The sequence below is a fragment of the Colias philodice genome, chromosome 3, assembly GCF_061535455.1.
Source record: "Colias philodice isolate Cphi_HAF_F1 chromosome 3, ilColPhil1 Martin Lab GWU primary, whole genome shotgun sequence".
NCBI lineage: Eukaryota > Metazoa > Arthropoda > Insecta > Lepidoptera > Pieridae > Colias > Colias philodice.
In genome coordinates, this window is record NC_143088.1 from 1,572,139 (window position 1) to 1,797,263 (window position 225,125).

General features: G+C 33.6%; 12 protein-coding genes and 2 long non-coding RNA genes across 33 annotated transcripts; 7 read left to right on the forward strand and 7 right to left on the reverse strand.

The window, feature by feature from the left end:
* Positions 1 to 864: 864 nt before the first annotated feature.
* Positions 865 to 4,106, reverse strand: LOC149489383 (uncharacterized). Its single transcript, XR_016317943.1, has 2 exons — positions 2,222 to 4,106; positions 865 to 2,046 (listed from the first exon to the last, which is right to left on the reverse strand). It is a non-coding gene; the product is annotated as an uncharacterized LOC149489383 (long non-coding RNA).
* Positions 4,107 to 4,293: 187 nt separating this feature from the next.
* Positions 4,294 to 15,457, reverse strand: Uck (Uridine-cytidine kinase). 4 transcript variants are annotated; one of them, XR_016317936.1, is made up of 7 exons: positions 15,235 to 15,457; positions 14,599 to 14,858; positions 13,688 to 13,827; positions 13,172 to 13,269; positions 9,201 to 9,249; positions 8,373 to 8,712; positions 7,525 to 8,323 (listed from the first exon to the last, which is right to left on the reverse strand). XR_016317936.1 is itself a non-coding variant. In XM_089712873.1 (6 exons), exons 1-6 carry the CDS (start codon positions 15,421 to 15,423, stop codon positions 4,501 to 4,503), a joined length of 882 nt encoding a protein of 293 aa, XP_089568999.1. In that variant the 5' UTR covers positions 15,424 to 15,457; the 3' UTR covers positions 4,294 to 4,500. The 4 variants fall into 4 exon arrangements, 2 of the variants coding, with proteins under 2 accessions (XP_089568999.1, XP_089569008.1); XR_016317935.1 differs by having other exon boundaries at positions 8,361 to 8,712; XM_089712873.1 differs by lacking the exons at positions 7,525 to 8,323; positions 8,373 to 8,712 and adding an exon at positions 4,294 to 4,646.
* Positions 15,458 to 16,790: 1,333 nt separating this feature from the next.
* On the reverse strand, positions 16,791 to 21,351 carry Paics (PAICS bifunctional enzyme). The gene is made up of 8 exons (XM_089712749.1): positions 21,192 to 21,351; positions 20,069 to 20,272; positions 18,670 to 18,927; positions 18,415 to 18,540; positions 18,239 to 18,324; positions 17,921 to 18,089; positions 17,453 to 17,670; positions 16,791 to 17,144 (listed from the first exon to the last, which is right to left on the reverse strand). The coding sequence occupies exons 1-8, from the start codon at positions 21,208 to 21,210 to the stop codon at positions 16,944 to 16,946; spliced, it is 1,281 nt and encodes a 426-aa protein (XP_089568875.1). The 5' UTR covers positions 21,211 to 21,351; the 3' UTR covers positions 16,791 to 16,943.
* A 560-nt stretch (positions 21,352 to 21,911) lies between these two features.
* LOC149489386 (amidophosphoribosyltransferase-like) lies at positions 21,912 to 55,743 on the forward strand. 3 transcript variants are annotated; one of them, XM_089712724.1, is made up of 14 exons: positions 21,912 to 22,068; positions 31,074 to 31,270; positions 35,967 to 36,075; positions 37,801 to 37,947; positions 38,407 to 38,530; positions 39,078 to 39,208; positions 39,706 to 39,824; positions 40,332 to 40,367; positions 41,571 to 41,660; positions 42,053 to 42,211; positions 42,704 to 42,831; positions 44,521 to 44,742; positions 45,067 to 45,187; positions 54,226 to 55,743. In XM_089712724.1, exons 2-14 carry the CDS (start codon positions 31,081 to 31,083, stop codon positions 54,378 to 54,380), a joined length of 1,731 nt encoding a protein of 576 aa, XP_089568850.1. In that variant the 5' UTR covers positions 21,912 to 22,068; positions 31,074 to 31,080; the 3' UTR covers positions 54,381 to 55,743. The 3 variants fall into 3 exon arrangements, with proteins under 3 accessions (XP_089568850.1, XP_089568857.1, XP_089568865.1); XM_089712731.1 differs by lacking the exon at positions 21,912 to 22,068 and adding an exon at positions 30,711 to 30,861; XM_089712739.1 differs by lacking the exons at positions 21,912 to 22,068; positions 40,332 to 40,367.
* Positions 40,482 to 109,087, reverse strand: LOC149489387 (uncharacterized). Its single transcript, XR_016317945.1, has 3 exons — positions 108,799 to 109,087; positions 40,815 to 40,940; positions 40,482 to 40,733 (listed from the first exon to the last, which is right to left on the reverse strand). It is a non-coding gene; the product is annotated as an uncharacterized LOC149489387 (long non-coding RNA).
* On the forward strand, positions 46,216 to 51,306 carry LOC149489388 (uncharacterized). Its single transcript, XM_089712494.1, has one exon. The coding sequence runs from the start codon at positions 46,686 to 46,688 to the stop codon at positions 48,201 to 48,203; it is 1,518 nt and encodes a 505-aa protein (XP_089568620.1). The 5' UTR covers positions 46,216 to 46,685; the 3' UTR covers positions 48,204 to 51,306.
* On the reverse strand, positions 57,016 to 61,416 carry LOC149489389 (casein kinase II subunit beta-like). Its single transcript, XM_089712500.1, has 7 exons — positions 61,278 to 61,416; positions 60,947 to 61,022; positions 60,752 to 60,854; positions 60,239 to 60,338; positions 59,249 to 59,340; positions 58,387 to 58,576; positions 57,016 to 58,087 (listed from the first exon to the last, which is right to left on the reverse strand). Exons 2-7 carry the CDS (start codon positions 61,016 to 61,018, stop codon positions 57,973 to 57,975), a joined length of 672 nt encoding a protein of 223 aa, XP_089568626.1. The 5' UTR covers positions 61,019 to 61,022; positions 61,278 to 61,416; the 3' UTR covers positions 57,016 to 57,972.
* LOC149489390 (xaa-Pro aminopeptidase 3) lies at positions 63,422 to 68,386 on the forward strand. Of its 2 annotated transcripts, none has more exons than XM_089712513.1 (10): positions 63,422 to 63,558; positions 63,696 to 63,958; positions 64,217 to 64,366; positions 64,766 to 64,902; positions 65,242 to 65,480; positions 65,772 to 65,942; positions 66,286 to 66,392; positions 66,471 to 66,608; positions 67,045 to 67,165; positions 68,006 to 68,385. In XM_089712513.1, the coding sequence occupies exons 1-10, from the start codon at positions 63,525 to 63,527 to the stop codon at positions 68,173 to 68,175; spliced, it is 1,530 nt and encodes a 509-aa protein (XP_089568639.1). In that variant the 5' UTR covers positions 63,422 to 63,524; the 3' UTR covers positions 68,176 to 68,385. The 2 variants fall into 2 exon arrangements, with proteins under 2 accessions (XP_089568639.1, XP_089568634.1); XM_089712508.1 differs by having other exon boundaries at positions 63,429 to 63,567; positions 68,006 to 68,386.
* Positions 68,614 to 77,305, reverse strand: LOC149489391 (casein kinase II subunit beta-like). 2 transcript variants are annotated; one of them, XR_016317906.1, is made up of 7 exons: positions 76,898 to 77,305; positions 74,859 to 74,961; positions 74,172 to 74,268; positions 73,414 to 73,505; positions 72,447 to 72,636; positions 70,945 to 72,106; positions 68,614 to 70,723 (listed from the first exon to the last, which is right to left on the reverse strand). XR_016317906.1 is itself a non-coding variant. In XM_089712522.1 (6 exons), exons 1-6 carry the CDS (start codon positions 76,967 to 76,969, stop codon positions 72,010 to 72,012), a joined length of 651 nt encoding a protein of 216 aa, XP_089568648.1. In that variant the 5' UTR covers positions 76,970 to 77,305; the 3' UTR covers positions 70,930 to 72,009. The 2 variants fall into 2 exon arrangements, 1 of the variants encoding a protein (XP_089568648.1); XM_089712522.1 differs by lacking the exon at positions 68,614 to 70,723 and having other exon boundaries at positions 70,930 to 72,106.
* On the forward strand, positions 77,910 to 86,444 carry LOC149489392 (casein kinase II subunit beta). 5 transcript variants are annotated; one of them, XM_089712553.1, is made up of 8 exons: positions 77,910 to 78,029; positions 78,168 to 78,333; positions 78,432 to 78,534; positions 80,248 to 80,347; positions 80,674 to 80,765; positions 81,664 to 81,853; positions 82,381 to 82,481; positions 86,300 to 86,444. In XM_089712553.1, exons 2-8 carry the CDS (start codon positions 78,262 to 78,264, stop codon positions 86,329 to 86,331), a joined length of 690 nt encoding a protein of 229 aa, XP_089568679.1. In that variant the 5' UTR covers positions 77,910 to 78,029; positions 78,168 to 78,261; the 3' UTR covers positions 86,332 to 86,444. The 5 variants fall into 5 exon arrangements, with proteins under 5 accessions (XP_089568679.1, XP_089568659.1, XP_089568686.1 ...); XM_089712533.1 differs by having other exon boundaries at positions 77,913 to 78,029; positions 78,258 to 78,333; XM_089712544.1 differs by having other exon boundaries at positions 77,966 to 78,029; positions 78,114 to 78,333.
* Positions 87,624 to 163,173, forward strand: pot (zona pellucida domain protein papillote). Of its 4 annotated transcripts, none has more exons than XM_089712653.1 (20): positions 87,624 to 87,797; positions 118,956 to 119,019; positions 127,022 to 127,097; positions 144,595 to 144,731; positions 145,967 to 146,050; positions 146,374 to 146,511; positions 148,570 to 148,706; positions 149,127 to 149,332; positions 149,814 to 149,972; positions 151,383 to 151,521; positions 151,977 to 152,127; positions 153,137 to 153,247; positions 153,648 to 153,757; positions 154,014 to 154,288; positions 154,509 to 154,735; positions 155,142 to 155,366; positions 155,692 to 155,837; positions 156,418 to 156,546; positions 157,088 to 157,215; positions 162,672 to 163,173. In XM_089712653.1, exons 4-20 carry the CDS (start codon positions 144,600 to 144,602, stop codon positions 162,743 to 162,745), a joined length of 2,571 nt encoding a protein of 856 aa, XP_089568779.1. In that variant the 5' UTR covers positions 87,624 to 87,797; positions 118,956 to 119,019; positions 127,022 to 127,097; positions 144,595 to 144,599; the 3' UTR covers positions 162,746 to 163,173. The 4 variants fall into 4 exon arrangements, with proteins under 4 accessions (XP_089568779.1, XP_089568803.1, XP_089568795.1 ...); XM_089712677.1 differs by having other exon boundaries at positions 151,416 to 151,521; XM_089712661.1 differs by lacking the exon at positions 87,624 to 87,797 and adding an exon at positions 87,908 to 88,056.
* LOC149489394 (cysteine-rich with EGF-like domain protein 2) lies at positions 101,417 to 107,266 on the forward strand. Of its 6 annotated transcripts, XM_089712604.1 has the most exons (4): positions 103,739 to 104,040; positions 104,123 to 105,102; positions 105,176 to 105,207; positions 106,127 to 106,264. In XM_089712604.1, the coding sequence occupies exons 2-3, from the start codon at positions 104,135 to 104,137 to the stop codon at positions 105,189 to 105,191; spliced, it is 984 nt and encodes a 327-aa protein (XP_089568730.1). In that variant the 5' UTR covers positions 103,739 to 104,040; positions 104,123 to 104,134; the 3' UTR covers positions 105,192 to 105,207; positions 106,127 to 106,264. The 6 variants fall into 6 exon arrangements, with proteins under 6 accessions (XP_089568705.1, XP_089568722.1, XP_089568714.1 ...); XM_089712579.1 differs by lacking the exons at positions 103,739 to 104,040; positions 105,176 to 105,207 and adding an exon at positions 101,417 to 101,440 and having other exon boundaries at positions 106,127 to 107,266; XM_089712596.1 differs by lacking the exons at positions 103,739 to 104,040; positions 105,176 to 105,207 and adding an exon at positions 101,477 to 102,377 and having other exon boundaries at positions 106,127 to 107,266.
* Positions 129,972 to 136,518, forward strand: LOC149489395 (uncharacterized). Its single transcript, XM_089715047.1, has 4 exons — positions 129,972 to 130,680; positions 131,131 to 131,358; positions 131,644 to 134,397; positions 136,457 to 136,518. Exons 1-4 carry the CDS (start codon positions 129,972 to 129,974, stop codon positions 136,516 to 136,518), a joined length of 3,753 nt encoding a protein of 1,250 aa, XP_089571173.1.
* Positions 163,174 to 164,322: 1,149 nt separating the features above from the next.
* PsGEF (Protostome-specific GEF) lies at positions 164,323 to 215,005 on the reverse strand. The gene is made up of 32 exons (XM_089713905.1): positions 214,787 to 215,005; positions 202,572 to 204,943; positions 202,418 to 202,482; positions 201,401 to 201,588; positions 187,130 to 187,329; positions 186,608 to 186,779; positions 185,908 to 186,093; positions 185,282 to 185,567; positions 181,715 to 181,891; positions 180,751 to 180,909; positions 180,250 to 180,468; positions 179,794 to 179,907; positions 179,160 to 179,370; positions 178,819 to 178,972; positions 178,439 to 178,544; positions 176,126 to 176,284; positions 175,878 to 176,042; positions 174,609 to 175,784; positions 174,463 to 174,533; positions 174,286 to 174,392; positions 173,663 to 173,801; positions 172,908 to 173,067; positions 172,444 to 172,562; positions 172,272 to 172,371; positions 171,763 to 171,835; positions 170,744 to 170,866; positions 170,436 to 170,567; positions 168,937 to 169,067; positions 168,401 to 168,542; positions 167,810 to 167,912; positions 167,035 to 167,131; positions 164,323 to 165,307 (listed from the first exon to the last, which is right to left on the reverse strand). Exons 2-32 carry the CDS (start codon positions 204,934 to 204,936, stop codon positions 165,230 to 165,232), a joined length of 7,677 nt encoding a protein of 2,558 aa, XP_089570031.1. The 5' UTR covers positions 204,937 to 204,943; positions 214,787 to 215,005; the 3' UTR covers positions 164,323 to 165,229.
* Between the last annotated feature and the right edge of the window lie 10,120 nt (positions 215,006 to 225,125).

Below are 225,125 nucleotides of genomic sequence, written 5' to 3' on the forward strand. Positions count from 1 at the left end.
GTGTCACTTAAAAAATTGAGCTAGTTATGAGCGTGATCTTTTAGTTTAAACGAAAACTCGTGTTTAGTTATTCTGTATTAGAACATTGAATAGAATCTTTTTGGAACAGAACAACGAAAGAATGTTCAACGCCTGTTTACACTAAAAGAATTTGACATACCTAGTTGTGTTAGAATGAGCATTCGCTCGTTTGATGTAAATACATCATTAGAGAACACTGACGCTTTAAGAGGAGGCTCCATTTCTCATTTCTGGCACTGCTCTCAGTGCCGGTTACGGTACTAGACGCTAACACAGCCGTAATAAAGTTGAATATCGCGTGCGCTCTTTGATCGCGTTCGAGCTCGAAAAGTAAGTCTCAATTCTTATTTCGTCTATAACTAAAGTAATAATTGATCTAGAGAAAAAATATCTTGGCATTCGATAGTAAACTCTATTTTCTTACTGTTAACATTTATTTTAGACATAAAGTCCAAGTAAATCTTTAAAAAAATGTAATAATCCTTAAAAAAGGCAATAAATTTTTGAATAAAAAATGAATCGAGCGAAAATGTTACAATTATTTTATGTTTCTGTCTTGTACATCGAAAGAAAAAGACCCAATAAATCATATACTAAATTTCCATTTTGATTGTATGTGTGACTGTTTCAGAATATTAATGCAAATTCACCTAAAATTTAGGGAGCTTCCCCTTAATTTTAGTTTCGGTGTTTTTTATGTCTTTTATTTTAGGTAAACTGTTCTTTTGCAGCAATAATTCTTTGCGTTGAATGTATGGAATTTTATGATTATCCATTCATATTTTAGCAAGAATTTCCTTTTATAGGTTTCTATAAATAATGCAAAATAAAAACAACTTCAAATATTAATAAAATAGCTTTATTGACATAAATATTTGTACAATCGTGTTTCACAAAATAACGATTTAATAGGCTTGGAAAGTGCTCACTATAATATTATTGAATGTGTATATAGGCAGGGGAATATAAAAATAAGAACTATATGGGGATTAATAATCGAACATAATATATCCTAAAAGCTAAATAGAGAAAAATGTCTTGTTCGTTTTAGCATACAAGTAACAACAAAACATTTTAAACACCACGTAACAATAATTTGGTAAGCGTTAACAGACGAACGGCAAGTTGTGAACGGCAGAGGCTACTTCAGCAGTCGCCATCAAAGCGTCGGCGGCAGCAGTTATTATGTCGACGAATTGTCGACGCAAGCAAAAATGGATGCCGTCAAACGTTAAACGCTTGCAGTTTGCCGTCAAACGTCAAACGCTTGCAGTTTGCCGTCAAACGTCAAACGCTTGCAGTTTGCCGTCAAACGTCAAACGCTTGCAGTTTGCCGTCAACACAAAACGACGCTTCGACGACTGACGTCACATGTGGCGACTGCTGAAGTAGCCTCTGCCGTTTACAACTTGCCGTTCGTCTGTTAGAACTCTAAAACAAATGACTACAACCAGTAGTATGGTCTATGACAAACAATAATTAAAAATAGCATGAAATTCTCTATCACACTCTTACAAATAACATCAATGCAAAAAAATCAATAAATAAATATGACTTGATAAATCATCTCACTAAAAACGTTACAAAGTTTAACAATTTAATTTCAACAATCTTAATAATATAATTAGGCCACATAAAATAACACACACAAAAAAAGACGGGTTGCACTCCGGGAGTGCCGGCAGAAGTGAAAACTTGATTATTAACGTTGAGCATGTTTGATATTTCGGAATGGTATCCGTCTTACGCTTTTTCGATCAGGTCGCGTGTCCTGACGCGAGTTTAAGATTTTATACCCATTACCTACAGAAAAAGTACTCAACGCCGCTAAAGAAGTTTTCACTTCAAAACTCAGTCATGTAAAGAAGCGATTGAACATGGCAGCGATCCAATGTCACTCAATAAATATTTTTTATTTTATTTTGCTTTACTTTTAAACACATTACACAGGCTATTCATAACATTTTTTTTCGTTCTGATGGAACATTCACATAATTCCCTCCAAGAATAGCCACCATTTTCAATCTGGGGCCTTAGACAAAGTAACAATTAAAAAACGATAACGAAGTTAGAAAAGGCAAAAATGTATGGGATTGACATACGCCGCGTTAGATCACGTGGTCTATCTAATGTCAATCCCATACATTTTTCCTTTTCTAACTTCGTTATCGTTTTTTAATTGTTACTTTGTCTACAGGGCCTGATTATCTAAATGACATAGTTTTCCTAGACATAAAAAATGATGCATATAAGCCAGCTAACAGTTTTTCTGTATTTCTGTTTTCATAAAAAATTTACAACATACATATAGTTTTGAGCTGCTATAAGAAATTACTTTCACTCAATATTTCTTAATATGAAAATGCTCTATTTTTTTTTTGATCTGCATCAAATTAATTGTGACATAAAAATCAATATATTAATTTTACTACAATGGAAAACATAAAAATTGACTTAGGGCGCTTTTAATTTATGCGTTTCGTGTACTAATGCGGCGCCGAAAGCGTCCGCGAGCGTTTGCGATTTCGGCGCCGCACGGAGCGTTTTGTTTGAAAAAAGAGGATCGTCCGTGCGTCGTACGTCTGAGGGCGGCCGTACACGGACTGCTTCTAGCAGTTGAGAACGACGGCTTGAAGCCGCGACCGCGCGGTGAACTATAGACATTCATCCACTGCCGTACACGGACTACTCGAGCAGGCGCGACCACTTCGAGCCATCAACTCCGCGGTTTGTCAACGACCGACCGCTCGAGCAGTCCGTGTACGTAGCTCAGCCGTTAACTGCTCGAGCTGCCCGTGTACGGCCGCTCTAACGCACCGCTTCGGCACTGCAGCCGTTCGACATGATACGCATAAATTGAAAGCGCCCTTAAGACTTACAATATTTAGATTTTAAAAGCTAACTAAATAACACACTTTAAATTATAATTTCAAACCAATTATCTTAATTTAACTAAACATTCTTGTCCTCGTATTTTTGGTAAAATCATTTTTCCATTAATAATTAATTAGGTAAGTATTTAGAATTTTCTTTGGTCTATAAATAACACTATCAAATTAAATTAGCATGTAAAATTATTTTTGTTAATGGCAAGGAATAAAAGTAACAGTAAAATGTATAAAAATAATAAATATATGGACTGTCAAGCTAATTAAATATATTTTAATAATTATACATTTAAGGGCCGATTTTTCAATGCTTGGATAAAACTTATCTGTCCAATAAAGTATTACACGATAATATTAAAATGTCACGTAAACTGTCAAATACGGGCAATTAGAATACGTTTTTAAAATGGGAATTTTATACATTATTCGACGAATAAGTTTTATCCATGCATTGAAAAATCGGCCCTAAATATAAATTATAATTCACATTTTAGTGATTCAAATTTTAAAATATAATTTTAAATAATATAAACTTTGGTTGGTTCGCTAATTCGCTTTATAGATGAATAATAGTCAAATATACTTTCTATTCATTACGAGTTCTACTCTTCAGCTATTATTATTAAATACAGTTACTCTAGGGTGGGACTGATATGAATTTTAAATTTTAATATTACTTTTCTATATTCAAGCGTGCTGAGTCATGAGTGTAATATTTTAGATATAAGAAAAATAGAACAGACCTCATCTTTTTAAGCATACAACTTATTTAACTCTGTTTGGAATTAAATAAGAAAAATTTTAGAGATTATATACGTTAATGCCATTCTAAAATAAGATGTTACAATAATTCTGCTACCTAAAAGAGTTTCTAGTTTCTTTGCAATCTTTTAACGCTATGAAATGCGTATCACAACGTTAAAACTACGAATTGATTTTTCGTAACGAATTAGTTACGTAACAACAATTTTACTGCTTATTATATTATCTAATTTTCAATTAAATGTTAATTTCAAATCCATGTGTTTATTTAAGTACACGGATATTTTAAAAATTCCTAAGTACTCAAGCCATTTAGCCTCTTGAAATCAAATTTAGACTAGTTCAATTGTTTAATTCATATCTCACTACTGACTATTTAAAAATTATTTACAGACTATAAATGTCCTTTATGCATAATATATTAAAAGATATATTATCTAAGAGCCAGCGCGCACGAGCAACTTTGTCTCCGCAACTATTTTGTCTCTCCCATCAATTTGTATGGGAAGTTGCGTCGCTACGTGCGCGCACTTTCATACTAGCCCATGGGTGGGAGAGACAAAATAGTTGCGGAGACAAAAAAGTTGCGGAGACAAAGTTGCTCGTGCGCGCACTGTCTAAATATATGAGAAACTTATTCATACTGAGTATGACGAACAATTGATAATCTATGATTGAAAAAAACACGCGTCTATTTACCGTACACACTACCGACAGTGTCAAATAAAATTAAAAAAGCATTTCAATCACATTTTCGAATCTATATCTAGAGCACAGATAAACCAAAATGCCAAATGGGGCACTGGCTGTTTAATTTCTTTATTTTTTTTTAATGTGGGCGGCCACTTTTCCCGCCACTTCGCTGTGGACTGCTGGGCACTGACGTTGAAATTCCCGCGTATTCCAATTGAGGCTTCTCAGCGGGGCTCCGTTTTAAATATTCGGATATATGCTGCACGATGAGATCAATCGCAACTGAAAATAAAAAATTATCGATTATGTATAAAGTTATTCAAAATTAATTTAGTTTACGAAACAATACACATAGAAGACCGTGACATAAATTAGAACGACGGCTGTAACTCTGTTTTATCAACAAATAAAAACATTGTGGTACTTCTTTGATAACAACTTCACAATGATATACGGAAACAACAACTTTTTAAGTATATTATACTGACTATTGAGTTACAGCAGCCCAAACACATTACAATAATCTAGGCTCTAGCATTGACTTACAATCTACAAAAACATAGTACAAAAGACCGTAAAAGTATACAATAGATATATTCGAAACATCTTGTACATACACACATCAACCTAGCATGAACCTTACCTTGTACGACTATACATTCTACCATATTTAAATACGAATGAAACTAGACCATATTACATAGAGAATGCACCTATGAACCTATGCACTTGAGATCTACTTATAAGATTAATGTTATAGTGGATATTTTCGTCGAGCGCAATAAGACGCCGATAGCTACATACAGACTCTCAGTTGAGACAAACCTTTCGGTCCAGGTTCGAGACCCACTGTGGAAATAAGATGAATTAATAATTTGAAACAATTTTAGAAATAGGAAAAATAACAACCCTCTTTTAAGTAGCTTGTTTTCCGTCGGCAATTCGGTTTACGAAATCCTATTTTTATTTTTTTATAATTTCTATAATGTCTATGGTTTACATAGGTTTTATGACGTCTTTGGAAAATAAGCGAAAAGATAATTTTTAGTTTTCGCAAGATAAAAAATAAAGTAAATTCCTTGGATAATTATAAAAGAAACGACAATTCCTTGCAAACATTTATTGCTTAAGCACTAGTGTACAAGTTTAACCTACACAAGTAGAACATGCTTAAAGGTGCGTCACTAGAGAAACATAACAAATACGATACAATAATATAATACTATAATAATAAAAATTAGGGAGTAAGAACAAACAAAAATGATGTAGCTAGTATATACTATGTACTTATAAGATACCACCCATGGGTGTGCAAATTTTTGACACATTAATGGCAAATCACGAAAAATTACTACCCAAATATGTAGTAGTCTAAATGCTTATCAAGGAGTAAATAATATTATTTGAATTATTATTTTTGCATCCATGACTTAAATTATCATTTTAACAATATTTTAACATGTCTAAGATAATATGATTGCAAGTGCAAAATTTTCAAATGAAAGATGTTCGATTCTTATACGAGCGAGACAGCGATAACACAAAGATTTTTCTTTTATCATATTTGCAAGTTTCTTGTAGCAACTTTATCATTTAAATAATAAGTAAATCATACGTTAGATTGGAGGTAAGTATACAACAGTTGTTTGTAACAGAAAATTAAATACAATATTCGAGAACTTTACTTAATAAAGCATCAAATTAGTAAATACACTTGTATTTACTAATTTGACAGTACTGTAATTATAACGATAAATGCAAAATAAATACATGAAGTAGTAGTGTAACTTTCGATTAGCATTTTTCCATTTTAAGTAAAATCTGTTAAAAATATATCAGCCAAGATTGGTTGATATTTGGATTTTTCTTAAAGTTAGAGCATGTGTCACACACAATAATAAAAATTTGGCTCGTTTTAAACTAACATTGGCGGAAAATATTAGTAATCCTAGGAAATCAAAGGATACTTACTACTACACAAAATGTCAAGTACTTACTTAAATAAAAATTGCATATTGATTCAAAATTGCAAACGACAACGAATTCATATAATAATTACCTTAATCTAAAAGTAGAGCAATTAAGTAGATATAGTAGATTTTTAATTGTTTTTCTCCATTTTCTCTTAAGCATTATTTTTTTTACATTTTCTATTCGTTTTTATACTTATCACATACAGTTTGGAATTCGGTCAATATCAGTCCATTTAAAAACATAATTTATGGAAAAACAATTGGCGCGATTTGTTAATAATAGACAACGAAAAAGTATGATTTGTCACAGACAATAAAATTATATCAATTACTATAATTTTTGTGCAGAAGTGTTGCCATTATTAATATAATACAAATTAGTTATGCGCATGAGTTTTGCGCACAATTTCGATGACAACATAATATTTTGTAATCTTAATTAATATTTTCATATTTTCACATGCAGAAGTGTTTAAATTACAGGACAAAGTCAAAGATTTATAATTTCCAAAATATGCCATACAAATACTAAAGTTTATTTAATACATTTGTTAAATTCAATTAACATAGACAAAGAGTACACTTTAGAGTACATTCATAAGCCAAATACAATGTAAATTTTATATATTAAATATATGTGCGCTAAACAGAACGTAAAATGGCGATGGAAATGATGATTTTTATGTAAAGATGTTAAATTGGGGCATTAACGTTTAATTTTAAATTTCTTGATACTTATAAACCCAAAACGAGATAAGCTCAAGAATTCCAAAATATCAAGAAATCAAAAACTTTATATCATATACGTTACGCGCAGATTGTAAAAGCAAATGTATACCATGTATAAAAATATCGATATAACCTATTTGCTGGAGCATAAATGCTTTACTATATAAATATCTATGCGCTTATCTATATATATATATATATATATATATATATATATATATATATCTATCGATGACGTACGTACGTACGCAGTTCTATGCATAGTCATAGACCATAAACTAAGTTTTATCATACTGATTATGGGCATAGACAATGAGCTATTTCTGTATTAAATGGTGTCAGTTAATACACATTTAATAAGTCACAATTTGTACTTAATTTAGCGAATCAATTTTCATCTAAAACCAATTTATTTCATACTCTAATTATTACGAAAATATTTATATTTATCGCATTTTATTTATGTAAAAGTTCAGTTTCGGGATCAAGCTTAGCTCAAAATCTATGACTATGCATGCTTAGGAATATTTTCACGCATACATAGTCAATGCAATCGATATAATATCTAGGTTTAAGAGTTGTGTAACTCTATGGTCATAATTTATGCCCGAATATATAGAAATATGATTTTTTTTAACACTCCATTACATTTTAAAGTCCATTATTTCAGCAACTTCATAATGTTTAATTCAGTCAAAAATCGCGTCACGAATGTCAACATTTTAAAATTAATACTTTTATTTACAATACAACGAAAACATTTTATTATTCAATTAAAACTTAATCGTATATTAAAATTTACAATCCTATACATTCGGGAATTCATTATTATCATGTCCATTTAAATGCCTTAGTCTATGTTTTAAAAACCCGAGCTTTAAGACTTAAACAAACTAGTCTATAATGTTACCAGCATCGAAAACGTATACAGAGTATGAAACTTTTTGATGGGATAATACCATAGACAATTTTTTTTTACTCAGTGTTCAATTATAATTTACATTGGCTTTTATTACTCTTTGAAAAAGGTTTTTTTTTATTATTACTTTAGTCACTGTCTTGTTAGGACATTGGAAATTGTTAAGAAGGTAAAATTTAGTGCCCAAGAAGGTTGACTTATAAATTGTAACTATAAAAAAACATCGTAAACATTCTGTTTCGTTTGCACATTGCACACGTCGCAAGCTATCTCGCTTTCACCTCATTTAGATACGATTCTTTATTGGCACCGAGTGAGTGCCAAAGGTTTTAAAAAACCTTACGACCAAAAACACATTTTTTTTAAACACACTACATTTTAAATTACCCTCTGTAATTAATAAGTTTCATTTTGTGATCCATCTTACATCGCATCAGAGCAACCGAATCATGTAATGTTTTACACATTGTACTTATTAAGTAAAGTGCCTCCGTCCGTCTTCAGAGCAGAACAATTTCAACAAAAATATACAACAAAAAATCCCATCAAAATCGTCCATACTCTTGCCACCTATCCCATCACACAGATACTCATCGACTCAACGTGTCCTCCGAGCTGCCGGACATCCGGCGGCCATCTTCCTCCGCGTGGCCGTTACACCCGTTAGCGCGCGGCCGTTTCTTGTACATAATGTCCCAAATATGGTGCACGATTAAGTCAATAGCCACTGCAACAATGGAATACCGGTTAGGCAGCTAGAGGTGACATAGCCGCTGCAAGAAGTTGGTCGGGATTGTGGCTTTTTATATGCGTGTATATGCGGGTATGGCACGCGAGAGATTGGAAATTGTTTTGAGGTTTTTTTTTGGTGTGACAGTTTTTTTGTTTGTATGTTTGTCACGTATGTAAAAGTTACCCAATTCATGTTTAAAAGTCACTTAAATTAGAGATTTTTTATTCGAATGCGTACATAAGGTTTATGATATAAAAATTACAACAAAATCGAAAAGAAATTAAAAATTGTAAGGGAATTAATTACCACTTATTCGTGACCTACTACGTAATTGACCGCGCTTATTGCAGTGGCTATGACATTGTACTCACCTTTTCAAGAAATTTAATAATCAAATACACCTATTTCTTGAATATCTTGATGCACAATTTTGAGAATAAATAAAAATAAACCGATACTAAGTATAATAAAAGATATCTTACCTAAGTTGTCCGCTCCGCGGGGTATGATGACGTCAGCGAATTTCTTAGTCTGTAAAATTGAAAATAAATCATTGGTATGTCATCAACCAGACAACTTATGAGGAATAAAAAATAATGTGTGCGTGTACTAGTGTACACACGTAAGAAGACGTGAAACTTCTTTATGACCTTATTTTTCAAAAAAATAATTTACTATATAAAACTTTACAGAAATACGTCGAATCACGCGTGGTAGGGATAAGAAAAAGATGGCGAGTAACGGAAGAATGTCACGCGTAACGAAAAAATGTTACACTAAATTTTTTTCCAACCCCGATAAGAAGTTTCACTTCAAAAATGAAACGTAACGAAATACAAAGACTATATTTTCCATTGTTAGGTATGTGTATTTTTGTCTTTTGTAACCATTTTACGAAATTTACTTTTAGCATAGTAAATAGTTTTATTTATCACTAGCTGTGCCCGCGACTTCGTCCGCGTGGAATAGTGACTGCATAGTAGTTACTACTTAACACACAATTATTGAGTAAACACGTCTTGAAACACGTACTATCATATACAACTAAATTATAAGTACTTACACATTATTATAAAGTTAAGAAATAAAATAAATAATAACACAAAAGAACTGTTAGTAAAATTTATTACTAAACTGAGCTATAAAACTTAGGTACAGAAGAGTTCAAAATTTCCAGGATGTGGTTATTCTCCCGCTCCCATATTCCTTCTACTTTCACAGACTTTCAACTTTTCCCTTTCACCCCTAGTAAATGGCAGAACCGGTTTTTGATCTAAACCATGTCTAATCATACCTAAGTATATATTTACATGTCATATCCTTTCGTTTGGTACTCCATTTGGATTATTTATCCCCACTATCACCCCTAAGGTGCCCTATAGATATGCTTACCTATATGTAATAAACAGATTAACCAATTTTGATAAAACATGAATAACTCACATTCACACGTCATTTGATATGCCGCTTGATTATAATATTATTTGACCACATTCGATTATTCATTCCCACTTTTACCGCTATAAATCAATAAATGGATGAACCGATTTTGATTAAATATGCCTCATTATACTTCTCATGTCAGGTCATGCCCTTTCATTTGATATGCCACTTGGGTATATTATTTGACAACTTTTATTCCCACTTTTATACCTTATATCCAATAAATGGATGAACCAATTTTGATAAAATATGTCTTTTTGTACTTTACACGTCATGTCTTTCATTAGATAAGTCACTTGAGTATATTTGATAAAATTTATGTATTTATTCCCACTTTTACCCCTATATTAAATAAATGGATGAACCGATTTTGATAACATTGGACTACTTAATTGTTTCTGACAGGTCGTCTTTTTTCATTTGATATATCACTTGGGTATAACAGACAGCATTCGTTTTGCTCATTCCCACTTTTGCCCTACATATTATAATTATTGGATGAACCGATTTTGATTAAATATGCCTGTCATGCCCTTTCATTTGATATGCCACTTGGGTATATTCGACAACTTTTATTCCCACTTATATACCTACATATTATGTAGGTATATACAATAAATGGATGAACCAATTTTGATAAAATATGATTGTCTTATTGTACTTTACACGTCATGTCTTTCATTAGATACGTCACTTGAGTATATTTGATAAAATTCATTTATTTATTCCCACTTTTACCCCTATATCAATAAATGGATGAACCGATTTTGATAAAATTGTTTCAAACATGTCGTCTATTTTCATTTGATATATCACTTGGGTATAACCTACATTAACAACTATCATTCGTTTTTTTCATTCCCACTTACCCCTATCTCTTATATATAAAATTCTCGTGTCACAATGTTAGTCTGCATACTCCTCCGAAACGGGGCGACCGATTCTCATGAAATTTTCTGTGCATATCGGGTAAGTCTGAGAATCGGCCAACATCTATTTTTCATATGTACCACGGGCGAAGCCGGGGCGGACCGCTAGTATAATATAATAAACAACTAATGTAACAAAAAAACGCATCTAATTCGTATTACCCGTTAGCGAGCTACGGTGGCAGTTGGCACAGACAGACACGCAAACACACATAGCGGACATAACACCCCTCTTTTTGCGTCGGGGGTTAAAAATATAATACCTACGACATAATTTCAAAGACCTTTTATATATGTATAAAATTTACCTAGAAGTAACCATAATGCTATTTGTGTAATAATCTAAATAAAGGTCCTTTGACCCCCCCTACTACCCCCTCAGCATAACCCCCACCCCCACGCTTGGGGACTTTCGATATGATCATCTGGAGATGTCAAGGAATAACTTTAGCGTAATATAATTTACGTAATAAAGTAATTCATGTATAGAATGCCTTAGCAAATGTTCGCTGTGATTACTTAAATGGTCATAACTTTTTTATTTATGAACCGATTGACATGAAATAAACACTAAATGTTAAATGAAGCTTACCACAATATATTAGTGAAAACCGCATCTAAATCGGATAAGCCGTTTCTGAGATTAGCGTGTTCAAACATACAGACAAACAGACAAACCGACAAACAGACAAACAGACAAAAATTTTTTTAACAACAGTTTTGGGTTTGGGATCGATTTAGTAATAACCCCTGCTAATTTTTTTTTACATATTTTCATTGTACAGACACCACTTTTCTAGAATTTTATTATATGTATTGATTATGGGATCTATAATCGTTATTCAACAAATTTTCAACACCAATTGCAACTTGCAAGCTTCAAACCCCCTTCTTTAGCTAAACCATATCGACATCTTGTCGAACTAACCTATTATTTTTGTAAATCTTGTCGTCATCAGTTTGCTGTGAAAGCAGAACGCCTTCGCAGAAAACTGCTGACGACGTTCGCACGGGAACGAAAAGTGGGAGGGGCTTTGCTGCGTTAGCTTATAAATTTTCTTTATATTTATTACAGTACTCCAAAATTAATAATGCGCATGCAGATCTTCGCTAATTATCGTATTTCCAGAAACACCCAAATCACCCCGAATCATTGCACCTTGTTCGAAAGAAATAGGAGTCAATTCAGAGTCATACACAATCGAAAACAATTCGGGCGGTGGGTGACGGTAGCCTGTCAGTCAAAAAATTCAAAAATCCGTTAGTCGTCTTTATATATTGGTGGTGACCGCACGTATTATCTCTGTATGGAATTATATAGAGCTGCTGTTACATACCCTTCTTAGTTTTGTTTCAAAGTTGAATTTTCCGATAAAATGATTATTTACACAGGTAGCAGATAGCAGTGGGGAAAGCGAAAATTAATAAGAGCAAAATGAACGTTCTGATCATTCTACGATATCAGAAATAGAGATAATCCCTGATTCTGTAAATCCTTTGGACTAAGATTTTAATGATTAGATTCCTAAAATTTAAATGTAAACCAGTATTTGAAAATCATTTTTTTAAATATTATAAACTTTGTCTTATTTTAACCTTGCATAAATCCATCATTACGCCAGCTTTAATAGTTTAATAGTTTAATAAGACACTTTAATAGTTCTAAGTATAGAATTTTTCAAGTAAATCAATACAACAAATATGTATATACTCGCAATCGTGTGACTTATCCTCGCTATTAACTTACATTGAATTATCGAAACAAATTTCGTTACTTATCTCTTTTACCATAAAATCACAATAAAACTCATTATTCTAATAAACTACGCATGAAGAAAATACATTTAACCACTCTATATACATATCGTCTTCGGAGGCTCGGGGAATATGACAGTTGCCGAACAGTGACGAATTTTTCTATGCGCATTATCATTTTGGGAGTACTGTATATTATTAACTTTGAACACCATAGGTGTAATAAGTCTTTTTTTAAATCAAAATTTAGTTTAAAAAGTACATTCGACTTTCTTTAATTATGTTATAAATTTCCTTATCATTATCATTATTGCCAAAAAACTTACCGGCAGGCAGAACTCCTCGAAGGCAGGTTTCACAAAGTTCATGTACTGGTTGAGGACCTGCTCCAAGTCGCGACCACGCTCCATTATGTCACGTGGCACTGCGGACAAAATATTTATTCTGTTTTAACGAATTACATAAGTACTAAAATCTTCCTAGATAAGTAGATTTGTTTAAACAGAATGAAAATCGGTGCAGTAGTTATTAAGTTTACCGCGCATAGACAAACAGAACAATAAAATAATATCAATATTGATGCTTCATATTCAAATATTATATTTTGAGTACCAACTTGATTTTGATAACACAGACAAAGTATTTTGAAGATTTTTTGGTGTAACTCTGAAGTTTTAATCACAATAAAATAATTTAATAAACATGGGACCACATTAACAAAAAAAACATGAAAATTGGTCCACAGTTGGAAGATAAATAAGAAATTGTAGTTGAAAACTGAACAAATATTACGGCTACAAAACCATTTATTCACGTTAAAAAATAATATTAAAAATACATACCTCGTCTCGCCAGTCTAGTATCCGAGTCGGTATCAACAAACAGCTTCATGTGGAACAGCTCCCGCACCTCCGGGAAGTAGAACACGAGGATGCCCTCGATCAGCACCACATCAGCTGGGTAGATTGTGTGCGAACGCTCACTGGTGGAACAAGTTTAGTTAAAGCTAGTGGTAATTAATGTACTTTTGTTATTAAATATGCTTTCCACCCACTTTGTCTAAAACCTAATAAAAAATTCACTAAAACCTTCGAGAACCACTCTATGTAATAAAAAAAACTATTTCGTTATTCGTAATCTTAGTAATAAAAAAAACTGGTTTCGTAATTTTAAATATCTAAGCATACACAGATTGCGTAAGCGACTTTGTTTTATACTATGTAGTGATATGTTACTCTCAAACAATAATAACGCTCATGGATCGAAAAAGTAGTGCACTGTTTTGTGGATACAGTTAAAGATCTATGTCGTGAAAATTGTGTATTGGCGTTAGCGCCATTGCCATTAGTTTAAGACATTTATTTCTCAAAAAGATTGCATTTCAATCACTTACAGAGGAATAATAATTTAATTTAAGCATAATCAAACCGCTCAAGACATATTTTTACAATCACAGAGAGGGCATAGAGAAATTTGTGTTGAGGCTAACAAATTTCCAATCCTTTTGTAAATGAAACATTGTGTTTAAAATATTTTTAGCATACATTTGGGTCATTAGTTTTTCCATAATTCACAAAAAAATCTAATAAATCTGTTATGAACTACTTTTTAAACCAATACAATATTTCAGCCCTATACATATAGATCACATTAATAATATTTTTTAGCACTCTGTTGGAGTCATTCCTTCGATTTATAATTCAAAATGAAGAATCACATAAACAGAGCTTTATAAAAATAAAACAAAATTCACCTTATGGAATTTGAAATGTAATCATATTCTGGGACTTCAACTTTCCTTCCAGCAAGTATTTCCCTCAATGTTGTGAGCAGTTTCTTATCATCAAATGCATCTGGATGATCGAAATTAAACTGTCCTCTTTCAGCTCGGAGCCTCTCTGAGGGTGTGAGTGAGCGGTAGAATGAGTCCTGGCTGATGCACACGACACGTCTCTCTGTCTGCTCCTTCTGTTGCTGTCCGAGCTTTTCCATTATTCTTTGGCATACTGTTGACTGGAATGTCGATTCAATTAGCTTTGAGATTATATTAGGAGTGTCTTCATAACAATAGCATTATACACAATGATTATTTAAATTAATACACAAATATGTCATATTCATATTATCTTAAGATAAGAACAATTTTTCTTACATCTCCATTGGAGTATGACTTAAAACGGATGTTTGTTTTGAAACAATGTACTACGCAGATTTAAGGTTATATCACATTGTTATCAAAAGGAAATCATGAATTCCTTTGAAAAAGATACATTTATTGAGGTCTTCTATATTAATATAAATTCATTGAATATAGATTATGTAGTATTCTCGTTACGCAATCATATTTTATGTTTAGAAAATCAATAAATCGAACAAGATGACCACTAACCTTTCCGCTGGCTGTACCACCTGCTACGCCTATCAGGAACGGGGTTTTACTTTCAAAACCATTGGTTACACTGTAATCTGCTGGTTTCTCACTCATTTTGTACGTAAATATATATCTGCGCGTTAATCTTAAACTTAAAATTCCCCAACTTACAGCTGCACAGCTCTTTCGAAGAGCTGACATTGACATTTCTAGTGGGTGTTGCAACTTGCAATAAATACTATTTGAATAGCAAGGCGCAGCCACGGCCCACGGCGCGGCGCAAGCCGCAGCCATCGAATATTTGAATTTTTTTTAATATTAATATTAAATAATATAATTGTTTTACACGAATCATTGTAAAATAATTTGTTAATGTGGTAGTGTACAGGTAGAAATATAATTTTAAATATGTATATTCACACAATATTTATATATTCTTGCAAGGAGGGGAAGAAGAGGAAAATTGTAAGTTTGCATGTAATATTCGTATTAAGATCATTGAGATAATATTACTACGTATGGAGGAGACACCACGAACAAAATCTGTGCGCCATTTTTTTGCTCTAACTAAGTTTTAAAAATTATTATCTAGTTAGGTACTTAACGATGAAAGTTATTCCTTTGCACTTTTCCGTATTATTTGTATTATTTGTGCAATATCGTAACACACACGAAGGCATGTTTGATGCGTTTCACTTTAAAACCATTAAAAAATACCGCTCAACATACGTCACATGACGTATGTTGAGTGGAACATAAGTGATGTAGGCGGTGTCATCTCCTATTAATATTATCTCAATGATTAAGATACTTGTTTTTAATACCAACTCTATCGTTCACGTTTGAATAACCATTCTCGGATACGATGTTTGGGGAGGAATTCAGTGACTCACGCAAATCAAAGAATTATCAAAATATGTAGGTTTACCTAGCCAAAAGATTGAGGTAACAAAGCGAATTTTGAGAGCATACTGCTTTTTTAATTCTATTAAAATATATGATTTTATTATAAAGAAGATGTACAACAAGAAAATAAAAAATAAAGGTACCGGTCAAGTTCACATAGACCGTCTTTGGAAAACTTCTTGTGATTATACATTACTAGCTTTCCGCTCGCGTTTTGAAAGAAAAACCCGCATAGTTCCCATTCCCGTGGGATTTCCGGGACAAAACCTATCCTATGTGTTAATCCAAGTTACCCTCTATATGTGTGCTAAATTTCATTGTAATCGGTTCAGTAGTAAGCGTGAAAGAGTAACAAACAAACACACACACACACACATCCTCACAAACTTTCACATTTATAATATTAGTAGGATTGTTTAAAACATACACGTCCAGTGCTCGTTGATATAATATACTTGGAAATAAAAAGGATGCTGCGCTGTAGTTATTTATTGTTTTTCACACAATCTGTTGGTTGCCTGGAAGAGATTACTTGTTAGTAATAAGGCCGCCTTCTGTGTTGTATGTCCTAGTTTAAGTTTTCATTGTACCTACTATTGTTACGTTGCACAATAAAGTGTTTAAAATAAAATTAAATAAAATAAAATTGCTAAAATAAAAGATGGCAGTATATCATAAAATATTTTTTATTATGTATAACATGGAATGTTATATTGTAAACATTGACGAAATAATATAAAAACAACCTTATAATAGCAGTTCGAAAGTTTAACGACTAATATTCGATTGAAATAACAATAAGTGATATAAAAATTCTTAGATTATTCCAAGCTCAAGTTCCTGATTTTCTTGTCTGCGACTCTTAGGGATGCTGCCATTTCCAATTGCTTAGCTCTAAGACGAGCCCAAATGATGTAATCTTGAAGACCGATAATTTGAGCTGCCATAAGAGCTGCGCTGTCGGGATAGATAACGGTAGCGCATCCAAGACCGGAGGGTACGGAGAGAGATGACCAGATGTCCTGTAACATAATGTTATGTTATAATGTGTATGACTGTAAATATCTAGTACTTAGACAATAACTATTTACATTTTATATTTATATACAAATGGATGGATATAGGTCATACAAATGTTATAAAAATTTAAGTTTGTAATAATATATGTTTGTTCACTTTCACGCAAAAACAACTAATCGGAGCTGTATAAAATTTGGTACAGAAATGAATTATAGTCTGGATTATCATATATATACTACTTTTAACCGGGCACCTCGTAGAAGCCACGGGTTACAGCTAGTAAAATAATTATTCAAAATGTTGTTATTACCTGAACAAGTTTATCAGATGGAGGTGGGCAGTTGATGACAGGATATGAAGTGTTGCCAGATAGCACTGGTCCAAGACCATTTGATCTGCCAGCCACAGCAATGAAGACTAGTGCACCGTGTGTGTCCTCATACTGTTGCATGATGTGAAGTGTCTCTTCAGTGGCCTTGTGCGCTGAAGTTACGCGTAGATCAACGTCCAAACCTAGCTCTTTGGCAGCTGAAATTTTGACGCATTCATGATTTATTTTGGAATTTGATTAGAATTTGTGGATAGCATAAATAACGTTTGTGGACCTTTTTGTTTGAACCTCATATTGAGTTTTGCGTAATTTTTGCTTCTCAATACAATAAACATCAAAAAAGTTAAGTGAACATGAATAACGAGATTTTAATAAGTGCTGCAAAAAATTAAGAGACTTTACGAGTACTTGTATGGTCAGTCAATTCAACAACCGGCGGTTACGAACCTTTGGCAATTTTCTTGCAATGTTCGACATCTGCTGGGGAACCCATGAAAATAACAACCTTGTGATGTATGGTTGGCTTCAAGTGATCTAACTGATCTTTCACCCATGCGAAGTTACGTTTTACTGTGTCCAAATCAGCAGCGGTCACTGTTGATAGATTTCTGTATACCTATAATAAAATAAACATATAAATACCGATATTTTGAGTCAATCATATTATGTAAATGACATTTTAAACAATTACGTATTGAATAAGAGAATTCAGTGTTTTTAATTTAATAAAGAACATTCAGTACGATTTTTAATCAAATAAGTTACCTGTTTATCAACCATCAATCTCTTGTCTCCGGAAGGCCATAACCTCCATGAATCAGAGTCGATTACATCAGCGAGGAGGACATTTCCTAAAATATAGTTAAAAAATTATGCCATAGAAATTATTGAAATAATTATATTTTTATTGCATAAGAAAATCATAAGATCAACGTAGGTACCATCTGTATCAACTCCGAATTCGATTTTCATGTCGATAAGAGCGCAATCACGAAGAGCCCACGCTTTTTCCAATATTTCAAAGACGAGGATTGTTACTTTTCTCATGTAGTCAACTTCATCCTGACCTGAAATAATTATCGGTTTTCATAAATCATAGGTTTCTTGTCCCTTCATTTTACAAACCATAAAACGTTACAGGTTAGTACTTCGTAGCAAGGCGAGACTTCATAAAAAATGTTATATGAATAACTTACCAATAACGACTCCATTAACATTGAATTTAGCAGATACAATCTGTTCTTCAGACCATTGTGGGTCATGATTAGCGTCATCTTTGAAGAAGGTTTCCTGTTTGGGAGGTGTGAAACGGAATCCTTCAGGTACACCAGGGTTACGCTTTAAGAAAGAACCAGTAGCCAATCTTCGGGTTACCCATTCAATTGGTACCATTTCACATTTCTTTGAGATGAATGCAGTTGGTGACGCAATTTTCACGAAGGCAGTCTTGATACCTGTTAATTATTTAGAGTTTATGAGTGCTTATCCATTTAGTATTGTCTTGTTGATATACTTACCAAATTAATTATTTACGTGTATTAGTGGATATAAGCTCAATATGGAAGACAAATTAAGGAAGAGTCTTATAATTACGTATTCTTTGGTTGAAGTAAATGTCGCCTAGAATTTTAATGTCCTTATGTAATGGAAACTTCTGTCCAGTTAAGTTTTACATAAATACAGGATACCTGCGTTGAAAATCCTATTATTGATCTCATTTCGAATTAGTTACGGTTAATAATTATTCACATTGTTTTAAATGTAGTAAGTAGCACTGACTATCTTGTTGTTCCCCAACCACATCTTAAAAATAAACCTATAAATTATCATAATCTAATAAAATATTATTTTTCTACTTTATCATTATTGTTGTTTCATTTTCGTATCAATTTGTAATCAAATGACCTTATAAACAAGATGATGTAATTTTACCGATGAAGATTATCGGGTACATCGAGAGGTCATAATGTTAACAATACATTTGTAAACTAACTATGTATAGTTAGGTATTTATTGATCTACTTATTTATAAATTATATCTTATTGACATAAACATGTTTACGAAATGGGAGTATCTATAATGATGACACTGCATGTTATGTATGCAAGAATGCAATATGCTAATTTTAGCTTTAATTTTCAGCACAAGAAGACAAGGTTTTCTAAAACAAACTATGTATTACAATCAACTACTTTACTGTCTAAAACTACGTCTAATACATGAGGATTGAGTTCCAGTTTTTCTATTAGTTGTTTTGTAGGCTCAAAAACTTAGTGCTATGAATGTGCTGTGTTATGAAGCATTATTACTAACTACTTTTTTATAGCTCCATGCTCATCTATCAAGTTTATGTATTATTTATAGGACAGGAACGATGAAGATGACTGAAAGACATTTTAATTCAGAACCGATCTGAAGAAAAGCCAATCATTTCCTTTACTCAATAAGTTTAGCAGTATAAAAAGACAGGTCTATTCGTTTAAATTACAATATGAACACGAATAATTAATAACAGGTAATAGAACTAGTCAACTATATCAGGATATGTTAGGAAACATAACTGGTTGTTATTAAATAGGGTAAGCAGTGCGTACCTGCAGCCTTAAGAATTTCGAAGACCTTAGCATTCGTCTGGTTTGAGATCTCGGCCTTTCCTTCCATATCGTGCGCTTTGACACCATCGCCTGCTGTGATTCTGTCCTTGTTGATGAGCATACAATGTCCAGGCACATCAGGCAAGTCAAATACTTGCTTTGTCTTGCCTTCGATGATTAATTTTCCGAGTTTGAAACCGACAACTGAAATTAGAAAAAAAAAATATTAAAAAGAATATTAGCCGATAACTATTTTTCAAATTAATTAATATTAACAATTAATTGAAATATTAATAATTAGCTTAATTCCATGACCTAAAATACTTATACTAAAATGTACTTCCCTAAAATGTAAATGTAGGCTTGTAATATGCTATCCCCATCTAGACTTCTAGACTTAATAATAAAACTGAATCCCTACTGATATCATAAATACGAAAGTAGCTCTGCCTTCCTTCACGCCTAAACAACTGAACCAATTTGGATGAAATTTGATACTACCCTATATAGTTTAGGAACGGAGAAAGGATATAGATTTTATACCGGAAATGGGCATGGAAACAGGTACAAGAGCTGTGCGGGTTTTCATTTGAGTGCGCCGCAGGTGAAAAGCTTGCATAAAATATTTAATATTTATTATATGTACTAGAAGAATGTAAAAAAAACTGACTTTTTACACAAATAGAAAATTACTATACTTACTAATTACTTTCCCATCAATATCAATACCTTTTTACAATAAGTTCATCTTAAAGTTCATGAAGTACCTATTTTATTAACTTAATTTTTTGTGATGTTAGGTCATAGGTGCTACTTTCCTATGTCTCCCCAATCTATTAAAATTTTCTAAAAAAATAATGATAAAATACGATTATTTTAAATTCATGGCCATTCATACTATACACAATATGGACCATAATACGTACAATCTCGTACAATAAACCAAAATAATTGCTCGTAATTTAGTTTCAAGGTCACGAACATAGATGCCTCTGTTGTAAACATCAAACATGTCAAATTGTCAAAAAAACTACATGCTCTCCATTACGCTCTCATACTTTTTGCACATCATTTTTACGTTGCCGGGTTATACCAAGTGCTATAATATGAATAAAACACTTACCTTCCTTAGGTGAAGCCATGATGCTGGAAAGTTATTGAATCGAATATATTATTTGGTTGTTTAAAATAAAATCGCGCGACAATTGATCAGCGAGTGCCTTTTATAAAGTTTGTTGAAGCATCTGAGACCACCATGTGCTTGGTTGACGCACTTGCTTGACGGCTAGCTAATATAGATAACATGTTTGTACACTGCGACCGTGCAATCATGATTATTCATGAATAATTATGGTACTATTTGTTATTACTTATTATTTCTATTTAAAGAATAGTTTTGTCTCTTCGTCACAGGGGAATTATTAAAATAGTCGACATCTGTCTATCAACTTATCTAGAAAATAATTTTAAAAGATATTGTGATATATTGTTATATACTTATATGTAATGACTAATTCTACATACTTACTTATCTAATAAAAAAAAATTAATAGGAATCATGTATTTGTAAGTATCCGTTGTACCTACAATGAAGTATGTAAAAATAAACATTATACTTACATTCAAACTTATGTATCTCTCAATAATATTAAGTTTTTTTACATAATAATGTGCAACGAATAATGTGCAGACACAAAATTAGCAATTATACAACTTGTACCTTTAATATTATACTATGAATATATTTATTCAATATAAATATAAATAAAATATAAATTCAAAGTATCAAATTATTTGAGTCGCGCTATAAACCTAATTGTCACTGTCACTCAGACTCCTGCTTAGTCGCACGCGCAGTTAACTTTCAATTCAAATTCAAATAATGAACAAGTGCTCAATTACTTCTTGTTCTTGATACTTGTTGCTCTTCTACGCTTCAACAACCTACGTTGTTTACGAAACTAACAATATTATCTGTTTGTGTGTCTTTTTTATAAGAGGTAAGTGAGTTTTTAGTTAAATAAATATTTTTTTTAACAAATTAATTAACAAATCTGTCAGAAAGTTTACGGAAATTATGATAACCCGGCTAAATTTCGTAGTAACTCATTGATATTGATTTTATTCAATAAATAAAGGGTTTTTAATATGTTCAGGTCATCTTGAAATGTCATTAAACATATCCACATGGTCGTAAATATAGATTTTAAGTGTGATTTATTATTTTTTTATTAATTTGTTTACCTTTAGCTGTTAAAAAGTCTAATGACTAGTCAAATAATGTCGCGTAAAAGTTGCTTGAGATGAATTTTTTAAGTATTCTTAGTTTTAATTTTTTTCTTAATCTCAAGTTATGTTGTAAGATCAATGAACTAAAATAGTATCAGTTTTTGCTATACTTTATCTTCGTCTCGAGCTAACGTTGGAATATAAAAAATTTGTTACACAAGGATTACACAAAGATGAATAGACACTTATGTTTTGAAGATCTTTGGACATGCAAATAATTCAAACTATTTTTTATGTAAACACAGATGAGGTCATTAGTAAAGTCCAGTTAAATATTCAATATATTTTCTTTTAATTTTGCAATAGTTGACTGTTTTTTTAATATTTCCAAAGACATAAGTATTGTTTTGTAAGTCTGCATAATAGAAATATAAAATCTTGACCGATGCTCTCTTTGATATTTCATTGAGGAAAATTATATATATTTATATTATATATATTAATATATAATATAAATATATATAATTTTCCTAGGATATTAATCCTAAAGCCCCAATCATATATTTATCATATATTATCCTTTAACAATGACATATTTATATTTCAAGAACTTTGACTTGGCATATAATTATTATAAACCGTGTTACAAAGTTGCTATTATCTTAACAGCGGATTGTTATAATGACCGGCCAATATGTTATAATAAGATAGTTGTGGATGACCTTCCCGTTTGTTAAAAATAGTCACTATCAATATTATTAAAAATCTGAGATTTATTACTCTCGCTATAGACCAATATGAGTTAAGTTGAAGTTAGCCAAGAAACTTCATTTCATTAAATTTTATACTAACACTAGTAGATTCATGTTGCCTGGTTATTGGTAATATGTATTAGGAGTATTGTATTATGTTCAAATAAATAAATGTTATGTAAAAATATAATTCTGATAGAAATATAATTGAAACAATGCATATTCTATGATGTAAGGATGCATTTTCATAAATCATTATCAGTTATCAAACTCAAGGATTTCTGGGCCTTTATTCATAGTCCATGTTTCAAATGAAAAGCATGCCGTAATACCATCTAAGCATACATTTTTTTCATGTTATAAGTGAAATTTCATAATATTTTTCAATCTTATATATAAAATTCTCGTGTCACAATGTTAGTCTGCATACTCCTCCGAAACGGGTGGACCGATTCTCATGAAATTTTCTGTGCATATCGGGTAAGTCTGAGAATCGGCCAACATCTATTTTTCATATGTACCACGGGCGAAGCCGGGGCGGACCGCTAGTTTCATTATAAAATTTTTATTCCAAAAATTACCTGTTTGCAAAGGCTTGGAAAAACTTCCCATGTTAAATTTTTTTTGTTGTATTAAGTATATATTTTTTTACAATTTTGTGACTCTTCCATATCAAAAGTATAGAAAAATGATATTTTTTTTTCTTGTTTACTTAGGGTCTCTTGATATAGCTCACATAGAAAGCTGATGCTATACTTAGGAATAGGATTATTATTTCAAAACATATATTTAATATTGTGAAATCCAGAGTCTAGACCAAAACCTTTGTTATTTAAATTTCGTTTTCGCTTCGCTCGCGTTTTCCAATTTCAATATTTTTTGAGAAATTTTATCACTTGCCATCAAAATTCTGACTTGAATAATTAATTTTAAGCAATGAAAATGTTTATCATGCAAATATTATATGTACATAATATGTATGTAGTTAATTATGTTAAAACTGCTAAGCAATAATGAGTATCATTGCCTGTACCGTACGTATATAATAATTATTATTGACTGTTGATATTCGAGTTCAAGTGTCAGAGGTCATAAAATCTTATCTTAATTTTTGAACGCCCAAAGTAAAGTTAAAATTACGTTATCAATAGATTACATTTAATTACCCTATATACGCAATTCTTTAAGGATCACGTGCTTGTAAAAATGTTGATAGTGACGTCCTTTGCATAGCAAAGTATTCGTATTTACTATTGCGTGTAATATTTATAAAAATAGTATTTGTTACATTGTTACAATGTTATGTAGTTGAATCATGAATGAGACTAAAATCCTCGTGTCAGTCAGAAATGCGACACGTATGTTTTAAATGCAGTGTATAACATGCGAGCAGATTGTATAAATTAAAAATTAAACTCAAATCTAACGTAAATGTAATCGATATCGTTGCATTATGAATTGTTGTCTTTGGCAGCACCGCTTGCTATTATGAAACTACCCTACAACTATCCCTACAACGTCAAAAACTAACAAATGTTGCCATTTTATCATTTAACGTTTCTAATCACTAATTATTATAATATGAGATATTACATATTGTAGCTGCCTAATTTGTGTACAAGTGATACCAATACCAAATGATTTATAACTTGCAGTTAATAAATATCACGCTTTCTACCATAATGACGTAGCCTCAGTTAGAATATATGAATATAATGTTTACGCGTCGATAAGCAATCATTTAATTAATAATAGCTAATAGCGATTGTGTTATTGGCCCATATTCGACGGCCTGTAAGTCAATAGGTCTCTGATATGCTAGGATGCTTTTAGCAACATCGGAAATTTTTCTTACACTAATAAATTTAAGGTAAAAACCTTTTCCAAACAAGCTTTTATTTAACTGATATACCTACCACCATATTGGTTTAAAACTAAAGTTGAAAACGACATCATATAATTTTTCGTATTATTCTTAGCAAGCCCTTTTATTTGATAAAAATAATTGGTCTGCGATCTTGGATATGCCGCAATCTTAGGCCGCAATAATGTATTGTTATCCAAACTGAACAACTATATAAGTATACAAAATATCTGATTCAAAATTGATACATACATTGAACATAGGTACATTATAATTTAATAACAAAGTTTGGTTATAAAGAATGCGAGATTTTTTATGTTATTTATTTCTTACCGTTGCAGTTAATTCGATAAGCAAAAAAAATTTCATTAGTACAAACTACAAACATAAAATTTAACCATGGGCGTAGCTAGCCATGGGCTCAGGGTGGGGCAATCATATAAATGATGTGTAACTAGAAATACCCGAGGTCTTATCCCGGTTAAATTTTAGGGTTCCAAACCTCAAAAGGAAAAAACGGAACCCTTATAGGATCACTTTGTTGTCCGTCTGTCTGCCTGTTTATCTTTAAACTTTTTTCTCAGGAATGCGTAGAGGTATGAAGCTGAAATTAATATTAAATACTAATGTCTACCGTCCGTTGAAGCTGTGAAAAAATCAAATTTATAAACCAACGCAATCAAAAGGTACAGTCGTTCATGCTGTAAATTTTCGCAAATCGCGACTTTCGCAAGGGAATCATAACCTACAGGCAGGGGCGTAGCTACCGCCGTATCTGCCGTATCAATTATACGGGGCCCCCGCGCCAAGGGGGCCCCCAACGTGCGCTTTTGTGAGAAATCTTTACCCTTCTTAAGGGCCCCCAAACAAAGTAGTAATGTAGTTGTAGTTAATAGAAGACACAACCAAAAAACCGGCCAAGTGCGAATCGAACTCACGCACCGAGGATTCTATACAAACATGTATTTTTTGTTGTTACTTTAAATTTATGCTTTTCGCAATTTTTTTCTTTATCTGCGCTACAGATTCTGGTTTCAAGGGAAGTACCCTGTAGGTTTTGTTCCTTGGGACCCTTTCGATTCTTGAAATTTTTTATCAAAAGCGGCGATATCTTTTTAATTGAAGGCTTTGCCTAGTAGATGGATTTTTCATTTTTTTTTTTGCTTCAAGGAACCTTAGATTTGAGCATTCGATAATGTTTTAAGCAATACATCCACGCGTTCCTGATAAAAAAGGTGTTGGCAGGCATCTAAGGGTTCCGCTTTTTTCATTTTGGTGGTTCAGAACCTTAAACATATGTTTGGGGCTACTTTATTATACAGTTTTGCTTTCTATAAATACAATAATTTGATTCATTAATTATAGTTGAATATAGAAATGAAATACCTATAGTTTAAAAAGTTTTTGGCCAATATCTCAAAAACTATCTACATTGGGGCAAAAGCTATTAATGTGACTTTTTTTGTAGAGAATAAAATTTCGCATCTTATCTTTTCTACCTTGTAAACTTTTTCGTAAAACTGAATGTTTTCCATTGCCCCTCTTTTTTTTTGTAGTATAGAACGTTTAATGTAGAAATGCCGCGAGCAGCCGAAATAAACTACTTACCTTCAAATTTTAAGCACTACAGGCTACAGCACATTTTTTTTTTAGTTTGTTGAATTTGTTATACAACTATGCATACATTGAAATTTTCGATTAAACGCCCTGTAGTCCAACATTAAACGTTCTATAACTCAAAAAGTACGGGCATTAGAAAAAAAATCAAACAAAATATGCTGTAGAATGTAGAAAATAAAGTGCTCTTAAAAATGAATAGATGCATTTTATTGATTAATCAAATATTTTAAGAGCTATTAGCTAAAAACGATAAGCCGGTTCATTAAATAGGCCATAAATCGTAAACGGTAAGTTTTACAAAAAGTTTATAAGATGAAAAAGATGCGAAATTTAATTCTCTACAAAAAAGGTAAAAGAATTTTTGCCCTAAAGTAGATAGTTTCCGAGAAATCGGAGAAAAAGATTGCGTTTGTGGACGCAATTACGCATAAGATAAATCGTAGTTTTTTGTTTTGATCACAATTTTTAATGTCGACCGACGACTTTTGAGTGGGAATTTCTTACAAATATTAAGTATATAGTTAGTACCTAGATAATTTAGGTTTTTAAATTTGGTTAGGTACCTTCCAGGTCAGAGCCAGGGTGGGGCAAGCGCCCCACCCTGCCCCACCGTGGCTACGCCCATGAATTTAACGTAGTTTTATTTGCAAGTCTAACTGAAATGTTGCCTAATTAAATAATTTCAAATAGGTATAAATACATATTCGGAACAGAGGTGTGGGAATTACTTAGTTTGTGCTTGTAAGGCTGCAGTCGGGTTAACCTTCTATTTGGGAAATGTATCGAAAATATTTGCTAATACAGTAAATTCGTAATATTTTGTGTAATGATTAATTAAAACAGGATAAGTTACATTGTAATAATTAATAAGAAAAATTATTAGAAGTGTATTAAATTAATTTCCGTCTTCACATATCACTTTCTCGAATTAAACTCTCATGTCTGCTTGTCTGTTTGTGTCCCACTTGCCCCTATATTAGGAGTTATTACTCCAGTCAAAGACTGCAAAGGTACCTATCGCTTAAATACTTGTGGATGATATAATGTTACAATTTAGGTTTTTCAATATTCTTTAAAAACAACGTACAATAAATTACATAATATACCAGGGAAATGTTGCTTAGTAAGAATTATTGCCTCAGTGACATGACACCTAATAATTATTGGAGATTGCAAAACCACAAGCCGGTACAAGAATCGTGTCAGTATCTGATATGAATATCATTCATTCATTTGTATATATTGTGCTAATAACTGGTTTATGAATAGCAATTTTGGATAGTGTACTTATACTACACAAAAACACGGATTACCATATTTTTCCTCCAAGACCCGAGTAAGTACGTCAATGTCCTTATTTTCTCATAACTTGTAAATTATTGAACCTATTGATAAATCCAGATGATTTTCTTTTGCATTAGGATGTCGGTTTTGTAACTGACTCAATTTAAATTGGCATATTCCTTACTTAGAAAACAACACAGGCATCATACTTTTCAATGATAATTCCTGTTTTAATTTTCTTTTACATCCGATCGATCTTTTCTTTTTGGATCCTTAAATACTCAAAATTTTCTGAGATAAACTCTCGCAGAAAATGTTTACATCTCTACATTATCTTAACCTAAAACCTATCCGTTACGAAAGTACTTACCTACAATAAATTAGCATTGAATGTTGCCATTGCAATTATCCGAGACAAGTATTTGAATTAATCATTGCTTGTCTGTCATGCAATTGCTGGTGAGGGTAACGACCGGATCGCAATCTGACTTATGCGTATCCTCGGTCCAGATACTAGTTACGGTGTTTAGAGAGTATGTGTTTATAAACATATAGAAGGTCGTTGGATAGTGGTGAATGGGCGTGTAGCCTGTAAAATGGGTGGACCAAAACACCTAGTTGTTAAGAATTGACTTGTGGGGCTGGGTCAGTTCCCAATTTCGACTTACTCTTATTTTCTGAGTTGTTTTGATATATTACGTGAAGGATCTGTGTGTTAAGATGACCGCACTAGTTATAGACTGGTTCCAATTGAAAAATTCTTTGGTTTGATAGTCCATTCGTCGAAAAGGGCTATAACATGCTACGACATTCCTATTGATCGCAGAATAAGTTTGCGTGGTTCAGCTAGTATTAGTATATCCTATAACCTATTCCTGGATTGATCCATTCGATTTTTCTTAGTTCTTATTGATACTCCTACACTTGGAAACAAATAGAAAATCCGGTAAAATGGACCACTGAATGATAGCGACGTAAATTATTGGCCTATCGCGACAATTATCGTAGCATGTTTGTTGATGTACTGTGGAAATATACTATCGTAATGTCACTAGATAAGTGACCCCCTGCACAGCTGATCACGCTCGCTCTGACGACAGGGAGGTTAAGATTGCGTATGGTTAAAAATAACTTACTTTTGCTGGGTATCATTTCATCATCTGAACTTGCACCTCGACGAACTTATTCGAGTTTATTGTTTGATCTGAATCTGTAAATATCGTTGTTTTGATTATGCCGGTAATGATAATTCCGAAAATATGTGGATGTGTTTGTTTGTTGTACTTTGAAGTGTAAAATGAACTTGTTATGAAATTTAGTGGTACGCACAACGATTATGTATTCCCGGGGTTACCGTGATGACGATGTCATAAATCAGTAGTATTTCCAGAGTAGGCTAGTACGATGACCTCTGTCATTTTTTCACCCTGGAAATTATACTAAGTACTTTTACAACATCATGGTAACCCCAACCCATGGTAACATAAGGGGTGATAACACCCTGGTTCTAAGTTAAAACCCGTTGCCACTCTTATAAGATACTGCGGCTGTATTATCAAAGTGGTTGTTTTTCATTTTTAGACTTTGAATTCAGGGTGACTTGAAATAAAATTATGACCTCTTATTTCATGATCGCATATTATATGGCTGGAGTTTACGATCAAAATATGAATTTGCCAGTCAGTTCAATTCAGGACGTAAACTGTCTGGTAATAAGAGGTTATAATACGGCCCCTGATCAATCGGACACACTAGCGACGCGACGTGATGCTAAAACAGAATTTGTATTGTAGCAATATATTTTACCTATATCAATTTATTTCAATATACTGAGGATGTAATTTACTCTGATTGAACTGTATCTAATTATTATAAACTCGATACTAATTGATTTAAATGGTATTATGCTAAGTAACTAGACTATTAAAATAAAAAATAGAAAAAGATCCAATATTTTATATTAGTGAAATATAAATGAAATAATAAACAGTTTCGCGTGACCAATGTCGTCATGCTTGAATACTTTAGAAATCAATCATTTATGAGTTACACTGTTGTTAAATAAATAATCATTAATAAACGTTTACAAAACGCAATACCTGTTACTGACAAAAACTTGGTAAAGTGGTGTATCTTTTGCTGCAAGTTAACTGCGCAATTTTGTGTAACAACTGTAGCATGAGGACTTTGATTGGTGTAGTTAGTATTTTAGTCTGAGCCTAGGGTTTCACTTGAGACTAAAGTTTAATATATGTAGGTACCAGGCAATTCTGCTTTCTCTAGTGTAAGTTATGCACAAAATACTGGAAGTACTTTGAAAGTAAAGGGCATAAACGAGATTTTAGTTTTTACACATCATAGAGTTTTTCATCTAATGCCATTGAAGTAGGTAAACAAAAAATAAGCACACTCCAACTCGTTTAAACTGTACAATATCTCATAGTTAGTTAGTCTGCTTGCGGGAACTTGATGCTGGTAGAGGGATGGCGACCGCTGATCGCTATCGCTATTGTAATAAAAATAAGTTCCGAAATTAGCAAGAGCCGATACTGATTAAATGAATTGTGTTCCAAATTGTATTCTGACCTCGGCTCAGAATTTACGTCATAAGTAGGTTAGGTAATAATAATATAGAATTATTACTTGGATCGATAAAGATCCATTTCTGTGGAGCAATTGGTTCCAAAGATATCTCTGGAGAAAAACATAAAAATAAAATACGCGTTTGTTTTGACAAATTGTTTTCAACTTGCTTGCGTCACAAGCACAACCCACATTGGATTGTTTTGTTTATCGTCAAATGTTATTGCCATTGCTTGTGATGCTGGGGACAATATAATCTCAAACTGGAGTTCAACATAGTTAGTCTCCTTACATTTATCATGTAATTGGCCGTATCAAGGCTACTTTAGCTAGGCTTATTTTTTTTCAATCAGTGTTCATACACAGCGAACGTTAGACGGACACAGCCTAAATAAACGGTTAATAATTTGAAATAAAGTGGCCATAGATCGCGATTGTAGCTCAATAAATAATTACATCAGGTAACTTTAATTAGTGTCTGATTTATAGACTTGTTAATATTTATGAATGAATTAATAGGTTATGTAAATGCATGATTTAACTGAATAATTAAGATTTTGCATTTCATATTCATACTCAAATAAAGATGTACTTATATGTATATTCTTTATATAATTGTATATCCAATTATCCAAATAATTAAATTTATTTTATTTATGTTTCACATTTACAGGTTTAGTATGGACGGTCCAACAGGACCAAATCCCTGCCGCTTGCAAAACGATGAGGCTAGTCTCAACCCGACGCATGACAGGCTTACCATGGATGACAGACCGGAGCTGCGCTGTCAAAGTGACAGCTGTCAGTGTGACACACAAGGCGAAGTCAAATTAAAAAGCAAGAGATTCGGCCGTGGTGCTGTAGAATCAGGTAGCTTTCCTTTAACATCTTATATTTTAAACACTAGGAACATTTATTTATTTATGAGTATGATGCTGACGTTAAAATAACGTAACCATAGAGAATCCTTCTAATATTATGAATAAACGCGAAAATTTGGCAGGATTTATGAGCAGGATACTTAAAGAGAAACGAACATACGTATGGGCGTATTCAGAAAGAAAGCTTGAAACTTATAAGCGCTTATCGGCGCTTGTCATGTTCATATATTTTCCTGCGCGGGTTACCAGCGCTGACAAGCGCTGATAAGCGCTTATATGCGCTTATAAGTTCAAGCTTTTTTTCTGAATACGCCCGTAGTATGTATGTAAGGATAAGCACATAGGCGTTCAAGCAGGTACCGCGCGACTGAGACAGCGGCCTCCAGCAAGTTGTCTATGCTATATTCACTGAAGACTTCTCCATTGCGTATGCGTGTCTAATTAGTATGTCACGGAGTAACATGACTGTTTAGGTCAATAATTACAGGCCCTACAATATAAACCCTTATTATAAGCAGTATAAGGTGCAATTTAATTTGTAACGTTAACATTTGCTAAGCTATTAGTTAATATCAGTTATCTACTCATTCTACCTTAGTTCTAAGAAAGACAGCAATTAGAAAAAAAAATCTTTTAATTCATTACTTTCAGCCTCAGTCTAGGACAAAGTGATGTAACAGTAATGCTGATTGAATCATAAAAAAACCACTCAATTTCTCTTGTCACATACTTTCTGACCTCCAAGTATGTCATCATAGTTCCATAATAAACACGCATATATCACGTCACACTTTTTATAACTCTTATTTGATATATCAGTTCACATGGTGATTGATAATATGACCATAAAATTGTGTGTGCGAATCTTTAAAAAAAATATACAAGTGTCAACAGGTCATGTATTCTCACCTCATAGTGTTAATGGTTTGATGATATTTGATGACGTCTACAGTGATATAAGAATAATGAGAAACTTTCGGCTTGTTAGAACAAATTGAAATTAAAGCCATAATACTGCCTCATTAGATTAATTACACTTCTCACTTAGCTCTCTTAGATTTGATCTTTCTCAAGTAGAACTCAAGTTCCTTGCCCTCAAGCACGTAACCATCAGCCCGTCCGCATTGGCCAGGCCGACTCGCTACACATGCTAATAAACGTCCAGTGTGGAATTGCTCTTCTAAAGCAGCTTCAACTTTGGAAAGGCGCTGCCTTGACATGTACTTCTTTGCTGTCTTTTTACTTCTCTTCTTGTTGATGATGGCTCTCATGATGATGGATCTCAGTGTACAACAATGAAAAGAAAAAACACTTGGGCTATGAATTAAGAATCTTCCTTTTTTGTTAACATCAGTTAATTATGTTCACGTTCATTAATTTAAGATTTTTTTGATATAGAAATAGCAATATAATAGTTACTAGCCCCTGCCCATGTGGACTTCCTTCCTAACATTATAATATGTAAATGCGAAAGTTTGTGAGGATGTGTGTGTGTGTGTTTGTTTGTTACTCTTTCACGCAAATACTACTGAACCGATTACAATGAAATTTAACACACATATAGAGGGTAACTTGGATTAACATATAGGATAGGTTTTATCCCGGAAATCCCACGGGAACGTGAGCTATGCGGGTTTTCCTTTGAAAACGCGGGTAAAGCCGCGGGCGGAAATCTAGTATAAGATAAAGCAACAAGAACAGGATTAAATCGAACAAAACAAAAACTTAGATACTAATAATCAAGAGCACAATATTTTATCAAACTGTATTCTCAATTAAAATAATTGCTCATTTGTTAAGGGCTAAACCACTTAGCCAAATTAACTGAGAAACAAACAAACCTAGATTTATTATTACTAATCAATGGCAAAATAACAGTTTCAAGTTCAATGTAATGTAATCAATCAAAATAATAAACAATACGATTGTCGTCACAAATCTGCCCCTTTTCCCTATTTGTGTGGGAAACTTTAATAACAACTTTATCGGGGTGAAAGTTGACAATGGGACAGTGATAAAGCTCAGTATTAGTGACTGAAGATAATAGAAAATAATTTGGAAAATCCAAAAGTGCACGCCTCATAATTTTTTTTTAATAAATATTTATTAATTATTATTTTTGTTTATTTAATAACAATTAAACCACATCGAATCAGACCCTGAAAACTGAAAGGGTTCTATTCCTGAGCATACTCAAGCGTAAGAGAAAAAAAAAGACTCGATTAGTAAAGTATTTCGGTCGCTATCGTGTTAACAAGAAAAAGGATCCGCACATACAGACACACGGACGTCCAAGACAGAACTTTTTAAAACTGTTTTTTAACTAGTTTAAATAACAAAAATGACATCAAAAATATCATGAACGTTAAAAATAGTGTTTTTTCTTAATATGTGTGTGTATGTATTATCTTACAAGTGCAATGTATGATACATAAAGACATTTTAAGTTTGAAAAATCAGATGTTTTTCGCGAAGTGACAGTAGTACCCACCTCAACGCTTCGCTTATTAGGCGTGCAATAAGCACGTAATTATTTAAATACGTAGGAGAATTTATTCGGAAGATTGATACAGCTCTATAAGGGTTTGACGCACTTGGTGCACTTCTCAACTTGTACACCATGCTCAAATGGTGAACTTAGCAACTTGTACACTTCTCAAATGGTACACTTCGCGACTGGTACACGTCTCAAATGGTGCACTTCGCAGATGGTGCACTTTTTAAGATTAGTTGAGATTTGAAAAAATTGTGTAAAAATGAAAGAATTTTTAGTTTTGGATGTTTAATTTTTATAATTATGTCAACACAATAATAATAATTAAACTATACAGAATCACCTTAAACACTATAACATTTTGGGTCATTTTTATTTTTTCAAAAATAAAAATGTGACTCGGATATATAATAAAAATAATATAATTATGTCAAAAAAAAAGTAGATTTACAGTAAAAAAATATCATAATAAAGATATGATATAATATCATATTATATCAATAACCTTTGTAATATTATTATTTAACTTTTAACTATTACTAATTAAATCATAACCTGTTTCTTAAAAACAAATTAGTAAAAGTAATAATAAGTAAAACTTTGTAATTGTTACTATTTAATAATTAAGTAAATAGCTATTAATTAAATTGCTTGAATAATTGGAGAAACACAAAACAACACACTGAATAAAATGATAAAACGGGTAGTAACGTTTAACTAATTATTATAATTACTAAAGTACCGTAGTCTTGACAGTTTTGTTTTTTATTCTATAATTATTATTTATGATGAATTACAAAGTTTTACTTATTATTACTTTTACTAATTTGTTTTTAAGAAACAGGTTATGATTTAATTTAAAGCTTTTATTTAATTAGTAATAGTTAAAAGTTAAATAATAATATTACAAAGGTTATTGATATAATATGATATTATATCATATCTTTATTATGATATTTTTTTTACTGTAAATCTACTTTTTTTTTGACATAATTATATTATTTTTATTATATATCCGAGTCACATTTTTATTTTTGAAAAAATAAAAATGACCCAAAATGTTATAGTGTTTAAGGTGATTCTGTATAGTTTAATTATTATTATTGTGTTGATATAATTATAAAAATTAAACATCCAAAACTAAAAATTCTTTCATTTTTACACAATTTTTCCAAATCTCAACTAATCTTAAAAAGTGCACCATTTGCGAAGTGCACCATTTGAGACGTGTACCAGTCGCGAAGTGTACCATTTGAGAAGTGTACAAGTTGCTAAGTTCACCATTTGAGCATGGTGTACAAGTTGAGAAGTGCACCAAGTGCGTCAAACCCCTCTATAATAGAGATCGACAGCAATGTTTCTTAACTATCACCAACTCAAGAGACTAAAGTCTTAATACTATGAGTATGTCTGGTCTTCGTAGTATCAAAATCTTATACTAGCTGTAGACTAAATTGCCAATCGTGAAGAAATATCATAGAAATACACGTTGCCGCAGTACCACATATTACCTAACAGTTAGTGAAGTTACCCACAAAAAACCGCAATGAGGAAATACCTTGACACATACCTATATCATTTTTTATACTCAAGAATGATATAATCATTATTCTATAAATAGACCGCAACATATATTAAACGTTAAAAATAAACAGTACAATGTGAGAATACAAATTAAAAATTATAATTTGGACGCAAAAAACAGGAAGTTAGAGCAAGAAAACTATCGTCATTCGTCAAAGTATTCGCTTCTATTGGTCTTAGCCTGATGGTATATGGCCTAAAGTTTTGAAGTGAAAACTTCTTTAGCGGCGTCAGGACACGTTTTTAGCCCTTATATTCCATGCGTAAGACGGATACCATTCCAAAATATCAAACATGCTGAACGTTAATAATCAAGTTTTCACTTCTGCCGGCACTCCCGGAGTGCAACCCGTCTTTTTTTCTTTATTTATTGTTTAACACTGAAAGAATTTAAATAATTTTCAAATCAGACCCCGTAGTTCCTGAGACTGGCGCGTTACCAAACAAACTCTTCAGTTTTAAAATATTAGTATAGATGGTATGTAAGGGCATAAAATAAAGTCTTTCAAATAAGTTTAAAATATTTAAATGAAGGCACTTACCTCCAACCCAAGATGAAAACTTTTTTGAAAGAAATAAACAATTTTTTTGTTTTTATTATTTACAGGTTTAACACACGAGTGTGGTGTGTTCGGAGCAATCGGGACGGGAGAATGGCCCACTCAAGTGGACATTGGCCAGGTTATATGTTTGGGGCTGGTGGCGCTACAACACAGGTATTATAATTTGATTTATTATAGAATTGTAAGAAGTTACCATTTATCGCAGATAATGGAACTAATTTAAAAAAAATATACACGAAATATTTACTGATGAATTTAGTAACAAAATCTTAATACCAAAGTTACGATCATATAGTGTAAACGTCAAGCGTTATAACAGACGAAGGGCAAGTTGCGAACGGCAGAGGCTACTTCAGCCGTCGCCACATGTCGACGGCAGTCGTCCACATAGCCTCTGCCATTCACAACTTGCCGTTCGTCTGTTAGAACTCTTAAGTGGAATTAATTTTATTAAATATATAAAATATACTAGAAATAATTATTGGTCGAACTATAAGAAAATCTTTATACTAAAGTTTCTACTTGAAGTCAATAACGAATAAAAAGGATGGACAGGACAATCAGTATTGTAGTTAGTTTAATTAAAAAAGTCTTCGCTCTAACTCTCAACCATAATTTATGAGCCATAAAGCAAATTACATCTCGCTCGCTCGTCTACACATATCGGGCATTTACCTGACTTTCGTATTGCCCATCTGGAGCGTGTACAACTATAAAATAAAAAAAAACATTCCATCTTGAAATATATCAGATTCATTGATCTTCGTTCTTCGGTCTTTCTCTAATGGCTTAATCAATGCGGTAAACAAGAAATGGATGGATTGATTAAAATTTGAAAAATCGCTAAATAACTGCAACATTACCTGCCCTTAATTGCAATTTGGCTTGCTACGGTGCATTTACATAAAACGAGCGAATGCTCATTCTAACCCTATGTCAAATTATTGAAGTGAAAACTTCTTTAGCGGCGTTGAGCACTTTTTCTGTAATGGGTATAAAATCTTAAACTCGCGTCAGGACACGTGACCTGATCGAAAAAGCGTAAGACAAACATGCTCAACGTTAATAATCAAGTTTTCACTTCTGCCGGCACTCCCGGAGTGCAACCCGTCTTTTTTTTAGTGTAAACAGGCGTAGAGCATTCTTTCGTTTTTATTAGTGCGTGCGAAAAGATTCTATGCAATGTTCTACTACTAAATACGAGTTTTCGTTTACCTACACTAAAATATCACGAAACAATGCTCTTGGTCTAGCTCTAGCTCTATGTTCGTTTGATCTGAATAAACCGTCATAGGTCTAAATATAAAAATTGTTTAAAAAATTAATCAAGTGATTTAAATGTCAATAAGTAACAATACAATGCTTTATAATAGGCTTTAGCATCATTAGTGTGAAGTACAATAATTATCTTATATTATTATAATATGGTGTAATAGTTATACCGGCGTATACTGTTCTGTAATCAAGCCGGATAACAGATAATTAATAAGTTTACATTTCGATAAAGTTAACTGTGTGTGACTGGATTTTTTCTAATTGGATCGCACACGGCGATGGACCTTGGCATAATACAAGGTTGAATTCATTCTTGTACGATAAACTCGACGATAACTGCTTATCAGAATCGTTTAAACTTGACATCTTTGAGCCGACGAAATAATGGGATGAATAGAGGATATGGCTCAGTTTGTATAGTAAAAATATGTTATAAAAAAACAAAATAAAAATACCGTTTCAATAAAATAACAAGGAACCTCTCTGCACAGACGTAGTTTCCGTCTACCCAGAAGATTGGATTGGTATTTTTTTCACAGGTAGACCTGGAATGAAAATACCAGTTCAATATAATACAATTTCCCATGTCTATATTTTTTCCAGGGGGCAAGAATCAGCCGGTATTGTTACGTCAGAGGGGAAAAGTGCGCGCACATTCAACTCACACAAGGGGATGGGTCTCATAAACAATATATTCAACGATGAAGCCATGAAGAAATTGAAGGGAAACCTCGGTATTGGACACACTAGGTATGTCGACTAGTATTATAAATAGGTATTTTTTATGTTTGTATCATATAACCTCCGTAGCGTAATGACTTCTGTTGCTAGTAGGAAGTTGCATTATTTTTTGCATTTTTTTGCTTCTCACCCGGGTCAGTTCGGACTGCGGCGATCAGGCAATAAAATGAATAAGATTACAAAAATAAAAAGAGCGTGTGTGCCGAGCACACGTGTCAGAAGTGAAACTTCTTTGGCAAGATTCAAAGATACCAAAATCGTCGCCTTACTCCATGACGTGACTGTATTGTCATTACGCGATCTTGAAATTCGTCAACGCGCCTAAAGAAGTTTCACTTCAAAATCTTAAAGTTTAGAACAAGGTAGAAAAACATGAGTCAAAATCAGACTATATTTATATTTGTCGCATAATCTATATTTTCTGGTTAATTATAAGGGAGATATATAATTTTCCTCACATTTCCAAAGGTATTCAACATCAGCAGCGTCAGAGGAAGTAAACTGCCAGCCGTTCGTGGTTCACACAGCGCATGGAGCCCTCGCAGTCGCACATAATGGGGAACTTGTTAACTGCAGCAGTCTTAGGAAAATGGTAAGATATGGAGAACTGGGCTTATTTTAGATACATTATTATGTAGCTCCTAATATATTTTCGATCCAATTATAAACAGTTATGGATATCACAAAAGCTTCCGCTATTTTATAGCTTCATGTCGCAAGTAATGAGATGGTATCATAACATGCAATTTGAAAAAAAACCCTATAATTATTAAAAAAAAGTTACCTTTATCCGAATTTAAATAAAAAGTATTTTTCCATAATATTATTGCTAGAAGTCGATCAAATAATAAAAAAAAATTGGTTGTATGTAAAGTCGGTTTACTGACGATAGTTGAACGTGACAACGTCCGATTGTGCTTCTCGCTCGTTCCGCGCTCTCGCTTGCACTTCAAGCCTTACATGGAACGCCTCAGAGCGAAGTAACGCCGCATGAGTCATGTTTTTTCGTGCGTGCAACCGGCTCTATCGAATTATAAGACGTTGTCACGTCAAAAATACCTTCTTATAAAACAAGTTCCGATACAAAGTTCCCAAGAAAGGCGGAATGTCTCAAAACAAACATGTTTTTGTTATAATAGGTGCTCGGTCGAGGAGTAGGTCTCTCAACGCACTCCGACTCAGAATTGATCACACAGGCTCTGTGCCTCAACCCGCCAGAGGGGGAGACTAATGGACCCGACTGGCCAGCTAGGATCAACCATTTGATGAGGTAATTTAGTATTTAGTTTGGCAATAAACAAATAGACGAGTAAAAACTAGTTTTTTATCCCAGGCCATGGCTGAAAATTTTTTAAACCCGGCCATGGCTGAAATTTTTTTATCCCAGGCCATGGCATAAAATTTTTTATATCAGGCCATGGCTGAAATTTTTTTATTCCAGGCTATGGCTGAAAATTTTTTCACGAAAAAAATTTTTCAATGTATAAAAAATTTGAATCTAAAGACCATTCCATCTTTAAGATACTCTTACAGACATGCAGATTACTGCACATATTGGGACGTTAGCAGACATTATTTTCAATTTTTATACTATTTTCTTTAGTGAAAACACAGAATGAAACAGTAGAACTATACACAATCAACTACATCTAGAAAAATATAAAAGGCCTTATCCATAGATAAGCTATACATTAACGAAAAAATACCGGCCGAATTGATAACCTCCTCCTTTTTTTGAAGTCGGTTAAAAACGTAAAAATATTCCAGATTGGCTCCACTAAGTTACTCGCTAGTAATAATGTTAAAGGACAAGATATACGCCGTGCGCGACCCGTATGGCAACAGGCCGCTCTGCCTCGGCAAAATACTTCCTTTAGGATCCTCATGTAAGTATTGAAAATTAGAAAAAAATAATAAAAATACATAGGTTATAATGGAATTTTGGGTTTTGGAATGAGTCTGGGATTCCTAAAATTTTTAAGGTTATATTTTTTTTTCTTTTCGTGTCTAAAAAAATTTTACATTATAATGTAATTTGGAATGATCCTGGAATTTCTTAAATTTTTGGGGTTATTTTTTTTTCTTTTGGTCACTTTTTTGCAGCTCAAGCACTTATTTCCAAATTAAAAAGACTAAAAGATACCAATAATATTGTAAAATAATTGATATATGTAGGTTAAAAAAATACACAAACAAATGTAATTATTGCATTGTAAGTGTACAAAGTTTAAATTAAATCTGTCTGTTGAAAGCGGGTTAAAAACTAAACGACATGATACAAGTATATAACAGGATATTGCATGAAATCTTTTGTTCAAATCAATAATTTTTAGTGGATGATATGCATAATTGCATGATATTATACCGATAATTAATAATAAAAACCTTTTCAGATGTCTACAAGCAAACTTCAGCGCAGCATGCCGCGGGTAACGCATGATTCATTGTCATTTATAACGCCATTATATCGTTAACATTTATTTCGGCCATTTCATTGCATTAGTCTGTATATTTAATAAGCAAAAAAAAATGAAATAAATACAGTTGAACCTCGATAACTTAAACCTCGGTAACATAAAAACCTCTGTAACTTCAAAAAATAATGTGTTCCCTTCCCATCAGAGCCCAAAACCTCTTTAACTTAAAATACGCAACCTCTATAACTTAAATAAATAATCTCTGTATTGGCCCTCAGTAACTTCAAGAAATGTTTCCACAACCTCTATAACATAAAATTGTTTGTCAATGAGTCATTTTGAAAGAGTGTCAAAACAAAAGGTTTCGGTATTTATTGCCTGCACGTGTTTACTATGTATTGTTAACGTAAACAATACATTACCTATTGTTTGCTTTATCGAAATTCTTCAAAGCTTTGCGGCGGTTAGCTTTATGACAACGACTTACTCGCATCATAAGTTTTTGATTGTTGTCCTGGAAACATCAATTTACTTACTGTGTGATAAAACTGGCTTAAAATGAGTCCAAAAAGAAAACTAACAACCCTCACCTACGCTTATAAATTAAAAGCTATAGAAGCAGTGAAAAATGGATAGACCCTTGATAACTTAAAACCTCTATAACTTAAAATATTTTGTGTTTCCCTTGGACTTTAACTTATCGAGGTTCTACTGTAGTACCAATTGCTTTGGTATAAAATGTTTTTAAAATATAGAATGGTACTAAAAAAAACGAAAAAAATTTGAAGGTAGTTATTAATTCGATTCAATTTAGGTGTAAACTTAAAAAAAAAATATTTTTCTTCCTTATGTTACTTACAAGGAACGGCCAGTCCTTAGTATTGTCTCAATTATCACAAAATTAAGTTTCAGATCGACTCCTATACACTATACTTTGATTTAAATGTAAAGCTTTTCAATAAAAATTGAACTTCATTTTCTTTTTGCCTAAAAAAATGTAAAATTCAAGATTTTTGTTTATAATGCATGTTAAGTATTTTTACACAACTTCTAATTGACTAATTACTTACTGCTTTTGAAATTAATTTGGGCAGTACCTACTAACCTTCAAAATTAATTATATTTGAACTATTTTTTTCTTTAATTGCATGTTTGACTCTAATATAAATTAAAAATAATAACGTTTTAAATAAAATTAAATATTATTGTCAACAGTTTTGATGAACGGCTGTGCAAAGAACGGAATTGAAGACAGGGCCGAGGGGTGGGTCGTGTCGTCTGAGTCTTGTGGTTTCTTGTCTATTGGTAAGTTCTAGAATAAGCTTTTAAATAAACAATAAAATAAAATTAAAAAACATAAAAAACTTGTTAACTATACTGTGTTCTCATAGATCAAGTAATATGTTGGTCCGATGCAATACAGAAGAAGGGTATAATTAGTAATGCTAATGACCCACAAAAAAATCTCGTCTATTATGTTCATTTTTGAAGTGAAACTTCTTTAGGCGCGTTGAGAGTAAAATTTCAAGGTCGTGTCAAGTCAATACCATCACGTCATGAATGATGAAGTAAGATGACGATTTTGGTATCTTAGAAATTTTGCGATAGAAATTTTTCTTTTGACACGTGTGCTCGGTTCACACGCTCTTTTAATTGTTTTTTGATCCACGACCTAATCTCCAATTTCCGTTATTCAGGTGCCCGCTACGTGCGTGAAGTGCTTCCAGGAGAAATAGTTGAAATGTCCCGTCATGGGATCAGAACCGTGGACGTAGTGGAGCGGCCCGAGGGCAAGCAGCAGGCGTTCTGCATCTTTGAGTATGTGTACTTCGCGAGGGCGGATAGTATGTTTGAAGGTGGGTAGTGGAAAAAAAGTAAAAAAGGTGTGGGTAGTTTGAGAAAATGAAAAAAAAATTAAACTAAAAGGTTTTGGAGTGATTGCTAGCACTCCTGCAACTTCGAGTGGTTCCCGTGTGTGGATACCATCTTTGTAGGTGGTTTTTGAGAAATGTAGGTAGATTGAGAATTATTAGGAAAAATTGATTGCTAGATAAATAGGATAAAAGGGTGACCTTAAGCAATATATTTGATAAAATTGTCATCGTAGCTAAAGTTCCATCTTTCTACACTTATATTATAAAGAGGAAAACTTTGTTTGTTTGTAATGAATAGGCTCATAAACTACTGGACCGATTTGGATGAAATTTGCACAGATAATCTTTAGACCCTGAGAAAGAACATAGGCTACCTTTTATTGCGAAATATGTACCACGGGCGAAGCCGGGGCGGACCGCTAGTATATTATAAGCCCAATATAACGTGTGACATAACAAATTGGTCCTTTTCAGGTCAAATGGTATACTCAGCGCGGTTACAATGCGGCCGCATGTTGGCGCGCGAGTCCCCCATAGACGCGGATATTGTATCATCTGTGCCTGAATCCGGCACTGCCGCTGCTCACGGGTATGCGAGACAGGTGGGTCATGGGAAAACTAGCTGTGCCCATTGAGGTATTATTGAAGTGAAAACTTCTTTAGCGGCGTTGGGTATAAAATCTTAAACTCGCGTCAGGACACGTGGCCTGATCGAAAAAGCGGCTAATTTTTTTTAGCCCTTATATTCCATGCGTAAGACGGATACCATTCCAAAATATCAAACATGCTGAACGTTAATAATCAAGTTTTCACTTCTGCCGGCACTCCCGGAGTGCAACCCGTCTTTTTGTTTATACAGAGGACACCACGAACAAAATCTGTGCGACAAGCGCGGCGGGGCGGGGCGGCTAGTGAGTCATAGAATTTGCAAATATTCTGCCTATTATTACTTATAAATTAAAACCAATCAATGTAACAAAAAAAATGGTTTGAGACGATTGACTCTAACTCGTGTTAGAAAAAGTGTAGTAGCGATGGCCTCTCTAGTACGTAGTACATAGTAACTCAATGGCTGTGCCCTGCGGTTTTACCCGCATTGCCCCGCTTCTATTGGGAGGAGACGTTTAGGAGTCCATTGCTGTCACAGTGACACGTACTTTATACCCCTCGTTTTCAACAAAGTATAATACATGTATTTTACAAATTTGATGCAATGTTTTCGTTTCTCATAGACATACGTAAAACATGTTGTATACAAAATTTGATACATGTAGGATAACTTATATGAAACTTGTTAGTTGAAAACTTCTAGTTGCCTACATGTTTATGATCTCTTGTTTTTGTTGTAGCAATACTTGTAGAATTCGAGACAAATTCAGTCGTACCTACTTTTATAATTTCTACTAATAAAAAAACTTTTGTGAGATGTATGTATGTTGAAAACTTTATCCAACAAACATGGATAAAGTTTAAAACTTGTTTGTTACTAGTATTATACAGAAATTGCAATAAAATAAACAATACTTATCTAAACCACGACTGTATTTTGTAGGTGAGAACGCTATCAATGGATCAGACAAGTTCTAATCATGTCACAGACTTCAGTGTAAACGCAAATGTGTTTTATACTTGTATAAATACTTGTGGGCTACAAAGTGTGAACGAAAGAATGTTTGAGACAGTATCAATACATTTATAAAACAAATAATTATGTTTTGAAAAGTATTCTACAAGTTTTGTATCAAACTAGTATTTAACTTGTTTCTTGGTGAAAACGAGGGGTTATATACAGGGTGTAATCGTTAAGTGTGCACAGGCGATTATTCGGTAACTAAATCTTTAAACTGATATCGAAAGTACTATATGCCTAAAGAGTAAAATGACAATAATAACTTTTTAAAAATAAAACGAGAAATATCCAAAAAAATTACATCAAACAATCCGCCCCGGATTGGCGTGAAAGGATGCGGGTTCGAGTCCCGCCCCGTGATCGAATTTTTTCTATTTATAAATTTATATTTATAAAGCATTTTGAATGCCATAAAAACCTCATCAAACATCAAATTCGTCTTTTATTTTGTTTTCTATTTGTCACACCAAAACCTCACGAGCGCGATCGCAGGTATAACGAGAGAGAGATGGACCGATCTCCCGTCTCATCTCGAGCGCTGCCACCAATAAGACGTTATCACGTAAACATCTTGATCGTAAACCTACTTTACAAACAACCATTTTCTTTGTATTTCCTAACTGTGTAAACAATGAAGAATAAATAAAGATTATTCCCACAGTCGGGCATCCCCTTCATGGAGGTGCTGTGTAAGAACAGATACGTTGGGAGGACGTTCATCCAACCTTCGACCAGGCTTCGTCAATTGGGCGTAGCTAAGAAATTCGGGGCTCTATCGGAGAATGTGAGGGGCAAGAGGATCGTGCTCATAGATGATTCTATAGTGAGAGGGAACACTATTGGACCGATTATCAAGTTGCTGAGGGATGCGGGAGCGGCTGAGGTTTGTATTTCACTATATTGATACCTATTAAAATAACTAATACTACTCCTATATAAACTTAAATAACTAAAAACTTCAGTCTTATTAAAATATGCTAAATTTGATGAAGTTATTACTAAAAAAAGTAAAAAATTTAATAGTTTAGTAGTATTTTCATGTTTAGTAATTTTTTTTATATTAATGTTTGGTCCTTCCAGTTGGATTTGTGCCGATTTACTCCTTTCGCCTTTTTTATTTTTTCAAAATGTTATAAAATATAATTTGGTCCTTCGAGCCGGATTTGCCTTGAAACACTTATTTTATTCAATTATTAATGATTTTCAGGTACATATAAGGATAGCGTCTCCCCCTCTAAAATACCCGTGTTACATGGGCATAAACATCCCCACCCGGGAGGAGCTGATCGCCAACAAAATGGACACGTTTAAGTTGGCTGAACATGTTGGTAAGTGAAGAGAAATACATGTTAATAAATTAAATTGCGGATTTTCTTTAGATTATTCATGTTCGTTAGACGTATCACGTATGCTGGCAGAGGTTGTTTTTATAAATTCATAATAATATTGAAATCAGTATATAAAATTGTTTCATCTTAGTCCATTGAATGAGTCCCTCCAAGGGGGGTCTAGAGTGCGTGAGTTAGTAACGTAAGATGTTTCTTCGGAAACATGTCAAGAGTCCCTAGGTAATAAACATACTAAAACCCCGGGCCACTAGGAGGAGCCCCGGAGTGGGGGGAGGGGGGAATGGGTCCATTTTTTCATTTTTCGCTTAAATCTCAAAAACGGTACATGTTAGAGAAAAACTTTCAAGGAAAAATTGAAAGGCCATAAAATTATCTACAAGTTGTACCTGAATCATTTTTTCCTATATCCTACCGTTTCTGAGTTATACGCAGTAAAACATGATTTTGGCTCAAACAATTTCAACATCAATCGATCAAAAAATATTTCTTTCTTCCAAAAAACTCAAATGTGCAACTTGTGACCAGTACTGATAGATTGCTCTTAATTAGTTCTATAATTGGTAAAATAAACACATTCCTCCATGGAAGCCTTTAGGAGGAATCGATTGTCAAAATATTATATTAGGGCAGTTTGAGTTACTGAACTTGATCTTTTTATTTTTTTCTTCCAAAAAACTCAAAAGTGCAACTTGTGACCGGTACAGATAGATTGCTCATAATTAGGTCTATCATTGCTTAAAATACCAGATTCCACCACGGAGGCGTTTACGGGGAATTGAATTTTATCAGGGTAGTTATGATACATGAACTTTTTATTTTTTTCTTCCAAAAAGCTCAAAAGTGCAACTTGTGACCGGTACGGTTGATGACAGATGTCAACAGCTGAGTGAATATCAGCTCCTTAGTTTTAAATTCAAAAATCATATTAAATTCAATAATTACTTGTAAAAACAGTATAAATTAGTAATAGTTAACTATCTTATCAACGTACAAGTGTTATTATTTAATGTGAAATACGTATAATTACGTGACTGAAGCTGCGTTTTGTATAACGTGGATGTCAACGGCAACGGAAATTCAAATTCGAATTTCTTCTTGGATAAAACCAGGGGAGTACTAGTTTTAATATATCTTATTTATAGATACACACAACATTCACATTCATTTAAAGTTTGAACTAATAACACTGCTCATATTTTATGAGTAACGTCACAATAAATACATGAGCGCATAGTTATCGTCTCACTTTGCTTGACAAGTTGGAAGCAATTTAGAGGACAAAAACTAATAGCTCCAGACAAAATATACTTCAGTTCTAATACAAAACCTATATCTTATCCATTCACTATCTACTCTTTTCTTATAATTAAACCATATTAAGCCTATCTAACACAAGCAAAATTGTTTTAATTGTATCATATTATTATATACAATTTTTAACATCTATTTCACCTGTTTCAGCAACTAAAATTACAACATGCTGACCCGCAAGGCAGTGGCCAAAGATATGGAAAACAAACTAAAGGCCACACTACAGGATTTAAAGGCTTCTCAATCCCTGTGTGAACAACTCTTGCTGGAGAGAGAGGAACATGAGGTAGAAATCCAGCAAATAATAAACAAGAATACTAGTCTGAAGGCCGAGCTAGCTGAACTCCACACTCAATATATGGACAGCCAAAACAAATGCACAGCCCTTCAAGACCTTGTCGACAGCTTCCAACAGTGTTCCAATGACCACGAGAAGGCTCTCAGTCGTATCGCTGAACTGGAATGCAGTTTAATGGAGGTTCAGGAGGATAACTCCAAGCGGCTATGCAATTCATCCAACAGTCTTTTTGGTGAACTGCTTGAATGTGGACAGTTAAGTGGTTTTGAAAACAGTAGAAACATTAAGTTCAATTCACACAACAAATTGAAAAAATATCTTAGATTAAGTAAGTTTATAAAACGTACAAAATCAATTATTAGAAATAGATTTTCATGGAAAAATGTAGTACAATTACAAAATAAAAATAACAGTCTTGTGAAAGAGTTAGATAGATATCATAGGGACTTAGAACATTATAAAATGATATATGAAGTGGAAACTACTGAACTGAAGGAGAAAATAGACTCATTAAATGATACATTACTTGACCTCAACCAAAAATATTCTGCTGCCCAGTTACAAATTAATGAACACATAAAAGAGGCAGATTACCTAATTAAGTTAAGCAATGAAAATATGGATCGTTTCGAATCTCTAACCAATAACTATGTATGTAAGTGTTCAATAAGTGACAATAAGCAACAGTCGCCCCATAAGCTAATTGACTGCACTGATATACATAGTATTCAATCAACGGCAACAATTCCATCTACTAAAACGAAACATCTTTCCACGCAGGAAATTATTGTGTTGTCAGACAATATTGGTCAGGGATTTGGCGCTTTGCTTAACAATTTGGGGCATAAAGTAACTAATTTTTGTACTCCTAATAGTTCATTTACATATATCATGAATTCATTAGATAGTTTTACTTTTAATGAAAATAGTATTGTTATTATATTATATGGAGATAGTTTTAAATTAAAAAAACATGACATAGATATAGGATTTCAAAAAATGTTAAAAATTAGTAGTGAGACAAAATGCAAATTTATGTTGTGTACATTACCATATTTGCCTGGTTTGACACAAAATCAATATAAATTTATCTATAATATTAACTTGAAATTATATAATTTAACAAATCATCATAGTGATGCATTTATATATTTTGACATAAATTCTTGTATTAAATCTTTTTGTTTGACAAAGAATACAGTGTATCTGCCATTTAGATATAAGAGAGAACTTGCTATGTTAATAGCATATAAAATTATTAACCAGTCTGGTACATGTTTAGTATCAGACCCTGGATCTACTATAATTTTATGTAGTAGTAATTATATACATCAACCTAGTTTAAGTGTTGACAGACAATCTAGCCCTAAGCTAGATTTAAACTAGTTTATAAGACAACAGCTAAGCAGTCTTTTTCTATTGTGCATCAAAATATTCAAGGCTTGGCTAGCAAATTATTAGAAATAGAATTATTTTTAAATCATAATAGAATTAAAATATTTTGTGTAACAGAACATTGGCTTAAACAATGTCAGTTGTTAATAAATATTGATAATTATAAATTAAAAAGTATATACTTTAGAACAAACGCTATTCATGGAGGTTCTCTTATTTTTGTACACAATAGTTTAAAATGCAAGGAACGAACTGACATTGTTAGCCTTTCTGTAGAACGGACCATTGAACTGTCCTGTGTGGAGCTGGAGCGTTATATTATTGTTTGCGTTTATAGACCCCCTTCCAGTGACTATAATATGTTTGAGACAGTCATGGAAGAAATATTAAAGCGTTTAAGTAGGAGTAAAAAAAAAAGTTATAGTATGTGGTGATTTTAATATTGATATACTTTTACAAACACAAACGGCAACACGAATTGTTAATTTGTTTCAGTCATTTAATCTGTATAAACTTTTTAATGAACCCACACGAATTACACCTACTTCTGCAACCTGTATTGATAATATATACTGCGACTGCAACTGTTTAGAGAAAAATATTCTCAATACACTCACTTCGGATCACTGTGGCCAGAAAGTAGTTTTTGAATGGGATTGTTTACCTGAATTTAAAAGAATTAATGTTAGGCCTATAACTAAAAAAGGCATTAATAAATTTAGAGATAATATTAATAAAAGCCTGCCCGTACTGAATGATCAATCCTGTCATAATAATCCTTGTGAAATGTTTAAAAATCTTTTTAATTTAGTGCATAATGAATTTGAAAAAATATTTAAAGTTAAATCTTTAAATATTACCAAGGATTTACCATTTAGTAAATGGGCGACACCTAGCATACATAGGTGTAGGATCGTTCTTTATGAGTTATATGGTATGAAGCAATATAATAAAGACCCATCTTTTCTTAGTTATGTTAGAAATTACTCAAAAACTTTTAAAATTGTTTGTTTTACTGCGAAGCGTTTGTATATCAGAGATAAAATACGCGACTCCGATAATAAAGTTAAAACAGTTTGGTCTATTATTAATGGTGAAATGGGTAAAAGCAAATCAAGTAATACCATAAAACTTGTTAATAATGGCATGGTTATTGACAAAAATGCTGATGTTGCGCTTGCATTTGAAGATTTCTTTAGTAGTGTCCCTGCTAGCATTACTAATAATTTAAATTCGTCTTCAGCACTTGCAGAGACCTTTTTGAGGGACCATGTTGCGGGGTGCAGCACATTATTTGAATTGCGACACGTAACTGCTAATGATATTGTTACAGCCTTTAAGACACTAAATTTAAAAAATACTTGTGATCTTTGGGGAATGTCCGTAAATTTAGTTAATAATATAATAGAAAATATTGCGAACAATTTAGCTTTTATATTTAATAAGTGTTGTGACTATGGTACATTTCCTAATTTATTAAAGCTTAGTAAAGTTATACCTCTATTTAAGAAAGGCGATCAAGAAGACTGTAACAACTATAGACCTATCTCGATTTTACCAACATTAAGTAAGGTATTCGAAAAGTTAATATTAAACCAATTGACTAGTCACTTTGCATCTAATAATTTGCTGCACACCAAACAGTTTGGTTTCACAAAGGGGCGCTCAACCACAGATGCTGGAGTTGCACTACTAACACATATATATAAGGCATGGGAAAACTCAAAAAATGCTTTGGGGATATTTTGTGACCTCTCCAAGGCATTTGACTGCGTTGAACATTGTACCTTATTGCGTAAACTTAATCACTATGGGATTAAAGGACAAGCTCAGAACCTCATAGCCTCATACCTGCATGATAGGATACAAACTGTAGTTGTTAATGGAGAACGTTCTAGCGGTGCGTCAATTAACATTGGTGTTCCACAGGGATCTATTTTAGGACCCTTCTTGTTCTTGGTATATATCAATGATCTACCTTATTATTTACAGGATAGGTGTGAAATAGTTCTGTTTGCAGATGATACCTCATTAATATTTAATGTGGATAGGCATGACCCAAATGTTGACGAAGTGAACAGTGCTCTTTTACACATATCCGACTGGTTTACTGCTAATAATTTATTATTAAATGCCAAAAAAACAACTTGTGTTGAATTTTTACTACCAAACGTTAAAAAGTTAAGCAGAAATATTACCTTGAACGGGGAGGTATTACACCCTACAGAATCGACTGTATTTCTTGGGTTAACATTGGACGAGAAACTACAGTGGGGAGCCCATGTCAACACCGCTGCAGGTAAGCTCAGTTCAGCAGCATATGCAGTCCGAAAGGTAAGGCATCTCACCGATGAAGATACAGCTAGATTGGTTTATTTCAGCTACTTTCATAGTATTATGTCCTATGGAATTCTACTATGGGGCAGGGCAGCAGATATAGAAACTATATTTATCTTACAGAAAAGAGCCATTCGTTCTATATATAATTTACGTGCTCGGGACTCACTAAGAGATCTCTTTAAGAATACTGGTATCCTTACTGTACCATCACAGTATATATTTAATAATATTTTGCATGTACACAAAAACGCCGACTTACACACAAGAGTAGGAGATAGACACTGTTATGGCACAAGGAACAGAAATAGAATTGAAATGCCATTTTTCCGATTAGCTAAAGTTAAAAATTCATTTATGGGTCAAGGTATACGCTTTTACAATAGAATTCCTCATAATATTAAAGAGTTTAGTAGTTCTAAATTTAAAACTTATATAAAAAATGTACTAGTTCAGAGAGCGTACTACAGTATTCAGGAATATATGGACGATAAAAACCCATGGAGGGTTGTCGCGTAAAAACCACAGGACAGTTCTTTGGCATGTTATTACAATACTTATATGTTGTTACATATGTATTTTGTAAAATTGTAAAACTGACATGATTTAAAAGAGCAACTATGGAGTTTCTTGCCGGTTCTTCTCCGTAGATACTGCTTTCCGAATCGGTGGTAAATTTTAAAATATGTAATGACGTTTCAAAAGTGCTTCTTTAAGAAGTCTAATTGAATAAATAAATGTTTGAGTTTGAGTTTGAGTTTGAGTTTACAGATAGATTGCTCATAATTAGGTCTATCATTGATAAAAATACCAGATTCCACCATGGAGGCGTTTACGGGGAATTGAATTTTATTAGGGTAGTTATAGTAGAGCCAATTTAATAGGCAACATTTGACGTCTATCAATTTTATCTTCATAGGGTGGTAACCTGCTTAAAAACATCGATTAAAGTGAATTAATCGATACGGACTTGAAACATTTGTCAATCGAACTTGAAACACATGTCAATAATTTATGATAATTTTTATTCCTAAGTAATCAATGCATTCGATTCTAGATGTCAGATTTCGATTTTTAGAGTAACGTCTCTGGTATTTAAAAAGAAAAAAGGTTTATTGACACAAAATTGTAGCGACGTCAGTTCTTTAAATCAGAAATTGTTTATTATGTTTAGAATGGTTTATCGGTAAAATCAAATCCTAAAATTACTTGTATCGGTCATTATTATTATAAATATGTAATCGTAATTGAAAAAAGTTAAACAAATGTGCAGTTCTAACAAAACGAACTATCATGTTATTCTATGTCGTGGTTACTAGGTTACGTTGTTGAATTTTGTTGAACTGTCAAATGTTGCTTATTAAAATGGCTCTACTATAGTTAAAAAGTTCATGTATCGTAACTACCCTAATAAAATTCAATACCTCCTAAAGGCCTCCATGGTGGAATCTGGTTTTTTTATCAATGATAGACCTAATTAAGAGCAATCTAACAGTACCAGTCACAAGTTGCACTTTTGAGTTTTTTGGAAGAAAAAAATAAAAAGATCAAGTTCAGTAACTCAAACTACCCTAATATAGTATTTTGACAATCGATTCCTCCTAAAGGCTTCCATGGAGGAATGTGTTTATTTTACCAATTATAGACCTAATTAAGAGCAATCTAACAGTACCAGTCACAAGTTGCACTTTTGAGTTTTTTGGAAGAAAAAAATAAAAAGATCAAGTTCAGTAACTCAAACTACCCTAATATAGTATTTTGACAATCGATTCCTCCTAAAGGCTTCCATGGAGGAATGTGTTTATTTTACCAATTATAGACCTAATTAAGAGCAATCTAACAGTACCAGTCACAAGTTGCACTTTTGAGTTTTTTGGAAGAAAAAAATAAAAAGATCAAGTTCAGTAACTCAAACTACCCTAATATAGTATTTTGAAAATCGATTCCTCCTAAAGGCTTCCATGGAGGAATGTGTTTATTTTACTAATTATAGACCTAATTAAGAGCAATCTATCAGTATCGGTCACAAGTTGCACTTTTGAGTTTTTTTGGAGAAAAAAAATAAAAAGTTCAAGTATCGTAACTACCCTAATAAAATTCAATTCCCCGTAAACGCCTCCGTGTTGGAATCTGGTATTTTTATCAATAATAGACCCAATTATGAGCAATCTATCTGTACCGGTCACAAGTTGCACTTATGAGTTTATTGGAAGAAAAAAATAAAAAGATCAAGTTCAGTAACTCAAACTACCATAATATAATATTTTGACAATCGATTCCTCCTAAAAGCTTCCATGGAGGAATGTGTTTATTTTGCCAATTATAGACCTAATTAAGAGCAATCTATCAGTACCGGTCACAAGTTGCACTTTTGAGTTTTTTGGAAGAAAGAAATATTTTTTGATCGATTGATGTGGAAATTGTTTGAGCCAAAATCATGTTTTACTGCGTATAACTCAGAAACGGTAGGATATAGGAAAAAATGATTTAGGTACAACTTGTAGATAATTTTATGGCCTTTCAACTTTTCCTTGAAAGTTTTTCTCTAACATGTACCGTTTTTGAGATTTAAGCGAAAAATGAAAAAATGGACCCATTTTCCCCCTCCCCCCACTCCGGGGCTCCTCCTAGTGGCCCGGGGTTTTAGTATGTTTATTACCTAGGGACTCTTGACATGTTTCCGAAGAAACATCTTACGTTACTAACTCACGCACTCTAGAACTTTTTATTCAATGGACTATCTATAGTAGAGCCAATTTAATAGGCAACATTTGACGTCTATCAATTTTATCTTCATAGGGTGGTAACCTGCTTAAAAACATCGATTAAAATGAATTAATCGATACAGACTTGAAACATTTGTCAATCGAACTTGAAACACATGTCAATAATTTATGATAATTTTTGTTCCCAAGTAATCGATGCATTCGATTCTAGATGTCAGATTTCGATTTTTAGAGTAACGTCTCTAGTATTTAAAAAGAATAAAGTTTTATTGACACATAATTGAAGCGACGTCAGTTCTTTAAATCAGAAATTGTTTATTATGTTTAGAATGGTTTATCAGTAAAATCAAATCCTAAAATTACTTGTATCGGTCATTATTATTATAAATATGTAATCGTAATTGAAAAAAGTTAAACAAATGTGTAGTTCTAACAAAACGAAATATGATGTTATTCTATGTCGTGTTTACTAGGTTACGTTGTTGAATTTTGTTGAACTGTCAAATGTTGCCTATTAAAATGGCTCTACAATAATTAACAGATGAAGGTATATTTTTAATCCCGGATTTTAGACTATATAAAGCATGTTAAATGTTCCCTTATTCCATAAAATAAATATTTGACTGGTTTTCTATACGCGAATCTCTTCAAATTATGCACTACTTACTAGCTTTCCGCACGCGGCTACGCCCGCGTTTGTAAAAAAATCCCTTCCTTAATTTCATTGTAATCGGTTTAGTTTCCGTGAAAGAGTAACAAACATACACACAAACACATCCATTCTCACAAACTTTCACATTTATAATATTAGTTGGATACACAGTTGGATAGGATAAAAAATCACTTGGGTTATGTAATAATAAATCTATGAGATCAAGGTGGACGGTCTCGAGTACTACAACTTTGCGTGCAAATATTATATCCAAATAAAACTGCATTCCCTTTTCCAGGCGCGGACAGTCTCGAATACCTCAGCGTAGAGGGTCTAGTGAGTGCCATACACTACAACATGAAGGCCACGCCCAGTGACGGTGTGGGCGGGCACTGCACCGCCTGCCTCACCGGGGACTACCCGGGGGGACTGCCCGAGGATGTGGACTGGTAGTGGTGGTTAGTGGTGGATAGTGGTAGTGGTAGATGATGGTGGATGTTGGTAGTGGTAGGTTGGCAGGTTGTACTGTGCGATTCAACTGTCAGAAGAACGGTAGATGATGGTAGATTGATAGGTTGGTAGGTTGTACTATGCGATTCAACTGTCGGAATAATGGTAGATTTTGGTAAAATGGTAGTTTGGTAGATATATAAAACTCCAAACCAGAAGTTTTCTCTTTCGTTCACGAGAATTGAATCATGCTATCTTTGACGTCTTATGGTGTGTGCGTTAGTGTGCCTTTATATTGGTCTATCTACACCTTTTTACTTATAATATCAAACATATTATAATGCATAAGACTAACATTGTTATATAAACATTCGTACAATGTACGAGTATACGAGGTAAAATCATTTGCATAGGCCGGCAACGCAACTACAATACTCCAGAGTCTGTGGTTGTCCATGGGCGGCGCCAATCATCGCTTTCTGTACGGTGACGCGCAAGCTCGTTTGCGTCAAAAAAATATCACAAAATGTCGCAATATTGATCCTATTCTTAGTTGGATCGCATAGTAAAGTTATTTTTATGTAAACGTCTGGAGTGATTTAAATTTGTGCTTGGTTCGGGTAATTTTTTTTGCTGTATTTGTTATATTAGTTACAGTGTTGCTCGAAATATTGATAAGTTAAAATACTTTATATAGGAAAGGTGTTTTAAACATACTATGTAGGTATTAAGTTACATACAAATTATACATAGTTCTTTGTAAAATTTACTTGAAACTATAAAGAATTCAATCACTCCAGATGTACCTGCCTTGAATCCAGCCTGTTTTCTACTCGAACATAATCGGAATATAATATTATATAATTGAAACCTCATATGACATTCTCAATACACATAAATGTATGTCTTCAAGTGCCTTATCTATAATTGGATGTTTGTACATTATTTTATAAGTATTTTGTGACGGGTTGTGCTGGTTTCGCCCCGAATAGAATAAGCAGTGACATATTGCTCAGATATATTATACAATATGTTGGTTGTTCGAATATTTTTACGATATATATCTAGTATAAGTGAAGAATATTAAAGAACTATCTATAGAAATAAATATGGAAAAATACACTCATAAATGTATTTTTTAGATTAAGTTTCATTCCACATTCTTTTTGTAGTATTCATTCATAAATTTTTCATACTTTTAGTGCGTAATCGATAATTATAGGTGATCTGATTTAAAACCTAGGGACTGTATGTACATTCCAAAACTCATTTGATATCGAATGTTTCTTTTTTAACATTTTTAAGCTTATTTCGAAATAATTGTTTTTATTTAGTTACTAATTTGTTCTATTATTACAAAGTACAAATGTTATACATGTGTTTTATTTTAATTCCTTATTTAATCTTTTTAAAAATGTAACCAATGCTGAACTTTTATATTTTCGAGAAATTAAAAGTAATTCACACTGGAGTACTGATTGAAGTAAGACAACTGTAGGACTAAAAATAAGCACCCACTACTAATATTATAAATCTCTATTGATAATTAATTTGTGTGTTGCTCATTCACCTTTTTTAAACAAAAATTAATAATTAATTTCAATTTAAAAAAAGCATTGGGATACGGACCGTGTAAGTTACGCCGGTCGCTGTTACCTAAAGTATAGAATAACTATGTAGTTATTACCTAAACTATATATTAGTAAATAATTACTAGATAAATTTACACTAGGATAATTTAAAAATATTTTTATGACTGTACGAGATAATCTTCGGAACTATCGATCCTATGATGGTGCATTTACATCAAACGAGCGAATGCTCATTCTAACCCCACTATGTCAAATTTTTCTTAGTGTAAGCAGGCATATAGCATTCTATGAAAATTATTTCACTATCATAACCATAAGCTTCACTATTCATGAGTAAGGCTATTTTTTATTATGTTCAACACAGGCGGAGCAAGCAGCATAAATTATCTTTCTAACTAATGCGCATTACGAAGACTCAAAATTAACCTGTACCTGTCTGTATGTAAACTACACGACGAATTTTGAAGAAGATTTTTAAAAGATAGTGATTCAAGAGGAAGGTTTTAGTATACAAGGTATAATACGGAAAGTTAGTTCTAAGTAAGAAACTCACTAGACAAATGCTAAAATTTTTTTTTATCATATTCAGAAACTTTGACTTGCAACATTTGAAACGCAATAATTTTTAACTACTACTATAGTATACTATATATTTTGATCCCAGAAATCTCACGGGAATGGGGACTATGTGGGTTTTTCTTTGACTTCGCAGACGAAGCCGCTGGCGGCTAGTAAGTAGTAATATTATAAAAATGAAAGGTAAGAATGAATTGATGGATGTTTTAACTCTTTCACATCACTGATTTATATTTTATATAACACGTCGCAATAAAACGAGCGCAGTTTTTTAGCACTGCCAAGGTAACTGAGTAATTATTACATAGAGTACTTAATAGTAGCTAACGCTACTTATGCTACAGAAAAGACAAGCTAAATAATATATGGTTTTTACCCATGCTTCGTCCACCGTTCGGCACAGGATAAACCGTGCGGCCATATCATGCCATTGCGTAGTAAAAAGGAAGAGGTAGGAAATAAAAAACCAATGATAAAAAAAAAACATATATTTTGTACTTATAGTAGATATACATGAAACATATATGTAGTAGTAACGACAGTAGTTGTTAAAATTTTGATATTATAAATAATACATATCATAAAAAATACTGTATTTTATGCCAATAAAAATGCTTATGAATATTATTGTGCTGAATTTATAAATGTACAAAGGTTAGTAGTTGAGGCATCATTTTATTGACACTTGTTTACAGTCTGTTTCGAGCGTAAAAAATAAGAATACAAGTAAAGTACATAAACAACTGGACTCATAAACATGGTCAAATTTGTCTGAAGCAAAACTGCCCACGCGTCTATAGGCAGAATTTTCTAATGAGCGTAAACTTAAATAGACTTTGAACATTACTGACACGAAATGAGACATTTTTTGAGGACTTTGAAGAGGTGTGTCTAGTTATTTAAAATAAATTAAGTTTTGAAAGCGGTAAAACAGAAAAAAAAAACATGAAAATGTTTTAGTTTGAAATGTTTATTTCCATTTTTTATCAGCTGGAAGGTGAACAAAATTGGAAATAATGATGTTTCACTCGTATTTATTTATTAAATAATGTCTTAACAATGGATAATTATTACAATCTATAGGTACTAATTCTATACTAAAAAAATAGATAAAAAATTAATTTAGACAGCGTATCGTTGGATTTAACGACGCCCATTCTTAATCATATCTAGAGGCTTATTTTGTTTTCATCTATACAAATTTGGTAGATGCGTTCTCCGATTTATTAAAAACAATATAACTTGTTCCATGTAATTTATTCTACAATATTTTGTAAATTATTACAATATTTCGAATGTTATCACAATGTACTCTTTAATTTTTGGTGTTTAAATGTTCCGTACATAAATTCTCATTTTAAAAATGTTCGAATTTTTTTCTTTTTTTTTTACATTTTTTTTTGCGAGTTTCTTGTCTCTGGTCGCTTCTAGCGTTTACCGTTATTGTACGTGAGAGTTCGTAGCGAGGAAGACTGCTTGTTGCTTGCGGCCGCTTGCAGTTGAATCTGGTACGCGAGGGGGTGGATCTTGAACCCGTATAGTCTGTAAACATATTATATTTTTTTAGTCAAACTTCGTAGATTTTTTTTACTGTTTGTGTGGAACAATGTCTTACGCAGTTTAATTGTTTATTTTAACGATAGGCAAGTTTAGCAATTAAAAAAATTAAATACAAAAAAAAATCTTACGTACACTAGTAACCATTGTTTTTTTTACTATTTATTATTTTGGTTTATAAAATTAACTTATAGATAACGATTATAATTAATGAGACAAAACAAGAGGTATGCAAAAACGTACCTAAAACACTTGGGTGCAAAACCTAAAAAAAATTTCCTCACCTGGGAACAAATCGCGACGTAGGCCTGTGGGGTCTATAGTCGGGGTGCACCATGAACACCATGTGCGGGAAGCCGGTGCCGAAGTAAGCGCCATCCGTGTGGTTGTGACGCGACGCTCTTGGCGTGTACACGTCCATACACCGCGGGCAGTACATCTTCACCATCGCCTCACCGGGCAAGTCGGAGAGACCTACCAATAGTATTCACTTTATTAATGGCCGATTTTTCAATGCTTGGATAAAACTTATCCGCCCAATAAAGTATTACACGATAATATTAAAATGTCACGTAAACTGTCAAATACGGGCAATTAGAATACCTTTTTTAAAATGGTAGTTTTATACAATATTCGACGAATAAGTTTTAACCAAGGATTGAAAAATCAGCCCTTAGATATCTAAGAACCCTATAATCTGCCAACTTGCACCTGGTCAGCTTGTTGGATAATGGCCTGAACCTCTAAGGTGCATTAGGCGTAACCACGCGACACGACACAGCTTAATATGCTTTCTATGAAATTGTAATACGCACTACGCGACACCGAAACTACGCGCCACGGCTAAATTTGACCAATCGGCAAATACATATTTTGCGCCGTGTCGCTCTGCGTGCCTAGTGCGGTCGGACCTTTATATGAGGCTCGTGTCCCAGCAGTGGGAATGTATATGGGCTGATAATGATGAATTAGATATGACAATGTTGAGATACAAAAAAAAAAACTAGACTAACAACACAATCAAAATTATCCAAGGCAAAACTCTGCCTGTGTATTAGGCAGTTTTCTAATGAGCTATACAATTTGAACATTACTGCCATGAAATAAAATATTCATATATTATAGATAAACTAATTTTTAACTCACCGATAGGCAGCATAGGCTGAGATTCACAGTAAACTCTTGCGCAGTGACCAAAGTCACCAGATTGAAATTTCTCTAACATTTGACCGATCCCTCTGAAAAGATGTGATTACTGTAAGTATTTCCAGGTCTAGAAAACTGTTATCTATACTTCAATATTGATATTATAAAGAGGAAAGGTTTGTATGTATGTATGGTTTTCACACATAAACTACTGGACCGATTTTGATGAAATTTGGCACAGATAATCTTTAGAGAGAAGAACATAGGCTTCGCTTTTATTGCGAAATATGTACCACGGGCGAAGCCGGGGCGGACCGCTAGTTTTAAATATAGGAAAACTGTTATTTTATTATACAGGGATTTAGATATTAAATTTCTGATGCAATTCCATTAATGTAAATATTTAAGATACTGCATCAGTTGTGATAGAATAAAAACTTCAGACAACAATGTATATTTTAAATTATTATTTTGAAATTGTCACTGGTATTTAAAATTGTTTCAAACTCAATCTAAAATATTTGTTTAATCAATTAGAGTTCTTCCAGAAGAACTTTTGAAACATCATAACATAGTTTTACCATTTACTATTTACCACCGATTCAGAAAGCACTAAGCAGTCTATGGAGTAGAACTGGCAAGAAACTACATTTTGTTAAACTCATGTCAATATTAGATTTTAATTTTACATAATATTACAAATATCATAAAAAACCGGCCAAGTGAGAGTTGGTCCTTAATTTTTTTTTTAATTTTTAGTAATTGTTGTTATAGTGGAAACAGAAATACATCATTTGTGAAAATTTCAGCTTTCTAGCTATCACGGTTTATGAGATACAGCCTGGAGACGGACAGACAGACAACAAAGTCTCAGTAATAGGGTGTCATTTTACCTTTTCATTAGGGAACCCTAAAAAGGTGTGAGAATAGCAGCTAACTTCATTTTATAGTGTTTAATATGATTAAAAAATTGCTTATGTTTGCACATACCTGCTTGTTAATATATATCTGGAATGAATTAATCCATACAGCATTTCAGCGGCTTGCTCGACAAGCGCTGATTGATTTGGGTTTTCTTCCAAATCATCATCTAAAAATATTACAATTTTATAGTTATTTTATTTGTAGTACTTATGTAGTTAAATCCCAAATTTGTAAACAATTTATAATACTAATGAGATTCATGAATAATTTGAAAAGTGGTAAAGGCATAAATTAATTAAAGTTTTTTTATGTACAAAAAATTAGAAAACATAATGATATGCTATATATATATAGCTTAAATTCATGTTTCATTGAAATTGATATTTTTGGCTTTATGGATGTTTATTCATTTTTTCTATTCTTTATAAATTTTTATTCTATGTTTCATTGACAAACTATATCATAACAGAGCATATTCAAAATAACCACACTCTTTAAGTTTTCAAATGATTTACTTCTCATGTGGAAAATACTACTTATAATAACTAATGTCATCTCAATACATCCAAGTAATCTTACCTGCCTCTAAATCTAATATCATGTCCAGAGCCTGTCTGTAATGTGGTACTTGCTCATTGAGACCTGTCAAGTTGAATTTGTCATTTATGTAGTCCTCATCCACCTAAAAACAAAATTAATACAAATATATTATATATTATCAATCATCTATATGATTATTAATTAGTTTGAAGTATGATAGTGAACTTTTTATACCTCGCAAAAGAATTCATTCCCCCGAAGGCCGCAAAACCAACTTATCCATGATACCTCCTCGGAACTGCTCATTTTTCTGAAATATAAATGCATGTGGACATTGTGTAACTATTTTTCCTGGTAGAGGTTCATAAAGAAAATATGAAAATGCAATACAAAATATTTTCTGAGAACACAGCAGAAGCATAGATTTCAATATTTCTATGTTTTGACAATGTTTAACCTTAAAAATGTTTTATTTCAGATGTAAGAAAACAAGTGTGTAGCAAATTAATGCGATTTAGGATTGTATTTCATCAAGAAATTATAACAAATGTGTTCGAAACCTCACCTTTTGGTACCTTGATTAGCCACGCTTGACGGAAGGAGATTCTATGAGGGAGAAATAAGAAATTTCAATTTGATTTTGATACTTGAAAGTTGAAAGTGACGTTTGAGTGCTCGATAGTCTATGGCTCGATCCGATCAAAATAAATCTTCAAGAAAAGTTTCAAAACAGAGCTGAGTACTTATTTTAAACTAGCGGTCCGCCCCGGCTTCGCCCGTGGTATATGTTTACGTTTTCTCTACATAAAAACCATCCTCGTACTTCAAGGAATATAATAAAAAAAGAATTATCGAAATCGGTTCAGCCGTTCTCGAGTTATGCGCTTACCAACACATTTTGCGATTCATTTTTATATATAAGATTTTAATATAGCAACTTTAAAAATACTTATAATGATGTTTCAGCTAAAAGTCCACAAATGTGGCCTCAGTATTTACTGAGGCCACATTTGGTTCAGGCCACAAACACTGGGACCTTTGCCTGGCCAGACTCTTCTTGTTATATTTTATACTTGTTATATTATAAACTTCACATATCAGACAAACAATAATTTGTCTCAACCCACCTACTTTCGTATTATCAGAAGACGAAAAACTGTGAAGCAAACACTAGAAAAGCATACAATACATAGAGCCATTACGTAGTACGAAGTATGAACTAGGAACTAGGTAGATAAATAAAACCTATGAACACACCTTTATAAATATGCAGTTGCAGCGTAGAGTGAGAATGAACCATAGAGGAGGCACTAAAATGACAAGTAATGCGAGAGAGAAATACACTTATGACTATAAAGCTAAGAGCAAGCGAGACAGAAACATTGTTTTTTGTTTCTCTCATGTTATGCGATTTCTTTTGTTGGGGACAAAGGCAGTTTGTCCCAAACAAGCGGCTACAGTCCATTGTTTAGCTAGTTTTCTGTTTTTTCTCGCTGTTAGGTGACTTCAAAGTTTAATAAACGTTGACAGTGATCTGTTTTAATCCGACTTTAAGTGAAAATATGGTGCGTTGTAGTGTGATTGGTTGTAAAAATCGGCCGGAACGAAGATTACCAAATATTACCTTTCACACGTAAGTAAACTTATTTGAAGTATATTGTTTTATAGAACTGGATATAGTTGATACATTTTCATTAACTCTAATGTGAAATTATCTACAAATATATAATATTTTCATCGAAATAGACGTAAACATTTCTTTGTGTTATCCGACTAAATTACGAAGTGTTCTTGTTGTTCAGGACGCCATTTGTTTTTACGTAGTTTCAAATTTATGGTATAATCATGTGATTAACATAAGGGATACCAGTACAGGGTAAAATTTTCCCCAAAATCGTGAAATGTTTTTTTAATATTAAATGTTAATGTTTGTGTAAAGTTTGTTACACGGTTCGGTTTTCCGGTTCAGTTTTCCTCATTTGCATTGGTTTAAGTATTTTTTTTTCAATGTCGGTTTTTTTGTATATTCCAGGTTACGATGCACATCATAACGCTGAAGACTGCGAAGCTGGCCCTTTCACACGAGCTGCAGCTGCCACTGAAGGCAGCGAGGACGCTGCACTGCCCCGTCAGGAGAGGCCGTGTTAAAATCCGGAAGGCCACCCCCCCGTGCCTTCCTCACCGCGGTGCGGCGCGCCTTTATAAGAACGAACGAGCGGCGGAGTCGTCCATTTTCGTCTGCTACTCGGGCGCACATTATCGCGGAACCTCTGCCCATTTATTTCTACCGTCATTTTGCTGTTCATTTTCAAATAAATGTATTTCGTTTAATTTGCTTTTAATTTGAACTATTTCCAGTACTTTTTTATTAAAGTAGGTCGTTTTTATGGCGGGTCGCTAGTTAAGTTAATAAATAACAAAATCTTTTCAAATCTGTCTTTTTCTTCATAAACCTTTCTTACAAAAAAATACCCAAACATTTATAGATATTTTGCCAGTTTTTCGGATAAAAAGTTTTTGTAATAGTTGGCAACATTGACGTAAGCATTCGCCATCTCGTTCGGGTATACGCCGATGTCGTCTCTATAGTTCATTCTCACTCTACGAGTTGCAGCCTAAAAATTGACGTTTCGAGTACATCACAGAGTACATCATTGACAAGTGACAACTGACAGTTGACACTCATTAACACAACAGCTCTGAGCTCAGTCTATTTATTTGACTGTGATTTGGCTTTGCTTGAAAAGCAAAATAACGAACTCTAAAAATATTTAATGATAAAAGTTATATAAAAACATAAACTTCATTAAATATGAGTGGTATAAAGTATTTAACGTTACGATTTGGTAAGTTAAGTTAGTGGTTAGTGTTTGTTATGAATTTTAATTACGACTTTACCTACCCTTCGAAGTACAATCAGTCAATCTCTTTTATTCTATTCAGTATTATTGGTCGAATAAGACATGGCTACCCTTATTTACAGTGACGAAAAACTCATCCAGAGTGTTTCGGCAAAAATATCTTCGTCAAATGTCAACCATGCAAAATCCGCCGGACTCTGAACTCAAGCCACAGTTTACGATCCCAAAGGGTATAGTAGGGCAGCCGACATGTCACACGCATCCACATTTGGTACCCCACGACCATCTCACCTGTGGTATCACACAAATGGAATACAAGGAGCGTCGGGAGGTGTTAGTTAGCAAGCTAATCGGTGAAGTGGACAATGTCCATAGATCGCATGTGGTATGGTTTCATAATTTATTATCAAAAATATTTAAAATAATTTTTAAGTCTTACAGATATTTTTGTTTACTTCCTCATTGCAGTAGTGTTTAATTTAATAATAGGATAAATACATAAATAATTGGTGTTATATGGGTACAACTTATTTTAAAATTAAATTTTGTGTCTAAATTACACAAATTAATACATAAAACAAAACTTGAAATAAAATTGATACCATATTAAAAATGCTAAGTAAATTAAATGACTTTTTTCTAGATTGTTATACCAGCCGCAAGAAAGCAGTATATGTCAGATAAAATTCCGTATGTCTTCAGACAGAATTCAGATTTTTTCTATCTGACAGGATGTTTGGAACCCTCAGCCATTCTTGTGATGGTCAAACCAGCAACTAGAGATACATATAAGGTAGGTTTTATTTCAAATTATAGTAATATATATATTACTAGCGGTCCGCCCCGGCTTCGCCCGTGGTACATATTTACGTTTTCTCTACATAAGAACCATCCTCGTACTTCAAGGAATATAATAAAAAAAGAATTATCGGAATCGGTCCACCTGTTCACATGTGATGCCGTGACAACGCGAAACGGATTTCATTTTTATATATAGATGAAAACTTATGTATTTTGAAATCATAGAAATAAAAACGATCACAGGACGGGATTTGAACCTACGGCTTTCGTCTTGCCGGGGCAGGCGGCAAATTTTTACTATAATTTAAAAATTTCTCATTTATAAAGCATTTGAATGCAATAATTATCAACATGTGAATATATAATAGTAAATATTTTTATTTATTTTCAGTCAATACTGTTTGTTCATGACAAGGACAGTCATGCAGAACTATGGGAAGGGCCACGAACAGGCTGTAGTGTAGCCGCAACTTTGTTTGCTGTGGACGAAGCACAGCCAGTGGATAATTTCAATAATTTTCTACACAGGTATACTCGTATTTGTGGTATTCGATGAACTGGTGATTGATGATTGGTGAACAAGTTAAATTAAAGACTATAAGAAAACATTGAATGGCCAACAACCTGGTCATTTACATTAAAAATAGAGAATATAGATTGAACACTAAATAAATTTGATTTTTTTACTTTTTAAGCTTGTTGAGAGTAAAATTTCAAGGTCGCGTCATGGCATGGAGTAAGACGACGATTTTGGTATCTTTGAATCTTGCCAAAGAAGTTTCACTTCTGACACGTGTACTCGTCCCACACGCTTTTATTTGGTTCATGTTTCTTAGGTTTTATTTATATTAAAGCAAATCTTTATAGAACAGTAGCCGCATCGAAACCCTCCGTGCTCTGGTACCACAACGAGTCACCAGCCAACCCCGATATACACGAGACAGTTCGATCCTCGCTCCGGCAAGGACAAGCCGCGTTAGAGGATCCGCAGAGAGCGCTACACCAGATGCGTGTCGTCAAGTCGCCGGCTGAAGTCGAACTGATGAAAGAGACGTGCTATATTGGTTCCCAGTCTGTGAACATGGCGATGGCTTGCACGAAACCCGGTGGGTATGTGATTTTTTTTTGTTGAAGGGCGTCATGGTAGTGTGTACGACTGTGAATTGATTGTGTATAGATTTTCGTATTGGATTTGTTTTATATTTTGAAGTGAAGCTTCTTTCGGCGCTATACCGTGACGTCACGGAGTAAGGCGACGATTTTGGTATCTTTGAATCTTGCCTTTTTCTTCTTCTCTAGCCTTGAATTCTTTGAAGTTTCACTTCTGACACGTGTGCACACATGCTCTTTCTTTTAATTTCTTTCTTTTTTTTTAATATAAATTTGTATCATCACAGGCGTATCCGAGCACGCAATATCATCAGTGTTCGAGTATACATGCCGCATGTCAGGCGCAGAGCACGGCGCGTTCCCGCCGGTAGTGGCAGGTGGGCCACGCGCCACGCACATACACTATGTGGCCAACAACCAACTGCTGGATCCGCGCGATATGCTGCTGATTGACGCGGGTGAGTGTGGGCCATGTTGGACCAACCCGAGCGGCATCGCATGGCATGCGAGCCGCGCGCCTGCACAATACACATATGCTACGTGGACAAGAATCAGCGCGATATGATGCTCATCGATGCGGGTGAGCGCAGTGGGCCACGTTGGGCCAGCGGTGCCATACAGCGGGCGCGCAACAAGGCGGATTCCCGGCGCACGTTAGACCAACATTACTTACTCATTTAGTGATGGATGAAATAGAGATCTTTATTTTTCCAATTTCGTAACGATATTGACCCATCTTTTCTGTCGTGACGAATCTGAAGAAAATAATTATTTTCAATAAAATTATGTTTAATTATCCAGGTTGTCAGCGTTGGCTCTACAACTCGGATATATCGCGCACGTGGCCTGTCTCCGGCAAATTCTCCAAACACCACAGAATATTGTACGAGCTTGTTCTTTCTGTTCAGGTAAAATTGAACTTTTCTCATGTGAAATACATTGGTATAATCGTTTGCAAGAGTATTTATTTTAAATGTCTTCTCTAGAAACGTCTAATTGAGCTTTTGGGCGAGCAGAGGCCAGCGTTGGACCAACTATTCGACCACATGTGTCGATTGCTTGGCACATCTCTACAGCAAGAGGGCATTCTTCCAAAGAATATAGATACTAATGAATTAATAGGGGTGAGTCTATTTTAGTACTATGGATATAAAGTATTGTATGTAATGCGTTTGTTTTTAAAATTAAGATCCTTTATAACTGCAAAACCAAAAAATAAAAAATAGGACAATCTCAGGGGAATATCTACAGTTATTTATTTTTAAACTAAACAGAGATAGTCATGTTTTGTCACTTCCTGTTGAAGAACTGCAGTCTAATTCAACTAAATATTTGCTACCCTTTTTTTCATGTTTGTCGAAAACAATTCCTGCTCAATCTGTAAACTGCCAAATCTGAAACATCTCCAATACAACTCCATATCATTTAGGCTACTTTAATTTAAGCTCTGAAAAATTGCGACTTTAGATCTTGAGTTGGCAACACTCTATTATGATAATATTATGAACATTTTTCCGCCTCAGTTTCTCCAATTTCAGCTATTTGTCTGTCTGTCCGCAGCGCGCGTACCGCCTGTGCCCGCACCACGTGTCCCACTACCTGGGGCTGGACGTGCACGACGCGCCGCTGGTGAGGCGCCGCGTGCCCGTGTGTGCCAACATGGTGGTCACTGTGGAGCCTGGTGAGTGGGGGGTTTACCATAACATCAGCCCCCCTAGACAAGTGGCTTTCTATTAGCGTAAAGTTCAATAGAATAGATTATGAATGTATGAGATTGACGTAATCAATCGTCGTCTTCGTCGTAATCAAACGTCAATCTCATACATTCATAATCTATTCTATTGAACTTTACGCTAATATAAAGCCACTTGTCTAGGGGGGCTGGAGAGATTGTGGTCAAGCTCTCTCTATTGACAACAAAAAAAGTGTGTGTGCCGAGCACACGTGTCAGAAGTGAAACTTCTACAGGGTTAGTTTTCAATGACCGGCCAAATTTTCAGAAATGGTTCAGAATCGATAACATTTTCGATCTAATGAAAAAAAAACTTTTTTTTTATTAGATTTCATTCCTGTCCGCCACTAAAAAGCGAACGTGTGGACATTACAAAAGCACAATTCAGTTCAACAACCTAGATAGGTAGAAGTTAGCACACACATAAATTTGGCGATACGCGCACGCACACAAGTGCATTGATTCTCAATAAGCTTATCGCGTGTTTACGATTTAGTAAATTTTTAAGACATTTTCAAATGAATGCTATTATTTTTTTTTATTCGACAATAATATTTCAAATGTACCTTTGGTTTAATATCTAGATCTTAATTTTAAATTTTGGCTGGTCATTGAAAACTAACCCTGTATAGCAAGATTCAAAGATACCAAGATCGTTGCCTTACCTTTAAAGTCAACGCTCCTAGGAGTGGAAAAAGACGATCTATCTACAGCCAGCGCCTGTAGGCTGTAGTAATATGAAAAACTTTCTTTACGATAAAAAAAATTATAATAATACTTTCCTTACAGGAATCTATATTCGGCCAGACGACACTACCGTCCCAGAGGAGTTCCGAGGAGTGGGCATCAGGATTGAGGACGATGTACTTATAACTGATAGCGATCCGATCGTATTAACCGACGCGTGCGCAAAGGAAGTTCACGATATAGAGGCGATCGTGGGAAAACAGAATATTTAATTTGGTCGCTTTATTGTAAAAATGTTGCTAGCGTTAGGTTTACTTGAGGATCAACTCTCAATGACTGATATTTTATTTTCTCAAATGTGCAATCACTGATAATGTATATTTTGGAATCAATATTGAAGAGTTACAATTAATAAAATATTTATTGTAATTAATATCAGTTTGATGGATACCTTAATATTTAACGGATGTAAATAACTAAATATAAATAAATGATAATATAATTTAACAATGAATTTTGTTTTATTTAATTATATTTGTTGAGATTTGATACAAGGCATATAAGGTTGTGGGTGTATACTGTATGTTGCTATATTTTTACCCAAAAAAATATTATGTTAAATTTTAGAAGCATGCGGGATAATTGAATAAAAAGGGCATCATTTTTAACACGCTTATATTAGCTTCGTTTGTATGTAGGGGCATGACTCGAATTTGACCCACTCTTATCGGACAGAATTAATTCAAACGATCAAGTTTGGTGACAATATAATAATTTATAGTTCATAGAGCCATTTTAATAGGCAACATTTGACAGTTCAACAAAGTTCAACAACGTAGCCTAGTAACGACGACACAGAATAACATGATATTTCGTTTTGTTCAATGCACATTTGCTTCACTTTTTTCAATTACGATTACATATTTATAATAATAAAATAATGACCGATACAAGTAATTTTAAGATTTGACTTTACTGATAAACCATTCTAAACATAATAAACAATTTCTGATTTAAAGAACTGACGTCGCTACAATTTTGTCTCAATAAACCTTTTTTCTTTTTATATACCAGAGACGTTACTCTAAAAATCGAAATCTGACGTCTAGAATCGAATGCATTGATTACTTGTGAATAAAAATCATCATAAATGAACAAATGCGTTGTGTTTTTTTTTAATTATGTATTATACTTGTCTTATTTTGCTCCTTAAATTTACGAAAGAAAGTATATTACTGGAACAGGGATTCGCCTGAATTGACATGTGTGTCAAGTTCGATTGACAAATGTTTCAAGTCCGTATCGATTAATTCACTTTAATCGATGTTTTTAATCAGGTTACCTCTCTTCGAAGATAAAATTCATAGACGTCAAATGTTGCCTATTAAATTGGCTCGACTATAATGAGTTTATCTCATTGTTCTGAATATAAAAAAAAAACAAATTCTATGTTCACTTGGTTCTATATTAAAGCGTGTTTTTAGTTTTTTAAACTTTATTTATATTTATTACTTATTATTACGTAACAAGTACATTAACGAAAAATGTCCGTAAACAAATGTTTTATGAAACTTTACAAAGGGCAAAGAAAACGAGAATATAAACATACGATACAAGTTTAAAAAAATAACAACTTGACTTATATCTCTGTATACCTATACTACATTTAAATTTTAGTACAATAATACCGAAATTTGTGTAAGTACTATATAAAAATATGTAAATATATTCTGGGTACTGCGTTTACTCATTTACTGTAACCTATAAAACCAAAATCTTAATATGATTCTAAATAAAAAAACCGTACTGTTTGAGCTGAATATGTAATTATTTAATATGATAGCATGTAGTTCTATATTCAGTATTTTTATATATTTATAACATTGAGGTATTATTACTACGTATAGAGAGGACACCACGAACAAAATCTTTGCGGCAAGCGCGGCCGCGGCGGTGCGGGGCGGCTAGTGAGTCATACACTTTTTAGATATTCTGCCTCTTATTACTTAAATTAAAACCAATCAATGTAACAAATCAATATTGTTTCTCTTATTAAAAAAATATGAATAAACTTATCAATTAAAACCAATCAATGTTACAAAAAAAAATATTGGTTTGAGACGATTGACTCGTGTTGCAAATAGTGTAGTAGCGATGTCCTCTCTAGTGCGTAGTACATAGTACCTCAATGATTTATAACGAAAAAAAAGGGAATGATATAAATTATATCATGCATATTTTTTACCGGAGTCTTAATAGAGATATCAATATTATTAAGAAGTATGGTATTTGAGATTTTTATATTCGAAATAAGATCCCCTTATAAATAAATGACAACATACTTTATGCATATATTGAACAACAGTCTTTGAAAATATGTGTAATAGAAAGTTGTCCATAATATCTCATGAATTATAATTCAGGATTTTCTTGGAAACTCATAACAACAGAAATGACAAAACTAAACTAAATGTTAGCTTCCAAGACTCATATTTGCTTCTTTATTTACTGTAAAAACAGGAAGAACAATGCAAGCAAGATGGCATGCTATGCAACATTTTTTACATAGTATAAAGAAAGAAGTAGGCCAACTGCCGGCATTTAAGCCCGGCAGTACACGGACTGCTCGAGCGGTCGGTCATTGACTGCTTGAGCTCTCGCTACAAACCGCGCAGTTGACGGCTTGAAGCGGTCGTGACTGTTCGAGCAGTCCGTGTACGGCAGTGAAGTGTTTAGTTCACCGCCAGGTCGCTGCTTCAAGCCGTCGGTCTCAGCTGCTTGAAGCGGTCCGTGTACGGCCGCCCTAAGAGCGTATACGCACTTTGCGGGTAGCCGCATTGCGGGTAGCCGTCCGGCTGACCGCAAGCAGCAATTATGTACGTAATATTCATTTCTATGCGCACTGTGCGGTCTGCGGTAGCCGCATCGCAGTGCGCATAGAAATGAATATTACGTACATAACTGTGCTTGCGGTCAGCCGGACGGCTACCCGCAATGCGGCTACCCGCATAGTGCGTATACGCTCTAAGAGCGCACGGTACCTTAACTCGCGAGGCGCAGCGTTGTCACTTGTCACGTTGATATTTTAAATAATTGTACAAACAAATACCGACCGCTCACAGCGCGATGTACCTTTGTTAGAAGATAACTTACGTTTCTCTTTATACTATGATTTTATCTGTTTCTAATTAATTCATACTTATATTTTACTTTTACGTTCATCCCTACACACCAAAGTACGCAATAAAATTGCCAAAAGACCCATCTGTGTGTGAGAACAACAAATCAATTGGACAAGTAAATAATACCTAAAAATATGTACTATAACCAATAATAATTTATTAACTACATGAGGCTAATTCGAGAGTTCGCTCCACATTATTAACTAACTGCCCGTATTTAATAATTTTATTTAGTTTATCTAAAAAGACTTTCTAGAAGATCTTTTCTTACAAAATAAAAGAATTATTGCTTTATGTATCCAGGTAACAATTGGTCCAATTTTTTAAATTATTCTTACAACAAAGTATCTTAGTAATCTCATTTTTACATGAAAACTTGAAGCAAAACTTCTTATAATTGATGATGATGTGATTTAAACAAAAAAAATGTATGCGTGTACTAGTGTACACACGTAAGAAGTGAAACTTTTTTATGACCTTATTTTTCAAAAAATAATTTACTACTTATATGCAACTTTACAGAAATACGTCGAATCACGCGTGGTAGGGATAAGAAAAAGATGGCGCGTAACGGAAAATTGTCACGCGTAACGAAAAAATGTTACAATCAATTTTTTTCCAACCCCGATAAAGAAGTTTCACTTCAAAAAAAATCTGAAACTGTATTCATCAGACCAACAGCAAGACATTCGTTTGAAAACGATATGAACAATTTGACTCGTCACAAAAGTCCAATTCTTAAAAAAAAATCGTTCCATTTGGCGAATAGCTTCTGGAAGATTCTATATAAAATAAGGACGAAAACGAAGTAACAGTTCAAACATCGTTTTAAAAATATTCCAACGTTTCTTTCAAATTTATAACTTTCCATTTGACAGTTAGCTTCTAGAAATGTTCGAGAAGGCACGGCCTTCATTCTTTGCATTAATTTTTTTTACCCTTCACCGAGCGGTCGGGCCTCTTGGCGGCCGCTTCTAGTTGAATTTCGTACGCTCGTGGGTGGATCTCGAAACCGTATAATCTGAAATCAAAAAATAACATAATTTTTAATTTTAATAACAAGTAAAATGCAGAGAATGAAAAAAAAAACATTGCATTGTGAGTTAGTATTTTGTAGTGTACACACTAGTGAGTTGCTCTGTGAGTTAGTGGTTTGTAGTGTACACTAGTGAGTTGTTCTGTGAGTTAGTGGTTAGTAGTGTACACTATTGAGTTGCACTATGAGTTTGTAGTTTGTAGTGTACACTAGTGAGTTGCACTGTGAGTTAGTGGTTTATAGCGTACACTAGTGAGATGCACTGTGAGTTAGGTGTAGTATTACTATGAGTAAATTTAACTAGTGTCGTGTATGTGCGTATTACCTAGGCACAAATCGGGATGTGGGCCGTTGCGGCCTATATTCCGGATGCACTAAGAAAACCATGTGCGGGAAGCCGGTGCCGAAGTAAGCGCCGTCCGTGTGGTCGAAACGTGACGCTCTTGGCGTGTACACGTCCATACACCGCGGACAGTACATCTTCACCATCGCTTCAGCGGGTATGTCTGAGAGACCTGAAGCATGCATGGCGAATTGCAATGTGAATACAATATGTATGTTGCAGTCATCCGGTTGAATCGGTATTTGATTGAATGACTAGCGTGTTCATTTAATTTAATGATAAAATTTTAGTAAGTATATTAAGGGCCCTTAGTAGGTGAAAACGGAAAAATGGACTGTTTTCTATGAGCTATAATTGAAAATATTGAAGTTTTTTCGCACTGAAATTTCTAATATGTATTACAGAACGTATGTGTGATGGGATGACTGTTTCCAAAACACGATTGGAAAAATTTTGCTCGATAAAAAAAAATCCTGAAGTTACCTCTAAAATATCATATAAATTCTCATTACAACTGTATTTTACGATAATAATTCGTATAAAATCACAAATACATAGGTATTTACCTTCTCGATTTCGTGACTGTTTTAGATTTAGAAAATACTAAATATTTTCAATCACTTTTTGATAAAAATGTGAATGGCGCTTACGATTTTCAGTTTCGAGCACGTTGATTCCATACTAAACGCGGACCCCCTCACCGCTTACCTCAGGCCCGAATAGCTGAATTTTCGCTGACCGCTTAACCCCCCTTAAGAACATAGATAACATTTCAAACCCCATTTAAGTATTGCATGGAACTACTTGCGCTATACCAATGGTGCAGGTTTGTATTTGCTTTTGATTTTGTATTTATTTTGAAATGGACGATGGGCGATTGTCATGCTCCATCTGCCTTTTATTTTATAATCTAAGATTAAGAACTATAAGTAGATTAAATTTGACTTACCAATGGGAAGCACAGCCTGATTCTCACAATGCACTCTCGGACAATAACCAAAGTCGCCATTTTTAAACTTTTCTAACATTTGACCAATGCCTCTGAAATCAAGCAAGGACATTCAGTGTTTTATTTTTGTTAGAAATTAACGCATTTCAAACATGGTTTATTTCAACGTGATAAATATAAAATCAAATATATAAAATGCCTTAATAACAAATTTTTTTCCATGACTTGTGTACAAATGTTTTTGCCAAACTGGGACAATGTCTAGCCTAGACTTGTCTCAATAGATCCGTTGTTTTTTAGGCACATAAAACTAAAAACTGGAATTTAGATTGCTCAGGCTTACAGGTGGCAGAGAAGCTAAACATTTCCCCAGTTAAGAAAAGGACATTAGCTGGTACTATATATAGTCGGATTTTTAATTAGACGAAGCAATCTAACAAGCAACAGCAACAGCAGCTAATGTCACTTTGTAAAATAATGTTGCCATATTTAAAGTAATAGTGAGGAATTCAGTCCTCATTCAATCAGATGAATGAACAATAAGTGTGAATAGTTCATCATTTCAAACCATTAAATAACATTATTTCTAATTATAATATACAAGCTGATTTTCAATCATTCACTTTGTGATGGTATTTTTATTTCACCAAAAACTGACAACACAGTAAATGTCAGTTTACTTCGCTTAATTAAAAATGTGATTAAAGGTATAAATTCTTATTTGTAAAATGAATCAAATTCGTTTGGCCATAGCTTACCTGTTTGTTAATATATAACGGGCATGTATTAATCCATATAACAATTCAGATGCTTGTTCTAACAGATCTGGTTGGAGCACGGTGTCTATATCGTCATCTAAAACATTTCAACAGTATGTTTGTCATGAACCACAGGACAATTCTTTGGCATATCTATACTAATATTATAAAGCTGAAGAGCTTGTTTGTTTGAACGCGCTAATCTCGGGAACTACTGGTCCGATTTGACAAATTCTTTCGGTGTTAGATAGCCCATTTATCGAGGAAGGTTAAAGGCTATATATCCTCACTCTACGACCAACAGGAGTGGAGCCACGGGGGTGAAATCGCGCGGAGCAGCTAGTTATGATATATGCAGTTACATATTTTGTAAAACTATAATGTAATACTGACATGATTTTGAAAAGAGCAACTATGGAGTTTCTTGCCAGTTCTTCTCCATGGATACTGCTTTCTGAATTGGTGGTAAATACTAAAAATATGTTATGACAATTCAAGTGCTTCTAGAAATTTAATTGAATAGATAAATGTTTGAGTTTGTTGGAGTTGTCATTTGAGTAAAAAAAAACATATTCTTTAACAAGTCTGCAATCTATAGTCTATCCAAAATTGAAGGCCTAAGACTGGTAGCTAGAGTATTTTTTTGTATGTGTCTATTTTAATAAAAGATTTAGAGATTACACTCACCCGGCTCTGCATCTAATAATGTATCCAGGGCATGTGAATAATGTGGTACTAGTTCGTTAAGGCCTGTCAAATTGAACTTATCATTTATGTAGTCTTCATCCACCTGAAATCAGACAATACCCACATTAATAATATATACTTTTTTGTAATTTATTTATTTAAAGAGGTGCACACCACAGCTGACAAATTTGACTGATTATTCACAAATTTAGGGCCGATTTTTCAATGCTTGGTTAAAACTTATCCGTCCAATAAAGTATTACACAATAAAATTAAAATGTCACATAAACTGTCAAATACGGGCAATTAGAATACGTTTTTAAAATGGTAGTTTTATACATTATTCGACAAATAAGTTTTAACCAAGGATTGAAAAATTAGCCCTTAATCATGTTGCGGTAAAATGCCAATAAAATTGTATGCACACAGCACAGTTGAGACAAAAAAAAATTATAAAAATTACATTATCTAGCACAATTGATAGATCAAGTGAAATATTTTTTTAAATACATGTCATAAAATAAATTGAAGGTATTTCTTTAGAAATTTGCGGCACGAATTAAGGGGGGGGAGGGGAGGGAAAGGGAGGGGGGAGGTAAGGGGAGACCCCCTATAAAGTGGGGGGGTGAGGAAACCCCCCCTTCTATTTTTTTTTAATTTTTTTGAGATTATATTTATACTAGCTTACCGCCCGCGGCTTCGCCCGCTTTGACTTAAACCTAATAAATTATATACTAAAACCTTCCTCTTGAATCACTCTATCTATTAAAAAAAACCGCATCAAAATCCGTTGCGTAGTTTGAAAGATTTAAGCATACAAAGGGACATAAGGATAGAGAAAGTGACTTTGTTTTATACTATGTAGTGATGTAGTTAGAAATATAACGAAGATTATGGGCTTTCTTGACTGCTCCGGCGCTGCAGAACGTGGCGCTTGCCCCCGTGTACCTCGTTGCAGGCAGGAGTCTTCACTCGCCTTCATAGCTTCGGCTTTTTGGTCGCCTTTGGCGACCAGCCTCAGCCACTCCGGCTCGCTTGACTCTGCCTGCTCCTCAGCACACGCGGGCGCCACGCTCCTCCGCGCCTCCGACTTTTTTAATACACTCTAGTGTATGACAGACAAGTACCACGTGGAATCGGGGTGGACAGATTCGTTTCTGTGATTAACAATTTGTATGCAATATACATACAATAAAAACATTTTTTTTAAATAATTATTTATTCAAATCTTGTATACGTCATGTTTGATACAATTTACAATGGCAATGAATGGATCCATTTTATTTTTTTCCACCCATCGTCTCCACATACTCTTTATTATCACCGAAGTTTGCTGGGTGGTTATAACTAGTTATCTTTTTTAAAAAATCTTTTTACAACATGCCACTGGGACTCAAATGGGTCAGAGGCAACAAATGGGTTGTCTGGGTCTGAGTGATTACCTTTTTTATGAACATACCCATATTGCCCCAAACAATCATATGCTCGCCAATTATAATCCGTATGAATTCTTGTCCCCTCAGCAACATGCTTTTGAATGAACTATGGTTTTTAATATGTACATTAAGACATTTGTTATCTCTTTCAAACACAATTCTTGTAGTTTTGTCAATGTAACTCAAACAATTTTGAACATAATCTCAAAAATTTAAAAAAAGATTTCTCTGTAATTACACGTTTCCGCACGAAAAGCCGCTAATGTATGTTTCGGGGCATCATTACCGATCGATAAAAATTAAAATCGCGCCGAAATTCGTGCCGCACGTTTCTAAAGTCAACCCAAATTGAATCTAAATCATAGTACAAATAAATATCACATAAATATAGCTACCTACATTTCATTATATATTTCATAAATACCTACATTTCATTAAAAAACACAAAATAAAATTCATTACATTCCATCACAGTATAGCAATAAATTATTATGTCTAAAAAACAGTAAAGTATCTAAGAACTATGGAAGTTAAGATTAAATTATCATAGAACTTGTAGATTTGACTTGAGCAATGAAGTAAGAGTAGAAAAAGTGTATTCACCTCACAGAAGAATTCATTCCCCCTGAGGCTACAAAACCAACTGATCCACGACGCCTCATCTGAGCTACTCATGTTGCTTAAAAAATATATTTGTTTACGAAACCTTCTGTAATGAATTCCGAATGTAACTCAGTATGGCCAATTATGAAGCATGCCTATGTTTTGATGAAAATATATTTCATGTGTAACCTTAAAAATCACTTCACTACACTGAATTAAGTAACATTTCTGTCTTAAAGCACGTAAATGGTGAATAAATTGTAATTATTAAGTCAACTATCACGCCTATTGGCTCTAAGAATATACAAAAAAATAATAATACAAAACTTAGAAATAAAATGGAAATAAATTGTTTTAATTTTGTAGTCCGTCCAACTCATGAACAACACAGGTCACAGACTACAGAGCACAGTGCTTCAAGAGTCAACGTCAAGTATGAAATGTCAATTATTGTGAATTGTCACAAATTCACAACAGCGGACTTGAGGTTGAGGCTTGAGGCCCACACAAAACCACAACATCCCAAAACTGCCCACCAAAACGTGCCCAAAACGTAGACAGAGAATATAAATAATATGAACAATGCACAGATTAGTAACTTATAGTACTTTGCATAGTAATTATTATTATTATGCGAATAACTGTGCGAATTACGAACTAGTTACGTACTCTGGAAATACGTCTGACTTAATGATTAAAAAAGTAGTTTGAATTAATATTCATCGAATATATTTTCAATTTTGGTGTTATTTCTTGTAATTGTTGTCAAAGTAGGACATTATTTTAATGGACTAGGTGGTTCTGATATTAACTTAAATTACGTATTAATTATATTAATATATTTATTTTATACAGGAAATTTGACCTATTGCTATTATTCCAATTCAAAATAAAAACTAAGTCAGCACTATAAAATATACGTTTAACCTTTATATTCCTGTCCAAAGAAAAGATTATTAAATTATTACTATTTTTAAAATGGTGATTTCAAAATTATTTTACTTTGAAATTTTACCATAGACAAGGAGCATGTAGATGAAACACGAACAAGCATCAAAATCAAAATAAATTTCTCCCTCATCCCGAGGTAGAATCTCCTCCCGTCAAGCGTGGCTAATCAAGGTACCAAAAGGTGAGGTTCTAGCGTAATATATGAAATTTATATGCATAAAACGCGTGTCAATCATATGAATTTCTTATCCATAGTTAGTTTTAGGCATCAATTAACGTAAAAAAGTTAAAACTTGGTGTTATATTTGTCAAAACATAGAAACGCTGCGAGCTCTACGCCTGCTGTTTTATTCAATTCTGATTGATGCCGAAACTTCAAGAAATTTAATAGAAACTTGTTATTTTTAAGAAAAATGAGCAGCTCGGAGGAGGTATCGTGGATTACATGGTTCTGCGGACTCAGAGGAAATGAATTCTTTTGCGAGGTATAGTCATAGATGATTTATCTTTTGTAGAGTAAATAAATGTATTTGCTAAAATGATTTCACATAAAAGTACATTATTAATATCTATTATTTTTTAGGTGGATGAGGACTATATAAGTGATAAATTCAACTTGACAGGCCTCAATGAACAAGTACCACATTATAGACAGGCCTTGGATATGATATTAGATTTAGAACCTGGTAAGAACAATTAAATGTACTATAGTTGATATTTTATGATGCTATTGAATGACACTTTCAATGTATTCATCATTTTTTATGATGGTTATACATTTATCTATTTAAATAAAACTCAAAGGTGACTGATATAATGATCTATCAACGCACAGCCCAAACCACTGGACGTATCGGGCTGAAATTTGGCATGCAGGTAGATGTTAGGACCTAAGCATCCGCTAAGAAAGGATTTCCCGAAATTCTTGCGGGAACGGGGAAAAAAGAGGATGCACATACAAAGTCGTGGGCGGAAGCTAGTTTGTCATAATATGCATTGAGTTTGTTGTACTGTTTTAACATACTAGATACCAAGTAAATATTTTATTCTCTTCTGTAGAATTTTCATTCCTCATTCCTTCCAGATAATAGGTAACAACAACTATTTACTTATATACTAGTGACCTGCCCTGGCTTCGCACAGGTGCAATGCCGATACTAAATACTCCCGAAATTTTTAAATCTGTAATCTCTTCGAAAATATTCATTGAAATGATATGCTTTTATAGTTTGTTAGAGACCTTTTCAATATGTGCAATATTCTCATAAATCTCGTAGGGTTCAGCCTGCATTTGCAATGTAATCGGAAAAAATGTAATTATTTACAATATCTCATTAGAAATGGCATTAACAATCACTATTAGAGCAGGCTCCAAGGAGATGTTCTTTTGCAAAAATAGCGGACCTAAATCTGACTTCTGATATATTATATTGTATAGGTCCCAGACATCCTATAGACAGATGTTGCCAACCAGTTTTGTGGTCCCCCTGCCCGCACCCCGGTAATTAAATATGGCATACAAAGAAAAAAATAAAAATTTCCAAAACATGCCGTGTGGGGTATCAAATGAAAGAGCTTATTGAGTAGATCACGAATATATAGCATACTATATACATTTCTTACACTTTCTCTAAGATTTTTTAGAAAATTTACGAAAATGGTCCATTTTTGAGTTAACTTTAAACCACTATAGATTGAAAACTCATGAATATATTTTTTAAATTATTATTTTAAATAATTAACAATAGTCCATTGTTTATGATTCAATAGTTCGTAATATAATATAAGTGAGCTATGTGCTGGATTTGATGAAAATAACTATATACTATATGAACTTGAAAATATACTCGCCATCTTTGAATGCTCCCCCCACTCCCCCATGCAACTATTTCACTGTACGAAATATTGAATCGTAAACAATGGACTATTGTTAATTATTTAAAATAATAATTTAAAAAATATATTCATGAGTTTTCAGTGTTTGTTGAGTGAGTTCTATAGTGGTTTAAAGTTAACTCAAAAATGGACCATTTTCGTAAATTTTCTAAAAAATCTTAGAGAAAGTGTAAGAAATGTATATAGTATGCTATATATTCGTGATCTACTCAATAAGCTCTTTCATTTGATACCCCACACGGCATGTTTTGGAAATTTTTATTTTTTTCTTTGTATGCCATATTTAATTACCGGGGTGCGGGCAGGGGGACCACAAAACTGGTTGGCAACATCTGTCTATAGGATGTCTGGGATCTATACAATAATATATATCAGAAGTCAGATTTAGGTCCGCGATTTTTGCAAACGAAACTCCACTGAGAGTCCGGTCTATATAAAAAACAGCTCAATTTCTAATTATTCATTTGTCACTGTATACAACATTAATTTGTGAATATTTTTAGATGATGGATTGGAAGAAAACCCAAATCAATCGGAGCTTGTTGAGCAAGCCTCTGAAATGCTGTATGGATTAATACATGCCAGATATATTTTAACTAGCAGGTAATGAACTAAGATCAAATCTATGGAAGATTTTAGAGCAGCTAGCACGGGCTGCTTGAGCAGTTAATGACTGAGCTTGAGCTGTCGGTTTTTGACTGCTCGGGCTGTTGACGGCTTGAAGCAGTCGCGACTGCTCGAGCAGTCATGTGTATGGCAGTGAATGAATGTCTAGTTCACCGCGCGTTGCGGATTCAAGCAGTCAGTCTCAGTATGGTGACTTTTAGACTTAATCTATGTGTATATACTGACTTCTTCCTTTTGCATTTTTGATTCAAATTAAGAAATTAAAGAAGGCTCTAATATCTTCAAAATTGTTTCTCTTTCAGAGGAATTGGTCAAATGCTAGAGAAGTTCCAAACTGGTGACTTTGGTCACTGTCCAAGAGTGTACTGTGAATGTCAGCCTATGCTGCCTATTGGTAAGTTAAACTTAAAAGAAGTCCATATTTCTTCATATTATGTTTGATACTTTTATTTGTAGAATGTGTGCGGTGTGATTTTTGAAGTAGTTATGCCATATACCTGGTAAAAACTAGTAAAAGGAATCAGACTCTTAGATGCTCTTATGAATCATCATAATACATCAAAATTATTTAATATAGTTCAGACTCTAGTTTTTCTTGGAGAAGAGCCAGCTAGAAACTCAATTATCCATATTGCTTCTATAAACTGAGATATAACCTATCACATCTTTCAAGTCGGATCAAACCGCACACGGGGTTCGTCAAGATTCTCTATCTATTAAAAAAAAACTGCACCAAAATCCGTTTAGTAGATTTTAAGCTTTAAGCATACATAGAGACATAGATATAGGGACAGAGCGACAGTGTTTAATACTATGTATGTAGTAAAGTAAAGTGGACTGCCTCCTTGGTACAGTGGTTGACGCGTGAGCGTAGAACCGAGGGGTCCTGGGTTCGATTCCCGGTGGAGACGAAGAAAAAAATAATGTCTCGGTCTGGCAGGACACACAAGGCTGATCACCTACTTGTCCCTAAAGAAAATCGATCAGTGAAACAGATGTATAATGCATCTGCCCCTTACCCTACTAGGGGACATGGGGATTCACTTACACTTATACATAGAGACATAGATATAGGGACAGAGCGACTGTGTTTAACACTATGTTACAGAATACATAATAGTAGCTAAACGCTACAAAACGCGAATTTTTTTTTTACGCTAGTCACAAATGTGCCAACCATAAAGCGTTAACACACACATTTGCAGTCTCTACAGTGTGACTGTCAAAACGATAATTTTGTATGGAGTGTCCGGGGTGTGACTATGTAGTGATATAAAGTTCTTACCTCGCAGGATTGTCAGACGTGCCCGGTGAGGCGATGGTAAAGCTGTACTGCCCGCGGTGTATGGACGTGTACACGCCAAAGTCGTCTCGTCACCATCATACAGACGGCGCTTACTTCGGCACCGGCTTCCCGCACATGGTGTTCATGGTGCACCCCGACTATAGACCCCACCGGCCTACGTCGCAGTTTGTGCCCAGGTAATTCTCGATACTAGAGTATAGTGTATTGGGGGAATTTTATCCAGTAATCTGACCATTCCAATAATCTGGCACATTTCGGTTTTGAACAGTGCTGGATTAGTGAGATTTCACTGTAAACCGACCCGTCATGCTTCGCATCAGTTGTTAGACTTGGAATTAATTATCGAAATTCACACAAAGCCATAGATAATTTTATCTGGATTTTAGAAGTAAAATATTTGACTGTGACTATCGTGTAATTAATTGAAATTAATTTTTTAAATTTGCTATTTTATGGGATTCAAATGTTTTATAAATGTATATTTTTTAAAGATTAGAAAAAATATGTAAGTAATAATTATGTCTCCCTTAGACATATAAAATTAAAAGAGAGAATAAATTCGATTGCTCCGGCGGTTCGAATCCCGTCTCGTGCACGAATTTTTTCTATTCTTTGAAAATTTATATTAAAAAATATATATGAATTTATTCCATTCTCTCGGTTTTATATGACTTCATATTGATTCCTGTTTAATTGTTTACAGGCTATACGGCTTCAAGATCCACCCGCTGGCCTATCAGATCCAACTGCAAGCGGCCGCTGGACTCAAGCGCTCGTCCCTGCGTACTCTCTCGTATAACAACGGTAAACGCTAGTACACACACCTAGCGATAATGAAGCTAATAAAGCTAAATAATAACGAGGAATGTTTTATTGTTTAAATCTGAAGGAAAAACTAGTTTTTTGACGGTTCGTTGTTGCGCTCGATTCGAATAGTTCAATGCTATAGTATGTAGAAGATTGTCTATGGTTGGTGTCGCTCTTTCGCTCTTATGTTTGCGTCGTAAGAGCGAATGAGACGGATTGATGTTTATGTGGGAATAAAGTTCGGTTATGTTTTGGTGGATATACATCACGATTCACGATATTGCAGTTTCGTAGATTTTTTTTATGGCAATGAAGTTCTTTTTGTTTTCTATTTCTATAAATCTTATAATAATAAAAATATTTTAATTCAATAATTATGTTTCTAAACGTTACTTACCCCTAAAATATTGAAATAATAAACTAATCATTCATTATTTACATCGTATGACTTGTGTCCTAAAAATCCTAATCAGTTTTGCCTGTAGAATTTATCTCTTGAACTCTTGAATGATCAACAAAAGGTACACACCATAGAAATCTAAATAACAAGATACATAGAAGTGCTATAATGTCATAATTCGTATGAAAACCGCTGTCGCCAAAATCAACACATTCAAACCGAAAGCTAAACAGTACACACAAGTAAACTATGCCTTTTATTGGACAGCTTGATTTTAGTGAAAACTAACTTATCTATTAAATTAAGCTTTTGAATATGTATCCTAACGCACGAATTTACGGTTTATTTTAGAATAACATCCCTAAGTATATGAGACTTTTTGCTCCAATACGAACAAACGTGATAATTAGAATGGTCGACTGTGTCATTCATTGTTATTTCGATTACTATGGTGACACTCGTAATACTTGTAAATATTCTATAATTTTAAGAAAAAACGGCATTATTTCTAAAAAAAAATATTTTCCGATGAAATATTATTCCTTTATAAGTATAATTACAACTTGTGGAAGAATTTCCGCAATGGGAATTGCTGAAACACACCATGTATACACTCATACGTCTCCAGAGCAACTGAACAGTGACGAATGCACTGGTGATGTGCAAATCACCTGAGTGGCGACAAGGTCACGCACGCTTACGACTTCTAGTGTCTTGTTATTTAGATTTCTATGGTACACACGGATATATCCAAGTTTTATTAATTGCAATACTTCCTGAAATCTACATAAAAGGGAACTGTATCTTTGACACGATGCCGTAATACACGCTCTTATTATGTTCACTTCGAGATCCGAATTAACATCAACCTTCACCTTTGATTATACTGAAAATAGCAGCACTTTGATAGGCAAGTTGTCATAGGCATTTTGTTCATAAATGATATTTGATAAAAACTAATAAAATCGTTTTAAAAGACATAGTCCTTCACTGGCCCACTGTTGAAGCCTTCACGCGCTATTTACTGTAGTTTTAAATCAATGGTGCACATCTAAATGACCCTCTTCACAATGGGCAGCGTTGGCCCAACAAATGATCGTCGATGATTGCCGCCGTTACGGCGATTATGAATAAACATGATGGCGGATCATAGACATTTAGGCCCTCTTCACTATCGTGATTGCCTCTACTCGCCTAACGCTTGTGAATAGGGCCCATTAGGAATTTGCAGATTCATTTTACTACAGGCGAATAAAGTTGGAACTACCCTCAGTAGAATGAGTTTAGTTAGAGTAATATTTCATCCATTCTAGTTTTGATTTAAGTTTAGTGTCATTTTGCTTAAATCGCGTGCTCATCGGGATACCGCTCTAATTGAATAGGCCTTTATGTCTGAATAACGCATGATTCAGTATACATAATATGTTTGAAATTTTTGTGTGTGTATGTTTAGTTATGGCTGCAATATAATTGTTTTAATGAAATTATACAAGAGTCGAAGTTATTGATTTTAAAGTTAAGCCGCATCGATTAATTAGGTTAGGAATAATAAAAACTAAATGACGACAAAATTTTCCATATAGATTAGGGGTAATTTTCTTTTATTTAATTGCTTTTTAAGTCGATATTAACGTACCATTACAGATGAATTTGAAGTGTTTTTGAGTCGTTTTTATAGCAGATAGTAAAAATTTTAATATTTGGCGTTTGAGGCTAAACGGTGTTTTAGGTTATGAATTCAAAGTTTTTGACATAAATTCACGTTTTAAAACTTGATAATGCACTTCGATAATATATCATATTACATCTTAAATTTTTACATAGATGGTGTAATTTTTATACCCGTAAAATATAAGTTACATATATTAGTATTATAAAGCAAATTTTTTTTTTCTTTGTCTCTCTCAAAGAAAGCATTTGTTTAAGGGCGACAATTTTTACGTTAATGTACTGGTTACGTATTGATAAATAAAAATAATACTAGAAATATGGTCTTTTTTAATTTAACCAAAATCCTGCATGCTTTCCTTGGGTAAAATATTAATATTGGGGATAAGGTTTTCAAATTGTCGCATCTATTACACTTGTATTATTACTATATTAAATTATTGTAAACAGAAATTCGCTTAGGGCAAAGAATTTGGCATATTTTATTGGACTTTAATCCATCAGTCCTCGGAATCACAGACACAATAGAAAATCTATTGTGTCGCGCCCCGATCGGGGCTTACGGTGGTCAATGGGTTAATATTTTGTAATACGAATATAGCTGTTTACGTTACAGAGAATACTAATTAAATTTGATTTAATTTAATTTTATTAGGCTGTGTTTCCACAAGAGATGTGCGATTCATTTAGCGTTTGAAGCGATACTATTGGTTCTTTACAAGTACATTCCTCGCTATACATTCTCGCACATCTCTGATGGAAACGCAGCCAAAAGGAATCATAGCTATGACAATATAATAATTAATAATATTTACCTTCATAAAATTTAGGAAGTCTTGATTTTTGATCATGGCGGCTTACACACGTGCAATGTGCACTCCTAACTTCATCATTTTGAATTAATATGTAGTAATGATAAAGTAGCAGTAATAGTAGATGTTTATAAAAATAATCACGCTTGTAACAATCACAGCTATGCCATTATCCACTTATATTATAAAAGAAAACCAAGTTCAGTATTTGCTGAGAATCCACGCTCGCAGCGCTGATTTTCAGCCTGTACACATATTGAACACACTAAACATATTGAAATAGGTTTTGAGCCCACCGACATGCTTAATAATCTTTACTTATAAAGCTGAGGAGTTTGTGTGTTTGCTTGAACGCGTTAATCTCAGAAACCACTGGTCCGATTTGAAAAATTATTTCGCTGTAGATAGTCCATGTATCAAAGAAGACTATAGGCTATATATCATCACGCTTAGACCTATAGGAGCAAAGTAATGCGCGTAAAACCGCGGGGTATAGCAAGTTTATGTAAATTTTAATATTAAAATTCTTCGCAACATTTAAATTTAGTAATTTAGAAAATCACTGAACGGATTTTGATTATACCTACTTCGCAATGATGTGGTACAAAAGCTCCACTAGAAAAACACATGAGCTATAGATTTCGCCCGCTGGTTCGCCTGTGAGGGAAACCGCGCGATGGCGCTAGTCGTTTAATTTTTATATTGAAGAAACCGCTGCGTTTTGCTATTCCTATCCAAAATTTTTGAGTATTTGATAGTTATGTTATGGTTTATAATATAAAGTAGTATTTTTCAATTACTTACTCAAAATTAAAATAAAAATTGATAAAGAAAATATTTTTTTGTTCTGTGAATAAAAAAAAAAAATGATTAGGTACTAATAGTACTGGTATATTATTTTATTATCTGTGCTAACAGTGTCTTGTTTGCTGCAGAGACGAAGACGGCAGCAAACCTCCCCAAATGAATAACGTTATCAAGAAAACAACGGTAACGCTAGCAAAGAACAATAATTAACATTTATTGAAGTTAGTTTTTAATGAGATTGTTTTTTAATTGGAATAAAGTTATTTATGTTTATTTTGGGTTGTTAATGTTGATCCTTAGTTTCAATTTTTGTGAACGTTATTACGGACCGTAGTATAATTTTGAAAAATATCTTTAGTAGGTATATTATGTATAATGAATCGCTAAATGTTTCGCTAAGCGCAAATCCCGATAACAGCTGAACCGATTTCGAACGTTCTTTTTTTATAATATTCCTTGAAGTACGAGGAAATGGTTGATGGTTCATAGAGAGAGAAAAAGTAAAATGGCTAGGGTTGACTGCTAGTTGATAATATTAAAAGTAGAGCTGGCTTATGATACGAGATTTATCACAGAAAAAATTTTGTGTGGTTTTATGAAACCACGGTAAAAGTGAAACTTAGGCACAAAATTATCGTATTTGTACGATAATTATCGTACGGTTCGACCGTCACGCGACATGCGCTACACAGACCAAAAGTTTGAGAATTGAGACGATGTAATAAAAGTTTCACTTTAATTATAAAAATGAAAAGCAGTTGTGTATAGTAAGACTTATTGAACTTTTTATTTTTCTTATTTTTTTTAAAGTTGAGAAAAAAGCTATAAACTTAAGAGAGTATCGGTTTACAGATGTCATTTTTCATAAGAATTCGGAAGAAACTTACCTATCTCTTATTTCATTCAGTAAACCTACAACCCTACAAATATTCTATGCCGTGGTTTATGAGTCAGAAGATAATTAATAATTATTATAAGGCTTTCTAAAGGGAACTCTACCTTCAGACAATCTAACATGGATGTAACAGCAATGCAACAGCAGATTTTAGCGAGGATAAGGTCATTGTGGATGAAGAATTGAAGGAAATGAAGATGAGTTAGAGAAAGTAAGTAACTTATGTACTATTTTCTTGTAGCATATAGAGCAACAGTAGTTTGACCAGTTCAAAATTAGTTAGGAAAAATAAACTTCCCGATATCTGAAATCTGGATTCCTTTCTCAAATATCGATCACACTACAACAGCAAATATTTGCTTTTCTCAGACTTCGTGTAACTGTGAAAAAAGCTCACCGCTCTACACTCCGCTCTATTTATTTGGTATTAAAAGTATTGGCAAATCTGGTGCTCTTTTATTTTTTTTGATAAATGTCATTTTCTCTATATGGAGTCACAAGGAAAAGAGGTTTTGGCCAGGCTTGTGGGCAGGAAGGTCATTACGTTCACTGCATAATCTTGTTCCATCGTCAGTCTGTGTCGAACCGTCAGCGCGCGCGCACGTCGCTCAGCGCCGCCAACTCCGCGCCTTACTGTCAACGTGCCGTTATAGTGTTTCATAATAGTTTTGTGATTGTTTATTTTTTAATTGCAACGCAATTTTGGACCCGAACATCAGACGACGAAAGAGGTTGGTTAACAGTTTATACGTATGATTTACAACATATTCTTGTGGGAACTAGCTTTGAACTGTAAATAGATAAATGTACCTATTCATTGATAAGTTTGCGTGCGTGTTCGCCAATAAGTCAATAGAAGGTTTTTCAAATGAAGGTTTTATTGTAAATAATATCAGAGTTGTTTGTTATGCATGAGCGCGCAATTAGATTCCTGTTAGAATAAACGATTCCGTTGTGAGATAGCTGCAGCTGTGTTGTAACAATACATAGGTAAGTTGTACTTTAGTCTATGATTGCAAAGTTCTATTTGCTGAGCGCAGTGTCGCGAGTTTTTCATCGGGAAAATGTCTGACTTGCGATCGACGTTTTTCATAAAGTTAATGATTTACAGACCAAGATATGTTTAGTTATATCTTATATACCTAATCAATTTGATTTAGAATGCAAATTGTAGCGAATTTTAATAGTTGGTAATCTACTAAATTATGAATACACTAGCGGTCCGTCCCGGCTTCGCGCGTGGTACATATTTCGCAATAAAAGGTAGCCTATGTTCTTTCTCAGGGTCTAAAGATTATCTGTGCCAAATTTCATCAAAATCGGTCCAGTATTTTATGCGTGAAAACCATTCATACATACAAACCTTTCCTCTTTATAATATTAGTATAGATTAGTATAGATAGAGCTTTTCCACCATCACTACATAGTATAAAACAAAGTCGTTAGTCGCTTTCTCTGTCCCGATGTCCCTATGTCCCTTTGTAGGTATGCTTAAATCTTTAAAACTACGCATCGGATTTTGATGCGGATTTTTTAATAGATACCTAGAGTGATTCAAGAGGAAGGTTTTAGTATATTATTTATTGGGTTTTAGACAAAGCGGGCGAAGCCGCGGGCGGTAAGCTAGTTGTGAATTGTGAAATAAACCAGTTCTAGAAAGGACTTGACTCGTGAATATCACTTAGGTACACTTGATGTGAGTGTACATTGGGATTGCCCAATATTGGTATGCTTGCATTGCGTAATGGTTGGCACAATCTATCAGAGGCCTTACTGATGGTTCTATTATTCAAATTAACCGACTGCACACAAAGGAGTCATGTTTTCAAGAGTATTTTTTAGTGGTTAAACATTGCGGCATAAAAAGGTTCAAGAAATTTTAATTCGTACAGCGAGAATTTTTGAACATCCTGTATGTATTATATTTAATATAAAATAATGTAAAATTTTTATGTGCTTAGGTAATATTATAATTGTGTAACGTAATAAATAATTTAAGGAAAAAAAAATATTATTCGCGCAGTTTCGACATTAGAAAATCATTTTCACTACAAATGAAAATAAATAATAAGACTCTCACACAAATAAATTTAAACGACTCTAGGAGTAAAAAACGTGTGATCTCAGACGTTATTAAGTGGTATTCGGATTAATTGCACAGATAATGATCATTTGGGCTTGAACAATAGCGCAGGATGTGAGCCTCTTATAACACGCGTTTTGTTAGACGATATTTTTAGGCGGGCAATTAAGAGGGACTATGGATGATCCATTGTAAATTGTTGACTAAAAGTTCTAATGCATTTTGGAAATAGAGTTGAGTATGTTACTTTTTAACGGGCTAAAGGGGGATTAAAATTTGTATGATCTTTAATTTTCTTGTCAGTAAACTTAAACTTTATAGTGATTATAAGTTACACATATTAAATACAACTTACATAAACATAATATGACAGATAATACATAAAATGTGCATAAAATACTATACAATCATAGATAATATAATTTTTTTGAAGTTTATTCTTTTTACGTTGAAGTGGGTATCAAGAAACTCGTATCTAATGTAACAACTTGTTCGAAACTCGAAACATTTAAGAAGAAAGTTATATTTTAATTATTATTACGTTGAAATGCTTATATCATATTATGTATAATGGTTTTCTTATCGTAACGTGCCAAGAATGTTTCTATTTTCAAATTCCACATTTTTTGAATAAACCGCCAAATATAAATTGTTGATCTGTGCAGTGGAGCATTTTAAATTATTTTAAGTTGTTCTGTTATGAAAGATAAATTGTTAATTTTTTAAGGGTTTGTGCACTTAAATTGTAATCACAGGAAACTAAAATTATAGGTAGAAATAAAATGAATTACTGTAAGTAGTCTGAATGCTTTTTACGTGAGGATTTGTAATTTGTGTTTTTAGAATAGGTAGATATATACCTACCTGTATGGAAGGTATTTGGTCTGCAATAATATGAAAAAAAAAATGTACGTGAGTAAAACCGTAGAACGAAACTAGTTAAGAATAATGTTAATGCCCCGCATGGAGGTGTTATAACACCCGCCACTAATATTCGGTAATCCTGAACATAACTCATCAGTTTACACTGCATTTAAAATTTACTGCTCCAATATTTAAAATACCTTTGTTAATACATTAATTTATGACCTAAGAATTTATTGTTAACGACATCGTTAAAAATAATTATAATAAGCTTGCCGGGAGTTCAAACTTGTAACCAACAAAATGTTGATATCACAAAGGTAGTTAAATTTCCTTTGATGGAAACTCAGCTTTATAGAATTTACCAAGGTATTTACTCATTTGACATTTGAGAGCGAGCGCGCACGAGCAACTTTGTCTCCGCAACTATTTTGTCTCCGCAACTATTTTGTCTCTCCTCCCATGGGCTAGTATGAAAGTGCGCGCACGTAGCGACGAAACTCCCGGGAGACTTTTTTGTCCGCGGGTTCGGATACAAGCCCGCGACGCAACTGTCGCCCTATCTATTGGTTTCAATGCACGGCGACAAAAATGTTGCCTGTCGGCGGCCGCCGGCCAGTTGCCGCGTTAACCGACGTAGCAATAATACGTATTTATGTCAACGTATTTATTCTCGTACACAGTAGTTTTTAACCGACTTCAAAAAAAAGGAAGAGGTTATCAATTCGGCCGGTATATTTTTTTATGTATGTACACCGATTACTCCGAGGTTTCTGAACCGGTTTACGTGATTCTTTTTTTTTTTTGATGCGGAATGGTGTGGAATTGGTCCTATAAATTTTATTCGGATAAGCCCAGTAGTTTTTATTTTATGAGCATTTTTGTCTGGTTTCGATGACTTAATTGAAATATAGCAAGTAACTTTGATTCATTTCCAGGTAACCGATTGAGCTGAAATTTTGTATACGCATGTAAATTGGATAGCGATGAAACATTTTTATGAGATAGAGCTGATTTGATGATGGAATCGGAAGGTGGCCATAGGAACTAATTAGTAATATATTGACTATTGACTCAACTTTATCGAGTTTGAGCTCGTTTAATTCTTGTTGAAAAATACACTAAAAAGTATTAAATAAAAACTACTTTACTTTTTACAATTACGATTACATATCTATACTAATATTATAAAGAGGAAATGTTTATAGATATGTATGGTTTTCAGTTTTCACGCATAAACTACTGAACCGATTACAATGAAATTTAGCACACATATAGAGGGTAAGTTGGATTAACACATAAGATAGGTTTTATCCCGGAAATCCCACGGGAATGGGAACTATGCGGGACAAGAGCACAGACCACAACCGTCTCTTCGAAAACCATGTTGATAAATGCAGAAAATTTTAAAGAAAAAGTTGCGTTGCTGTCGCTTTCGTGAGCGCTTCGTTCAAAACTTTGCGAGGAGACAGCGACAGAGACAAAATAGTTGCCGGGCAACTAAGTTGCTCGTGCGCGCTCGCTCTGACAACACAAAAGTTGCCGACTTTCCGGTTTGCTTTATGCTCTCTTGTTGTTTATGCAATCGTTAATCTGATACATAAAAAAATTAATTTAATACATTTATACTTAAATTATCTATGAATTATTCTTGATCAATAAAATATAATGTATAATTTATAGCTGACGTAGGTCGTATGCTAGCCATTAGGAACACCGTTTCTATCGAAATATCACATTAAGTACTTACAATGTAAAACGTTGGATAAAATCTGGAGTTCCTTATAGCTTTTAGATTTTACGGACCACATTTCCAAACGATTGTATACGGTATCGCGTTGCCATAGCAACGATAGTGCAACGCGCCATTTCGACAGGCATGCTTCTACATTATCGTAGGTACAGGGCCCGTTAATGGGTTCCTAGGCCATTCAGAAATTCTAAGTACACCTACCGTTCACAGGCCCGCGGTGGAATGCGCTTGTTCCGCCTCTCCTACGTTCGCGGTAAAATCACGGGTAAATGGCGGGAATTTGTGCGTTTGACGTATGATGGGAAATGAGAACGAATAGTATTCGAATTTGGAACCAAAGTTTAAATTTCTTTTTTTTTCAGTGGTTATATTATTGTAGTTATTATAACATCATTAAGCTGATTTCAACGAGTTCTTATAGTTCCAACCTTTCATCATATTTGGGAAAATGCTTAATAAAATCCTCATACTATATTTATGGTAGGCACGCTATTAATTTGAGAAGGCTTTTTCATTCTGTTTGGTTTATTTTTATATAGTCTTTGCACCTACTTATAAATTTCAAAACGATCTGTACCCACATTGATGCTCATAAAACAACCATTTCGTTGTGATTAACGAAACTAATTCTCTGAATAAGCTGACTGTAATGAGATTTTTGTTTTTTACCTTTTCTACCTTTGACTATCTTTTGTGTTCGCTTGATTGAGATGCAACTTAAGCTGTGGGCATCTTGACAAATCATTGTGTTGAGTTTTTATTGAAATTTAAATTTAAAAATCATGGTCTGTTGGTTGGTACTTTTCACTACATACTACGCAACGGATTTTGATGCGTTTTTTTAAATAGATAGAGTGGTTGAAGAGGAAGGTTTATATGTTTAATTTATTAGGTTTTAAACACAGCGGCCGAAGCCGCGGGCGGAAAGCTAGTTGGAAAATAATAAAAGCTTTATATACATCTGGAGATATTATAATGATACAATGATGTAGCAAGCTTTTAAATCATTTTATTACATGAATTTTAAAATTACCTATTCTAAAAAATGTTATTTGTCATTTAATACGAAAATAAACCTACTTGAATCTGTGTGATGAAGGAAAAGCAAAAAAGCGTATAGCTACGACTTACAAAGTAATTTTTAACATAGAGATGACATCACAGTATGGTTAATGCGATGTAAATAAAATTCGTTCCACCCTGTTGATCAGTATTTAGCACATGTTATTACGCGCTCTTTAATTATGAGAATTCATATGAAATAATCCATTTGAAATTAGGTAAACCCGCTTACGTTATGACTTGTATAGCGTAATTTTTGAACTAATGTTTTAATAGCACTCAATTGATGTACTAGGTAACTGGTAAGTACCTATACTTCTTCTAAGGAATAATTTGCTGTCAATATAATATGATAATAATTGTATTTTAATAGCATCCTAATAAAGCAAAAACATATAACACATCGTAAATACACGATCTCATTACTCTATGGTACCAGACGCCATGCTGCGATCTATCGATATTTTATGCCGCGCATTTTTTATCTATGTCACCTGTCAACGTCGAATATAAAATTTCTTGGTCACTTTTCATTTCTGCAGCCGCTTCGTTACTGCGTTCGTTATTATTATTGGATAAAAACTTTGATTAAAGACATGAGGCTGAGCACCTGTTTGGAAACATTTTTTTGCATGTATCGATAGTCGATTACTTTTTTCCATTCTATTTTTGTTTAACAGAAAAAATTAACGTTAAACCTATTTTTAAAATTACTTACATAAAAAGTAGAAGTGAAGTAGAAGCATCAAAATTATGGTTTTGAGTTTTTGGTCACTTTGGTGTTTTGTCTTGCACCTGGGAAGGGTGTTCACTTCACCGTGGTGTCGTGCTGTGGACTTGTGGATAGGGTTGTCATATGTTATGTACCTATGGTATGTAGTGAATACAGGGAGCAAATATTATTTTACGTGCCACCCATATTCATAGACTTGTACTTACTACAGTTACATTTTCGATAAGTTATCGTTAAAATAGGTAGGCGTATATCACAGCATATGCGCGTATAGGCTAGAAAAAATATATTACAATCAATCTAGGTACATTGTAAGTAGGTATGCATACTAATTCCATACTATCAGCATATCAATACCCAATATTATAAGGTCTCTTATTATTAACACCAATCGGTATTCCAGTGGCAACCCTAAAAAGAATAAAACGTGCTGCAATTTCGAACGTATCGGGTAAGCACCCTAAATGCAGTTTGAAATTTGAATCGTGTCATAAATTAGTAACGAATTCGACTCCATGCTCGAGCGCCTGCCCTGTCATTAACTTTTTTTCAAAAAAACCGGTACCGTCCACTCGCGTATTGACTGAATCGATTTTAAGACTGCAATTACCGGTGACGAAATTCAAAATTAGAATAATAAACGATTATGACAAGACTTTGATGTAATAAACAAAATGCTTTTTAAATGCAATAATCTTCTTATATATAAAAATGAATCGAAAAATGTGTTGGTAAGCGCATAACTCGAGAACGGCTGAACCGATTTCGATAATTCTTTTTATATTATATTCCTTGAAGTACGAGGATGGTTTTAATGTAGAGAAAACGTAAATATGTACCACGGGCGAAGCCGGGGCGGACCGCTAGTTAATATATATAAAAATGAATCGCAAAATGTGTTGGTAAGCGCATAACTCGAGAACGGCTGAACCGATTTCGATAATTCTTTTTTTATTATATTCCTTGAAGTACGAGGATGGTTTTTATGTAGAGAAAACGTAAATATGTACCACGGGCGAAGCCGGGGCGGACCGCTAGTAATTAATACAATAAACATATTGTTAGTACACGCAATATCAATTATAATATTTTTTATTCATCCATACTAAAATTATAAATGCGAAAGTAACTCTGTCTGTCTGTCTGTTACTCAATCACGCCTTAACTACTGAACCAATTTGCATGAAATTTGGTATAGAGATATTTTGATACCCGAGAAAGGACATAGGCTACTTTTTACCCCGGGAAATAGGATAGGTTTTATCCCGGAAATCCCACGGGAACGGGAACTATGCGGGTTTTTTTTTTGACTGCGCGGTCGAAGCTGCGGGTGGAAAGCTAGTTCATTATAAAATCACAGAGATGAATAATAATTTGAGACAAATTGTTAATGTACATAAATATTTACCGAAATATAGAAATTTCTCTTAGGATTAGATAACCTTATGCTTATCAGACTAATATTGTGCTGTTATATACTTAAGAGACCGTAGACGGTTTTATATCTTTTGGATATATTCTGTTTACCTATCTGTTAGACAAAATGACAATGTATGCACATTTTCCTCAAAATGTGTCATATAGCCTAATATTATGGGACATATCACCTGAATCTCTACTATAACTACATAATATTATAATAAAGCTCGGAGGAATACGATGAGATATTTTTGAAATTGAAATATAAGCCTTATAAAATATAAACAACAAATCAATATTATTCACTTCAAATGATTGGACCACACCAAAGTCGCCTGCAGGTAAGCGTGCACAAAAGTGGCTCTTTGTATCCTATGCAGCATTCCTAAGCCCTGCCTATTATCTTCCATGCACTTAGCCAAATAACAGGGCATCGATAGTCTGATTTAGCGCTTTGGGCCAAACAACGAAATGGAATAATGGAAAGAACTTATCTAATCTAAAATACATCAACGCTAATAGAAAATCTATTCGAATTTAGAATAGAATTTTAAATTATCTATGGTCTTGATTATTGAAAAAGAAAAAAGTTGGTTAACTTTTTTAAATCGCACAATAGATCTAGGACGCCGCTTTGTCATCGGCGTTCCAAATTAGGCAATATGCCTATTATACTGGCAACACTTGTGTACACATCACGTCCAAAATGGAACTTGTCTTTCCCGTAAGCATCCGGCGCGCCCGCTATGGCAGTAAAATTAAATATTTAATGTAGGGGAGACCGAGGGGAGTTGAAACAATTTTCACGTTTTGTTTGATATAACTCATACTATTATCAGAAATCTTATGGTACTGGTATCAATCGATAGGTTATTCTATACACTTCCGAATGGTTAGCATAAATAAACGGTAAGCGTTAAAGATGGTGGTTAAAAATTGACTTAATCGTAACAAGTCAACTTGTTTCAATTCCCCTCATACCGAGGTAAGATGAAACAGAGGTCGAGGAGAGTTGAAACATAATGATTTTGGGGAGTAATAGGAGCTGCGAAATAAAAATGATGATTTAATTCAAAGGTTTTAATTAAAACTTATATTTTCAAGTAATCAACGACTTTTATAAGTAATATTTTAATGACATTTCAGTCAAGTAGGTCTAATACAAATAATAAACACCTAAATAACCAAAAATTAACATGCGTAACATCAATTATAATCAGTCAAATCAACAAAATGTTTTACATTTTTATAAAACTAAATCTTTGACATAAAATAGTTAATAATCAGTCGTTTTTTAAGTATGTATTACAATCAGTACCTACTATAAACTATTTAAGGAACAATAATCTACAAAATGTCAAAGACAAAGTTCTCCACCAGCACAAGTTTCATGAGCCCACAATTGGCATTTCAAACATTGAGCCCACTTTTCTTTGGATCTGTTATTTGAATATGATTCCATACAGCAAATACAACAGGATTCCTCTTCTTCTTCATCACTATCTTCGTTTCTTGACAACCTTAACCTTTTTAGTTTTACAGCCTGGTTTTAACTTATTCTTGCTTTAGTTCATCCAGTAGGCATGCTTAAACAAATAAACACATTAAATCAACAATAAAATCCGATAATCTTCGTACTTTTTAGCTATAATCAGATATTAAATTGAAAACAAGGAGAGTTGAAACAGTCTGTTTCAAATCACCTCGGTGAGAAAAAACCTCCCAATTTTTATTCAAATCACGACCAAGCAGTAAATACACAGAAATCAAATTTACCAAGTATATTGCAAGAATCAATAGATAATAAGTTTTTAAAACGTAAATAACTCAACCCAAAAAACAATACCAATATTAAAGTACGAGCATCTTAAAAAATCATGAAATACTTACTTTTTACGATTTTCGGCACATGTCATTCAGAACTACACAACTGCACAACTGACGTCATCGGCATGAACTGACGCGATAGCTGGTGGCGGGAGTTGGTTAAAAAAGACGTTGCCAGATCGCTAACAGTTTTAAGTTCGGAGAAATCGAGACTGTTTCAACTCACCTTTGTTTCAAAACCCCTCGGTCTCCCCTAAGTAATACAGCTCGATTTGAAGTGACGAGTTTTTAAGTGCTCTTTTTACTCGTCTCCGTAAAACGGAATAACAAGATTTTTTATCATAACCGCTGAAAATTTAAGGCGGGCTTCTTATCATTCATTTTGTTTGCGTGTTATGTCTGCTAAAAGTTGGTTTGCTGTAGAACAAATTGTGTTTTTTTTTTAATTACTAATGATATATATTGTTTCTTTGTAGTATTAGTCAGTTCACAATTAATTATTTATGCGATTTAACGCAATTACAAAGTGTAATTTATTTTCAAAATGAAACTCAATTGCAAAGTAATTACGTAGTAGCTATCCAGAAATGGAGTGTAAGCCAAAAAACATTTTTGTTTACTAATATGAAATATCGCTATAATTCGCACAGATGTTCAGACTGAACTTGTGAAGATGTACGGATAAAATGCTACTGTTTTCTGTTTCACGAAAAACTATGTTCTCAAGCAGCTGAAATTTAGTAAGTATGAAGATGTAGCGTTGCTGAAATAATATTTGTATACTTGTCTCTACATTTTGATCATTGAAGTATTTTATATCCGTGAAGTTTTTATGAATGCTTATACCCTTTTTGAGCATTAAGTACCTACAGAGTCGCAAGTGTTAGAGTAAATAAACAGTATTATTTCAATGTTTATTGCTGTAAGCATGTAATTTCTTCACTTCAAACCATTTCGAAGTAAGCATAGAGCGATGACCGACGATTAGCTGTGGATTTTTTATAGTCTCGACTGGCAGGATGCTTCTACGTGACTAAAGTTACCTGATGAGGGGGCATACATTGCTCCACATGATAGTTTACATTTAGAAACATGTCTTATATAGAGAGCAATGTATTCTGACTTCTGGGAAGGCCAATCTAAATTATGAGTGACATTTGTGGTTTTATAAAAGAAGAAAAGACTGCTATTATCGTAACTGTTAACCTATCTAATGTTACCAATAGGTTTTTTCTTATTTTACAAAAATATCAATCTCTTGGCTTTACTTAAAATTGACGTAGGTAAGTAGGTATACAACATTTATAAACTACCTATGTGAAATCTTTGTAAATTAATGAATTAATTTATTTATGTATGTTACAACTTACAGTCAAAACTTATTGCCGGCCAAAAACACTGCAAAAATCAGTCAAAAACGTTTTTGACCGACGCTCTCAGTTATTTTACAAAACCGTCTACATGGCAAAATTATTGTTTAAATTCGACCAATCTTCTCAAAACAACCATAATAAAACAATATAGAGCTTACACAAGACGTTGATAGGTACTAAAAATATGAATTGTACCTACATTCGTTCTCAGAGTATTTTTTCATCAAATATATAAATAAATCCGCTACTAAGTAAATAATGATGTATTGAATATATTATTTGAAACTCGTTTGAGGACCTTGAAAATTATGACATAAATACGATGTGTCATGTTCTCTATGAGATCTCTAGTTTTTTAACGAGAATTATATATCGTATGTATCGTTAACAACTTTTTATTGTTCGTATCTCCATGTTTTCGAGGTTTTCGACCCTATATCTCACATGGTCCATGGTGGTCTATGGCAGTTTATTACTTTAAAAGCGACTTTATCTAAAACGACGACGGGTTTTAAATTCATAGCCTAAACATTCATGTTTCATGCCTGTTTAAATTATTTTATTTTGACGTTGGAACTTGGAGGATATTTTATACCTTGGTAGCTTTGGTAGATTTTGAAGGTGAATTTAACAATTATTGTACCTAATAAATTAATATTAACACCATAATTTGTAAATAATCGTTACAGAGATTAAAGAATTTTTTACTGATATCCTTAAAATTAGGACCTTAGGTATTTGAAGGGTATTTGTACATTTCGAATACAGAAGGAAATGACCGGATATAACTGTGGATAGATTTGAAATAAAGATTGCCATACACAGAAGAGAGAAAAAGCTTACGTACCAATCAATTTAAATATTGATTCGTTTATATAAGATTGTTGGTCTATTCCAAGTTTTGGCGACAATATTCTGGTTTCCATCGTAGGCGTTATTCGGAGGCCTTGCTCGGCCGGTTGGCATTTGCGACATGACGTCATTTCTGTGACTCAAGAACGGCGATCCGCTTACTAAACAGTTTCCATATAAAAACTTGGCTCAAGTTGACTGTATATAATTGCTGTTTTTATATCAGAAACGTTATATATGTAAGACTGGTAGAAAATAATGGTTTTCAACAGTTAGCACTTGTCAGAAAAGGAATGATCTCAGACTGTTTGGAGTTAATCATTATTCTTATAAATGACTAGCTTTCTAAAATCCTTTCTTAGGGGACGCCTACGTTATGACATCTACCTGCATGCCAAATTTCAGCCTGATACGTCCAGTGGTTTGGGCTGTGCGTTGATAGATCACTATATCAGTCACCTTTGAGTTTTATATAGTTACTAGCGGTCCGCCCCGGCTTCGCCCGTGGTACATATTTACGTTTTCTCTACATAAGAACCATCCTCGTACTTCAAGGAATATAATAAAAAAAGAATTATCGAAATCGGTTCAGCCGTTCTCGAGTTATGCGCTTACCAACACATTTTGCGATTCATTTTTATATATAAGAAGATATAGATTTTGAATTAAGTAATTGAGAATTTTTTGTATGAGATACAATCCATATGAAACCGTTCAATTAATGAAAAGTACAAAATAAGAGAGCTCAAAAATTAATAATTTCTTGATTTCGTGTCTTAAACAGCCTCAAGCAAACTGTATCATCGTTTAATTAAAATCACACTCCAATCAATTGACTTTGATTGAAATAATAATTTATTTCCGTTAATTTTTTTTAATCTATACGGCCCTTAGAATTCATGGAATTTTTTATCTGTAGCGATCCCACAGACCTTAAAATTTGAGTCACGAAAAAAAGCAATCGACAGCGGAAGTAATTAAGAACTCAACGGCATTAATTTCACGTACATTCAATTTATAATTAGCTGATTGTATCGAATAAATTATTTTATGATATTTTAGATGACTCAGCATTTTCTGGTTGTTTATTAAAGTCATCTTATTCGTGGTTTAGAGTTCACCCAATGTAGAATAATAGAAGGTTTTAGATACAAATTGTAGTTATTAATATAAATTAGAGAAATTTCAACATAATTTTCGTTGAATTTGATTTACGTGAAATATTTGTAGCTTAATATAATAATTAGCTTTTGAATTAAAAGAAATGGTTTTGAAACATATTGTTGTAGCAAGAAACCATATTTCCCAAAAAAGAAAGAAAATTATAATAACAAAATCCAAAGACTACATTTATTCAAATCGGCAAATAATGAATAGAAAAATAATTTGGAAAATCCAAAAGTGCACGCCTCATAATTTTTTTTTAATAAATATTTATTAATTATTATTTTTGTTTATTTAATAACAATTAAACCACATCGAATCAGACCCTGAAAAATGAAAGGGTTCTATTCCTGAGCATACTCAAGCGTAAGAGAAAAAAAAAGACTCGATTAGTAAAGTATTTCGGTCGCTATCGTGTTAACAAGAAAAAGGATCCGCACATACAGACACACGGACGTCCAAGACAGAACTTTTTTAAACTGTTTTTTAACTAGTTTAAATAACAAAAATGACATCAAAAATATCATGAACGTTAAAAATAGTGTTTTTTCTTAATATGTGTGTGAATGTATTATCTTACAAGTGCAATGTATGATACATAAAGACATTTTAAGTTTGAAAAATCAGATGTTTTGCGCGAAGCGACAGTAGTACCCACCTCAACGCTTCGCTTATGAGGCGTGCAATAATAGAACTCTAAAAACGTAATTTTAACATATTTTATTAAATCACCAGGTACCTACAAATATGGCAAATGAGCGAACATTCAAGTACATTAACTCAGAAAATTACTAACACTGTTTATAGTTCTCATGTAGTTATGATGAAAAAATATATTTCTAAAGTGTCCATACTGCAGCAGTAATCGTTTATACGAACACTTGGGCGGCACCAAACCCGACTCTATCAATAATACAGCTCCATAATAACACCTTTGAATATTCAGTCTCACGTTGTAATTTGCAAATAAAACTCACCGACAATTTTTTATCTGCATTTAAAATAGAAGTAAAATAATGGCAGCATTTAATATCTTACAGCGAGCGAGCTCAAAGATATTATGATATCAACTATAATCCACAAACAGGCTTTTATTAAACCGCGGTATTATGATCCATTTTGTTTTATTTAACATTTAAATGGAGTAGATAATCTGTGGTTACCCCCCGTTCCCGCCAAAAGCGCGCATAGATTAAAATAAACTACAGACCATAGTCGCAACAGAGCTCTCACACAAAGCACAGGTAACTACTAGCTTTATTTATTATGTTCATATTAATTGTGTCCTAGCCTGTTTATAGTTGGAAAACATCGTAATTCTTAGCGGCTTGCGATGCATTCTACTTTTATTATTTGCGTTGATGTCTTATCGTATTAATACAATAGCGGATTCATGCGTGCTTTTTCTTTTTTCGTTTTTATACTAGGTACTTAACGAGAACCCGTAAGGAGGGAATTTAAGCGCCGGCGCAGTGGACTTTCATAATTATTAGGTTATAGAGGACTTTGCAACAGGTATACTCGTTACAAAATCTATATTATTATTATAAAGTTAAAGAGTTTGTTTGTTTGTTTAAACGCGCTAATCGCAGGAACTACTGGTGCGGTTTGAAAAATTCTTTCAGTGTTAGATAGCCCATTTATCGAGGAAGGCTTTAAAATATCATGAGGTAATCTAAGATCAACAGGAGTGGAGCACTGCGGGTAAAACCGCAGGGCACAGCTAGTCTTTGATATAATTGTTATTTCTTTTTCCAATGACAACCCAAATAATTTTACAAAATGATCGTTACAGTACATTATGCATTCAAAATATTCTAATAAGTGCAGTATCATGATTAATATCTAATTCACACTTCTGTTTCTAAAGTGTTAGTGATAGAAATGTTCTCATAAAAATTAACATTAATGTAACATTTATTCTCATCTTCAGCGAGGCAAATGCTCATTGTAGTTGGTGAAAGCAGGAAATTATGTAAGCGTGTAGATGGTCTACGTAATGTGACGTTAGGTAAAGTGCTTTGTCCAAAGAAATGGCAGGGATTGAGATGAACTTCACTATACATAGACTTTTAACGTGCTTTTAACATATTATTTGTCTTCTGACTTCTTGTGCATAACGATACAACTAATAATAAAATCTTCAGTCATCAAAGTTACAATAATTTTTTAACGCTATATGTAAGTATTTTAATCATTGCTCTATTTACTTACAATAATATTATAATATTGTGTTGTTTATAATAATTGTTATTGACATGCCAAGGAATACTGAATAGGGAATTATGAAGCTTCGAATTATATAATTTCCTATTGATTTTAAGATCCCACTTATTTGAAGATTTGCAAAATTTGAGATATTTCTACGTTCATACTTCTACGTTCATACAAAAACTGTACATACACCTTTTCTTTGTTCAATTAATGGATAGCATTGAAATAAGACGAGACTTAATCTGAAAGCGGGTATCAAAACGAATGAGTGATGATCATTCCGCCGATTCGATTCATACATTACTCGCTTATTCGCACAATATGATATTGATCTGCGAGACTCGTATCGTAAAATCGATAATTTTTCATCAGAATTATGCCCCGCGCGTTCGTACGTGAGATATTTATGGACACAGGCGATGATGTTTCTGTAAGTTATAACTTTTTCGCGGTAATAACTAAAGGTTGGTAGGTACTTAGTTCATTCATATTTTATTTTATTTTATTCAATCTTATAATAGCGATAAGATTTATCTTTGGTCTTCGCAAGTTCGACCATATCTCAGACTTCCGCTCACAACTCAGATGGCTTCCTATCCGCCTTCGCCGGAATACGCATCTCCTGTCCCTCCTGTACTCAATCCTTTTCGATCCCAGAACTCCTTCCTACTTAAAAAAGAGATTTATATTTATGGGCTCGTCTCATGAATGTAATTTGCGCTCCTCTAACAATCTTACGCTTTGTATGCCTGCTCACATCTCCAAATTTTATGATTCATCTTTTACCGTGCAAGCCGTAAGATTGTGGAACTCCCTACCAACCGCAATAAAGCAAGCGCAAACTTTGAATAGTTTTAAAGCTGCAATTAAAAAATATTATCTGTCCTCATAATCATTCTGCATCTGTTCTGTTTTACCTATTTCTCTACCTGAAATTTTTATATAATATCCTCTTCTGCACGTTTTTCTTTCTTTCGCTATATGTAATTTTATAACTTACTCATATCTATTATATTTATTTGTATTCACTCCTTGTATATGCACTATCTACCTTTTTCAATCTTTTCATTTTCCTATATCCCAAGGTTGCCTGGAAGAAATCGCTTCAAAGCGATAAGGCCGCCAATTTGTACGGTGAAGATTCTTGTTGTATATTATTGTATTGTTTATCTGTGCATTGTACAATAAAGTGTTTTTTATTTTTTTTTTTTTTTAATATCTTAATTTTATTTTTAAATCGAAATTTTATTTTAATAATTTCTATTCGAATAAATAAATTATATATAATAAATTAATTTTGGGATATTTCAGAATAATCTGATATGTTACAATTATAATTATGTTGAACTTTTTAAAAAAAATATACAAATATAACATACTTAGACCTTGAAACGGAACGTAGCATGACGTAAAATATTGAATGTCAAACTTGCAGACTCGCTGATGTGAAACGTCACTTCTCATCCGTCAGTTTTATTTAGCTAGTCGGAATAAAACACGTCAGTCTTTTGATAATTTATTAATTAAAATCTGCATGGATTATCACCATATATTGTTAAAAAGCTGCTTAGGACGGTAGCGTTTAGTGCCAAAATAAATTTACGTAAAATAGTTTGTAAGCGTAACGTCGGTACGTAAATCTGTTGTGTCTTCAACGTCGGTATATACCGCACAATATTTAGTGGTTTCTATAAAAAATCTCTTCGTTTCAGGATATAACTACGATGATAAGATCTGGAATAGTATTACCCGCCACTGTTATCAATTTAATACTGCTTACTTCCGTTTATTGCACGGTCCAACCACCAGTTATAAGCCCCGGTATAATAAGTCAGTCGAAATCGCTCGGCGAGTGCCAATCTTGTAAGTTATTCATAGAATCGTTTCAAAAAGGCCTCGAAAGGACAGCAAGAGGGAAGTACGAAGGCGGTGATGCCGCGTGGGAGGAGGAGAAGCTAAAAAAATCGTATAAACGAAGCGAAATTCGGCTCGTAGATATTCAAGACGGTATATGTAAGGAGGATTCGAAACATTCGGTTCAATGTCATCACGTAGCTGAGAAGGCCGAAGAGTTCATTGAAGAATGGTGGGCGCAGAACCCAGATGAATCTGATGACCTGTACACATATATTTGTATTGATAAATTAAAATTGTGTTGTCCAAAGAACCATTTCGGTAAAGACTGTTCACCATGTCCCGGTGACCATCAGAAGTTATGCAGCGGGAATGGCAAGTGTAGAGGAGATGGTACTCGCAAGGGTAATGGAACATGCCTTTGTGATATTGGTTATGCAGGGGACAACTGCGACACCTGCTCGTCAGGTTATTTCCTAGCATACAAGGACGAGAATAAAATGCTATGTTCCAAGTGCCATAGATCCTGCATGGGTGGTTGTAGAGCAGGGACACCAAAAGACTGTGTGGCGTGCAAAAATGGGTACATTTTTGACTCTGAAGAAGGCTGTTTAGATGTAAATGAGTGTGACGATTTGAACAAATGTAACGCAGACCAGTTCTGTCAGAATACACTGGGTTCTTATGAGTGTATAGCTTGCGATAAATCCTGTAAGGGTTGCTATGGCGACGGACCAGATATGTGCAGAAAATGTGGTACAGGGTATTCAAAAAAAGGCGAATTATGTATTGCTAACAGGGAAGATGAAGACCAATCAGAAATACTCACCACTACAAGGTAATAATTGCTCTGTTGTTTGTTAAAAAAGTTTTTATTTATTTTTCTTCTAATGAGATTATGTTTCTTACAGAAAAGAGGAGCTATAAGCTTGTGATAATTTAGGTAAAGATTTTTTTAGTTATTGGTGATGGGTATTGGTCTATATATTTTTTTATTCATCCAGGGTTCTACAGGGCTTTTGAACTATATTATGTGTGTATGTTTTATACCATCATATTATTTAATATTTATATTATTATTTTATTTATTTTATTTTATATTATGTTTTAATTTCATCATTTTTTGTATAGTACTCTCATTAAAAATATTTGGTTATTGATTCTCCATGGCACATACCCTTGTGCCATGGAGAGCATGGAGAGGCTTTGAAAGATTTTTTTTTATATATTTATTTGCTGTCAAATTGGGGCTGAATTCATACTGTGTTTTAAGATCAAGAAAAATTTCATGTAGTGCTTTTAGAATAAATAATATTTTATTTTAAAAATATTGTTTTTACAAAATTTAAAGTACGAATGAATATAATAATTTAAATTACCATATTATACCGTATTTAATTTTAAACTTTACATGTGTTTACATAAATTAAAAGAAAGAAGTACTTTCAAGTCTTATTAAGCTTTAAGTTTTTAATGATTTTAATATTTAACAAAAAAATGGGTTTTATAATCACGTGTGTTATTTTATAACCCCTTTTGGGTTGTAATTTCTATAAAATCTTCACAACAATGTAGTTTTATGAACTATGTCAATGCTATTGTGATTTGTGACACATACACATAGTATGTAAATGATGTTGGTGTAGCCTTTTATGGCGCGTAACTTCAAGGTACAACAAGTATATTTGTAACAATGAATATTAACAGTTTCAATATTTAATACATTCATATTTTAATCATAAAATAATATAAAAGCAATCATACTAACCCCTATTCAGACAAATTAAACCCGACTTTCACAGTACACACGAAAACAGCCACACATAAAGATATTAATCATTAATAAATTCAATTTATTAAAGGTACATTACTTACATCGGGCTTTTGATTGCGACCGGCATTTTACTTCCGAAGTCGGCGTCCCTTGGGAGCTTTGTTGGCATCATGGTCATATCGTATATTGTTGGAGCCGAGTACTATTGCATGATAAATGGCCACACGGGCCTTGTCAATATGAAAGACTTTGATTTGATGCAACTTTTCCGCACATAAACATTTTATACGTAGGCTAGGATCTTGGAAGTTTTTACGGCGTTTGTTCCACTAGTTTCATGGGACTAAAACTGTATAAAAAATTAAAAAAAAATCGCGTTTTTTTGGTCGAATGTTGTACGTCATGAATGCGGGATGAGTTTTAATTGATTTGTTTATATACTTTACTTTTTTAATGGTTCTTTGAGGACGAAAAATATCGTTAGTGGTTTTGTATGGTTTTTTTTTAATTTTGAATAAATAAAGACGTGGAACTAGTGAAACAAACATGAATCGAATATGAATATACAAGTAATAGGTTATTGTACTCTTTTAATAAATATACACTGTACTAGATGTAAATTTATTTGAAAATTAAATTAATTGAGCTTTGACACATTTTTATTTGCACTTCCATGTTTAGGGTATTTTTCTGATTATAAATCATGTCTTTCCAGATATTTGATAGCTTTTTAAATAAAATTTGTCCTACATCCGATTAATATTTTTTTTATGAGTTTCCCAAACTTTCAATTCACGGCATAAAGTTGCAAATTATGAATACTAACCAGTTATCGAGAAATAGTGGGATCGTGAAAAAATACGATATTTTTTTTAATGCGTTTCTTTTTTGTGTTTCGGACGATTGCATAGATTGGGAAATCGAGTTTTCATACTTTATTTTATGTATTCTTGTAACAGCTATCGTAAAAATGTCTATTTTGTACGTCCTTTACTCAAAAATTCCTGTATTTTTGTAATTTGTAAACTCCCTTGGACTATCTGTCATTTAGTTATTATTAATAATAAACATTATTATTATAGAAGTAAGTATACGTAATAATCCATACATAATTATTTTAATGCTGTATCATATTTGTTTTATTATTAATTTTATCTTAAAGGTTGTTAATCACAGTCCATGTTTTTTGTGATATTTTTCTTATTTTGTGCTACAAATATAATTTATAAGGTATGTAGTATGTACAACAAAATGGTTTTGATTAAGTTATCATACTAAAACGAAAAATCACCATAAATTTTTTAGTCATATCGATAAGTGAGTTTTTAAGTGAGATTTTATTCGTTTAGGCTCTGCAAAAATTTTGTTAAGTTTTTGTATGAATCTGCCTGAATACTTTAATTTATTAGATTAATTTAATATGATCTTAAAATCATACAAAAATGTTTTGATTGTTTTGAACTATTTTAATGGTATAATTTATTTGCTGGATTCCGTTTGTGTAAAAACTGGAAATATATTATTTAGGAGATATATTTGTTGTTTTAATATCTGGTTACAAGCCCTTAAATATTTAAGAGACTGCTAGTTGATTTTTGTAGATATAATATTATGATGATGTATTTATTGCCACTGACTGCAATAAAATTACAATTACATAGTTACAGAACCAATACCAAAAAACTAAACATGGTTTAAAAAATATTACCAAAGTTGTGGGTTTAAAAAGTTTTCTTTCAAAAATTGTCTCTAATAAATACTATGTGTCAAAGCCTCAAGATTGGTATAACAGGAGCTGTCAATCATGATATGTGACCTTGACACCGTTTTGCTTGTAATGTACGCTCTTTTCGTTACAAGTTATAAGCTTTTAGCTTGAAAAGCATACAGGTTAAATTCGTGCACTTTTTAAATTTTATTTAGAAAATTATTTAATAAATACTTATTAGTATTACCTATGTCCTATACCTTATTAGATATTCATCTTTTCGCTAAGGATATTCTGATAGTGAAAGTCTGAAAAATCTTCAATATTTTTTTTTAATAACGTTACGTAAAATTACAAGGAATTGGTTGAAACTTTGATGAGCTTTTTTAATTATTGGATAACATTCCTTATTACTATACTAATTGTTTTTAATCGATAAATTCAATATTTTATACTTAATTCAAAACAATTCAAAATAATATTTTGTATATTATACAGTTAAGTATTTCGCTTCAGCCAATATTTTGCGGTCGTTCAGTAGGTGGCAATTACGTAACACATATGCAAACGTAATAGCCTCTACGTGTCTTCAGAAGTAATGTGTGTTTTGACAGTGCTAATTGTTATAAGTAAACTCGCCTTTGTCTTGTATTGTGACTATATTATAGAGACATAGAGGCACTTTTTGGTATTTGTGGTTTCTAGTTTCTACTTACCTCGTACCTTCCTCGTACGGCGTACCCATCGAAAATTAAGAATAGTTTTTGTTTAACTTTTTTTTTCAAAAAATGGCAATGATGCTGAATAGTCAGGCTAATCATTGAGACAACATGTATATAAAGTATGTTAAAATACAATACCGTTATGTCTACAGTATATAAACTGCATAGGAAAAAAAAATAAAAATTAGTATGTAACTGAAAAAATGCAGTATTGATGCAGGCCCACATTAGCATTCAGTTTTCTTTTACTACCTAACAAATGGATTTACGTTAATCGAACGAAGCGAACACTAACTATATAAACACTAAATATACTAATCTTATCATCACTATCACTACATAGTATAAAGCAAAGTCGCTTTCCCTGTCCCTATGTCCCTATGTCCCTTTGTACGCTTAAATCTTTAAAACTACGCAACGGATTTTGATGCGGTTTTTATTAATAGATAGAGTGATTCAAGAGGAAGGTTTATATATATAATAACATCCATTAAATAGTGGAGAAGTACTGTTATTTTTGAGGTTTCTAATGTGATGTCGTAAAAAATTACATTTTTTCCGCTTACATTGCAAACGCAGGCTGAACCCTACGAGTTTTATGAAAATAATGTGCTAAGTATTATACACATTGAAAAGGTCTACAGAAAAGTCCGCGATGGTATATGTCTATCTCTTATGGATAACCCACAATAACTCTTTTTTGTCATTTACTTTTTACGACAAATAATGGCTAATTTTCGATGCGATTTTAACCAATACAGCATTAATCCTTAACCAATTAAATACCTTGAATACATTGTTCATTTAATATAGATCTATATGGCCCTTTACACCGTATGATTTAAGTGAATATTTTCGAAGATATTACAGATTTAAAAATTGCGGGATGTAGCGTTTGCGGCGGTACCGGCCGCCCGGCTATCTATTTTATACCCACGAAGTCGGAGCGGGCCGCTATGTTTTTATATATAACGTTCACAGTTTTTCTGTAGTGTATTTAGTATCAGCATTGCATCCGTGCGAAGCCGGGGCGGGTCGCTAGTATAATATAATATATAATAATATTATAAAGAGGAAAGGTCTGTAATTATGTATGTATGTATGTATGGATTTCACGCATAAACTACTGGACCGATTTTGATGAAATTTGGCACAGACAATCTTTAGACCCAGAGAAAGAACCTTTTATTGCAAAATATGTACCACGGGCGAAGCCGGGGCGGACCGCTAGTAACAATATAGTATTTAAATAAGAATGTAACTCCTGTTATCCAGACTTTACAGATAACTAGAGCATCTCCATAAGCTTTTTATAGACTAATTAAGATACAAACCAGTATTCAATATACATTAATTAAATAATGGAATAGATACTAAGTCGATTTAAATATCAAGTTTAATTACGTATCTCAGAGCGATCAAGAAGTGTCACTACAATCTATGAATATAAACTAGACAAGACCATATTATACCTTAACTATTTATAGAAATGATTAAAATAACTGCTGTACTGTGTGTAAAATAACGACTGTAATTTTTACTTTTTGGGTTATAATTATAATAAGACTAGCTTCCGCCCGCGTGGTGTTTTGATAAAAGGTAGCCTGTGTTCTTTTTCAGGGTCTAAAGATTGTCTGTGCCAAATTTCATCAAAATCGGTTGAGAGGTTTAAGCGGGAAAGCGTAACAGACAGACAGACAGACAGAGTTACTTTCGCATTTATAATATTAGTAGGAACTAGTAGGAATAGGTTAAAAAATTAACGGTTCTTTAAATTGAATAAATTAAATAAATTAATAATAAATTCATTGAATCCAAAGCCCAATTAGCTGCCAAAAAGCTTGGCATATTAGCAAAAGTGAGACATTTCTTCACACCGGCACAGCTCCTTCAACTCTACCAAGCACAAATTCGGTCGTGTGTGGAGTATTGTAGTCATCTTTGGGCGGGTTCCGCCAAAACTCACCTTGGTGCTTTGGAATCAATGGAGAGACGTGCTTGCAGAATCATTGGCGATCCCTCGTTAATTCATCGTAACCTCCAAAGTCTTGACCACCGCCGGCAAGTAGCATGCCTATCGGTTTTCTACAGAATTCATTTTGGTGAATGTGGAAATGAACTCCACCACCTGGTTCCATCTTCTCCATTTCTTCACCGCACATCTAGACGAGGAATGGGATTCCATCCCTTCACAGTCGACATTCCTCATGTACGTACACAGCGTTATGCAAATTCTTTTTTCATCCGTACTGCGAAGGAATGGAACTCTCTTCCACCGTCGGTATTCCCGGTGCACTACAATATCCAGCTCTTCAAGTCTAGAGTGAATAGGCTTCTTCTGGGTAGGCGTGCTCCTAAATAGATCGCATCACTGCTTCACATCAGGCAGGATAGCGGTCAAACGTCTACCTATTTATTATAAAAAAAAAAAAAAAAATTAATACCTATATAAATAATAATGTTGGGTTATCTTTCTAAATAAGAAATCCAGTTAACTATGTTAAAATTTTATCACAAGCATGTTTATAGGACTAAACGCGTAATTCAATCGAATTTTAATAGCCAGTATAGGGTATAAATTCCCAAGCTAATTTGAATATCAAACTTGATCCATAAACTTCTTTACATTTGACACTTACATGCAAGCCAATTTAATTTTTACAAAATACTAAAACGAAATCACATGAATCAATAATTGATTATACCATAAGCAAGATGAAATTCCGTGAACCATAAATATTAAAGTTGTTCATTTCGAAAAGCACAGAAAAACGTAAGAAAAAAAAAACTCGATGTTTTAGGATTATGTAGGTATACAGGCGAACTTTGAAACAGGTTTTTGTTATAGATTGACCAAAAAAGTCAAGTGGATTTGCCAGTTTGCGGAATCGAGACGTTGGTTTATACTTACATACCTATCTTTTAATATCTACGAAATGATAGCTTGTTTTTGCAATAATATATTTTATCTGTTTTGATGTAAACGGAGCAAGAAACGGAGTGTAAACGTAAACGGTCTTTGAACAAATGTTACATACGACAAGTGTATGTAGATGGCTGAAATTGCATATAGTTACGTAGAAGAACAGAGAAAGACGGATCAACAAATATAACATTGCTAAAAATGTTTACGTTAGTTCAAAATCATATTTTCAGTTATGAAATATCCTGGAGGACGGATAAACGCTTTGGATAAACGCATCAAGCCAGACGGGAGGAAATGTAATAATGATTATAATATAGGAATATTTTAATTTTAGTAGGTATGATTTATGACAGGTTTTTGAAGTGAAACTTCTTTATCAGGGTTGGAAAAAGTGTAACATTTTTTCGTTACGCGTGACATTTTTCCGTTACGCGCCATCATTGATTCGACATATTTCTGTAAAGTTGCATATAGTAAATTATTTTTTGAAAAATAAGGTCATAAAGAAGTTTCACTTCTTACGTGTGTACACTAGTACACGCACACATTTTTTTGGTAAATCCTTTACCAGCTCCTGCCCGCAATAAAATTACGCTCTAGGTAGAGTGTAGAGTCGTGTAGATAACTCGATATTAAGTAGAAATTAAAGTGCTATTAATTCTTCAGCTCATTGCGTCCACGTACTTGCAGTGCGTGATACACGCGGTCTCTTCAATTGAAGTTATTGACGCGTAGTAGATAAGTAGTCTGGTAGTATGCACGAAGTGTTGTCACTTAGTTTTTTTTACCGATTCGCGTGTGTTAATTGCCTTATACTTTTTATTCATCAAAGCATTTGCATGCGTTAAGAATATGTTCGAAATGAAATAAAAGTTTAACCAGTTTAACATTTGGGTTGTGTTTTTTAACTTGAACTACAGGTAATAAAAATATATATTTCTTCAGTTTTACTTCAGTCTAACACACTAACGAACAACACAGATAAGATCCAGAAAAAAAAAATGCATCACACTACATTAATGTAGTGCAGTAGACAGTTATAAACTTATAAGTATGGTTATAGGTATCAATTAAAATTATCCAAATTTTTTATTTGATACCACAAACCTATTCAACAGTTTATTTTCAAATCTACTAATCTACCTATTCTTGGAAGAGATTAAAAGCAGTCCTGACTATATTAGGATCAAATTACACATCCCACGAACTAAACTGACGCCGAGAATATTACTGTAGGTAAAAAATAATGAAACATGACATAGGTACCTTGTAGAACAACATTTTGGAAAACTAAAAACATAGAATGTTGTTTTTAGAGATTATAATTGCCCTATACATTTTTACAAATAATTTTTCTTATCTGTGGTATTTAAAAAAAAGAAATAAACTTGAACTCAATTCGCATAAGCGTTCAAACGCGTTTGAAGCACTGAATGCGTCGATATTATATAATCTAGCTTAGACCTAGAAACGGGTAAAACCTGATATTCTTCCGTGTTGCCTGTTAAACGCAGACGTCCTGTGGGCTAACAATGATAGCTTAAGTATTTCACACGAAGCTGTGATTGCCTTTGGGTTGGTATTACAAGTTGAATGCTGTATGGTTATTACTTATTAGTGATGTAAGGTAAAAGGATAATGTGAGGTAAAGATTTAAGTGACATGGCGAAGAGCTAAATAAATAGATAGTTAATCCTTTTTGTATTCTTCTGAACCAAGACAGACCACTACCACAAGCACACGCTTATAAAAATTATTAAAATATGAAAAAGTAAAGAAACAATAAATATGTTCTCTTTTTACGTAACATTAATTATTATGTCTTCTTATTCACGTAATACACACTAAGCGATTTGGCCTATACTTATATTTTAGTATGCATATAGTGAATAACTGAAATAAGTGTAGCATATACATGTATAAACAGCTTGCTATAGCGATATAGTATAGTTTGTATCCTAGTACCCTAGAGAACAACAAGTAACGCGAGAAATCTGTTAGGTACTACTATGTATTAGATTCAATTTACAATGTGTTTAAATTAGGTAGTACCTATCTACTATAGTCTGTACTATACAGTTTTCTTTATTTCACTAATAAACAAAGTTACAGCTATTCATGGCCGGTGACACTGTGACCTTAATATTCATTATCCAATGATGATCTTCGGGAATTGCAACTCGATACAAAATCGATATCCGCGACTCGATATCGCAAGCGCAACGAGATCAGCATCGATTACACATATCGATTTTCTTTAAGAAATGCTTGAGATGAAAGTCAGGTAAAGAAGCGTAACAATGATGTAGAGATTTTCTATTGTTGATTTTATGTCATGAGAGTTTTGGTCGTAAAATTAAAACTCTACTTTCGCTTTTGTTTTAGTTGATTATGTTACGAATGGTTATGAAATGTTTTGGTGCATTATTGTAATGAGGGCTTATCGGCTATTTAATTGTGTAATAAGTAGATTTTTTCAGTAGAAGTTGGATTATAAAAAATATACTTGTTTACATTTGATTATAGGTATAGGTACTAGTTTTACATGTGTGATGTGAGCTTAACTCGCGTGAAATTCACTTTTTTGTGATAATCGTGGTCGCCGCTCATACAGGTTTTTAACCTTTATTTTTTACGAATTTAAGTAGTTAATTCCTTCCTTTATTGCAAAATGAATCAAAACCATCAGACTTTACATGAAAACGGATTTCCTATATACGTAGATGTTTATACCTGGACATATCATTGAAAATGTTCCGAAATACCTATATTATAGATAATTCGGAACATTTTATATACCTAGATATTTATTATTATTAATTTTAATTATTTATTTTTGTATCTACTTTTACATGCATTTTTTAATTTCATTATTTACAATAAGTAATAGTCTCGATGATATTATATACATAAATGATTATAATCATTTTATGTGACACATCAATCAATATTCGTCACACATACTACTTAGTCATAGACCACAAGCATTAAGACTTAAGTTCACAGAATACGGAAATTAATTAAATGAATAATATCTATGCAATAGAATTCCTATTATTCATAAATTATTGATTTAAAACTCATATTAATCGAGAATAACACTTAAATTATAAATATAACTTATAAATTACATAGACAAAAAACTGTCCTAAGATACCTAGGTACCTTAGTAATTTTTCCATAAAAATAAAACACGTTATGCATTGAAAATCTTCGTTGTTTTTGTTTCATTGGTAAAACAATGAATTAGACCTTAACAACTTAAAGTAGCGTACTATTAGTACGCTCCTTTATATATTATGCTTACTTAGAGTAGCATGTTAAAGAAAGCGCTTAGATACAGTATTGGTGAAAGAAAATGTAGCGTAAGCAGCGTAGAACTGAAAAAGTTTGACATCATGGAATACACCAACTCGCACTTGGCCAGTGTAGTGGATGTATTATGTAACAAACTCTGATACATATACAAAAGACTGTAGAAGATCGGATACTTATACAGAAGGTGGTAAATTTAAAATTAATTTAAATGTTTCCTAAAATTTTCAATCAATAGTTTACTAGTAGTAGCTTAACTATTTTTATAATGTTATTATAAGCACAAGTAAGGTTATAAGCTTATTTTTAATTTTGAATAAAAATACGAATATAATAATGTGGGCCAACAATAAAGTGAAACAATAAAAAAGAACCTTATTCGATGCGTTACCTTGTGTCAAGTTATGCCTTTCTAAATGCTTTTCAACTAAAAAAGGTAAGACGTTTGTTATCACAATTCTAAATCTGACTTACAACACACGACACGTGACATTATCGTGTGCTATTAAAACCGTAGCAAAACGATGTATTAAGAAAATTCATAGAAGATGTGATCCTTCTTTTAAAACTGTATTAATGTGTATAATTATGTTATGACTCCACGTCTTTCATCAATTAAATATTAAACAGACTTTTGTTTTCAGTATTTTTGAAGTGAAACTTCTTTAGATGCGTTGAGAGTAAAATTTCAAGGTCGCGTCATGGCAATCCCGTCACGTCCTAGAGTAAGATTTTGGTATCTTTGTATCTTGCCAAAGAAGTTCAATTTCTGACACGTGCTCGGCATACACGCACTTTTTAATTTTGTTTCCACGAGATAAACTAGGTACTTCTATACGAATTAATCTATTCATGGAATAAGAAACAGAAATTTCGGTGTCTTGTTTTATTTTGCTGAAATCAATATTTTTGTGATTTTCTTAATTAAGGTGATGAATTAATTTTTCTAACATTTACGGCCCTTTTCAAACCTTCGTAATTTTTATATTAACAAAGTTGTCGTGATGAAAATTCTTGACAAGAAAGTTCAATAGTAACACAATACGTCTATCGTTTTAGAAACATGATTCCATGATATTTTCTCGATAGAAAAAAATTACAAAGTTCTCATTGTTATTTTTTTTAAATCTCTGGCATCTTCAAAATAACAAACGTAAAGTTACGACTTTTTGGATATTAACTATAAAATATACAGCCTATACGTCTACCGAGTTAGAATTTTGAAATATGCGATGGTTTTGAAATAAACAAGAAATACTTGAAATTAGCGCGCGACCAGCCAATATAGCGAGAGCCGCCCTGTACCTTCCCACCCCGATCGCTGCACGAGTCATTCCCGCTACGGCCGTCACACGGGGAACTTGTGTCGCTCGCGCAATCGTAACAAAGGGTGACAACACGATAAGACAAAATGAGACAAATGGGGACAATAAAGAAAATAAGAAGAAGAAACATAAAGGTTGGAGGAAAAAGAATGCTTACAATTGGAACAAATTAATGAAGTAAGTTGGTTTTATTTTAAATTTGATGATAATTGTATTATAGACGATGTTTGATATGTACCCCTGTTTTAAGTACATAACGAATGTGTAAGATTTTTTCATTTATAGCATAGATATAATCTTTTCAGAAATCCGGAATCCAGATGGAAAATAAACCCACTGATTGTTCACAATGTGAACCCACTCCTTCGTAAGTACCTTTATTCAGTCAAATTATTTTTTTTAAACAATTTTTTTATTTAAAAAAATATCATTCCGACCGCGGCTTTGCCCGCGTGGAATTAGGTTATATCGTGAATCCTGTTTTATCCCACAGAAGTGTTCAGTTCGGATAAAAAGTATCCTATGTGTAAATCCAGGCAATTAGCTATATTTTATCAAAATTGGTAATGTAGTCTTGACGTGATTAAGTAACAACTAACAAAAAAATATACAAATTAACATCCAAAGTTTCGCATCAGTTTTACTGTATTAGTGATATCTTCCACTCTTGACTTTGACTGAGAAGAATTAGGGTTTATAACTTCTTTCAGAAATAGTACCTTTCATTTCTGGGCATGACGTAATATCTACGTCAGCATCAAATTCTATCTAAATCAATTCAGTAGTCCGCGTTATTGAATACCATTTCATTTTTTCAGAGTAACAATATTTTTTGTTATTTTAAAGATTATTTATAACCTGTATTATTTTTTAATAAAGTAAACATTACGAAATAATAATAATTATTAATAATGTCTAAGTAGTTGTTAAAAAGAAGATTATTTGTTTATAAGCAAGAAAATAAAAGCAATAAATCAACAATTAAATATATGTATTATAACTGTATGACGACTCCATACATGTTTGTCCCGAGTCGACCAGCGGCAGCGCGGCGAGTTTGCAAGAATGACTTCGCGCACACCCGCGTTCGCGATAGCGAGCTATTAGACTCCGCCCGCCAAGCAGTGGATTTTTTTTGTGTATCGTCTTAAGTATACGATTAATGAATCGTGTCGTATAGTATAAAAGTCGTATAACAGTAAGATCACGACAACGGAACGGTACGGCACGATCGTGCTCGAATTACCTGCACAAGTACACACCCGTAAAATATTAAGACTAGTGTATACACTCGTCGAGATCTGTTTAGTTGCATTGTTTAACCAATTGTTGTTTATGAAGTTTGTGTACAGTATTCACCGTGAATTTAAAATAACTATGTATTACATTAATAACAGTAAACATTGATCTATGAAATAAGTATTCCTAATATATTGTGATCATAATAGTAGGCAGTCAGTCAGTCATATTTTTTTTCTACTTACTGCCTCAGTCAGGGCGTCAATGTGGTCTCCACTGAAAATCAGTGGATAATCTAAGTTTCGTAAATGTCCTTAGATTCTCAAAGAACTGAGTGGATATATCAATTTTATACTGTATAGTTAATTTTAATTATTTTATTTTTGTAATAATTGTAAAATAAATGTATTGTCTTTCTTTTAGTCAGAAATCATTATAAGGGTTTATTATTCTACACAAAATATAAAAACTATGACCTCTTCATTAACAGAGTTTATATTATGTTTTACAGTTTGATAGAGAATGTGATAGAGGCATAATGTGGTTTGGAGATTTATGATAAAATTAACTCTCACTTCAAAACTATCTTACGATCTTACCTTAGTAACCTGATGAGCATTTCAATGGAGATTTCTTTATTTCAATAGATATGTTAGTGCAAACACATCGTAACTTCAAGTTTTGGACAAAAAAAATGAATATTGTTTCATCTTCTTTAAAAAAAAGGCTGAATGATCCCTTTCTACAATTATAATTACTTAGGTATAATCTAGTACTATAGTCCGAAATTGCGTAAATAATAAAAATACTATTTTTGGATAAACATTTTCCCTGACTTTGGCAGAACCACGTCGGTGTAATAATACTCAAGGAATGTTGGTTTCTATAGTGCCTAAGTAATCAAAGCTAATAATTATCATAAAAACTTATAAGTAAATGCTTCTACACTACAAATGAAACAAATAACTCATAAAGGAAGTAACAGTAATAATATAAACAGTATATTATGTGTATAAGTAGGTATACTTTGAAGGACATTCCAGTAAGAATTTTTCCTACTGCTAGAAAAAATTAGTTACTTACGAACAGAGTTTTACTTACGAAATGTTTTTGAATTTGGCTTTATCTCTGGGTTTTTTTGTAGATCTGTGGTGAGTTAATAACATGTTTCGTCATATTCTTGAAGAATAAAGATGATGAATTTTCATTTTTCTAAGAAGCCATCCAAAAGTACGCATGCTACTTAGTACGCTCTTCGGGATGCAAAAAATAAAAACCATCCGCAACTTTCAATTTTTAAAAAACATTTCATTCTAAAATGAACTTTGAATTATGTTATTGAAGTTCAATTTCGCTTGAAAATATTTTAAGAACCGGCTGCCAAATGTCGAAGAAGTCACATTGACAGGACCTTGGTCAGCGGGGCTTCGAAAAAAGTTACGTTTGAAATTTTTGACAGATTATATAAGATGAATTTAGAAGGCCAATGGCGGGAAATGAGATTCTATCTAACCTCAATTATTGTAACAATAAAAAATAAATAAACAAAAACAAGTGAGCAGTGTTTCGATTTAATTTTTTTAAAGGTTAATCTAAATTAAAAGAATGTATTAAACCAAATAATGTGTTTCGATTTTATTTTGTTTAAAGGTAGTAATTAATTTTTATTTTAATTGTTACAGATAACGAACGTCTTTATGCAGCCGTAAAGGATTACTGTATGGAAGACAACATAGCTATAACGAGGTAAATAGGTTATATTAAATTTTGTATGTATCTATTCCCTGTAAGCCGATTAAATGATAGCACGTTTCTTTATCGAATAAAAAATGGTACCCTGGAAGAAAATATTGAAATAAAAAAACGAGGTTAAACATAGACGTTGAAATTTCCAACACGTAGAAGTCCAAGTTTATAAATTTAAATGACTATAACTGTAGGATCCCTATTCGAGTACAAAAGTAGTTCCTTTTTTAATTGAATGATATAAACGAGTTTTCAAAATGTACTTTTACATGCATATACTGCCTCTCGATACAAATAGTCCTAGTTATAATAATGTTAACAGTAAGAACTTGTTACAAATAAAATAAAGCGTAAAAAATTGTCAATGCACTAAAATAGACTATCGCAATTTATTGCGTCCTCTCCATTCGAACATTACTCAATAATTTATTCTCCTGTATCGCCTATCTTTGTTACATTTAACGCCCACTTGTATCAATTAAAACACGACAATAATTCACGCACAACACGCTTCGAACCAATAAAATTATAAAACTCCTGGATATCAAATTCATCTTTGCAAAAAACGAAAGTTTCAACCCTTATTTCAATGCACGCAAGAACGTCGTTGATACAATCTTCCAGAGAAAGATCACAGAATAAAAATAATATAGAGCACAGATAATATAGAGCGATGTTGCCTGTCTATGCCCGCCAATTTATTGCATGCGGCGGGCATTTTTAATCTGCTATCTTAAATTTTTTTCTTTGCCGTTCTGAGTATGGAATTTTTCTTAACGCCGCAGTCATCTTCATTATAATTTTTATTAGAATAAGTCAAGAAAAAGTAATAATAGCTGGTAATTCGTTTCTACCCTTGTGTTTATTATAGTTTATTAAACGACATTTTAATGCATGTAGTTATGTCATCAAGCGGCTCAAATAGACATTAGTTTTTGTTGTAGTATCATTTTGTCCGTGTTTTATACGGTGTTAATGTTCAAACGTTTCCTTTAATATATATATACCTTGTGGATGTATGTACATTTCTCCTTCTTTAGAAATTTTCCTCATTTAATATTTAAACTGGTAATGAAGATGGTATTTATTTATGCTCAGACTAAAGACAGGCTCGAAGTAAAGGCAATACTGATGGCCTTAGTTGTGACTTTTTAGGTAAGGTTAAATCTTAGCTTCAATTTTAAATCTTCTCAAGCGCGAATTAATCTATGTACTTAATTTTTTTAGTGCATTTAATCGCGTTCACTGTAGGTAAAGAGGTGCAACGTTTAGAGGCGTTAAAAAGAATACGTTTAAAATAGTTAGGAAATCTTATAATTTTTAAAGCACTTTTTCCAATTTATGTATTGTCTTCAAAGTGCCTTTTAGCTCTACTTACATTATAAAGGAGGATCTAACTTATAATTCTTCCTTTTAGAACTTTCTGATATTTAGGTACACAACTTGTTGCTATATATACACAATATTTTATTTGTATTCAAAAATAAAGCGCGAAATTTAAAAATATATACTTCTACATTATCATCTTGGGTGGTAAATTATACTTGTTTACACAAAAACGCGTTGACGTACATTCCTGCTTAAAACCATCCAATTACCACACTCGCTCAAATTGCATAATGCGGTCCCGTATTTTCGCTTCCAAAATATACGATGATTTCAATATACGTATGTTACAGGGTGAAATACACCCTGTAATATAGCTTGAGTATACATAATTGTATGGTAGAGAAAATGTGTTTTGTACAGGTAAATATTTATGATTGCAATGCTAAGATATTTTCTACTTATAATGTAAGTTTTATGATTTTTATTGCAAACTTTTTCATGCTTATGTGGGTGAGTTTACAAATAAACTTATGTATTGTATTGTATCAAAGGTAACGCCATTTAAAAACACACTCCTGTGCTATTAATCCCACAATTTGTTTTCAGTAAAGACCCACACGTGCACTAGTTACGTATAAGATCTCGCAGTAGATTAAAAGCAGCATAAAAAAATAATTTTCAAGTACAAATGACCAAAATAAAAATTGAACTTTCTCATTATCATTCTGGATGTCATAGACCTATGTTATTTTTCTAAGTACGGCAAGGATATAAAAAGGAAACATTTATTTTACTTTTTCATTACTTCTTTAAACGTTACGGAACCCTAAAATATAATAACAGTACCTGTAGTTGTGACAGTAATGCTCTGACAGCCGTGAATTGTTCATATAATTACGGGCAGTGCAGTCACGAAGGCTTTGCTTGTGTAATACTTGTAAGGGCGTCTTGTTTGTTAATAGTCGTCATTATTTGTATGAAATTTAGATTATTATTGAAGGAAAGCATGTTAATTGCTATGATACAAATAGAGAGCACGATAACAAATCGTCTAGAAAAATCAGAATAATGCAAAAAAAAAACAAACAATCAAACAACGTATTTTTTTTTATTTTTTCCGTTATTTCCTTTGTTATGCTATCGTGTCACTCTCATTATTAACAAATATTAAAACAAACGCCTCTAATACCAAAATCCATCAAACTATTGACGCTACAGAATGTGTCGAAGAAAAGTATGCACCCGACAAAACATAACCCTTCTTCTGGCAGACGGTTAATTTTTTTAAAAGCTAACTATAGATCAAACGAATAAACCGGGGAACAGGTTCATATCTTTCAAGTGCTAACTTAATTATCAGTGTAGTTCATTGATCGTGTTGGGTACGACCGACGTCTGCATTAGTGTTTGTGTGTATTTGTGTATGTGTGTAGATAGAGAGGAAATGGTCATAAAGGTGTTGTTTTATTGTGTTGATGTATGTTTATCTTGGTTTCAGCAACTTGTTCTAAATAATTTCATAGAGATTTATTATTTATCTCCAGATTTACAAATTTTGACCTAGAAAATTCGTTATTATGAGCATACCTATATTTTTATTATATATGACATGATATACATACATATTAAAAATTTATACGTAAAGTGTACATACGTACAAGTCTCTGCTCACGGGTTCGCTAACATTCTCGATAGTTAAATAAAATATCCTCATTTTCCATCACCTATCTTTTTACCTTTCGTATACTTTTTTCAACAGTATATAATAACTGATAACAGAGAGGCAGACATTTAAAGCTATTTTTCCTCCTTGTAAGGATGTTTAGGATTTCCAATAATTCATAGAAATTAAGATACCGGCACTAAATTCTAAATTGAACCTTATTTAGCATAACTCAAAGGTGAAATTTATTCTTCGTGCTTCATATGACCTATTGTATTTGATAAAGGTTAGTTCTCGTATTTGACAGGAAAATGGTCCTTATAGCTGTATTTATAAAAACTAGAATTGAAATCATAACAATCAACTTGTGAAGGCAAATCATGCTTGCGTTTCGTATCGACGAATTGTTTGACATCCGTCCACGATTGTTTATTCACGAATCACGATTTGTTTACTCTTTCGACTTATAGGAATACTGTAGTGTGTTATTAATTTTTAGTCTCTAGCCTTAAGAATTAAGGATGAAATTCAATTGTAGTAATTTTCTTGAATGGTCAAAGGTATCGTTGATGTCTTTTGTATGAGTGTGGAGTGGTCTTGAATATGTTATGTGGACATGCCGCTCGCTGCGGCTTTTCCAGAGAGATGACGGGATAAAAAGTTTTGTATAAGTTTTACTTGGTTGTTAACTATGTATTTATTTGTGTTTCAAATTTCATTTTTATCGGTGTGTCCGTTAATGCATGAATGAGCATTCTCTTATCATTACAATTGTCTAAACTCTAAGCCATAGACGACTTATTCTTTATTATATAGGTAAATTATTAATAACAGTCGTAGTTTCTGTTTTCGATTGTATATATTATGTTTCATATTTAAATTATAGAAATGAACTTGAACAAAAGAATATATTACTATTGACGGTCATAAAGCTTCGATTGAAAACTCCATATAATAACATTGAACATTGACTTATATTTGTGTAAGGAACTACGCTTCGAACGCAAATTATACCTCGTTTATACAATTTTGAGGTCAGATATTTTGGATAGCGTGATAACGTAGTCTTACCTTGTTTTGATCATCCGGTTAGTATTAATTTAACTTAATACGAAAAGAAGGTTATATTTTATTATATATTTACTGTAATAATATAAGTTCATAATGTTTTATCTTTCGTCTTTATTTTTTTATGATTATTATATTTTTCTACTGTTTAGCCCACCTCAAAAATCAAAACAGACTTTAAACCTCATTCAGACTTTAAACCTGGAACCACACAAATCTGTGAAATATACTGTACCTATATACGGATTTTGAACGCGATTTGTTCATTATATTATTTTTCAGACATTGCGCACACTTTTCAGCGAGTGTGGTCACGTGGAGACGCAAAATCAAACACTAGAAAATCTATAAACATCTATAAAAACAATTTAAGACAAATAATTGCATTATTTTTTTAATAATTCTAACAGCAGTACAGAATCAAGTCATCAAATAATAATATACTTAAAGTTATATGTTAGAAGTGTGAATCCTCGTAAGTAATTATGTATGTTTCTTGTCATAGCATCACCACTGACTCAATTTCCTGTTTGAATACATTTTTATTCGCAACCTTGAAGGCTATATTTGTTCTGTGTTTATTTTATGACTGTATACAAGTTTTCTCCTTAAATGTATATAGAATTAAGTAATAGGTAATATATTTTTATAAGAAACTAGGTTTCCGCCCGCGGCTTCGCCCGCGCAGTCAAAGAAAAACCCGCATAGTTCCCGTTCCCGTGAGATTTCCGGGATTGCGTCATTTTCCCGGGATAAAAAGTAGCCTATGTCCTTTCTCGGGTATCAAAATATATCCATACCAAATTTCATGAAAATTGGTTCAGTAGTTGAGGCCTGATTGAGTAACAGACTGACAGACAGAGTTACTTTCACATTTATAATATTAGTATGGATAAATTAAAATGTATAAGTAAATGTTCCAAATTTTCCAAAATTCCAGCATTTGAACAGTATATTACAATTGTCAATTATTTTTAATTGTTTATTTATTTAGTCTAGATAAAAATCGTCATTGGTGATTTAGGTACTACAGTTAAAAGAAAAGTCATGGACAAATCTATCTTAAAGAGTATGTAATTTACGTAGAAAAAATAAATAGGCTCCTTTAAATTATCTCGCACAAAAACTAAATGATTGACATAAAAGAAGTCGCGGTCTCTACACAGTCCGTATAAACAACTCAATATTTGCAACGCTCACACACGGCTTCAATACTTCATTAAACGCGATTATGCTCAGTTAAAAAGAAGAGAAATACCTCATTGTAGCGTTCAAAAAAATAAACTTCACAAAAAGCTTTTAAAAATACCACCACGTCACATATCTGGCTAACTAGACGTTTGTATCAACCCGTTCCCGCGCGACCTTGACAGCCACAGATAAAAAATAAACATGTGATTACAGAAAAAAGGTTTTATCTCATGGTCTTGAGCGACAAAAGGAGGAGTGCAATTCGCCGGTCGGTTAGTGTAAAGTACTGGCTGAACAGTGGTATGTGAAAAAAAAGTGTTAAAGTAGGTAGTTTTGAAAGGGCGGCGGTAGTTGTTTTACTGATTTTGTTACGCTGTTGTTTCTATTTTTTTTATTTTACCAGGATTAAAAAAATAGTAATTAAAGATGTTAATTTATATACTAACCCGGAAAGAATAATATTTGTTACAATTTAAAAAATAATAATGATACATAATCTATTATAAAAAGAAGAAGAAGAAAAGAAATAAGTTTGTAATGCAGGATCTCATTAAAGCATGTTCATCTCATCCATTTTCTGTAATTGAAAATTGTGTGTATGAAATAAATATATTCATTTTCATGTTAAAACTCTTATCTAATAGGAAAATTATACCTAAAAAACAATATTTAAAAATGAATTATGAATTTTCTACTTATTTTCACATTGCCCTAATATATATTTATCTTAATGTAAAACGTAATTTGTTACTTAACGATCACAGTTTATTCAAGATAATACAATAATTGTTGTAATTAATTAAACAATCAATTTGTAAACGGATTTAATATGAACAATGATCAATCACTTTAAACGCGATTTATGCATTATATTAATATCCCAGTGTGTTTGTTAAGAGCTTATGTTTTTCATATTTATTATTCATTGGGTATACTTTGAATAAATTAGAAAAACTTGCATATTCTTCATTATTGGCGTCTAAAAGTGTATCAAAATCGCATTGATTGTTTCTGAGTCATGAAAATTTTCACTCATAAAATTTTACATGCGTTATTTCTTTATTCGAATATCCAACAATATATTATATTCAATGTATGCAGCTGAAACAAATGAAATTCAAATTATTTTAAAATCTTTAATTAGCTCTCGTTCGTTTAGAAATTAACATACATGAATAATACTCGTAAAACAATCAATTATTATGACAACACGTTTACAATTTATGATTAGTACGAGTCAATACTCAGAATATTCGTTCCATGCGACATGTTGGTTACAAATTGACTCACTCATTGCAATTCCACTCTCGTTCTTCGGTAGAACGATGACTGATATGATGAGGAATGATTCGTGATTGTATGAACGGTGAACCATGAATGTCGCAAAAAGGTTGTGCAGTACTTTGACTAAGTGAATGTATGTTTGTTTGATATATATTTGGTTTTTGTAACTGAATTCATATAAGGAAGCGATCATGTAAAGTTTTCATCTTATTTAATGAATCATGAACAAAAAATTGAGTTAGAGGCAGATAAACAACACATCAGCTTTCTGCTCTACTTAGTTTTAAAATAGAGTAATTTATAGCTTTGGTAAAATAATTTAAAAGTTATTAGTTGGTAAAATAAGTTAAAGTATATTTTATCCGCAGGACATATAGGAGTATCTATCATACTTGTTTTATACTAGAATAAAGTACCTAGCTGATAATTCTATTGTAAGACATAGGGAGTCGTCATGGGACTGATTTCAATATACATACAATCTTTTAAAGAGTAGGTGTTGTATAAGAATAGATCTAGTAGAACTACCCCGTAGTATATAATATATATTATAGTATTGATTATATATTGAGTTTATGAATACAAGGCGCATCTTCACATTGATACACACTTAGTAATACAGTAGGTTTAAACGCCAGTCGTGAGACGTGTTCCGCTCACGCCGCCCCATGAGGTTAGAGCTGGTTGGCTCACAATTTGTTTTGGCCCGGCGACGGGCAGCCGCTGACGGGGTCACGGAAGAATTCTACCATACCCGTGGCCCCGTCGTTGATGCGGCTTGACGGAACACAGTGGGGTTTTGGTCGGTAGGAATCCGACATAACCCACGGCCCCTTCCCCGGAGGCCGTGGGTATCTATGCAAGATTTCCCCACTTAAAAAAAAAAAAAAAAAAAGGTTTAAACGCCAGTAGGCGTCATGACTATATATTTATTATCTGTCGACATCTGCATACAATGCAGACGGGGGCACAGCTATCACCATTGTGATAATAACGGACTTTTTATAGCAAGTGTACACGTACAGGTTACAATGTATTGACTATCTGATAAAAGATACAATAGCATTTGAAAGCTATTCTTTATAAGCAAAAAGTTTCGATAACTAATAAGAAACTTTTTTGTTACTGGCCACACAAAAAAAAAAAAACAAATAGTTCAATGTATTTGCACATATTGTGATCGGGTATTGCGATTTCATGATAATAATATGATGACCGTTATTGTTACTGTTATTATGTTTACTTATTGTTTTATTAGGAACTCGATTGCTGTTATAAAAGGAGGTGATGCATACGATGCTATCAAACTTTTTATAAAAGATTTTTTTATGTAGTAGGAATGCTACTACGTAAAAGAGACAAATAGTAAGGACACATAATATATATGTATGTAAGGAAAATTTTTTGGTAGTATTTTTTAATACCTATTTATCGTATTGTAATTGCAATTTTGTATGTTTTTTGCAGAAACGAGACAAAGATGTGACGAAGTTTTCCCGCCAGAACGAAACCTGCCATCTTGTGTTAGAAAATAAATTTTAATGTGAGTATTTTATTTTGAATTTTATGGATTAATTCACAGTACATAATGTATAAGGTGTTATGTATTCAGTGCAAAAAACATATCAAATTAAATACTTATATTGTTTTAGCTCGCTACTAAAATAATATTTATTTTTTGTTGCTTTTGCACGTATTAGACAATTGGGGGCAAATGGAATATAAATACATTCGGTATTTTTTATCTCTGTAAACTATATTATTCAATCTTTGTCTGCGAGGTGGATATCTAGTCTAGTAAATAAGTTAATATCTGCGAATAAAAAAATGCATATTTACGACTATTCTAAGAGACTGTTTAGCTCCAACATACCGCATTATAATTACATGAATCTAACGTGCTTTATTACTTTGAATTACACTAATTATTATAATTTGCGAGAATGTGCTCAGAGTGCAATTATATGTACTTGTGAAGTATGAATAGCTCCAATGCTTTCAAGATGAGATAATGTCGTGAACATAACCTTACATTTTGCGCGGGAATTTTTGACGTTTCTTTTGGAATTGCCGCGTAGTTTGAAATAGGAATGTTTTCTTTTTATAGTGAATGCGCTGACTGACGATAGATGAAAAATTATTCTTAACTTTTAAGTGACGTAAGAGATGGGAAAGTTAAAGCTTGCAATATATTAAAATTATGATACATATTTGAATATGAATGTGTTTCAAAATTATAGAGGAAGTAATAAATTATGTTAATTCAAATGCCCTTTGAAAGATTAGATTTCGCATACCGAAATTTAATTACTTTAAATTTAAATATATTTGTAAATTCATGCAGGAGTTACTTACCTTACGACTTTTTGTTGAAAATTAATTATTCAAAGCAATTATTTCTATGTTTTTTTGCTCGAAGATATTATGGCAACACAATACTTGAACGTATCTCAGGGCTATCTCGATAGCTTGCAACATTGCAACGCATTGAACTAAATGGATAAAAGTTTAAATGGAAATAAATACAAACATATTTGGACTTTATTGATATCGATTTATGGTTTAAATCTTATTGATAACGTTTAACAAGGTAGGTTAGGCTATCTAAAGATCGGTTCATTATACATGACACTTCAATGTAGCTTTATATTCATGAATCTTGTAAAGAATATATTTATATTTACTCGTTTACACATAGTTTTATAAGGGCTCAGTAATAAAAAAAAATGCTTCTCCATATTTTACTATAGACTTATTAAACAGTTATAGAGTTCGCTCTACATAATTATTTATTATTATTTACTGTAACTTAGACTTCAAATAATCTTATTGATTTAAAAAGCGTGTGTCTAATTTGCAGTGCTTAAAGATTTACTATGAAAACCTACAACTAAATTGGACAATAATAAGTTTCTTATTACCTTATTTACTCCACATTCTCTAGTCTATACTTACAACATACTTAAACAATTTCGCAACCTTTCATTACTTCTCTTTGCCTCTTAATTATGTAGTGTTCATCCCTAATTCGATAGTTGTTTGTGGAAAAAATATTCTAGCATAACAAGGTGCTTAAATAGAAGGTATTGACGATGTATCGAACAAAAAAGCTATCGAGTATGTGTGAAAAATGTTAAGTAGATTTTATTTAAATATGTATCTCACTATTTCTCGGGAACAAGATAGTAGTGTGATAAATTGTAATTTTTTGTTGTGGAATATACTTAATATAGGTGTGGTTGAATACACTTTGTTTATCTATACTAATATTATAAAGAGGAAAAGTTTGTAAGTATGTATGTATGTATGTATGTATGGTTTTCACGCATAAACTACTGGACCGATTTCAAAAATTCTTTCACCATTAGAAAGCTGCATCTTTACTGAGCAACATAGGCTATATTGCATTTTCAAAAAAATTAGAGATCCTTACCAAAAATGCAATAATGTAACCCAAGGTGTAAAAAAATCCTCAATAAAACTTCTGTCATCGCGTGCGCTGCGGAATCTATTGAAGATAGAACAAAAAAATGTTCTACGGTATTATAGAATGGATCAATATCTACAAGAAAGTCCGCGATACCATATGTCCATCTTCAGTAGTTATGTTACTACAACAACTTTTTTACGTTTTCAAAGTAAATAGAAGTGCCGACAGTAATCAAACCATGTTATCCATACACATATATTAATCCTTATCCCATTAAATGATGTTTTATTGTAGACTGTTTCAATACCAGCAAAATACTTTTTAAATTAAAAAAATTGGATATTCCATTCAAAAGATATAACGAATTTTTAAAAGTGTCAATCTACAGAAAATAGTAGGTTTACTGTTTAATACAATGAGCAGGCGTAGTTCGGGACGGGGTGAAGGTGAGGAGGGAAGGGATATTGAGTTCTGCGAGATAGGTAGCCGCGCGGCTCACTCGCGCGGTCGGCTCCCTACGCAGTGGACGCAACCGAAATCGAATATTTTGAGTTTTCAAAGCGTTAAAAAGTTCTTTTCAGAACTACTTACAAATTATTTTATTCATCTTATTGTTTCTTCACAACACATTTTCCGGTTTCACTAACTTGATAGTTATTTCGATAACATTCTTAGGTATTTATTTAGTATATTACAGTATTTATCAATTTCAAAGCGTTAAAAAGTTCTTTTCAGAACTACTTACAAATTATTTTATTCATCTTATTGTTTCTTCACAACACATGTTCCGGTTTCACTAAATTTTACTATTATTAACATTATTTATTTTTCATAGAAAGATAGTTATTTCGATAACATTCAACATTGTATAACAACACAGGTATTTATTTAGTATATTACAGTATTTTATCAAATTTATCCATTAGGTATTTATTAACTAGGTACGTTATTAACTTCGACAAATAATACATCTTTTCCAAAATAATAATGCCACGAAAAAGAAATTCACAACTATCTGCACGTAGTTCTCAAGCGAGAATAGCTAAAATACGTCGTATTGGAGAGTCTTCTTCTGAAAATTCAGCTCGACTTACGAGTATGAGAGAGTACGCGTTGCAATCGCGTGCTCGCGAATCTAGCGCTGATCGTTCGCAGCGTCTTTCTGAAAATAGAGCTAGGGTTTCACAGACACGGGCTCGCGAATCTAGCGCTGATCGTTCGCAGCGTCTTTCTGAAAATAGAGCTAGGGTTTCACAGACACGGGCTCGCGAATCTAGCGCTGAACGTTCTCAGCGTCTTGCTGAAAATAGAGCTATGGTTTCACAGACACGGGCTTGCGAATCTAGCGCTGAACGTTCGCAGCGTCTTGCTGAAAATAGAGCTAGGATTTCACAAACACGGGCTCGCGATTCTAGCGCTGAACGTTCACAGCGTCTTGCTGAAAATAGCGCTAGGGTTTCACATACACGGGCTCGCGAATCTAGCGCTGAACGCTCACAACGGCTTATGGAACAGAGACAAAGGCAACGGTCCGTAAGAACAACGACGCGTTACAGAGTTTTGGCACACAGTAACAGATCGGCATTTAATTATGATCCCCAAATCGATTATGCTAACCAGAACTCTGTTCAAATAGGAGCAATGAATAAGATATGTCCTAAATGTTTTGCAAGAAAATGGTCCGATGAAGCAAATGGTATGTGTTGCGCGTCTGGTAAAGTTATTCTTCCTGATATTGAAGAACCACCAGAACCAATAAAAAGCCTTTTAACAAATAATCATACATTGTCGGCGCATTTTTTGAATAACGTACGTAGATACAATAGCCTCTTTCAAATGACTTCGTTTGGGGCAAAAGAAATTCGCGAGGGTAGTTTTATGCCCACCTTTAAGGTTGAAGGACAAGTGTATCATCTGATAGGTAGTCTTTTACCGCCATCTGGCCAAAGCCCAAAATTTTTGCAGATTTATTTTATTTCTGATGCCGACCAATTATCTCTGCGATCGAACATTGCCCCCACGCTAAAACCAGATTTGATAAACGAATTGCAGATCATGTTGAATAGTCACAATATATACATACAAAGTTTTAAACAAAACTTAGAACTCAACTCATCGGAAAATTTAAAACTCATTATTCATTCAGATCGCACACCACAGACAGCACACAGAGGTAGATTTAATGCTCCTAATGTAAACGAGGTAGCCGTTCTTTTGGTCGATGAAGAAAAGGGCCCCCGAGATATAGTTTTGCACAGTAAAGATGGACAGTTAAGAAGAGTTTCAGAATTACACCGCTCATATGACCCCCTACAATATCCTATAATGTTTATAAGAGGAGAAGATGGTTATTATCTAACCATCCCACAACAAGGTACAGCACGGAACAAAAATGTTACATGTATGCAATTTTACGCATATAGATTGATGTTAAGAGAAAATTCTTTAAATATATTACATTATTATAGAGATTTATTTAGCCAATACTGTGTGGATATGATGGCCAAAATGATTTCCGAAAGATTAAATTTTATTTCTCGGAATCAACAACAACTCAGAGCTGACGATTACATCCATCTTAGAGATGCTTTAAACCAAGACGCGAATGTTGACCCATCAAATATTGGTCAACATATAATATTACCGTCATCTTTTACAGGTTCTCCCCGTTATTTACATGAAAAAACACAGGACGCTATGACCTACGTCAGAAATTACGGGAGACCTGACTTATTCGTCACATTTACTTGCAACCCGGAATGGGATGAAATTAAAGCGTTGCTGTTACCAGGTCAACGGTCCTTCGACCGACATGATATTATAGCGAGAGTGTTTCATTTAAAGATGAAAAAATTCATCAAACTTTTCACTAAAACCGAAATATTCGGTAAAGTAAGATGCCATATGGCAAGTGTAGAGTGGCAAAAGCGCGGCCTACCACATTGCCATTTGTTGTTCTGGCTGGAAAGAAAAATACAGCCAGACGAAATTGATAATATTATAGTTGCCGAGGTACCTGACCCACAAATTGATCCCGGATTGTTCGATATTGTAACGAAAAATATGGTGCATGGACCGTGCGGAGAGCTGAACTTAACGGCTCCATGTATGAGGAACGGTATCTGCACTAAAAAATACCCACGACGTTTCGTTATGGATACCCAGACGGGAGAAGATGGTTATCCAGTATATCGTCGCCGTGACACGGAAAATGGAGGTCGGAGCGCTACATTGAACATTAGGGGAAGTAGGGTCACCATAGATAATAGGTGGATTGTCCCTTATTCCCCACTGTTATGTAAAAGTTTCAACGCTCATATCAATGTTGAATATTGCCATTCGGTCCAAGCTATAAAATATATTTGCAAATATATTAATAAAGGATCAGATCAAGCTACGTTCAGCGTTAGAAATCCAAACAATGAAGTAGAAAACTATTTAAATGGCCGCTATATTAGTACATCTGAAGCTGTATGGAGACTTTTAGAATTTCCAATTCACGACCGGTACCCTACTGTCGTGCATTTAGTTGTTCATCTAGAGAATGGTCAGAGGGTCTACTTTACACCAGGGACAGCTCAACAAGTAGCTCAAAACCCACGTAAAACGACTTTGCTGGCGTTTTTTGATCTGTGTCTTGAAGATGAATTCGCTAAAACCCTACTTTACCACGAAGTCCCTCAATACTATACTTGGGCTAATAATAAATTTACAAGAAGGAGGCGTGGTGAAGATGTAGTTGGCCATCCGGGGATAAAAAAAGATGCCGCTTTAGGTAGAGTTTACGGGGTACATCCCTCTCAATCAGAATGTTTTTATCTCCGAATTCTGCTACATCACGTACGCGGTCCGACCTCCTTCGAATATCTCAAAACTATAAATGGTATTGTCAAGGAGACGTTTCAAGCAGTTTGCCGCGATTTAGGTTTACTTGAAAATGATGACCACTGGAACTATGCCCTAAGGGAAGCTTCGTTTTCTGATAGTCCTAAAAATCTGAGAGAGCTGTTTGTAATCATTCTTTTGTTTTGTCACCCATCGGAACCATTGCAGTTGTGGGATAGTTTTAAAAATCATTTATGCGAAGATATTAGACATAGAGTCAGGCAGGAAAACCAAGATTTTACTTTACCTTTCAGTGAAGATATTTATAATAAAGGTTTAATAGAAATAGAAAACAAACTGTTGCAATTAAATGATAAAAGTTTGAGTGATGTTGGATTACCTCCCTCAGTTCGTTCCCACCATAATACAGACATTACGTTAACACGTTATAATACCAATGAATTAACAGCATTTATCAATGACAATGTCTTAAAATTAGTTCCTGATCAAAAACATGCTTTTGACACAATAATAGACAGCGTAGACAATAATCGGGGGAATTTATTTTTTTTAGACGCTCCAGGAGGTACAGGCAAAACATTTCTTGCTAATTTGATTCTTGCTAAGATAAGACAGACAGGCAAAATAGCAATAGCAGTAGCTTCATCAGGGATTGCTGCCACTCTTTTGTGTGAAGGTAAGACTGCACATTCCACATTTAAACTCCCACTGTCCGTCTCTTTGGAACAACAATCAACATGTTCTATCCGCAAGAATGGACCTCTTGGCAAACTATTACAAGATGCGTCATTAATAATTTGGGACGAATGCACTATGAGCCACAGAGCTCATGTGGAGGCTGTGGACCGATCTTTAAAAGACCTAAGAAACTCTGCTGCTGTTATGGGTGGTATAACTTTTGTGTTTGCCGGAGACTTCAGACAGACCCTTCCAGTAATTAACAGAGGCACGCGGGCAGATATTATCAAAGCTTGCTTGAAATCGTCTCCACTTTGGGCATCGATTCAACATTTGAATTTGCGGACTAACATGAGAGCTCACCTCCGTGGAAACACTCAAAGCAATTTTCCACAAAAATTGTTAAAACTTGGTGAAGGCATTTTCCCGTCTCCGAATTTAAACACTTTTGAAGTTCTTTTAGATGAGTCTCTGGGCCAAATAGTTTATAGTTTAGAAAATTTGATAGATGCTGTTTACCCTGACATTGAAAATTTACTTGAAAAAGACTTTCATTGGCTGTGTTCTAGAGCAATAGTGTCTCCTCGGAATGAGACGGTCGATGAAATAAATAACATCATCACACAAAAAGTTCCCGGCCAGGTTAAACATTACAAATCGATAGATACAGTTTCTAATACAGAGGATGCCGTTCATTACCCACAGGAATTTTTAAATTCACTTAATCCTTCAGGACTACCGCCTCACAATTTATCATTAAAAGTTGGGACGCCAATCATGCTTTTGAGAAATTTAAGCCCACCAAACATGTGTAACGGGACGAGACTACTCATAAAAGAACTGAAAGACAACTTAATTGTAGCGACTATTATAACTGGGCCTGCAACTGGTGAGATAGCTTATATTCCACGGATACCAATGATACCCACGGATATACCTATACCTTATAGAAGAATACAATTTCCGGTAAAAACTTCCTTTGCCTTGACCATTAATAAGTCTCAGGGCCAAACATTCAATTTAGTAGGGATTGACTTGCGTAAAGAATGTTTTACTCATGGACAATTGTATGTGGGCCTATCCCGAGTCGGAACTCCAGAACATCAAGTAATTTTGCTGCCACAAAACAAAACTACGACAAATGTTGTATATAGGGAAGTACTGAGACACTGAAGTTCTACAAATAAAACTTTTTCAAATGTTATAGGTACAAGAATTTTTATCAAAAATATTGAATCTCTGTTTTTTAACAATTTATACTGATCAGGTTCAAATCAACTGGACCGACTAAAGAAACCAAACTACTTGATGTCAATAATTTTTCAAAACCTGTAGAGTATTTTTAAATTTACTAATATAACATTTTACATAAATGGTGTTATGAATATAAATTAAAATCTGCATTGATTATTGATTAAATGACGCTGTGTATCTAATAATCTGAAAGGAATTCATCAAAAAATAAGAAAACTAGGTAAACTAAAATTTTCATGTGATTAAAAATTAAACCTATAGTCCGACCTATAGTAGACTTTTCACTGTCACGATATCGCTATCTATGCGGGTGAAACCGCAGGGCATTGCTAGTATATACTATATTGAGTAAAAAAGAGATCGTATAAAGTACAGTTACAGAGAAATAATACAAATGTCGATGCACAGTTCTAGGTTGTTTGCTTTGGACATCTACAGTTTTTAAAAATAACTGAGAAATGGATAAATTACTTAAATAACTAAAATTCGAAGAAAAATTAATTCTAGAAATAATCGAGAAAATAGTAAAAACGGAGATTCCGCTATTACTGCTTTGAAATAATTATAATTTTTATTGATTAAACAATACCACCGATCCGAGAGGTTCGACAAAAATCTGAAATAAAGACAATATCGTCGTAATAACTTATGCTATAATTTACAGTACATTCAAAGACTAGCTGGTTACGATAGAATCAGTTACAGTACATAATCTGATAAACGACTACATATTATATTTAACTTAAAAATAAAAGCATTCTACAAATATGACTCAAAGGCTCTAGCATGAACACGTGTCAGGCCATACACAACTTGATCTAAAGTCTAAGGTGCTCTTCCACCTGAGATGTGCGAGGATGCGTAGCGAGGGATGTGTTTTGTAAAGAACTAATCATATCGTTTCATATAATGGAGGCTCCACATTAGTGCCATGAGGCTCCGTGAACAGTCGTGAACGTGAATGTGTATCGCATGATCAGAGATGGTATTGTGTCCCGCAATAAGTATTCGCGCCTGCACGCGGCATTCATGTACACATCCACATTCGCAGCCCCGTGCCATAATTACCATAGTAACTTATATATTATAGTAACATAGTGATTTTGGCAGCAGATTCTACGTCTATTTCACGGCAAGTTTCATTAGCGATTGCGAGCATCCTTTGTATGTGGAGGACATGAATTCGTGCGTGAATTCGCTTCACTAATGTAGAGCCACCATAAATGGTCTCCCGATAATGCTGATTGACGTAATGTTTTATTTATGTGCATTCTGATGTCACACAATAGTGGTATTTTAATTGGTCGGGTATTCAATGAGTGGACAGTGAGTCCTCTATTTACTGGACTGTCCATCATGTATGAATGTATATGTGTACGTACTACGTATTCTTGTTGTAAAAAGTAAGATTCGTATAAAAGTTACTATGTTATGATATAAATTTAATAAGTGAGGTTTATCTAATTTTCATACAAAGTAAACAGTGCAATTTAACCATATTTAATTGCTCTACCTAAGGAGAGTTACATCAGGCAAATATCTCATAGATATGCGAATGCATTTATAATTAGTATGTGATGTAGGTAATATAACATAGCCCACGAAAAGCAAACAAGAGCAAAAGTTTTCCGAAAGGCAAACAAGAGACGAAGAAAGACATATTTCCTATCATTTATTATGGTTTGAATTTACAGCTATGACGTCGCAATATGGCGCTGAATGGATCATATTCTTAGTTGAATCGCAAAATATATAGTATGTTATTTTCAACTTCTAAGTACTATCCCATAACACTGCCAATATTTAATAACAAAGTGTTTCAAAGACAGCTTTAGTCCTACAAATCTGACCTAATCCGATACCGGTATATTGTGTAACATACCGGTATGTCACCGCTCTTAGTCATAACTGGTTTGGACTAGTTCGATGGTTTGCCGATATGATATCGATAGTGCAATTTTGAAAGGCTTGTTCTAATTTTGATTGGGATTAATATAGAATGAATGAATTAACGAAGAAAATAATGATGATGGAGATTTGCTATAAGTAGTATGACATGATTACGTTCAAAATAAGCAGTTTTCGAATATAAACTCTCAATAGTTTTATGTTGTACACTACAGGCAGTAAAAAAAATATTTGGTTGGTTGAATAAATAATAAACGCAGAATAAAAAAATGTTGTGTGGTTTTATGAAACCACGGTAACAGTGAAACTGTTCGAACGGTTCCGAACACTGCTTTGTGTAGCGCATGTCGCCTGACGGTCGGCTGCCGAGTAGGTATACCTATTACCTACTCGGCAGCCGCGATACACGCGACATGCGCTACACAGACCAAAAAGTTTGAGACGATGTAATAAAAGTTTCACTTTAATAAGAATTTTGCCAGTAGGAATTTTAAATTGTCATAATTATAATCTTACATTCTTAAATTAAAAAAGCATTCATTTTGATTTCCATGAGGGATAAAAACACTCGTCTAAATGTAGAGCCTTGGCCCTTGCCATACTGGTACATCGGCAGTAATAATAAAAGATTACCAAATATGTACATATTTTAGATTAAATAAATACAAAGCAAGGAACACGGATGTTCATCTATTCCCCATTCCGCCCACAATAGTTAAAACATTGTCATGTTTTGTCTTATGTAATATTTTAACCATTCTAAAAGTAGGACATGGCTGGCGCGAGGTCGCTAGTTCAATACATTATACAGGTACAAGCTAGCACTAACATAAAATGTTTTACTGCTTTTGTTAAGGAACGGGATTTAGGCCAAAACAATTGCTGTAGAGCTAACGAGATATGGTTAAAATGTTGGATTTTTTATAGCGTCAAAATAACTGTCTGAGAATGAGTTAACTTTTTAATATCTAGGTACCTATATACGTATATATTATATTAATTTGATATTTTACAGCGAAATATACATAATATAAAAGTATTATATGCAGACTCATGGAGATTTTCCTTTATCAAAATTATAACGTATAAAATTTAATGAAACTTCTTCGAATAAACATATTATATTAAAAATTGTAGAATATGCTATAATTGATTCCGTTTTCGCTGCAAAAATAATCGAATTTTAAATAGGTAACATAAAAATCATCAATATAAGAGTGGTTCTTGAATACTATCGAGAAAAATATTTTATCAATGCACTGGATAAATCTTTGGAATCCCATATAAGTGCTCTTTAAAACTCGGTATTTTAAAAACAAAAGCGGTGAAAGAATTGCATGACCGACGGCCGATGCACATGTTCAAAAGCAAACAACATAGTCCATTGTTACTAACTTGTATTTAATACGTAATGAAACAATAAACTCGCATATATTATTATCGATATGTTAAAAGTGAAAGTGGATAACCAAAAATGTATTGCGGAGGTCGTATTACGTCATATAGTGACATCTATTATCACTCTTATTGTGTACGAAATATGGGTTAAATTCGACTGCGTTTATTCAATGATGGTTTGTAATTTTTTGCGAAGGCGCAGTGTTTTTCTCACAAAAAGTTGCGTGTTTCGGGTAGGTGGTTTCCTTTTTTATCGATGTATTTAATGGTTGGACGTTTTTTAATGGTTTGACGTTTACATTCGACATCGATACTAAGATCCGGTATATTGATCTCAATCAATATAACAAAAGTTGTTGGTTAAGCAGCTTTTCGAAGCGCTAGTTTTATGATGGGTGACCGCTTTAAGATGAGCTGAAAGCTGAGAAATTACCACGATTCGTACTTCATGTAAAAAGTCGATTTCGGACCTCACGTTATCATTGAAGCCATTACATATAGTATCACTCAAGAAGGTAAAAAATAGCGAAAATAATTGTTAAGCTATTGCATAGCTTCTATCGCGGGCCTTGAGAGTTGAGCGCGGGGACCGAATCCAGAAATTCCGTAACGAAAAAACCTCACGCTCCCCACTCCGACGGGCACGGAGGTGTGGCTTGAAGGCATAGCATGCAATAGCTTTACCGCGGCAGTCCCCGAGTGCCACACGTCTTTTTTCTATTTTCTTAATACAGACAAAAAAGCATGTTGGTTTGTTAGCTTATTTGTCTCTCTTACGTCGCAATGTAGCGATATTATGCTAGGTATGATTTTTATGCCTCAAGATAGTAACTAGTCTAGAGAGCTTTTTATCGCGGTAAAATGTCTCATTCCCATGGGAATCCTTGACCAATTGAGGGAAGGGTAATAGCTAGTTGGTATATACTATGGTCCGGGAGCCAGCAGCAGATTTTATGACCAAGTTCCTCTCAAGCGGTAATTAGTAAAATGCATCAAAGTATAGTATTATGAAGCCTCGTGAACGTCAGCTGGAGCTCGGTTGGGGGGAAGAGCGGTTGTAGCCTCCCGTATCAGCTGACGGTTTTTCCACCAAGATACAGCCAGCTGACATATATATTTATCCACAGTTACATATAAGCTATCATCAGGTAAATTTTTGTTTGAGAGGAAATAACGGAAAATAAATTTTTCTTTAAATTTAACTTTCATGTTCGAGACACCAGCTGACGTATAATACACCATGTTGTAACCAGCTGACTATTTTTTTTCGTTGAGATATTGGGTTAGCTACAATTTGACAAATTTTTAGCTGAGAGGAAATGAATGAATGAATGTATTTTTTTTCCTATGTGCGTGGGAGGCTACAACCGCTCACCCCCCCAACCGAGCGCCAGCTGACGTTCACGAGGCTTTATAATACTATACTCTCATGCGTCTGACGAATTATCTCTTGAGAGGAAATAGTTAACCAAATTTGCACCTGGCTCCCTAACCACTAGTATAGTATTGTATTATCTTTGGTAAAGGAATGAACCTTCAGCCGCATTCCGCTGGGGCATTAAGCAATGAATGAGTAGGTGCAATGTCAGCGCCCACTGAACTTCCATTCACATGCAAAGTGCTCATAAATATGTCAGGTGCATGCTGGTTGTGCACGAACGGTTTGAACTTATACTTACCTTGTTATAAACAACAAAATCTAGCACTCAGGAATCATCGTGTAACAAAGTCAGTAGTTATTGAGATCATACATTAAAACACACAAGTTTCAAAACTTTTCTATTATTTATAGAAGTGTAGCTTTAAATGAAGACAAGTGCAGATAACATCTGATGTACTTAAATCCATTTTTAGGGTTCCGAACCTCAAAAGGAAAAAAAACCGAAACCTTATAGGATCACTTTGTTGTACTGTGTATATTTGTCCTCGGCTATCCACAACGGCCAATTATTTATCATATGCATAAATTAAGAATTAGATTCGAAAAACGTTCGTTTATGAACTGCCTTACATCCATTACATTTAAGTTTTGAGTTGTGCTAATCGAACCATAGTGGGTTTTATTCGTAAGTAATATAATCAAGTTTTTAACATGTAGTACAAACATACACATAATGTATGTTGTTTTAAGACAATCTGTAGCCATGTAACCTGGAGATAGAGATATTGGTTAAAGGAAATAGTGTGCAATAAAAAATGTGTATGTGTAGGTACTATTTTCAATATCATACTCTAAATTTACTATCTTCGAGGACCGAGAAAAATAGCAATTATTCGCGAAGTTAGTTTGAGTAAAAAAACATTGGATTATATTTTCAAATAACTTTTATAGCAAATAGCAAAGATAATAATAATTTTCAGCGACATTTAGCACTAGACGATATCATATTTCTCATACATCAAGACTCGTACCGTCGTACGACATATAAAAAATCAATATAATCTCGATAGTTAATATTTTTAGATAGATCTGGGGGCACGGTAGTGCCCCCGCCAAGACGAGCCAAGCGAGGCGCACGGGCACTACCTACCTTTTCTCGAAGCGCTTCGACGTTTTTTTGAACCCTCATAACTTGGGTTTGGATTATGCTAGATCAACAAAATTTTCGGGATATATTGTCAATAGCGGACTTATTGAACATATTAAGTTTTAATTACATTAGCTTTTATACTTCAGATTTTATTTATATCTAAAAAACGCTAATTTCGTCACTGACTCACTGATGATCATCAAAATTCTTAATGTATTTCCTAATGTCCTAGAAAGCTGAAATTTTGTATGTAAGCTAGTATTAGCACACAAACAATAAAAAAATTATAAAACTTGTAACTTTCATCCCCCAACCCCTTAAACTAGGGGATGGGAGTTTGTATGAGACCTGTAATTTTAAATTAAATTTTGAGGACGCTAGAGGTCTAATCTAATAATCTAAAACTTGGTTCCCCTAGAGATATATATATATATATATATATATATATATAGGAGTACCTATACATATATATATATATATATATATATATATATATATATATATATATATGTATAGGTACTCCTTGTTAAAAAAAAAAAATTGTTAACTAAGGTGTAGAGTTTGTGAAGTTAGGCCTTGTAGAGTTAGGGCGTGTAGTGTTAGAAGCTTGGCTCTACATGAGATCTGATAACTTTTTGACAGTGCGAGTCATATGGGCTCGTCTTGGCAACATTTTACATGAAAATGTTTTTGGTGGGATTCGCATTTTCATGAATAGATAGGTTTATAAGATTACCTACAATGTGTCTCTGTATGTCTTACACACTTTCTTAATTGCTGGATGATCCGATTATCGATAATATAGATGGTTCTTAGCTGTTTGATAGAAATAGTGGCAGCTCTACCTACTTATTTAACACTAAAACTCTGGCACAATCTTAGTCATTATGAAATAACTGAACCGTTTGGTTAGAAATGACATTTTCAGTATTTTTGTGTACAGTGTCGTGGTCTCTTTATTGTTCATTAAATTTTGTTTTGTACTTATTATTCTACAAACAACGTAGCGGGTAACAACGCGTATAACTGTAAGATCGAATTAAAGTACGGTCAGCAACAATGTACCATTCTAAGAAGCAAAGTAACGTCCACAAAAACTATGATAAGAGATAATTACGTGTGACATAATGTGTTGGTTTATGTTCTCACGTTTCAGAGTATTTAAATATTTTGTAAAACTATTGTATGACATTATTTTAGCTACAAACAATGTGACTGATTATCAAGTTTGTTGGACATACTGCATTAAAATGGATTCAACACTTTCATGTATTAAAAGTACTGATAATAATATGTGAGTTTACGCGATCAAAGCTTCTGTAGGTAGTTTTTTTTATTTTCATTGTGAGGAAAAGGAAATTAGGTTAAAGTAACTTTCATAATCTGTGAAAACTGTCAAAAGTTTTTTGTTCGATGTTAACCTTGATCGATGGAATATTAAAATTGTGAAAAGATCATTTATTATTCAATTTATTTAAAAAGTTAATATCTTTAATAGGGCTCTCAAAATCTTTGGCATGACCAGTTTATATTTTCTCGTCGGATTCCTTGTAAAGGTCTTTTAAAGTCTAAGGACGAACTTCACAGGAATTGTATAATACATTCTACAGTTCCAAGTAAAAACGAGTTCTGAAAGTTCCAGAAAACTAAACGTCATTTGGCAAAGACATTTGCCGCCAAATTTACGAGCAAGCACGGAACATGATATGGCGGCCGTTGAACTGTACGTGTATTTGGTCATTTTAATAAGTTTATTAGCTTTTGCGACAATACATGTCGTTGAACTTAATATTTGTTCTTTCTTTCGTCGTGTATTAGGGCGTATTCAGAAAGAAAGCTTGAAACTTATAAGCGCTTATCGGCGCTTGTCATGTTCATATATTTTCCTGCGCGGGTTACCAGCACTGACAGGAAAATATATGAACATGACAAGCGCCGATGAGCGCTTATAAGTTTCAAGCTTTCTTTCTGAATACGCCCTTACTTAGTAGATAAGCGTATCGTGGTTTTAGACGAAACTGTCATGAATTATCTATTGCTAGTCTGTGGCCATCTCTGTGACATTTAGAAATTGGCGGCAATGCAGTTTTGACATACTTAGTATCTTTTTTTAACTTGCTTATAACCAATTAACGAATCGTTTTTAATAAAGAGAATCTTGAAAAGGAATGAAATTAAATATATTATACGTTATACCGGTTTCAAATCATTAATATTCTGATCCGTAATATGATGTCATACCTAAAATCTGCATTGGCGACATAAGGTCAACGAATCGCAGTTTTATTGTGTCTACGTCAAGTTAATCGGGAAATATTTTCTTAGAAACAAACTCCATACTTGAAAATAATATGCACATTACTGGTTGTATAACTGTAAAATAGGCGTGACTTAGCTTTATCCTTTTACTATAAAATGGTACTTATGTTTTTATTCTAAGTATATGTTTTCTACATTTTACATTAGAGCACATCTAATTCTCATCTAAAAGAAAAATTAAATATTTTGAGGCAATTTTGGTTATTCTAGAGTTCTAGACCGTTAGTTTTTCTTAAAAATATCATATAGTTCAATAACTTTTTTAAATATTATGTTCGTAGTTAAGATAATTGTTGACAAAAGTAATATCATCCAAAATAAGAACACCCGTATTCATTCAATGTCTGATCCATGCTATTGTACATAGTAGGTAGTTTAGTGGGTACTATTGTAAAAAATAGAGCAGGATTTCATACACAGATGTATAGACAGACAATTAATGTTAAAGCAATGACATAAGCGGTTGTCAAACACAAAAAATGTCAAGGTGTGGCGCCAATACACGGCAACCTTGTGTCGTGAAAAGTTGTTTTGGGTGGGACTTGGCTGTTTTGTTTTATTAATTAAATAATATGAATGTAAATACTTTAAAAACGGGATAAATATAAAAAAAGAGATATAATGGTAGTGTTAAAAGTACTTTTTAAAGTACAGGGAATTGAAAATGAAAAAAAAAATCACTGAAATTAAAGTAGGTAGGTAGTGACTGAAGTTAAATGGGTACGATAATTAATAAGATTATAGGTAACTAGCGACCCGCCCCGGCTTCGCACGGGTGCAATGCTGATACTAAATACATTACAGAAAAACTGTGAACGTTGTATATAAAAATATAGCGGCCCAATCCGGCTTCCGCCGGTACCGCCGCAAATGCTACATCCCGCAATTTTTAAATCTGTAATATCTTCGAAAATATTCACTTAAATCATACGGTGTAAAGGGCCATATAGATCTATATTAAATGAACAATGTATTCAAAGTATTTAATTGGTTAAGGATTAATGCTGTATTGGTTAAAATCGCTTCGAAAATTAGCCATTATTTGTCGTAAAAAGTAAATGTCAAAAAAAAGTTATTGTGGGTTATCCATAAGAGATAGACATATACCATCGCGGACTTTTCTGTAGACCTTTTCAATTTGTATAATACTTAGTACATTATTTTGATAAAACTCGTAGGGTTCAGCCTGCGTTTGCAATGTAAGCGGAAAAAATGTAATTTTTTACGACATCACATTAGAAACCTCAAAAATAACAGTACTTCTCCACTATTTAATGGGTGTTATTATACATATAAACCTTCCTCTTGAATCACTCTATCTATTAAAAAAAACCGCATCAAAATCCGTTGCGTAGTTTCAAAGATTTAAGCGTACAAAGGGACATAGGGACATAGGGACATAGGGACAGGGAAAACGACTTTGTTTTATACTATGTAGTGATAGTGATTAGATAATAGTAAATTGTTAAGTAAAATTGTATTTATTCATTCAAAATACATAATTTAGTTTACTTACGATGTAATCGATAAGTACCTATACTTATGTGATATACATTGCGAAATATTCTAAAAGTAAAGGAGGGTAGGTATGCATAAGAGGTAACAAAGAAATTAATGTATTCAAGGATTTGTCTTATAATTCCTACAAAAATATTAATAGAATATATCTATTTCAGAAAAAATGGCGCTATTTTGGTGCGCACTGGTTTGCGCGTTCGCCGCTGCGCAAGCGCAGTCCAACTATGGATCACAAGCGAACGACATCGCGTACCAGGGGGATGGCTTGCCGGAGCAGACCGTGCTTGATGGAAAGGTAATGTTCTTCTTCTTTTAGTTAATATTTCGAAAAATAAAAGTTAATACTAGTTGATGATAAAAATCAGTCCATATATCTTGAAATAAGGGATGTAAGTTACCCATGGTTCTGACCACGGGCATAGCTTACAGCCTATAAACTCTTATAAACGCTCATTCATCCGTTATCAGATCGCATACAGAAATTATTCTTTGTCTTAACGAGCGGTGCTACAACATTGTGCGGACCGTGGTACATTGTTACGGAGATTCCTGACAATCAGTACAACGCTCAAACGGACCGGCAGTGTGGCGAATAAACTAGCCTCTGGTGGACGTGTTTCCATTGTTAAGTTTGTAAATACGCAGTTTTTATATGCTGGAATAGCTGTTTGAAGTTAGGACATGGCGATCAATGACAAGCTACCTTACGGCTTACTTATGGCTATTTGCTTATATCACAGATTAGATATAAGATTTTCGGATGACTCACAACAGAAATAAAATCTTAGATTTACGATGAAACTAGTGTATTATTTTTAGGACATTTAGAAATAAAATTATATGGATCTTTTAAAGGTGGTCAAACCAGCTGCCAAACACCATAATACTAGTTGCGTCCAACTTATGTAATGATTTTATTATCCATGATTATTCATCAGGTGACTCACACCCTTGATTGTTTTTACTTAAAACAAAATAAGTGACACATTCGTCACATGTCAAATACCGTGACGTGTGTGAACGGAAACGGGCCCCAATGCTGATAACCGCTGGCAAATAATTAGTCGGCCAGATTTATTAAGACAGCAGACAGCGCTGCTAAATATAGGTACAGCTAGTTATATATTTTCAGTGGAAATACAAGACAAATAGGTACATCTCTTGTTTAACAGGAGCTATGTAGAGGGTCGTAAAATAAATGTAATTTATAGGTTTTTTAGGCTTTGAAGGGAACAAGATTGCCTTTAGAACGACGCTTAAAGTATTGTTAACTGACTTCAAAAAGGAGGGTTTAATGAGGTCAGGAGTCAAAGAAATAAAAAAAATCACGCACCTTAAAAATATTTTTTACACACACACACACACGACTTTATGTTACAGTTAAATATTATGTATAAATCCAATATCTTTGACTCTAACATACCTATAATTGTTTACAAGTTCATACTATACTCTACTGCAGTACTGCTGTACTATAAGTTCATAAAAGCAATTCCAATTTTTACTTATTATCAATTTATTTACTTTCAGGTCACAAAACTCGACGACCTAAGTCCTGTGATATTTTTAAATCGAACGAGAGCGGCGCTCAACTGTGCTGCAGGTTCTATGCAGGTAAAGATTAAAACAACTAGATACATATAATATTTTTCACCTATCTTTGTTATTAATACGTATTAAATATTATGCTTCTGTATCAAGGAGTCGAAAATAAAAACCCATTTTGACTATACGATTAGATTTTGACCACCGAAATGCCCAAATTTAAAATTCAAGCCAAGTATCATTATACTTGGCTTTGAATTGGCCAATGGGGTAGCTATATTGTTGAACATTTTGATTGTATGACATGCAAGTTTCCTCATCATGTTATCTTTTACAGATTAGAGCAGTAGGAATGTTATATATATATTAAATAAATATATGATTTTTTTCAGATCGAATTAAAATTCAACGAGAAATTCTATGGGATCGCGTACGCTGATTTCGACCGAAACTCCGCATGCCAAGTGGCAGGCAAGGGCGCTACTTCGTACAAACTGGAGTTGCCTCTGAAGGGATGTGGCACCAAACAGGTATTTGAGATAGTTTTAATACAAAATTATTAGGTATTATTTTTAAAATATGAAAAAAAAGTTATAAGAAAGTTGATTCATTTTAGTTCTTTATTTTGCAGTAATAATGAACAAAAAGTAAAAACTAAATATTTTACATTTTTGTTCATACAATACAAGATTAAAAAATATTTTTTCTTACTTATAATCATGTCTTATTAATATATATATTTTAATTACTTACTTACAATGTCGTGTGGCTTACAATGTCCTACGTGTACAATACAATAATGGCTTTAGGGTACTATTGGGGCTTCCGCGCTTCTGTAGCGCGTCTCAGATGTTTGCAAATTGCCAGACCGACGATTTTTACGCGATAATGAGGAAAAGGGCAGCATCTATGATGAGGAGAATGCGTGAGAGTTCCAATGGTATTCTGAAGACATTAATTGATAAAGTAGACGGTCCATTCCTTAAGCGGTGGGCAAATTTACATTGTATGCAATATAATAATTATGATAATGGATAATTTTTAATGGTTTTAATCTTGTTTTTTAATTGTATGATTTTGATTTGTATGTAATTTAATTATAATTTATGTATTACTAACATAGTTTCTAAGTTTAATGTATACTAAGTTAGTAATTATATCTAGTTAGTAATTATAATAAGTAGTAATTATATCCATAATTGTGTTAGTATTACTAACACAATTATGGATAATTATCTGAAAATAAATATATATTATTATTATTATTAATCATGCTCAAAAAAGTTTTTGCCAAAATTAAAGATTTTATATTATCTGTTTATAGGGATTAATAAATAAGACAGTACCAGCATCCGACCAATTAAATATTGCTCTGTAGCTTTTGGATTGCTCTTTCTTTGGTATTTATGATCTGTAATTTGAAAGTGGACGCATACGCTCTGTTGATTGACTGATTAGAATTTACGAGTGTAGCCATAGCGTTCATATTATGAAACCATTCCGGATTGCATAAGACCAATGTTATAGTGAATTCGTAATCATCTTCAATAATGCGTGGGCTACTGATGGATTTAAATTATTTTGAAAAGAGATGCTTTTTTAAGGCTTTACCCGGCAATTTCGACTATGTTCAACCTCTATAAAGTCTGGTACAACATAAAGCACAATACCGAAAAAAATATATAAAATAGGATGGTCTTTGATCTTTAATTGCTCGCGAGGAATTTTTTCCAAAGTTAATAGATTTCTAGAAAAAAAATGTGCCGTGGTCATCGATTTTTCCGCAAATACTCTATAAACTTCGTAACCTGCTGATTTAGAGCTCTGAAAATTTTATGTTTAATAAATTATCAGTTACACAACAGTCCCTGACGAGGATATTTTGTTTCACTGATTAGTATCTTTTTAAATACAAAATGCGAGGAAAAAAGAAGGTGCAGCGGGAGAGGTTTGAGATCCGTCAAGTATCCTCAAGGTTATTAGCGCATGTAAAAGCCTTAAAGTAAATAACTTTAAACTGGTTGACCCCCAAGTTCACCCCGCACATGTTTTCCTGGTGGGTTAACCAGGGATTTACAATATGTGTAATTTTGGATATTATTATATACCTATTATATAATAAATTTTGATTTTGAATTTGAATTTGATTTGATAGCTCCGGCCTCGCCATGGGCGGGGCACGCTGTAGGCTATAAGCGGGGCGTCACGGTGTAGCGTATTTCAAGCTATAGATACCAAATCATACTACGTCATCATCTTATTTTATTTATTTATTTAAGTAACATCACATCATACATTATATTAAATTTTACAAAAATGATTATTGAACAAATTATTATCTAAAATATATGACAATAACGGTGTACATAAATTCAGCTATGACATAACTTTTACAATTACTCTAAAACATGGTTTTAAAAAAATCACATGAAAAAACTTTTACAATTACTCTAAAGCATGGTTTTAAAAATATCACATGAAAACATGATGTGTTGTTTTAAGATGTTGAAGCTGATTAAAAATAATAAAAAGACAAAAAAGATTATCTTCATCATACATCTGGTAGCTAAATAATCCTTATTTTCCAGGACCCCCTCCGAGTATTCACAAACAACATAGTGGTGAGGTTCCACCCGGGGCTGGAGATGGATGGCGATGAGGTGATCACCATCGTCTGCAGATACCCACCACCCATAGTGGCTATCAACGAACCTTTGCTTGCTACGTAAGTTGATATAATTGGGGTTATACAGGTTGTTTGAATTCTACAAGTATATAGTGCACCTATTTTTTAATAGGAGATGAACGAAGCCACGTACGAACGCTCATCAAGAAATTGACGTAAGATAAGCCCTAAGAAATTTATCTCTAATGTATTGTAGTACTAAAAAGATTGTTTTGATTTTGAAATACTGTGAAAATTGTGTGTGGTTAACTTTACAGAAAAACGGTTCTTTTCCTTAAAAAAAGATGACCTGATTATTCTCACAATTTGTCAGTTCTTTGTATTATCAAAAGTTTCAGATGCTTTAAAAGTTTGTCTTTTTACGTTATTTACTAGACGCAGTTCACCATACCACTATAAATATTCTCTAATAATACTATTTTAGCATAATTATCTTTTATAATTATAATTCTTTTCCAGGAACGATGTACCCGGTCCACTCCCAGCGAAAGCTCCTCTCGCAGGAACCCACATTCTGATGATCATCTGCGCAATTCTCTTCTTGACTCTTCTTCTCTTGGGTCTTGGAGTCTCCTACTTGTGCTTGAGAAGAAGAGCTCTGCCAGCTCCGAGACGGTTGATTGATGACTCTTCTGCGTCTATTATTAGTAGAGAGAGTATTCAGGGTAAGTTTGGTTGTTTAGTTGCTGTAATTTTTCTTTATTTTTTAATACTGGGAGATTTAGGTCGAAAAAGAAAATAATGAAAAAAAAACATAAATAAATAACGTATAAGTTTGATCCTTGATCCGATGTGTTTTCGCGACTGTTCATTGATTATAGGTATTAATTTCAAATATGGACGATATGGATGGATGGATATTACTTTCGAAAAAGTTTGAGAAATATTTAAAGGAAAATTTCGTCATTCCTTGAATCAAATGCTTACATTTGTTTCTGTCACTGTTCTTTTTCTTTGATCATACCGGAAATTGGAGTTAGCTTATGAAAAAACCTTCGCAAGCAATCGAAGGGAAGCAATTGACCAAGATCTTCAATCTAAAATTGAACTTTATTTCCATATCTTACGTGTAGATCCCTCGAGTCTGATCAAATTACCAGTATCAAAACATACCACGCTAATTCCACCCTTATTCCCTTCCCACAGAGGTGAAGATCCCCCGCGCACACCCAGTGTACCCAGCAGCGGAAAGCGCAAGTGTGGCCTCAGATACGATCCCATCAGACTACCCGTCAGAGACGCCAAGTGAAGCGGAGCATGCACATGCTAATGCTGGCTTTATGATCGATGAATATCAGAGTGAAGGTAAGATATTTGTGTATTTTTATAGTGATTTTTTTTACAAAACTCTTTTCTTAAAGAAATGTCTCATCTAGCATCTAGCTAGGCTAGGTAGTCAGAGAAACGAAGTTCTCAATCCTATAAATTTATCACCTAAAAATAAATTTTCATCTTGAAATAATTGTATAAAAAAATCGTTACAAGATATTATTAATATCGTAGGTGAATGTAAAGATATAAAATAATTATAATAATGACTTATCTCTCAGAATGTTCAATAATGAAAATATACTTTATAAATTATTTAATCAGTTTGAGTAAATAAATTGTATATATTATAATTTATTTACTCAAACTGGTATTATTATTTATTGTTTATTCGCACAATAATACCTATTGATAATTCTAAAATTAATTTTAAATGATGCTTAACATCAATTGATTCAAAGATCCTTCGAATCGAATATCTAAAACTTATGTGTGCCAAACTAAAACCAGATCTATAACAAGAAATTTGCCTTTTAACTATTTATAAATGGTCCTTCAAGCCGGATCTGTAACAATCTATGGCTTAAACGTAACGTAACAACAAACTGGATATTTAAAACCAATATATCTAAATAATCTATCAAACCCGAATTAATGTACCCATTCACTAAATGGCTTGAAGTCCTCACAGCCGGAATTAATGTAGCTTATACCTTCTGACTATACCCATTCATCAAATGAACCTACAAGCTAGAATTAATGCAGATCATTCTCTCTTTATTAATTCATTAAATGGTCCTTCGAGCCGGATCTAAAACAGCCTTTTAACGAGAATAATCTTATTATTATTGGAATTAATGTACTGATTATAGTCGTTCATTAAATGGACCTTCAAGCTAGAATTAATTCAGTTTATATTCACTATTATACCGTAAAATGTTACGGTCAAATTTAATAAATGAGTATTTTTCGAATGGTCGTTCGAGTAGGAATAAATGAACTTATACCTACTGACTATACCCATTTATTAAATGGTCCTTCAAGCCGGATCCATAATAACCTGTCCGTAAATAATTAAAATTGGGATTCGTCCAGCTTTTATTCACTATAATCATTCATTTACGGTCCTTCGAGCCGGATTTAATGCAACTTATACCGACTTACTATACCAATTTATTAAAAAGTCCTTCAAGCTGGAAATAACGTACTTTCACCTCACTATACCTATTCATGAAATGGTCCTTCAAGCCAGATCTATAATAACCTATTCCTTAAATAATTAAAATTGGGATTCGTCCAGCTTTTACTCACTATACTCATTCATTTTACGGTCCTTCGAGCCGGAATAAATGCAACTTATACTCCCTACCTATATTATTTTATATCACGGTTCTACGAATTATTAATGCAGCTTACACTTTAACCAAACATAACACCACTAACCAGGCTACCACGAGTCTCAGTCCCGCTCGCGTGCAGGCGCGGCGCCGGCGTTCGACGTGCGCGTCCGCGTGCAGCGCCCGCCCGCACCGCCCTCGCCGCAGTCAACTATAACTACTACGGAGGTCGATGGTGGGAGTATGAGGTGGGATTTGTGATTTGATTGAGTATAATATGGTCGATTTTTATTGAATTGAAAATTAAATATCATAAATGTTGTTTTTGTGGTTATTAATAGTTTTTTAGATGTTTGAATTTCGAATTATTTATATTGAATGTTACATATTGAAAAAAAAAAATTACTAATAATATATATTGGCTGCTGCTTTATTTACCCCTAGCGGTTATTGTGCATAAAACAGTCGATCAGTTTAGTAAGTAATCAGTGAAAAGTCCCGGTTTAAATGTTATCTAATAATGAAGAAAACACAATTTTAGTCTTTTAGACATTGTTTTATGGATGTTGATAACTGTGGTTGGACCATTGTGTATAAATTCAATTTTGTCAATGCTGGTAATGGCTGAAAAGCCCACATGCAGACAATGTTCTAACTGACAAATCTTAGCCAAAAATGACACTACCCAACACCAAATTCACAGACAAACGCTAATAGAAGAGCACGAGCGCCAAGAATCAGTGCGCACAGTATCCCCTGGCGCGTTACCGCTGCCAGCTCGAGCAGCGCACGCGCAGCCGCCGGAGCGCCCGCCGCGACCGCCGCTGTATACTGAGGTGCAGCGGGAGAGACAGGTATGTGTGGGTGTGTGATACGGTGGAGGATGTGTGTGTGTGTGTGTGTGTGTGGGTGGGTGGAGACTCGGGACGGTGGAGGATGAGTGTGTGTGTGGGGTGGATCGAGACTGGTACGGTATAGGATGAGTGCCAAGAGTCAGTGCGCACAGTATCCCCAGGCGCTCTACCGTTATAAGACGAGTGTGTGTGTGTGTGTGTGTGTGTGTGTGCAGGGAGAGAAAGTTTGAAATGAATACCGTGCCTTGGGATTTGTGATAATTATTTAATGACAGACAAAAATGGGTGATTAATTTATATTGCATGTTTAATGTGTGTAACAGTAACTTCTTTCACAATTAACATTTAATCACTTTTAATAATAAAATGTGAACGTCATAATATTTTTTTGTTTGTTTATGTCATTCGTTGAAATATGTGGTTTAATCAATTTCTTTAGTTTTCTTCATTTCTATAATTATAATAATAATTTAAGTTCTTACAATGCACTTCAAACGAATTCACCAACACATCATGAGATTATGGGGAAAACCGTATTTCCCACACTTTCACCCATACAGTTGATCTTTTCTATAGTCAATTAATAACTATTCACACATACAATCATATGATGCACACACACACACACACACACACACATGTATGAAATCCAATGTTAGTAGAGGTTCAAAGGCTCTATAATATTATGTTTCACTGATCGATTTTTTTCACGGACTCGTTAGTAATCAGCCTCTTTGTCTACTGCCAGATCAAGATATATAAATTTTTTGTTAGTACCTACTGGGGATCGAACCCAGGATCCCACGCGTTAACCATTGTAACAAATTTCATACTATAATTTTTCACAATTTTTGATTGATTGCAAAATTGATCGTAATTTGTATCACCAAATTCTGTCAAAAATAATACAAAAAACCTTCAATTCGATTTCTTACAAAACACTAGCACAAATCCATTTCATACATCTGTGTTCACCTAACAAGTGTTGACCATCATTGTCACTAACCAGGAGTGGTCCCGTCGTCCGAGGTCCATAGTATCACTGAACACTGAGATGACAGACACACATTCTGTCACGGAAGTGACGGACGGGTCACATGCCAGAATGTTCCATATTAAGGTAAGGTCACGTGTTTTTCATTTGCACTAAGTCATGTTTCGTTTTTTGTTAAAATAAATGTGGTTCAAGGGTGCTTTCAATTTATGCGATTTATTTAATTGAAAGCGCCATAAAGGTGTTACTAACTTCATAGGTTGGGAGTATTTTTTTACAGATCAATCCAAAACATCGTCCAGAAAGCTTTTTTTCTCAATTTGATTCTGTGGCTTATTAAACTGTTTATTGCAGAAAATGGTTTTTAAATAGTTTCACGGTGTTTACTAGTTTTACTACTGGCCATCAAGCCGCAAGAAGCTTAAACTGTGCGACATGGGGAGCTTCAAAATTGCTATCATGAAAAAAGCTTGCCAGTATTCTAAGATCAATAAAATTGATCCTGTAATTATTTTTATTTGTATAGAAGCCACCTCCACCACCTCCCGTTATGAGGGAACGCTTGGAGACGGAAGAACAGGAGATGCTGATGGAGAGCCTTGAACCTATGCCAGAAACGCCTATCATGCCTGCCAGGTACAGCATTTTCTGTGATAATGATTATTGACTAATTTTGTGTTATTTTATGATAACTAAAAATTATTAAGTACTCATTTTGAAAATTGTGGAGTGGAATATAAAATATTTTTTCATGTTAAAGTTGAATTAGTGTAATTATTGCCCCTTGTCCAAAACATATGACTATCCTTTTACAGTCCTTCCCTTGTGCTTCTAAAATCTCGTCCAAATCTGTATATAATTAATATTAAAATGCTAAATTCATCATCACCAGAAAACCAGAGATAACATCCCACGTGGTAGACGACGTGTTCCTCCGAACCATAACCGAGAAGAAGACCATAGAGGACATAGAGCGGCACAAGCGCCTAGTGACGGAGTACCAGCAAGTGCCGCCTCCAGCGCCGCACTTCGATGTGACGATCCGGAACCACACGCTCCCGGACTCGCATTGGGAGAACTTCTCGGATATAAGCTCCGCGTCCGGGATGACGCTGACGCCGAAAATGGAGAGGGTACCTATGTCGCTGCCGCCTCAGAAGTTTATTGGTGAGTGTAGTATTGTAGTTATTTAGGATTAAATAGTTTTGATGTCATCTCAGCTGGGTCACTTTGATTTTTTTAATTAAAGTTAGTATTTTGTGATCGAAGGTATAATAATGCAGGAATAGTAATGTAGACTAATTCCTTATTACTTCTGAAGTTTCTTCTAACGTCTCTTCCTAAAGAGACCATACATAGTCATTAAACAAAAATGTTGAACTTTTAGGTAAAGGCGGTCCAGACCTATTCTCCCCCGAGCTAATCAAGCAAACAGCCACAACCTATCAGCCATCGTCTCCTGACCTTCCACTACTCCCAGAACTGCCTCCAGCAAGGAACCCACTCTTTAGAGAAGAAGATGATGATGATGTACCGGAACCCACTCCAGCACCACCCGTACCTCCTAATTGGAGTGTGCTGACCAGGGTTTTGAAGACCGAGGCGCAGGATGAGGTAAATATAATATGATAATGAAGCTATTGTTTATGTATAGATTGTAACATTCATTATATTGTAACATATCGTGATGTTTCAGTTTATTTTCTTGATTCATTCATTTAGATTAACTGGATTAAATTCCTCAGTTATTGCAGATTTTTTCATTGAAAAATTGTATAGAGCAAAAAATAGGCATTGAGATCGATACGATATCGAAATCAATGCCTATTTTTTGCTCTATACAATTTTTCACTTTTCATTGTTAATAATAAGGTTGCTCCCGGTTTCCTGAAATCTAAGCAAGTTTTCGCATTGCCCTTTAGTTTAGAAACCTCTCCATTGTTTCAACATGGACATATTATTATTTTTTGTATTGTTATTTAGAATAAAGGATTTAATAAAACATTATATTAATCTCTAGGTGCTATCAGAAACCGAGCGCTCCTACCGCCTCACCCGCTCAGAGCGTCTCCGCTGGCGAGAACTCATAACCCACGAGAGCACGCTCCGCCGCGAGCTCGCACGTTCGTCAACGCGCGAGGACTTCACGCGACTGGCGCGCGACCAACGGTTCGCGCCCTTATATACCCCGCCCAAATGGGAGGTTATTATAAGGATACTAGCGCCGCCGCCGGATAAACCGAAGGTACTAACTTGATCAGTTATCAATTGCTTCCTTCACTATTAACTAATTTGTCTACAAATCCGATTCAATTGATTTGTGTTAAGGTCATTTTATTATTCACTCATTCGTAATTAACTAATCTCTCGAATGCAATGAATATGACAGCAATCAAATTTTAATCATTTTTTTAGATTTTTTCTACTATCAATAAATTTGGCTTAAAATTTTCTTGTAAACGGCCGTCTTGCTTGCATTAACTTCGAAGTCATCCTTAACTCTTTAGGGTAGTCGTGCTTAAATTAAGTTCTATAACCCATTATATTTAATTGTAAAATATATCTTCCAGAACCGTTACCGCAAGAAGAGCGAATGGGACTCCCGTTCCCGGCGCAGTTCCCTCCCCACTCTGTACGAGTACGACAGCGACGCGACCTCACTGAGGGAACCGCGCTCACGCAGGTCGTCGTATAGAAGCGATCATGTGGATATGAGGTGAGGGAGATTTTATCTTTATAATTATTTTTGATAACTGTTTAAACTACAGATTTTAAGTCTGATATTACCTTACCTAAAATAAATATTTTTCTTAGAGCCGAGTAAAAATTAATTTCTTTTGCACCATTTATTGACTTCCCATAATTATTTCTAATAACTTTAATTACGTCAGATAACTGGCTTGCACAGGTTTAATATATCTTTTTTATCACTTACTAGCTGTACCGCGCGGTTTCACCCGCGTGGCTCCGCTCCTGTTGGTCTTAGCGTGATAATAATATATATAGCCTATATTACTCGTGGATAATGTAGCTTTCGAATGGTGAAAGAATTTTTAAAATCGGTCCAGTAGTTTATGAGCCTATTCATTACAATCAAACAAACAAAGTTTTTCTCTTTATAATATTAGTGTACATCATGACGTGTAGATACTGTTTTAATATCTTTCTTATTCTTTTCTAGAATAAAATCTATTTACTCTTTATATGCTTTCTAACAATTTCTATGTCTTAACTTACGTTTTAGTATTATATTTTTAATAATCTATGCTTCAAAGTTGATTTTTTCAATATTTCAGGTCAATGTCAGAGATGATGGTGGACTACGCCCGCGAGCGCGCGGACACACACTCGGAGGTGTCGGGCACGTTGTTGGGACGGTACTATGATGACGATAGTGACTCGGAACATCAGTATGGGCAGAACCCGTGAGTTTATTATTATTGAAGTGAAAACTTCTTTAGCGGCGTTGGGTATAAAATCTTAAACTCGCGTCAGGACACGTGACCTGATCGAAGACGGATGGATATCAAACATGCTCAACGTTAATAATCAAGTTTTCACTTCTGCCGGCACTCCCGGAGTGCAACCCGTCTTTTTTTTCAGACTGTTAAAGGATCTTAGTTTAATAATTATTATATTTTGAACTTTTTTAGTTTACATTCAGTTCGCTTTGGTAATTCCAAATTGTGTTAATAGTCATATTTCTTGACCAAGACTTTTTTATTCGCTGAAATGAATAGGAATTGCGTCTCCTATAAATCCTAGCGTGGTAATACTAAAAAAAAAAATATTTTTAAATTCGTACCAATAGATCTCAGATTTGACAAACAAATAACATTTTCAGCTTTAATAATACTACAAACTAGAAATAATAGTGGCAGAGTTGTACTTACTGTATTTTTATTTCTTCTGTTAGTGCAAAAGAGTAAAATAAACATAAATAATTAACATATAACTTTATTTCAGTTCATGGCGCAATTCCCTCCACCGCTCCGTAAGCCAGCCGTCTCTCGCGCGCTCCGCGACCGAAGTGACGGAACAGTGGACGGTGCCCGATGGTGACGTCACACCCACACCCGGACGGAGGATGAGAGGTGAGAGAGAGAGAGGGGAGAGAAGGAGAGGTAGTGCGGGAGGGGGAAGGAGGGAGAAGGGAGAGAGAGAAGGGAGAGAGAGGGGAGGGAGATGGGAGGGAGATGAGAGGGAGATGGGACGGAGATAGGAGGGAGATGAGAGGGAGATGGGAGGGAGGAGGAGGGAGATGAGAGGGAGATGGGAGGGTGATGGGAGGGAAATGGGAGGGAGATGGGAGGGAGATGGGAAGGAGGTGGGAGGGAGATGGTAGGCAGAGTGGAGGGAGCGGGGAGAGAGAAATGAGGGAGAGGGGAGGGAGATGGGAGGGATGGGAGGGAGATGAGAGGGAGATGGGGGGGTGGGAGGGAGATGGCAGGCAGAGTGGAGGGAGAGGGGAGGGAGAGGGGAGAGAGAAATGAGGGAGAGGGGAGGGAGAGGGAGAGGGGCAGGGAGTAGAGGTCCATATTCTTCTCCGTAATCCTTCTAGTGTATTAGGAGGAGACAAGAAACTTTTTTTTATATTTATAATTTATATAATATCTGTTGGGATTTGGTAATATTTTCAATAAAACTTCTTCTTTACAACCGATGTATTTATTAAAAGTTAAACGCGTTACATTACACAGCAGTACAGCACAGAGCAGCCATGAAAAAGACAGATAGCACCAAGTGTCAAAACGAGAAACTTCAAACATTTACAAAGACAGTTTGTACCATAGCATTCACAGATACACATAAACTACATTATAAATTTATATACTCAACACTCCCACCTAAATTTATAAGGTAGACATAACAACTTAACTGACGACTAAATGTTTTTTTTTTAAACAAACATAAAATATTCTAGTTAACTTCATACATTTTTCATAAAGAACAAAACATAACTCCTCTAATACATAAACTACAAACTGTTTTATTCCCAACTTACATACACTTTTTATTCCAAATTTTATATAAACTTAAATATTATTCTCAACTTACATACACTTTTTATTCTAACTTTATATAAAGTTAAATACTAGACACACTTATATGAAGTTTACAAAAGTTAAACATTAGGCACATTTATATGAAGTTTACATAACATTAAACATTTCTCATAATCTTATCTCTAATAGAATTAAATTTATTTGCTGGCAAAGCTTTTGTTAAGAAATCAGCTAATTGATTTGAACTCTCAATATATTTGATATTGACAATTTTATTTGCAACATTCTCTCTGATAAAGTTGTATCTTATATCTATATGCTTACTCCTTCTGTGAAACACAGGATTATGTATCAATTTGATTGTACTTTGATTGTCAACATTTAAAGTTATTGAGCCTTGTGGCTCCCCAATATCACAAAGAAATTGCCTAAGCCATAAAATTTCTTTAGCGGCTTCGCTAGCTGCCATATATTCTGACTCTGTTGTGGATAATGCCACAGTATTTTGTTTACGACTAGACCAAGTGACAGGACCTCCATTCATAAGAAATATATAACCTGTATTAGATTTTCTAGTATCCATATCACCTGCAAAGTCTGAATCAGAGTAACCAACTAAGTCAGCATTACCTTGATAAACAATTCTCATATCTTTTGAATTAATTAAATAACGTAGAATTCTTTTCACAGCTATAACATGTGAAGGACCTGGATTATTGACATACCTGCTAACAACATTTACAGCATAAGCTATGTCAGGTCTAGATATTGATGATAAGAATAACAATGCTCCCACTGCTTCTCTATATGGGAAATTAATAAGTTTATCACTAACTGTATTCTTAGACAATTTTACATTTACATCAGCGGGGGTACTGCTACCCTTAGCATCTAACAAATTGAATCTATTAATTATTGTTTCAATGTATTGACTTTGACTTACACTAATATAACCTTTTCCTTTATCTATTTCCATTCCAATAAATGAATTACAGTCTAAAGTCTTAATCTCAAATGTTTGCATGAATATTTTTATTATTTCAGATAAAACAACTTTACTTTTAGCCAGTAACAAACCATCATCAACATAAAGAATTAATATTACTTTAACATCTTTAAAATATCCTACAAATACACAATTCTCAGATGGACATGGTTTAAATCCATAAAAAGATAAAAAAGAACTAAATTTTTCATTCCAACATCTCGATGATTGTTTAAGACCATATATAGATTTAACTAACTTACATACTTTTGAAGACTGTGTTTCCAAACCCTCGGGCACCTCCATGAAAATTTCCTCGGAGAGCTCACCATACAGGAAGGCCGTCTTCACATCAAATTGCTCGATATGCAGTTCATCTCTCGCAGCAATGCTCAGCAACACCCTGATGGAATCATACCTGCTAGTAGGGGAAAAAATCTCATTATAGTCTTCGCCCTTGACTTGTGTGAACCCACGTGCACACAGTCGTGCTTTGAATCGTACTATTTCTCCATCTCTATTCTTCTTTATAGTGAACACCCATTTACAAGAAACAGGCTTCTTCTCAGTTCGATCAGTTAATATCCATGTTTTATTTTTTTCATGTGACTGAAGTTCTTCATCTATAGCTTTCTTCCATAGGTGAGAATTTGGACTATTCATTGCTTCTTCATAAGTGTTAGGTAATTCTAATTCAGTTATATTTACTTCTAGGTTTCTATTCCGACGTGGACGTAGTGTGATGTTTCTCTGTTCTTCCTCTTCCAAACATATACTTCTTGGAGGGATATAAGTTACATCTAAATCCTCTGATCTCTTCATACTATCATCAGTACTGCTTTCTTGAAACTCATCCTCTGGAGTAGACCTTGTAAAATGATCTTGATCTCTTTCTTGTGAAGCTGTTACTTCTACAAAACTTTGTTTTTCTTCTGGCATACTGTATTCATCGAATTTCACGTCCCGCGATATTATAATCTTTCTAGTATTTTGATCAAACATCCTGTAGTTCTCATGTTCATACCCAACTAACAACATCTTCACACTTTTCTTTGCAAGTTTCTTTCGCTTTTCTTTTGGTACATGTACATAACCAATGGACCCAAATATTCTTATGTGTTGCAAGTTAGGCTTAACTCCATGCCACAGTTCAAATGGTGTAACATTTCCTGTTTGGCTTGATGTACCTCTATTTAATAAATATATTGCACAGTTGACAGCTTCTGCCCACAAGTTTAAAGGAATGTTTTTCGCATACAACATAGTTCTTGCACTTTCCATGATTGAACGCATCTCTCTCTCTGCTCTCCCATTCTGTTCAGGGGTATAAGGGGCAGTACGTTCATGTGTTATTCCCTTTTTCTCCAGATATGATGTAAATTCTTGGTTCACATATTCACACCCATTATCTGTATGTAATATGTGCAAATCATGTTGAAATTTGTTTTTCACTATTGCATTATACTTAAGAAAACATTGAAATACCTCGCTCTTATGCTTTATGAAGTAAACATGGCGGTAGCTTGTAGCTCCATCTTTGAATAAAACAAAGTACTTCATACCAGACACAGAAAGTTCTTCTATAGGGCCACAAACATCACTGTACACAATTTCACCAGGCTGTGTTGGACCTCTGGTTGATTTACAGAAAGGGCGCCTTGCTTGCTTTCCATACTGGCACGCTTCACAAATAAAATCCTGATTTCCACTCAATGTAACAGGAATTATACCATTTTTACACATATTCTGAAGTTCCTTCACATTTAAATGTCCCAATCTTTCATGCCAAACTTTTATATCTGTTTGCACAAAATTACAACTTTCTTGTTTTATTGTTTTGACATCTAACTCATATAGGTTAGTTTCTGATAGATATGCCATCATAACAACAACATTATTCTTCATAATCATTGCCTTTTCATTGCTCTTCATTATCATATATCCTTTTCTTGTCACAGCACCTTCCGAAAATAAGTTTCTTCTCAAGTCGGGTACATACAAAACATTTTCAAGTTTACACCTCTCCCATGAACCATTAACCTTTTTGTCTATCAGTACAGTTCCTTTACCACATATTTTTATATTCTGTTTGTTACCCAATTTAACAGAATTGTTCTCTTGGCACTCGTTAAACTCACAGAAGTAGTCCCGCTTGAATGTCATATGCATTGAGGCTCCACTATCAAGAATCCATGCCTCTTCATCATGTTCCTTCAGTGCAGCGCTGAAAGCCAACATATTGTTAGGTTTCTTATCATGCTTTCTCTTTGGCAGTCTGCAGTCTCTAGCGAAGTGGCCTCTTTTGTTACAATTATAGCATATGAATCTATGACTTGTTTTTTGTTGATCTTTTGAAGTTTTCTGTTTATTTTCACTTCTTGATATGAAATTACTTTTTGATGTCACTAATGCTGTCTCACTAACATTTATATCATTGGCAAGGCTGGCTTCTTCATCTACTAGCCGAGAAGTGAGGTTTTGAATTGTTTGACTTCCTTCATCAAGTGACAACCATGCCTGTCTGAGTGAACGGTACGTTGATGGTAATGTACTTAGAATTTTTGTCATAATTGCTGTGTCACTGATTTTCTCACCAGTCTCCCGTAGTTGCTTTGCCAAGCTTTCTACCTTGGACACATGCTGTGCCATAGTATCGTTGCCATTATATGAATATTGATAAAATTTTTCATGAATCAACATCTTGTTGTATTCAGATTTTTGTTCATAGATAGCTTCTAATTTTGACATAACTTGTTTAGCAGTCTCGCAGTTTTCTATTAAAGATATTTGGTTTAAATCCATGGACGATGTCAGAATGAACATTGCCATGCCATCATCTTTGTCCCATTGCACTTGCGAACTGGTTTCCGTAGGTCTTGCCTTCTCGATATTCAATCCTTTTGCTCGTAATGCACATTTAACTTGAAATTTCCATTGTTTAAAATTTCTTCCGTCAAACTTCTCAATTTTCATTGAGTTCGCGACCTCCATTTTAGGTTAGTTTTTACACCGGTTGTAATCTTGCTCTTTTATAGATTTCTCTTATTGAAAATATATTTTAAATATGCCTGGGCCCATAACCTGTTGGGATTTGGTAATATTTTCAATAAAACTTCTTCTTTACAACCGATGTATTTATTAAAAGTTAAACGCGTTACATTACACAGCAGTACAGCACAGAGCAGCCATGAAAAAGACAGATAGCACCAAGTGTCAAAACGAGAAACTTCAAACATTTACAAAGACAGTTTGTACCATAGCATTCACAGATACACATAAACTACATTATAAATTTATATACTCAACAATATCAAAACATAAATATTCAAACATAAACACATTACATCCATACTAATATTATAAATGCGAAAGTAACTCTATCTGTCTGTCTGTTACTCAATCACGCCTATTCTACTTAACCAATTTGCATGAAATTTGGTATGGAGATATTTTGATACCCGAGAAAGGACATAGCCTACCTTTTGTTGCGAAATATGTACCACGGGCGAAGCCGGGGCGGACCACTAGTATTATTATATATTTAACAATTCCTTTATAGGGCCACAAGGATTGACGACTTTCACATCGTCTGAAGTTCGGACATTCCAAGCGACGAGAGAATGGCGGGAATAAACGCAGCTGTCAAAATAATTTCCGAACGAATAATACTCTTGTACCTACAGGAAATATTTCAAAAGCATCCATAGATAGTCACGCGTGAAAAAAAAGCTGTTTCGAAATTTTTTGGATTTTGAAATTGTTTTCTGTAATCATAGATGACTTTTTGTGAAATCAAAGTATAGTATAATATATCATACCGTCAGAACTATCAATGTTTACACCAAGGTTTACACACATAAATAACGATAAATTATGATAATAAACTAAAGACAAAAATATCTATGGTGTCAATGTGTCTATATTGTCTATGGTTTGTAATATTATATCAACAGCGAAAGCTGAATAAAAAGCTCATTTCTTTGTGATAGTTAATCACTGCCTTTATGTGACAATAAAATCTATGTTGAATTTGTGATTAATCAATTTATTTTTTACTGAAATTTGAATTCTCTGAAATCTATGTTGAATTTGTGATTAATCAATTTATTTTTTACTGAAATTTGGGAATCTGAATTCCGGCCAATTCTTATTTTCTAGAATAAAATCTATTTACTCTTTATATGCTTTCTAACAATTTCTATGACAATGGAATCTCGCATATTGTTAAGTTTTAAAATAACAAATGATTATAAATAATAATTAATAGGTACGTAACTAATATTATTCTCGTAGTTCTTCCATATTTAACTAACATTGTGCCAATTTTTAATGAAATATTTACAGATTATACTATACAATGTACAAGCTATAATTAAAATAAATCAGATGTTTCTAAAATAAAAGAATATTTACTTCCTGTTACCAATACTATGACTATAATAAGAACAAATACTGTAAAATAAGTTGCCTGTTTAGAAATAAAAAAGTATAGATTGACATATAAATTGGCGCCAAAATTGTTTTTTTTTATCAGAACTGTCAGTTGATGTATATTTTTAATTTAAGTCTGACAAACCTGCCAGTGCCTATTGCTTCTAATTTCGTGCTTATATTTTAGCTGTAAATAAAATAAACGGATTGTACCTAGCGAATGAGGCAAAAAGTACTTTTTTAAGCGCGTTTTCTTATTTTGCCTCCTTTGCTATGTGAGTTTGGATTTATGAAAGGGTTAAAGTCACGGTTTTGTAGATGATTATAACGTGGATATTTTTTACGTTTATTTTGAAAATATTGCTGAATTTAATTGTAAGCACCAAGCCATAGCATTAATAATGCAAACGATTGTAAAACAAAAGTTTCATTTTGTAAAAATGAAGCCTTGTTTTGGGGTGCTAAGGATAGATAGAATATATTGATTATAATAGAATTAAACACAAATGTATTTACCTACCAATTAATTAGATTACTTGATGAATTTAATAAATGTACTTACATTCCAATTAGATTGTTTTATTTGCTTTTCCCCTACTTTGAAATTATAAATTCGGCGGTAGTTTTATTAAATAAGTATGTAAACTTGAGAGATTTTGATGAAACTTAGCCAATTGATAGATTTAACTTTCGAGGGAAATTGAAACTACTTTTGTAGAGAAAGGTAAGTATGAAGAATTGGGGAATGACTGAAAAATGAAAAATATAATAGTATCGAGAAATTTATTTTTCACCTTTGAAATATGACACAAACAAGATTTTAAAAATTGATCTGGTTTAAAATTAATAAATTCGTCACATTTAACTACAAAAAACAGTTCACAGATTATCGCGAGACGCAAATACAAGCTGTTCATAGGCAACTGGTTGAACACGCAATGTTATCATATTAAAAATTATTTTACACATTTTTACAGCTTCTCCAAGCCTTTTGTTCACTTGTGTAAGAAATATTAGTATGATAATATCGTTAATGTAGTTGGGCAAATATAAATATCTTGTTCTGTCTTTCTTTGTCTATTTTCAAAATAAATTTATCGTAGAAAAAAGTTAACACTTTAAATGTTCAACCAGCCAAGGAATAATAAATTTAAAAATGTATATAGATTTTCTAAATATGTAGCCACCCAAAGGACCAGCTCTTCAAAACTAGAATGAGAAGGACGTCTAAAAAGATGAATTATTATATGAAACGATTTACTTTCTCAATAGTCAACAGCGTACGCATTAAAACAAGTAACTATACAAAGTTTTAAGCTTAGTACAAATTATATATCTATGTTACTATGTACAACAATGTATGAGAAACATTAGACCGCTCTCACAGTTTCCACACTTTAGGCCTTACAATTTGTAACACCTATCTACAATATTTAAGCCAAGAGCCTACCTACGATATGAAGAATAATCGACAGGTCCCATTCGTTCGTAATTTTGGCATTACTTACGTACCTGACAACATTTGGCATTCCCTTTACTAAAAGTCCATTATTTTAAAAATTCACTATCCACACTTCCCTAACCTCTTTAAAATGTCCGTAATGGCAACACTTGCACTAACTACCTACTCTCTGTCACCTCTAAGTCTTCTATTATTATCTGTGAACACTTATGTTTATAACGTCTTTAGATTTGGCTGATGGAACCACAAGATTGTCTTCTCCGGGTCACTTGTTTCCAAAATCTTTTGTCGAATTGTCTTTCCTGCAAGAATTTGTATTAATAACAATATATACTTGATGCGTGCCTTGTAAATAATGTTCAAAATTGTTTAGTGTTTTAGTCTGACTATATTGTGTAATTATAGTGGTGGGAAGTGTCATTTATACGATTTGTATTATTATGGGATTGTTGAAGTATTAATATAAATGCAACATCGAGCAAAGTACAAAAATATCTAGAAATATTGTGTTGGAAAGGATAGGGTTGCAAACAAGCAGGGCGAAATAAAAGCGCTATGAATTTGATTAAAAATGTATTTCTAGAACATTAGTTCCAATAAATGGACAGATTTAAACAAGACGGTCGATTAATAGGCTGTTGATAAGCTGGATTTAAACTTCTCAGCCAATTTTGACGTATCATCTTCTACTTAATCTATGGTATTTAATGTACATTTTGGCGGGAAAACTGACACTTTTTTGACAGGTTTGGTTGTCAGTTGAAGAAGATGATACGTGTTATGGTAACATTCTCAAAATAACCTAGGCAAGAGACTGTTTAGGTTTTCTTACATTTTCAATGTTAATTATTAATGCAATATGTACTTGTGCTAAAACAGTCTGTGCAAAGGTTACAACGCGAATTGTCCCAGAAAACACCGCTATTTAACTATAAAATAAGCAAAGAACAATTGACCAAATGTCAAAAAAGACACATTGCACAACAATTTTTAAAATTAGCAACAATTTTAGCGAAATTTTTCGAAAATAACAGCGTACGATTGTCGTACATTAACAATCTTATTACCTATTAGACCATATTATTGTAGCCGATTTTGAATTCCGTACAATTCTGCTAACAAACTTTGGAGTATCTCAATTGTCCTTGTATTAAAGAATTTTATATTTCCTACCATTATTAAAACTATGAAACTACTTAAGTGCTATCTTCACCTTAAAAATTTGGTGCTTCTTAAAGTGTACCAAAGCTCAGATTAATGAAATACGATGTAAGGTGAACCGTCTTTTATTTATTGTACCGATCAATTATATCCTAATTAATAGAAAAAAAATGCTTCCACAAAGAGTAAGCTCAAAAAGACTAGAAACAGTTGGCAGTTAAAGATGCGAGTTCCGATACCAGCATTCAGAGAATGTTTCCAAATTCATATAAAGACAACCTCGAGAAATCGTATACATTCGACAAAAATACTCCTAAAACATTTGAGCTTAGTCCTTGCTTGCACTCAAATGCACTCAATATCTATCCAATGATTATTTTAAGCAAAAAGGTGTCGTTAGGTTATTAGAGTTCCGGAAATGGCACTACGAAATGTGGTTTATAAGCCATATTTTGCTTCAATTGTCTCTTAGCTCACGATAGTTCAATCATGCCGTCTGAAAGTCTTCTAGTGTGCGTTAGTGTGCCGTTCATCCTATCTACACCTTTTTACTTATAATTGGCCCTCTTCACGATGGGCAGCGTTGGGCAAGTAGAGACAATCACGATAAAGTATAGGGCCTAAATGTGTATGATCGGCTGCCATTGTAGATGTTTATCTTATGTTTATTCATAATCACCGTAATGACGGCAAACATAGATCATTGGGCCAACGCTGTCCAATGTGAAGAGGGCCTCTTATTTCATCAACCAAACTATTAAATGCATTTGCGTGCGACCTGAAAGATAGCAAAGGAAGGTTAAATCCAGCGGGGTGCTTAGATATGGCCATTGACAAAGCAGATCTTGTAATAGCCGTGGTTGCTCACAGTGGTGCGGCGCGGGGAGAACGGGCGCGCGCTGTTCAGTACGAACGGCTCCCGGCGGGGGCTATCGGACGACGCGCGGCGTCGGAGGAAACCCAGACTGGAAGTGTTTGTCGATGGATCAACAAATGTTTTAAACTAAATAGTATATTGTATTTATTTATAATGCTTGTGGTGATAATATGACGAGTATGCAATTATTATAACTGTACATAACCCGTATAATATGCGGGTCATGTACAGTCAGTCGCTCGCGAACTATAGTAAAGGATGCACAATAAAAAATATTAGTACTCAAAAGTTTTATTATTAAATAGCCCCAAAGAAGAGCTCCATAGAACCTTAAGACTTTATTGTATAAACAAGAAAGGACATAGCAGAAAATGAACAATAATGTATCTTTTTTTAAAAGAATTGGTCAAAGTTTTGCGATTTCGAAACATTTAGTATGGTACTTTTTTTCTTTGCACTGCACATTTGTACAAAAGAAAATGGCACAGAAAATTACATGCCAGCAGAGCAGGCTGGCTTGTCTTGTAAGGCATATTATTTTAGCATACCATCACACATCTTAAAATAATTTGACAGTCCGATTCAAAGAGAAGAAAAAGTCGAATATAAAGATTAGTGTTAGTATTTTCCACATATAATTTGGTGCTTCAAGTGTATATTTTAAAGTCAGTTAATTAGTATATCAGTAAAGTAAGATTGGTTTAATATCTTTATCGAACTCTATAATATATCCTAAATATTCATATGAATAAGTATAAATACTCACATCTTCCCGTTCTGGCATTGAGATCGCGTCCGCGAACGCATCGTCTGAGCTTCCGCTCGTGCCAGTTGCTCCATCTCCATAAGTTTCGTTTCGTTTTCTGGAGCTGTGGATGATTTTGAAATTTGTTTGTTACTAATTTATTCAGTATTGTTGGTTGATTGTCTTTATTGTTTTAAGAAATATTGTATGTATCTCAATAAGTTTTTTCTATATCGTTTATTCGTTTTCTTTTCAACTTGTGGCGTTTTCTTTATTAGTTTGGTTATTTCAGATTTTGTTAATAAAGATGTAATAAATATTTAAAATGCTCAAAATTATTATTTTTCTGATGTAGAGATAGAGCTAATCACAAGAACACTATCTTGATTAACTATTTATTGTTATAACTTATGACTGTAATTTCATAAGTTCACCCAAGAGTTCACCCATAAAAGTAATTTTAATAAGCAATAGTTTTATAAACACATATTCAATATCAGTGAAAATTGAACAGTAAAGCAATGGACCTTACCAAGTATCTACAAAACTGTGCGAACTATTAGATGTTCAATAAAAAATAATAATGTTAACGCTATAAAACTAAAAACTTACCTTTCCAAGCATATACAGAACTGTGCGAAGTAGTATGCGGGGCGGTGCGGCGGCACAGCGTCACCGCGTCCGCGCTCGCCACGCGCCGCACCAGCGACCGCTGGCACGCCGCGCGAAACGACCAGTGGTCGGACCCGCCACCCTACATCACATAACATCCATATTATAAATGCGAAAGTAACTCCGTCTGTCTGTCTGTTACTCAATCACGCCTTGGGGCCCACGCCACGCCGTGGGGTCGCTAAAATCTCTTTAAGACAAAACCTATCACACAACGTAACTATTTAGTTATCTGTGTACAGCAGTTAGTCTGTTTTATAAAATAAATAAAAATAAAAAATAAAATAAAATTGATTTATTTCAGGAGTTCCATACAAGAACATTCAACTTCAAATAAAAAAACAATACATCAAATTAAAATAAATTTAATTTGACCAATAATAAAATAATAAAATTTGATATAATTTGAAATTGAAATTTGAAATAAAATAATTGTAATTAGCTACTTCAATCAAAAATTATTTTATAAATCTCACCAAGGACTTCTCTTGCTCCGCCAGCATGTCCCTCCCCCGGTCGAGCGCGAGGCGCATCTCCGCCCGCGGCGTGAGGCGCTCGGGCGTCGCCGGACGGTCCGCTGCTGCTGGCTCTGGGACTGCCTCCGAAGCTGAATTGTTTGTTATATCTTCTTTTTTAAATTAAATGTTTTGTAAAATTGAGCTTAAGTCCATAACTTTCGTTGTTGTTTTACTCGTCACCAACGATCGGTTAATAAGGTCCAATATTCTAAGAATTATCAAGTACGCAAATGTCAAATTACCGTCTTTGTTATTATAATTTTTGTAACTTTGTGAACGCTTGTATCACACTTGTATTATTGTGAATAATTAGCTTATATTACATAGTGGGAAGATATTATCGTCTAAGATACAGGCTCGGCCTAGTTTAGACGATAATGTCCATAGTTTTAAGTATTGTGTTTATATAAATTGAGTGGCATACACAGTGTAATATTGAAGGTATGGATAAATAAAGATTTTATTTATTATTTATTATATTTTATTTATTATATGTCAAATGTCTTTAAGGCGGAAATGTATTGAATGTTTTATTGTTTAGAATAGGAGGATCAATTTAGTATTTTTAAATCAGTGAATGAAATAGTTTCAGACGATGAATACGTTATAGCAGAAAAAAAGCAAAGAAAAATAAATATATAAAATAACAGTGATATAAATAATGGTACGGGAGCCAGGTGCAAATTTGGTTAATTATTTCCTCTCAAGAGATAATTCGTCAGACGCCTCAGAGTATAGTATTATAAAGCCTCGTGAACGTCAGCTGGCGCTCGGTTGGGGGGGGTGAGCGGTTGTAGCTTCCCACGCACGTAGGAAAAAAAATACATTCATTCATTCATTTCCTCTCAGCTAAAAATTTGTCAAATTGTAGCTAACCCAATATCTCAACGAAAAAAAAAAATCAGCTGGTTACAACATGGTGTATTATACGTCAGCTGGTGTCTCGAACATGAAAGAAAAAAATTTATTTTCCGTGATTTCCTCTCAAACAAAAATTTACATGATGATAGCTTAATATATGTAACTGTGGATAAATATATAGGTCAGCTGGCTGTATCTTGGTGGAAAAACCGTCAGCTGATACGGGAGGCTACAACCGCTCTTCCCCCCAACCGAGCTCCAGCTGACGTTCACGAGGCTTCATAATACTATACTTTGATGCATTTTACTAATTACCGCTTGAGAGGAACTTGGTCATAAAATCTGTTCCTGGCTCCTGTACCATAAATAAAGAGAAAGATTTTATGCTACCGTTAAATCAATAATTTCACAAATTCACACTGAATTAAGAATAAGAGATGTTACAGGACCTAACGTATGGAAGTCAGATACTTATTCTTAAAAACATTAAAAACTACACGTTTTTGAGCTAGATAATTTTTACGTATGTTTATACTTTTTCTAAATATTTAACATTACTAATATTCTTGGTGAAGTTTATGTTATCAAAGTCCAACCTGGTGACAGCTGATGCATCGGTGTGGGGTTGTGTATGGTGGTGCGTTCGAGTGTGGAGGGGGTACTGGCTGAACTGAGCGAGTCCCGACGGCCGCCGCCAACAGACACTCGTTCCACATATTCTTTTGAAACTGGAAAAGAAGTGAATTGAGTATCTTCACTATTCAGAAGTTTTTGGTTCTAGAGAAGCGAAAGACATTCAGACAGAGAAAGTTGGATTTTCACCTATCTTGTGGCATTTCTTCCAATTTCTTTAAGCGATCTTTATATCTAAAACGAAAACTTATCGCTTTTTAGTAGTACTAACCAGATTGTAAGGGTATCGAAGGCACTTCGTTGGTAGGAGTCCGGTCTGGACTCAGGTCGCATGCGGCGCCACGCCCCGCGCCATCCACCGCGACCTCCGCGCCGCGCACACCGTCCCCTGCTTCTGGAATAGTACTTATCATGACGAACCATTTGTTTTCAGATGAAAAAGGATAGATATCCTTACGTGCTTACTAGCTCTTTTTTATCTGTTACTTAAAACAGGTAATGTTTTGCAAGGATATCGTCCCGTTTTTTTTACACTGGAATATAGCTTATATTATCATAGAATTGGGCACCGTTATCAAGTTTGGCAAAGCCGGGATGAATGAAAAGTATTATTTTCATTTTAATTTAGTTAATTTAATTGAGTATATTGAGCATTATAATATTAAGCGCGATCAGGAGAAAGTGTTTTTCGTAGCATAAAATGTCGTTATTATAACTATACATATAAAAAAACGTTACACGAAAGACAATAAATATTAGATAGTTATGATAAATAAATTATTCATGTGGTTACACAATGAAATAAAGAAGGATGATACACATCCAAAACAACAATAAATACACTGAATCAGTCAATACTAAAATAACATCAATTAATAGGGGAAACATATTTCCATGCTATGTACTGACATTTAAACGGCGCTATTTTATCATGCATACATGCCTATTGCCTAAGAATAAGAAACGTTGTACCAACAGTCGTACATTAAAAAAATGATTAATGTTTGCTTAATCGTCAAATACAACATAACTAAACATGAAATTCAAAGAGAATTTTATTTCAATTGAATCATTTTCATTTATAATTAGGATACGAAGTCGATAACTATTTATTAAAAACATTTTAAGTTTTTCAGTCTCCTTTATTCGTTGTTTAGTTTTACGAACGATTTAATTGCATCAATAAATAATCATGTTCCATGAAATGCATTATTTCTAGATTGGTGTTTCATTGTAAATATTCTTATAATCACTATATCATCGATATATGCCATTAGCTATATAACTTACCCGGCTCGGAAGCAGAAGGCGGTAGGTGCGGCGCGTCGCAACAATCGTCAGCATCGGGGCCAAACTCGCTGCCCTGCGTCAAGTGCCGCACCAGCGGACCAGTCACAATGTGAGTTACAACCTATCTACTTTCTATTCACATTTGCCAATAACCCCAGAGTAAGTCTAACGTATGAAAATAATACAAAATTTAAAACAATCTAATGCGGAACCCCGAGAAGAACCTAAAATTATAGAAAATCGTTATTTTGGATCATGCAACAAGCACATTAATCGTCTTATCATTCACATGCTATGGTATCCAACATGTTGAAGTAGATTACTGCATCTGAAGTTTCATAAACATTTATTACTTAAAGACTAATACAATTATGTTGAACACTATATTGATGGATCTACGAGACTCCAAAAGGTCTTCCACATCATTCTTGGATACATTTACTAAACATAAATGACAATGATCATTCTTAAATTTTCTTTAGATAAGTTCTGTATTTTAAGATATTCACCTGGTCATCCGAATTGGTAGGAGTAGGCTTGTTTTCTTCACTGCCGCTGTCAGAGCACTCTTCTTCTAATAATGGTTCTAGTCTTCTTCTAAATACATCTCTGAAAACAACATACATTGATAAGTCCCTTTAGTTAAACGTATTTCAGTATATTTAAAACTACGATAGCTACCTAGGTAAAAGTGGCCTTAAAGTAGTAGGTCCTGTTATTGTCGGTGCCATTAGAAGCTCGTCCATCATAAGTTCGGTATCATCATCACCAGCATATGATGAAGAAGACTTTGTAGGTGACTGAAATAATTGGTATCTGTTCAACTACATAATAACACATCATTTTATTTCAGCATTTCTGCAGACTGTAAAGAGAACTCTATATATATATATATATATATATATATATATATATATATATATATATATATATATATATATATAATAAAAAACGATGTTGTGTTGGATTCATCCTAATAAGTGAAAAGAAAATAGTTTCAACATATTATATATACTATATATCGTTTTTTATTTTTCCAATGATTGTAAGAAATAAGTTTGTAATTGTTTAACCGTATAATATTAGTTAATTTTAAGTATTTATTTAAAACTAGTAAAGCAAAGAGTATTCATTGTTTAATGTACCGATAGAGTGCCATGATCCGAATCTGGTAAATTATCGGAGAGGTCGCCAGATGAAGGTGTCCCCCAAGCTTCCTCCCCACTAGCTCCACTTCCCTCTCCAGTCTCAACGGTTCCATCTTCTGTGCCTAATGTTGACTTCCATTCACTTACACCTAAACACCTATAGTGAAGAAAAGTAAAATTAATGAGTAGAAAAACATTCAATTCAAAATCAGTCCAAAAACTAGCTATATCACAAATAAAATAATATGAAAACTTTAATTTTTTATCTATCTATATTTCGTCTATCCTCTTAATTCTAATTAACAGCAGTAATAAAAATAACGATGATTATTTTTGAAAAATTCTACATTCTAGCTTATAAATTCCACACATTGTTTTACATCTAGTAATCTCGAAAGCAGTAATATTATGTTCTAGTTTGTAAAAACATTCTAAGTCTAAAATATTAAAATCTGGAAAAAATGTAATAAGTAACACACATTACATAAGTATTATCTTTAAAATCACTATAGAACTCCTCGCTAGCTATCTATAATTAGCTACACTAGTATAAAATATAAATTATTAAATATCATTGATAAATGCTTAGATTCGGCCACAATTCAATTAACCTCACACTCAGCGTTTCTTATCCCATTGTGTTGGATTCATCCTAATAAGTGAAAAGAAAATAGTTTCAACATTTTATGTAAATTCCAATAAATATCTTATGATAAGTAAGTAGTAGAGAAAAAAAATATTCATTTTTATACCTTTCTAAGAAAGAGGGCTGCTTGTGAGCTATTGATGTATTTGGCACGTTTTCTGTATGACTGAAGATGTTCATTTTTTCAACTACAAATGAACCGGCTCGGGCTGTCCAGCCCATTATGCCTGCAGCGGAACTAGTTACTGAAAAACCAAAATTAAATACACATAAATTGATGAAATCTGGTAGGTAAAATAGATATGGTATCGATCGTATTATAGATTGTCTAATCTAAAAATGAACGCCCCTCCACTGTGTTTACGCTCACATTCAAAGTACGTGTATAGACGCAATACACACAAATTGGTCTGCCTCATTGGTCGTTCAGTCCTCCAGTCCCGTCCATGCCCGAACGACAGGACCAGTTGGCCAACTAGTGCATAAATGACGCGATGCACGACAGAACGGACGTGTCATTCCGTACATAGCGCGCTCTCCCCGCCATACAATGCTAGGCACCTGAACTGATCGCCCGATTAGTTGACAAATCAGTGCGCGAGTGTCAAAGTTTGCAGTAGAATCGACGCGCGCACACATATAAAGTGGTTCAATAATTATTTGTTCTCACACATTGAAACAATTAAGTTTAGTGGAGGGGCGTTCATTTTTAGATTAGGTAGACAATACCTGCATTATATGGTTTGGGTGCTTCCACCTCTTGTGATGTCAGTCTTATATTACCATCATCAGTCTCATCAGATGGGAGTCTTTCTAAACTTGACATTGTACCGTACCTGAAATTCATATTTCTTTATTAAAGAGATTAATAATTGTGGTCACTACTTAGAAGAACAATTTGATTACCTTTTTAATGATATATAAGGGAGATCATCGGGGACATCAGGAGAATCAGGGGAATCATCTATAAGCTCATCCTGGAAAATGTGAGAATGTACATAAACTAGTTTTAATTAAAGTGTAATATCTTCAGTTATAATATAGAAACGTACAGTCTTATTAGTAGTATTATAATCAGGTGTAGGCGGTACAACAGCAATGTTAGGTATTGGTGATTCTGACTTAACTGAGCCGATACTACTTGGCCTTGAATTAGTGTTAGTCAAGTTAGTTATTGAGGCTCTATTAAATGGCTCTACTCTCATTAAATGCGCAGCTGGATTGATAGCCGATAGACCCATTAACATAAGTGGTCCCAATTCTGTATCTTCATCCGATAAAACATCACTTGTATTAGCATTTATTTCTTCACATAGTTCCGATTTCTTAGTAATATCTCCATTCATTCTACTGACAGCTGCAATACCCATTCTAGGAGATCTTCTTAAACCTCGTTCTATTTTAAAATCGTTATCGTCTTCATGCATTGAGTCATCATCTAAGAAAACTGAAGACGTCCTCAGTCGTGTACCAACATTTTCTCTTCTAGTAACTATATTAATACCTAAGACTTTATTAAGCACGGTTTCAGCCTTTTGCCTCGTTAACTCCTCTTTTTTTAAAACTGTTGGTGACGATGAATGAGATGAAGTTCTTGATTTTGGTAAAGTTATACTTTCCACACATTTAACTTCATTTATATATTTTTCTTGAGCTATCACACATTGGACTGGATTCGTTATATTTGAGTTTGAAATTCTTAAATCATTAGAGCTAGAATTAAATACCATTGAGCTACATGTTGTATGACTTGTAGATAAAGGACTATTTCTGCTACTTGAAGTTGGACTGGGCGATCTTATTGAATGCTCTTTCCTTAACTCCAATTGACTCTTTGTGTTGCCATCTGAGCTACTTCGAGTCATAACAGGCGAATCAGTTTTAAGTTCATACGATTTCGATTTCAACATCTTTTGGCTTTGTTCAATTGAATCTATAACCTTTATGGCCGCTTTGGGGCCGTCTTCTGGACGTATTCGTATAGCACCTTTTCGTTCCAAGTGACAGTGAAACTGAGTTGGTTTGCGTTTTTCACAACTTGCACTACATACACTCTTTGAACTTCGATTCGAAATCGAGTTTTGTGGAGATGCTTCTGGCTTTGGCTTAGAAGGTAACGATTCCTTTTGGGACACTAAAGGACTATTTGGCTTCGACAAGCATTTCTTGTGGCACTGTCTACATACTGGTAATGTATCTACAACAACTGGACTAGTTCTTACTGTGATCTGAAAGCGGAATACATAAATCAATGATCAATTTGAATTCTATTCAGCGATTCAGCTTCATTACATTTCTAATTCTATTGATAAATGACTTACTTGACTTCCAGAATTACTGCTCTTAGAAGGACTGTGTTCATTTTCCTTCTTTTCAACTTGTACAGTTTCTTTATTTTCCTTGACTTCATGTTTCTCAACAAGATCTGCCACTTCTAGTAAATTTAATTCTTGCGATCGTTTTCGTAGTTCTTCAATGCTCCACATCTAAGTAAGGACAATATTGATGATTACGAGCATGACAAAAATCTCACTTAAGTAAAGTATCATTCATTAAAGTTTTTTGTTACCTCCATATCGGGTTCAGGAGGATCCAGCTCGTCAGCTTCAGGTAGTTGCGTCATCCATCGTTGTAAGTGTAATGTGGACCCTCTACTCCTGGAACTGCGACCTCCCTCAGCTGCACTGCCTCCTGCTCCCGTCTGAGTTTCAGCGGAACTCCGACGTGTCTATTAAATTAAATGTGGAATTTTAGCTCTTTCCCTTATTTTTTAGCAAAAATATAAAAACAAGGAAACTATGCTGTATGTGGATTTGGTTTTGAGATATTAATTATGAAGAATTAAGGTTTTACTCACCGGAATGTAGATGTTAATACTATTCTCCAATTATATCACTGTATAAAATTGTCTTCTTGTTTAATACTTACCTTTCTAACGTTTAAGATTTTAGGTATGTTATGTTGTGTGTAGTGTAGGGTTTATTTGATTACTAATTAAATTGTATTATTAAATTACTTATATAGCGTTACAAAGAAAAATGGTAGTATTAATATTGGTTTAATTCAATAATTACAAGGGTATACGAAATAAAAAAAAATCACCATTGACAAATTCACTTTATTCACCGATTATTTTAAAATATACTGATCCTATCTAAACAAAAACATCCAATCAGTAAATATATTAAGTTCACAAAAACCCGAAACAAGTAAAATGTTTTCTCAAAATTATAAAATCTTTTTACCACAATTACTAAGAGACTTATTTAATTTACACACAGCCAAAAGGTCAAAAATTACTGATACTAAATACGAATTTTATTTGGTAGAAAAAATTAGGTCATATTCATACAAAAACTCCGAGTTAGGTTATGTGAACATTTTACGATGCTAGCGATTATAACATACATACGCGATCATGGGTTAATTGCAATAAATATAGGCAATTTTGTGAAGTTGTCAAATGAACGGCCACTACGTTATATAATTATGTAACAGCAACTACCATTTTTCATTGTAACACATTTCCTTTTGAGTACGTTACTAAAAGTGATAATGATGCTAAAATAAACATTATGCCTTGCAACAAAAATGTGTTTTATGATACGGATATCGCAAAACTAATCGCCAAATATCCACATGACCTGTACAATTAGTAAGGCTCGGTTATAAACATGCGCATTACACATCTATCAAAAGAAAACAACAAGAAAGCTAAAACACACGAGTCCAAACTGACAAATATCTGAAGAAGGACGCCAAGATGGATTATTTATCATAAGTACTAAAAAACAAGTGGAATGCCATAAGAAAAGGACGGAAGACTCAAGAAGCGAACGTTAGAAAACTATAAATATTCGTATCGTATAAATATTTCCTACAACTTGGTACCCTATAGTTACATTTTTGACACTGAATCCTATAATAATGTAAAATAGCAGTTTTGAATGATTATACGCTCAGTAACAATATAACCATTTGGAAAGTCAGTTCTTTAATCAGTTTTACTTGTTAGTGCCTAGCTCTGTTTCGTCGTTTCGGGACTTAGTCTAAGAGTAATTTTTAAAATGCTTCTTTGGAAAATTACGGGCAATATTCGAAAATATGTCTCTCAAAATCTATTACCACAACCTTATTATCAATAAGCAATTATTAACAATCCAATTACATCTCCTAAGAATATATTCTCTCAGGTTTTGAGAACGTAACAATCTATAGACGCCGTGAACACTACCACATTCAATATTTCTTAACGAGTTTGACACATTGTTGTACTAACATTTGGGGCAAACACTGTTCAGCGTTTACTATGAATCCGGGGAAAGCAAGAGTCTACTAGCTCCGGATCCGACTCCGCAGATCAAAGTTCTAGATAGGCGGGAGGAGTTGGCCTTTCTGGGAGAGCTACACGAGGTAGAAGGGGGTCATCGGGTAAAAATATTCGTTCTTCAACATCATGTTTATAGGAAGGATCGACATCTAAGTCAGCGAGTGCTAAATCGGCTTCAAACGACTCCCACCGACATGGGGAATGTCCAGAATAATCTTCCGGGCCATCGGGAGTGAGTAGGGCACTAGGGGATGCGGGTTCTCCATTCTTTTCGATGCTAGATGTTGATACAAAGTGAGAAGAGAAGGTTTGTGAATCGGCCGGTGAAAGATTGGCAGATGGTGTTTCTGGTGTGGGGGCACTTTTCCATACTGTAGCTAGAGGGCCTCTAACGGGTTGGGGTTGAGGGGAATCTGAATCAGTTCGAACATCGAAACTAACACGGACCTCTTTTTCTGGGCGTTCTTCGACGAGCATGTTTAGATGGGAACGGTAGGAGCTTGCTGGTAATAGCGCGAGACTCGAGTGTCGCTGTATACTGGAGGCTGATACCTGTCGTTGTTGTGAGTCGAGTGTCGCCAGGCTGAAGGTCAGTTGCGGGTCTGGGGAATCCAGTGGAGAGCCTAGTGGTGTCCCTGACATTGTATGCGCCCGATTTCTGTAACAATAATAAATCAAACTTTAATAAAATATTGAATTCGTTTTCTTTGATTGTCAATATAAAAACTGTGGTAAAACTTTAGTTTTCATAGCGACAAAAATATTTTAACATAAACTCATAATTTTAATCGATTAAAATAATGTAATAATAATTGTGCTTAAGGCTGTGATTGTGCTTATTAAATCTATAATTTGATTGATCAGTTTATTTGTACTTGTAAAGTTTTAGGACCAATAAGGTGAAGTAAGTATATTATATAAAAATTACTTACATTTGCCTTTGCAATAAACTCTGCCACACGGCTTTTAAATCAATAGACGGTGCTCGAAGCACTATTGGTCGTTGTCTGCCAGGAGTTCTGGGAGCACAGGAGACGAGTGGACTCTCCCCACCAGCTCGACCAAGGATTAGCCGAAATTCCGTCGCTGCAAGAAGAGAGGACTTAAGTAAGTAAGTAAGTAATTTTTGATAAATTTTTTAATTAAAATTTGTATCCTCTTCCTAACAATCATTAAATATTCGAAAAAAGAAATAAATTATTATCACACCACCTGAGGCAATTTTAATAAAGATGTTTGTCTAGATAGGCAATAAATAAAGAAACTTGCTCACCTTTTTTTCTAACATTAAACTGAGCGTCCGAAACAGTGGCTAAAGCAACCGGTTCTTCTGTGACAAATAATACCCTGTCCCTCGAGACGGTAGCAAATAAAAGAAGATCTGAGAATAATAGCGCCCAATAGGGTCTGACCGTTCTTCCTTCGACTCTAGACAGCTCCCCTCCAAATATCCATTGCCGCCCTGCAGTGCTAAGAACGAAAGGCTGAAAAAAATTTTAATTTTAGTTACATACCGTATGTTATTTGAATTAGTTTTAAAGATCTCTAAAATACACCGCAAGATATGGAGAAGCCATTGAAAAATAAATCAAGTCTGAAATTAATTCCAAACTTACAACATTTATTGAAAACTAGAGGTCCGCCCCAGCTTCGCCCGTGGTACATATTTCGCAATAAAAGGTAGCCTATGTCCTTTCTCGGTTATCAAAATATCTCCATACCAAATTTCATGCAAATTGGTTCAGTAGTTTAGGCGTGATTGAGTAACAGACAGACAGACAGAGTTACTTTCGCATTTATAATATTAGTATGGATAACGCAAAGAATAATAATGATGACGACAACGATGAAATAAGGTCAAAACGTATAAAATATTGAAAAAAAAAATGACGTGCGACTTGACTTACCTTACATCTAGTGAACACAAGTCTACTTTCAAGATCAGCTACGGACAGTAAGGGTTTGCCATCACCAGCCAGTCCCATAAGTCCTGAACCAGCTGTTACATCTTGATAACCACTCTGTAGAACACCATGAACATGTTAGGAAAATGATAAAGACACAGACATAATTATATATATCTTTAGATATCTTTAGATTATGAAAACTAACTATAACTCTGTTTCTTGAATCCATTAATATTATTCAGTAAGCAATTTAAGTATCCCAATCTTATTATGTTCACCTATTACTGATTTTGAATAATTTTGGCATAGAAAAGGAACTTTTTGAAATATTGCCAATATTTTTCCACAATCAACAATATTGTAAAAAGTGAATAGGGTGTTGGCTATATCTTAAATCTGGAGCAAACAGCTCTAAACTAAATAAAATGGTATTAAAGAGTAAGGGCATGACAGTACCTGTAATTGTTCTACAATAACTTGGAGTTGCTTCTTCTCCAGCTGGTCGTAAGGCCCAGAGCCGTTACCAACAGCCGCAGCCCGCATCAGCCTCAAGAGCTCCCGGAACTGTTCCAGTGGTTTGTGCACTAATGAGGTTATATCTGGCCTTCTTCTAGGTATAGGGGGACTTGTGCAGAATCGAGAGAAGGCTCCGCTGGGGTCTTTTGATTTTTTTACCTTGAAAAATATATGAGAAGTTATAAGTGAATAAAAAAAATGACGGGTGATTTAGTATTTGTTACTTATATGCTAAGTACTATCGAAAGCTATAATGGTTGAATCCTATCAATTAAAATTGTAATGCTAAATTGTAATAGCTTTCACAACACAGTCACTTTGAAGATGACTTAGATAGAAAACTTAAGTTTGTCAACTACCTTTGAAATCCATATCTCTGTAGAAGTCAAAGTATAAAATACTGATTTGAATTTGAAAATAAATAAGGAACGCAATACTTACTAGCACACAATCCGCTCTTTTCAGTCCCAAACAATATTTTTTATAAAGGCTAAGGAACACAGGCGTTTTTTGTAAATACACAGCGACTACCGTTGATGTTTGGATTTCCCCGTCATCTTGAACCACTTGATCTAAAATATCTTCTGATAGCCTAAAAATCTGGAATTAATTCAATTTAAACTTATTAGAGGCTGATTGTTGATTAATTAGAGCTGCTATTTTCACTGAATCCAGTTTGTATCGGTTTGAACTTCTCTTTCTTTTATAAAACTATCTTGAATAAAAGTATGTGGATTTTAATACATTGAATTAAAGCATACTTTTATACATACATTTTACTAGGTTTAGTTTGTGTCTACAATATGTTTTTGTTTCATTTATATCCCTATATTTTCAACCTACATTGTATTCAAACTCAAACTCAAACATTCATATATTCAATTAGACTACTATTTAGTAGCACTTTCGAATCGTCATTACATAAGTATTTTTAACATTTACCACCGATTCGGAAAGCAGTATCTACGGAGAAGAATCGGCAAGAAACTCCATAGTTGCTCTTTTAAATCATGTCAATATTACATAATATGTAACTTATATCTAACTACATAATAATATATCATAATATGCCAAAGAACTGTGTACTATACTGTTTAATATTGTAAGGAATTCTATTATATAAGCGTATACCTTGACCCATAAATGAATTTTTAACTTTAGCTAATCGGAAAAATGGCATTTCAATTCTATTCCTGTTCCTTGTGCCATAATCGTGTCTATCTCCTACTCTTGTGTGCAAGTCGGAGCTTTTGTGTACATATGCAAAATATTATTAAATATATACTGTGATGGTACAGTAAGGATACCAGATACACGGATATTTCTTTCATTATCTCTCCATCTTTCATTAGCTCTTCTATATTCTCATCTAATCTATTGTTTCTTTATTTATCATATTACTTACCTCCTCAATATTTTGGAATAATAACTGATGGTCGCTAGGAGCGATCAGATCCGCTCTCTCAGCCAGCGGTGTGACGAAACGCACTAAGCCAAACTGCAGGCAAGTTGCGTAGTGCTGCTCCCTGGCAATCACTGCCAGGAGTGACCGCTTCCTGCCGTCCGTGGACAGACCTGGCGGCTGCAAGGGACTTTATGGTTGGAGTATCTTTTGCTTTCATTCATAATGTTTACTGTGATGGTGTAAGATTGGGTGAACTATTGCATTTGTGTGGAGAAATATTAGAAAAATGATTTTAACAATAGTTAGGGAAATTTCGATTGACAGAAAAATTACGATAAGTCAGGAAAAAGTTCTATAAGTCAGGAAAATTTCCATAAGTCGGGAAAATTTATATAAGCTGGAAAATTTCCATAAGAAAGGAACATTTCTATACGCCAGGAAAATTTCTATAAACAAGGAAAATTTCTATACGACAGGAAAATTTATATGGATAAGGAAAATTTGTTAAGTCAGGAAAATGTTTATAAGCCATAAGTCATTACCATTTCCATAAGTCCGGAAAATTTCTATACGTCAGGAAAATTTGTATACGCCAGGAAAATTTCTATAAGACAGGAAAATTTCTATACGCCAGGAAAATTTCTATACGTCAGGAAAATTTATATAAGCCAGGAAAATTTCTATACGTCAGGAAAATTATATAAGCCAGGAAAATATCTATACGTCAGGAAAAATTCTAAAAGCCAGGATAATTTGTATACGTGAGGAAAATTTCTCTTTGCCGCAAAAATTTCTATAAGTCAGGAAAATTTTCATAAGTCGGGAAAATTTCTATACGACAGGAAAATTTCCATGAGAAAGGAAAATTTAAGACAGGAAAATTTCCGTAAGTCCGGAAAATTTCTATACCTCAGGAAAATTTTTATAAGCCAGGAAAATTTCTATACGTCAGGAAAAATTCTATAAGCCAGAAAAATTTCTATACGTCAGGAAAATTGATACGTCGGGAAAATTTCTATAAGCCAGCAAAATTTCTATAAGGCAGGGAAATTTCTATACGTCAGGAAAATTTCTATACGCCAGGAAAATTTCGATAAGACAGGAAAATTTCGATAAGCCAGGAAAATTTCTATACGTCAGGAAAAATACTACTGAACCGATTACAATGAAATTTAGCACACATATAGAAGGTAACTTGGATTAACACATAGGGTAGGAACTATGCGGGTTTTCCTTTGAAAACGCGGGCGAAGCCGCGGGCGGAAATCTAGTGTCTATATAAACACTAAAAATTATAAAGTATTTCAAAACGAATTCAATTATTATTTAGCAAAATTAGAAAATCCCCGAATTTGCATTCGCGAGCGTATTCATAGTGTTTGTTTATAATATAGGAGTGGCAACGTCGCGCGCAATTGCTGCTGTCATGCGATGCGCAACGTCGCTTGAGAGCGGCGCTCCGAAAATGGCTATTTTTCCATAGTAAATCTTTTGTTTCACGCGCAGGACTGTGGCGAAATTTCTATTTCACTCTTATTGGATTTCGTATGTAGGCAATGTACTGAATGTTGTTTCATAGGAGCGCAATCGAGAGCGCTCCGAAAGATCCATTTCGCGCGTTACTTATTAAATGAACAAGAGTGTATGTAATGTATTTTATTTGTAATGTGTAAAAGTACTTATTTTATTGATATTAGTATTGGAGTTTTTTACGATAGATTTGAAATAATGAGCAGGTATAACTTTATTATAATTATTTATGGGAGTTCACTGCACCAGCGCTCCTGAGGACGAGCCGCCTCTGCCTACATTATTGATTACATACCTCGTCTACAGAATATAATATTTTTAGATTATCATAGAGTATATATTTTTTTTATTCGGCCATAAGCGGCGAATCCACCACGGAACGTATAGCAAAGATTTTTCAAATAATTATAAGTAAAATATTAAAAGGGCATGAAACAAAAAATAAAACAAAACAAAATAAAAGCAATAAATTTATTTGCACTTAAAAGAAACATAAATTAGAAAAAACGAAATAAAATAACAGGAACAAAACTTCTTCCATTAAGAAAAAATTGAATCACTACAAAAATAAAATCGAGTGTCGTACAAAATAAACAAAATACAAAAAAAAGTTCAAAAGAATAGAAATGACAATATTATTAACACACATGATCTTACAAGGAAGGAAATAAATAATAACAAAATATATTTCAACAAAGAAAAAACAAATCTTAAACGTAACGATTTCCCCTTGTGTTAATTCGTCGTGCAAACTAACACATAAAACGTTTCTGAGAAATTATTATATTACCTACATTTTACATAAATAACTGTACAAGCCGAAGAATAAATTAAAAATAAGCAAACATTAAATTAATGGAATGTATCGTGTTACACTAAACTAAATCTAAGAGAACAAAGATATAATATGTTTAATTCTGTACTGGTTAGAGGAGCACACCGTATTAAGCTATTGCATAGCTTTTATCTCGGACATTGAGCGCGGCGACCGAATGTAAAAGTTCCGTAACGAAAAAAATTGGATGTTTGTAAAGTCGGTTTACTGACGATAGTTGAACGTGACAACGTCTGATTGTGCTTCTTTGTCGCTCGTTCCGCGCTCTCGCTTGCACTTCAAGCCTTACATGGAACGCCTCAGAGCGAGGTAACGCCGCATGAGTCATGTTTTTTCGTGCGTGCAGCCGGATCTATCGAATTATAAGACGTTGTCACGCCAAAAACCTAACACCCCCCACTCTAACCGGCACAGCGATGCTATGCAATAGCTTTACCGCGGCAGTCCTCGAGTGCCACACGTTATTTTTTGTACAATTTCGATACACTAGGTCTACGCTAGCACCAATTTTCTAATTAAAATCCAAATTCGATCTACCAAAACGTTTGACTAGTTTTATTTTTTCGTCGACGTGCCTTTTATATTTTACTACAGCGTTCTCCAGAGGTGTAGTTGAAATGTTTTACAAATAGCCGTTAGAGCGTCTAAAACTAATTCAATCAACAAATCTATTTCAATCGCAAGACATTAATATTATCACTGAAGGAAGAAAAGAACATAATCAATTAATCAACCTCCTCTCTCATGAACGCTGCGTAAACAACAAATGAAAAATTCCAGAACGTTCTAGATCTAAACAATGATGACCAGCTCATTGAAGAACGTGATTGAAGCTAACTACAATCCGTGAGTCAAAAATTTGAGAACGTTCTAGAACTCAATAATCGTCGTCGTCGTCGTCGTCATTACCAATATTTCTAGTTTACTACAACCAGCTTGTCATAAATTCCAGAATGTTCTATTTTCAAAAGTTTCCAGAATATTCTAGACGCCAGTTTGGGAAAGGCCATTCTAGAACGTTCTCGAACTACACAATGTTGCCGTTACCAAGGTCATTGCGGCAGGTGCATCTAACTAAAGTACGCGCATCGATAGTTCCAATACGATACTGCAGACATCATTGGAAAACGTGCGGCTTGCTTTAATTCGCGCGTCGAACATTCCAGAACATTCTAGAACTACACAATGATGCCGTTACCGACCTCCTTAGAAAACGTGACCTGCGGCAGGTGCAGCTTGCGTCTGTCGAGCGACTGGCTCGTGGAGGAGCAGGCGGTGGGCGCGCGGGCCGCGGGGGACGCGAGCGCGCCGCGGGGCGAGCGGGGAGGGGGCGTGTCGGTCTGTGCGGCGGGGTGCGCGGGGAGGGGGGTGTGTGGGGTGTGTGGGGGGAGGGGGGTGTGCGGGAGGGGGGGCTGTGCGCGCCGCGCGCCCACGCCGTTCTGGGGGACGCGGCGGAATGTCTCTATGTTGAGGGTTTGGCCCGCTGATCTGTGGAGGGAGAAGTGGTTAGTAAAAGTATGTATTTTAATAAACATCTTTTCGGTCTTTTAATCTGATTTGTTTAGTATATAAGCTGATAGTTATTTAGGATAGTGTAAAATCACAGACGTGTCTTTTCTATCAAATTTTGTTAGTTAGACGATCTTTACATGTGGATGATTAAAGAAATCATCTAAAAATATCTAGTCTTTTCATAACATCTGCAGATCTTACTCGGATTATTCTCTAAATCCGAACTAATTCTACTAATTAATACTAATTCACAAAATTTGCAGATCTAACTCAAGACCAACATTTTCCATATTCAACTTAGTGCACCAATACTCACTTGACAAGCCCCCGGACCTCCTCCTCACTAGCGGTGACCACATTCTTGTTCCCCACAAACACGATATAGTCCCCCGCCCGCAGGCCCGCCCGCTCCGCGGCCCCACCCGCGGCTACACGCTCTATACGCGGCGGTCGGGTCCATACTACTGTGAAACCGAAGCCCCCGCCTGTACCGCGGACCAGTCTGAAATAGAAAATTGTTGGTTAAAGAGGTGTTTGATTTGTCCATATCAATGCAGAATAATATAATGCTATACTAGGTAGAAACCCGTGGCCCCGTCGTTGATGCGGCTTGACTGAACACAGTGGGTTTTTGGTCGGTAGGAATCCGACATAACCCACGGCCCTTTCCGGGAGGCCGTGGGTATCTATGCAAGATTTCCCCACTTAAAAAAAAAGGTAGTACCTTAAACCCAGATAAAAACCCATAATCTTCACCAAAATTTCATGTAGATCAATGTTGTTACATGAAGGCGTAACATAATTCATCTTTACAATCTTTATATTTTTGCAATTAGATGATCAGTTAGAAGATGATCAGTAGAAGTTGGATAAGTTGTCTAGTCTATAAATGGCGAATACGTACGTAAGTAAATAAACATAATTCATTTCGAAGAATTTTAATTTTGGGTAGAAAATTATCTATCATTTGATAAATAACTTAATCTCTTTCTCTACCATATTTAAAAGCGACTTACTTTCTAGTAGTCGTGAACGGTGTCCTCCCATTCCTTTGCGTCCGTCTCGGCGCGGTCGGATCCTCTGGCGGGTCGAGTTCCAAATATCGTAAGAAGAGATTCTCGTCAGCTTCTCTTTGTAATGCTGCGGCGACTTGCGCTTGACTAGCTGTAGGGCCGTTTGTTGCGACATCTGTAAGGCAATTTTGATTATAGGATTTGAGGAATGTGAAGTAGGTACCGTAGTTTAGCTATGATGCTATATGGAGCAATGACCAAATGTAATCTGTTGTATAACAAATTGAAAAAGAATGCTTCAGGCAGTTTGTTTAAATTGGATAAGACTAGTGTGATTTGATATTTGAATTATGCTGGAAGATTCACAGTAAACGAAGAAAACATTTTAATAACATAGATTAAATTATTATTAAATATCTGGTAGTTATTCTTCCTACCCAAGGAACCAAGCAACAACTCGTAATCATTTTTCTATTTAATGAACTGGTCACTTTAAAAAAATATACTATTCATATTAATCATCACCTTTTTCAGTGTTCTCTTTAGTTCCATCATTGGTGCTGGTCTCCGTGTTATCCGTGGCCATGGTTCGTCGATCCTCAGTCACGCGGCACGCGTCGAGCGTCTGGCGGCCGGTCGCCTGTTGCAAGAAGTACGTGCCGGATATGTCGCTCTTAATAGCATCTTTCAGTGGGAACGAGACGCATCCTAGAAACTCGCTCCTCCTGTAACAAGGAGATCGGGATTTAGGTCAGGTTGAATTATTCGTAGGGATGAACATCTTTGTTTCAGGTGAAACAGAGATGGTTAGGGTGGTCTATGAATTTGGGTCAGAGATTCCCCAATTTTGGGATAGTTGTAATGCATAAGATAGTTTATACAAAAAAATAAGAGACAAGTAAGCGAAGGGTTGGAACACAAGACATTGACATAAAATTCGATGATATAAAAGAAAAAAAGTAAGGATGGCACAGTTAGCATTTGGTTAGCAAATTATTTTTTAAAAAAATGATAAGATGACACAAATTTCAAAGTAACGAAGTGCCACTCCGAATAACCCATAGCATTAAGAATGTAAAATTTTCACTATTCATTTAAAATATGAATGAATATGTAAAAGTCATGATGATTGGTCAAATTTATTCCTCATACATTAAGTTAATGCACCGTGACAAGGTTATTTCTCGTCCACTTATAACGACACCTTAATATGTAGGTTTTTGGGCTTACGTTGTTTGCGATTTCACTCTATGTTTTCAATCTTCATTATGTTACAATTATCTAAGAAAATATTAAGTTTGGTAAAATTGATGTTATATGCCAGTCAGTATGTTCATGAACTTCACAGAATGTGATGAAATTTGCTAAATTAAACATGAGAAAGCTATCTTTCTTCTGTTTTATCCAGTTGCAGTAGATATTCGTATATTCACACGGCTAAATCTTATATTTTATTCATAAGCTCAGCTATGCTGCTCAGCCTGAAACTTTCATTATAATTCTTTTGTATTTCATAGGCTAGCAACAATTTTAATCAATAACATAGTCCAGGTGAATTAATTATTCAAAGTCTTTGACCTCATCGCAGACTAACGCTAGTTCCCACAAGTCTAGCTTATAAAAACCTCGCATGCCTGAATAGTTCAACAGGCGAGGGGAAAGTTTCTACGACCTTGCTGTGTTAATCCAATAATTACATACTTTTCAAGGACATTGGTCCACTCATGTATTTCGTAACTTGTTCTTTCTTGACTATCGAGTCGTTAAAATAGATGTCTATCTTCAATTTGGATTCTTTGGCATGTTTCCTTTTAAAAAGCAAAGTGCCAGTTAACTTTGTCAAAGTTCGCTCATACAAGTCAATTACATAACTCATATCTCATTCATGTATTCTGTCCCCATCCATATACAGACTAGTTATTTCATTAGTGCTCTGGTTCGATACGACTACATTTAGACCATAATAGTCTAATTTTCCTTTCTGTTATGTCTTATTTGGATCGATAGTGCGATTACTTTATCAGTACTATTCAATTATTTTGCAGTATCGTTTATTTATTCACCTTTTATAGCAGAAACCTTTTCTGTCATATTTTTGTTGGCCATCAGATTTATAATTAATACGTTAACACAGGGACATAAAAGCAAATGCCTTAAAAATAAATTTGCTCCAATTTTCCTTACATACAACATAGATATTCGCTTACAGTAACATTTATCACAACACTCATCTATAGGTTCGTGCTTTTCCTAATCACATAAGCTTCTAATCATGCAAGGGCTGCCAGAAAGCCTTTCTCCCTCTCACACGTAGTGCATCCATGCCAACTAGAGTGACAGGGGGACACCAAGAGGACCAACTTACGGAGATTGTTGTCACTCTTCCTCTAAAATAGGTGGGCTGTGAGTCGCTTCCGATTTCGTATCGAGAAGGTCAGCCGGGAGACTGTTTTTTCTAACTCTACTTTCAGGTGGATCCCATTCTGGCAAACTATTCTTTCTGGAAAGGAAGTTTCTACTGGCGTGCTGGTGGGAGCAATGCTGGCGAGGTTGTACCTCCTCACGACGCGGGTGACTCAATCCGGCCACCGTTTGAGAGATGAAAGACATGGTTCTTGTTTATATGAGCGGGTCTGAACTGAAATGGTGATGGCATTTGAGAGCAATATTTAATTGGTTAAAATTGAAGTATACCACTAAGTAAACGAATATATGCAGTTTGCGCGGAAACGTGTAGTTAAAGTAATTATGATGTAATTATTCCGTATTGGGAAATTAAATTTAGTAGTTCTATTTACCACACTTATTCAACGTATTTTCCACGAGTAGTTAATTTAAGAATGTTACGAAAACCAGTAAAATAATATGTTCGTTACCGAATAAAATATAATAAAAAACGTAGGAACAAAGCAGCTGTATCGCTTGACATTTAACTACGAATGTTAAATCTAAATTTAAAGGCCAGCAAAAGAAAAATAACGAATATATCTATCATTTTATAGTAATCAAGAGTTAAACGAACAAATAGCTGTTAGACACGCGAACATAAGAAATTGCCCCTTCATTACTTATGAGGGGTTTCCTTTCAAATGGAAATTAAACTTCTTTTACAAAGTTTACCTATTTCAAGATTTTCTGGACAATTTCCTATAACAATTTTGATTACGCCATTGTAAATGGTGGGCTATTTAGATTGTTAAACGAACGATTGAGATTAATAGCTTACTTTTTACTATGAACGTTTTTAGAAATGCTTAGGTACTTTCTTTTAAAAAATTGTTAACTTTGGTAGATTGTGATTCAGCAGTAGACAAATTTTGAGTTAGGTTTTAGATGAAAAATAAAAATAATTATCCATTTCTGCGTTATGGATAAATGCAATATGCGATAGTTCTTTTTACAAGTGCGATGATCAATGCACTGTCTTGTCAAGCTTAGATATTGTAGTAAATTGTTCTAGAGAGGAAACCTTGTTATTTTCCAATTTCCATTGAAAACTTGGCATAACGGGGTTATGGCATCACAACTCACACTCGATAAAGTCGTGTTCCTAATACGTAAATACAGTCTGCAAATAATTCCAAGTACAGTCTGGTCAAGGACGCTTTATTATGGCCTGAATGAAATAGACTCTGATATTACAAAGTTTCTATAGATTCCATCATAATATCTGATGCATTAAGCATAGCTAAAATGATATTCTAACAAATTACAATAAGAATTAGTGATTCAGAAGGATCATAACGAGGTTTATTTCAGTCAATGCATTTTTAAACAATTGAAAGGTATAGTTACTAAAGAAAGGTACTTTATGTTACTAACCGAAGATCAAACTCAAACTCAAACTCAAACTCAAACATTCATTTATTCAATTAGACTACTATTTAGTAGCACTTTCGAATCGTCATTACATAGTATTTTTAACATTTACCACCGATTCGGAAAGCAGTATCTATGGAGAAGAATCGGCAAGAAACTCCATAGTTGCTCTTTTAAATAATGTCAATAAATTTACATAATATGTAACTTATATCTACCTAACTACATAATATGCCAAAGAACTGTCCTGTGGTTTTTACGCGACAACCCTCCATGGGTCTTTATCGTCCATATATTCCTGAATACTGTAGTACGCTCTCTGAACTAGTACATTTTTTATGTAAGTTTTAAATTTAGAACTACTAAACTCTTTAATATTGTGAGGAATTCTATTGTATAAGCGTATACCTTGACCCATAAATGAATTTTTAACTTTAGCTAATCGGAAAAATGGCATTTCAATTCTATTCTTGTTCCTTGTGCCATAATCGTGTCTATCTCCTACTCTTGTGTGTAAGTCAGAGCTTTTGTGTACATGCAAAATATTATTAAATATATACTGTGATGGTACAGTAAGGATACCAGTATTCTTAAAATGATCTCTTAGTGAGTCCCGAGCACGTAAATTATATATAGAGCGAATGGCTCTTTTCTGTAAGATAAATATAGTTTCTATATCTGCAGCCCTGCCCCACAGTAGAATTCCATAGGACATAATGCTATGAAAGTAGCTGAAATAAACCAATCTAGCCGTATCTTCATCGGTGAGATGCCTTATTTTTCGGACTGCATATGCAGCAGAACTGAGCTTACCTGCAGCGGTGTTGACATGGGCTCCCCACTGTAGTTTCTCGTCCAATGTTAACCCTAGAAATACAGTAGACTCAGTAGGATGCAATACCTCCCCGTTCAAGGTAATATCTCTGTTCAACTTTTTTACATTAGGAAGTAAAAATTCAACACAAGTGGTTTTTTTGGCATTTAATAATAAATTATTGGCAGTAAACCATTCAGATATGTGTAAAAGAGCACTGTTCACTTCGTCAACATTTGGGTCATGCCTATCCACATTAAAAATTAATGAGGTATCATCTGCAAACAGAACTATTTCACACCTATCCTGCAAATAATAGGGAAGATCATTGATATATACCAAGAACAAGAAGGGACCTAAAATTGACCCCTGTGGAACACCAATGTTAATTGACGCACCGCTAGAACGTTCTCCATTAACAACTACAGTCTGTATCCTATCATGCAGGTATGACGCTATGAGGTTCTGGGCTTTTCCTTTAATTCCATAGTGATTAAGTTTACGTAACAAAGTACAATGTTCAACGCAGTCAAATGCCTTGGAGAGGTCACAAAATATCCCTAGAGCATTTTTTGAGTTTTCCCATGCCTTATATATATGTGTTAGAAGTGCAACTCCAGCATCTGTGGTTGAGCGCCCCTTTGTGAAACCAAACTGTTTGGTGTGCAGTAAATTATTAGATGCAAAATGACTACTCAATTGGTTTAATATTAACTTCTCGAATACCTTACTTAATGTTGGTAAAATAGAGATAGGTCTATAGAAATCAAATCTGTCAAATCTGTAAAGTCTGATCAAATCTGTACTAATATTATAAAGCTGAAGAGTCTGTTTGATTGTTTGTTTGAATGCGCTAATCTCAGGAACTACTGATCCGATTTTAAAAATTCTTTCGATGTTGGCCCATTTATCGAGGAAGGCTATATATATCATTATTCATTACGCTACGACCAAAAGGAGTGGAGCCATGGGGGTGAAAAGGCCTGGCCAGGAGAAGGTTTGAAAGGTAAGTTCATTAACCATTATGAATAAGATATAAAATACAAGTCCTATAGCATAATATTATCACAGAGATGATCTTAAAAACGAAAGTAGTCCGAGAACCAAGTAGTCCAGTTTACCATTTTCTTTTGAACCAAGTAAATGATGTCTTAAATAAGAAAGGAGATGGCAACTTGCCCAAAAACTTCGGCTTTACAAACACTTCCTTATTCACTTTTTATAGGCTGTATTGTGTGCAATAAATGTCTTTTACAATCACAGGCATAAAATTTATACAACTGTAACATCGAGTGTTTAGATAACGTTAGTTTTTATTAAGAAAAGTATAACAAAATACGATAATATTATCCTATAAAAAGGCCATCATAAAAAGGGAGAGAATCCTATTAATATTATAAATGCGAAAGTTTGTGAGGATGTGTGTGTGTGTGTGTGTTTGTTTCTCTTTCACGAAAATACTACTGAACCGATTACAATGAAATTAAGCACACATAAAGAGAGTAACTTGGATTAACACATAGGATAGGTTTTATCCCGGAAATCCCACGGGAACGGGAACTATGCGGGTTTTCCTTTGAAAACACGGGCGAAGCTGCGGGCGGAAATCTAGTCTCATATTTACTATATTAATTGTAAAGTGTAGTTTTCCTTTAAACAAAGCTAACATATCTGACGCCTCTCACACGTGAGTTACAAAAGAGCATCGCTACAAAGAGTTACAGAAAACAAAAAAAACTCGGCTAGCAATTCAAGATCAGCTCATGACGTAAGGGCTCAGAGTTAAGGACATGTTCCACTTCAGAAAGAGTAATTAGGCTACTGGGACGCGGCTGAAACAAGATACTGAAACGGTTTGAATTTTCAAAGATTCTTGAATATTGGCGCGAATGCATTGTTCTTATATTGTCACAGATAATTAAGCTTTCTATAGACAAAGGCAAAGCAATTTTTTTTTCTTTTTTCAGCTGTAGATTAAGCATTGTGTTATGACTTATGACAATGTATTGGTATTTACTAAATAAATGATCTTTTTTTATTGAAGTGAAACTTCTTTATGCGCGTTGAGAACCAAATTTCAAGGTCGCGTCATGGCAACACCGTCACGTCATGGAGTAAGGCGAAAATTTTAGAATCTTTGAATCTTGCGAAAGAAGTTTCATTTCTGACACGCTCTTTTTGTTTTTTTATTTATAGATAAATAATAAATGAAAATTAGCTATTTATAATAATTATGATTCCACTAGAGGTCCGCCCCGGCTTCGCCCGTGGTACATATTTCGCAATAAAAGGTAGCCTATGTCCTTTCTCGGGTATCAAAATATCTCCATACCAAATTTCATGCAAATTGGTTCAGTAGTTTAGGCGTGATTGAGTAACAGACAGACAGACAGAGTTACTTTCGCATTTATAATATTAGTATGGATTAGATTAGATAGATTTCCGCCCGCGGCTTCGCCCGCGTTTGCAAAGGAAAACCCGCATAGTTCCCGTTCCCGTGGGATTTCCGGGATAAAAACTATCCTATGTGTTAATCCAAGTTACCCTCTATATGTGTGCTAAATTTCATTGTAATCGGTTCAGTAGTTTTTACGTGAAAGAGTAACAAACATCCATACATCCATACATCCATACAAACTTTCGCCTTTATAATATATATTAGATATTAGATATTAGATAGATATTAGATATTAGATTGTAAAATGGTATTATTTTACAATCTATTTATGAAACTTTGAAGAGCTTTAAATAATTAAGGTTAAGAAGTAATATCTTATTAAACAACCACGCTAAATTAACCAAAGTTTCTGGGCGAAAAATTAAAAGTCAAAGGGTTATACCGAAGGTGACCGCAGTATGAAATTACTGAAAATATAACACAAATTTAATGTCAATAAAGGTTAGTTGAGTTAAATGTTTTGATAAGCGTTTACTGTTTAGTTGTCCAAGATATTAAATGGACTATAATCTGATAATCTGCGAATTCATGAGAATAACTTTTCTAGTAAAAAAATTAAGTAGGTACCTAGGTACAAATTTTGATGAGAGAAAGTAAGAATTCCAAAAATATAATATATTTAAAATAATAATACAAGATGTTTAACTTATTGATAAACACGAACTTTTGGAACTGATTGAAGATAAAAATAAAATAAAATAAGCTTATTAATTAATTTTATAATCCAATCTATATAAGATCTAGGTTAATGACATCATTAATTATCGAGTGTGGGAATAATCGGATTGTTTTAGTACACGACTTCCGTCCAACATCCTTATATGTAAAATAACCGAGATAATTGAAAAGCACCGTTACAATGTTAGGAGTCGATACAAAAACACATCCTGGAGCGACCACCACTTTACGGCCGGATAGCCAAGTGACTTACATTACGGATACCATTACCTAACTAGAGCATACGGATTAGCATACCGGCATATAATTGAGAATCTAGCAATACTTTTTTAATTATAGTAATAGACAGTTAATCATAGCGATGAAACTGGAAGGGCCAGTTTCACGTATTTAAAACTGTTAAAGTAACACTTTTTGATGTAAATGTTTGTACACTACTAGCGGTGCATTCCGGCTTCACCCGTTGTATATATGCTTATATTTTATCTTTTTAAGAACTATCCTCTATTTTCAAAGAATATTAAAAAAATAACGAAATTAATACAGCCGTTCTCAACAACACATTTCATTTTTATTCATTCATTTTTATTATAATACAGAGATTTGTCATGTTAACTGCAGATAAGCTTAAGAGAATAAATGCAGCAGTTGTGAAGCTATTCCTACTCTAAAGATACATTTTAAATTAATTATGATACTCTATTCTGAGTGTGGTTTGAGCTGACGTCATTCAACGTAATAGCGAGAAATGTTGGCTTTGAAGTGAAAAGGTTAGATAGCTCAAACGATTTATGACGTATTTGATGATAGGATTTAGTTTTTGTATTATTCAATAAGATGGAAAAGTTAAAGAATTTCTACTTAAAAAATTAGATGGCGAGGAAAGTGGATGTTTAAAATATTATTGAAAAGATGAGGCTATAACAAGGTTATGAAGTTTCAGTAATTTAATATTTCTTAGTTTGTGTTAAAATGTAAGCCCTTGAAGTTATTACAAAATCTTTGCAAGTTGTTCTTTCGAAAGAAAAAAATCAAAGATGGTTCGGATATAATGCTATTTCAAAAGAAAACAAGAGTCTTAACAATAAGGTCAAAACACAGAATGAGTGCGCTATTATTTATTCTATAGCGGATATCGTTAACTAGCTGTGCCCGCGGTTGTACCCGCAGTGTTCCGCTCCTGTTGGTCTTAGCGTGATGATATATAGCCTTTCTTGATAAATGGGCTATCTAACACCGAAATAATTTTTCAAATCGGACCAGTAGTTCCTGAGATTAACACGTTCAAAGAAACAAACTCTTCAGCTTTATAATATTAGTATAGATTTAGTAAAGGTAGATGACGATGCAAATAATAATCATTTAGAAGTAGACGCTAATAGAATGAAGCAATTTGCAAGGCATATCTCGATGGGGAACCGCGCCCTTATCTAGCTTTTTGACCTAAGTATACTGATTAGGAGTGTCATTACAATGCACTTGGAGGCGTCTTGACCTATAAAAATATTTTAGAATATCTTGACATGAATCTTCTTGATTTAATTCATGTTATCTTTTTCTGAGACTGAATAAAGCTTAAGAAAGCTCTTGAATATTGGAGATTTGCGATGCATTTGAAAAATTTATTTAAAAATGCATTTAGCAGTTTTAATACACTAATGCTAAAGTTACATTTTCATTAACTTGCGCGTTTATAGTAAACAAACAACAAACAAAAATACTTTATTGTGCACCACAGAGAAAAGTACAAATAAGGACACAATACATTAGTTAATAAAAGAGCACAACAGGCGGTCTTATCGCTCAGACAGCGATCTCTTCCAGACAACCTGGTGGACAAGGAGACGCAGTGCAAAAGTAATAAAAAACAATAGTAATTCCTTACGTATGAAATAATATGAATTTAAGGTTATCATAAAAGCATGCCTAGTAATTAATATTCCTACATACACCATGATATTACAAATGTCCCAATTTCAATTATTATTGGGATATTACAAATGTCCCAATTTCAATTATTATTGGGATATTAGCTCAAACGATTTATGACGTATTTGATGATAGGATTTAGTTTTTCTATTATTCAATAAGATGGAAAAGTTAAATAATTTCTACTTAAAAATTAGATGGCGAGTAAAGTGGATATTTAAAATATTACAAAGAAATTGAAAAGATGAGGCTATAACAAGGTTATGAAGTTTCAGTAATTTAATATTTCTAAATTTGTGTTAAAATGAAGTTGAAGTTATTACAAAATCTTTGGAAGTTGTTCTTTCGAAAGAAAAACATCAAAGATGGTTCGGATATAATGCTATTTGAAAAGAAAACAAGATATTACAAATGTCCCAATTTCAATTATTATTGGGATATTACAAATGTCCCAATTTCAATTATTAGGCAGACTAAAGAAGCAACAATGTAGATAAGCCCTTTCTGAAAGACCACAAGAACGTAGTTTATGGTCCCATTACTGTTTAGGGTGGCACGTACATCGTAAACTGTGTCTACTGTTTACCGAATTACTCCTTGTAATGCCATTTTTATGTACCAATGGTCAAACGACCTTGTACTGAAGAATAAGTCAAATGGATTACTTGAAAACTTAATGGTATTGAAGATAAACAACTTTGGAGTTTAGAATAGTTTGTAGATGGGAAAGGACTGATTGTATTTGTGAGGAATTGAGATTATTGGAGCATGAAATGTTTCAAGCTCAGAGAAGTTGGTCTTTGAAGATATAATGGTAGGAATTAGTCGCAGAGATATTCGTCCATTCAACCAATCTTCTTATTATAGAGGTAATAATCCTGTTTTGGTATCTGAAACTAAAAGCTCCCATTTATCAAAAATACGGGTAAAATAAGAAGCTGAGGTAGGCGGAAACTATAGATGTTAAACCTTTTCTTGGACCTTTTTTAACCTTTCTTTAAGACTTTCTTAACATTTTCTTGCCAGAGGATAAACCACGATGAATTATAGTTAGGATAAGAGCTTTACTGAACAAGAACTATCAAGTTATTGCATACATGAATGAACTCTATCACACAGTGCAAAACAATTCATATTCTAATGCTCCAAATAAATTTATACTTGAATAAATTAATGTGACTGTAAACTGTAGATAGTAAACCACAATATATTAAATATTTGAACTACCAATTACTTTGTGTAAACTAATTACCTTCAATAAAGGTATTTTCTTACCTATTGTAAATATCGCAGAATATTACTCAGAGTATATACCTATTGCGAATTAGTACGGTAAACTCGGTAGATTCAAGGGTTATTAAGCTTAGGGATGATGTTGGTTTAATTATTAATAACGTTTTAATTACAGAAGGGCGGAAACTAGACTGAATGCTCTTTTGAATCTCTCGGGCTTATCTGCTAGGATGTGAAGTACTATAAAATATGACGAACGCATTAATATATGATTTATGAAATGTAAATGTCTGAATTATAGGTCTACCAGAATCTGATGGCATATTTATATTTAAGAAATAAAAGATTTTCATGTGGCAACTTATTTGACAACTATCAAATTGGTTGTCAAATTATTTGTCTTTTTTGCAGTTGATAAATAATTTTTAGGATTTTGTCTAAAAAATCTTCGAAAATGTCGAAAAAGCCGCTGTGATCACAAGCAAGAGGTGTTGTTTATAATGTGTATAGAAAAATATTTGATGAAGAAGGGTCAAACACATCACAATTTTCAATTTAGAAGATTTTATTGGTAAATTGGACTTACCCGCTTTGATACTTTTAATTAAAAAATATTATATGTAGGTAACTATAATATTTTTTGTTGATTGGAATATAATTTTATGAAAACTTATTACAGGAGTTTCCAATACGGCTATTCGTCAAGTCCAAGCTGTCCAAGTCAATTTTATAATGTTTATATCTTTTAATACTTACGAAAATAAACATAGTTTTATTTTACTTTTATTTTATTTTATAAAAAATTATAAGCAGTCTAGTTTTCTATCGATATAACATCGATATTTTCACATGGCATAATGATAATGAACATACAAATATAGGTATGTGTAAATAATAATATGTATTACCTGTGTAAAAGTAATATGTATATTATACATGTTAGTTTGTACCTACATAATATTAAGTGGATTAATATAGTTGTAAAAAACCCGTTAGCTACCGTTATTTAACTAAATTTTTGGTTAGCTACCCATAAAGTGTGGTAAAAAACGGTTAGTTATCCGACTGCGACCTATAAAAATGGTACTGTGTTTTGTTTTTTTGTAAGTCACTTAACGTAAACTAAACACAATTTAAGTATCTAAAATATTCATACTACAAACCTATACCTATAATAAATAACATAACATAAACGACTGATACCTACCTACTATACATATTGATTAAAATAGATTCTTTAATCATTGCAACATAATAATTATGAAATGAATAGCCTAAAAACGATAACCTTTCATCATCTCATGCTGCCGGCGCGCAACCTCCCCCCGCCCCCGGTTATTAACGGTTAATTAACCGTTAATAACGAAAAATGCATTTTTAACCGCACGGTTAAAATAGTTAATAACCGGCTTTACATCTATGAGTGGATATCTCATTATTAAGTACAGTATTGTCCACTTATGTAATGTGACTAATGATATTGAGAACAAACTAAAAAATAAGCAGTATCAAGATCGTTCAGTCCATTTTCCCTAGGGTTGCACACTCAAAATTTTGATTTCCCTAATTGCCATCAGATTCTGGTTTACCTATACCAAACCCAGTAATAGTAGTAATCTAAATTGTAAAGAGCATATGTTTTGCTAAATTGTGTACCCAATCTCATTAAATTATCTATATTTTTATGACAATCGGGATCAATTCTTCTATTCTTTTATGGCATTTACCTATTTTCCTGAAGTGATAACCAAAGGAAAAGCAGACGGAGCTTATTTTGAATACAAGTGTTATTGTCTCTAAATATGCCCAAAGATCGATAAAAATAAGCGTGCCTACGCATTCATTTCGAAAGCTGACTGGGAAACAAAAAGGGTTTTAATTGGTACCTCATTAGAGTAGCAATTAGAACTGCAGTCGCATTGAATGAAGGCTTTTGTTGTATTTCTGCTATAATACTTTTTATTTTTGTGGCTAAGAGGTTTCGATGTTCTGGCCGATCGCCAAGATATAGAGATCACTGGGTTTTACGAACTTTGCAATTATCATTTTTCTTGAGTTGGATTTATTAGGTAATTTGGTAATAGGCGCTTGAACCGAGCTTTATATGTATTTTTAAATAAGTAAGAAATATGGCCAAGGGTAGTATATACATTATACACGTAGAGATACATATGTCCTTGAGGAATCATTAATGAAATGGAGAAAATCGATGAGTTACGATATGAAAGGTGTCCTACCTTGGCTACCTTTTCATATTATCTAGGTACAGATCGACAAAGGAAAGTGTAATTTTAGGAAGGAATAAGCGAAAGACAGATTACTTATATTTTACTTGGAAAAGGAGACGTCCAATACATTTCTATTTGTAAAAAAAACTGTGTTCTGTTAACGAATCGTGAAATAAGAGACCGCCATAACTCCGCTTGAATAAGAACACTCCCTTACCGACAAATGACCATACATTTGATAATTTTATTCTGGCAAACCAATTTATGAATACAATTCATAATTTATATATTCATCTATGTAATTAACGTGGTATTGTTTGCAATGCGTCGGTAATTAACTAAATTAACGATGCTAGAGCTTTCATTATGAATTACATTGTTTTAAGGAGGATTTTAATATCCATATGGTTTTGATATATTTTATTATTTAACTCCTATGGATTTAGCATCTATTATATTACTGTTATTACAAAAATTAAGTCACATTTTCGTAACGTGCTCCTCGTGACACACGAAAAGTCAAAATCCAAAATTGAAAACTTGAAAAATTCACACAACAAGCGGTGGTGTAAGCTCTAGGTGCGTTACTTACGTGCTATCGATATAAATCCTCAATCCACACACTATCACAAGCACTGTACACTTTTGCGTATTTCGCAAGAGGCGGGTGTAGGGTGGACTTGTCTCTGCCGACTGGCGGGGTTACGCTAGCGGCGAGAGGATCGATCGTTGTGCGCAACCACTGATGCGCATTGTACCCTCTATCTTATGTATGAATATCCTGCTAATATGGTGCTTAATTCGCCTTTGAGATTGCACAAGAGTGGACGTGTGACGTATTACAGAGAAAGCTCCAGAATGTTGGTCGGCTAGTTTGGTCAGGATAAATGTAATGATAGATCTTTTTGGTTTCAAAGTTGATGGTACTGGCCTTTGGTTCCTATAAACTTAAAAGAGTCGCGCAGGACAATATGAATTACTATTAATAAATTCCAAATACATTACATGTTAAGATTTCAAAATAGGATTCTAATTACAACGGCATGTATATAATTTTCCTTCAAACCAAATTAATATTTATTTTGACCACAGCAATTGAATATCTTTGCGTCTCATTTCACGCATAAATGTAACAGATAACGCAAATAAATAGTTGACCTGAATTTTTAAATGCATTATGCACTTAGAGGTTTAAAATGATATATTTGTTCGGATAAGCTCGATTGCACACGACGCAGCTTCTTGAATGATCGAGTTTGGAGTGAAACACTTGCCAAAAACCTTACGTTTGTTGATACTTAAATAAACTTAGGTATTATTTATATAAAATATAAATTATAATAATGATGCCATTAATTATTAAAGCTTAAAAACACCTTTTCAGCTTAAAATATTGGGTTTTCTTGATCCTGTTTAAAGTTTAGGCTGATTTATAATTCATGACATTAATGGACTCTTTTTCTGGAATACAACTTATTACTGAAACAAGTAGACATTCTACTCATAAATTATGGATTACATGGTAAAATCATAAGCAATAATGATCCGTTAAATTAAACGCAATCACGATGTTAAGAAACGTTACTGCTTGAGCTAAAGTATTTTTCAATTATGTGTGTTTGTCTTGTGAAACTAACCTGTATTTTTTGTCTCGGTGCCAAACAGAAATATGTAGCATTTGGTGGTCGTATACAGCAGAAGGGAGGGGCAGCTTCAAATGCCTCTGGAACTCCGGTTCCCTCTTGCCATAGAGAACTGAGGTACGTTGAAATATAGACCTCTGTGAGGGCAGAGATTGGGCCTCTGTCACACCGCTGATCACGACCTGTACACGAGTGTACTGCGTTTGAAATGTGTCAAGATTTTAAGTTTGTGGAGCGGTGTAAGCACCATCCAAAAGATTTAAAAATATACACATTAATGTAATTGAATAAACACAATGCAATGACAGTTATTTAACAAAATGGAAAGGCTTTTAAAAATACAAGAGTTAATGAAGATGTTTTCATAAAATTCCAAATTGCAGCTTTAATAATATTTAAAAGGCTTTCAATTTAGCTCTGCCTGTGTTATTCATAAAAGTTTTGTTTAAATAAGCAATTCAAGAACAGTATTTAGGTCACAGTTTCATTTACAACTATACCGAAAAGCTCGTTGATAAAACCATACGAAATAAAAGTAATAAAATTATTAGCGGCAATAAAATCATAAAATAAATGATACATATTTGATGCCACGCTTTCAATTTTTTTGTATTTAACACGCGCGAGGTTAGAAATTTATGATTCTAAATAGACATTCAGAACAAAGGTCAATTTTAATAAGCAATATGAGAATGCCAGTTGAACATTATTAAAGACACCGGTGCTGTAGAATGTCTAAAAGACAATTCAATGAAAAGTTTACTTATCTGTTATATGCAAAAAAATGTCAAGTATAATATTAATTTTCAAAATATATATTTTAAAATATATATTTTACTAGCGGTCCGCCCCGGCTTCGCCCGTGGTACCTATATGTTTAAACTATCTTATCTCTCAAGTTGGATCGAACTGCACATGGTGTGCGAATTTTATTATAATCGATTAAGTGGTTTAAGAGTCCATTGAGGACAAACATTGTGACACGAGATTTATATATATTAAGATAAGTACCTTAGCGTAAGCGTTGATGTCGTCCACTTTCCCCGATGATCGCTGTAAATCTCGACAACGGATAACTGCAAAAACAACATCAATTAAAATAAAAATTGCTTCTATTTTCAGAATAAATATAAAGTACTAAAAGGGGCCGATAGTCACCACTCACCGTGCACGTCTATCACTTCATTCCTAGTTATAATTTCCAAGTCAATAGTTCCCTTGAGAGCTTGAAATCTATCCGCGCTTCGTTCCAATCGATTGCTGGCTATACTACCCCGTTTTTCCTCACTACTACTTATACTATTTTCTTCAGGAGAGTACGTGAGACATCTTCTTGACGATCTATGTTCAATGACGGGTGTAGCTATGTCATTTGGTAGCATATCCTCATATAACTTGCTAGTTTTATGCGCTCTTTCTTCACTAAGAATGTTGCTCGTTCGTTTTAAATTCGGGATTGGCGTAATGGGACTAGGTATGCCGTTTTCATGATTCAAAGTAAATAGTTCCTTTGATCTTATGTTTTGGATTGGCTTGAAAGGTTTCAGACTGCTGTGTGATACACATGATGCTAAGGAAGTATTCGGTAATTCTAAAGGTACTTCGTTATTGTGAGAATCATTGACAGGCTCACAAGGAAACTTATCCGGTGACGCAGATACTGGACTCGGCAGTCCCATGTCTTGCGCGAGGATAAGTGACTTGGAATCTAATTGTTTTTGCTTAAACTGACTATCATTGCTCACTGTCGATTTCTTTCTACGTATACATTTTTGTCTTCTTAATCTATTGTTTCCACATTCTTGTACAGCTAAATATAAATCTGGCGTGGATTCTGATGACATATTTTCCAAATTCTGTGCTTCGCTTGCACAGGTCATCGATCTTGATCTCATTAACGACCTATTCAGACATTCAATATATCTTTGTTTAGTTTTCATGTCTGCATCTGGAGTTCTTACTTCCCGCTCATTGTAACCATCGCCATCATCTAAAATAAAACCCCCAATAGGCACATTCTTTAAAAGTTTTGTTGTGTCTCTTTGAAACAATTTTTTGGTTGGTGTTGATTTTGGTGACACTGAGTTTTCTCTAGAAATGTTAACACATTTAGCTTCTTTTATTAAGTTGCTTTTGATATTTGTTTGCGGATTAACAAAAAGATCTTTTGATTCCGTCATTGGTGAAATATCTTCTTCTATATGGGGATTATGATGAGTTTGTTGAATTATTCTTCTTTTTGACTTTACTATCTTCGTACTTTTGATTATATCCTCAATCATTTTCTCAAGCGTAATATCTCCCATTTCAGTGGTTGAAACGGTAGATTCTGCGACACTATTCAAAGAATCTTTACCAAGTATGAATTTATTTTCCATTTCAGTGGAAATTTCTTCGTCTTTCAACGATATCGTGAAAGGGTTATCTACCTTTGGGAAATATTGCGTTACATCAGCCTTCGGACATTCTTCCCTTTGAGTTCTCGTGTGTGTACTCATGGCGCTAAATCTTAACGCAGCAAGTTTAATCGATAAAGGTGTTACTGATACTGGTGAGCAACCCTCTCTTACTAAAGCATGAACATCTCTTTTATCTATTGACGGAGATTTGAAGGAACTTTCAAATTCATTCGATTTTTTTCTCGTCCTCTTCAGTGGTTTTATGTTTATCAAATCCTCTTCATTTTTATTAAAGTATAAGGGATTATCTGTAAACATTCGATGTCCAAATATGGGTAAAGTAGATTTTTCTAACCTGCTATTATCAACTAAAGGTTTTTCTATACAATTGATGACTAAATCCTGATCATATTCTATTTCTACAATATCCTCGTTTACAGTTTTCGTTGTGCATATTGGTTTGATATTACTGAGCGGTTTTGAAAAAGTAAAAGAACTCTTATTACTTCCCGTTGTCATACTCAACCTCTCTGATAAATCATTAAGTGATGGTTCAGATACACTATGACTAAGAGTTGAACCACTCAAGAGACTTCGGTCAACAGGTTTAATTCTTCTTTCAGATTTATATACAGCACTATTCCTGGAAAAAACTTCATTATTATTCGATGCAGTCATTTCTAATTTTCTTTTCTTTGCTTCACGAACTCTTCTACTGTATGTAGGTGGAGTCGGTGGTAAGTCTGGTGGTATATCTTCCTTCTCGTCGTAATAAAATTTTCTCCGCTCAAAATTCGGCGTGACTGATGTAGGTGTAATATTACTTACATCTTTTAACGCATTATTATCCAGCTTCTTAACGAAGCCTTCTTTAAAATAATTTGGTGTATTTCCTATATAATTAATATTCTCTTTATCTACATTTTTTACATTAGATTTTCTACTAGCAGCACCTAAAGATCTTCTCTGATATCTGCTGGGTTTTTTGCTCTTTTTCACAGATTGTGCATCGAGAGATCTTCTTAACTTATCATCGTATGGTCGGGTTTTAATATCTACTTCTTCGTGTTCATTTTCAGAGTGAACTTGAATGTCTTGATTTTTCTTTCCATAGACAGCCCACTTAAGCATTTTGAATCTGAAACAAAGAAAAAAACAATATGAATGTCTTGGAACATATCTACGATATACGAGCACCAATAAGTTTAAACACTATCAATTTAATATACATAACAAGTGATAACTATATCTCAACAGCAGTTTTAGTCACAAAGAACAAAAATATCATATCCTTCTCATATCCACGCAAACGCAACAAATGTCTTGTTGATCTACTTTATTACAAAGTTATAAATAAAAAGCACAGTACACACAATTTCCGTGACAGATAAATGAACCCACCTTAACTACAAAGAGCGGTGGAACGGTAACATAACGAACAATTTTTTGTATTAAAACCGGTGGTAAGTAGCCTTTGTAGCTTTATATGCAATACTTTCTAAGGCAAGATTAAGATTGATTGATACTCCTTTTGTATCCTGCGCTTTATTTAGTACATGTTCTGATTTAAAATGAGCCAGTTACTATGCAGTTTAATTCTATAAGACAGAATGTTTTACTTCACAACCAAATGAATTTAAAAACGCCGGTTCAAATTATTTTCTTTCACCAAGTCTTCTTTAAAAGAGTGATCGTATATTTAACAAAAAGCAAAAAGACTGTGGAAATGAGAACCTCCTCCTTTTTTGGAGTCGGTTAAAATTGCAGGTAAATTTGAGCATCCATCATACTATATGACAAGCAGCTGATTTGTCACGACTCTTCTCTAACAGTTACTGGCTGGAATGTGCACATAGAACAATTTCACGGACATCACAATATGGCCGACGTCGTGATAGACTTGTAATTGACTATCTAGAATTATCCATGGTTATTTCATATTTGGATCGTGATCTATTTCCGAACGATAATAAATTGAATTAAAACGTTGGAGCGTTTAATGACTGAAATGGAAATCGGAGAATCTATTATTCCAAGAAAATTTTGTAGGTTAACATAATACTTATGAATCTATAGCTCTTGAGAAAATAAACCCAAATTTTCATAACAAAACAAATTACTACTTGCATCAACTAATTGAAAGACCTTGAAATATAATTACATAGCACATTCAGAAATTATAAGGTCAATCATACGTCAATAAGCATCCTAATCGCAGTCTAATATGCTATTAAAATTCAATTCTTATGCAAACTCATTCCTCGGAGTTCCCTTTAAATGTGCCTTTGTTGGAATTTAAAAACGGCCGATTTCATCTCGGTTACGCTAAGGCAATAATTCATACTTCCCGCTGTACCAAATTGACTGTGTAATTAGAAACTTGGCGCGCTTTATACGGACCATAGTATGACAGACACATGCTGCGTTCCGAAACCAGTGTGTACACAAAACGACCCTGAAGAATTCGCGAACTAAATACAACACCGCAAAAACAGGGCGTACGACTGGATCCATTATCCTTCTCCCTTGCTTTCAAATTACAATTGAATTTAAGATTTCTCGCAGCATTTTTTAATATCGAATGCACGTCTCGACTCCCAAAACCTGGGGTCGGAGAACAAAAACGTCGCGAACATAGGTTACGGAATTGGATCGCGCAGTTCCTGAACTTGTAAAGGAATAAGGTCTAGATTGAGCCCTGCAAATTTAGATTTGTACGGCCCGTGTGTCGACCCAACGACATTTCGTTCAATGTAAGGAAACAAGTTTCGGGTTCCATATTGGATACGAATGTCAATTTACAAAACCTATTTCTGGATAAACTAGTAAATGTATGCTTAATAGCTTTCGAAATAAGAGTGACACATACGGCTAAACAAAGAGGAGTGATGTCGGTATGAAAGGTACAACCGGCTTGTGCCAAAGCGAATATTTTTTTCCATTGTGAAGAAACTTAATTGAAAGAAATGTTAGCTGATGGTTATCTAGACGAATTTCAAGTACATCTCGAGTGGGTTGATTACAGTAGGTAATGAAATATGCACGAAGTAGCGCTTTCAATGAAATAAAATATTATTAAATCAGCAACAATGTAAGACTATCCTTTGCGATGGGAGCTCTCGAGAAAATTGCGAGTGAATTTTTAATGATACTGCATTTACTGTTAGTAGAAAGCTTTGTGATATTTTTATAAGTGATATGATCAAAGTTTTTATTTCAGCGCATAAACTCGTTTCGTTGATAAACAAGACTTCTTTCAGTAGTCATTTTATGATCTAGATAAAAATTAACCGTACTTTAAAATTATTGCGATGTCATTTGCATTTATTTGATGATTGTTACTTTGTAAAATATTTCAGATTATAGTGATAGGAAATATTGTCCTCTTCTATTATAATTTGTTTAATTTAAGTGTTCGCACGTGTCAATAGTTAAGACTATTCATATATGTAGACGACTTTATTTTATTTAAGTACGTATGTCGAATTTATTGAATAAATTAAGTGTTGAATTAATTCGTTGAACTACTGCTAATTAGTATATCACAGAACATTTTTATCCTTTTTGAAAATTAAACGTTTTTTTCTGAAAAAATAAAGACATTTCATCATATTATGCCTCACATTTAAAAGCGAACAGTTGTTAAAAGAAACTCTATGCATGACTAGAAATTAGTTATTTATTGTAAAACAAACGTCGGTTTGAGGGCAGGTGGTTCATGAATAATTCAGTTGTGCCACCCCTATTCGGGGACACTTCTGTAAAATGGGAAAAATATGCATTGTTTATGCAGCCAAGTTGAGCGAACCCAGCCGTAATGATCTGAATTTTAATTTTTATTGGTATTTGTGTTTTTGAGGAAACTTTTTAATTTTGCCGGATTACGTGGTCAGTTTTGACTAAGGTTTTGACATAAAACGGAGGTCAAAGATCTCTTAGCTTAAAGCATAAACTTTTTTTGCAATGCGCACGTATTTGTGAGGTAAACATCTACTTTTTTTATTTAGGCAATTCGTCAATATAACACGATAGTGCAACCTTTTTTCACGAGTAGTTCCCAATCAATAGACGCACTTTTTACTCGTTTATACACCGTTATAGTTTTTTGTTACTCTAAGGGCGTCTTCAGAAAGAAAGCTTGAAACTTATAAGCGCTTATCGGCGCTTGTCAGCGCTGGTAACCCGCGCAGGAAAATATTATATGAACATGACAAGCGCCGATAAGCGCTTATAAGTTTCAAGCTTTCTTTCTGTATACGCCCTAAGAGTCCATAAGAATTTAAAAAATTTCTTCTTATGCGTTTATTTCGCTCGCTTTTACACTTAACTAGTAACATTATACTATGGTAATATCACAGAACGGTTGCATACAGTAACTGTATCATGTAATACAAAGTTATATCAAAATAATATCTCATAAAAGCTTTAAACGGATATTCGACTCTAGCTTAGATTATTTTTTATTACTTAGCTGAGTTCGGGGCGTGCAGTTTATGAAATTAATATTGAAATACATACAGTATACAATATGATGAAATGTGTGTATAGAATAGTATTTAATATTGGTCGGTTCGGGTCTCACTTTAGATTTTTATCGACGTTCTTAAATGCGACGAAGGTTTTTTTTATTTTCTATAAAAGAATATTAATTATGTACGGAATCTAAATAAAGTACATATTTTTATAGTTTTATTAGCTTATTTCTCAAGTATTGCTGTCTACAGCTCTACGCATGTAAAGTTTAACGCTCTATTTTCATAACTTACATAAAAAACCGTGTTTTAAACCGGTTAAAATTTAAAAAATCTTTAACTTTTGTTTTCCAGTCGAAACTTTATTTTGGTAAGGTCAACAACCTTCAGCTATTAACGTACTAACAATATGTTCGGACACTATCTCTGATCTATAATCTATGCCCATATGGCAGAGGCATAGACGATGATATTATGTTAATTTTGGCGGCAAATTTAATAACCCATTTTTAATTACCACTAATTGTTGGAATTTTTGATGTGGGTCACATTTTTACTGACATGTGTGATGTGTCTTTGTGTAGGTAGGTTGAAAGGATTAATCGCGATTGTTTTGTTTAAATTGGATAATCAAATAGATTTATCAATATTAAAATAAAGAAAATAAAGTTAACAATAAACATTATATAGAGTATAGACAATAGACAAACATTTATTCACAAAAATGACACATATTACAACTGATATAATATCAATACATTAAAAAATAATGAACAACAATTACAAAAAACTAACAAAATAATATAAATCCGATACAAATGATCTAATCTACATTTGAATAAAATTTAAATAAACTATTTTATATCTTTCAACGTGAGACTTAAAATATTTTAAAATTCAATCATTTCCCCAATTTCTTCCTAACTCCTTCCTTACATATACAAGAATTTAACATCGAAAAGGAAATTAATAAGGGAATCATAAATACATAATTATAAACACAGGTGCTCTTATAAACCCTAGACATACTTCATACCACATACCACATAAAGAAAACCAATATATTATCGTTAGTTTAGATAACGTAATCCCTTATCAGGTTGTAAAATTATTTCATAACACGGCCCAATTATAGGATAAAAAAAGCTGATACAACACAGCTGTTGAAAGGCTTAACATTACTGTATAGTAAGCTATAATCACAGTAAAGACGGCAATTATCTGTATGTAAGTTAAATATTAGACATAACTAGAATACTTACGTAATATTCTTAGTTGATTTTATGTGGTTTAAAATTAGTTTAAATGAATTCGAATAAAGAACGGAGACAATTTTTTTTTTGGTGGCCAGCACAAGCCACTAATTCTGTTTAGGGAAAATTGTAACCGAAGCAAAGAGGTTGGTTTCCTTTAAATGTAAAAACATGTTGGTGAGAATATCAAAATAATAAATAAATAAAAATTTTGTTAATAGAGTAAAGATTTGGTTTAATTTTAATAAATAAATAAAAATTTTAAATTTGTATGATACTGAAAATAAAAATATTTGATACAATATTTTTAATATTTCGTAATTTAACTCTAGTTTATCACATAATCATGTAAAAAAAATTATCCTTGTACATAAGTTACGGCAGATGCCGTTATATCAAAGCTAAGATAAGTAAGGGTTCCTTAAATTGGAAGCATTGTTGTCTTCCCAATTGTTGTTACAAAAATTGGAGTAATAATACGCAATTGTTATCCGATCTGGAGCAGATTCCGAATCTTCCGAGCCATTGTTATCCTGTTCGTTCCTTTATCATTGTTTAAGGAAGTGCAAAAATGAAGTTCGAAGTTCAAACGCAGCTGTCACTGTCAACGTTTTATTTTTTAAACCATAGAGGCTAGAGTCGCATTGTGCCAGTATTTGTCCAAGGAGTTCCGATCCACTTTTTTTTCTTCTGTTCACGTTGGTATGATTTATTTTTGACAACAATCGTTCTTGTAGTATGGGAAATTTACGAGGCGATATTGAGGGGCGGGAATATTAGATTCCACGACAGTTATTGCTCATTATTATTAACTTGGTAAGAAATTATTACCATGTTAACTTCTTGTGCTGTTATAGATTGTCATAAGTATACCATTCTTAATTTCTTCAGTGAAAGTCATAGAGTAAATCATAATTATCTTTCGTAAGTAATTTTTGATAAAATAATAATAATAATAAGACGTATGGATTACCGTACATCAATTTTATTTATCATTATATTGTAATCTAGTGCAAAAGTAAGTTATTTAAAAAGCTGGGCTGATTTGTTCAAACTTTTTATGCAGATAATTAAAGTCTGATAACATTTCTTCAAAATATACTGAAAGCAATATGGGGCGATTAAATCGCGAAATAAAATAACAACACTTTATGTACATCCCCGCTATAAAAGCAACGTTGCTTAATCTGTACCAGCCAATAATGAAGTCGTAAAATTTTATAACCTCATTTTATGATTAAAATATTAAGTCTTTGAGGTTTTACGATCCGTAGCTTATTGTTGCTATCATTTAGAGTTTTATTTTTTATTTGCAAACTTTTTTATACACATAGAGTTATAAAAAAGAGAGCAGATATTAAATTTTATAGATGTCGTGTACAATGTACATATTGTATATTTTAAAAACCCTTATCATAATTTGAAGTGTTTTAATTTAATTTTTTTTAAGCAACTTTATTCAAAAATATATATATAGTCAAAAAGCATAGACAAGAAAAAAGTAACGTGAAAAATTAGACCACCTCAAGTATTAAGTCATAGCCTGGGAACCGAGACCCTAATCCTTAAAACCCGGAGGTCAGAGGCCAAGCAGGGTGATTTATGGGCAAACACCTGGGGTAGCTTGTACGAACAAGCTTTAAATCATATTAAATTGATTTTTTTTACTTTTAATAAAAAACAAATTGAAATTCGAACATGTCATTTTGGAATGGAAGTAACGGAAGATTTAGGAAATGCCGGTTTTTTTTTGTATTTTTGCACAAGAACGCTAAAAGCCAAGCTAAAAGCGTAAGTATATTTATTTTGTCACACATGTGAGCGATGTTTTAATGACACAATAATTGTCTTGGTTTTTAAATGCCATAGAAGACGCCTACTTCTTAAATTTAACAAAAAATGAGTTGGAACGGGAAGTTTTTTCATGCTCTCTCTTTCAAAAACTACCAAACTTAATTAGATTTTTTTAATCACACGATAAAAAAATCTAACAAAATGTAAAGCAGAGTCTAACGAACTCAATACACAAAGACTGCAATTATTACCTACTTCTAAGTAGGCATTGGTAGAAAAATACAACAAAGACTGTTTACAATAGTGTAATTTCACTTTGCACCTACTATGTTACCTTTTAAATTATATTTGTTGTCATGCTTTCTTTACACTTCGTGAGAACGAATCGAAAAGGGTTAACAAAAAACTGAAACTTTTCGCAAACAATAGTAACAAATTACCAGTTGGATAGTATTTCAGGCGGAGAAAGTGTAATATTTATTATTACTTAATATTTTTTATTAAATAAAATTAGTATCAAGTAATAATCTACAACTCTCTATTTATAGATTAGCAATGCGCATGGCTCAATAATTCGTTTAGTTTGACGTTAAAAACTAATTATTAAAGATAAGATTTATAGAACCAGTAGTATTATACTCCAAAGCTCACCCTTATTTATCATAATTAGATACGCGTTCCTCATTGAATATCAAAACAAGTGAATTATCATAACAAAACTATTTCATAAGACATTTTTATGGTTTGGTTAACGCCTTGAGGAAGCGGCTGCATGGTTTTTTGCTAATCACAATATTAAAACGATGCAAACGATAATGAAATCTAATTACTTGCAAGAAGAGTCATTTCAGATTTCTTCTCCAGCGGTGTGTAACGATTTGTTTTTAATTTTGACGTTAGGGCTGTCTATTGTCTATGATTAAATTACAGATAATGCAAACTAGAGTTTTTTGTTCGAATTTTGAAAGACGAAGAATGAATCATAAGAGGAGCGGTTATTTTACAACGTTTTACGTTGCTAATGTTTTAATAAACTTTACAATAGGTGTAGGCTGTAGGTGTGTTCAATGCAGACATTTTTATAATTAACTAGCGGTCCGCCCCGGCTTCGCCCGTGGTACATATTTACGTTTTCTCTACATAAAAACCATTCTCGTACTTCAAGGAATATAATAAAAAAAGATTTATCGAAATCGGTTCAGCCGTTCTCAAGTTATGCGCTTACCAACACATTTTGGGATTCATTTTTATATTATATGTAGATTAATATTTAATAGATATATCTTTTCCCACAGTTATGAGTCCAGCGTAATTTAGTAAAAATTCAGTAGACTGTAAAACATAGTTCTCATTTGAGCGAAAAAAAGCGCGCAAAAAATCGGCGCACGGTCCGCTGCACTCAAAGGGTGTTTTATTAAAATCTTATGAATCGCTCTCTCTCTTTCATGTTTAGTTAGGATATATTCATCTCTATCTAACATTAATTAAGGGTCTAACTGACCCTCAGAGGTTAGCTGTTATATTTAAGTGTGTGAGAAGTGCTTGTTGTGATCCATTGTTTTATTATTTCGATTAAGGGTCTTGAGTGCGCTCGAAATACATTTTATACTCAAAGTAATTGACTTTTGCGAACGATATACTGATTTCTATCGGAACTACTTAATTTTTACAAGTGGTTGATAGAGTTATAGGTCAATTACAAATAGTTTTGGCTATTGAATACATAGACCGTGTATATTTCATAATAATAGGGGATTTGGCAAACGTATATAATCTATTGCAACTCTACACTCAATAGTGTTGCTAGGTATAGCTTATATTTTAAAAATATCTTATACTTTTTATAAAAGTGATATTAGATTTCAGGTACAGGTGTCTATTTTGCATATTAAAACAGATTTAAATATGAAAAATAACAGTAACTGTCATTTTTATTTTTATCAACATATCCTACTCGAGAGTAATATTTCTTTTAACTTTACCGAGTAAAATATTTCTTTTAGTTATAATCCCATATTCTCGGACCATGAAATTTGCTCTATCAAAAGCGATGACAATAGATGATTAATGTTTCTTGACTGACAGCCTGTCGCAATTTTAAAATATTGAAGTTTTACACTTTATAAGTGTTATAAATATTCGTAAAATCGATATTTAGATGGAAGCGAAGTTGCGTATATTTTTGTTTGTTTGTCACTTCTTTTCTCTAAAACATTTGGAGGGATTTGTAGAAATTTGATACAGATTATAGCCTCAGTACCTACATACCTTTTGAAAAAGGCTAAAGGAATAATTAAACAAACAACAATTTAGTATACTTATAATATTTACTCAAATAACTTTTTAAAACGTGAAAAAATCGACAACTTCTCTTGTTATAGCCTTTATAACGTTTATTTAAAAAAAAATCAAAACGCTCTATATTAAATGTGACTCAACCGACTTCAACAAATAGTACATATTCGAACCCTTAGCTAATATTTACATTTCCAAAGCAAATTACAACCATTTTTATGTTAAGCAGCCCCTAACTCTATCCTGAGTCTATCCTACCTTATTTGCTTTGAACGAAGAGTGACTTCAGAGAATTATAAAAATAATCTTATAATCTTACTGTATCTAGAATCATTACCACATTTTTTTTAAACTTTATTAATAATTTGACTTTGAATTTTAGTTGACATTAAGAATTTCGAAATAGTGAGTAATAAAAAGGGGAGAGAAAATTAAGAGATAAGTAAGTATCAAATTTTTAATTCTAATATTATTAGAGAAAATCTGCAAAATAGTGTAAATGTTTAAAAATATTAGCCAAAGGTTCTCAAACCCTCTTCTAATTGAGTTAGTTCTAACGGGATTCGTTACTTTAAATCAAAAATTAGGTAATTCGGTTATCTTCTATTAACTAAGTAGATCCGGTTGTCACATAAATTATTAATTATAAATTATTATCAATGAGAAAATATAATATAGACAAATAATGTTCTAATATAAAAAACATTTTTTAAATTCTAATTTCCAACGGAAGTAGAGGTGTATGTTAGACAATTTTGTTGAAACGTGAGGGGACGAATTGATATCTAAGGTATCTTTTGTCAGAAGTTGTGGGTTTGATTCCCTTGAAGAACATTATAATCTTATACCTTTATCTATAGTTATAATCTTAGAAACGGCTTCAACAATTTTCACGAAGTTGGAGTTTTGGAGGCAAAAAAGGTGATGTACCATAGTCAGAAAAAAATGCCGAGCAAAGTTTGGTCATCAGTTTAGTCAACACAATATTATTTTCATAATAAAATAACTTTTCATTGAAAGAATAGCAAAACTTTAAATTTATACCTATCTATAGATTCAGAAATAATGAACATGTCGCATCAAAGTAATATATCAAGATTGCCATTGTCAAAGCCTTAACCTTAACTTTTGAAAAAAGTATCTTCTAAAAGGACCCTTTTGACTCACCGAAACAGTTGGTACGAAAGAATTGTATTCCTTTTCACTGCACCAAAATGCTCCCTTCACATACAAAATCCAATCGAATCACGAAACACATCACTGTTCCAATTATTGTCAATTTTCCAACACTGCAAATATTTGGTTGAACGAAAAACTTTTCGCAAACGTCAAACCGAACGGCACGTGCTTTCGCGCGCAAAGCTCGCGTTCGAATAAACCGAATTTCGAATTTACCTGGACACCGCGACATTTGCATCGTTCTCTTTCTGACAATTACGCGTTGTGCGTGTTGGAAAGGGAAGGGTATAGTTGTAAGGAACGCAAGGATACGTGGGGGCAATTTTTTTTTCTTCTGATGTTTTGTTTTCGCGCCTTATCGCTGCGGTGTGATCATAGATAAGAGTATCTCTTTGATGAAGTGCTGTTGAATGAATGCATTGTGAACTTTTACTATCGGAAGCTTTCTCTGCGCAGGAGTCGCATGGTTTTTTATTTTATTTTAAAATTTTAAACGGTTCCGTTGTTTAGAATAGAATTGAATTAGCATGATGGTAGCAGTACAAACATCAAATAATAAATTGAATTGTGTTTTTTTTAAACTTATTCAATTGGTAACTAACAACCATTATATTTAGGGTAATTGCGCTGGTTTGCCGTCCAGTTTCGGTTTTCGTCCATTTGACTGACCTGCTACAATCAAGTGCGTGAAACTTGAATACAAACCTACCTTCCCGCGCAAGTTTGCACTTTTTACGTTCCATAATGTGTAAGCAACAGTACTATCAACATGAAAATTTGATTTGACAAGAAGAGAGTTCAAAAAATTAACGTAAAAGTGGCCGCTTCCCATCCGTGCCTTGCAGATGTCATCGCGCGAGAGAAAAATTTGCCAGCGAGAAAAGTTCATGGTAAGTTAAATCACTGTTTTAGCTAGTTTACGTAATGTTTTTGGTACGTATGTTTAGATATAAGCCTATTAAACGCAATTAGAAGTGTTTATTATACTTTTTTTATAATATTCTTCGAAAAATTAAGTGGACGGATACTAGGTTACCAAATTCTCAAAATATTTGGTTTTCGTCCAAGTGGACGAAAACTCAAACAGCTACGTGAATATTTGTTAGGTTCTTTTTACTCTATCGGACCATTAAAATACTGAATAGTTTCTCCCGAAGTGATCTTTATTGCTATTAGTTTAGATTTTTTGGTTTCCGTCCACTGCTTTGTCAGTGCAGCCAAAATAAAAAAATATTTAAAGAAGTGGACGAAAACTAAATTTAGCTTTAAACGTTTTAGTTTTCGTCCATGAATGAGTATTGGAGTGGGCAAAAATTAAAAATAGCTATTCTTTTGCATTACTTTTCGTCTTTTTTACGTATTGAAAAGTTTTCTATTCAGTATCTTCCTTATAAATAATTGGTGAGGGCCAGAGTGCTGTAGGTTCCTAATATTGTCATTCATTCAGTCATGTATCATTCTCCTTATGTGAAGTAGAGTCAATTATTCGTAGCATAAATGGGGGTAGGTCAGACATAATACACTGTATTTTTCTTGATTATCATTCACTTGAGTATCATCTTTTATTCTAGGTAGCTGTTTTGCCAATGCAATACTTTTTATTCTACTTACTCAACGTATCCTAAGAGAGATCTTATTGTTTTTAGATGGCCTCGAAGGAGTCTAAGAAAGCTAGAAAAAAAAACGCTACGTACACTGACGAATCTTTAATAAAGGCATCAGTAAGACAATAATGCATAGTTCAGTAAGGTATAGTATAGTTTATTTTAGTAGCTAAAACGTATTATTATGGCTGTGTTTAATATAGTACGTTTCATTTGATAAACAAAGTACTAGAATGAATATTTCTGTTTTTTGATGTAATTTCTCAGTCCTATAATTATTAATTTATTCATTTACATTGTAAGTAACGCATTCCTTTCTTTATTACGAATAATTAAACAGTCATCACTAACGCATATAAAGACTGCCAAGTGCTACATAGATCTCAGTGTTGACTAGTTATATTGATTATTATTAGTAAAACTAAACCTGTAAGGTAGTGAGAAATTGTGATGTTGATTAAATAAAAGTATATATTTACCTGTAATTGTTTTTTAACTTAATAGTTGACCTACCCTCCTTTTTCTACACGGTGGTCGAAAACTAGCTTACACTAGGACGAAAACCAGTTTTTTTGGACGAAAACTAGCATATACCCTACTTTTGCAGAAAATAATTTAAATAAAAAGATACGTCAAAATGATTTATTTTCACTTAATATTATCTTAAAGAAGACTATATAAGGACTAAATAAAAATATTATATGTTTAAGGAAGGGTGCTTCAAAATATTTATTTCGCATCACAAAGTTGGCAACTCCCATAACTGGACGAAAACCAGCGCAATGACCCTACTTACCGTATGGAAATTTCAAGAGTCGTCTTAATTTTATTTTATTTAATACAGGACTAATGTTTCCTTGTAATATTTAATTTAATTACAAACAATTGCGTAGACTTTAACTCAAACTCAAACATTTATTTATTCAATTAGACTTCTACAATCTAGAAGTACTTTTGAAACGTCATAAGATTTTACCAATTAGGTACCACCGATTCAGAAAGTGGTTAACTTACGTATTTTTATTGTAACTTACTTACTTGTGTACAATTTTCCAGATAAAAGTTATAATAGTATACGAAATTAGGTGTAAGCAAAAATGAAAAAGAGAAAAGTATTCAACTAGATCTCAAATGCTCAAGTCATCGCATCGGTACCCCGTTAGGAACGGTGCAATCGCGGTCAGTGGGTTTAGTTCCGTGCGAGGCAATTAATCCGTTTCTAGCTTACATGGTAACTTGCTAAGTACGGTTAATTGTTTAATTGATTTCCTTTTTGTGTTTTTTTAACGGTTGTAAAAAGTGGAAAAATATATAGAGACTTATGGCAATTAATGTAGGTAATCTTATATATAAAAATGAATCGCAAAATGTGTTGGTAAGCGCATAACTCAAGAACGGCTGAACCGATTTCGATAATTCTTTTTTTATTATATTCCTTGAAGTACGAAGATGGTTCTTATGTAGAGAAAACGTAAACATGTACCACGGGCGAAGCCGGGGCGGACCGCTAGTCTTATATATAAAAATGAATCGCAAAATGTGTTGGTAAGCGCGAGAAAACGAAAATATGTACCACGAGCGAAGCCGGGGCGGACCGCTAGTAGGTAATATAAATAAATACGATGTAAAACTTAACTTGTACATATAAGGTAATGATAATTTAAATTCAATTTACATTTATTTGCAAGAATGCAGTGACAAATATAGGTATTACAATATTATAGCGCTAATACATTGTACCTTACTTCTTTTATCGAATATTAATAAACATGACTATTATTTGCAACAAAAAATAAGGAAAATAATCAACGACAATACAAAACATGCTTCTATAATCAGTATTTTTTTAAGCTATTGCATAGCTTCTATCGCGGGCCTTGAGCGCGGGGACCGAATCCAGAAATTCCGTAACGAAAAACCTCACGCTCCCCACTCCGACGGGCGCGGAGGTGTGGTTTGAAGGCATAGCATGCAATAGCTTTACCGCGGCCGCGGCAGTCCCCGAGTGCCACACGTCTTTTTTTTTATTGACATTTGACACAACGCGCCAAATTTTATCTATGGTTTTATTTTTTTTTTAAAACGTTGCGAATCCGGTAAAGAACGTCAGAACGAATCGAACATTCACGCTTCATTATAAAACGCTATAAATTTGTATTTATGAAGAGGATAAAAATTGAAATACATACAATACACCTAAGTACTTTTCGCTATTATTAACCAGTTATTTAATGTTTTATAGATTTCGTATGAAGTAAACATAAATTATTAATAAAGAGAGCCACGGATTGAAATAAAAGTTGTCACGAAAAAATAAGTTTCACATTTAGATTATAAGCAATATTATTTTATTCAGTGCTTTGAATATTTGGTATTTTGAATTTATCAAAAATACGATCATAATCACATGAAAACAATATAAAGATTTTTTTTAAAACATACTTATGAAGTTACTACTTAGCTTTCCGCCCGCGGCTTCTCCCGCGTTTTCAAAGAAAAACCCGTATAATTCCCGTTCCCGTGGGATTTCCGGGATAAAACCTATCCTATGTGTTAATCCAAGTTAACCTCTATATGTGTGCTAAATTTCATTGTCATCGGTTCAGTAGTATTTGCGTGAAAGAGTAACAAACACACATACACATCCTTACAAACTTTCGCATTTATAATATGTATTAGTAGGATAGGGGTTGACATTGTCTTTTATTTTAGTTTTCATGTATGTAACGTTTATCAAAGGTGAACATTTCAACAATTTGGAAGTATCTTCATGCTATATTATTAACAGCTTATCAAAGATAATAACAGGAGTGAGTTCTTAGAAGGAGTATTTGAGTTATTTTAACGTCAAGAGCACGCATGTTACGCACCTGCTGTGAATTACAGTGCTTTCCAAAGTTTATAATGAGAAAAAGACATGCACTTTTTGAAGTGTTCTTTAGGCGCGTTGAGAGTAAAATTTTATGGGCACGTCATGCAATACCGTCACGTCATGGAGTAAGGCGACAATTTTGGTATCTTTGAATCTTGCCAAAGAAGTTTCACTTCTGACACGTGTGTTCGGTGCAAACCATAATTTATAGGTGTAGTCTCTGACTTTTCTCTCTCTTTTTTTTCTTTTCTTCTGTAGTACTTACTGTTTTCTATGAGTATGTTAAATCCATACTAATATTATAAAGCTGAAGAGTTTGTTTGTTTGTTTGAACGCGCTAATCTCGGGAACTACTGGTCCGATTTGAAAAATTCTTTCGGTGTTAGATATCAAATTTATCGAGGAAGGCTATAGGCTATATATTATATCATCACGCTACGACCAACAGGGGTGGAGCCACGGGGGTGAAACCGCGCGGATCAGCTAGTAAAAGATAATAATATTTTATTGTACTGTTTTATTGTTTCCGAACAGTTTGAGAGCCACTGGTCATTTATTCACAAATGTTGATGCATCAAATGTTTTTACGAATTCCTAATTATAGCAGAGACAGGTGTATTCGTTCCGTTGATTATCAAAGGATAACTTGATTGTTTGTACTAGCTGATCGAACGTGTAAATAATAACTGGGTTTATTATGTATTAATTGTTGTGTAAATCTCATTTGCATAAAATATGATGTAGGGCTGTTAATTCATGTTTGTATAGTATGTTAGTGTACCTAATTGTAGTTGATTTTGCGTGGGTATTTGATTTGAGGCTGATTTTGGTTCTTGCCAAACAATTAGTAGCTGTACAATAATTATTAATATTAAAACCGGTAAAAAGAGTTTAATATTGAAATATTATACGATATTATTTCATTGTTGCCTTACATTTCTCATTTTTTTCAAAATTTCTTCCATAATAGAGAGTTTTAAATTTTTCTAGACATTGTTAAAAATATAAAAGAATAGAATAATTTAAGAGTCGAGATTGAAACTCGCATTTTTCTTTACTGTAGCTTCTAATTAGGCCATTCGTCTTGAGTCTTGACACATCTAGGACAGCGTAGGACTTATTCAATTATATTCAAGTTTATCTTTGCAGTGCGGTTTCCCCGCATTGCACTGCTCCTATTGGTCTTAGCGTGATGATATATTATAGCCTTCCTCGATAAATGGGCTATCTAACACCGAAAGAATTTTTTAAATCGGACCAGTAGTTCCTGAGATTAGTGTGTCCATACAAACAAACTTCAGCTTTATAATGTGAGAAGTAGACTACATTTTTATAGTTGTAATATATTATTTTAGTAAACAGCATCTATGCTCTATTATTATTTATGTATAGTGTAATAAATCTTACAAACTTCTGTGAAAGTTTTCATGAAAAGTTTTGAGTTTGAATTCTGGTTTAATAGATGTATGATGTATATTTAAGTAGGTATAGCGCTCGGCAAACTTCTTGGCCAAAAAGTAGCGTGGTGGGGGAAGTTTGCGCATCAAGTTTTAGTACATTTTTATATGCGCAAGCTTCCCCCACCGCGCTACTTTTTGGCCAAGAAGTATATAATCAAGAACATCATATAATAATATGTATACCTAGACTATAGAGGTGAAGAATATAAAAGAATCGAACAATTGCATCAATGGGGGTTGTTATTCTCTAAAATAGCCCACAATAATGAAACTATAAATTACCCAAATTATCTGAACAATAAACGCATCCCGAAATTAAACAGTTACACCCATCATTATCAAATGAACACGGGAATTTCATTAGGAGTAGTGTAAATTGGTATATTTCCCACACGATCGTAAGTGTAAAGTGCACCTGTGTGCAGTGTTCTGTGACAGCAAAGTGGCATTGACAAGATGTGGTGTTTTATGTTCTACTAGCTGTTCCGGCATTCGTTGTTCTGCCTGGAGTATGAAAAATAGATTTTGGCCTATCTCAGATCTACTCAGCACACAAAATTACATGAGAATCGATCAAGCCGTTTCACAGGAGAGTATGGTTACATACATTGTGACGCGAGAATTTTTATACATATATTAGAGAAGATAAACAGAAATAATCTAAAAGAGACCATAGTCTAGGGGCGTTACCATGATGTTAAGGCAGTGTTATTGCCAATGGGGAAAAAAATAGGTATATAGTTTTTTTCCCCATCCCCAGTTCGTCTAGCGACATCCCTTTTCCATACTGGAAATAATACTGCTTCAAGACATCACGGTAACATCCTATACTATCCTTTTGGCTATTAAAAAATCTTGATTTTTTAGCCTCAATACTTAATTTTTTGTGACTAATTTCATATTGCTTGGTTGACGTTTATTGAATAATCTACAACAATCGCTTTGTGTTCAAATTTCAGAACAGCAATGATATGCGTCATTTTGTAAATTATGTAAACATTTTTAACCATTAAGTAATTTATACCGTGATTTATACTTATCCTTACAAAATAATGTTTTAATTTTAGTCAAGAGTGTATACTCTATTATGCAGAGTAAATTTTACAACATTTATTATATTTTCCACTATTTATATTGCCCGTGATAATTTGCTCAATATTTTTGGTGTGCCTTTATTTTTACACGTTTATAACATGTTAATTAAATGAGTACAAACGAACATTATAATAACTTTTCATGTGTAAATTTGGCGTTAAAATTGAATTATACGATTATATCTTATCATTTGATCGTACCACCTGTTGGACAATATGGTACAGTTATTTTATTTCCCTTTTTTAATCTGTAGTGTGGCGCAATTTGTTTAATCTGTTGCGCTTTTGGCGGGAAAGTTTGATTTGTTTTATACTTTTTGGACACAAATTTTCCCTTCTTTTTCTATCTTAGGTAAAAATCATTATACCTAAGTCCACAATTACTTTGTTATTAATATTTTCAAAACATAATTCATGATATTAACTTGTTATAAGTAATTTAAGATCTACATTGAAGTAATAACAAAATCGATTATTATGTTATAAAAACGGTAACGTTCATAAAATCAAAACTTACCCTGATTTAACACTAAAATGTCACACATCGAGGGTCTTTTCGACCATCAAATGTAATGATTCAGCAATTCCCCCAATTGCAGCATTTTCAACCTTATTCCTTTGAATGAATACAAAACTTTATTTTTATTACGATTAAGTGCAAAACCAATGAAGAGTTGATAATTTTCAATTGTCGAGGGCTGATATTTTCGGAATTTGGAACTAATGTTCCGCTTGATTGCCTTATAGGAAAACATCTAGTCATGTCACCACAATGCTGTTGTGATTTAGGCTGAGCCATAAAATTAATAATGGAACGATTATGATATAAGTTTTCGATATGTTCGTTACCATGTAATATTTATAGAGTAGAATATAATTTATTTATTCGCAGTAAAAGAAGAAATACAACCAAACAAAAAAAATACAGATATTATACTGGCTACCCCGCTGAACTTGAGTTCCATTTACCTACTTGTTTCTCACAGATTACATACTTTTAATAAAACTAAGCAGAATTAATGGTGATAGCAGATTTTATTTAAATAAAATACATAAAATATATTGTAAAAATAAAATAATGCTTTCGTAATAACGCATGTTTATAACCACGTTACAAAATGGAACCTTTTCGTTTTATTTTTAAACATTAAGCTTAATAGAGAAGTTCAATTTATGACAAAAAATAACAACATTTGATACCAACTGTTATCAACAAATAGTTTTTTTAAACCTCTACCATTTCGAGGGCTAATATCGTTTAATTTTATAGGTTTACGAGCGATTACTACAAATTAAATTATCACTTAACAGATGGTGAGAGTTAAATAACGGTTTTGTATCACAGTTAAATCCCTGATACGCCCAGGGCAATTCAAATGTCAGTGTAAATAATATTATTTTCCGTTTTACCAACAATGTCGATTAATTGAGAAATAGTTTTAAAGTAAAATATGCATGGGGTTCTATTGTAAAGAGGTTTTTATATGTTTGTTTGTCAATCATGACTGGACAGCTGAATTTTGTTAAAATTTTAGAATTTGATCATAGTTTAACGAGCTTGGAATTCGTCCCCTCAATATACAGATGACTCAGCGAAAAACAACAAGAGGAAAACATACCTAACTTGCATTATATGTAAATATCAATTATATCCATACAACAATAGGCCCACAGCCAGCTTTACCGAAACTAGCAACAATGCAATGTCCACTCGTATTTAATCGAGTCATCATATCATAATTATGATCACACGCGGAGATATTGACGCCTGAAGCGAAAAAACACGACGAATAACTAACGAACACGCGTCGCAAATGCAGTGTTCATTACATGTCGATTCAAGCTATTGTAGTGACCAGCAATTGTTAAGCTTAACCCCCGCCGTGCGCGGTAGGACGCCTACACCCGCAGTGGAAGGGTTGAAAAGCCCGTAACACGAGATTATTTTAATTATGCCAAATTTAATGAAGTGAATAGGCATTGTCCGAGTTTAGCGAATAGTTTTGGTATTTCTTTTGACATTGTTAAAGTTACAATACGACAAAGTGATGATGTTTTATAAAGGGTTTTGACAGATTAATAAAATAATTACTTACTTGTAAATATATTTTAATTTTAATGATTAAAAAGCAGATAGGTAGTTGGTTAATTTAATACTTATACAGTATTTTAATTACTGCTTACTATGATTTATGTTTTATTTATAAATTAAAATCTACAATGAATAACATCACTCTACCTAAGAATCTTTAATCATATTTCTAACACCAACGGAGATGGTCAGAAGTCAGCTTAGATTAATAATTTCCCAGTGCATTGATTCTTAAAATATAAAAGAACAATTATTTTACCTAAAACAATGTAGACTGTAGAGGATATTAAACGTATTCTAATCAATTAATAAGGTGCAATAAGCTAGTTTTTAATTCGAAAAAACGGCTGGAAACAGTCCATATATAGAATGTAACGAACCTAAGCGACCTTTGCCTTTTTAGCACGCTAGCTATTTATTATTTTTTATAATTAACACAAGTTATCTTTCGCCTATTTTTCACATAACGTGATACCACCTTTAGTAAATACCAGACGCTCAAGTGAATGCATCACGCGAATTTTAAAGGTTTTCCGGAAGCTATCAAATATGAAATAAATAAAGTAGTTACTCCCTAATATAAAGAAAATTAAACTTACTATATTTAGCTACAATTTTTTGCAATTAAATTCTCAGATTCATTTGACAGGAACGTATATAAAATAATTAATTAAAAAAATCTGTGCTTTCTCCCCTGCAGAGCATAAGAATATCTCACGCACAGCAGTAATCTATGAAATGATGCTTTTTTTACCCGACTACGGCAAAGCAAAAGGAGGGTTATGATTTTGACAGGCTATGTATGTATGTATGTATGTATGTATGTATGTATGTATATATGTATGTATGTATGTATGTATGTTCATCTGTTCCCTCGTAACTTCTAAACTACTTATCAGAATTCGACAAATGACATATCATTAGAAGCGTCTTAATTGTCCGCTGGTTATAGGCTATATGGGGTTTCACAAAATCTAATGTGGCGCCCTCTAGCGGACAAAACATACAGAGTAAAAAAATAAAGTTAAGATAAATATGCCGTGTTTGGTATCATTTGAAAGCTTTTTACTTGCACATTTTGAATATATATATATTACTAGCATTTGCTTGTGACTTTACCTGTATTCATGGGCTGATTGCATATAATTCACATCTTTTCGTTCATAGCTTCTTTATTAGTTCATCAATTTAACTTTTGTTTTATA

Coding starts and splice junctions, on each gene's coding strand:
- Uck (XM_089712873.1), bottom strand. CDS start 15,423: ATGTCAATGTCAGCTCTTCGAAAGAGCTGTGCAGCTGTAAGTTGGGGA. Junction 13,828..14,598: donor TACATTTCAAATTCCATAAG/GTGAATTTTGTT, acceptor TTGTTCCACCAG/TGAGCGTTCGCACACAATCT. Junction 4,647..9,200: donor CCGCGGAGCGGACAACTTAG/GTAAGATATCTT, acceptor TTTTATTTTCAG/TTGCGATTGATCTCATCGTG.
- Paics (XM_089712749.1), bottom strand. Junction 18,090..18,238: donor GATTGATGGTTGATAAACAG/GTAACTTATTTG, acceptor ATTTTATTATAG/GTATACAGAAATCTATCAAC. Junction 17,145..17,452: donor CATCTGATAAACTTGTTCAG/GTAATAACAACA, acceptor ATTATGTTACAG/GACATCTGGTCATCTCTCTC.
- LOC149489386 (XM_089712724.1), top strand. CDS start 31,081: ATGGACGGTCCAACAGGACCAAATCCCTGCCGCTTGCAAAACGATGAG. Junction 31,271..35,966: donor CCGTGGTGCTGTAGAATCAG/GTAGCTTTCCTT, acceptor TATTATTTACAG/GTTTAACACACGAGTGTGGT. Junction 42,832..44,520: donor CTCACGGGTATGCGAGACAG/GTGGGTCATGGG, acceptor TTATTCCCACAG/TCGGGCATCCCCTTCATGGA.
- LOC149489388 (XM_089712494.1), top strand. CDS start 46,686: ATGCTGACCCGCAAGGCAGTGGCCAAAGATATGGAAAACAAACTAAAG.
- LOC149489389 (XM_089712500.1), bottom strand. CDS start 61,018: ATGAGCAGTTCCGAGGAGGTATCATGGATAAGTTGGTTTTGCGGCCTT. Junction 60,855..60,946: donor GGAATGAATTCTTTTGCGAG/GTATAAAAAGTT, acceptor TTTTGTTTTTAG/GTGGATGAGGACTACATAAA. Junction 60,339..60,751: donor GATATTAGATTTAGAGGCAG/GTAAGATTACTT, acceptor TAATATTTTTAG/ATGATGATTTGGAAGAAAAC.
- LOC149489390 (XM_089712508.1), top strand. CDS start 63,525: ATGAGTGGTATAAAGTATTTAACGTTACGATTTGGTAAGTTAA. Junction 64,367..64,765: donor CAACTAGAGATACATATAAG/GTAGGTTTTATT, acceptor ATTTATTTTCAG/TCAATACTGTTTGTTCATGA. Junction 66,609..67,044: donor ATACTAATGAATTAATAGGG/GTGAGTCTATTT, acceptor GTCTGTCCGCAG/CGCGCGTACCGCCTGTGCCC.
- LOC149489391 (XM_089712522.1), bottom strand. CDS start 76,969: ATGAGTAGCTCAGATGAGGCGTCGTGGATCAGTTGGTTTTGTAGCCTC. Junction 74,269..74,858: donor ATTATTAGATGCAGAGCCGG/GTGAGTGTAATC, acceptor GAAATGTTTTAG/ATGACGATATAGACACCGTG. Junction 72,637..73,413: donor TCAGGCTGTGCTTCCCATTG/GTAAGTCAAATT, acceptor TGCATGCTTCAG/GTCTCTCAGACATACCCGCT.
- LOC149489392 (XM_089712553.1), top strand. CDS start 78,262: ATGAGCAGCTCGGAGGAGGTATCGTGGATTACATGGTTCTGCGGACTC. Junction 78,535..80,247: donor GATATTAGATTTAGAACCTG/GTAAGAACAATT, acceptor GAATATTTTTAG/ATGATGGATTGGAAGAAAAC. Junction 81,854..82,380: donor ACGTCGCAGTTTGTGCCCAG/GTAATTCTCGAT, acceptor AATTGTTTACAG/GCTATACGGCTTCAAGATCC.
- LOC149489394 (XM_089712579.1), top strand. CDS start 104,135: ATGATAAGATCTGGAATAGTATTACCCGCCACTGTTATCAATTTAATA. Junction 105,103..106,126: donor GAAATACTCACCACTACAAG/GTAATAATTGCT, acceptor AATTTATTAAAG/GTACATTACTTACATCGGGC.
- LOC149489395 (XM_089715047.1), top strand. CDS start 129,972: ATGCCACGAAAAAGAAATTCACAACTATCTGCACGTAGTTCTCAAGCG. Junction 130,681..131,130: donor ATGGTCCGATGAAGCAAATG/GTATGTGTTGCG, acceptor TTATTCATTCAG/ATCGCACACCACAGACAGCA. Junction 134,398..136,456: donor TATAACTGGGCCTGCAACTG/GTGAGATAGCTT, acceptor TTGAATTTACAG/CTATGACGTCGCAATATGGC.
- pot (XM_089712653.1), top strand. CDS start 144,600: ATGGCGCTATTTTGGTGCGCACTGGTTTGCGCGTTCGCCGCTGCGCAA. Junction 154,289..154,508: donor GCCGCCTCAGAAGTTTATTG/GTGAGTGTAGTA, acceptor TTGAACTTTTAG/GTAAAGGCGGTCCAGACCTA. Junction 157,216..162,671: donor ACCCGGACGGAGGATGAGAG/GTGAGAGAGAGA, acceptor ATTCCTTTATAG/GGCCACAAGGATTGACGACT.
- PsGEF (XM_089713905.1), bottom strand. CDS start 204,936: ATGCTTAAGTGGGCTGTCTATGGAAAGAAAAATCAAGACATTCAAGTT. Junction 202,483..202,571: donor TGAAGTGATAGACGTGCACG/GTGAGTGGTGAC, acceptor TTGTTTTTGCAG/TTATCCGTTGTCGAGATTTA. Junction 171,836..172,271: donor CTACCAATTCGGATGACCAG/GTGAATATCTTA, acceptor CACTTGACGCAG/GGCAGCGAGTTTGGCCCCGA.